The 288358-nt window shown below is 36.0% G+C and overlaps 1 long non-coding RNA gene, 1 other non-coding gene and 1 pseudogene across 2 annotated transcripts; all 3 read right to left on the bottom strand.

Annotated features, from left to right (window-relative positions):
* Positions 1-65876: 65876 nt before the first annotated feature.
* LOC135966423 (uncharacterized) lies at positions 65877-250026 on the bottom strand. The gene is made up of 3 exons (XR_010579745.1): positions 249703-250026; positions 75413-75564; positions 65877-66239 (listed from the first exon to the last, which is right to left on the bottom strand). It is a non-coding gene; the product is annotated as an uncharacterized lncRNA (long non-coding RNA).
* Positions 97030-99602, bottom strand: LOC102134710 (small ribosomal subunit protein mS40 pseudogene; annotated as a pseudogene).
* Positions 250027-263102: 13076 nt separating the features above from the next.
* On the bottom strand, positions 263103-263233 carry LOC123568147 (small nucleolar RNA SNORA72). The gene has a single exon (XR_006691368.2). It is a non-coding gene; the product is annotated as a small nucleolar RNA SNORA72 (small nucleolar RNA).
* Between the last annotated feature and the right edge of the window lie 25125 nt (positions 263234-288358).

Raw genomic sequence — 288358 nt, 5'->3', positions numbered from 1 at the left:
TACCAACCCAAAACCTAAATTTAACACTGAGGTACCATATAATGGTCCAAGTGATTGTCATGTGCTAAAACTTAAATATGGTAAGATCTATCTATGTGCTCAGAGTTTGCAAGAAACTTTTTAGTACCCTACTCCTGCAAAGGGTAGACTGCCAAGGATTGCTGTCATTAGAAATAAAAACAGTAGACAATAGTACCAAGCAAGATGGCAGAATAAAAAGCTCCACTGATTGTCCTCCCTAAAAAGACACCAAGTTAACAACATCTCCACAGAGAAAACACATTAATAACACATAAAAATCAGACAAGTGCTGATAGTACCTGTTTTTAACTTCATATTGCTGAAAGAGGCACCAAAACCAAAAAACTGTCCTGAATCACCGACACCACCCCTCCCCTGCCACCAGCAGACATGGTATGGGTCAGAGAAAGTCTGTGGGCACTTGGAAAAGGAGAACACAGCGATAATAAGGCATTGAAATCAGTCTGTTCTGTTAGAGCAGAAAGGAAAACCAGACCACGCTCAGCTGATGCCTGCCCACAGAAGGATCATTTACAGTAACTCTAGTCAGAAGGGAATAGCCTTTTCAGCAACCCGAACTTGAGTGTCCACAAACCTCATCATTGAGGGCCAAGGTGCTCTTGATATCTAAGTAAACTTGAAAGACAGTTTAGGCCATAAGAACTGCCACTCTTAGGTGAGTCCTAGGGCAGTACTAGGCCCAGAGACAGTAGACTATTGGTGGGGGGGACCCATGATACATTGAGACACCAGCTGGGGCAATCAAGGGAGTGCTGACATCACCTCTTCTCTAACCCCAGGATGCACAGCTTATGACTCCACAAGAGACCCCTTCCTTCCATTTGAGGAGAAGAGAGGGAGAATTGGAAGGACTTTGCCTTTTATCTTGGATACAAGCTTAGCCACAGCAGGATAGTCATGGGGCTACACCTTCCAAGCCCTAGCTCCCAGACATTTCTAGATGCATACTGAGCTACAAGGGGACCCACTGCCTTGAAGGAAAGAATGTATTCCTGGCAGCATTTATCACCTGCTTACTGCAGAGCCCTTGGGCCCTGAATAACCAGCAGCAATAACCAGGTACTACGTTGAAGGCCCTGGTGAGCCTCTGAGACTTGTTGGCTTTAGGTACCAACATCACCACAAGGGGGATGGAGCACCAGGTGAGCTCATGGGGTCCCTAATTTCAGGACTTGACTCTTGGACAGCATTTATAGAACTGCCCTGGACCAGAGAGGTGCCCATTGCCCTGAAGGGTGAGTCCCAGACCAGGCAGCATTCACCATAAGCTGGTTTAAAAGTCCTTAGACCTTAAGGGAACATTGGTGGTAGTCTGACAGTACTCCTCATGGCTAGGGCTGGCATTGGTTGTGTGGTGAGATTGGTCACTCTTTTCCTTCAGAAAAAGAAGAAAGAGTGGGAAGAACTGAGTTTTGTGGTTTAAGTGCTGGTTTGGCCACAATATAATAGAATACCATCTAGACTTCTGAGGTTTTTTACTGTAGTCCCTGACTCCCAGACACACTTCTGAACTCACCCAGGGCTTGGGTGATCTCATTTCCCTGAATGGAAGAACAAAGGCCTAGCTGGCTTTGCCATCTGCTGATTGTAGAGCCCTAGGGCCTTGAGCAAACATAGGCATTAGCCAGAGAGTGGCATTGTGAGAGACTCAGCACAGTCATAGTGGTGGTGGCCACAGGTGTGCTTGTATCACTCCACCCCCAGATTTAGATGGCTCAGAACAGAGATGGAGAGAGAAAGAAAGAGACTCTGCATGCTTGGAAGAAAGTAAGAGAAGAAAACAAGAGTCTCTGCCTGGTAAGACAGATGATCCGCCTGGATCTTGTCCTAGATCATCAAGGCAATACCTCTACCAGTCTACAAGAAGCACAGTATTACTGAGCTTGGGGTGGCCCGTAAAGCAGAAGCAGCTTAGATCACAACACCCAAGTCCTTTCAAATATCTGGAAAGCCTTCCCAAGAAGAACAGCTACAAATAAGTCCAGACAATGAAGACTACAATAAATACCAAATTATTTAATGCCCAGACACCAAAGAACATCTACTAGCATCAACATTATCTGGGAAATGTTACCTCAACCAAATGAATTAAGTAAGGCACCGGGGACCAATCCTGGAGAAATAGAGATATGTGAACTTTCAGACAGAGAATTCAAACTAGCTTTGTTGAGGAAACTTAAAGAAATTCAAGAGAATACAGAGAAGGAATTTAAAATTCTATCAAATAAACTTAACAGAGAGATTAAAATAATTTAAAAGAATTAAGCAGGAATTCTGGAGCAAAATGCAATTGGTATACTGAAGAATTCATTGAAATCCTTTAATAGCGGAATCAGTCAAGCAGAAGAAAGAATTAGTGGGCCTGAAAACAGGCTATTTGAAAATACACGGTCAGAGGAGATATAAGAAAAAAAAAAAAAAAAAAAAGAATGAAGTACACCTATAGAATCTAGAAAATAGCTTCAAAAGGGTAAGTTCAAGAGTTACTGACCTTGAAGAGTGAGTAGAGAAAAAGATAGGGGTAGAAAGTTTATTCAAAAGAATCGTAACAGGCCAAGGTGGGTGGATCACAAGGTCAGGAGTTTGAGACCAGTCTGGCCAATATGGTGAAACACCATCTCTACTAAAAATACAAAAATTAGCCAGGCATGGTAGCAGGTACCTGTAATTCCAGCTACTTGGGAGGCTGAGGCAGGAGAATCGCTTGAATCCAGGAGGCAGAGGTTGCAGTGAACTGAGATTGTGTCACTGCACTCTAGCCTGGGAGACAGAGCAAGACTCCATCTCAAAAAAAAAAAAAAAAAAACCCAAAAAAAAGATAGAATAGTAACAGAGAGGTTCCAAAAACTAAAGAAAGATATCAATACCAAAGTACACAATGGTTATAGAATATTAGAAAACCAAGAAGACTTAAGCCAAAGAAGACTACCCCAAGGCATCTTATAATCAAATTGTCAAATGTCAAAGATAAAGAAAGGTTCCTAAAAGCAGCAAGACAAAAGAAACAAACAACACACAATGGAGCTCCAATATATCTGGCAGCAGACTTTTCAGTGAAGATCATAGAGCCAGGAGAGAGTGCTATGACATATTTAAAGTATCGAAGAGAAAAATGAAAACAAAAACAAAAACACCTTTACTCTAGAATAGTGTATCCAGCAAAACCAAACTTCAAACATGAAGGATAAATAAAAACTTTCCCAGACAAACCAAAGCTAAGGGATTTCATCAATTTCAGACCTGTCCTACAAGAAATGCTAAAGGAAGTACTACAATCAGAAAGAAAAGGACATTAGTGAGCATTAAATAATCACTGGAAGGTACAAAACTTACTAATAATAGTAAGTACACACACAAAAAAAAACTGAATTTTATAACACTGTAACTGTAGTGTATAAACTATTCTTGTCCTAAGTAGAAGAAATAATGAACCAATTGAAAATGATAACTACAACAACTTTTCTTCGTCTCTTTCTTTTTTTTTTTTTTTTGAGACAGGGTCTCAGTCTGTTGCCCAGGCTGGAGTGCAGTGGTGTGATCTTGGCTCACTGCAAACTTCACCTTCCAGGCTCAAGCAATGCTTGTGCCTCAGCCTCTCAATTAACTAGAATTGTAATCACATGCCACCATGCCTTGCTAATGTTTGTATTTTTAGTATAGATGGGGTTTCACCATGTTACCTAGACTGGTCTCAAATTGTTGATCCCAAGTGATCTGCCCATCTCAGCCTGAAAAAGTGGTGGGATTACAGGAAACAGTCACTGCACCTGGTCAGCAACTTTTTAAAACTTAGTCAAAACAATAAGATATAAGCAGAAACAACAAAATTTTAAAAAAGCGGAAGGACTATGTTAATGTGAGGTTTTATTAGTTATATTTTTGCTCGTTTGTTTGTTGGTTTATGCAAGTAGTGTCATAGTGTTATCTGCTTAAAATAATGGATTATAAGATAATATTTGCAAGCTTTATGGTAACCTAAAATCAAAAAAAAAAAAAAAAAATACAATGAATACACAAAAAATAAAAAGTAAGAAACTAAGTCATACCAACAGAGAATATCATCTTCACAAGAGGAAAATAGGAATGAAAGAAAGAAGAGAAGACCACACAATAACCAGAGAACAAATAATAAAATGGTAAGAGTAAGTCATTACTTATTAATAATAATACTGACTGTAAATTGGCTGCATAGTGGCTCATTCCTGTAATCCTAGCACTTTGAGAAGCCAAGGCAGGTGGATAACTTGAGGTTAGCTTGAGACCAGATCGGCCAACATGGTGGAATCCCGTCTCTACTAAAAATACAAAAATTAGTCAGGTGTGATGGTGTGTGTCTGTAATCCCAGCTACTCAGGAGGCTGCAGCAGGAGAATTTCTTGAATCTGAGAGGCAGAGGTTGCAGTAAGCCAAGATCACACCACTCCACTGATCACTGCACTCCAGCCTGGGTGACAGAGTGAGCCTCCAGCTCAAATAATAATAATAATAATAATAATAATAATAGTGACAATAATAATAATGATAATAAATACTGACTGTAAATGGAATCAAGTTTCCAATCAAAACACAGAGACTGGATAAATGGATTTAAAAAAATCAAAATTCAAACTCAAAATGAATAGAAAAAATAATAAAGATCAGAGCAGAAATAAATAAAATTAAAACAGTAAAAAAATCAATGGAACAAAAAGTTGTTTTTTGAAAAACTAAACAAAATGGACAAACCTTTATCCAGACTAACTAAGAAAAAAAGAAGGAAGACCCAAATAAATAAAATAAGAAATGAAAATGGATACATTACAACTGATAATGAAGAAACTTAAATTATTAATAGTGGCTACTATGAGCAAATATATGACAATAAATTGGAAAATCTAGAGGTAATAGACAATTTCCTGGATACATGCAACCTAACAAGGTTGAACCAGGAAGAAATTCAAAACCTAACAGACCAATAACAAGTAACAAGATTGAAGCCATAATAAAAAGTCTCCAAGTAAAGAAAAGCTTGGGACCCAATGAGTTCACTGCTGAATTCTACCAAATATTTAAATACGAACCAATACTAATCCTACTCAAACTATTTCAAAAAATAGAGGGGAAGGAAATACTTCCAAACTCATTCTACAAGGACCACATTACTCTGACATCAGAACCAGACAAAGACATATCAACAAAAGAAAACTACAAGTCAATATCTCTGATGAATATTGATGTACAAATTCTCAACAAAATACTAGTAAACCAAATTCAACAACACATTAGAAAGATTATTCATTATGACAGTATTAATCCTTACTCATGCTGCTATGAAGAAATACCTGAAAGTGGATAATTTGTAAAGAAAAGAGGTTTAATTGACTCACAGTTCCACATGGCTGAGGAGGCCTCAGGAAACTTGCAATTACGGTGGAAGGGGAACCAAACATGTCCTTTTTCACAGGACGGCAGGAGAGAGAAGTGCCAAGCAAAGGGGGAAAAGTTCCTTATAAAACCATCAGATCTTATGAGAACTCACTCTCAGAAGAACAGCATGGGTGTAACTGTTGCCATTATTCAATTACCTTCCACTGGGTCCCTCCCATAGCAAGTAGGGATTATGAGAACTACAATTCAATATGAGATTTGGTTGGGGACACAGCCAAACCATATTAATGACCAAGTGTGATTTATCCCTGGAATGCAAGGATGGTTCAACATACACAAATCAATCAATGTGATACATGATATTCACAGAATGTGGAAAAAACATATAATCATTTCAATTGATGCTGAAAAAGCATTTGATAAAACTCAATATGCCTTCATGATAGAAACCCTCAAAAACTAAGTTAAGAAGGAATATACTGTAACATAATAAAAACCATATATGACATACCCACAGCTAGTATGATAATGAATGAGAAATAACTGAAAGCCCTTCCTATAAGATCTGGAACTCAACAAGGATGCCCACTGTCAGCACTGTTATTCAACAAAGTACTGGAAATCCTAGCCAAACCTAGCAATGAGACACGATAAAAATATAAAAGAGCATCCAAATTGAAAAGGAAGAAACTAAATTATTCTGGTTTGCAGATGATATTATCTTATATTTGAAAAAACCTGAAGACTCCAAAAGAAGACTATTAGAATGAATAAACAAGTTCAGTAAAGTTGCAAGATACATAATCAACATAAAAAATTAGCATTTCTATATGTCTAAAGTAACAATGTGAAAAAGAAACTTAGAAAATTATTCCATTTGCAATAGCTACACATAAAATTAAATACATAGAAATTAACCAAAGATGTGAAAGATCTCTATAATAAAAATAATAAAATACTAATGAAAGAAATTGAAGAGGACACCAAAAAATTAAAAAGTATTCCATGTTCATGGATTGAAATAATTAATATTGTTAAAATGTTCATATTACGCAAAGCAATCTACAGATTCAATGCAATCCCTAGCAAAATATCAATAACATTCTTCACAGAAATAGAAAAAAACAGTCCTAACATTTATATGGAACCACAGAAGACCCAGAATAACCAAAAAGTTTCTTGAACAATACCCCACAAGCACAGACAACCAAAGCAAACATGGACAAATTGTATCACATCAAGTTAAAAAGCTTCTCCACAGCAAAGAATACAATCAACAAAGTGAAGAAACCAACCCAAAGAATAGGAGAAAATATTTGCAAACTATGCCTTTGACAAGGAATTAATAACCAGGATATATAAGGAGCACAAACAATTCTATAGAAAAAAGTCTAATAATCCAATCTAAAGATGGGCAAAAGATTTGAAGAGACATTTCTCAAGAAAAGACACAAAAATGGAAAACAAGCATAAGAAAAGTTGCTAAACATCATTGATCATCAGATAAATGCAAATAAAAAACTACAACAAAGATATCATCTCATCTCAGTTAAAATGGCTTATATCACAAAGACAGAAAGTAACAAATGCTAATGAGGATGTGGAGAAAAGGGAACCCTTGTACACTGTTGGTGGGAATGGAAATTAGTACAACCACTGTGGAGAACAGTTTGGGAGTTCCTCAAAAAACTTAAAATAGAGCTACCATATTATCCAGAACTCCCACTGCTGGGTATATACCCAGAAGAAAGTCAATCAGTATATTGAAGAGATATCTACACTCCTGTTTGTTGCAGCAGTGATTACAATGGCCAAGATTTGGAAGCAATCTAAGTTTCCATCAGCAGATAAATGAATTTTAAAATGTGGTACATATACACAATGCTGTACTAGTAAGCTATGAAAAAAATGAGATCCAGTTATCTGCAACAACATGGATGAAACTGGAGGTCATTATGTTAAGTGAAACAAGTGAGGCCCAAAAAATACAAATATCACATGTTCTCACTTATTTGTGGGATCTAAAAATCAAACAGTTGAACTCATGGACATACAGAGAAAAAGGATGGGAAAGCTAGTGGGGGGCTGGGGTGGGGCAGTATGTGCGGAAGGTTAATCGGTTAAAAAAAATTAAAAAGAATAAATAAGACTTACTATTTGATAGCACAACAGGGTGACTATAGTTAATAATGACTTAACTGTACATTCTAATAACTAAATAGTATAGTTGGATTGTTTGCAACTCAATGGAAAAAATGCTTGAGTGGATGGATTCCCTATTCTCTATGATGTGCTTATTTCACACTGCATGCCTGTATCAAAACATCTCTTGTACTTCATAAATATATATACCTACTATGTACCTACAAAAATTAATCAGTAGATGAAATCAATATGAGAAAGAAAATATTCAGGAAAAAGAAAATGGTGATGTACCTATACGTTATACACATACAAATTTACTTGTATATTTATATTATATGTTTATATATTTATATATACATGTAAATATATGTACATACATATAAAAATATACACACACATATATAAAGCTGTCATTAATCTCTCCAGAAAAATAGAAATATTAATTACACTAAAAAATGCTTAAAATTAAAACATTTGAAAAATAAAATAAGCTCTTACAAATTAAAAGATACGCTAGCAATAATCCTCACTGTAAGACTCGAAAAGAATAATTGAGCTGCTGTGCCAGAAAGTGACTAAAATATATAAGTAAATAAATAAATGGACAACAGGAGTGTGATAGATTAAAATGCCTGCCAAGATTTTGGGCACTCATTGAAAATTCAATCTAATTTTCTTTCTTTCAAATCTAGGCTGGATACAGTGACTGCTTTAACAAATAGAATATGGCAGAAGTGACATGGGAAAGAAAAGATCAACAGAATTGGCTTGTGATTTATTAACTCCCTTCAACAGGGGCATGTCCCTGGGGAGAAATAAATGCAGTGTACCTAGTCTAATGTCTGGGACCCTGGGTATATAAACTAATATTTACTAAGAAGAAGAGATTGTGTTTTTTGAAACCCCTCAGCAGAATGTTCTCTAACTAAAAGATCATTTTGAGTAAAAAGAGAGAGACAAAAGTAATCTGTGATGTTTGGCTTCTTGGGGAATGTCACAAAAAACATACAATTCTATAGAGTATAAGCTGGGCAGAACTGTCAAAAGCAATCAGTTTTAGCACTTTGGGAATCAACCAAAGATATTCAACAAAGAAAAAGTATATTTATAAGAAACACTGAATTTCAGGTAAGACCAACATGTTCTTGCCCCAGCACTGCTCCCTTGCAAAAACTGCATCTGTTGTTGTGCGTTAGAGATGTATTTCTGATGCAGAAGGATAGGATTTGCAGGAATGCCCTTGACATTACTAGATCACTCCACATTGCATTAATCTCTCAATTACCTGTTTCTTTGACACAATCATGAAAGCTTGCTATTGGGTGCTGTGGTCTGAGTTTTGTCCACCTCAAATTCATATGCTGAAGCCCTAACCCACAATGTGACTGTATTTGCAGATAGGGCCTTTGGGAAGTAATTAGGGTTAAATGAGATTGTGAGGGTGGGGACCTCATGGTGGGATTAGTCCACTTACAAGAAGAGACACCAGAGAGCTTGCTTTCTTTCTCAGCCATGTGAGGACGCAATGAGAAGACGGCCATCTGCAAGCCAGGAAGAGGGTTCTCACCAGGAACCAGATTAACTCTTATGTTGATTTTGGCCTTCCCAGACTCCAGAATTTTAAGAATAAATTACTGCTTTCTAAGCAACCCAGTCTATGGTAAATAGATAAAAACAAATTTATAAAGAATAAATAAGACTTATTATTTGATAGCACAACAGGGCCACTATAGTTAATAATGAGTTAACTGTACATTTTAATAACTAAAGAGTATAATTAGATTGTTTGCAACTCAATGGAAAAATGCTTGAGTGGATGGATCCCCCATTTGTCTATGGTATTTTGTTATGACAGTCCAAGCTGACTAAGATACTGTGTAAAATCTTTCACTTACAAGTTTCATTTGACAGCCTGATCTTGTGCATTAATTCAAGATATTCTGCCAGTTTCCAGGCCCAGGCCTTAAGAGACTGACAGCTTCCTTCTTCATTTTTGGAATACTTTTCCTGTGCAGCCGTGTAGGAGATCTAATACCCTTTCCTTTGAATCTGAGGTTTCAGTGACTGTTTTTACCAATGGAATATGGTAGAAATGATGCTGTGCTAATTTCTAGGAACAGACCTTTAGACAGTAACACCTTCATTATTTTTGTCCCTTGAAACCTTCTCTCTTGTACCCTTGAGACACTGTATCAGAAGTTAGACTACCCTGAGATTACCTGGGGTGGGAAGGTACTTTGGTAAACAGTCCCAGTAAGCTCAGCCCTTCATCCTTCCCCACCAAGGTTGTCACGTCATGAGATAGTGTCTTGGTTCACCTACTCCATCTGTTAGATGAGGTCTGAGTCAATGCCACAAGAGTACAGAGAATTGTCCAATCCAATGAAGCCATGCCTGAATTCCCAACACCCCAAATCATCAGATATAATAAAATTGTTCTTATGCCACTAAGCTGTGGGTTACTTTGTTTAACTGCAATACATAACCAAATCAAGGAAAAAACATACATAAAATTAGAGGACAAATTCAGAAAGTGCAGCACTTTAAAAAGGTTTAGAAGGAGAGAATAGGAAAGCATACGTAAGAGTCAGTGAAAAGTTGTGTGAAGATTTCCCAAAACTGAACACAAATTTCTAGGTTCCAAATGCCCACCAAGTACACAGGATCATGGCTAGATCTACACCAAGGCACATCAGTGTAAAATTCAGTACTCTGGGGAATAAAAAGTAAATATCTGAATTTCTGAAAAAGGACAAAAATAAAAGCCAACCCCTCTCCCCGCAAAAAGCAAAACATTAATATAACAAATAATAAGAACTTAGTATGGCTCCCAGCTTCTTAACAATGAAACAATGCCTTCAAATTTCTGAAGGAAATTTGTTTTTAACAAATTTTATGTCAGCTTAAGTTATTAATCAAAAGTGAGGGCAAAGTCAAGTCATTTTAAACATGCAAGTCCTCACATAAAAGACTATTCCAAGTCAACCTTTTGTCAGGAAGCCACTGGAGGTTAGCCTCCAATTTTACAAAATGCAAGTAAAATAAGAATAAGGAATATGAAAAATAGAAGATTCAATGAAGAGATATGCAAGGAAATCTGCAGGAGTTTGACAGAGAGCTCTCAACATGGTAACTGCACCATCCTGGGATGAAGCAACCGGTACACAGCAGCCAGTACAGAGTGGGCCATTATGACTCAAGAAGTAAGAATTTCATTGCCATCATCATGTCTTTTGCTGCTCAATATTAAACCAATGGAATTGCTAGATAATGTGATCCATAAAAGAAGGGTATGAGCAAAAAGAAATATATATAATTTTTTCAAATAGGAAAAAGAAAGGAGAGCAAAATACCATTCCCAGGTTAGTTGTGCAGTAGGCCTGATGAACAACCAGCCTGGATAGAAGACTGAAAATTTCTAAGAGTTTCTCCAAGTGGGAAAATTAACAGAACCTCTAAATACCCAAATTAGATTTACCTTTTAAAAAATTGAACTATGAAAAATTAGCATAAGGTACAAAAAAATACTAAGCAAATTGAAAATATCAGCAATTAATAACTTCAGGAAAAACACAGAACATAAAAGAAATGCAATGAGGGTGGAAGGAATGTAGAGGGAAGAGGATTCGGGAAGGGATTTGGGAAGGGTTTATAAGAGATGACTTTAACCCTAATCTAAAAAATAAGTAGAACGTCAATGGGTAGAGGGATAAGCTCATGGTATGTGCCATGAAGTGAATGCAGCATAGTAGTTTAGCTAAATTGTCTAAAATTTAAATGTGACCAAGGGCCTGACAGAAAATATAAATACAAAAATAATTTTTCTCATCTTCTGTGGATTGCTGCCACACAAGAATCTAAGCCTAAATTTGCCATACATTCTAATGTTTTACAAGAAGTAAAATATCTTGATTTGTATACGAAAGAGCTTGATTGTTAAATCTTCACAATAATGATGCATAACGTTAATATATATATGTGTATATATATGTGTGTATGTGTGTGTATATATGTGTGTGTGTGTGTGTGTAGATATATATGATAAAATAAGCTCAGGCCAAATAAAAAATGAATCTGTCATGAGAATGTGGCAACTACCAGTTTGCAATCTCTGGATAAATCATGCATTTATTTTTTTCTTTTTTTGAGACAGAGTTTCTCTCTTGTTGCTCAGGCTGGAGTGCAATGGGCGTGATCTCTGCTCACTGCAACCTCCATCTCTCACCTTCAAGCGATTCCCCTGCTTCAACCTCCCAAGTAGCCAGGATTACAGGCATGTGCCACCACGCTGGGTTAATTTTGTATTTTTAGTAGAGACAGGGTTTCTCCATGTTGGCCAGGCTGGTCTCTAACTCCTGACCTCAGGTGATCCACCCGCCTTGGCCTCCCAAAGTGCTGGGATTACAGGTGTGACTCACAGCGCCCGGCCAATCATGCATCTTAGAAGTGAGTGTGAGGCAGTGTAAGAGGTAAGCTAAGCCCAGGTTATAAGGGAACTTGAAATTCAAGAAAAGGAGCAATACTCAGAACCTCTTGAATGTTTTTGAGAAGGAGAATGATATAATGACAGCTATGGCTAAAATTATTGTTTTTTCCCTGAAATGTTTTCTAAAAATATATTTTACTCTCAGTAACAAAAGTAGGATATCTAACATATGGATGTTGTCCGAAAAATTCGTGATTATGCAGAATGAATGAGTCTCTAGATGCTTGAAAATGTAACCAAATGCACTAGCCACTCCTGCTTTTAAAATCAAATAACAAGGACAAGGTGTGGTAGAAGGAAAGTTATTTTATTTTCCAAAGTTAGCAGTAGGGAAGCTATTCAGGCTCTTGCCTAAACAAAACTGTGTCAAAATTAATGGCAAAAAGCTAGGGTTAAAGAAAGAGAAGTTTGGTATGGAGGGCATGTGGGGTGCTTGAGGCAATGCAGGTCTATTTGATTTGTTGCAATCTGGTGAATGGGTTGTTGCCACCTTGGGCTCAACCGGCTTGTAAACTAGCACTCCCTGAAGTAAGCTGGTGGGGGAGAATTGTACAGACATCTGAATTGTCTCCAGATTTAGTCTCTTGAACTTCTAAGCAAACGTAATTAGGTAAGCTAGAAATGCAAGGACATGCCTGGTGGAAAGAAGAGTAAAGGTTATTATTTCGTTACTAAAAAGTTAATACAAATCACTGCAGAAGGAATAGGAAACGAAACTTAAAAATAGGGTATTCAGTTCCAAAAACAGGTCATTTAATTGAAGGGGATTTTGAAATTAGTGAAATATAGAAAAAGAAGATATGCGCTATGTTTGTGTTCAAATTCCAGTTCTGCTACTGAAACCGGAGAGTTCGCAGATCCCCGTCGCAGAACCTATGGCACGGGTGTGGTCTGTTAGGTCCTTGCGGTTGCTCATAGCCCTTACGGGAGGGGAAGCACGCAGACAGACAGGTGAAGGAGCCCAAGTGGGTGTGTTGTACAATTTTAGCCTTGCAGTTCATGGACGACTTGAGTGTTAATCAGCTCAAAGGACCCTCTGCCTTTTTGCAAAGGCAGAGGGCCAGTGTGACATTTTTCTGTATCCCACGCTCTTTTCCAGTTTCCTGAAAAAACTGGATAGCACACGGATTCCAAGGATGAATGCAGGAGTTTTACTGAGTGGTGGAGGTGGCTGTCAGCAGCGGGATGGGCAGCCAGAAGCGGGGAATGGAGCGGGAAGGTGATCTTCCCCTGGAGCCTGGTTGTCCAGCTGCCGATCCTCTCTCCAACTGCCCCCAAGCAAACTCCTTTCTGCATTCAGATGTTTCTTTTCTTTTCTCTGCTGCTGCTTCTCTCTTTCTCTGCCGTGCCATTCTACCGTCCATCTGCTTGTCTCCTCATCTCCTCGCCTGCTGGTCTGCCTCTGGAGCCTGGGGTTTGGGGTTTATATGGGTACAGGATAGGGGGTGTTGTGGGTCAAAAGGCAACTTTCTGGGAGCAAAATCAGGAATGCGGATCCTCACTTAGGGCTGCCGATCTTCAGGCTTGAGGGCGGGGCCTTTGCCGCGAAACGGCCCTCTTCCACCGGTGTTTCCGTCTCCTGTCCATAGGTATCACTACTCACCAGCTGTGTGATGTTGTAGAATTTGGTTAGCATGTCTGGGTTTCCACATTCTCAATGCAATGGAAATAATACTTATTTCAGGTATTATAAAGATACCTGACATCATGCATGTAATTTTTAGTTTAGTGACTGTCATTTAATAAGTAATTAATGATCAGCAGGTGTTTTGTCTTTTACTCATTTACTTATTCATCTTGTCTTCTTAATTGGTAACATCATACATCACCCTTATCCAAGATAGTTCAAAGTCTTTCGAATTGGGAGAAATCAATAGTTAAAACTGATCTTTGGAAATAAATGATTGAAGAACAATTTATTTCATAAAAAATATCACTGAGAGTATTTTCTGCTTCAGCATAGGAAGCAGAGCAGTATTTAAGAGGAATTTAACAAGGATATTATTATTATAAATTAATTTAAGTTGACACCCTTCAACCAGAAGTTGTAAAGGAAGCCAGAGGCATATCAGGAGTGAGAAAAATGTAATAAGCCAATGTTTAGAGAAAAAAAAATAAACCTGATAAAAGTTTAAGGTGATAATAATGTGTATTGTAGTCTTTGTTTTTTATTTCTTTTTACACTTGCTTCCTTTAGCTAGTGCATTTTATATTTTAAACATGGCCTGAAAATTTAAGTCATATATGTTCCTGTCTATTTAAACAGTTTATTGTACTTCATATTTAATGGAGAGAAATGTTTGCAATTACTAAATGGATTATTCCTTTTGTAAAATCCATACCTGAAATAATTCTAGCTGCTGTGCCTGTAGTACAATAATAAAAAACACCAATCATTTGGAAGTAACTACCACCAAAAGAAAAGGCAGACAGAGCTTAGTTTCTCTGAGACTTTCCCTGCAACATCAACGCTTTTTAAAGGAACAATAAAAGGTTATTAAGGAGACAGAGTTTTCAAAGGAAACTTGTTTTAAAGTGGTACCTTCTAGAAGGTGGCCTCAGGCCCTAGCTCCTGAGAAATGCATTACTAAGAAATCACTGAAAAATATTACAAAGTGTTTTTACAAAGTGTTTTTTCAAAGTCTTCCTCATTTTTAGAATCACAAAGGCTGAGAGGAATCTTAGTTGAGAGGCAACATAATCACACTCTGTGACACCTAGAAACCCAAAGCTAAAGAGCCTTGGTCTTGCAGTTCCAAAACAGACTCCTTAGGCAATTCATTCATTTGCTAAAACTTTCACTGGGAGAAATTTACTTGAAAATGTAGGAATCCTCTAGAGATTGTCTCCCTCTCCTCTCCACTCCTTAAAAGGGTCTTCCGTAATTGCTATGTGACCTGATCTTGTACCGCCACTATCCTTCAAAGATATGCTTCTGTGATCAACTTTGGCACGAGCCAAAGTTGGAGAGCAAGCCTGGGGATTATAAAATTCATTATATATTTTTTCTAGTGGAGTTGGTCACCACCTAATAAAAACACAAAGCTTGGTCCTACCTACAGATCTCCAAGCATGCCAGTTCTCTTATAGAACCACCTCCTTTCTTACCTTGGTAAGCTATTTTCAGAATTCCAGGTAATGGCTTCAAGAGCACCATTAAGCCTATGTAATAGTTACATTTTTCTGTAATTTTCCTTAAAACTCTTCAGTTGAGGCATTGATTGAAATACACATAAATATACAAACACACCCCACCATTACCACCACCCTAGGGATATACAGTCACCATTTGGAAAAAGCAACCGGGTTTTATCTCAGTGCAATCCTAGTAAGTTTGCTGTTTAGCATAGTAAATGCCAGAACATAATTTTCCACCTGGAATTTTACACCTGGAATATGACTAAATCCCAAGTAAAGCCACTTGTGGAAGTATATTTTAACCAAAAATAGAATAGAAGATTGGTTACCTTGAGTGAAGTTTTCATGCAATTTGTTAGTGGAATGCCTGAAAAGGCAGAGCAAGCTGAGTTGAGAGGACAAGTTTTATGAATACTTGTCTATGAGCTTACTTGCCAATGCCTGTATGTGTGTGTACGTGGCAGGGTTCATTCTGACACTTGCTTTTTTTATTTTTCATTTTTGTACATGTTAGTGAAGTAGAAGGCAAGAAAGTAAGTAGTAATGTGTCTGATATTTATTCCTTCTGGTGGGTTCTTGGTCTCACTGACTTCAAGAATGAATCCTGCAGACCTTTGCAGTGAGTGTTACAGCTCTTAAAGGCGCCCTGTCTGGAATTGTTTGTTCCTCCCCTTGGGTTCATGGTCTGGCTGACTTCAGGAATAAAGCCGCAGACTCTCACAGTGAGTGTTACAGCTCATACAGGTAGTGCAGACCCAAGGAGTAAGCAGCAGCAAGACTTATTATGATGAGCAAAAGAACAAACCTTCCACACTCTGGAAGGGGACCCGGCTTGCCCTTGATGGCTTGGGTGACCAGCTTTTATTCCCTTACTTGGCCCCGCCCATATCCTGCTGATTGGTCCGTTTTACAGAGCACTGATTGGTCCATTTTACAGAGTGTTGATTGGTCCATTTCACAGAGTGTTGATTGGTGCATTTGCAATATTTTAGCTAGATACAGAGTGCTGATTGGTGTGATTTTGCAGATTGTTGATTGGTGCATTTACAATCCTTTAGCTAGACACAAAAGTTCTCCAAGTCCCCATTTGACCCAGAAGCCCAGCTGGCTTCACTTCTCAGTAATTTTTTTTTTTTTTTTTTGAGACCAAGTTTCACTCTTGTTGCCCAGGCTGGAGTGCAATGGCATGATCTTGGCTAACTGCAACCTCTGCCTCCTGGGTTCAAGTGATTCCCCTGTCTCAGCCTCCCGAGTAGCTGGGCTTACAGGCACATGCCACCACACCTGACTAATTTTGTATTTTTAGTAGAGATGAGGTTTCACCATGTTGGTCAGGTTGGTCTTGAACTGCTGACCCCAAGTAATCCACCCTTCTCGGCCTCCCACAGTGCTAGGATTATAGGCATGAGCCACCGCCCCTGACCATAATCCCCTACCTTTAACTATTGTAGGTCAACAAAATTTTACTGAAATCTATCAAACATAATTAAGTGATTGTGAATGACCAGTTATATAATATGCAACATTATTCCACTCTTACCTCCCTCCCCAATCATTGGACTTTAAAGGTATTTTTAGCCTGAATACACAATACTTATAGAAATAGATCTCTCATCTTTCTCTTTCCCACAGTGATTTAGCTATCCTTTTCCAAATGTCCTGGCTCTTGCTGATACCTGTGTAAAAAGAAAAACTTTAGATGAATTAAATTAACAGAGTTTAATTGAGCAAACAACAATTCGTAAACTGGGAATCCCTCCCTCATGCCCCTCAGCAAACCACAAAAAGGTCAGAAAGACTCCAGCACTGCCACATGGTCAGAAAAAATTTATAGGCAGAAAAGGGAAAGTAACAGAAAACAGAACACAGATACAAAAACAGCTGGATTGGTTACACTTCAACATTTGCCTTATTTGAACATGGCTTCAATAATGGGCAGCCTTTAGCCAAAACTTAGTGATTAGTATAAGTGTAAGTTACAGTCTGTTTATGCATCCAGTTAGATTACAGTTCATTAGGTACATAGAAACCTTTGAGCCAAACTTAATATATGTATAGAGTCAGCTTTAGGCTAAACTTCATTTAACACCTGCTTTTTCTGTTTCGTTCAGTTATTTTTTTTTTCTCACTCCCAATCTGAAGGCAGAGAACATGATGTGGATTAAAAAAGTATATTTCCCTTATTTTAGTTTTCTCACCACCATACTGAAGGCAGAAAACATGGTGTGGTTAAAAAGAGTATAAACTTTAGAGGCATTTAGTACTAGAGTCAAATCCTGGCCACTCAATTTCTTAGCATTATGACTTGGGCCAGTAGTAACTTAGAGTTATAGTATCTCAATTATGTTCTGTGTAAAGTGAATATTGTAACCGTCCAATTGGTTCACCTTAACCACTGCCTAGAGAAAGCCAATTTATCAAGACAGGTGAATTGAGATAGAGAAAGAGTAATTCATGCATAGCCAGCTGTGCGGGAGATGTGAGTTTTATTATTAATCAAATCATTCTCCCTAGGCATTCAAGAATTAGAATTTTTAAGGATAATTTGGTGGGTGGGGGAAGGCCAGCGAGTCGAGAGTGCTAACTGGTTGGGTTGAAGATGAAATCATAGGAAGTTGAAGTTGTCTTCTTGTGCTGTGTCAGTTCCTGGGTTGGCAGCCACAAGATCAGATGGGCCCGTTTATAGATCTGGGTGGTGCCAGCTTATCCATCAAGTGCAGGGTCTGCAAAATATCTCAAGCACCGATCTTAGGAGCAGTTTAGGGGGCTTCAGAATCTTGTAGTGCTCAGTTGCATGACTCCTAAACCATAATTTCTAATCTTGCGGTTACAGAAAGTCCTACAAAGGCAGCCTAGTCCCAGGCAGGAAGGGGGTTTGTTTGGGAAAAGGCTGGTACAGTCTTTGTTTTAAACTACAAACTATAAGCTAAGTTCCTCCCAAAGTTAGTTCCGCATACACCCAGAAATGAACAAGGACAACTTGGAGGTTAGAAGCAAGATGGAGTTGATTGGGTTCGATCTCTTTCACTGTCTCAGTTAATTTTGCACTGGCAGTTTCAATATAATACCAAATATACTTGAACTTTCTGAAAAATAAATGTGATGCCTATTCACAGTGCTTAGCATAATGACAGATACACAGCACACACTCTGAAATTATTAGTTACCTTTACTTTTACTTAGGATAGTAGTGAATATACATACTAAGTAAAACCTCAGCAAATCCTTGCTGACTGGTTAATAGGTACAAGTGAATTTTTGTTCATTGTAGGCTAAATACTATTATTTTTATTTGTGTTAAACATATTTTATTATAACTTCTAATATCATCACAATTTTTTCATGTTAAATTATGTGGTCTCAATAGGAGTAAATGTAAATCACCAATAACTTAATATCCAATTAATATTTTGGGAAAAAGACATTGCTGTTAATGCAAAATATCAAATAAAAAACAGGCATAGATAACCAGCATCTTTTCAAACACTTGAAACTTTAAGAGGCTGGGTGCAGTGGTTCATGCCTGTAATCCCAGCACTTCAAGAAGTTGAGGCAGGCACATCACGAGGACAGGAGATAGAGATCATCCTGGCTAACAGAGTGAAACCCCAGCTCTACTAAAAATACAAAAAATTAGTCAGGCGTAGTGGCACATGCCTGTAATCCCAGCTACTTGGGAGGCTGAGGCAGGAGAATCGCTTGAACCCGGGAGGCGGCGGTTGCAGTGAGCAGAGATGGTGCCACTGCACTCTAGCCTGGTCAACAACAGAGTGAGACTCCATCTCAAAACAACAACAACAACAACAACAACAACAACAACAACAACAAAACTTTAAGGAATAATGCATTTAGGGTCACAATAGCTAACAATTTTTTATACATTCTTTATTCAAGTAAATTGTTTCCTTGTCATCATTAAATTTCTCAGCTAACATCAAAAATGCATAAAAACCCAGATGTGAAAATTAGACAATGTATTTGTCTTAATTATACTAAGAAGAGCAACTAAAAGAAAAGAAGATTAAATCATTCACTTAGAATCTGATAACTTAAATCACCTACCATTTATGGGAAGGCAAAAGAAACGAAATGAGTATAATCTTTGTATTTACTGCAACCTAATTTTTAAGTGTAAATTGACAGCTCAAATGCCAAAAGAGCAAAAAGCATATAAACACAGGAAAACAGAGATTAGCATATTTTCATTTCCCTTCCATTTCCCTTCTTGTTCAGTGGACTGTGAGCTCATTATACCTTATTTGCCTAAAATGGCTTCTGTAGCATCTAGGCAAAGGTTGACACCTACAGAGCTAAAGAAAGGTTTTAACCTTGACTGCTGCATATCCTCTATATCATTTGTCTCTGTTTATCATTCAGGCCTGAGTAATGCAATCCAGCAGAGAAACTGTTCTGTACGTCATGTGAGGTAAGAACTTGTGTCAGTGTGGTGTGTTATTCTGTTTGTCACCACGTCTTTGGAACTGACATAGATGGGTGAGAATACTTATGTATGCATATAGGATTGAGATACTTACATGGCCACTTTTTTTCACATATGTCTTAGCCACTTTGTAATTTTTAATATTTGGGATGCATTCTATCTACATCATAATTAATTTTAAAAATCAATGTTTTTAAAATTGTACTATTTCTTATTTTATCCATTATTTAACTGTATCTAAATTATCAAAGACAGGGTACATGGACTGTTGTCTGAGAATCTTTTTTCCATTCAAAGCTTTTTTTTTCCTTTCACTTTTTGCATTCTGAATTACTAAATAATGCTAAATAATGCAAAATAATTAAATAAAAAAAACAGGCATGGAAAACCAGCATCTTTTCAAACACTTAAAACTTTTAAGAATAATGGGTTTAGGGTCATTAATAGCTAAGAATTGTCTATACATTCTTTCTTTAAGCAAATATTCTCCTTTTGCCTGTAATCATTAAATTTCTCAACTAATGTTAAAATGCATAAAATCCCAGATACAAAAATTTAAAAATGTATCTATCTTAATTATACTAAGAAGAGCAACTGAAAGAAGAAAAAGATTAAATAATTCACTTACAGTACACTAAAATTACTGGCATCATTAAGACACAAAAGCTCCAAAACAAACTGGTCAAGACCAAATCCACAGTTGCTGTGGAAATGGCAATTTTGTTTTATTGTCAATAGGGTAAGAATATATTGTGGGTTTGCATGTGTGTTTAAACTGTATATTAAGAATGCTACTTATGTTGATATCCTAAAATTTAAAAGATTTTTCAGCTGTCGATATTCTCTCTCTCACTAATATGTATACAATTTAATATATCAATAAACATACTTAAAGCACATTAGATGGAGATCTGTCGATACCAGTGTGGAAAAAAAAATTCTAAATGTATTTGCCTTGCCATCCTTGACATTGGATTAATGGATCAAGACTCCTGGGTTCGAATTCTAGTTCTACCCTTATTATGTGACATTGTGCAAGCAACTAATGTCTCTTTCTTTCTCACCTATAAATTAGGCATAATAGAAATAAGCACATCATAAAGTTTATGTGAAAATTAAATGAGTTAATATATTTGAGATGGTATAGTAGAAGCTGTCACATAGTAAACGCTCAATACTTATTGGCCATTATTATCATGTATTTATTACTTCCTCCAATAATAGTCATTTCTCTTAGCTCACAGTAACTGCCTCCCCTTTGATTTCTAGAGGCAGAACAATTACTCTACAGACCTACATAATGTGCAATTTTATATGATATGTTTCAATCTAATTTATTATAAAAAATTATAATTAAGTATTCAATATCCAATAGCCAAGAGGTAAGCGCTGTATATATACATATATCAGATATATTTTCATTTAATCCACTAAGTTAGGTGCCATTCATTATATCCTCCCCTCTATGGAGAAAATGAAAGCACACAGAAAAAAATAACATTTCATCTAAATTCTAATTCCTTTTTTTTTTTTTTTTTTTTGAGACGGAAGTCTCGCTCTGTCGCCCAGGCTGGAGTGCAGTGGCCGGATCTCGCTCACTGCAAGCTCCGCCTCCCGGGTTCACGCCATTCTCCTGCCTCAGCCTCCCGAGCAGCTGAGACTACAGGCGCCCGCCACCTCGCCTGGCTAGTTTTTTTGTATTTTTTAGTAGAGACAGGGTTTCACCGGGTTAGCAAGGATGGTCTCGATCTCCTGACCTCGTGATCCGCCCGTCTCGGCCTCCCAAAGTGCTGGGATTACAGGCTTGAGCCACCGCGCCTGGCCTTCATCTAAATTCTTATAGCAAGTATATATGGAAGTTGGGACATAAACTGGATCTATCTAAGGCCAACCTCTGTCCTCTTAACTACTCACACTATACTACCTACCAGCCAAGCAGTATTCCAATAAGAAGATATGGCAAATAATTAATCCACAGAAATTCATCTTTTTTAAATGCTACAGCTACTTGTTCTTTGCATAACTTATTCTGTATATTCTCTTTTACATAACCATGAAGACTGGAGAGTCACACTTGATACGTATTTGTAGAATTAAATTTATTTACATTAAATGCCATAGTACCCTTACTTTTTTTCACAAAGGTTTTGATTTACAACTCTTTAATTACTTTTATGACTTTCTTGACCCTGTCTTATTTCTCTTAATCTTTTTGTAAGGTGTGAAAACCAAAACTAGATATGGCAAAGGTATGACTAATGCAAATTCTAATAGACGTTTCTATTTTGGGGGAAAAAATCACGTTATTACATCTCAACTCTATTTTCCCTTTTATTGTGGAAAAGCTTCGCTTTCCTTTAACATAGAAAAAAATATTTTACATTTGCCATCTTACCTATATTTATCCTAATTTGAAGGCAGACAGTTTCTAAGGTTCAGGATAAAGTTTAATATCTAGGTAAGCTTTTCACAAAATAGGTTGGACACACTTATCCCTTGAGTTATCTCTTAGAAATGAGTTTTCTGCACAAATAAGTTAAACTAACTATAGCTTCATCTTGGAAGTTTTCAATGTAAATTTAAAAATAAGCACTTATTTTTGCTTGATCTAGCATTTCCCATTTAATTGTCATAGAGCCTTTTTTTTTTCTCATAAAACCTATGAGCATCCACTGCTCTTTATTAGAGGACCCAACTAATTATTTACCTCATCTATTCTTTCTTGCTTCCTACACTGCTGACATTGCTAGTTCTGGGGGAAAAAAAAAAGGTCTTAGAACAAGAAAAGGATATTCAATTACTAGACATTAAATAGAGTTTAATTTGTGATCATATTTATGATAGCCAACAGAGAATGGGGATTTAAGATCACAGGAGAAGATGATTTTATAGAAAAGTTATGGGAAGCAGTTTCTAAGTTAGTATTGTTCAATCTTGATTCAGTCACCTAGCACAGGAATTGGTTCTAGGCTTCGTTCAGTTTCATTCTTTTAAGATGTGAGACATAGTGTTAAACCTGACTAAGCATATTTTATTAGTTATGTGGCACTAAATTTGATTCTTGAGGTAAATAAAAAATTAATATTTGGGAAGATATGCTTTTATAACTATATAGTGACCTATCTGCACACAAATAAGTAATGCATGAAAGGAAGTGATGAACAGTGCAAATAGAGTGCTGAGAGTATTTAAGGAGGAAGGTAATGCTTTTGATATTTAATGGAAGAAGAGCTACTTCAATTAGATTATAAAGGATGAGTAGAATTTAGAAACACTAATTATTTAAAGTTTAGGTTCAGTAGTTGAGAGGCATTTCAGCTACTAAGGGGGAAATATAGGCAGGCAAAGAAACATGGTATTAACAGAAACATCCAAGGAATAATGCATTAATCAATTATTCATAGAGCTGATATGAAGGTTAACATAGATAATAAAGAAGACTTCTGCTTTAGGTAATAGTATATAATTTGAGCCAACGATCCAATTCAGATAAAACAAATTGGCAAAAAAAAAAAAAAAAAATTAATTGTATGGATTATTCTGTTGACCTTCTCTTTCTGGTCTGGTGTGCAAGGAGCTAGACAAAAAGCTAAACAAACTGAAAATTTAGAAGAGCTAAACAACTCTTGTTAAATCTATTAGAGCATTTAAGTCATAGGGCAAACTGCTGCCCCAAAATTGGAGGGGCAGGAATATACAAAGAATCATAGCCACCAGACCAGAAGCCCAAAACTAAAAGCCTGCTGCTGGGGCCAGTATCAGAGAAATATACTAAATATACAGTAGTTGATGAATTGCTGCAAGCTCAACATGGATAGCTTGGAAATAAAATACTTTACAAAATTTTATATTCAGGAGCTCCTCCAGGTTCTCAGTGTGAAATCAATGGAAAACTCTCTTGTGCTTCTGGCAGGAGGGCAGGAAAAGTAACCATTCTGAAATATGCCAGAGCATTCTGTTCTCTGTAACAAAAGTCTGCCCTCAAGGAAAACAATTGTACCAAAATGTTCAGTACCTTGGGTTTTACCAGAGCCTAACCAGCGTGGGAGAAGATTAGCACCCAACTCTAGCACTCTTTAGCCTACTGAGACATCTTGGAAAAGGAAAACTATAGAGACAGTAAAAAGATCATGATTTTGAGATGATCGGCGGAAAAGAATGAATAGGTAGAGCATAGGGAATTCTAGGCAATGAAACTTTTGTATGATACTATAATGATGGATAGATGTCATTTTACATTTGTTAAAATCCATAGAATGAAGAATGCAAAAGTAAACCCTAATGTAGACTATAAACTTAAGAATAATGTATTAATATTGATTCATCAGTTGTAATGAACTTACAATACCAATGCAAGAAGTTAATAATATGGGAAACTGTGTGCAGTGTGCAGTGTGTGTGCGCACACGCGTGTGTGTATGTGAAGGTGGGGAGGTAGCATATGTGAACTCTCAGTACATTCCCCTCAGTGTTTCTAGAAACTGAAAACTGCCCTTTAAAAAGTCTGTTAAAAATATATGATTGAAGACATAGAAATCTAATAAGATGGTGAAAAAATATCTCAAAACTCAGGAAATGTTATGGTCCCAAGAAAATAAGAACCATCATTTCCTCCAGGGTATTTCAGGGGAAGAGTTGATGAGATGAGAGACTGAATGTAGGCTTGATTAACTTGGAAGGTAGAGAGACAGAAATGAACCAGATAAAAATCATGAAACATATAAATAAATAAGTAATTTCATACCAAGGTATAATGATTTCTTAGATACAGCTAAAGTAAGAATTAGTAAATTGAACTATACATCAAAAGAAAAGTTCCAGAATAGAGCATAAAGAGAAAACATGTAAATTTTATTACGAGAGAGTATAAAATATAAAGGTACAGTGAGAAGGTCTAACTTATGTATAAATGGATTTAGAAGGCAAAAATGTAAGAATGGGGCTAGAAAAAATATTGTAAGGAATAATATCTGAGAACTTTCCACAATGGATGAAAAAACACTGACACAGATCAATAATCCTATGAAGACTAAGCAGAAAAAAAAGTAAAAGAAAACACCACCTAGGCATGACATAGAAAATTGCTGAAAAGAGAAAAAGGACGAGGCAAGAAAAATCTCTCAAAAAAAATTGCTAAATAATGTCCACATTTGATGAATTATACTAAATTTCATAATCAAGACATTCAGAAAATAAATATGAAGAATATCACACTAGTTGCAGTATAGCCAAACTGGCAGAAAACAAAGATAGAGAAAAGTTTCACAGCAGTAAAAGAAAGATTACCCATCCAATATAATATACTCAGGAATACATTTAACAAAAGTGAAACCTGTACATTGAAAACATCGAGACATTGTTGAAAAAAGTTAAAGGAGATGTAAATATATGGCAAAATATATAATGTTTATGGATTGGAATACTTAATATGTTAAAACATGAATTATTTTAGATTGATCTATAGATTCAATGCAAGTGCTGGAATTCCAGCAGACATTTTTTTTTTTAGAAATAATCAAGACAATTCAAAGTTGATGTGAAAATGCCAAAATTTGGAGTATTCAAAGCAATCTTGAATTAAAAAAATAAACTTACAGGATTTTAAATTTTACTATAATGCTACAGTAAATATCACAGAATGATATTGACATAAACATAGACAAATTAGTAGAAGAGAATAGAGAACTCAGAAATAATCCTTCAATTATATAGTCAACCAATTCTCAAGAAAGTTGCAAAGCAATCCAATGAGAAAAGGAAAATCTATTTAACAAAATATGCTGAAACAACTAGAGATTTTAATAAAAAATAAACTAACTGCAGTTGCACTATACACAAAATTTAAATAAGTTGGAGACCTAAGCTTTAAAGTTAAATATTTATGCTTTTAAAAAAGAGAAAACAGTATCATTGCAACTTGGAAGTGTGCAAAGGTATTTTAGACAGGACACAAAAAAGTAAAACCATAAAAGAAAAAATAAAAGCTAAATTAGTTTTCACATTTTAAAAACTCTGCTTATCAAAAGATACCATTAAGAAAATGAATAAGCATTCATAGTTGGAAGAAAATATTTTACAAACATAAGTTTGAAATATACATATGGAATCTATATGTAGTTAGATATCACTGCATAGAAATATAATTTTTATCTATATGAATATATATTTTTTCATATGTATATGAAAAAGTCTATAATTCAGCAATAAAAAGACAAAGACAAATTTTTTTAATGGGCAAAAGAATAGAATGATCACTTCACAAAAGGAGATATACAAATGGCCAAGAAGGTCATGAAATGATTTCAACATCATTGGTGATTAGAACGATAACATTTACCAGAATTTCTAAAGTAAACAAACAAGTTTGTGATAATAATACTAAATATTGACAAAGATGCAGAGTAATCAGAACACTGTTTAATTGTTCATGGAGTGTAAAACACTTTGAAAATGTTCTGACAGTTTTTTATAAATCTAAAATTTATATGTCCTATAATGTGACAATTTTCCTTATAGGTTTTTACCCATGAGATAGAGAAGCATATGTTCACTAAATATTTTTCTAAGAATGCTCATGGTAGCTTGATATATCACAGTGGCCAAAAACTAGAAACAGCCTAGGTGCTCATGAATAGGAGAACAGAGAAACAAACTACTATATATCCATACAATTAAATACTAACCAGCAATAAAAAGAATGAAGCAAAAGTAGTCACAACAATATGGATGAATCTTTAAAATATTATACTAATGAAAGAAACTTTATCCCAAAATGTATATACTCTATTATTTTATTCATATTAATTTGGCCACATTAATCTGTATATGCATATGTCAAAACTTACTCAACTGGGCTGGGCATGATGGTGCACACTTGTAGTCCCAGCTACTCAGGAGGCTGAGGCAGGATAATTACTTGAGCCTAGGAGTTTCAGACAAGCCCAGGTAATAAAGTAAGACCTCTACCTCAAAAAAAAAAATTTATTCAATGGCAATCAAGATTGTACACCTCACTCTGATATGGTTTGGATCTGTGTCCTCACCTAAATCTCCTGTTCAATTTTAATCCCCAGTGTTGGAAGTGGAGTCTGGTGGGAGGTCATTGGATCATGGGGGAGATTTCTCATGGTTTAACACTATCCCCCTTGGTGTTTTTCATGGTGATAGTGAGTTATCATGAGATTTGGTTGTTTTAAAGGTGTGTAACATCTCCTCCTTCTCTCTCTTGGTCCTGCTTCTGCCATGTAAGACCCTTGCTCCCACTTTGCCTTCCACTATGATTGTAAGTTTCCTGAGGCCTTCCCAGAAGCCAAGCAATGCTAGAATCATGCTTTCCATACAGCCTGTGGAACTGTGGGCCAGTTAAGCCTCTTCTCTTTATAAATTGCCCAGTCTCAGGTATTTCTTTATAGCAATACAAGAATGGACTAACACACACTCTATGTAAATTTATCTCAAAAATCAAAAAACAATAAAACCCATACACATTTATTGAATTTATTCTAATGATATGAATATTGGAGTGTTTAGGAATGTGTATTATCTGTAACTTATTTTTTCTTTGTAATGCTTCAAAGAAATAAATTAGTAGATAACTAGACAGGTAGGTAGATACATCAGACTGTTAACATCACTCTGAAGGGATGCACAGTTATTATGATGGGCCCCAGAGGAGCCCTGAAGAGTGACTTCAATCATATCGATGTTCATAACACATATCTGTATTTAAAAATGAATTAATTAGCAAATTAAATAAATTTAAAAAATTATATCAAGGTAGAACTCCATCTGCTTAGAAGGAAAAGTAAGAGGCTCCAGTCTGACAAATAATGGCGAAATAACTAGCTGCCATTTCCATTGTCTTTAGGCATGTATAGAACATAATCAAGGGTATTACACAGCTTTTGTAATAAGATGGGTTTTCCGTATGCTCACTTATTTAGCAACATCCTTATTAAGGAGAATGGATCTCATTTAAATACAAAATTTATTAAGTAAAAAATATATCTGTGGGTTCAGATGAGGCTAGGTGTTACTCGTTCAGTACCTCAAGTCCAGAAAGAGGAGGTAATCCTAGAAAGAAATGACATGAAACTTGTATCAAATTCAGTTGCTTTGGTTCAGTAAGCCAACAGTTAAAAACAAAAGTAGGTCTATGATTGTACCATCTTGAATGCACCTGATCTCATCTGAAAAAAAAAAAAAAAAAGTTCAACAGGCTGATAAAAGGATCTACGAGTTGTTCAGCTGCAGAAACAATGAGAAGCTGGTTGAGTACATACGGACATAAAGATGGGAACAATAGACACTGGGGACTAATACAAGGGAGAGCATTATGGCAAGTGTAGAAATACTAACTATTGGGTACCTATCTGAGAGATGCTGTAAATTCAAATTTGAGCTCTTCCACTTTCTAGCCATGCAGTTTGGGACAAATTAGCTTAATTTCATTTAGCTTTAATTTCCCGTTTGGACAAAGGGCATTATAATTATTCTTGCTATAATTTAAGGTTTAAGTGAGTTAGTTCATGTAAAAGTGAGAAAAATAGCTCTGGCACAGAGTAAATGTTAAATAAATATTAGGCATTAATGTCATTATTATCTTCACCAACATTAAATCATTGAAAGTAAAATGAAGGAAAAGGAGAAACTAAGTTTGACTAAATAGATGGAAATTTAGCTGGGCGCGGTGGCTCACGCCTGTAATCCCAGCACTTTGGGAGGCCGAGGTGAGTGGATCATGAGGTCAGGATATCGAGACCATCCTGACTAACACGGTGAAACCCCATCTCTACTAAACAAAATACAAAATATTAGCCGGGCGTAGTGTCCGGCACCTGTTGTCCCACCTACTGAGGAGGCTGAGGCAGGAGAATGGCGTGAACCCGGGAGGCGGAGCTTGCAATGAGCCTAGATCGTGCCACTGTTGTAAACCAAAAAAGGATCTAAGACAGGTCTCAAATTCAGAAGTTTATTTTGCCACGCCTAAGGACATGTCCAGGAGAAAAACATACAGAATCACAGATCAATCTGTGGTCTGTGCCTTTCTTCAAATATGAATTTAAGGGATTCAATATTTAAAGAAGAAAAGTGGTCTAGATGGGAAAAGAGGGAGGGTATGGTGCATGTTGCAAGAGAAAAGGAGCAGATAGGGGAATAGTCAACTATGTATTTGTTTCATGCTCAGCAAATTGGTACTTTACGTAAGATTAGCTGAACATAGAGTAGCTACCTATGGAGATATTGAATCCTTTGTTCGTAGCTATCTGCTTAGCAACAAAAGAAAACACGGCTTTTTTGCATGACTCAACTTTAAGCTTACTTTTTCCTTTTGGCATAGTGAATTAGGGTCCCAAGTTTTTATTTTTGTTTTACATGTCTCCTCTTTTTTCTTTTTAAAATCTTTAGGAGAAAGCAGTTTAGAAGAAAACAAGTCTCTGGTCTTAGGTTTTTTTCTGATGTTTTGCTGATAGAACAGTTTATTCCTAGAGGGATAGGTCCCATGTTATTAGGCAAACTCATTTTTAGCACGTTGTGAAGACTCATGTCTCATGAAGAAAACAAGTAGGAGGAGTAAGAGAGAAAGAAAACAAAGCAAAAGATGGAAAATAAAAAGCAAAAAGGTAACACAATCCTGGAAAACTGATAGAAACCATATTATTCTGAAGTCCATAAATCAGTAAGCAGGTATGAAAATGTTTCATATAATAAAAGAGGACACAAACAAATGGAAGAACATACCATGCTCATGGATAGGAAGAATCAATATCGTGAAAATGGCCGTACTGCCCAAGGTAATTTATAGATTCAATGCCATCCCCATCAAGCTACCAATGAGTTTCTTCACAGAATTGGAAAAAACTGCTTTAAAGTTCATATGGAACCAAAAAAGAGCCCGCATCTCCAAGACAATCCTAAGTCAAAAGAACAAAGCTGGAGGCATCACGCTACCTGACTTCAAACTATACTACAAGGCTACAGTAACCAAAACAGCATGGTACTGGTACCAAAACAGAGATATAGACCAATGGAACAGAACAGAGTCCTCAGAAATAATACCACACATCTACAGCCATCTGATCTTTGACAAACCTGAGAGAAACAAGAAATGGGGAAAGGATTCCCTATTTAATAAATGGTGCTGGGAAAATTGGCTAGCCATAAGTACAAAGCTGAAACTGGATCCTTTCCTTACCCCTTATACGAAAATTAATTCAAGATGGATTAGAGACTTAAATGTTAGACCCAATACCATAAAAATCCTAGAGGAAAACCTAGGTAGTACCATTCAGGACATAGGCATGGGCAAAGACTTCATGTCTAAAACACCAAAAGCAACGGCAGCAAGAGCCAAAATTGACAAATGGGATCTCATTAAACTAAAGAGCTTCTGCACAGCAAAAGAAACTACCATCAGAGTGAACAGGCAACCTACAGAATGGGAGAAAATTTTTGCAATCTACTCATCTGACAAAGGGCTAATATGCAGAACCTACAAAGAACTCAAACAAATTTACAAGAAAAAAACAAACAACCCCATCCAAAAGTGGGCAAAGGATATGAACAGACATTTCTCAAAAGAAGACATTCATACAGCCAACAGACACATGAAAAACTGCTCATCATCACTGGCCATCAGAGAAATGCAAATCAAAACCACAATGAGATACCATCTCACACCAGTTAGAATGGCAATCATTCAAAAGTCAGGAAACAACAGGTGCTGGAGAGGATGTGGAGAAATAGGAACACTTTTACACTGTTGGTGGGATTGTAAACTAGTTCAACCATTATGGAAAACAGTATGGAGATTCCTCAAGGATCTAGAACTAGATGTACCATATGACCCAGCCATCCCATTACTGGGTATATACCCTAAGGATTATAAATTATGCTGCTATAAAGACACATGCACACGTATGTTTATTGCGGCACTATTCACAATAGCAAAGACTTGGAATCAACCCAAATGTCCATCAGTGACAGACTGGATTAAGAAAATGTGGCACATATACACCATGGAGTACTATGCAGCCATCAAAAAGGATGAGTTTGTGTCCTTTGTAGGGACATGGATGCAGCTGGAAACCATCATTCTTAGCAAACTATCACAAGAACAGAAAACCAAACACCGCATGTTCTCACTCATAGGTGGGAACTGAACAATGAGATCACTTGGACTCAGGAAGGGGAACATCATACACTGGGGCCTATCATGGGGAGGGGGGAGGGGGGAGGGATTGCATTGGGAGTTATACCTGATGTAAATGACGAGTTGATGGGTGCAGCACACCAACATGGCACAAGTATACATATGTAACAAACCTGCACGTTATGCACATGTACCCTACAACTTAAAGTATAATAATAATAATAAATAAATAAATAAATAAATAAATAAAAGAAAATGTTTCATATATATGAATAAGTTGTTATTTTCCTTGAAAGTTTAAGTCATCTTTTATACGTTTGCAGAAATTTAAGAAAAGCATAGCTTAATTTTTAGTGTTTTCAAATCAGGAAAAATGGCAATAGAAGAAAAAATAATCATTATTTTGGAGACTTGCAGCCGGAACAATTTTAGGATTCAGTCCAAATTGTAGAAAATAATAAAAACTGAAAAACACTGGATAAGGCAAGAATCTAATAACAAGTACAGTATAGTTTATTTTGAAACACAATTTTATCTCTTTAATTCCCCGATTTTATTAAAGAAAAAAAGATAGTAAGACCAATTAATTTGTAAAATAAATTGTTATCTTATTATATATTTGGCTTGATTATTTGCATAAATTGCAGGAGAAATAATTATTTGCCATATAGGATCTTTCTTTTAATTGGCTTTCCTGGAAACTTTTCCATGAGGAATCTAAGATTAAGAGTTTTTTAAAAGCCTCAAGCCCAGCCAAAAATTTATTTGTGTCTGCATATACCTGTAGGAATTGAGTGAATTCCTCTCTTTTTAAGGTCCTGATAAAACTTGGGGTTGCTAGGCCTGCCAGAAATGGCATTCTTTGCATACCACAGGTAAGGACCCTATAAAAGACAAAGTATGAGACCAGTTTTCCCAGGGGCCTTTTATCAGCTCTGTAAGTCAGCCTCATATTCTCAAGGTTATATGAAACTATGTCATTCCAGTCAAAGCATTGGTAAAATAACCAGTGTTTCAATTATGTACTGTTGTAAAAGAAAACAGTTTCTCATTGAATTTATGAAAATAACTATATTGACATAGATCAAGAATATTCACAAGTAGTTTCTAAATATTAGAGAAATTATGTAGAAATAAATTGTGTTTTCAATTCTGCTCACTAGAGAATACTCAATTGTTAAAAGCTATAAATGCTTAAAATAAGAGAAAGTTTTCTCAACTCTGAAATACAAAACAAAAAGAATCAGCAAAAGTTTTATTTTTGGCCGGGCGCAGTGGCTCACACCTGTAATTGCAGCACTTTGGGAGGCTAAGGCAGGTGGATCGCGAGGTCGGGAGATCGAGACCATCCTGGCTACTACGGTGAAACCCTGTCTCTACTAAGAAATACAAAATATTAGCCGGGCGTGGTGATGGGCCTCTGTAATCCCAGCTACTCTGGAGGCTGAGGCAGGGGAATCATTTGAACCTAGGAGGCGGAGGTTGCAGTGAGCCAAGATCGTGCCACTGCACTCCAGCCTGGGCAACAGAGTGAGACTCCATCTCAAAAAAAAAAACAAAAATTATTTTTTAAGTCATAAAAGATTATTTTCATCTTCTGTTAGCTCAATCCATGAATTTAACTTCTGTTCTTCTTAATATTGGTTCAACAATCCTCAAGAACATATCAGCTCTTCATGAGAGTTCTGGAAATTTTTCTCCATATTCCAATGGCACAATCTCTTAATTTATTAGGAGCCTATATTTAGATTATAGAATTCCTCTTAATTATATAGCTGATTATAAGTCACCCTATAAAAGGATCAAAGTGAAACAACAATTGTGATGACAGAAGTCTCAGAACAGTATGATGAAAGATAAACTGATGGGAAATTTGGTTATTTCTGTGGCATCCCAAAATTTTACATTATAACCATAATTACTATTGATAATACATACTAAGATATATCAGAATTATAAGAATCTCATACAATTTTGGAAAACAAACAAATAACAGATTTATTTCAATGTGTTATTATTTAATCCAAATAATATAAATCTAATCCAAAGAAGGTTAAACACCATTTTGTACTTGACAACACTGCCTGTATATTATTACACTAAATAAGCCAAATGTATCTCCTTGGGACTTCAGGGCACCTAATATGAACTAATTAATGAGGTCAAAAGACTAAATTTAATATTTCGTTTTGGAAATTTTGTCAAATATCAAAAGTTTAAATTACTTGATATCACAAAATAGTATCGCAAGTTATTGTAAAATCAGCCAGTGATCCCCAACATTTTTGTCACCAGGAACTGGTTTTGTGGAAGACAATTCTTCCATGAATGCAGGGGGCGGGATGGTTTCAGAATGAAGCTGTTCCACCTCAGATCATCAGGCATTAGATTCTTATAAGAAGAGTGCAATGTAGATCCCTTACATGCACAGTTCACATTAGGGTCCGTGCTCCTGTGAGAATGTAATGCCACCACTGATCTGATAGGAGGTGGAGCTCAGGGGGTAATGCTTGCTTGCCTGCTGCTCACCACCTCTGTGTAGCTTGGTTCCTAAAGGGCCAGGAACCTGTATTAGTGCATGGCTCAGGGGTTGGAGATCCCTAAAATAAGCCACTCATTTAGTTAAAGTGTTAACCCAAAGACTTCAAAAAAAGAAGCAAAAGGCTTTATTCTTTGAGATAGGAGACTTATATTCCCAAATAATAAGCCCTAATAAACACATTATGAGGCCAATTAAATCTGTCTCTCAAATCTTATAAACAGATCTATAAAATTTTAATCATCTTGACCGTAAGATATAATTTCTATAAACCTTTTTATAGTCTTTCATATATTTTTTCAAGTTAAATAATGGGTGAATGCTCCAAGAAAACCTTGTTAATATGACACAAGGGCCCTGCTGCTGGTTTTGCATTAGTGTACTTATGATAATGATTTTTAATTTATAGAGAAACCTTGAACGAATTATGTCTCTGAAAATCAACCCTTCAAATCTCACAGGCCCGTCTCTTTTGTGATAGCCCCTGGGCCTAGAGGGGTTGAATAGTTTTAATTTCTGACTCTGTGTCTCGCAAATATAGTTTATTTTGATTGTCATCCTTTCCTAAGTCTGAAGATGACCATCTAATTGGTGTCAGTGTTTAAGATTTCACAGTACTTGGTATCCTTTCTAGACCCAGGAGTTAAAGTCCTGTAACTTAAGAGCACAAGGACTTCAAAAGCAATATGAAAGTTACATGGATGTAATAACCCTAATCTTTTGTAATCTCAGTTTTCCTAGGCAAATCAAAAAAAATTAGTAACAATGATATGGAAATTATTATAAAACATAAAATCTGTTTGTTAGGTCAGTTATGAAAAAGGAAAAAGAAAGCCTTCTGCAGTGTGATTGCTCTTCCCTATGGGGAGTCCATTTAGAGTTCAAAACTAATGAAAATGGCACTTGAATTAGTTAGACATAGAAAGAGTGTGTCCTGGGTCTTAAGTGAATGTTTCTCACTTCATGGAAGAATTGAAAGCCAAGAGCATAGAATATTATATTGAAATAAAACATTTTCTTTAAACCTTTATGATAAAAACCACATCAGACCACAATCGCGTTAGAACCTGAGAAAAACAGGTTATAGAGGCTGATGAAAAAGTTGAAGGAGAAAGCTGGAAACATTGAGATGCAGTAAAAGGTAAACTGTTGGGTTAAAAAAAAATTGAAATCTCTTGTGATTTTGTTGTTCTAATCAATTCTTTAGCTTATTAGTATATTTTTAATATCAAAGTCCAATCTCTAGAAGCAGTATTATAAATACTTACCTTTTAATTATAGCCAACCTGATCAAATAAAGTTTATTTTTCCACAAATTCACTTTTTACAAACCTTATTATGACTTACACAAACCATTGACAAAAAGCTCGAATGTCCTGTTTTATCCTAAAATCCCTTTTTCTTAAACATTAGTCAATTTATTGTAGAACAAAAAAATTTACCATACAAGATTTTTTCTCATATAATTTTCCTTTTAAACTTTCTTAATAAAAACACCTCTATATATTTATAACTTTCTTTTCATCTCTTATTTACTGGTTCCTTTTACCTTGTTTTACAAATAGCCTTTGAATTAGAGAAAAATTGTTTCCTTATATAGAAAAGTATTTTTTTATTAAAGTTCTATAATTAAACAAAAATTAAAAATGTCTCAGATATTTAATAAATATCTATTATTTAATTTAATTTTAGATTCTAAAGAATATGACAAGTTTATTTATAAGCACTTGTACCATTACATTGACCTAATTAACTAGTTTTTTAATAGTTTACCTCTATTACTTATGAAAACTGTGATAGTCATCATTTAAAGTTATATCCCTATTAGCCATTTTTATAGTCTGTGAATTTCAGGTATTTACCTAAGTATAAAGTTTAAGTTTAAATAAATGTGTTCAGTGTTTTGTTTTGTTTTGTTTTGTTTTTGCCTATAACACAGGATTTAGCTATTTTCACTAAACCAACAATATTAAATGTTTTATTTATAAAAAACTTACAAAGATAATTCTTTTTTGAGCTGCTTTTAAGTTTTTTAAGCCTCACACCAAAATCTTGACACCTTATAATATTTAGCAGGGATAAATATAAAACCATATTGCTAATAAACCTAATGAATAATATATGTTGACAATTCAGAAAACATTTCTAATTTTATTTTACCAATAATTTTAAAGTTAGCTTATTTATTAAATATTTACTTAAGTCATGTGACCTTGAAATGCATTTGGGCTCATTTGCTGAATTTATGAGTACTTTTATTTTTAACCTAATTTGGTATCTTGTGGCCACAATACATAGCAAAACACATGTACATACACATAACGCACCTAAGCACACATACACACTCATACAAATAAAGATCTTATAGTTTTTACTTTGTAACTCTAGCCATGAAAAAACAATACAAACTTATCACTTTATAAAATAATGGTTGCATGTGAATGATGGTTTTTATCTCAACACCAGTAAAAAGGTCCTTTAAACTAGAAAAAAAAAAAAAAATTACATTTTTCTAAGCAAAAACTACATCCTCATGTCTTTTATAAAGTACAAAAACACATCTAACCTTCCTACTATTCTACTAATTTCCAGTGAAAAACCCTAGATTACTTAATTTAACATAACATGATTTTAAATGACTGAAGATAATTTTGAAACTAAATTTACCAAATTAATCCTACCAAAGATTACTAAAGTCATGTGAACAGAATTGCCTCTGAGCTAGCTTCTATTAATTTGACAAACACTTACTTTTAGACAATTAATTAGAGCTCTTTCATATAACTGGTAGTTTCATATTATTTCTACATAACACATATAAATATATGGCACATATAAACAGACCCAGACAGAGGCGGATCTGTCTTACACATTCAAGATTTTTCATTTACTTGTTTAAAAAATGTTGCCTTCCCTACTTTAGACTATTAATTTCTTGATTATCTGTTTCATGTCCTAAATAATTGCTAACTAGATGTGACTCTAAATTTGCATTCCCAAAGACATGACTTAGGTGAAGCGAGGTAGAAAATGAACATCTCAAAGGCACAATCCAATTTTGAATTAGATTGAAACAAAGGAAATTTCCGTTATGTAAACTTTAAGCTATTGCCTTCACTCTAGTTATACTTCCTAGTGGTTTAGGTTGAGAGACAGAGATGCTGATATGGTTTGGCTGTGTCCACAGATCTCATCTTGAATTGTAGCTCCCATAATTACCATGTGCCAAGGGAGGGACCTGGTGGCAGGTAACTGAATCATGTGAGTGGGTCCTTTCTGTGCTATTCTCATGATAGTCTCATGAGATCTGATGGTTTTATAAAGGGGTGTTTCCCTACACAAGCTCTCTTGCCTGATGCCACGTAAGATGTGCCTTGCTTCCCCTTTGCCTTCTGCCATGATTGTGAGGCCTCCCCAGTCATATGGAACTATGAGTCAATTTAACCTCTTTCCTTTATAAATTACCCAGTCCCAGGTATGTCTTTATTAGCAGCTTGAGAACAGACAAATACAGATGCTCTTACAAAATGGAAATTTCCTTTAAAGTTGTAAATTTTCTTTATAAAGAGTTTTGTTAAAGTCGCTGAGTTTGATACTTGGTATTTTCCGTTTAGCTTGATTAGATTACTGGCTTTTGGGTGGAGCCCTTTAAGGAACAGGGAAAACAAAGCATGTACAATTTTCTTATCTAAATATGCAAAGAAATGAGTAGCCCCCCCTGTAGTAATGAATATTTCCTGTAACCTATCCCTAACCATCACTAACATTGTAGCTCCTGTCCAAAATTACACACACCAAGGTCAAATCCTCTCATAGTATAAGATAATCTCTGGTACCCACAAAAGCCAAAGAGGTTAGGTAATGCAATACAAAAAAGCAGAGCTTCAGACCTAAGAAGAATCTGCCCATGACTCTTAAAATTCCACAGAGAAAGCAGAACACCCCAAAAGGGGATGAGTGGCACCTTTATCCTGAGTTCTTAAAGAGGTCGGTGTATTAGAAGCCATTAGAAGCTTTCTCTAATTTTTATTTTTATTTATTTATTTATTTATTTATTTTCTTTTCTTGGTTGATACCAAAAGGGAAACTTATTTCAGAAGTTTATTTTTCCAAGGTTAAGGACATGCCCACAAGGGAAAAACACAGAATCACAGGACAAAAGGGAAAGGAGGAATAGAATGGAGTAAAAGTAAACAAAAAAACATTTCTTTAAGAAAGGAGTGAACAGAGAAACCAAGCATGCGTTTGCTTTTTTTTTTTTTTTTTGCAGCTGTGTGGAATTTTAGCCAATTCAGAAGCCTTGTTCCCCATAATTTGAAATTCTGAGTTGGATTTCACCAAGTTGGCTAGAGTTGGTCAAATCTGATGGGAAAAAGACTGAAGCAACAATAACAACAAAAACAACAACAAAACACAGAACAATTACGGAATGCTCTAATGGTAAAGAGAAATTAAGATCAGCTAGCTGTCGATCTTAACTTTTAGTCATTAATGAGAATTTCCAAGTCAAAACCCCAATTCAGCTACTTACCTATGAATGGGGACCAGGCTCAAGACTGCTCTCAATCTTAGAAGCAGGAAGAAATTCAAACTTCTCTTCCTTTTTGGAAGCGAGCTGAAACTCCAGAAATTCTGTACAGCAAAGTAAACCTTAGCTCTCAACAAAATTTGGGAGATTAGGGATTCTCTGGAGAAGGGAGCTGCCACACCTCAGCAAATCGTCCTATTGGGTAGAGCAATAAAGATAGCCTAACCTGGTACCAAGCACTCATAGGAGATTTGTGAAATGTCAGGGCCATCTCCACTCAGTCCCTTTCATTGGTCACAAATTTGTAAACCAAAAAGTATCTCAGATAGCTCTTACTCAATTTAGAAGTTTATTTTTCCAAGGTTAAGGACATGCCCACAAGGAAAAAACACAGAATCACAGACTAATCTGTGGTCTGTGCCTTTCTCCAAAGATGAATCTGAGAGTTTCAATATTTAAAGGGGAAAAGTGGGCTGGAAGGCAAAGAGGGAGGGCATGGTAATCCACATGTTGTCAAGAGAAAATAAAGCAGGTAAGGGAAGAGTCAATTATGTATTTTTCTCATGCTCAGTAAATTGGCACTTTGCATAAGATAAGTTGAACACAGAGTAGCTACCTGTGGATATATTTAACCTTTTATCTGTAGCTATCTGCTTAGGAAAAAAGGAAAGACAGCTTCTCATACAACTCAACTTTCAGCCTACTTTTTGTGTTTTCCTTTTGGGCATGGTGGAGTATCAGGTTTTTATTTTCCTTTCACAAAGTCTTGTGCTTTATTCTATGACAATTAATGAAGAAAAAAATTCCCTGATGTTTGACAAAGCATAGTAGAGAAGACATTTTCCAGATCGTTCCAATAGGTATACAGACTATGGCCATGAGATTTTTGCAGTAAGGGAGAAAGAGATATGGTTCAACTTTGCATATAGCATGGGCAAGCGAGAATTAATAACCAAGGAGCAGGACGGGAGGTCAATGTATGAAAAACTGCTGAAGAGGAGATATTGGGGGCAAGGAAGATTCTAGTTAAACTAACCTAAGTGGATTCTTGCTGCAGATAGGCCAGAGTGAGCATCCATCACCTGTGAAATGGTAGATGAGGAATCATTCATCAGATGTAGAGGGTGAGCCAATATCGAGGGTGCAGGGTTTTTGTAAAAATTAGATTTTACCAGTAAATACACAGATGTGCTTCGGAGAAGATTCAGAATCCTGACTAAAGTTTGGTCAAGCAAAGAATCCTTGTCACAATGGAGCACTAAAAAATAATTAACAATAATGTAATTATTTTGAGATATTATAATTTTATAGATGAGAAACTTAAATGGAAAGGAATTAACTACCTTTTCTGGAATGACTTTAGGAAGTAAATGAGGAGCAGAAATTCAGCAGCTTCTGCAAGCTTAAAGTGGTAGTAGGATATAAAGTGGATGCGAAGGGAGAAGTCTATAAGCAGGAGGACAAATTAGGAGACACTTTCAATATCCCACGGTAGTGGAAATAGAAAATTGGGGATGGATGAGAATCAACAGGATTTGAAAGAAGTTTTAGTGTGGCAGCAAGAGGGAAATCAGAGGAGTTCTTGCTATTTGGGACTGGAAGCCTGGAATAATGGTGGAGCTACAAACAACAACAGAGATCACAGGAGTAGTAGCAGGTTTGCACTGGCGAGATAAAACATTTAGACAAAATGTAATTATGGGGTCAGTACATTAATCATCATAATAACAATGTGTATTAAATATTGCATTATGAGAAGCTATGCTTGACAAAGTAAGGTAGGTAGGTCTGCCATTAAAATCTCACAGTAGGAAGAAAGGAAGGTAAATGCTGCAGCTTGAAGCCCAGCAGGGTAGATAGCTGAGGCAAAGGATTGACTTGAGCATTTGGTGAGCTCCCTGATGGTGAAGCCCTGGGCAGTTTAGAGGCGCTTTGAAATCAATGAGAAACAACAGGAAAGAGAAGGGTTCAGGCAGGATGGAAACAAACCTGTTACAAATTTTGCATGTGATGTATCCTGTCAGAATTGCCTGAGCCTGGGCCAGGTTTTCAAGAGGCAGGGCTTGGTATAGGGTGGTAGAGACCTGGCTGCCAAGCTGCAAGGAGGGAGCTAAAAGCTTTGTGCAGGAACAAAGCTAGAATCAAGCTAAGCTGCAAGGCAGAGACCAGGTGCAAGGCAGTAAGAAAGCTAAATCACCTAGGCAAGAACAGGCAGATCGGAAACAGATGAAGTGAAAGCTGCAGCATGTGGAGACATTCCACGATGGTCTGGAGTCTCAGACTGTGTCTTTTTATAGGAAGCCTCAGGACTTAGCTATGGCTGATGAAGGAGTTTGTTACAGGAACTGTGCTTGTTCAGACACACCAAAAATGGGCAGAGAATTCCAGGGTGGCCAACAGACAAACAGATGAAGATGAGCAAAATAAAAGGAGTGTGACTCACGTCGTTCTCAAGCTAAACAGGAACCCAAAAGGCACCTTTGTAAATTATTTTCCCAACTTTTTTTTTTCTCTGACTGCTTTATAAATCCCTATTCTTTGTTTTGTTTTGTTTTCAAAGAAATTCTATCTTTTACAAATGACACTCTCCCACAGAGCTCTTTCTCCAAGATTTGAAAGCTGGCATATGGCTGTTTTGAAGAGGGAAGCTTGGGCCGCTTCTACCCATATCATATGCATCTCATAGATAACAGTGAACCCTCGACTCCCTGGCTGCCAATCTTTCATCTTTCATCTGTACCAAATTCACAATGATGAGGGAGAGAGAAAAGCAATTTAATTCTCAATGCTACTTCATATAGCTGCTGGAAAACATCCTTTCTGCTTTATACCAAGTAAGTAGTAATAACATAGGAACACTGAAAATTGTCAGTTGGAGGGTTAAAATGGTGAAAGGAAAGTTCTACAGAATAAATCTGTGTAATAAGGAAAAATATATACATGCTACAGTGGGTTTTCATCATGGATTCTAAAAACACCCACTTATCCTCTGCAAAGAACTTGTTACAGCTCATTTTCTATTTGTGTATGTAACTCCATCCCAAGATGAGCATCTGTCAAGCCAGGAAAGCACAACATTTATAATATTGTTTTCATTCTTGACTGAACACATAAAAAGCACAAAATCTAGTTAGAAGAATAGCGTATGTGTGTGGAGTTTGTCTCAAAGCCTTTGCCACCAACTCTCCCTTTCTTAGTATTTACAGACTATTGATAGGTTTTTCTCAGAAGGATAGGAGAGAGAGAAAATGAATCATTGGTATTTCCTTTCAGGTGGCACCAGGAATGGCATGGGAATGAAAGAAATTACCTAGCTTTATATAATCTTTACATTTTAATTTTTAAATGTCTCATTATCATCACATTAGAAGCTGCATTTTCAGTTTTCCTCAACCTGAGGTTTGGAATTCCAAAGCCTGGTTAGATAAATTTCTCAGCATCCCAGGCAAAGATCTCCTCTGTGGTGGTTTGGATTCCATTTGCTGAGGATGCTGCCAACTGGGCACTTCACCGTCTCTGGCTCTAGCTGTGAACTTTAACTCCGTTACTAATCAGTTTCTTAACGCCAGGATTTGACCCACGTTGATTATGATCTCTGTATTTGGCTTTGAGATACGTATGCATATTCCTTTTCTAAGTCAGATTGTCCATCCTTATAATTCTCAAGAAAGATGTATTCTGAGACAATCTGATCATTTGGTTGAAAAAAGATGGGGAGAGGAGAGCAAAGAGAACTGGTAGCCTTCAGGAGCATTTCTGACTCCAGAACGGTAACTTGGGAGTCTGGTCAGTTATCACTTTCCCTCTGTGAGCATTCTTCTCCTGTACCTGACATTGTGGTGGACTTATCGTAACAGCACTGTGGAGTACTGTTGTCAAAGAACATTAATTTATAGTCTAAAAAAGCTTGACCTTGGATCCCCACTCCATGACTTATTATCTGAGTGATCTTGAACACATTCTGTTATTTTTCTCTGCCTATTTCTTCATTTAAAACATAGAGATAAAATACCATCTTGGACAGATTCTTTTTGAAGATAAAACGTGTTAATGTATGTGAAGCACCTACTTGTGCTGCATTAAATAATCTGTCCTCAACACATTATATTTCTGATAGTAGTTATTGAATGATATTTTGTTATTGCACTAAATAATTATTGCCTAAGATCAGAAATGTTGGAAGGACAGCAAAATTTCAGGTGCAGGAATGATTCTGCTCCTCCTACCCACTCAGCATGTGCTTACAAAGTGTGGTATTTTTCTCACATGGATTTCCTATGGGGCTCCTCCAGGGTTCCATTTTATTTTCTTTTGCTATAACTCAGGGCCCTTAGGAAAAGATACCAGGAGAAAAAAGCATTACGCTCCCGCAGAGAAGCAGCTCAGAATCTCTCTCATCCTATTAGGACACGTAAACCTGTTTCCTGATAGTGATACTCATGCGCTTTCCTGTGATGTGCCCCATACATTCTATATGCCATTCTGATTTTATCGAGGTAATTTTAAAAGAGTTGTATGTAATCCTCAAAGCACTTTTCAGAGCAATGCTTTCTGTAAACAGTCAGTTAAATTACCATTTCTTTTACTTCGTCACTTCATTTTGGGTGGGCTACTTTTTCCTAGAGCAGTGTTTCTCAGTGTTGGCTGCACATTAAAATCACTGGAGGAGATTTTTAAATGCCATGCCCTGACTGCAGCTCCCTACTCCCCACCTCTGAGGCCACCCTGCATATACCACAATCTCTGCAGATGAGGTTCAAGCATTGGTACATTGTAAAGTCACCCCAGGAGATTCTAATATGGAGACAAGGTAGAGAAACATGGATCACTGTCCTTTGGGAATCAGTTGTTTTTTGTTTCATTTTGTTTTGTTTTCCTGCTGGGCTAAAAATGAACCTAACTGACCAGATTAGCCTCACTGGTCAGTTTCATGAATAATCTAAAGGTGGTGATTGATGCTTTATTCGATCCCTAAGGACATATGACAGGTGAAAAATAAGCATTTGAGATTTTGATTTGTTTGTTTGTTTTGTTTTGAGACAGTCACCCTCTGTTGTCCAGGCTGGAGTGCAGTGGTACAATCTCAGCTCACTGCAACCTCTCCCTCCTGAGTTCAAGGGATTTTCACGCCTCAGCCTCCCAAGTAGCTGGAACTACAGGCACGTGTCACCACATCCGGCTAAGTTTTGTATTTTTAGTAGAGATGGGGTTTCGCCATGCTGACCAGACTGGTCTCAAACTCCTGACCTCAAGTGATCCATCTGCCTCGGCCTCCCAACATGCTGGGATTACAAACGTGAGCCACCACGCCGGGCCTAAGTATTTGTTGAGTGCCTATATACCATGCTGGACTCATTTCCATCTTCCAGATCTCTCAAAGCTGAAGTCTTCCCACTCAGATCTTTCATCTCCTAAGACTTAAGATTTGTTTCATTTCCATCTGATGAACCAATTCATGCTAAAATAAGAAGACAGAACTCCATATATTTTAATTGATATTTTCTGAGTATCACACCCATTTTTTCCTTGCCATTATAGAGTCTAATCATGAGAATTTCATAGAGGTGTATGAGTAAAATTAACCAAAGCAAATACAGGTTATGGGATACAAGAAAGCTTGTAGTAATTAGCAACAAACTTCTTCGGTATGGTGGGAAAAGCGTGGAATCTGAAAGTCAAGGTTCAAGTCTAGTCTTTCATTGTTATAGGCACTGTTCTATGCTCTGGATACAGTGACTAAGACTCAAGGTTTCTGGTGTCATGAAAGTTGCCAAACAAAGAGGAAGTAAATAACAATCCTCTCCCTATCCCCACTCCCAACACACACAAACAAAACATTTCTTGGAGCAATGTATGAAGCCATGAAGTAACTAATGAGACCCTGGTAGGGAGACTGGAGAGTGAGGTAGCAGGGGATGGAGAGCTACTGAGAGTTGTCCGGGAAGGACTATCTAAGGAAGCAAGGTTTGGCTGAAATCCAAATGATGATATGAACCCAAACATACAACTATCTGATGGCAGAGATTTCCAAGCAAAGGGAAGACTAGTACAAAGACCTCAGGGCAAGAATAAGCTTGAGGTGCTGAAGATACAGTAAAAAAGGCAACCACATCTGAAGGATATTGATGAAGTATGAGTGATAAAGAATTTCAGCAATATCTTCCTCCAGATGCTAGATTCTCTACCTGATCTCATTTAAATGAGATATGCTAAATGCCACTCCATGAGGCCCAGACACAGAGAGGTTTACTCTGATCATCAACCTAAAGAACATTCAATTATGCACACACACACTCTCTTCCCTTCTAGTTACTCTCTTCAACCAAGATGTAAGTTTCACATGAGCAGGTACATTGTGGATTCTTAGAGGCACAGGATAAGTGAATAATAAATATTTTTTGAGTGAATAAATAGATGAATGAGAAAGGCAGAAATCAGATTACATACAGATTTTAGCTCATGGTAAGGAATTTGGAAGTCCTTAAGTTGTACTGAGCAAGGGAGTGCTGTGGTCTAAAACATAATTTTAAAAGGTCACTTTGGTTTCTGTGTAGGAATATGAACTCCAGGGAGGGATAGAAGCCAAGAGAGAGGTAAGAGTTTCCCACTGTAGTCTAGAAGAACCTAATGATAGTCTGGGCAGTAGCATAGCCGATCTGAGGATAAAATTTAATGGATTATTTAGACATTGAAGTTTGAAATGTCTAGTAGACTTGCAAAAGGGAAGGATGTGTAAATAGATGAAGGTTAGTGGAGACATCAGGGTTTGAAGTATCAATTCAGACTGAATTATCTTATGGATGATATTTTAAAACTATCTCACTAGTGAGATCATCTGGAGAGAAAGTGTGAAATACTAAAGAGGGTCTAAGACCAACGCCTAGAGAGCTTCATCATCTGGAGTTAGGGCAAAGATAGAAGAGCCAGCTAGCCAAACTGAGAAAAAAAAAAAAAAAAAAAAAAGAGAACCATAAAAAAGCCTTTGGGATTGGAGGACAATCAGAAGATCTGATATAAGAACCAAGAATAAAAAAAATAAAGAAGGGCACCATCAGTTGTGTTAAACTTTTCTGGAGGAAGAAATGTGACAAGAATAAAGAACTGACCAATAGTTTTGGCAAGATATTGATCTTGGGGCCATAATAAGAGCCATGCGAGTAAAACAGCCTGAATAAAGTATACAGAAGAGAATGAAGAGGTCAGTTTGCAGTTCAGACGTGCGCTCTTTGCCACTTACTAGCTGAATAAGCTTGGGAAAGTTTTTGAGATTAGATTTCCTCTTTTCTGAACTGGGAGAAGCATATAGCAGGTGCTCTACTGACTCCACAGACTGAGGACATTTTTGTAAGACAGAAGTGTTCAAACAAGAACAACTCCATCTCGAATAGGGGCTTGGTGAAATGAAGCTGAGACCTACTAGGGTGCATTCCCAGGAGGCCAGGCATTCTTAGTCAGCAAGATATTTACAGTTAAGGGAACAAGTTAATAATGTTTACTGAACAGACCTAGGACTTAACAGACTCAGGAAATATCAGATCCAGGAAATGTCCTGATGTCCTGATACCTTAAGAACAACCAGTCTGAGCAGCATCGTGAAACTTTGCTTCTACCAAAAATACAAAAATTAGCTGGGCGTAGTGGTCGACGCCTTTAATCCTAGCTACTGGGGAGGCTGAGGCAGGAGAATCGCTTGAACCTGGGAGGCAGAGCTTGCAGTGAGCTGGGATTGCACCATTGCGCTCCAGCCTGGGCGACAGAGCGAGACTTTGTCTCAAAATAAATAAATAAATAAATAACGAAAAGCATGATTAGTTTAAGAAAATTTCACTTTAAATATAATAATATAGATTCTTGCAGATGGCAGTAGTTACACAAAGATGAGCAATCCTTTGTCTCAAGCCCTTATAGTAGAGCACATCTCCCCATGACTTTTTGCTTTGTTATCTTATATATGAACAATCGTTGTACCTAAGGTGGAAGCGTTCTTCCTCTTGCTTTTGAGAATACCCTGTTCTGTCTGTGGAATAGCTATTCTTTCATTCCTCTACTATTTCTTCTTCTTCTTCTTCTTCTTCTTCTTTTTTTTTTTTTTTTTTTTTTGAGACAAAGTCTTGCTTTGTTGACAGGATGGAGTGCAGGGGCGCAATCTCGCCTCATTGCAACCTCCGTCTCCCAGATTCTAGAGGATTCTCCTGCCTCAGGCTCCAAAGTAGCTGGAATTACAGGTACATGCCACCATGCCCAGCTAATTTTTGTATTTTTGGTAGAGATATGGGTTTCACCGTGTTGGCCAGGATGGTCTTGATCTCCTGACCTCGTGATCTGCCCACCTCGGCCTCCCAAAGTGCTGGGATTACAGGTGTGAGCCACCGCACCCAACCATTCCTCTACTTTATTAATAAACTTGCTTTCGCTTTGTTCTGTGGGCTTGCCCTGAATTCTTTCTTGTGAGAGATCCAAGAACCCTCTCTTGGTGTCTTGATGGGGACCCCTTTCCGACAATAAGATCACATGTGAAAGTTTATCTCCATAAGCTCGAATTGTATGAAAAATATCTACTGTCGCTATTATTATGATTTTGTGGAGGATCACAATGACCTGTTATTCAGAACACATAATAAATTGAGACAAACCAGAGTAAAACAGTTATTACAGTTAACAGTTTATTTTGTGTTACAAAATCTGTTTTGTCACATTTTAATCTAATTAACCGAATGGTGTAGATATTGCTTTATATGTTTCTTCCTTTTTCCTTTCTTTCATTTTCTCCCTTTCTTTCTTCCTTCTTTTCTTTCTTTTTTCTCTCTTTATTTCCTTTCATTCTCTTTCTTTCTCTCTCCTTCCTTCCTTCCTTCTCTTTTCTTTTTTTCTTTTGTAATCATTATTTTCCTAAGTCACAAGATGCACCTGAGATCATACTAATAAGATCCAATGAGTCCAGCTTCTGTGATCTCTAAGACATCAGCTGAGATGGAATGCTTCTGGGTCACAAGAAAGAAAGAAAATATGGTTGCCATCATATCCGTAACTTCTGGAGTGGTGAGCAGTAACATGATTACTAATAACAAACTCCTGATTTATGGAAAATAGCCCCTAATTTGTTTTCCCAAGAAGGTGAAAGGAACTTTCCAGAGCTGTGGTTCTCTATTTTGACTGCACATTGAAATCATCTGAGGAGTTTTAAAAAGACATCGATGCCTGGATTTCAGTCCAGGAGATTCTGATTTAAATGGTCTGGAATGCGACCTGGTCATTGGGATTCTTAAAAACTTCCAGCTGATTCTATTGTGCAGTCAAGGTTGAGAATCTCTGCAATGGGGGCAGAGAATTACATACACAACGCAGCCTAATGAGGACATTCTCCTGTAAAGGTAATCCAATGAATTATCAGGTGTAGCTCAGGCTTTTTCTTGCCTTGACTTTGTTGTCCTGCATTTGTCATTTCTTTTTGCAGAGCACTCAATTCTGTTGCTCCTTAAAGGCAAGAGCAAATGAAAAAGAATGATTACAAGAAGGATCGAGGCATAGCACTGATACAAAAAGAAAAGAAACAAATCTAAATTTAGCTTTTAATAAATGTGACTATTTCTTTAGCTGTGCAAGTAATAATAGCTCATGAGAGTTTGGACAAAACTCTACACTGATGGCTTTAACTTATCAATGTGAAAGTTATTTTCTTAAATACCCCAGTGGTGATTTTTAACACCTCTTTCATTCACTTTACCAGAGGCTGCTTGTGTTTAATCCAAGGTTACAGTGCTTTCAACATTTAATTCAAAAAGGAAGTAAATTTATTTTATGTTATCTAATTATACTTTATTCACTAAACATGTGAAGGTGTGTCCACAACATCAGTTTCCGCAAGTAATGAAACAGTTTTTCAACTTCAGTAGTGTTAAAGGTATTATAACTGTTTTTTTTGTGTGTGTGTTTGATATTTCAGCTAATTTCATGTACCAAAAAAAAAAAGTGAAGCAATATGTTTTCAATTTATATTTCTATGCATCATTAGGTTACTTGCTTAAAATGTGAGTAAAGAGAACACTGAAGAGCATACAAACTCTCAAAATTTTGAACCACTTAAGAATGTGATAGCCTAAATGAGTAAAATGTCTAAATTTTAGACTGATTTAAGGAAATGCAGTCAGACATTTAAAATCATACAGCTGCAGGTGAAAATGAATAGATACGGTAATTCTAAATAATATTTTCAAGTGTGTACTCTGTAGATACAGTCGTTATATAAGCAGCAGTGCGTATAATCCTCACATGAATCCTGTGAGGTAAGTGCACCCATTTAACAAATGAGGAAACTGAGGAACAGGACAGCTACTATGTCCAAGTTCCCACAGATACAGAACCAGAATTCCTACATAGGTAGTCTGGCTATAAAGCTCATAACTTAACCATTTTTCCATTTTGTGCTAAACAGCACAGTTTACCATCACCCACAGACTTACCCACTGAGGTTGACTGTATTCAAAATACATCAAAATACATCCTTTCAATCTTTCTTTTTTTTTTTTTTTTTTTTTTTTGAGACAGAGTCTTGCTCTGTCACCCAGGCTGGAGTGCAGTGGCGCAATCTCAGCTCACTGCAAGCTCCGCCTCCCGGGTTTATACCCTTCTCCTGCCTCAGCCTCCTGAGTAGCTGGGACTACAGGTACCCACCACCATGCCCGGCTAATTTTTTGTATTTTTAGTAGAGATGGTTTTTCACCATGTTAGCCAGGATGATTTCGATCGCCTGACTTCGTGATCCATCCGCCTTGGCATCCCAAAGTGCTGGGATTACAGGCGTGAGCCACCAGGCAGGCCTGGCCAATACGTTCCTATAAAATATAAAAGATTCAGATTCTCTGAGCCACAGATATTTTAATCTCATATATTTGGCTCCAGTTTTGAATAGTAAAATTGATGTGTCATGGTGGAATATTGGCTGCCAGCTCTAGGCTGAGTTCTTAATGATAGCAATATCTTGAAGTTGTCACCACATAAAACCTGGTCCTTTATTTTACAGATATCGGTATACAGTTGTGTTAGTGCACTCAGAGTTGATGAAGCTATCAGAGACAGATTTATTAAATTAAGTTTCAGAATGGCAATGTATTCATTGTATATTAAGGGCTATATTTACCTTTGCAAAGATTACAATATTCATGTTTCAGTTTAGGGAATTTTCACTTCTCTTTGGAAACTAAATCCAGTTTATGAGATTTCTTGTTGAACATGGATTCTGTACCAAGGAAATTGAATGCTACTTTCAAATATAAAGATTTTTTTAAAATATAAAATTTATTTATTGTAGAGAACTGAAATAGCCAAAAATATACCTTACAAAAAAGCTACCATTCAAAAGGTAATTATAAGATATTTTTTCCTATGCCTGATAAAATAGGTAAAATCGTACATTTAAAAAATGTTCTAAGTTAATTTGTTCTTGATGATATAATTAAATATGCTCAGAAGAAATGATTTAAAACAGATTATATAATTTATATACTGTATCTAATTATATAACTATAGTTATGTATTATACTTATATAATTTGTTCTAATTAAAGAAGTAATATGAAAATTAGTACCTGCTTACTATAAAAATAGAAATTACAAAGAAATGTAAAGAATGTAAAAATTACTTAGAGCTCAAACACTACGATTCAGTCATATTGATCATGTACCTGCTGTGTATTAGGCTCTGGGCAATCAAAAGTTCATAAGACACTCCAAGAGATGTCAGAAAAACAAATGGCCAATTAGCATATTGCAATAGCATGATGTGCTATCAAAATATAATGATAGTCTTCGTGGGGTTACAAAGGAGAGGAACTTAACTCTGAGAATGCTTTCTGATCCAGTAATATCCAAGCTGAGACCCAAAAGTAAAATAGAAACAAAAAGAGAAAAACTTTAACTTATTTAATATGCTTACTTGACAGGCACTTTGGGAAATAGTCTGGTAGTTCCTCAAAAGTTAAAATTTAGAGTTATCATATGACTGAGTAATTCCATTCCTCAGTATGTACCCAAGAGAAATAAAAACATATGTCAATGCCAAAACTTACACGTGCGGGTTTATAGCAGTATTATTCATAATAGCCAGAGAGTAGAACACACCCAAATGTTCATTAGCAAATGAATGAATACATTTTTAAATGTGGTATATCCATACAATGGAATATAATTTCCCTATACAAAGGAATTCCTTTTACATGAAATGTCCACAGTTGGCAAGTCTACAGAGACATAAAGTAGATTAGTGTTTGCCTAGGTCTAGGTGGAGGGGAATCATTGGGGAATGAGGACTAAAATGTATGAGCTTTCTTTGTGGGGTAATGAAAATATTCTCAAATTTATTCTGGTGATTATTAGAATACTCTGTTAATAGTCTAAAAAAACAATGAAGTGTACACTTTAAAAGAGTGAATTGTATGGTATTCAAATTATATCTTAATAAAAGTGTCACAGCAAGAAAACCAACTTAGGGTGAGGTACCTTTTTAAATGTACTTCGTCTTATACAGGATTTCCATTTTCACAATCTTTCCAATCCTCAGAGAAATGCTATGAGACCTATTTTACAAACTTGGATGGGTGAGATACTTTTCCAAGGTCCCTCATTTATAACTAACAGTTGGCAAAGCCAGGACTTAAATTTAGGGTTTTTATTTTACACAGAGTTTTCTTTTCTGAATTATTTATGGGATCCAAAGTATACCATCATTTGATAAAAATAATATCGTGAAATGTGGTTTCACACATAATGATTTATATTGCCTCAGATATTTTATAAAAACAGCTGAGAACGTGAGATTATTGTTGTATTAACACTAGGCACATGAAGAATGTTAGAACAGCCTTCTAAGATGTCTGACTTGTGTTGGTATGACCAGATGGGGACTGGGAGGGGAGGCCTCCTTCTGGTCGGGGATTGAGAGTTAGTTTCACCCCTAAGAACAAACTTAGGCTGTTTGTCATGAAGAAGAAGGGGTCAGGTGGCAAAGGAAAATTGCTTTTGAAACCCAGATGGTATATTCAGGTGAGGGTGAGATAAAAAGAAATCACCTATTGAAGATAAAACTTTTGCAATGAAAAGAATCTTTTCTCTGCCACTTACTAGCTGGATGGCTTTAGGTGGGTCAGTTACCACCCTGAGCATCTATGCACTCTTGTAAAATTAGAATTAATTTCTTACCTCATTAGGTTGATATTAGGATTAGTTACCTAATGTGATTAAAATCTTCAGATAGGTGTCTTGTACATAAGAAGGGCTCAAGAAGTGTTTGTTCACTATTGGTGAACTGAGGACTTCTTACACTTGAGGTGAATCATCACTTGGGATTTTCACTCAATTCATTCTTGATTTATCCTAGATATTGGCAGCTTATTTTTGTTTCTATTATGTATTCTTTGACCCTTTCCTTGGAGTCTATAAACACATTCGAATCTTTCCCATTAAGAAACAAACAAACAAAAACAAATGTTTTACCCTGCTTTTCTTTCTTGCTGTGACCTTATTTCTTTTCAAAGCCTGTTCCTCAAATTAATTATCTAGTCTCTCGCTTCTCATTTTTCAATACCAAGAACCCCCAACAGATAGCACCACTCCACTGAATTTACAAGAGCGTTGCTAACAACTACTCGCTTGCCAAATTTAATCTTTTTGCCTGGGTTTACTTCTTAATTGATTTCTGGCAATAAAACTGCTTAGTATTCCATCAATCCTTCCCTTCTTCCTGCTGGATTCTCAAAAACCACTTTGTCCTCATCTCATTCCCCAGAACCAGCAGGCCCTCTCAGTTCTTTTTCCTGTCTTTACTTCTCTTACATGTCCACATTTACTAGACCACTACTTTTGGCTTCATCATATACAGTACTATGTTCAAACAACATTCTCTGGACTTTCTCTGGGGGAGGACAGTCAGCACATCATGTAGCTTCTGGAGCCTTATTCCAAACATACTTAATCAAAATCACCTGGAAAACATCAACTCCTTTTTGAAAACCTAGCTCATGGTTCACCTCTTCTTAAAACTCTCTTTAGACCCCTCTTTTCGCTCTAGTACTGTGCTGTCTATTCTGTGAAAATACTAAAATACAGTGGCCACTAGCCACATGTGGCTATTTAAATTTAATTTTAAGATAATTAAAATGAAATACAATTACAAAATGTTTTTCTCAGTTCAGTTTCACTAATCCCATTTCATGTACTCGATAGCCACATGAGGGCTAGCAGGTACCATATTGGATAGGGAGGTAGAGACAGAACATTTCCATCATTGCAGACATTTCTACTAGACAGTGCTGATTGTTTGAATTGACCAGCTCTTCTTTTGCTTTTGTTTTTTGTTTTTTCTGTTGTCAGTTTATACTTCTATTATAGTACACAGAACATTTTATGCTCTTTTATTTCATTGATTTATGAACACATATATATCCAGACTCTACTCTATCCTGAGTACCATGCTTAGTTTTGAAAAAACTAAGAAAGGAAAGGGCTACTCAAGCATCTCAGGGTATTTTTGTCAAGTTGAACAAGGATTAGAATAAGATAAATTCTTAAATTATACCTTATTGAACAAATGAATAAATATACATCAACATGAATGTATCTTTCTGTTATTAATCCAAAAGTCAGTCCTTAAATTTATAGCTCTAAATTCAAAATGGAATTAGCTCTTAGTGATTTAAAGGTTGTGTGATTAATTTTCTCTATAGGAATTACATTTTTAAACATATTACTGATGAAAATACTTGCCCTTGACATTAGAAAGTAGGTCCACTAAAGATATTATATCTTTTGGTATGATAGGTGTGAGGTCTATTTAAATAATGTAATAGTTTGGCCAAAGCACTAATGCTTTTATATTAGAATTCTCAAATTTTAAATATCAATTAGAAATCAAAATTTGATCAAATCTAATTGGTTTCACTCTTCTAAAACCAAGATTAATCACGCTTCTTAATCATTCTTAATATAAAGTCATCCACTTCCACATTACCTGCTATGGTTTGAATGTCTGTCCTTTCAAAGCTCATGCTGAAATTTAGTTGCCAGTGTAATGTTATTAAGAGACAGGACCTTACAGAGGTAATTAACCATGAGGGCTCTGCCTTCATGAATGGATTATTGCCATTATCAAGAGATTGGGTTCCTTATCAAAACAGGAGTTTGGCCCCCTTTACTTTCTCTTGCACGCCTCTCTGCCATTCTAAACCTTCTTCCCTGGGATGATACAGCAAGAAGGTCCTTAGTAGATGCTGTCACCTTGATCCTGGACTTCCCAGCCTCCAGAATTGGGAGAAATACATATCTGTTCATTATAAATTACCCTGTCTGTAGTATTCTGTAGTAGCAACACAAAACAGACTAAGTCAGTACTTAATTATTTTAAATCTCTGAATATAATATGGTGTCACATTTTCAAAGCTGTTATTTTAATTAGATCCCACAAATAAATCCACAAATTAAATATTTAAAAATTTATATTTTTTAAATTATAATTTTCAGAGTTATATAACATGAAAAATGTATTATGTTAAGAGATAGTGGTTTACATAATCCTGTAAATCAGTAATCCTTAAAGTATGATTCCACACTAGCAGCATCAGCATCATCTAGGAATTTGTTTGAAATGCAAATTATTAGGCCGCACCTTAGACTAACTGAATCAGAAACGCTGTGGTGGGGCCCAGTCATGTATGTTTAGCAAGCGCTTCAGGCTTGCATGCTAAAGTTTGAAAACCACTTCCATAAAAGAGTGCGCAGCAACTAATCAGATTGAGATGTTACAAATAAAAAGGTAAAAACACAATGACAAGTAAATAGGAGTACAGAATAATGCAGCCCATATTTCATATGTGCCAGACTGGTGTTTGAGATGTAAAAGCAATTCCTTCAAATTATAGATTAAATTCAGAGCACAGTTATATCAAAAAGATTGGGCACACACTCAGATTCATGGACCACATCAGTACAGCTTTATACAATAGACATTTCACAGTAGAGAGAAAATTCCAGAATTTATGTCATCAAGGGATATATACCTAAACAAATAATGTGCTTTACTACATTTAGTCTTAATCTAAAACAGGTCTGATTTCAATCCACGAGCTTACTGTTCCTTTTTGAAAACTTCCTTTATAATATATTATTGATATCTTATAACATTTTATCATTAAATGTTAATAAAAAGTGTTTGAAATTATTATCATTAAGCAGTTACATTAATTTCTTATTTATACTAATGGTAACTGATTACTTTTCTGGGTATTTTTTATTTATCCTCTGGATCAACTCTTCAAACTTCTTTATCTTGCTCTCTGCCCATAAAGGTTGACATGTATGGACTATATCAACAAGGCTTTCCTACTGTAGCTATGATTGGGCATGGCCGATGGGAATTGTCCATTGAAAAGATCAGTAAGAAGGCAGAAAGAATGCCAAAATATCATTTCCTGCCAACATCTCATGTGGCCACCCAGGCCAAGTTGCTTCCCTAGACAAAAAGATATAATTCTTTCAAGGTGGTCCTTTCCGCATGACTCATTTCTTTTAGATTCCAATAATTCACTCTCTTCTCTTGCTCCTTTAGGCCCACGTGGGTTATCAGGGCTACCTATCCCACAGTATTGCACTATGTCAGATGTTGTCTCTAAATTCTACATTTGCTTTTGTAAATATTATCTTTATTACAGTCTACTCAAGTTATGGAATGTTACCGTGGTACCTGATTCCTCCCGAAGCCTGGTTGATATAGTTACCCCTGATCACTGTAATTATGATTTTTAAATAACTACTGCAAGGAAATGAAGATATATTGCCTGTCTTTACTGGAAGTGATAAAGGGAAAAACATTGAAAATAATTTGTTGAGATATTTTCTGTTGTGTGTTGCATATTAGGGAGGAAGATGTGAGACCTGCTCATGAAACCAAATTGAAGAAGAGACTGAAAAGAGAGAGTGGCTGATTACAGGAAAAATGCAGGCTAGGATGAGGATTCTTATAAAAGTGCTTATAAAAGTCAACAAAAGTTTTGTTTCATGCTTATAATGTGCCAAACATGGTGCTGTCATGGCATTGAGGGTATACTATAATGAATAATTCAGACATAATCTGTGCATTAAAGGGTGGAGGCAGTGTCTCTAGCAGAAGAAGAAACACACACAAAATCTGAAGGTGGGGGAGAAAAGCAGAAGTAATGAGAGGAATGAGACCCTATTTCAGCAATTAAAATAAATTTGATGTGCTGGATAAATTTGAAAAAGCACAAAGATACGAGAGGTAAGATATAAGGTTAGTTTTTATCAGTATTAACATTATTACTAACAGTAGAATGAGTACAGTAAGAACCAAGAGAAAGACTGATAAACAAGGGAAGAAAGGGATATTAGAATTTGCAATCAACAGTGCTATCTTTTTTTCAGCTTCAAATTTTGAAAGTTAAATTTTAAGAAGTCCACAGTTCCAGCAGATGAAAACAGATAATGATTTAACTTGGAACATTCTTTCTTCTCCTTACTTTTTAAATATTATTTTGCACTCTAGAATTTTCTGGATATATTCTGATATCAGGTTTGATTTCCTGAGTAATAAACCAATTTTTAAGTAATATACAACTTGCTTGTATGTTTCATTTAGAAGAAACTATCAAAATAAGATTTCACAAGAGATAATAAAGTATAAAAGGGAAATGATTTTTTTCAAACTGAAGTAATATTTTAGTTAGAAAATGTGAATGTATGATTGCTAATTCTTCAGACATACATAACTGCAAGTTCAAAATTCACCTTTTGGAAAATATTTGCAAATATAATTAAAATCATGCTTTAAGGAGAAAACATATTAATATATTTGTATAAAATATCTCTATGGCAGTGTAAAAACCCTGCTGGAGTTAATACATGTCTCATTAAACATTCAAGTGAACAGGGCCCAAGAACATATATTTCATTTGGAATTAAGAAAACTTCCAAAAAATAATACAAATCATGATAGTAGTTGGGGTTGACACATGTGGTCTAGGCAGTCTCTAGGAACACTGTCTTTACATTGGATACCAGAGCTCAGAGTTCACTTTGCAGGCAGTCAGGAAAAAAAGGTCACTATGAGGCAAGAAACTCATGAGCATGGGCTGGAATCCCATAAGGGTAGACTAAAACTCTGGTCTGCTTTTGTTGCCTTTGATTTCAGTGCCTGTGTGTCTGCTGGGTATCCAGTGAAAGCTGGGGCCCTTAGTCATGTAGGTAAACACACACACCTAGCCCAGTAGGCAGAGAAACTGAATAAAAACTCTGGGGAAGTCAGAGCAACCACAGGCCCAGTTCCTGCCTCCCTCTGTGAACCAACCAGTGAGACTCTCCTTTGTATCCTGCAACTAAAACTGACATTTAAATGGAATATACTTATTTAGGAAGGGAATTTTGGGAAATGCATTTCAGCGTGGCAAGTTGACACATTTCAAAGCCATGGCATAATCCCACAGTTATGCAAAAAGCACCATGTATTTACTCAAAGGATTTAAAGTTTTTGTTTTCACCTGAAATTGATTTGTGTGTATATGTTATGAGATATAAATCCTACTTTTTCCTTTGTGAACAACCAGTTCTTCCAGCCCCTTTATCACATTTTTTTTTTCAAATGAGCTACTATTGCTGTCATATACCAAGTTACCAATTTTGATTATTTTCTTTTGTCCAATTCTCACACTGTCTAAATTAGTCTAGATTTATAATAAATCTGGTAAGATATACAAAGGAAAATTTATATGGTTGATAGGATTTTGCTTTGTGTCCTCACCCAGATCTCATCTTGAATTGTAATCCCATAATCCTCATGTGTTATGGGAAGGACCTGATGGGAGGTAATTGAATCATGGGGGCCGTTTTCCCCATGCTGTTCTCATGAAGTCTGATGGTTTTATAACGGTCTGGCATTTCCCCTGCTGGCATTCATTCACTCTCCTGCCACCCTGTGAAGAGGTGCCTTCTGCCATGATTGTAAGTTTCCTGAGGGCTCCCTAGCCATGCAGAACTGTGAGTCAGTTCAACCTCTTTTCTCTATAAATTATCCAGTCTTGGGTATTTCTTCTTAACAGTATGAGAATGGACTAATGCAATGATGGTGAAAATAAATGAACCCAGGTGAAAGGTAAGCAAAATTAATGTTGAAAAATAAACACTGAACAAATTACCATAAGATTTAGGAAAAAAAGGCAAGATCAAAATATACATATATACAATGATATCATTTATATGATATTTAAAAACATGTAAAATTAGATATAGTTTAATGATATGTACCTATAGTAAAAATAAAAATTAAAACATTTAAATGATATGGGAAAAGAGTATAGCATTATGGGGGGTCTTCAAATATATTGGCATTTTTTTCCCTAGCCACCTAGTTTAGCAGGTGGTTAAAGCATTTGAAAAAATATTATGTTTTGTACCTTTTGTATATTTGGCCATATTTAAAAATATATCCCTTGTTTCAAAACAAATTCTGTGTTTCAGCATAGTCCCTATTAATGTTCTGTACTAAGGGCTTTGGCATGGAAGAGCCCAAGGAGAGACTAAGCAGCCCAGCAGGGATGCATGCAGACACTGTAGCCCTTTGAGAAATCACAGCAAGTACAATAGCTCTCTGACCATGAGGCGCAGGGTAATTTTTGGAGTACATGTGAAACTTTCCCTGGAAACCCCAGAAATGCTTGTAGTGTACATGTGAGTACTTGCAGAATATTGCACATCTCTGTCCAATTTAGACAGCAAGGAAATTCAGGTTATACCTAATTTATTTCATTTATTTACCCTCTGCTACTTAATAGCAGTCATAGAGGACTATAAAACCAGAACTTAACGTTCTGTTCATTTGTAGATGATGAAAGTGCTGATTGATAATGGATTAATAGATGGGTGAGTAAATGTTTCTTTGGTATTTAAATTTTCTAGGTTATTTTGATTTTCTAATACAATGAATGATACCCAAGATTTCCACTTCTTGTGAAAGAATCTGCCTCAGTGAAGATATGAAAAATAAACGTAATGAGACATTGACATTCAAATGGAATGTACTTATCTAGTGTGCATGCAAAATAGCAGAGATTCAGTGTAGAAAATATAATACAGTGTTTATAAAAAGAATTTAAGGACAGTTTTTTTAAAGTAGAAAGATAAAGGATTTTAAGATTCTCTCATTTGAACATCAAAGGATTTACCCCTCAGGTTGGCAAGACAGAATGCGGGTAATGTCCTCATCGTTTTTATCTTCAAATATCACAGTTGCTTTCAGAACTGTTTTTAAAGGGTTGCCAGTTTTGCTAATGTACAACAGCCTCTCATCCAGAAGCAAAGGTTTGCATCAAGGATAAAATGACTTTTTAACTTTTTATAACAAAGCTTAAACTTTTGTACTACTACAACTTGCTTATTAAAGATAAAAAGCATAAGCATGTTGTACGTAATAGGGCATACCAGGGAGGATTGGATTATTTGGGAGGCTAAAGATAAATAAATAGAAGAATTAATTAAAGATTGTCTTCTATCACATTTAACCAGGCTCACTTACAGAGTATAATAAAATTTCCCATCATTTTTTCAAAATCCCCTAATTCCACGGGAACTGCACACACACACACACACACACACACACACACACACACACGCACAGAGATACACACACACATGAGAGATACACACACACACACGCACACAAACACACACGCACACATTCTACAAGAGAAAAGCTTTGCCTAGATCTAATTCAGTTTCTCCTGGCACTAAAATAGATTGCTGTCATTTTACTAAGAACTATTATGGAGAAGATGGAACTATTTCTAGTTCTTTTTATTTTAATGGTATCTACATTTTCTATAAATTTGGGAACTTTGAGCATATTCTTTACAAGGGCCTGTGTTATCCTGAATTGGCAGCCTAAGTAAAACTCATTTCTTAAATCATGCCTAGGAAGTTGGGATATTAAATGAGCTTGTCATACCTGATCTAAAAATCTAATAAGTGAACTGAAAAAGTTACATTTTTAAATAGTAACTTGACTGGATGAAAATGTCTCTCTTTTGAAGTATTGTCAAATTGTGAATGGTGTAAAACTGGCACTTCATCTAATAGTTTTTGTTTAAAATAAAACAACATATAAATTAAAAGATTTTTTCTGCCTCAATTTATTTTCAAAAAACAGGAAATATACTTGGTTAGCTATAAAATGAAGAGAAATCACTATAGACCCTTTTTATGAGATCGTGAATCATGTGCCATGTTTTTACTTCTCATCCTACCTACCCACAGGATTCATAGAATATTCTAGAAAACTGTAACACTATACTGATTTCACTTATCAAAAATAGTAATAGAAATCCTCAAAATGTTACTATCAGAATTTAACAATAGTCTCTGACATGAATGGACATCTAGTGTACAGACCATCAAAGACTGAAAAACTGTTTCCCTTTTCTGTAGAAGAAAATATAATGAGAAACTAGGAAACACTTTGAAAATTTGAATCTATGTTCCCACATGAGGTAAGCTTAAGAGTGGAATTTTATTATAAATTTATCTTTTATATCTAATTTCTTGCTTCTTTATTGACTTAACAAGCATGTTAACCAAGGGTGATGAGATTAACATTGCAGTTGTAGAAGCAAATGACTAATGGTACATAACATGATATTAAGGAAATAACATGTATTTAGAAGCAGATCTGTGTGTTTATGTGGCAGTCTCTCATCTACTCATGGCCAGCCATACTGAACCTCAGTATTCTGATTTGTAAAATGGAAATTAAAAATAAGCATCTCATAGGTTGGTATGGTTGTGGTACTGGGCATCAGGTTGTGATCAAAAGAAATAGAATAAAGAAAGGCAAGTTGGAAACTGAATGGGGAATGTGCTTTGCTAAAAAGTTTGTATTATATTCCTTAGGCAATGGCAGGTGGCTAAAGCATTTGAAAAGACACTGGCATCTACATTTACTTTGAAATCCATGGCAGGTTGGCAGGTTAGAAAAGTAAATCAACATACTTCCAAAGCACCACATGATGCACTATAAAAACAAGCATATGCATATACATTAGATTACCCAGTATTGTTTTAAATATCTTTGTCACTGTTCTATTTTATTATGGGAATAGTGATTTTCAAACTTATTTTTCCCACAGAACCCTCTCTTTAGATGAAATCCTAGCCAGAAGCATAAACAAATAAAACAGATAAAAGCAGAATGAATCTGTTAAAGATGAGAGTAAATCAGAGGGCTTTTCAGCTGCAAAGTACCAAGTATTCTCTTCATCCTATGAATTTCCATAGTACTCATTGTCTATATCTCTCATCTCATGCCAAATTACACACTCCCTTGAATTTTACTTTAATGTAACTCTGTTGCTTCAACTAAATTGTGAGCTCTCTGTGACAGGGACCATAGCTTTAAAGCTTTACATCTCCCTCAACGCAGCCAACAATCCAACAATGTCTTTCATACAATAGCTGTTTCCTACTATGAACATGTTTCCAAATTAATTGAATATGGTGATGAACATATAGGGTTTCAAATAATTCAATTCACTTTTCTTGAATTTTAGGATGTATTCCCTCAGGGTCCTTAGATACAGACAGTTAAAACACACACACACACACACACACACACACACACACACACACAAAGTAATATGTGTCAGAAATATCAAAGTAATACATGTCAGAAAAACGACATGAGTATAAATTTATAAAATGAATCTCTCCAGAAAATAAAAAATGCATGAAATCATTTTTAATAATGTGTTACATATAATGTGGACACATACATTTTAAAACATATAACAGGTATTCCTTTTTTATTATGGCTCAGAATTCTGTATTTTTTACTTACTGAACTGGCTTACCTTTCACTCTGGGTAAAGCTGGCTTATTGTCAAATCCAACCAATTTATAGTTCTCTTAAGTGACAGGAATCTGGTACAATTGGCTTAGCACAAGTAATCAGAGGTTGAACTAGGAGGATGGTATTGAGTATGAAGAGAAGTAGAAGTTGCAAGAGATAGTTCTTCCTTGTTCTTAGCTCAATATTGAGCTAAACTTGTACTACACAAAAAATAGAGATGCACATATTCAGATGGAAAATTTCCAGGAGTTGTCACAGGCCTTTCTATGCATTCAACTTTGTGAAATACTGTCTTTTTGCCAAAAAACAAAACAAAACAAAACAAACAGAAATGTGTTTTTATTTCAATTGAAATAGATCTGATAAATAATAACTATTAGGAATATTATAAGGGTCAATTCTGAATTTTAAATAACTTCCCAAAGATAAATACCTATAGTCTGAATTTGAAGGTCACACCAAAATTTATATGTTGAAACCCAATACCCAATGTGATAGTATTAAGAAGTAGAGACTTTTGGGAAGTGATTGAGGCATGAATGTTCCATGTTCATAAATAGTATTAGTGCCCATATTAGAGAGGTTGGAGGGAGCTGCCTCCTCCCCTTCCACCATGTAAGAATGTAGCAACAAGTAGCCATCTATAAGGAACAAACCCTCACCAACACCAAATCTGCAAGTGCCTTGATCTTGGCCTTCCCAGCCTCCAGAACTGTGACAAATACATTTCTATTGTTTATAAATTGTCCAGTTAAGGTATTTTGTTATAGCAGCCTAAACAGGCTGAGAAATATACTATACATTAATAAATGTTTTATATATACATGTGTGTATGTATAACTCTAGCTTGCCTGTGCAAAAGTTGGTGAAGCAATAAAATATATGGAATATGCATTTAATTTATCTTACATGTTCTTTGTAAGTGGTATTGTGGAAGGCTTTCCAAACAATTCGACAGTTTAAGTTGGCAAATCTTTTGAAGTATGTTTTGAAAAGGTTCACTGGAGCCGGTCGCGGTGGCTCATGCCTGTAATCCGAGCACTTTGGGAGGCCAAGGGGCACACGAGGTCAGGAGATCAAGACCATCCTTGCTAACATGGTGAAACCCCGACTCTACTGAAAATACTAAAAAAAAATATTAGCCGGGCGTGGTGGCGGGTGCCTTAGTCCCAGCTACTCAGGAGGCTGAGGCAGGAGAATGGCGTGAACCCAGGAGGAGGAGGCAGAGCTTGCAGTGAGCCGAGATCGCACCACTGTACTCCAGCCTGGGCGACTGAGCAAGACTCCGTTTCAGGAAAAAAAAAGAAAAAAAAAAAAAAAAAAAGAAAAGGTTCACTGGAAGACTGATGGAAATTAAGATTATTGTAGCACACTTCATGTGTTGTTTATACAAGTTAGCATCTTATAGGTACTCTATTCCATTTAGAAATGCTAATCGTAGTCTCCAACCATAACAACTTCTCAAATGTTTTCAATATTTATATAAACATTCAATATCCTTTTTAGTGACAGGTAAAATATGTTTTCTTCAATAAGAGATTATAGTGACTTGTGCTGCTCCCTTCAATGGGCTTTAAAATAGATGCATTTTGGCCAAGCGCAGGGGCTCATGCCTGTAATCCCCGCACTTTGGGAGGCTGAGGTGGGAGGATCATGAGGTCAGGAGTTTGAGACCAGCCTGACCAACATGGTGGAACCCCCCCTGTCTACTAAAAATAACAAAAATTAGCCGGGCGTGGTGGCGGGTGCCTGCAGTCCCAGCTACTTAGGAGGTTGAGGCAGAATAATCCACTGAGCCTGGGAAGCAGACATTACAGTAAGTACAGATCATGGCACTGCACTCCAGCCTGCTTGACACAGCGAGACTGTGTCTCTAAATAAATAAATAAATAAATAAATTAATTAATTAATTAAATAAGTGCATTTCTTCAGTGAGCTTTGATCTTTAAAGGTAATGTATGTTATTTCCATTCTTTTGATTTTGCCTAAGTATTTTGATAAATAATTTAAAGTCAGAAAGCACATTTATTGCATTGTAATGAATCCTCCAGAAGTCCCTTTGTGCAGAACCTTTAGGGTAGACCGCCTAAAATATTTGGTCATTATTAAATGGAAAAGACATTAGCACCCTCTTTATTAAAATAGAAATAGGCCGGGCGCCGTGGCTCAAGCCTGTAATCCCAGCACTTTGGGAGGCCGAGGCGGGCGGATCACAAGGTCAGGAGATCGAGACCACAGTGAAACCCCGTCTCTACTAAAAATACAAAAAATTAGCCGGGCGCAGTGGCGGGCGCCTGTAGTCCCAGCTACTCGGGAGGCTGAGGCAGGAGAATGGCGGGAACCCGGGAGGCGGAGCTTGCAGTGAGCCGAGATCGCGCCACTGCACTCCAGCCTGGGCAACAGCGTGAGACTCCGTCTCAAAAAAATAAATAAATAAATAAATAAATAAAATAAAATAAAATAGAAATAAATATAGAGGCTTCTTTTTGGAATTAAACCATTCAAGAATATTACACAAGTTTCTTAAAAACATATAGCAATACCAAGTAAAACAAACCACACATATCTGTGACCACTGTGTGGTCATGTAAAGAACAATGTAATAACAACAATAAATAATGTTACTAACAATATTAATCATCATGAATTGGGCCTATGGTATATGCATTTAGAAACTAGCATAGTACAGTTTTGAGGAACCTGACAGCTTGGAATAAAATCATATCCCCATCACTTCTGAACTCTGTGAGACACAGCACCCTCATCCACAGTGGGTTTAATTATAATCTGTATTTTATAGGTTGGAGAGATGATAGAATGAGAAGTCTGCTCAGTAGGTATTCAATAAGTATTAGCTATTATTATAATTACTAAAATAATCTTTTTACCTTTACATCTACTATGCAAAATATGTATGTACTGTTATTAGCCACATTTTTTTATGTATGAAGGATAAAGCTGGTTATCAGAAAGTCACACCATTGATAATCAGCAAGTTAAATAATTGATACATTCATCCTTTCAACAATATTTATCAAGAGCTTATTTTATATCAGGCCTTGGGGAATATGGCAGTGAATAAAACCTAAAAAGTTCTTATCCTTCTAGAGTTCACATTTTAGTAAGAAAGATAGATGATAAACAGATAAATATGTAATGCCAGGGCCATTAGTGGTAATGAGAGACAGGACTAGCTGGATTTCCTAGGCCAACCAAGAATCCCTAAGCCTGACTGGGAAGGTGACCACATCCACCTCTAAACACTGGGCTTGCCACTTAGCCCACACCTGACCAATCAGAGAGCTCACTAAAATGCTAATTAGGCAAAAACAGGAGGTAAAGCAATAGCCAATCATCTATTGCCTGAGAGCACAGCGGGAGGGACAAGGATTGGGATATAAACCCAGTCATTCAAGCCTGCAACTGGCAACCCCCTTTGTGGGAGCTCTGTCTTCACTCTGTTTCACTCTATTAAATCTTGCAGCTGCACTCTTCCAGTCCATGTTTTGTTAAGGCTTGAGCTGAGCTTTCGCTGGCCATCCACCACTGCTGTTTGCTGCAGTTTGCAGACCTGCCGCTGACTTCCATCCCTCCGGATCCAGCAGGGTGTGCGCTGTTCTCCTGATCCAGCCAGGCGCTAAGTATTGCCACTCCCGATTGGGCTAAAGGCTTGCCATTGTTCCTGCACAGCGTCTAAGTGCCTTGGTTCCTCCTAATGGAGCTGAACACTAGACACTGGGTTCCACAGTTCTCTTCCATGATCCGTGGCTTCTAACAGAGCTGTAACACTCACTGCATGGCCCAAGATTCCATTCCTTGGAATCTGCGAGGCCAAGAACCCCAAGTCAGAGAACACGAGGTTTGCCACCATTTTGGAAGTGGCCTGCCGCCATTTGGAAGCAACCCGCCACCATCTTGGAAGTTCTGGGAGCAAGGAACCTCGGTAACAATAAGTGCTATCGCAAAAAATAGAGTCTGTGGATAAAGAATGATGGGGGAGAATGAAGTAGACAAGAACAGGGAACTGAGTTTAAAAGGGGGCTTGGTGACAACTGAGACGTGATCTGTGTCAAGGGACGACATAAATCATGGAGATGGAGAAAGCATGTCCCAAGCCAAGTGAACACAAGAGCAAAGCCCAGACTGAGGGTGGGCTCAGCGTGTGGAAAACCCAGGCTTCACATTGAAGTCTCTAAGTCTATAGCCTGAAGATGCCTGGATACAGGTTTGGAAAGGTATTCAAGATATATCTACAAAGTGAAAGAGCTCATTGTAGATGGTATAGATTATGCCATTTGTGCTGTAATGAGTTTTTTTACATCAAAATCTATATCTATGTTTCAATGCCATATCTATGTTTCTATGCCACTGCCTGCAAATAAATATTTTTGGACAGACAATTCAAACTATGTTATTGCCCTTGAAATTTCTGCCATCTCTGGCTTGAACTGCGGATTTCCTGCTGTTGCATGTGGCCCAGATGCTCACTGTCACTATTGCTCCTGGGCTGCTCCAGGTGATATCTCAGAACTCACTTGTACTTCTTTTCAAATTGTGACTGATCTCTGTCAGTCGGCTTTTCTCACAAATGTCACTCACCTCAGGCACTTGACAAATGCCTTTTAATGCTCTGGACAATCTGTGCTTAATTTTCTAGTGTTGATAGGAAGATGTCTCCTATCACTTTACGTTATGCTCCTTTCATTGGGGAACCATATCAGAGTTACTAGAGTTCCAAAGCTTAAGTACAAACTGTTCTTTTTGTTTCAAAGGCAGTTCTTTCATGCCAATAATATGAACATGCTCAACTGTTTGGTGGAATCAAGGATGTATTCAAATGACGGCCACCATAATATCCTCTTCCCTAAATTCACTCCAGTTGGTGAGTCCTGTTAGTTATACTTGTCTCTTTCTTCAAGTCCCAAGAGCCCTGAAGTCTTACCTACCATTTAGCTTCGGCTTCTGTCTCCCAAGTTTGCTGTACTTGCTTATATGTCTCTGAATCCCCAAATCTCCCAGCTTTTTTTTTTTTTCTTATCAAGGTCATAAACATAATTGAAATAATAGAATATGTACATATATATTATTACAGTGATTAGTGTATGAATTTGATCTCTTTGTGATCACTACCTTTCATAAATTTATTTCCCTTTAGCATCACCCACTGTATTTTCCTAAAGCCAGGTAAAAAATTCACAAAACCTTACAGCATGGGTTGAAGAACAGGAATACACTTTATTGAGGAACTCTGCAGCCAAGGTTTCATAAGAATAGAAACCACAGGCCTTTTGATTTTCGGTAGCATCACACGGTCCTCACACGAGGGTTTTCTCTAAGATGCGTAACGTATGTCTGCATTCCAAGGAAGAGACTCCATCATGACATTGCTCTCCCTTTTTTATAGAGCAATTGACAAATAATCAGATGACTGAGGTGCTAGACAGACTGGATAGCAGTACCAGTACTTCACAGGAGTTGTCTGGTATGAGATAATTGTGGCTCCTCATTCTGGGGGAAAAAAAGGCAACGGTTCAATGAGAACCTCAATTATGAAGAACCCATAATTTTTTTGCTGGAATAAAATAAAAATGAGTGGGAAGATGGAGGTTCCAAATAGCTCAGTGTTCAGGCAACTTAGTGTGAGTCTCCAGTGTGATTTTCAGACAAATCTGCCTGTCACACCAGCATACTTCAGTTTCTGTGTTAGCCTAGCTGTCTTCTTTGCTATAAATAGTCCAAAAGATTGAATGAAATAATATGAGGCACACAAGTAGGTCAGAATAATTTTATTCTGAAATAGAAGTTTTTATCTTTGGAAATTGTGGATTCCATTAAGAATCTGGTGTAAGCCATAGATATTATCCCTGAAATACAAGTTTTGGCAAATATACCACGTCTACCACATTGCACAATTTCAGGGGAGATATTCACATGATAGTCTACATGTAAACTGCACCATATGTAAAACATACTATAAACTCATAAAACAAATTTGTTTATACATTTATAGAGTGCCATGCTCTGTCATGTTAAGAATCTTTTTTTTTTTTTTTTAAGTAGAGACAAGATCTTGCTTTGTTACCCAGGCTGTTTTCAAACTCCTGGTTTCAAACAATCCACCTGCTTTGGCCTCATATTAAGAATATTTAGCTTAGTTTGTTCTTCTATTAATACAACTCATGTCTTTCTCTCATACTTCTTTAACAATTATCAGAAAGTAAGACCAAAAATCTATATAAATGGTCATGTGAAGTGGGTATAAGGAAATTATCCTTTGTAAAGGTTAATTGCAATTTTTTATTTTAAAAATACACAAAAAGTATTCAAATTTCATCAGCCATTCTTGAAAAGTGATTGGTTTTGGTTATGTTCTTTATTTAATTAAATTTACTGCACCACAGTGAAAGGCAACATTAACTCTTCCTTTCAAATTATGACCTCACAATGACATATGTCAGGAAAAACCATGAGACTTTGAAATGGGAAAAATTGATTAGTAGTTTTCTGTCCAGAATACCTTTATTTAAGCCTTTCATGGTCTTCAATCTGTTTTACTATTCTAAGTTGTGAAAAACTAATAGTAATGCAAATGATTCTTTTGTTAGAAATGAAAATTAATTTTGCCCAGTGCAAATGCAATTGACCATTGCCCTGTGATTGCCCTGTGGATATTGACCTAATTTACATTTGTTTGCAAATTCACTTCAGTATTTCTAATTGTTTATACATGTGTATCCTTTGAATTCTCCTTTGAGCCGGTTTTTACATCTTACTGACTCCCTTACTGATTATTACATAGAACAAATTCTTTGAAATATGTTCATTTTTTCTGTTTCATGATTTTACCTTTAACAATTCTTCAACACATAGTCTAAGTGCTCATGAGCAATAAAAATAAAAATTAAAAAAAATCATATTATTGCATGGATATATGACTTTAAATTTTTGTGCAAAAGAGATCTTCCAATTCCGGAGCTCCTGTTTCATATAATGGAATAGTTATATACAAAAGATAATATTAAAATTTTTAATTACTTATTATTTCTTACAAAAAGGCTCATTCTCTAAAATGATAGTATTTACCAGGGTTACTATTCTAAAGTCTTCCAATTTTAGCCAATCACAATGTTATTTGCTATTATGTGCTCTGTTTGTATACAAGAAAATTTAGTAACACAATTCACAATCTTCAAAATTCTACCAGATAGGAAAATTCTAGGCACACTTGAGTTTGAATCTTGTCAGGTCCAAGTGTTGTTATAGACTGAAAATAATAAAAGCTAAAACTATATTTAAAATATATATTTTTGTTGAATGATGAAATACATATTTAACACAAGGTGGTATTTCTTCTTATTTTCAGTGTGATTAACAAGATGGTATTTATTCTTATCTTCAGTGTGATTACAATTGGATTAGTATTCTTTAGATAATGAGTATTTTGATCATTTAGCTAAAAATCAAATGAAGTATCAGTTCTATTGCCTGATTTCTGTGGAGTAACTGCTTCTTTGGGGAAATTGATTATGACAAAGTACAAATTCATTTCTGTTCTTTAAAAAAAAAAAAAAAAAGCTTCAATTAAATGTTAACACCCCAGGTGTTTTACATCTCTTTAATAAAAACATTATCACTTCAACTATTGAGACAGAGGTATGTCAAAAATCCAGATGCTTCATACATTTCCTTTAGAATTTAATGAAGAAAGTTAAGGAAACTATCTGCATGTGAATTACTTTCTACAATGGAAGGCAATCTGACTCTGATTAATTGCTAAGCAAAACTCATATTCACTTAAATAGCGGTTATATGTAAATATCAGAGGCCAACTGAAGAAGGCCGGAAATGACATTCTACTTACAAGAAATTTAATTTTCAAGAAATAAATGCAGGATACTAAGATAGTGAGACTTGGAGAAAAGTAAGCCAATATAACTTAGAGGTATAATTTTATTTTCCTTTTTTGAAATCATTTCTTACTTCATATGTTCATGAAAGTGATTTAAAGTTTGTTTGTTTGTTTTAATATAAGACATTTTTATTGATCTAAAGAAGTTTTCCAGAATAGGTCTTAGGAATAGCTAAGAACAAGTCTTTTCTCTTAGATTATGAAGGCCAAAACTGAACAGGTGTGCTAAAGAGATAAATGAGAGATTTTGGAATTTAAAATATAATGGGTCCCTGTATTAATAACTTCTTATGAAGGTTATGCGACTGAACACTAACCTACTGTAAATATAACACCAGCATATGATCAAAGGTTAAAATGCTCAAAAAAATTTGGAAAAGTATCAGAATATGCCACCTCAAAACATGCCACTTTGGCTATAGATTATTTTGAACTGAAAGCAATTGAAAAACAGTAGATACAAGAAGAGCTCTCATTCTTCGTGTTTAACAGCAGGGGATAAATTTCCTTTTTGAAGGTGACATAAATTTCCATTTGTGAATGTGTTCCTCTCTTCTGTACCAGAAAGGTCAGAGATGACAAAATGAGTCTGCATAGCAAATCTTACTAATGCCTATTAACACACATTTCTAGTTAACCTTCCTATAATTTGTCAACCATTGTTAAAAAGTTATCTATAAAGCTCCCACATCTAACTACGTTGTTGGGTTTTTCACTTCTTTTCTGTGAAGCCCCTGTGTCATGTAAATAAAAATATCTGCATAAAATAAAATTTGTATGCTTTTTCTCTTGTTAATCGATCTTTTGTCAATTTAATTCACAGGCCCTAGAGACAGAACAAAAGAGGGTAGAGGAAAAGCTTTTCCTTCTCTAAATTTCCATGCAACTCAACATTTATTAAACAATTACTTCCTAATATATTATTTTATAAGCTCTAAAAATACCTAAAAGGGAAGATCTGAAATAGTGTGGTTTACTTTGAGAATGATGTGACTGCCAAGGGTAGTTTGGCATGACTGAAACATAGTACATGGAGTAGCAAGGCTAAATATATCAAGCTCGTTGGTTAAATCATACCAAAATGTGTAGGCTGCAGAGTTTGGCCTTAAGCAGATTTCCATAAATTCCAAGCCTGGAGCTTAATCACTCATTTACTCAGCATGTACGTATTTAATTATTTACTTATTTGTTTATGTAATAAGTATTTGCTGAGCACATAACATATGCCACTCACTGTTTAAGGTGCCAGCAATAAAACAATATGACAAACATGTTCTCTGCCCTTAAGACACAGTAGATCAGGAACTAATAAACATTTTAACAAATTGATGGTATAGTTTATAACAGAGGCTGCTAACAGAATATACAAGAGCTTAACATTTATGTTAATATCCTGAAAAGAGACTAAAGAAAACATCCAATAATTTATAACTTATATATTATTTGTCCTATCTGTATCTAAGACTTGTAAGTGTGTGCTATTAATACATAATGGTACATATTTATTTTACCAGACCTGGAAGAAAATTTTGCCTTCACTAGTACTACTAGTTGAATTGTAGGAATGCCAGCTCCATTACCAACTTAGTTTACTCCTCCACTTAAAAGAATGAAAAAGAAAAGCTGTAGCACACAGCGTCTGTAGGAATGTTGTCTCCTTCATTATCATTTGCCTCTGGGCCCAAGTATCCTTGGGATGATTTCCCAATAGCTAAAAAAGTAGCCAAGATTATGGATGTTGCCCAGAGAGCACATTAACTGGAAGTTTCTCCATGTAAAATAGCTGTTCCAATAAGCCAAAGAATTGAAAGCCTTTCCTGTAAAGTATTTGTGATTCTTATATTTCAAAATTTATGTTGGGTACTTTGGTTTTCTTTTTTTAATATATAAACACAGGTACTTCTTGACAAAATATGCTTGAAATTAAAAAATTCAAACTATCCTAAAATATGCCCTATTAGCCTTAAATCACCACTTACATGCTGAATTAAATCTTTACTACAGATAAATCAGATAATGAACAAACACAGTTGGCTCTCTGATTTTGCTTCTGCAAGTTTGTACAATCAATTAGATTATACTGTATTTTGTACGTATTCTTTTTTATTGTGTGAAGAATGTAAGTACGAAAAACCATAGATACTAATAAGAAAAGGTATTATTGTCAAGATAAAACTGAAATAAAGTAGAACATAAAGCAAAATATCTTAACATATATCACTGAAATTGTAACTTCGACAAGGTTTTATTACAACATAATATTTCTGGTTCTTATGGAATAGGAACCTCTTTATTCTATGTAAGTTTGTTTATTATCTTACTGACATTCAGAATAGACACATATTTTCAAGAAGCCATTACACACAAAGGTAGAAACTATCTTTACTATGAATAACACTGCAATGAACATCTTTATATTTAAATATTGGACTGCATCTCTGATTATTTTGCCATGTCTAGTGTCATACTCTGTGTGTTATGGATAATATTGCTGTGAATATTTTTATACATAACAACTTGACAGTACTTATCAATATTTCGTTAGGCTAGACTACTTCAAGTGAGATCACTGGATGAAATGAAATAAATTACATGAAGTTTTGAGATATTTGTGTTTTACTCAGGTTCTACTGGCAGCAGAAATGAATGAGAATGAATGTTGGCAATGTTGGAAGAACTTTAATATTTTAGAATTACCTTACAATTGATTGATGTATAGAACATTTCCTGGTGTTAGTTTGTATTTTTTTTTTTAATTTTTATCGAGCTTAACTAGTATTCTACACGTTGGTGGCCTATGTGTGTATATTTTTGTAATTTTGTTCTGTTGTGGCATTTATCTTATTTTTATTAATCTGTAAGTGTTATCTGTAAGTTTTAAAAGTTGTGGCTTTGTCAGCCAGGCACGGTGGCTCATGCCTGTAATCCCAACATTTTGGGAGGCCGAAGAGGGTGAATCACGAGGTCAAGAGTTCAAGACCAGCCTGGCCAATATGGTGAAACCCTGTCTCTACTAAAAATACAAAAAATTAGCTGGGCATGGTGGAAGGTGCCTGTAATCCCAGCTACTCGGGAGGCTGAGGCAGGAGAATCGCTTGAACCCAGAAGGGGGAGGTTTCAGTGAGCCGAGATTGTGCTACAGCACTCCAGCCTGGGTGGCAGTGAAAGACTCCATCTCAAAAAAAAAGAAAAAAAATGTAGCTTTGTCATGTTTATTATCAACATTTAGCCCAAATATTTTCCCAATTATTAAAGTAAGAATTTAAATGAAAGCTAATATTTTCTCTTGAATGTCTGTGTACATGACATTCTTCCTCAACAGTTCACTATTTCTTTTGCTTTGGGTCAGTTGGAATAGGGGTAAAAATTATTAAAAATAATACTCAAAATTGAGAGTTCAAATTTTGCTACCCAGATTTGGATTTTTAGTTCTTTAGCACGACAGGCAGTGGTTTTTTAAGCAAGAAAGGAAAGACTGTCAAAAGAGGGTTTTAGATAATTCTTTATCTTACATTTAATACTGGATTAATACTCTACAAAAGGGGCATGTTCTCTAGAAAACAATGTAAAAAAACAATAAAACTGCCTAGCATGTAACTTACAGAGCCTAATACAATATAAGAATGCAAGTTGCCTTGTTTTAAAATTATTAATAATTTCTCCTGGGAGCCGTGGACCACCAGGTTGCTGAAGGAGGGTTGAATAGGCCCAGGTTGGAAATGAAGTAGGTCAAAATGCCTAGCTGACCAGTATTGGGATTGTGCCTCTGAGTAGCCACTGCACTTTAGCCTTGGAAACATAGCCAGACTTCATCTCTTAAAAAAATTACATTAAAAAATTTCAAAAGTGCCTGGGCACAGTGGCTTACTCCACTTTAAGAGACATGCTCTATTATCCTAGAACTTTAGGAGGCTGAGGAGGGAGGTTTATTTGAGCTTAGGAGTTTGAAGCTTCAATGAGCTATGGTTGTGCCACTGCATTCCAGCCTGGGCAACAGAGTGAGACTCTAGCATTAAAACAAACAAACAAACACAAACAAAAACAAACAAAAAAACAAAGGAGAGTTTTAAAACAGTGACAAAACATTGTTAAACCAGGTATGGAACCCTGTACACCAGCACAGGTCACATATCCACAGACCCAGCCCTGAATCTGCCTCTTTGATCCTGTTGGATTGTGGGGAGAACGGTGATAAAATAAGCTTGCCAGCTGCAATGCTATCATTTTCCCTCTTGGCTTAAAGTATGATGCTTGGTGATGTGGTTTGGCTCTGTGTTCCCACCCAAATCTCATCTTGAATTGTACTCCCACAACTCCCACATGTTGTGGGAGGAACCCAGTGGGAAATAATTGAATCATGGGGACGGTTTCCCCCATACTGTTCTCATGGGAGTGAATAAGTCTCACGGGATCTGATGGTTTGATAAGGAGTTCTCACTTTCACTTCTCTCTCATTCTCTCTCTTGCCACTGCCGTGTAAGAAGTGCCTCTCTCATTCTGAGACTTCCCCAGCCACATGGAACTGTAAGGCCATTAAACCTCTTTCTCTTGTAAATTGTCCAGTCTTCAGTATATCTTTATCAGCAGTGTGAAAATGGACTAAGAGAATAAATTGGTTCCAGGAGAATAGGGTGCTGCTGAAAAGATACCTGAAAATGTGGAAGCTACTATGGGACTGGGTTACAGGCAGAGGTTGAAACAGTTTGGAGAGCTCAGAAAAAGACAGGAAAATGTGGGAAAGTTTGGAACTTCCTAGAAACTTGTTGTATGGGTTTGCCCAAAATGCTGATAGTGATATGGACAATACAGTCCTGGCTGAGGTGGTCTCAGATGGAGATGAGGAATTTGTTGGGAACTGGCATAAAGGTGACTCTTGCTATGTTTTAGCAGAGACTGGTGGCATTTTGTCCCTGTCCCAGAGATTTGTAGAACTTTGAACTTGAGAGAGATGATTTAGGATATCTGGCAGACGAAATTTCTAAGCAGCAAAGTATGTAAGAGGTGACTTGTGTCCTGTTAAGGCATTCAGTTTTATAAGGGAAGGAGAACATACAAGTTTGGAAACTTCAGAGCCTGACAATATGACAGAAAAGAAAATCTCATTTTCTGAGGAGAAATTAAAGTCGGCTACAGAAATTTGCATAAGTAACAAGGAGCCAAATGCTAATCCACAAGAAAATGGAGAAAATACCTCCAGGACGTGACAGAGGTTTTCACAGCAACCCCTCCCATCACAGGCACAGAGGCCTAGGAGGGAAAAGTGGTTTTGTGAGCCAGGTGTGTGCAGAGTCCCCTTGCTGTGTGCAGCCTTGGGACTTGATGCCCTGCGTCCCAGCCACTACAGGCATGGCTGAAAGGGGCCAATGTGGAGCTTGGGCCGTGGCTTCAGAGGGTGGAAGCCCCAAGCCTTGGCAGCTTCCATGTGGTGTTGAGCCTGCAAGTGCACAGAAGTCAAGAATTGGGGTTTGAGAACCTCGACCTAGATTTCAGAGGATGCATGGAAATGCCCAGGTGCCCAGGCGGAAGTTTGCTGCAGGGGCTAGGCTCTAATGAACAACCTCTGCTGGGGAAGTGAAGAAGGGAAATGTGGGATCAGAGCTTCCACACAGAGTCCCTACAGGGCTAGTGGAGCTGTGAGAAGAGGGCCACCATCCTCCAGACCACAGAATGGTAGATTCACTGACAGCTTCCACCATTCACCTGGAAAAGCTGCAGACACTCAACCCCAGCCTGTGAAAGCAGCCAGGAGACAGGCTGTACCCTGCAAAGCAACAGGGGTGGAGCTGCCCAAGACAATGGGAACCCAACCCTTGAATCAGTGTGACCTGGATGTGAGACATGGAGTCAAAGGAGATCATTTTGGAGCTTTAAGATTTGACTGCCCTGCTGGATTTCGGACCTGCATGGGGTCTGTGATCCCTTTGTTTTGTCCAATTTCTCCCATTTGTAACAGCTGTATTTACCCAATGCCTGTACCCCCATTGTGTCTAGAAAGTAACTAACTTGCTTTTGATTTTACAGGCTCATAGGCAGAAGGCACTTGCCTTTTCTAGGATGAGACTTTGGACTGTGGACTTTTGAGTTAATACTGAAATGAGTTAAGGCTTTGGGGGACTGTTCAGAAGGTATGATTGTTTTTGAAATGTGAGGACATGAGATTTGGGAGGGGGAAGGGTGGGATTATATGGTTTGGCTTTGTGTCCCCACCCAAATCTGATCTTGAATTGTACTCCCATAATTCCCATATGTTGTGGGAGAAACCCGGTGGGAGATAATTGAATCACGGGGGCAGTTTCCCTCATACTGTTCTCATGGTAGTGAATAAGTCTCATGAGATCTGATGGTTTGATAAGGGGTTTCCAATTCCACTTCTCTCTCATTCTCTCTCTTGCCATCACCATGTAAGAAGTGTCTTTTTCTTTCCATTATGATGGTGAGGCCTCCCTAGCCACATGGAACTGCAAGTCCATTAAACCTCTTTCTTTTGTACATTGCCCAATCTTGGATATGTCTTTACCAGCAGCATGAAAACAGACTAATACACTTGGAAACTTGCTTTGTTTTCAAAGCAAGGGAGCTGCTTCCCCTCATACATTTCAGATTTGGAATTAGAGATAGAGATGTTCCTCACATTGCTTCACAGCAGCCACTTGAGGGGAGGTAAACTCAGCTTATATTTCAATCAGGCAGAGCAGAGCTGCAGTAGAACTCAGTCTTTCCTTTTGATATCAATAGGACTTCTTCATGCCTCTAAAGAAAGAATGAAAGTTACCTGAGTGGAGAGTCTGGAGGGTGGGGCTGAGGTTCAGCCATATCTGTGAAGAGGTACTGCTAAGCAGAGTAGTGAGTGGAGGAGCAGTGAGCTGTTGTGTCCCACAACAGCTCTGCCTGGTCAAGAGTCCTGCAGCTTCTTTTTACTGGTCCCTACATAGTGGTCAGCAGAAAGAAGAATAGAAAATGCTAGTTAAGATTGTTTGTCTGACAAAAATAAATACATAAAATTTTATCTTACAAATAAATGACACATGGGAAAATAAACCAAAATCTTATCAAGAACATTTGGGTGTATATAGCTTATGAATAATACAGCCATTGCCACTTCTGTAGTGGAAAAGCTTGTTGCCATTAATAGTGTCAGTTGAGCTGCCAACTGTCCCAACAGAACACCAAAATAACCTGTTCATCAAGGAAAGCTCAGTTTATAACTTGTTACAGTAAGGGGGAGTGCCACCTTCAAAAAAGACTTAGTAATGTCTTAAAGGAGGAAAGCTGTGAATATTTATAGGGTTTGAGGTGTCAGTGGGTGAAGGCGAGTGTTTAGTACCTGAATTTGGGATTGGGCACAGTGTTTTGTTATAATGGTTTAGGGCAGTGGACAAATCAAGTTGCAGATTTTAGCGAAAGCATTGAGTCACCAGTTTCCAGATAAGTGATCTCTTATCCATTTGAGTCATCTATTGTCCTGAGATGAAGGTTGTCTACCCACACACATACCACTGTTCTAGAAGAAGGCTGGTTAAGTGTACTTCTTTCAGATAAGAAGTATATCTGGATTTTGGGAAGTTCTTAAAGTAAACCATGAGGTTATTTACTGGTTTATACACTTCTCTTTCTGGGAGGAATTTTTCAGAATAAATATTAATGTTAGGTTGATGAAGGCAATCTTGGTTGTTTGTCCTGAGAGTGAAGCAGTGAGGGTACTTTTAGTCCTCACTAGACTCACAAAAGTAACATCAAAAGCAGCTCCTAAAGAAAATAGGGTTTTCCTTCTACTCTCCAGTAAGCAACAGACAAAATTTGAGTAATTGCTAACTGAGGTTAACATGGCCAGCCCTGGTACAAAATGTTAAAGGAAATAGAGTTCTAACACTTCTGTAATTATCTTTATAATTTTACAGTCCCCAACCTCTTGGACTTCCACTGGTGCTTCAGTTTTACCATTTTCCTTACTCCCAAATTCTTGGATACCCTCACCCAAGGTATTACTACAAGAAACTGAATAAAATTCAAAAAACCTTATTTGCTTTTACTAAAATGAGACCTCTTTGCAATTTGGTAGTTGCTGTACTGTTTTAATAACCATTTATCCTATTAAACAGAAAATATAACATGCTACATTCGTATCTTTGGGGAGGATGAATTACTTAGAAACATACAGTATGCTTTCTAAAACTGCTTATTAACTGTGTAAATACTCCCTTCTACATATATATATATATATATATATATATATATATATATATATATATTTTTTTTTTTTTTAAGACAGATTCTCACTCTGTCACTCAGGCTGGAGTGAAATGGTGCAATCTTGGCTCACTGCAACCTCTACCTCCTGGGTTCAAACAATTCTCCTGCCTCAGCTTCCAGAGCAGCTGGGATTACAGGCGCCCTCCACCATGCCCAGCTAATTTTTTTGTATTTTTAGTAGAGACAGGGTTTCACCATGTAACCAGGCTGGTCTCGAACTCCTGACCTCAGGTGATCCACCTGCCTCGGCCTCCCAAAGTGCTGGGATTACAGGCATGAGCCACTGCCCCAGCCCAATAATTTTTAAATTTTGACTTGCTTCTTTTAGTTGCAGTAGCTTTAAATAAAATATTGAATTGGTGTTTTCAGACCAAGGTAGCTTGAATTAAATAATTGTAGCTCATCAATCAACTTTCTGCAGTTATTTAGTGTAATATAAGGAGAAAGCACTGAATTGGAAGTGAGGAAACCTTGGTTTTAGTCTTGATTCTGTCACTAAAAGACTGTGGAACTCCATATATCACTTAATTACCATAACTTTTAAATTTCAGTTTATTTATTCATCAACTGAAGAACTGACCTCTAAGACTAATGCCTGTTTCATCTTCTCTAATAGATGATTCTAAGTTGTACAGCATTTCCCATGTGAGCCGGTTAGATGTGAAAGTTCCACTTTTATTTTATTTTTTTTAAACACATATTTGCCAGTCATTGGTTGGTGCTAAGTCCGAAAGGCCATTTATCACATATTACTGGTTTATTATACTTAACTCTGTACATCTGTTTAAAAGTGCCTGCAATAAGCATTTTACAGCAGTTCAACAGTGTGTTGAACATTCTGCAAAAATAAGAAGGTTTGTTTGCCAAAAGCACATTTGAGGAACTTATTGAGATAAAGAAGATTATTTGGTAACCAGGGAAGAACTGTTAATTAACTCTGTAGATTAGCTGGATCTTAGCTCCATCTCATGAAGATAACTTATCACAGAAAGATGCCATCATCTAAAGTGGTGATAGTTGGGGGTCAAGGGAAAAGAGTTGATTAACTCCAAATATTTCTTACTCTGACTCACAAATCTGGCTCAGTAAGAATGTCATTGCATTTGGTTTAAAAGGCTTTTGCAAATTTGAGGTAATCAATATTTACATGGGAAAAGATAACCTCCCTTTTATATCATTAAAAATGATAATAGTAAATATAGTTTTTAAAATGTTCAAAATACTAAGCAAAATTAAGCTTTAGATCTTCTTTATTCTACCACAGCTGGCTGTTAGCCAGATTTCAGACCAGGAACAGAAAAAAAGTGAGAGTTTTATCTCTGTCTACTGATTTGCACTTCCAGGCCGTGTTTGTTTTTTTCTTATTATATTTCACCTGCCTCTGTGCTATCTTCAGAGCAAAATGATCAAGTAGAATTGAACTTCCCATGCCATCTAAGAAATATGAACTCATTCTGCCACATAGACATAAAGCCTACACATATACTGTGTGCCAGACTAATTTTTTTAAAAAATTACTTCCATGCCTTGGTTATCTAATGCTAGCTCTAGCACTCTCTGCTTCTTGACCTTCTCAAAGCTGCTACTGGGATAAGGGGAAGGTGAGAGTTCCTGTGCAAGGGAAGCCATGCTTGGTTGCTCCTGCAGTGGTACAACAAAGTAGCCCGGTGCTGGACCTTGATTCCTCTCTGCTCCTGGTAACCACGAATACATCCTGGCATTGTTACCAGTGGCAAATATCTGAGTCACACAGCACCAAATATGCTACCGGTGGAAAGTATCCTTCTGAGACCCAGTCCCAAGGCACAAGGCCACTAGCGTCAGCACCGTGCTCAGCAAGATAGCAGAAGCAGGAAGAGAGCCGGCTTGAACACACCTACCCTGGCCGGAAGACCGGTATCCCCGAAGATCGAGAAAGAGGCAGTCCGGGTACTACGTAGCAGTCACGTCAGAGTGGGACACTTCCTGTTTACAGAAGACTATGAAACCTTTGCCCCGTCCTCAGTGGGGGCTGACACTTTAGGCCTCAGCCTGCCTGCACCCGGGCGCTCTTTAAAACAGCATGTTGCTCCACACCGCCTGGTGGTGTTTGTTGGTGTGCTTTCGGGGTTCGAACCCATACAAAAACCTTACACTTGTCACCTGCATTCAGTTAACACTCTTAATGTAACAGCTGTGGACCATCGGAGATTGTCTCTCCCTGGCCCTGTCTGCCGAATTATCTTATCGTTTTTAGAGAGGCAATGTGATAATTGTTGAATCATCACTGATGATGGCCTGACATTCCTGGTGGGTGTGGGAAGAGCCCTCTCCTACCCCATTCATGCCTATCTAACTACCTGAAGCAGCATAGCCCATTCTTGATGCTGATTCTGCCTTTTTTGCATCAATAATATGCTTCAGGTAATTTTAGTAGTCATTTCCTTTTTCAATTGTTTCAACTATTTTGAACTTTCAAAAATTTCTCAAAACTTGTGAGTCAATGACTTTCTTCCGTGTGTGCGTATGTGTGTGTTGTTTCCTTTCTTTTACTGTGATTCTAGATTTTTGCGTTTGTGTTCTCTAAGTACAATTTGAGTACTTAGATAAACATGCTTCTTCAAAAGTGTAAAGATGCATCTTAAAAAGAATGATTCTCTTTCTTTACTTCTCCATCGGCTTTCATTAGTAACTCCATCAACCTGTTTTCTTCTGAGTGAGCATAGTAAACTTTTAATAATTGATTTTTTTTTCTTTTTTTCTTTTTTGAGAGTCTTGCTCTTTTTTGAAAGTCTTGCTCTTTTGCACAGGCTGGAGTACAGTGACACAGTCTTGGGGTTCACTGCAGTCTCTACCTCCTGAGCTCAAGTGTTTCTCCCACTTCAGCCTCCCAGGCAGCTGGGACTACAGGCACATACCACCATGCCCAGATAATTTTTTGTATTTTTTTAATGTGAAGACAGGGTTTCACTGTGTTGTCCAGACTGGTCTCGAACTCCTGTACTCAAGCGATCCTCCCGCATCGGCCTCTCAAAGTGCTGGGACCACAGGTGTGAACCACTGTGCCTGACCAATTGCAATTTATTTATAAACTGTACTTATTGTTTATCACTTACATGTTTATTTGCATAATTCAATTAACATATTTTTCTTTTTGTAAATATTGCATAACTTGGATTAGTATAGAATGTCCCATAATTTTCACAATGTAATTAATAGAAATATACTTTTTTACCTAACAATATTTTTAATCCTATATCATGTTTTTAAAAGCCAATTAAATTCCCTATGTGGCCAGGCATGGTGGCTCATGCCTATAATCCCAGCATTTTGGGGGTCCCAGGTGGGAGGATTGCTTGAGACCAGGAGTTCCAGACCAGCCTGAGCAATAGCAAGATCTTGTCTCTACAATTTTTTTAAAATGTTTTAAGTGAGAGCTAAGTGTACATAATTGATTTCCATTGTCATTCCATATTATGTATGTATTGTTAAAATACAAATCTCTAAATGTCATAAACATGGTCAAAGATTTTACTTAGCTCATAAACTAATATGAGAAACAGTAAGATGTTAAAAATAATTAAAAACAGAATTCAAGACATGGATATTAAAGGAGGACAGACAACTTTACCCCCAAAATATAGTTTCCTGGTATAACGAATACTTTATATTAAAGGGCCTTAGATCAACAGACACTGGAAAATACTCCCCGCCCCCAAGATACATGAAGACAGGGGGGACCCATCAAGGAGAACAATTGTTTTTCTTCCCCTTCCTGTTATCCCATTATCTATTGCAGAAAAGAAGACCAAGAAGGGAAGCATACCTGAACAGACTCTTTCATAAGATCGTTCTAATTCCAAAAACTATTTACAAGTAAATATCAGTTCCCTAATCCATTTGCTTTTCTTAGTAATCATTTATTGCCCCTCAACGGAATTCTTCTCTCACCTCCCATTACCTATTTTGCCAAGATGCAAGCCCTCATTCTTTTCTGTAACCTCCAGATGGTATATTAGATTCTGAATCCTATTTGGGAGTGGGTAATCATTCTGTGGTACTCCTCTGAGTATATGTTAATACATTTGTATGCCTTTTCTCTTCTTAATCTGCCTTTTGTGAGTTGATTTCTTTTTTCAAGGAACCCTCTGAAAAGATTTATGTAATCTGTCAGTCACAGTAAGGCTGAAAATAATTTGGAACTAGATACAAAACTAACACCTGAACAGCAGTAAGCTCTAACATTTGCAATTACTTCCTTTCCTGGATAAAAATAATTTTGCGTTACTATTGAACAAGAATCAGATGTGTTGCTCTCAATCAAGATACATTTTCAAATATCAGTTTTTTAATCTCTATACTAATCAATAGTAAAAGGTAGTCTAATAAAGGGAACCATCCCTAGAAAATTAGAGAAATCCTCAGTCAGGTTTTTTGCCATAGTCTGTGCTCAGCACTACACTGAAAGAACACCTAGTCATTTCTTTACCTATGTCCATGTCTTGGATATTTCTTCTTAAAAGTGTCAGCTGGGCACGGTGGCTCATGCCTGTAATCCTCCACTTTGGGAGGCTAAGGCGGGTGGATCACCTGAGGGCAGGAGTTCAAGACCAACGTGGCTGACATGGCAAAATCCCATCTCTACGAAAAATACAAAAATTAGCCAGGTGTGTTGGTATGTGCCTGTAATCCCAGCTACTCAGGAGGCTGAGGCAGGAGTATCACTTGAACCAGGGAGACGGAGGTTGCAGCACTGAGCCAAGATCACACCACTGCACTCCAGCCTGGGCGACAGAGCAAAACTCCGCCTCAAAAAAAAAAAAAAAAAAAAAAAAAAAAAGTGTCTACAAATGTGTGGGCATAGAGGCAAGACAGTGTTAGAATTATTACACCCAGGAAACAAAGGAAGGGAGAAAGACTTAAGATTCAAGTTTTGACACCCAAAATAGTGTGTTTGAGATCATAGAAAGAAAAGAAAGGTTGAAAGCAAGCAAGGTTCTTTTAAGAGAGTAAAATAACTTTGTTAAAATTATTTTATCTATCCATTTAATATATCAAGAAAAGTTCTGGAAAACCTGATTGTTGAGTTTCATCCAAGGGGAAAAAAAAAAACGGAGAAAAATCCACATCTCGTACAGGCCTGAGGGTTAGCAGATGACTGGAGCCAATGCTGAGAAGTAAGGAAACTGTGAATGTGACCAGATCCCATTTCTTTGGACAGAACTCCTCAAGTGGGGGATGAATTTCTTTCATTTTGGAGAGTGCCAAGACCTCAGGAGCTTCTGCCCAAGTTTTCTTCATGTGTCATGGCAGATGCAGTAAGACAGAACACGCAAACTTCCCTAAGGACAACCATATAGAAAACAAGTGAGAACACAGCATATTTGGGCAAAGGGAGAAGCTAGACCTTTTAATTCACTGCTGCCTTGTAATTTTTGTGGGCAGTGATAGAATATAGAAGTTCTCACATGCATTTGCAAGGCACCGCTATGGCATGGTACAGGCAAGGTTCTCTATAGTTGTACCTAGGCTTGGAGCTGATGGAACTCATGCCTGCATCTCAGCAGGCTCCACAAATAGGGAGAGCCAAGGTATGGCCAGTTTATCAAGGAGGGCTGCCAGTACCCTGGCCATACTGAGAAAGGACAGACTGTTGGCCAGCCACAGATTGCAGCAAAAGCCATCAGCAGATGGCATCTAGGGTGGGAGGCCACAACCACTCACACAGCAGCAACCAATACTTTAGAGGGAAGGCCAGGTCAGCTGGGCTTCAGAGAAACGCGGGGATAGAGGTGGAGCCTGAGGAGGGGAGGGATAAAGAGAGGGAGGACACTGCTGGGATCAGAGATACCACTCTCTCCCAAAGCCTCAAGCCTTTCAAGGCCACTAAACCCCTCCTTCATATATCTAGATCTCACCCAGGAGATAAGCAGGAGACCAAAGAAAAACTCCAAATTTTATCCAAAATTCGCTGAACATCTACCTTAAAGGACTTTAAATATGAATAGATAAATTTTACTGGATTAGAGGGCCTTCTCCCCCTTCTTCTCTTCTAACTCAGAAGGGTTGAAGCAGATGATGAAACCAGATACCTATGGGAATTAGTCAGCATTTCTTTATGTAAGTAGTTGTACTTGAGTAAATATGCAATCCTGTTTACCAGTCTATTCTGTTTTACTCAGTTACTTGAATTACTTTTTCTCTTTAAAAACAACAAAAGGAATGAAGGATGGAAGGAAGGAAGGAAGGAAAGAAGGAAGGAAGGAAGGAAAGAAGGAAGGAAGGAGGAAGTGAAGGAAAGAAAAATAAGAAAGAAGGGAGGAGAGGAAGGAAAGAAAGAAACAGAAAGGCAGAGAGAGAAAGAAGAAAAAGTCTGGAGATGTTTATTTAGTTGGAGCTGTGTATGTGTGGTGGGGCGTTCTATTTGTTTGCAAATGTTTGCATATATGTCCTGCTCTTTCAAACTAAGTAATATACACGTCCTCTTCACAATAGAGTGTAGGGTAAGTTTGGAATCACATTAGAGTTCCCTGTGAAGTTAGAGAAGTAGGAGGGGATGACACTGTGCTTTATGCTTCTTGTCTGGGATTCCTAAAGGAGGCATATACGCAGAAGCACTGAACGACTGTGAGGAAGCAGTAGGCAGAACCCAGACTCACTGGCAGAGCTGGAGACTGCCTTCGGAAAGCCCACAGCTTTTGAGGCCTCAAGTGTAATGCTGAGGTTATTGAGGGAAAGAATTACTTAGCTGGTTGTGGTTTCATTAGGCAAATGTATTATATTAAGAAAACACACACCACACACACACACACACACACACACACACACACACACACAGCAACAAGCAAGCAAAACAAAATTCTAGTGTGGATGAAGAGTAGGGCCAAGAGCAAGAAAGCTATTTCCCTATGGGTGGAGCATGTCCCCAGGGAGCCCACTCTTGCTATGCATAGGTACCACCTCTCCTGGGCAGAGACAGGGTACGCATGTCAAGGATGACAGCACTGGAGTGTTGGGGGCATAGACTACCAGAAACAGCAAACCTAGAAACAGAGGGAAGGAAGGAGCACAAGGGCAATTTAAAACCTGGGAGAAAATGCTCACCAGAGGAGGACAGAACTGTAGACCTGAATAGAATGAGAAATCAATCACTGTATTATCCAGAAGCTAATCACAGAAATGACTAAATTAAATTAATAATAGGCAAGCAGGTAGCTCTAAGTCAGAAAGTTTAAAAAATAAAGAATAATGCTTTTCAAAAAAAAATCCAAATGTCACTGTGGTTGTAATTATTAAATTTATGTACATTACTATGACTTATTAAGGTAGAGGAAATAAAACCTAAATTCCAGTTCAGCTCCTTATGTCATTATATCCAACACTGTACATGTGATAACTTTTGCAAACTTGAAAATGTAGTGAGGGAACCCAAACCTATTGTTTCACTATCTGCTGAATATTTTAATTTGAAGTATGTAGAGTTTTTTGTATTGTAAAGCATAATGGTGTGTGAGAACCACTGAGCACAAAATAAACAAAAAAAGAGAAACAATACAACTGAGAGAGAACCATATTTGTACTAAACAATAAGAAAGTCGAGCATATACCTTAGGACAAAGATAATACTAACGAAGGAGAAAGAGAAAAAAAAAGAGAGAAGAGATGATTTAGCAATCAGAACAAAGCATTATATAGCTAAATGTTAACATTTGATTTCCTGAAGATCAGGAGCTCATGGTTATTTTGAAAATTAATTCCTCAGCACTTTACTTTCTATGATGCCTCCAAATGCTGTTTCTTTACATTGCAAAACTATATAAACAAAAAATTCCCCTTTCAACTGCTGCCAATGGCTGATAAGAATGGGAATTTTCTTTCCATGAGGTAAGCCTTATATTAGGACACTACTTTGTGAAAATTGAGTCATAATTTGTCTTACTTTGGTAAAATACAGATAAGATCAAATTTACCAGTTTAATCTTTTATTTTTATTTTCTTAGACAGGATCTAGCTCTGTTGCCTAGGCTGGAGAGCAGTGATGCTATCAAAGCTCACTGCGACCTCCACCTCCTGGGCTCAAGTGATCCTCCCACCTCAGCCTCCTAAATAGCTGGGACTACAGGGGTGCGCCACCATGTCTGGCTAATTTTGTTTATTTTTTATAGAGACAAAGTCTCATTATGTTGTTCAGGTTGGCCTCAAACTCCTGGGCTCAAGCAATTCTCCTGCCTAGGTCTTTCAAAGTACTGAGACTACAGACATGAGCCACTGTGACTGGCCATTTTAATTACTTTAAAGTGTATATTTCAGTGGCATCAAGTACATTTACAACGTTGTGCAGCCATCATTACTATCTAGTTCCAGAACCTGTTCATCAGTGCAAATAGAAAACCCACATGCATTAAGCAATTACTCCCCCTTCCCCACTCCTTCCAGCCCCTGGCAACTGCTAATCTACTTTCTGTCTTTAAGGATTTGCCTATTCCAGATATTTCATATAAATGGAATCATATAATATATGGTCTTTTATGTCTGGCTTCTTTTCCTTAGTATAATGTTTTCAAAGTGCATGCATGTTGAAGCATGTGTCAGTTCTCCATTCCTTTTTATGGCTGAATAGTATTCCAAGGTATGGATATGAATATTTTGTTATTCATTGATAGACATTTGAATCGTTTCCACCTTTTGGCTATTGTTAATAGAGATGTTATTAATATGTGTGTACAAGTGTTTGAGTACCAGTTTTAAATTCTCTTGGGTACATACCTAGTAGTATTATTGCTGGGTCATATAATAATTTTAGGTTTAACTTAATGAGAAACTACCAAGCTGTTTTCCACACATGCTGAACGTTTTACATTCCTACCACCAGTTCATGAGGTTTCCAGTTTCTCCATATCCTCTTCAACACTTGTTTTCTGTTTTAAGCGTTTTTTATTTGTTTTTGTTTTTGTTGAGTATGACCATCTTGCTGAATATAAAGGGATCCCAACTTATGGTTTTGATTTGCATCTTCCTAACAACTAATGATGTTGAAAATCTTTTCACATGCTTGATAGCCATGTATATATTATTTTTGGAGAAGTACCTATTCAAGTGTTTTGCCTATTTAAAAAATCGAGTTGCTTGTATTTTTGTTGTTGAGCCATAACATTTTGAACATGAGAGTTGGTTAGAAATTATCTTGAAAGGCACTTTAGTCTTGCAAAAGAGGCAACTAAGATGATGGGAAGTAAGTGGCATGACCAAATCCACCCTGTTATTACTGAGCCTGGAATTCAGACGTAGATGTCCTGTCCTCCAGGTGTTCCAGCTGTCCGTATACCACAATATTTTATGTACTACATCATAAAACCAACATAGGTTTTTGAAAATAATTAACTAGAACAGAAAGATGATCTGTAAGACTGAAAGAATGATGATCACCTGGGCAATTTTAAACACATATTTTGACTTAGAAACAAGATTTAGGACTTAATAACGGAGTTAAAGGAAGATGCGTATACAACATCAAGACCTATGAAAAGTGGAAATATGTAGCTTGAGTGTTATTTTGTAATTAAGGCAATTAATAAAGAAAATGCTAATTATAAATGAATTTCAATAATTCCACCCTAAATCTGGCATTTAAAATATCTATCAAACAAAATTAAAGAGGGAGATTTATGTATACTATAAAATAATTAATATAAAATATTACTAAACAATTAGTTTGCTCTTGTTACCTGTAATGTTTTCAAGCCTTTTTATTTACTTTATTATTACTATTATTTTTAAATTTCAAGTAGTTGTAAAGCATGAAAGGGCATAAGAGGAAATGAAAAGCTTAAAAAAATGTTTAAAAAATGGTTGATAGCTCTCCAGAGACCAGACTGCTTTTGGCAAGGTATTAACTGTAGTGCAAGGAGGCTGCCAGGCTTGCCCTGCTTAGGGCTCTAAAACCAACCTTTGCTGTCCTATATCTATCAGAGTATGGAGGGAGCATCAGAAACAATGAGACCAAAGGTCTAAAGCCACTGAGATGGGAGATAAAAGATGGAGCTAATCAGATGCTTAGATGATCCAGGAACCAAAGCATGGATTTAGAATGAAAGCATTCGGCTATATCAGATACAGCAAACAGAACAGAGCATGACCTTCAGCTGGGGAGAGAATGCGCAGGGCCCAAATTTTCTCAGAGGTCAGGGATTATAAACGAAGGATCATTGATAAAAACACAGACAGGAGTAAATTGCCTTAGTGCTTTGTGACCTGAGAGGTATATTTGCTCTGCTATTCTTTCCTGTATAAGGAAGAATAGCCTTTAGCTCAGCTACCAAAAAGCATTGTAACATTTTTTTCCACCGTCTCCTTTCATTCTTGTATAGTTTTAACATAATCGAAATTTATTCCTTCTTTTATATAGGAAAGTCTTAATAATTATCAGCAGTTTTCCTTCACTTTTGACTTTTAAAATAATTTGAACAGTTTAAATAGAATTGGGGGACTATTCCAATATTCGTATGTGACGTCTTACCTTTGGTGGACAGTGGTATAGTGAAGCAGCAAGAGAAGCTAGGACTATTACACATGAACTGAAATGCATTTGGAATCACATTTCTTCTGCTTAGATAGTTAATTTGCCTTGAAGACAAATAAGTAAACTGTGTAGGAGCTCAATTTCCCATTGGGATCTTATAAATTCCTCCTTACAGATAATGCAAACCATTAGTTTAAAACAATGGGCTATACCTCCTAAATGCAAAATATATTTCCACTTGATATCTGGCAATATGAAAGCAAAGCCATGCATTTGTTGTAGAAATTGAAATATAGACACATTTATTTGCTATGGAGAATGGTATAATTCATTCTTAAGGTTTTCCGTGCTACCTTTGCAGGCATTCTTTTACTTTTGGTTTTAAGTAGTTGTCCTATATCCAATTTATAGTGCCAACTCTAATTCACAGATATTATGTACAAATCCCCCTGCCACTTCTCTATTTGCCAGCTAAAATTTAGTGCAGAAGACAGGTATATGGAGTATGAAATTCTAGGGGTAAAGTTTATGTGATGAGTCAGTCTTTGCTCCTCAAAACATAATGTGGCAGATAGAGAGCATGTTGCACACTCAAATCCCATCTGCATGTATTCCTTGCTAATATAAACCAATTTGTTCTGATACTCAGCTTTCAAACAAGATGACGTTTTCTCCAGCTCAGGGATAAATATTGATCTTCCTGAAATTCCAGTACTCCAATAGGAATTTCTGAGATGAGAGAAATGTTCAATTTCTACACTGTCCAATATAGTAGCCATTAGCTTTTTGGAGCTCTTGAGTATTTGAAACGTGGCTAATGAGACTGAGAAACTGAATTTTAAATTCTATTTAATTTTCATTCATATGAATTTAAATGTAAACACATGCATGTGACTGCTAGCTGTCATACTGGGTAGCACAGTGCAACTAAACATGGTGATTCCATGCCAACAATTACATTGGCATCAAGCATTAGACAAAATTTTGGCTGATGGATGGGAAAAGAGTGTTGCTGGAATACAAAATAGTCTCACTCTTGACTATGCTCTACCTTCCATTGTTGCCTGGAACTCTGGCACCAATCTTACTGCACCATGGATAGTAACAACATAGCAGAGCAAGGCTGCTCCAGAGTAAGTTGTTTTACTAAATTTCACAGCTAAGAAATTAGAACTAGCATTTACTACTATTAAAATTAACTTTTCAAACCATAGGTCTTAAAATGTCTGCTATTAGTTGCAAATGTGAGAATTTAGAAAGTTGCTTAACAATGGGTGCGGTTGGTTTTCCTTCAGTGTCTTCTTGCCTTCAGAGATAGTCCTGTTGTTTTCCCTTGTCTTTCATGAAGTGGGAGGGGAGGGGACAACTTTTTAACAGCAGCACAGGCTCTTTGGTTTGGTCTGAAGTTTGTGAAATTCTAGAAAGGTCTGTTGAGGCAGACTATGCATCTTCTTTACTGAAAGCATTTAAACATAGATTTGATCATTACGTGTCTGCAAAATGGTGTTTTCACATGATGTTCTGCACAAAGATAAAGCAATAGACTAAAAAATGGTTCAAAGTTATTACAACTTTTATGATTTTATAATTTAACTTTACTATTATTATAAGCTTAAGATAACCAACATATTTAGATGATATTGGAATTTAAATATTTTAACCCAACTGGTTTACCCCTGAGAAACTTCCCTAACTTTGCTCACCGAAAAATATTCCATAGTACAAATTTGAGATTGACTCAAGTAAGGGTACTTGAGTAAAGGTACTTGGAATGGGAACTGTTACCATATAAGGAAACTATTTCTGGATAACCACTGTGAACCACTAAGAACATGGGTAAACATCTATCCCCTTAATAAAGTTACTGTGACATCTTGTAACTATAATTAAGGGGGCCCCTGCTTCAAGCACCTACACTTACTCCTGCATATATTATATAGGTGATATATATTATATTATATATTATATGATATATATATTATATGATATATATTATATATTATAGGATATCATATATTATATATTATATGATATTTATCCTATATTATATGTTATATGATAAATATATATCACCTATTATATATAATATATAATTTAAACGAGTAATGACAACAGATACATCTATTAAACTTTTGTGCTAGGCACCAAACTTAATTTTCTCATTAATTTCTTATAGCAATCTGGTGAGGTAGGCACTAATATTATCCCTATTTCACAAATAAAGAAACTGAAGGTTAAAAAGCTAACCAGTTCACTTTAAATCAGGAATAATAGTTTAACATTTGGGGTGATTGTTTGGCCTGAGCTTGTTTGTTTCCCTTCTCTTAGAGATAACAGTCCTGTTCTGCTGTCCAAAGGTTGAAAACAGTAGCTTTCTTTTTTCCTTTGGGCTGTGGGGGGAAAAAAATCCCAAATTAGAATAGAAGCTTTCAATATCAGTGGGAAATTTTGCCTCATTTACCATTTATAGCCAAGAGGAGGCTACGCTATTCTCAAGAGAAACTGGCTACGCAATGAAACACGGCCAATAGGACTAAAGATAACTTCACAAAGATCTCTGTGCCCTAGAATGGCATGAAAGCTGTAGAATAACTCCTGTGCCCTAAAACATGTCACACAACTCATTAAAAAGTGGTTGAACGTGGATGAATAAAGGGGCATTTTAACCAATCAATAAACTGACCCCCAACTGACTTCTTATCAAATGAATGTTTTGGTACCATAAAGTCTTCATCACTCAGAATTTACACAAGGCCCTAGGGTAAAAAACACAAGAGATACAAAATTCATAAATTCATAATTGAAATTGATAAATTAATAAATTCATCTCAATGTGGTTAACAAGTAGGTTTACATGTTACAATTCTCCAGTATTTTGTGAAGATTCCTCCTAACTGAAAGGAATGTTTACAGTACCTGGAAGATATGACTTGTGATGAAAATAGTTTGAGATAAGAAGACTTTCAAGGAACCCTAAAATCACCAACCACTTTTGTTTTATTGACACCAGTGTCACTGACCAAATACTCTTTTTTTTCTTTTTTTCTTTTTTGAGACAAGAGTTTCACGCTTGTCGCCCAGGCTGGAGTGCAATGGTACAATCTCAGCTCACTGCAACCTCCACCTCCTGGGTTCAAGTGATTCTCCAGCCTCAGCCTCCCGAGTAGCTGGGATTACAGGTGCCCGCCACCATGCCCGGCTAATTTTTATATTTTTAGTAGAGACAAGGTTTCACCATGTTGGTCAGGCTGATCTCGAACTCAACCTCAGGTGATCCACCCACCTTGGCCTCCCAAAGTGCTGGAATTATAGGCATGAACCACTGTGCCCAGCCACCAAATACTCTTAATGAACAATTTTTCTTACAATCAAACACTTGGCTCAAACTATATATATAATTTTTACTGGGATTTCAACTACTGGACATTTTCTGTTAATCCAAGCTCACAATGAACTCTCTCTCCATAACCTCTCAGGTGTGCAGACAGACAGGTATGACTGTCAAAAAATGCCTACCTCCTATTTATCACAAACCTTTTCAGCCTGCCTTTCACTGAGGAATATATAAGATTGTGTGCAGGACACTTCTTAAGTAGCTTTCATTTTTATCATGGTAGATCCACATTTAGGTGATTAAAACATTTGGCATGGAATTTGTATTTTTCCAACTTGAAATGTATGAAAAATATATATTACTTTTTATGTTAACTAGAGGCTTTATAATTATGTGTCAGGCTTTGTTTAAAAAAAATAGTCATTCAGTCAAATGAGTATGCACCTGCTGTGTGAATTAAGCTTACATTGGAAGGCATATAGAAGTGGCAGAGCAGAAATAAATGAAAAAATAAAACCTTTGACTTTTCTCACTTTATAACAAAAGATTTCCACTGTACTCTGGAGCCAAAGACAGCTGCTTCAAGTGCTCAATAGAAGGAAACATCAGAAGGTTAGGTGTAGTTTTTTAATTGAGCTTCACTAAGAACATGGATACACATCTCTCCCCTTAATAAAGTTATTGTGACATCTTTTAACTATAAATGATGGGGCCCCTGCTTCAAGTACCTACACTTACTTCTGCAAAATGACTCTTTCAGCTGTGTTCACATTTGGCCTCTAACTCCAGTGAGAATGAAACAGAAGGAAAGAGAGCTATAATACCATCTGAGTGATTTAGAACAGACATAAGGAAAGGTACTACTCCCTGAAAGTTTATACACTCATAGATAAGGGATTATGTAACCAGGGTGGTATACATCTGGTCCTGCCCGGAAGCTGAGTAATGTAGTACTTCATGTTTCTGGTCACTAAATGAATGAATTGGAAACAAAAATTATTGTCGTGTACTGGTGGTTTTAGGGAAAGGGGACAAACATATTATTTCAAATTGATACGTAAGTACTACATTTAAGAGTCTTAATTCCCTAAAGCAACTATGAATGAGCTTCAGGAAAACTATGAACACCTTGAAATTAAGTATACACAATTTCATATAGGTACATACATACACTTTTATAGAAGAAGAAGACTTGTATCTTTCATTGGATTCTCTGTGTAGTATATAGTCACACACACAAAATGATTTAATATTACTCGTAGTGTTGATGAAAAGAGTCAAACTCTGTAAAATAATTTAGGAGATTTATTCTGGGCCAAATAAGAGTGACCATGGCCCGTGACACAACCTTCAGGAGGTGCTGAAAGCATGTTCCCAAGGTGGTCGGGGTACAGCTTGGTTTTATACATTTTAGGAAGGCATGAGACATCAATCAAATACATTTTAAAAATACATTGTTTTGTTTCAGAAAGGCAGGACAACTCAAAGCCAGGGCTTCCAGGCTATAGGTAAATTTAAACATTTTCTGGTTGACAATTGGTTGAGTTGATCTGAACACCTGGGATCAAGAGAAAGGAAATTGGCCTGATGTGGTGGCTCACGCCCATAATCCCAGCACTTTGGGAGGCCTAGGGGGGCGCATCACCTGAGGTCAGGAGTTTGAGACCAGCCTGGCCAATATGGTAAAACTGCGCCTCTACTAAAAATACAAAAAATTAGCCGGGCGTGTTGGCGGGCACCTGTAATCCCAGCTACTCAGGAGGCTGAGGTGAGAGAATCCCTTGAACCCAGGAGGCGGAGGTTGCAGTGAGCCGAGATCGTGCCACTGCACTCCAGCCTGGGCAATAGAGTGAGACTCCATCTGAACAAAAGAAAACAATAATAATAATAATAGAAAGGAAATGTTCAGGTTAGGATAAAGGATTGTGGAGACCAAGTTTTATTGTGCAGAAGCTCTCAGATAGCAGACTTCAGAGAGAGAGAAGGTTGTAAAATGTTTCTTATCGGACCTAAAAGGGTGCCTGGCCCTGAGCTGATTATCTTCTGGATCTGGAAAGGAAGGATGAAAAACAAAGGGGAAAGGGTATTCTCTGTAGAATGTGGATATTTCCCACAAGACTTTGCAGAGCAATTTGAAGGTATGGCAAGGGAATATATTTTGGGTTAAATATTTTGATTATTTCCTTGTCTCATAATGTTATGCCAGAGTCAGACTGGAAAGTAAGTCACAATATATAGGGTTAAATAAAACCCATCTGATGGGAATTTATGGTTTGTAGGGCATGACTCCCTGGACCTCTTAGATAGGAATTTGTGTAAGACAAAAAATCAGAGTTGAGTCCTCAGTAGATACCTTTGAAATTAGGGAAAGGATAATTCACATAGATTCAAATGGTGATGTTTTCAATGTGTTGTAAACTATGAATAAAAAAACAATTCTCCTGCAGTTTCTGACCCTTGTGTTCCAATTTACAATTGCTTCCAAGCATATTTCCTATCCTATTGAAGGAATTCTGATTTGGAAAAATGATTTTATAAATATAATACGACCATACTTCTCACTGGCTATGGCCCTGACCTCCCTCTGGCCACTTCTTGTCTCCCTCATGCTCTCTGTCCCAGGCCTATTGATCACCTGCACTTTCCAGTGTGTTTTGTGCTCTTTCTGTCCTCTTACCCATTGTACACATAGCTTCTTCTCTCTGAAACAGTATATCCACCTTTTGCCTTCAACAGATTAACCCTAATTGTCTTTCAGGATTCCTCTCTGGTGACCTTCAACCAGGACCCTGGGCAAATCTGCATCAATACACATGCCAAGTTGCATTAAAATAATGTGTTTATTTTCTTCCGTTTCTGAATTGCAGACTTTCTTGAGATCATACATGTTTAGTACTTTATTTACCTTGATAAGCCTGCAGCCTCATACCACATCTGGCATTTAATAGGCCAACAGAACTAGTGACCCAGCATGGGGTCCTGAGCTAGATGGTCAATCTCTCTGCTTGGGAAGGTTGATTAAAGGTTGATTATTTTGGAAAACAAACGAGTGGTAATGACCAAAAAAGTTGACAGTTCTTCTTTTTCAGGATGTATGTATTTTAGACAAAAAAATGCTACATAGGCTAAAGAAATTAACAACTACTTTTAGAACTAATTTCATGGAGAAAGAAGCAATGTAGAAAATCCCTGGTACTAAGGAAACTTTCCTGAAACCACTGAAGTGACTAAATTCATGTCACATAGTTGATGCCTTAAGAGACCTACTGTTACCCAGTGTGATCACTAAATGATAGAGCTGAATTTCTGCCCCATCCTAACTCTGCTTATCCTTAAATATCAGGATGCCTGCTGTAAGAAATTCTTTTTGTAATCAAAGCAGTTGAGACTGGTTAAAACCAAGATCGCTGACCAAATGACAAATGACCTCAAGTTTCATTATAATCTCATTTCCTTGCTAAATGGGACTCCCACCAGCACCATGACAGTTAGCAATTGCCATGACAATGCCTGGAAGAAGTCATAAAAGGAACAAAAGGAAGGTGGTACTACTAGTTCGGGGAAGTTCACTGCCCTTGTCCAAAAAAGACAGGGATTACTCCCCTCGCTTTTAACGTTCAACCCCTTTATTAGAAAAACAATTGTATATTTTAAACCACTCATCCCTCACTCATCAAGAAGTTGATTTGTAAGCCATGTTCCTGCTCCTCAATTCTATGACCATTGAATAAAACCTTCACCGCTTGACACTCATATTCAGTTTTATGTCATGGCTTCATGACACCAAACAGGGAAAGACTCCATTTTTATGGGTACTGGCTTTGTCAGTAACAAAACTAGTGACTCAGAATGGGGCCCTGGGCTAGATGATCAATCTATCTGCTTGAGAATCACCCTTACCCACCCTAGAGACTCGACAACTGGTACCTGACAGCATCAGTTGGCAATGGACACACATTTCTCCTGACTTTCCATGCAGGGATCAGCTCTGGGGAAGGTAACGTACCATTGTTGTAAGAACATAAGCAAGCAGGCAAAGGTTATATAGCTGTATTGGGAAGGACCCCCTAAGCTAAGCACAGTGGGGATGCTTGCCCAAATTCAGGGTTGTGCACAGGGATGCCCTGCATGAGGCCATGGTCCCATCCTCAGTAGAGGGCCCTGTGGGAGTTCTCTAAAGTGTGAGAGGAACCAGAGCATTTGAGGAGGATGATACAGAGACTGAGAGGTGAAGGAACCACTTTTGAGGGATTAGAAGAAATCCCCATTCTAAGGCTAAAGTGCCTAGGGGAGAACCTCTGAGACAGGGTGCCAGGGACACCTGGGTGGCCTTCAGGAAGACACCAGAGACAGCTGGGTACAATGGCCAATATTGATTTTGTGCACAATAAGGAAAATCTAGAGTTCAAATGGTTAACCTGCAACTTTAGGGTTAAGCAGAGTCTTCTAAAGCTCTCTGTTTTCCTCTCTTTTCTCCTCTGCTTTGAATCTGGTGTTACTAAGTTGCTGGGGCTGAGAGAAGACTCATTATTTATGGTCTAACTGAAATGGAAACATTAGAAAGTCATTTGAAACTGAAAAAAAAAAAAAAAAAAAAAAAAAAAAGTAAAAGAAGGTTTTTAAAATAAAATGCCATAGAAAATACTTTACCCAAATTTTGATTCACAGCCTTCCTTGGATTATGTACTGGGGAAACAAAGTTTAGCTAGGGGAATAGGTTCCAATTTTGTTTAAAAAATTAGATTCATTAAAAATAAATAAATAAAAAATTTTTTAAAATAAAAAAATTATAAAATAAAATTAAAAATTAAAAATAATAAAAAATAAAAAGATAAAAATAAATAAATAAAAAGTACCTTAGACCTTAAAGTATAATAAAAATAAATAGATTCAGCTATATTTTATAAAATGGGTAATTTATATTACTATCTCATGGCTAAAATTTCAAGGTAAAAGCCATTGGATCTTGTGTGTATGTGTGTGTGTATGCATAAATGTGTTTATATGTATACATTTGTACTATCCTATGTGGTATGTCTAGCATGCTACCAAGTGGCTTCTAAGTAAATGAATACTCATAAATTTTAAAAGTCCAAATATTCTTTAAGTTTACATGAATTTAGTAATTTTTGATTAAAAACTTGTTTTTTTAATAAATTGAAATTAAAAAGCCTTGAAAATTGTTAGCATACATTCTTATCTGTGTTTACTGATTAAGATGTCAAGGTTTGGCACAAATGCTGTAAGACTACAACTGCAGCCAAAAATAAACTTGTGTAATTTTTTGACAGATAAGACTAACTTAATATTGCAGGTTCAATAAAAACAGAAAATTCTTGTTTGTTAGTGGCAAAATACCTATGTGTTTAACTTTAAGTTTCATTCTTAGGTAAACACCTGATATTCACAGGCTATAAAAATAGTTAATAAAAAATTAAATTGAAATGATAACTAACTTTCTCTAATATGTGCATTTTCATAAGTAATCTAGATAAACTCTTAAAAATGAAAGAATTAAATACATATAAAAGGGATAAATACTTGTAGGTAAACTTTTTGTGTAATTTAAAATCTTAAAATTATTTTAAATTCAATAGTAAATGCTTGCTAGATGTCTGGGTCATTTCCAATGAAAAGGGATTATAATATGAAAAAACATGTTTCTAAGACTTGTGGAATAGTTTCACCTATAAAATGCTGACATCTAAAAAACCATTCAGGATTTCTTACTTCTCAGGTTTTTACTAAAATGTGAGGCAACTAAGAAAAAGAATTTTAATTAATATACAATTCTGTAAGTTGGGGTATTTTTGTTGACCAGAGATAGAGTTTAACTGCTGAGACCAGCTCGATCGGGGAGACCCTAACCCAGTGGTGCTAGAGGAATTAAAGACACAGACACAGAAATAGCGAGGTGTGAAGTGGGAAATCAGGGGTCTTCCAGCCTTCAGAGCTGACAGCCCCAAACAGAGATTTACCCACATATTTATTAACAGCAAACCAGTCATTAGCATTGTTTCTATAGATATATGATTAACTAAAAGTATCCCTTATGGGAAACGAAGGGATGGGCTGAATTAAAGGAATAGGTTGGGCTAGTTAACTGCAGCAGGAGCATATCCCTAAGGCACAGATTGCTCATGCTATTGTTTGTGGCCTAAGAATGCCTTTAAGCAGTTTTCTGCCCTGGGCAGGTCAGGTGTTCCTTACCCTCATTCCCGTAACCCCAAACCTTCCAGCTTGAGCATTAGGGTCATTATGAACAAGTTACAGTGCTGTAGAGATTTTGTTTATGGCCAGTTTTGGGGCCAATTTATGGCCAGATTTTGAGGGGCCTGCTCCCAACATTTAACTGTAGAAAAGCTGAGGTGGCAGAATTCTGAAATAGCAGCAAAAGGTTTATGTTTATGCCCATATTAAACATATGGGCCATAGATGACCAGCCCATCTATTTACAATATGCAGGATCTGGGGTTTTCCATACGCATCTGTACTGCCATCCCTCAACTTCAGATTTATCCTCATCAGCACACTCATTTCTTTCCTGGATCTGCCTTGGCCATAAACGATACAACTCTTCTGGGTGATATCCCATCATATAAATCTAGGCATTATCTCCTAGTGTCTCTGGGTCTCTTCACAGTATTTTTTTTTTCTTAAACTTTTTTTTTGAAGATGTCTTGCTCTGTCACCCAGGCTGGAGTGCAGTGGCATGATCTTTGCTCACTATAACCTTCATCTCCAGGGTTCAATCTATCCTCCTACTTCAGTCTCCCCAGTAGCTGGGAATACAGGCACAAGACACCATGCTAATTTTTGTATTTTTTTGTAGAGACAGAGTTTTGCCTTGTTACCCAGGCTGGTCTTGAACTTCTGGGCTCAAGCAATCTGCCCACCTCAGGCTGTTGCTGTTATTACAGGTGTGAGCCTCTGGGCCCAGCCTCTTCCCAATCTCTGACTCCAGAGCACACTAGGGGCCTGTCTCTTCAGTGAAGGAGGCTTCCACTGGTGGTGTTGAGAGCATCTTGGGCATTGACTCAGGTGCGGGGGTTACTCTCTTCTTAGAGATAACCCTGATAGAGCTGGCAAAGGGGAGACAGTTCACTCTCTGATGGCTGTTTACAGCTATACCATGGGTACCAGGGTTCACCTGAGACCAGGGTGGGGACTGGCAGAGACGCACTCATAGCTCCATGAGAGGCACTAAAATCAAGGTCCCGGGGTTCAACTTGGGAGATGTGGTAACTGAGGAGACCATGATCTCTGACTTTCTGGATGACATGGGTCAACATCTTATGCTGCTTCATACGGACTCCTGTGTATGGAGCATGGAAAATAATACCCGTGTGGGCACTGACAAACTGTTCCGAGAGCTTAACAATCCTAAAATCAACATGTAACTTGTGATCTTGGCAGATGGGGCAGGGATTCCCAGCAACTTTATTCCTGTTGGTAAAGTTTTGTCCTAAAATAAAATGACTTCTTATTTTAAAAGAGGTAGTACAAACAAATCAGAAGGTCAAAATATGTTGTTCATGGTCTCAGTCCTAATAAAGATTGTAGGAAACAAATTTATAAAATAAATTTTGTATGTAATTTAATTGCCTACAATTAAAAAGAAATTATCTATAACAGTCTTTCTAAGTTTGGTCACCTATCTTAAGATTTTTCCAAGGTATTAATTTACTCTTAAAATTATAAGAGATTTGTTTTTTAATTCTATAATCTTAGACCTATAACTCACTTACCCCCAGTGGCTTCTGCAGGCAACACACCTCATTCTCACCAATCACCCATTGATTCCTTTCAGAGAGTGAACCTGGATGGTACCCAGTGCAGGGCATCTTACCAGCCTTCCTCTATGATTCCCTCTGGCAAGTTACCAATGGGAAAGAGGAATGGTTATTGTACATGTTCTCTTCACAACTTCAGATATTCACAACTAGAAGTCACATTCTAAATGATTAGGGAAAAATCCTGGGGATTTAAAACCTCATTTAGAGTATTTTTGAGACCCATAACCCCAACCAAGCAGATGTCCAGTCCCTTTTGAACATTCTCCTCACTGGATGAAAAATTAAAAAAAAAAAAAAAAAAAAAAAAAAAGAAGAAGAAAGAAAATAAAATCCTCTGTTATTAGAAGTGCTAGGGAGGAAATGGACAGAACCCACAGAGACAAGATAAAAAATCCTGTTAAGAGACCAGGGAATGAGGTTGTGACAGACCTTGACCCCCTTTGGGATCCTGAGACAGGAATGAAAAAGGCAAGATTCAGGCATGATGAAACATTAATGTTAAAGGGAATAAGGCCACAGAAGAAAGACCCACTAACTGGAGTAAGCTAAGAAAATTTAATCAACAACCCCAGAAAGGTCTATATATCTTCCCAGAGAGGTTGAGGGGAAAATATGAAGTTGTATACTGCTCTTACTCCTGATTCAGCAGAGGGAGAGAGGCAGTTCTGAAATCTATTTATCTCCCAGAGGACATCAGACATTAGCTATAAACTCCAAAAGGTAAAATTAGAGCTCAATGCTCCCATCTTAAGACTAATATACCTAGGCAATAAGATGTTCAACAACCAAGAAGGGGAGGAGGAACATAAAGAAGAAAGAGAGGCCAAAAAGCAAGCCCAACTACTGGCTGTTACCTATTTGCATTCAGTTGATGCAGAGTGAAGATTTGCAGTCCTTGTGTTTTTCAGAAATTAAGCATAGTTTACTTACTAAGGGCTTTGAAGGCTCTTGGAAAATCACAGCTCCGGTGAGTTACTGCTGGTCCTCTAACCAATAGAAAAGATTCCAAAGACCTAAGAGAAGAGACTAGGATCAAACCAATGTGTCTTCTACAAGGAAAAGGGTCACTGGAAAAGGGACCCATCTTGAAAGGAAAGGGAAGGGGGAATGTCCCACCTAGGTGTTTCAGAGTAGCAGATGGTCAAAGTAGAAAAAAAAAGTCTACAGGTCCTAGGGGCTCCTCAGTTGGCCCTCTACTTATACTTCAAGGTGTCCTGACTGTCACTGGATGTAGGGGACAAGCCTGTTGGGTCCTTGGTTGACACAGGGGCCACCTACTCTGTTTTGAACACACCCAGGGGTATACTTACTTAACAAAGTGGCAGGATTTCCCAGATAGAAAAAAAAAAACCCAGCAGCTAACATGGACTGTGTCGTCTCAAGAGTTCAAACCTTATACCCAGTCTCAAAAATATTTGGAGAGGCCTGGAGTTACTGACTCTTGAACAAGGAACCCTCTTCCAATATGTGGATAACATCCTTGTTGCCAGCCTTTCTAAAAAATTTGGGATCAAAATACCCATTAACCTTTAACTTCCCAGCAGAAAGGAGTTCTAAGATATTCCCCCAAAAGCACAAATATCTCAGCAACAAGTAATCTATCTGTAGTTACTCCTAGAAGAAGAACAACAAAGTTAGTCCCAAGGGAGATGGGAAGTAATATGCCAACTACAGCAATCAAAGACCTGGAAACAACTTCAAGGGTTCCTGGGCATGGCAGGATTTGGCAGCCTCTGAATTGCTAGCTTTGACCTCATTGCCCATCCTCTATAAAAATAATTAAAAGGACACAGGGCCTTTTAAATGAATGACAAAATGTAACCAAGCATTCCCCAAACTTAAAACACAGCTCACAAGGGCCCCAGCTTTAAGCCTACCCAACTTAACTAAATCTTTCTATCTTTATGTTCATGAAAAGGGAAAAGCCTTAGGAGTACTAACTTAAAGGTTGGGCCCAGTGACCCACGTAGTATCCTACTTTTTCATGCAGTTGGACCCAGTTGCTAAAGGCTGGCCACCCTGCCTTTGGTTGATGGCAGTCATGGCCCTCCTTTGAAAAGAGAAAAGTTTGGACAACCCCTAACCATCTGAACTCTCCACCATACCCAGACCCTCATAAAAGAAACAGGAGTAGAATGGCTATCTCCAGGCAAGGCTCTCCAGTTGCAAAGTTACTGCAGGCTGTAAGAAATTTAGCTCAGCTGGCAATAGTTCATGGCCATGGCCACCAGAAGGGGAAACTAAGGTAATTAAAGAAAATAATAAAGTCAATCTAATGCCAAAACAAACAGCTTTAAGAAAGTTACCCTTCAAATGCCACTTTTGCTTTCCCCCTTGAATCCTGCTCCTTGTTTTAAAACAAAACAAAACAAAACAAAGCAAAACAAAAAACCCTGGTTTACTCTTTAAAAAAATGGAAAAAGCCCTCCAAATTGGAATATGCCTGATGTTCTAAATCATCCAGGAGGGCTAATAAGTCCTCATGAACAACTTATTTTCCCAGAAGAAATTACATTACAGGCCATTAGAGAAGCTCATTCTACCACTCACTTTGGTCATGAGGCTCTTCAAAACCGGCTTTTCAAGAGCATGATGGCCCCAAAGTTCAGGGAGCTAGACAAGGAGATGGTTGAGATTTTCCCCACATGCTGTGTTAAAAATTCTAATAACCACCTCTCAGAGTTGGGTGGGGGAGGCAAAAGGGAGCTGCTCAGTTGGTGAAGTACCAACATAAACGTCCAGGGGAAGATTGGAAAATTTATTTCACAGATATGCCCAGAGCCTTAAAAACCTTTAAATACCTCCTGGTTCTCATTGACACTTTTCTCAGGATGGGCAAAAGACTTTGCCACCCACACTGAGATTGCACATGAGATGGTAAAGTTACTACTGAAGAAAAATTGTCCTCAGATTCAGGCTGCCTGAGTCAATTCAAAGAAGTATTGGACCAGCATTTACATGTTCCATTACTAAGGCTACTTCTGAGGGTCTCAGAATAAAATGGTATCTACATGCCACCTGGAGACTGCAGTCTTCATTTATAGGATATACCCAGCTGAAGGTAGCTGCGTGAACCTAAGGAATAAAGTCCCTTTTACTGAGTTGAATCACTCTCAGATCTAAAATTACTGATATGTTTGAGGACAAAAACCCTCAACCAAATAAGTTACCCTGGGCCTGCATATACTTTCTGTCAGGACTTTGTTTACTTGCCCTCTTATATGTATCCTCATCTTTGCTTTGGGAGTAACCTTGTTGCATCCAGAGCCTACCATGTTTGGAAAACACATGACCTCAAGGAGATTGCTCCCTATGTCACCTAATCCCCAGAGAAGTCAAAATCTTTGTTTCCTGTCCCCCTTTTGCCCAAGGAATAAAAGGGTGATTAGGTTTATTCTAGCTTCCATCAGGATAACAGGCAGTCTCCTAAAAAGCTGGGGAAGGTTTGCCTACCATGAGATTACCCTCTGCAACCTCATGACAGTTATGAAATGCAAGTTGATGAGAATGATGATCCCCTTACGTGAATTCTCCCTAGTCTCATTAGCCAATATTGCGCTTGGTAACTATCTGGCTCTTGATTACTTGTCAAAACAAGGTGAGGTGTCTATAGTATAGTCACCAAGTCTTCCTCTTGTACTTGGGTACAAGATTAATTAAAAAAGACATTAAAATAATCTACAACCAGGCCAAGTGGTTCCACCAATTAACCAAAAGGACACAGACCCTCAAGGAATATAAAAACATCATAAAATAGGCCATCCCTAATCTCACTTAGTTCTTGTTCTTCCTGGGCCCTTTAACTACTATTGTACTTCTCTTGATTTTGGGGTCCTGTCTCCTAAATTGTCTGGTCTTATTTGTGTCTAAACAAATAGAGGCCGTAAAACTACAGATAGCAGTTACTCAGTGATATAAACAGCTAGACTCACACCCAGGAGATAACCAGACCTACCTAAGATTAGCTACAGAATAATTTCACTCCTCGGGGGACATATCAGCATCCAAATTCAGCTTGAAGAAGTTATAGAAGATGGATCCTCACATGTTTGAACCTCTAAAGAAGTGAATATAAGAAAAGGGGGGATTTGTTACCCAGTGTGATTTCTACATGACATACCTGAATTTCTACTCAACACTAACTCTGCTTATCTTTAAAAATCTGGATGTTTGCTGTAAGAAGTTTTCTGTGTATTCAGACTAGCTGAGACTGGTTAGGTCCAAGATAGCTGATACGGTTTGGATCTGTTTCCCTACCGAATCTCATGTCAGATTGTAATCCCCAATGTTGGAGGTGGGGATGGGTGGGAGGTGATTAAATCATGGGGGTGGTTTCTCAGAAATGGTTTAGCACCACCCCCTTGGTGCTGTTCTTGTGACAGTGAATTCTCATGAGATCTGGTTGTTTAAAAACGAGTGGTACCTTCCCCCTCACTCTCTCTTGCTCCTTCTTCAACCATGTAAAGTGCCTGCTCCCATTTTGCCTTCAACCATAAGTAAAAGTTCCTTGAGGCCTCCCCGAAAGCATATGGACCATGCATCCTGTATATCCTGCAGAACTGTGAGCTGAATAAAGTTCTTTTCTTATACATTATCCAGTCTCAGGCATTACTTTACAGACGTGTGAGGCCAGACTAATTCAGGAAATTGGTGCCAAAAAGTGGGGCATTGGTATAAAGATGCCTGAAAAAGTGGAAGCAACTTTGAAATTGGGTAACAAGAAAAGGTTGTGAGAGTCTAGAGGGCTCAGAAGACAACAGGAAGAGGAAGGGAATTTTGGAACTTCCTTGAGACTTGTTGCATAGCTGTGACCAAAATGTTGATAGTGATATAGATGGTTAAGGCAAGGCTGAGAAGGTCTCAGATGGAAATGAGGAATTTATTGGTAACTGGAGCAAAGGTCACTTTTGTTATGCCTTAGCAAAGGGTTTGGGTACGTTGTTCCCCTGCCTTAGGGATCGGTGGAACTTTGAACTTGAGACTTATGATTTAGGATATCTGGTAGAAGAGATTTCTAAGCAGCAAAGCGTTCAAGATGTAGTCTGCCTGCTCCAACAGCTTATGCTCATATGTGCGAGCAAATAAATGACTTAAAACTGAAACTTACATTTAAAAGGGAAATAGAAAGTGTAAATTTGGAAAATTTGTAGTTTGGCCATGTGGTAGAAAAAAAAACAAACAAGCACCACTTTCGGGAGGGTGGGGGGGCGGAATTTAAGCAGGCTGCAGCAATTTGCATACGTGAAAATGAGCCAAGTGTTAATAGCCAAGATAATGGAGAAAAGGCCTTGAAGGCATTTTGGAGACATTTGCAGCAGCCCCTCCCATAACAGACCTGGAGGTCCAGGAGAATAGAATAGATGTCTTGGCCAGACCAAGGGCCCCTTTGCCTTGTGCAGTCTCAAGATACTGCTCCCCACATCCCAGCTGCTCTGGCTTTAGCATCAGCCCAAAGGGCAGCCGATACAACTCAAGCTGCTGCTGCAGAGAATGCAAGCCATAAGCCTTGGGAGCTTCTATGTAGTGTTAAGACTGTGGGTGCACAGATTATAAGAGTTAAGGTTTGGTAGCTTCTGCCTAGATTTCAGAGAATGTATAGAAAAGCCTGGGTGTCCAGGTAGAGTCCTGCTGCAGGGGCAAAGTCCTCATTGAAAACCTCTACTAGGGCAGTGTGCAGGGGAATTGTTGGGGAGGAGACCCTATGCAGAGTCTCCACTGGAGCACTGCATAGCAGAGTTATGAGAAGAGTGCAACAATCCTCCAGACCCCAGAATTCTAAATCTACCAACATCTTCTACCCTACACTTGGAAAAGCCTTAGGAACCCAATAGCAGCCAGTGAGAGCAGTTGCAGAGTCTGAACCTTGCAAAACCAGAGAGACAGAGCTTCCCAAGGCTTCAGGAGCTGACTCCTCATACTAGTTTGACCTGGATGTGGGACATGGATTCAAAGGTGATTACTGTGAAGCTTTAAGATTTGATGACTGTCCTGCTGACTTTCAGACTTGAATGGGGTCCGTAGCACCTTTTATTTTGGCCCATTTCTCCTCTTTGGAATGAGAATATTTACCTAATACTTGTCCTTTCATTGTGTCTTGGAAGCAACTAACTTGTTTTTTATTATACAGGCTCATAAGTGAAAAGGACTTAACTTGTCTCAGATGAGATATGGGACTTTGGACTTTTGAGTTAATGTTGGGGAATGAGTTAAGATTTTGAGGGACTGTTGGGAAGGTGTGATTGTATTTTGCAGTGTGAGAATAATACAACATTTGGAGGGTCAGGGGCAGAATAATATGGTTTGAATCTGTGTCCCTACCAAATCTCATGTAGAATCGTAATCCTCAGTGTTGGAGGCGGGGCCTGGAAGGAGGAGATTGAATCATAGAAGTAGATTCTCATGAATGGTTTAACACCATCCCCTCTTGGTACTGCCCTGGTAATTATATGTGAGTTCTCATGAGATCTGGTTGTTTACAAGTGTGTGGCACCTCCCCTTCACTCTCTCTTGCTCTTACTTTGGCCATGTGAAGTGCCTGCTCCCACTTTGCCTTCTGCCATGAGTAAAAGTTCCCTGAGGCCCCCCAAAAGAAGATACTACCATGCTTCCTGTACAGCCTCTAGAGTTGTGAGCCAATTAAACCTCATTTATTATGAATTACCAAGTCTTAGGTATTTATTTATAGCAAGGCCAGAACAGGCTAATATAATAGCTGACCAAATGTCTTCAAAAAGACCTCAAGCTTTATTATTATCTTATTTCATGTTAAACAACACTCCCACCAGTGCCATGTTGACATCACTATGATAACGATCAAAAGAAGTGATAAAAGGACAAAAAAGAAGGCAGCACTACCTATTCCCAGAAGTTCACTGTGCATTCCTGAAAAAGACATGAATATTCCTCCCTGTACTTTTAATGTTCAACCACTTCATCAGAAAACCCCTTCATGTTAGCCCCATCACCCCATACTAGATGAGAAATTGATTTCTGAGCCATGTTGCCACTTCTCAATTCTATGGCCATCAAATAAAACCTGCCCTGCTTGATGCTCACATTCAGTTTTACGTATTGACTTTGTGACACCAAACAGGAAAAGACCCCATTTTGGGGAGACTGGCTTGGTTGGTAACACTACTTTCTCTTGAATCATAAATTCCTTGTTGTGTTTGAAAGTACCTTGGAAGACGCATAGACCAATGGAGCACAATAGAGAGCACAGAAATAAGGCAGCTCACCTACAACTATCTTATCATTGACAAACATGGCAAAAACTAGCAATGGGGGAAGGATTCACTATTTAATAAATGGTGCTGGGAGAATTGGCTAGCCATATGCAGAAAATGGAAATTGGAGCCCTTCCTTACACCATATACAAAAATTAGCTCAAGATAGATTAAAGACTTAAGTGTAAAACACAAACTATAAAAACCCTACAAGAAAACCTAGGCAACACCATTCAGGATTAGGCACGGGCAAAGATTTCATGATGAAGATGCCAAAAGCGATTACAACAAAAGCAAAAATTGACAAATGGGATCTTATTAAACTTAAAAGCTTCTCTGCAGCAAAGAAACTATCAACAGAGTAAAAACACAACCTACAGAATGGGAGAAAATTTTTGCAATCTATGCATCTGGTAGATGGTATAATATCTAGCATCTCTAAGGAACTTAAACAAATTTACAAGAAAATAAACCACCACCCCATTTAATAGTGGGCATAGGACATGCACTGACACTTTTCAAAAGAAGACATACATATAGCCAACCACCATATGAAAAAAGCCTCAACATCACTTACCATTCGAGAAATGAAAATCAAAACCACTATGAGATACCATCTCATACCAGTCAGCAAGGTTATTATAAAAAGTCAAAAAACAACAGATGCTGGTGAGAATATGAAGAAAAAGGAACATTTTTACACTGTTGGTGGCAGTGTAAATGAGTTCAACCATTGTGGAAGACAGTGTGGCAATTTCTCATACACAGAGGCAGAAATACCATTTGACCCAGCAATCCCATTGCTGAGCATATACTCAAAGGAATATAAACCATTCTGTTATAAAGATACATGCACTCATATGTTCATTACAGCACTATTCACAATAGCAAAGAAATGAAATAAACCTAAATGCCCATCAATGACAGACTGGATAAAGAAAATGGTACATATACACCATGAAATACTATGCAGACATAAAAAGAAATGAGATCATGTCCTTTTCAGGGACATGGATAGAGCTGGAAGCCATTATCCTTAGCAAACTAACGCAGGAACAGAAAACCAAATACTGCATTTCTCACTGGTAAGTTGGAGCTAAATAATGAGAACACGTGGACACATGGTGGGAACAAAAAACACACTGGGGTCTGTCAAAGGTCAAGGGGTGAAAGGAGGGAGAGGATCAGCTAGAATAGTTAGTGGACACTCAGATTAATACTTGGGTGATGGGATGATCTGTGAAGCAAACCACCATGGCACACGTTTGCCTATGTAACAAAGCTGCACATTCTGCACATGTACTCCAATGTTAAAAATAAAAGTTGGAAATAAAAAGGAAAAAAAAAGATCTAATCTATTATAGAATGTGGGAAATTAGATCATGTTGGTTCAATGATCAATTCAGAATATGATCCCATTAGAAGTGACAGGTGTGATGGTCAATTCACTTGACTGGACCACAGGATGCCTAGATATCTGGTGAAATGTTATTTCTGGGTGTGTCTGTGAGGGTGTTTCTGGAAAAGAGTAACATTTAAATTGGTGGACTGAGTAAAGCAGATTGCCCTGTCCAGTATGTGTGTGTATTTTTCGAGGGCCAGAACAGAACATAAGGTTAGGGAAGGTTGCATTTGCTCTCTGCCTGATTGCTTCAGCTGGGACATCAGTCTTCTGTGTTTGGTGTACCAGTTCTCAGGCCTTTAGACTTGGACTGGAACATACACCATTGGTTCTCTATCTCCCAGGCCTTTGGATTCTACTACCACCAAATTTTCTGGGTCTCCAGCTTATAGATGGCAGATTGTGGGACTTCTCATCTTCCATAATTGTGAGCACCAATGCCTTATAATAAATATCTTTATATTTTATATATATATATGTGTGTTTGTGTATATATATATATATAGAGAGAGAGAGAGAGAGAGAGCCTTAGAGTTCACACTTTTCGGTAAACATTGTATAAAGCTCACTGGAAGAGATAGAATTTATATTTTGTCAGAGAGACAACTAACCTAGTAATATTCTACCCTCAATTTAAAAGAACTAAGACATAAATGCTTAGTTTAACTTAACCCCTAATGATTTCTTTAAGACCAGTGATTTTCAGCTGGTTGTGTAGTGGATACTGTGATGCTCCAACTACACTCTCTATCAGAATTAAAGGACTTATTCTACAGCTTCTGACAGTGCTGCCACCTGCTAGCTGTTAGCTATCAAGCATTCCTATGATTTGCTCTCAGCTGAAGAGAGTCTATTCACGCAAACTCTCACTCTGTCTCTGGGGGCAGACTATATGCATTAAATGGTTGATAGGGAAATAAAAGCCATAAAAGCCTTGTCACTCCTTACAACCTTAGGATTTTTTTTTTTTTTTTTTGAGACAGAGTTTTGCTCTTGTTGCCCAGGCTGTAATGCAATGGTGTAATCTTGGCTCACCACAACCTCCACCTCCTGGGTTCAAGCAATTCTCCTGCCTCAGCCTCCCAAGTAGGTGGGATTACAGGAATGTGCCACCATGCCTGGCTAGTTTTGTATTTTTAGTAGAGACGGAGTTTCTCCATGTTGTTCAGGTTCGTCTCGAACTCCTGACCTCAGGTGATCCACAACCATGGGACAATTTAAAAGAGCCATTATAGCTTCAAAGATTCCTTCAGGGTTCATTGACCTTTTCTGAAACTCAATTACAGCCCAACTTCACCTTCTGCCCAAAAATGCTTCCTTCCTTCCTCCCAGCCAGCATAGGTACTAATTCTGAGAACATTTCCTAATAAAATCTGGCTCTTGTATTGAGAATGGACACTAATAAACAAAAATATAAATACACAGGTCAGTTGAGATGACACTGTAGTAATCTTGGAAATAAATTTTGAAGGTAGCAGTGGAAGTGCTAGAAATATTTAGATTTTAAACAACAGAATTTCCTGAAGACTGGGTGTGGGATTGTAAGAGAAAATGATGACTCAAGGATGACTCCAGTGATCTTTGCTTGAGTACTGGAAAAATGGTTTGGGTGCGGGGGCTATGGTTGGAGTAGATTTTGGAAGGGGTTATTAAGAATTCATTTTGAAGTATGTTGAAGTATGTCTGTTAGATATCCAGTGGAGATGTCAAGTAGACAACGGGATTTACAGGAATTCAATCTGATAGAGAGTTATGGGTGACAAATATCATTTTAGAAGTCTTTGACATATACTAATGTTTAAATGTATGAGAATAGATGATACCTCCAAGAAAATGAGTATAAATAAAGAAGAGAAGAACACTAAAGACTGATACTTGAATATACCAATTTAGGGACTGGGGAGGAGAATCAACAAAGAAGACAATGATGGAATGACCATTGAGGTGGAAGGAATACCAAGGGAGAATAGTTGGAAGACACATGGAAAAGTATATAAAGGAGAAAGGGTATGATCAACTACTTAAAATGCTGCTACAGATCAAATAAATTGGCTTTGATCACTTTGATGGTGAAAATGATGGCAGTATTCATAATGGGGTGATGAGATATAAAACATAATCAGAGTATTTATACAAGCATGTTTGAGTAAAGGAAATAAAATATCTCTAAGTATTTTGCTATAAAGAGAAGGAGAATAAGTAGTTGGTAGGGACAGTGAAGTCTGAACAACTTTGTTTTTTTTTTGTTTGCTTGTTTGTTTGTTTTTTGTAGAGACAGGGATCTCATTATGTTGCCCAGGCTGGTCTCAAACTCTTGGCCTCAAGGAATCCCCCAGCCCTAGCCTACCAGATTGCTGTGGTTACAGGTGTAAACCACCATGCCTAGCCTTTTTTTTTTTTTTTTTTTTTTTTTAAGGAGAAAGGATAGTATATTTGTATGCTAATAGGAATGATCAAGTGGATAGTAAAACATTAATGATAAAAGGAGGAATTTCTAGTGAAATGAACATGGGTTAAACAAGAGTAGATAGGCTATACTAGGCAAGTAAAGAGAATGCTATGGCCGGGTGCAGTGGTTCACGCCTTGAACTCCAGCACTTTGGGAGGCCAAGGCAGGCAGATCACGAGGTCAGCAAATTGAGACCATCCTGGCTAACAAGGTGAAACCCCGTCTCTACATAAAATACGAAAAATTAGCCGGGGGTGGTGACAGGGGCCTGTGGTCCCAGCTACTCAGGGGGCTGAGGCATGAACCCGGAGGCGGAGCTCACTGTGAGCCGAGATTGCGCCACTACACTCCAGCCCGGGTGACAGAGCTAGACTCCATCTCAAAAAAAAAAAAAAAAAAAAAAAGAGAGAGAGAGAATGCTATTAGATATGAACATGACAACAACATAGCAATACAAATAAATACATGCAAAGTATTTTTATGGAACAGTACTTGGAAATAATTGTTGAAATTTCTTCCATAAATTTTTTATCTAGAAAAGGGTACAATATAATCAGATTAGTCAGTTGATTACTTTAAAATATAAAGTGAAATGCTTTTAAAGATTGGGTATTGGAAACTTTTTTGGCTACGTATACTTTTAGCATAACTAAATAATAATCTATCTTTTTAATATGCAATAAATCCAAAGCCAAACATTATATGTGCTATTAAAAATGTGTTTATGAATAAATACATGCTTTTTGCTACATATTAATTTAGGGTAAATACTATACATCACATGCTAATGAAGAAAAAGTCAAAAATGTGCCTAGGAAAAATGGATGTTATTAAAGATTCTATTTAATTAATCATCAAAAATATAACTATAAAATGTATTGCTTAAAGTTAGAACTTTATCATATATCACACAAAATGAGTTGTATAACTGTTAACATTACTCCGAAGCATTTGTTAGGCAACATATTACCAAGAATGTATCAAAACAGATCCAGGAAAGTAGTTAGCATCTTCAGTATATCCTGATTTAACTAATCTATTTTATGTAAGACATGTAAACATACGTCAGATTCCAATAGCAAATTCTGTAGCACTGGGCCACACAACTTACAAAAAAGAGCATCTGGAGACAACCTGTGAGAAAATCTCTTTTCCATGGTTATTATCCACATAGGTTCAAACTCAATTTCAGCTATTGTTTGTATTTATTCAGGGTCATATTATAGGGGACTACATGCAAAAACACTGTCCTTCTAACTGCTGCCCATCTGCTTAAAATTTCATTTCAGTTATGATCGTTGCTCCATTTCCTCTTTGAGTTTAATTTTTCTTCTTTCTGGGTTTGCTAAAAACAAACATAATAATCTCAACTATTGTCATTTGAAGCAGAGATGAATTATTGCCATTAAGCGAAGAGATATTTGTTGTTGCAGTATGAATGGCTCATTTGTGAAGCAATGTAATCTGCTCCTCCCAAGATCTACATCTTCTGTCACCATAGAAAAGTCAGGGTTCTACAAAAGAGATCAGACGCTAATGTTTTGACTGGTTAAATTTGAAGTTGGTCTTGACCGTTACAATACCAATCTTTTTTTTATTTTTTATTTTTTTTTATTTTTTTTTTATGTGAATCAACGTGGATTCATTTGTTTGTGTAAATTTCTGTATAAAGAGTGACTAGCCTTTAAGCTGCCATTTTGTCATTTACTCATCGTGAAATATCTGGTACAAATATTTCTTCAATAGCCATCAAGCAAATAAGAGTGTTTCACATTATATAACCTGAGATGTCTGAAGTTTAATAATTTTTGTTTTACCAAGAAATATGTTGAGTTGGAATTACATTTTTCAGTAAAGAAACACAGAGCTATAGCTAGCTATCATTGAGCCATCTACCTATCTATCCATCCCTTTTGATATATATGATACATATCATCTGCTGCTGAGGTACTTCCCCTGATATCTTATATTTAAGAATTGGGAGGCTAATTTCCTTGCTATGAAGGTCCCAATTACTAAGCACATAGGGGTTGAATTCTGCATAAGCATTTTTCCAAAAGAAATTTGTTCTTCATTTGTGTCATAAGTAATCCAAACCTATCTGCCAGTTGAATGGGCTATTTCATTTAGACCTTAAGACATTACTTTTCCTTTTCTTTATTTTTTTTAGTTTTTTTATTTTTATTTTTTTAGTTTTTTGGTCATATTTCTGCTAACTATATGGCTCTTTTCAAACAGTTTTCTTGCCATTGATGCATGGTCAAAGACTGTCAGGCTTTTTGTCTCTGGGCATGGAACCAAGAAAACAAACAAAAAAATGGAAAATATTATTCTATTGGGAAGGTGCTGCATTTATCTCTAGGCTCTGACCAGACAATCTCAACTTCTCTTTTCATTTTACCATTTCTATAGACTTTCCACACAAACTTGAGCCTTTTACTCTTTGGATAATCTAAACACGAGTCATATTAATCATATTTGCTTCTCCAAGAGATAGAAAGCAAGAAAAGGATAATAAAGTTAGGTATTAGTAGTTGATTTGCAGGAATCGAAACAAATCTGGAATTAGTTTTTGTCATCTCTGTCAAAGACAAATATGAGGAGTAGGGTGTTCTTTACATAGAATAGCCTACATTAAAAAAGTCTGTATTTTGCTAACATATCTCCTCAATATGTATTTAGGCTGATAATCAGGGCTATTATTTTTTGGTCTTATAGGCTTATGCTAACCTTTAAAGCATGTGTGCATTTGTGTTTCTCTGTGTGTGTGTGTGTGTGTGTGTGTGTGTATGCATGTGTGTATATATGTATATATATGTAAAAGAATGTATTCTTAGCACTTGAAAACTTCTACCACTGTTACTATATAACTTAAATACTATGTATAATAATTTTTTTAAAAAAACAGCCATATGGAAGAGTCACACACTGTCAGTTGTAAATATCAAATCAAATGTCTTGAAATATCTAAAACTATATGTAGTAACAAATGTTTGAATCAGCAAACTGGATGTAAACTGAATTTTTGCTGCAGCATTTTTATTACCTGTATTAATTAACCTGTATTATTTTTGTATTTGACAATATGAAAATTTCTGTGTGCATGTTAATGATCTGTCCATGTATTTTCCTTTAAGTTCCCTATGTTTCAGTAACAACATAAAATCAAGTTCTTTGGCAGATTACATTTGTTCCAATTAAATATAAAATGTATTCTGGGTTGGAGAAGGCAAGTTGCACCTGAGACAACGATGTAGTCAGATGCTTTTTGACAGTGGTTCATGGAAACTTACATTCCCTCTGGTGAAAACTAGCATGACAAATTAAATCCTAGGATATAAAAAAGCACATTATAGCATGGATTTTGATAATAGATATGGTGATTACAAAAGGTAGCAGATTATTTAAGTAGTAAAATAGAAGCTTTTTATATTATATATTTATGTTAATATTTTAAGTTAAACAATATCTTTATGGAAAAAAATTTCAGTTGAAAAAACAGGAGGGAAGAGCCTTAAACTGTGGTGCAGCTCTAAAGAAAAGCCTTAGGTGGCCCAATAGGATGTTCCTGCGTAAATAATTCAAAGAGTATTGCATAGGGTAGTCACCAGGCCCTAAGTCCCTGTCATGTTCAGTGAGCAACTGAGAGCTGACCAGAGAAAACGTATATATGACTCAAATACCATAATGGATCCCCAAAGTTTAGCAGCTTAAGACAGTTAAATGACTTAACTATACGCAATAGGTCCATTCCTGAAGGGATATTTGAGTGGTGTACCTCAATAGCCTCCATATTAGTAAACACCAGATTTTCTAAAATCCATCTTCAATATATCATTTATAACAAAAAATAACAAATATTATATTATGCTAGATATAAATGTCATAACAAGGAAATGCTGTAAGATCTTTAGGAAAAAAAGAAAAATTCATGGAAATCATAATAGAATAACTAAAAATTTTATAGTTATAGAATAGTCATGGAAGAGTCTATATCAATTATTACTCTACAAATTCAATGAGACTCCAGTTAGTATCCTAGCAAGATTTAGTAAAAAGTTTATAAAATTACAGAGCTTAAGAATATCCAAGACATTTATGAGGAAGAGTAACGAAGTGAGGAGGTTTGTTTTATCATACACAAAGACTAATTTTAAAGGTAGAGTAAATATGGGCATTTTATTAGAAGAAAGTCATTTATTTCTCACACTTCTAGAGGCTGCAAAGTCCAAGAAAAAGGCGTTGGCAAGTTTTTTGTCTGGCAAGTGTGCAGACTCTGCTTCCAAGATGGCCCTTGATGCTCTGTCCTCACATGGAAGACAGCACGTGGACAGAAAAGGAAAGGAAACAAGTTCCCTCTGCCAAGTTATTTTGTAAGGGCACCTAATTCCACTCATGAGGGAGGAACCCTCATGGCCCAATCACCTCTTAAAGGCCCACCCTTTAATTCTATTACATTGGCAACACCTGAGTTTTTGAGAGGCCACAGCATATACCTTAATTCCCAATGAATGAGAATATAAAATGATAATGTTCAAAGGATGTCTTTATCAACTAATTATACTGAAGAAGTGATCTCATCCCACAATTTTTTTTTTTTTTTTTTTTTTTTTTTTTTGAGATGGAGTCTTGATCTGTCTTCCAGGCTGGAGTGCTAGAGTGCAATGGCATGATCTCTGCTCACTGCAATCTCCGCCTCCTGGGTTTAAGAGATTCTCCTACCTCAGCCTCCCAAGTAGCTGAGATTACAGGTGCCCACCACCACACTTGGCTAATTTTGTATTTTTAGTACAGACAGGGCTTCACCATTTTGGCCAGGCTGGTCTCAAACTCCTGACTTCAGGTGATCCACTTGCCTTAGCCCCCCAAATTGCTGGGATTACAGGCATGAGCCAACAGTGCCCAGCCTCATCCCACATTTTAAAAAAAGGAATTAGGGCTATACTTCATAACATAGTAAAAAATAAAATACGGATGGATGAAAATTTAAATGTGAAAAATACAACTTTATTATTATTATTATTATTTTAAGAGACAAGGTCTTGCTGTCACCCAAGCTGAAATGTGGTGTGATTGTGGCTCACTGCAGCCTCGACTTCTTGGACTCAAGGGATCTTCCTGTCTCAGCCTCCCAAGTATCTGGAACTAAAAAATTGGCTATTTTTCATATTTTTATTTTATTTGTTTAGACACAGCATCTCACTGTGTCGCCCAGGCTGGTCTTAAACTCCTGGCAACAAGTGATGCTGCCAACTCAACCTCCCAAAATGCTGAGATTACAGGCATGAGCCACCATGCTCAGCCTCAAAAACATTACTTCAAAAATTTAAAAGAAAATAATGAAAATTTATGGAAGGGGAAAGTTTTTTAAAAATTAAGACATGAAAATGTAAAAAAAATTGATAAATGAGAATATATTCAAATTCAAAAGTTCTCTTGAACTAAATATATGATAAAACTAAAGCAAAGTACAGAATTAGGAAATGGACTTATTACCTAATAAGTTAAAAATAGTGTTTATAATGTGTTTTTTAGAGACCAACCAACATGTCAAAGTAGAAATACTGAATGATGAATAAACATATGAAGAGTTGCCCAAACTCGTTAGTAATGGAAATAAAAACTTAAAAATCCAGGAGCTATCACTTTCAATTCATCATACTGAGGGGGAAAAAATATTTAAATCTGCAAATGCCAACTACATTTCCTTATATATTGATGTAATTTTAAGTGTACTACTTAGGGAAGCACATGTGTCAATACCTGATAAAGTTGAAGATGCACATACCTTACAACTTAGCAATTTCACTACTGTAAAACTAAAGAAAATTTCACATTGGCAAAAGAAGACATACTCAAACATGTTTATTAAAATATTGTCTATAATGGCAAATATCATAACCTAAATACCCTACCACAGTATAACTAATTAAATTGTGCTTAAAGAAGCCAATTTTGGTAGAGTAATTAAAAGTGATTTTTTTTTTTTTTTGAGGCAGACTTTGTTTGAAGTTGATTCTGTCAACTTTGAGCACAGTGTGGCTCTCTGATTTTAGATTCCTCATTTGTAAAATGCGAATAAAATTGTACTGACTTCATGTTTTTGTTGTCAAGGTTCAAAGGTTAATATAGGATTCAGATTATAATTTGATACATACTGAACATATAATAATTGTAAGCTATTATTAATATTAGTCAAAAGACCCTAGACCATACATCAGATAAAATAAATAAATTAGATCTATATTTGTCAATGTGAATAAATTTAAGTGAATAACATTTAAGACATTTGTAAGGAAAGACATAAAGCATGACACCATTTATATAATTTTAGACTTAAAGATAATGTTATGTATTGTTAATGGATATATATATATTAAAAATATAAAAACACGCATAAAAATATAAGAACTTATCTGTATCTGAAATATTATATTTTATTAAAAAATAGATCTGAAGAAAATGATGTATAGAAGTATATGAGCATTTGCTTGACTGTATCTTTTTATCTGCATGACATATTTGGTAATTAAATATATTATAATGTTACTATACCTTTTGACCAAGAAGTCTGCACTTACCAAGCTTTCGAGTTTTATTTTCCTATATTATTCAATGTTTAGCAACAACTTATATTTTTAAAAGTATAGTTTCACTTAACTCTTTGAGTGTTCTTTTTTAGTAATTCAATATAATCCGTATGTGTCATAAATTGATTTTATAGTAGAAGCATGCCATCACACTATTATTAAAATGTTTATACATGTTAATTAATATAAATAGTTTGGTAAGTCCTGGCTATGGGAAGATCATAGTTCCATCCTAAGAAGTAGCATAGGACATTCAAAACAAGAGTTGAAAACTAAGTTATACTGCAGCTTCTGTGAAAACATCAATTCCTTTAAATATTTTCATGGCACCTGCTGTGCATACAGTAGTCCCCCTTATCCACAGGGGATACATTCCAAGACCTACCGTGTTTGCTTGAACCTCTGGATAATATTGAACCCTATATATTCTAAGTTTTTTTCCATCTGATGACAGAGACGGCTACTAAGTGACTAACTAGCAGATAGTGTATCCGGCATGGATACAATGGACAATGGACAAAGGCATGATTCAGGTCCTGGGCAGAATGGACTGGGACAATGCAAGATTTCATCATGCCACTCAGAATGGGTTGCATTTTAAAATTTATGAATTGCTTATTTCTGGAATGATACTTTTAATATTTTTGGACCATAGTTGACCAGGTAACTAAAACTGAGGAAGCAAAACAATAGATAAGAAGAAATTACTGTATGTTCCATTTGTTCTGCAAATTCTAATTTTGGTAGACCTCCTGCTAAACAAAATGATCCCTTCTCATATTCTGTGATGAGGATCTTGGATGATCAAGGCCAAGGGTTGGCAAACATTTGTTGCAAAGGAAAAGGTAGCAAATATTGAGGTCTACCTGTTCTCTGTCATAAGTACACTCAATTGTGCTGTTGCAGTGCAAAGGTAAGCACAGACAACATGAACATAAAAGGATATTTCTATGTTCCAATAAAACTTTACTTGAAAAAAACAAAACAGTTTTTAGCATGAAGGGGTGTTGAATTTTATCGAAGGCCTTTTCTGCATCTATAGAGATAATCATGTGTTTTTTTGTCATTGTTTCTATTTATGCAATGGATTACATCTATTGATTTGTGTATGTTGAACCAGCCTTGCATCCCGGGGATGAAGCCAACTTGATCACCGTGGATAAGCTTTTTGATATGCTGCAGGATTCAGTTTGCCAGTATTTTATTAAGGATTTTCTCATCAATGTTCATCAGGGATACTGGCCTGAAATTTTCTTTTTTGTGTGTGTGTCTCTGCCAGGTTTTGCTATCAGGATGATGCTGGTCTCATAAAATGAGTTAAGGAGGAGTCTCTCTTTTCCTATTGTTCAGAGTAGTTTCAGAAGGAATGGTACCGGCTCCTCTTTGTACCTCTGCTAGAATTCAGCTGTGAATCCTTCTGATCCTGGGCTTTTTTTGGTTGGTAGGCTATTAAATACTGCCTCAATTTCAGAACTTGTTGGTCTATTCAGGGATTCGACTTCTTCCTGGTTTAGTCTTGGGAGGGTGTATGTGTCCAGGAATTTATCCATTTCTTCTAGATTTTCTAGTTTATTTGCATAGACGTGTTTATAGTATTCTCTGATGGTAGTTTGTATTTCTGTGGGATCAGTGGTGATATCCCTTTTATCATTTTTTATTGTGTCTATTTGATTCTTCTCTCTTTTCTTCTTTATTAGTCTGGCTAGTGGTCTATCTATTTTGTTAATGTTTTCAAAAAACCAGCTCCTGGATTCATTGATTTTTTTTTTAAGGGTTTTTCATGTCTCTATCTCCTTCAATTTTAGTTATTCTTGTCTTAGTTATTTCTCGTCTTCTGCTAGCTTTTGATTTTGTTTGTTCTTGCTTCTTTAGTTCTTTTAATTGTGACGTGAGGGTGTCAATTTTAGGCCTTTCCCACTTTCTGATGTGGGCATTTAGTGGTATACATTTCCTTCTAAATACGGCTTTAGCTGTGCCCCAGAGATTCTGTTACATTGTTTCTTTGTTCTCATTGGCTTCAAAGAACTTATTTATTTCTGCCTTAATTTCATTATTTACCCAGTAGTCATTCAGGAGCAGGTTCTTCAGTTTCCATGTAGTTATGCGATTTTGAGTGAGTTTCTTAAACCTGAATTCTAATTTGATTGCACTGTGGTCTGAGAGACTGTTTGTTACGATTTCCATTCTTTTGCATGTGCTGAGGAGTGTTTTGCTTCCAATTATGTGGTCGATTTTAGAATAAGTGCTGTATGGTGCTGAGAAGAATGTATATTCTGTTGATTTGGGGTGGAGACTTCTGTAGATGTCTATTAGGTCTGCTTGGTCCAGAGCTGAGTTCAAGTCCTGAATATCTTTGTTATTTTTCTGTCTCGTTGATCTCTCTAATATTGACAGTGGGGTGTTAAAAGTCTCCCACTATTATTGTGTGTGAGTCTAAGTCTCTTCGTAGGTCTCTAATAACTTGCTTTATGAATCTGGGTGCTCCTATATTGGGTGCATATATATTTAGGATAGTTTTCTCTTCTTGTTGCATTGATCCCTTGATTATGTTGCATTGATTATGTAATGCCCTTCTTTGTCTTTTTTTGATCTTTATTGGTTTAAAGTCTCTTTTTTCAGAGACTAGGATTGCAACCCCTGCTTTTTTTACTTTCCATTTGCTTTCCATTTCCCTTTGTTTTGGGCCTATGTGTGTCTTTGTACGTGAGTGGGTCTTCAGAATATAGCAAAAGGATGGGTCTTGACTCTATCCAATTTCCCGGTCTGTGTTTTTTAATTGGGGCATTTCACCCATTTACGTTTAAGGTTAATATTGTTATGTGTGAATTTGATCCTGTCATCATGATGCTGGTTGTTTATTTTGCACATTAATTGATGCAGTTTCTTCATAGTGTCATTGGTCTTTATATTGTGGTATGTTTTTCCAGTGACTGGTACTGGTTTTTTCTTTCCATATGTATTGCTTCCTTCAGGAGCTCTTGTAAAGTAGACCTGGTGGTGACAAAATCTCTCAGCATTTGGTTGTCTGTAAAGGATTTTATTTTTCCTTCACTTATGAAGCTTAGTTTAGCTGGGTATGAAATTCTGGGTTCAAAATTCTTTTCTTTAAGAATGTTGAATGTTGGCCCCCACTCTCTTCTGGCTTGTAGGGTTTCTGCAGAGAGATCTGCTGTTAATCTGCTGAGCTTCCCTTTGTATGTAACCTGACTTTTCTCTATGGGTACCCTTAACATTGTTTCCTTCATTTCAATCTTGGAGAATCTATCGATTATGTGTCTTGGGGTTGTTCCTCTCGAGGAGTATCTTTGTGGTGTTCTCTGTATTTCCTAAATTTGAATGTTGGCCTGCCTTGCTAGGTTAGGGAAGTTCTCCTGGGAAATATCCTGAAGTGTGTTTTCCAACTTGGTTCCCTTCTCCCTGTCACTTTCAGGTACGCCAATCTATTGTAGGTTTGGTCTTTTCACATAGCCCATATTTATTGGAGGCTTTGTTCATTCATTTTAAATTTTTTTCTCTAATCTTGTCTTCATGCTTTATTTCATTAAGTTGGTCTTTAATTTCTGATATCCTTTCTTCCACTTAATTGATTTGGCTATTGATACTTGTGTATGCTTCAGAAAGTTATTGTTCTGTGTTTTTCAGCTCTATCAGGTCATTTATATTCTTTTCCAAACTGGTTATTCTAGTTAGTGGTTCCTGTAACCTTTTATCAAGATTCTTAGCTTCCTTGTATTCAGCTAGAACGTGCTCCTTTAACTCAGAGGAGTTTGTTATTACCCACTTTCTGAAGACTACTTCTGTCAATTCCTCAATCTTACTCTCTGTTCAGTTTTGTGCCCTTGCTGGAGAGAAGTTGTGATCATTTAGCGGAGAAGAGGCATTCTTGTTTTTGGAAACTTTAGCATTTTTGTGCTGATTTTTCCTCATCTTCATGGATTTATCTGCCTTTGATCTTTGATGTCAATGACATTTGGATGAGGTTTTTGTGTGGGTGCCCTTTGTGTTGATGTTGATACTATTGCTTCCTGTTTGTTGGTTTTCTTTCTAACAGTCAGGCCCCCATATTGATGGAACACACCTCAAAATAATAAGAGCTATTTATGACAAACCCACAGCCAGTATCATACTGAATAAGCAAAAGTTGGAAGCATTTTCTTTGAAAACAGGCATAAGACAAGGATGCCCTCTCTCACCACTCCAATTCAACATAGTATTGTAAGTTCTGGCCAGGGCAATCAGGAAAGAAAAAAAAAATAAAGCATATTCAAATAGGAATAGAGGAAGTAAAATCGTCTCTGTTTGTAGATGACATGATTGTATATTTAGAAAATCCCATCTTCTCAGCCCCAAAACTCCTTAAGCTTATTATTAACTTTAGCAAAGCCTCAAGATAAAAAATCAATGTGCAAAAAATCACAAGCATTCCTATACACCAGTAGACTAACAGAGAGCCAAATCATGAGAGAACTCCCATTCACAATTGCTACAAAGAGAATAACATATCTTGGAATACAACTTACAAGGAATGTGAAGGACCTCTGCAAGGAGAACTACAAACCACTGCTTAAGGAAATAAGAGAGGACACAAACAAATGAAAAAATATTCCATGCTTGTGGATAGGAAGATCAATATTGTGAAAATGGCCATACTGCCCAAAGTAATTTATAGATTCAATGCTATTCCCATCAAGCTACCATTGATTTTCCTCAAAGAATTAGAAAAAACTAGTTTAAAATTCATGTAGAACCAAAAAAGAGTCCATATTGCCAAGACAATCCTAAGCAAAAAGAACAAAGCTGGAGGCATCATGCCACCTGAGTTCAAACTATACTACAAAACTACAGTAACCAAAACAGCATGGTACTGGTACCAAAACAGATATATAGATCAACGGAACAGAACAGAGGCCTCAGGAATGATGGCACACATCTACAACCATCTGATCTTTGACAAATCTGTCAAAAACAAGAAATGGGGAACAGATTCCCTATTTAATAAATGGTGTGGGGAAATCTGGCTAGCCATATGCTGAAAATTGAAAATTGAAACTGGACCTCTTCCTTACACCTTATACAAAAATTAACTTAAGATGGATTAAAGACTTAAACATAAAACCTAAAATCATAAAAATCCTAGAAAAAACCTGAAATACCATTCAGGATATAGACATGGGCAAAGACTTCATGACTAAAACACCAAAAGCAATGGCACCAAAAGCCAAAACTGACAAATGAGATCTAATTAAACTAAAGAGCTTCTGCACAGCAAAAGAAAGAAACTGTCATCAGAGTGAACAGGCAACCTACAGAATGGGAGAAAATTTTTGCAGTCTATCTATTAGATATTCAGACAAGTATTCAGAATCTACATGGAAATTACATTAAAAGAAATAAACAAAACACACTATCAAAAAGTGGGTGAGGGATATGAACAGATGCTTCTCCAAAGAAGACATTTATACAGCCAGTAAACATGAAAAGAAAGTTTATCTTCACTGGTCATTACATAAATGGAAATCATAACCACAGTGAGATACCATCTCGTGCCAGTTAGAATGGTGATCATTAAAAAGTCAGGAAATGACAGATGCTGCAGAGGATGTAGAGAAATAGGAATGCTTTTACACTGTTGGTGGGAGTGTAAATTAGCTAACCATTGTGGAAGACCACGTGGCGATTCTCAAGGATCTAGAACCAGAAATACCATTTTACCCAGCAATCCCATTACTGGGTATACACCAAAAGGATTATAAATCATTCTACTATGAAGACACAGGCACAAGTGTGTTGATTGCAGCACTATTTATAATAGCAAAGACTTTGAACCAACCCAAATGCCAGTCAATCATGGAATGGATAAAGAAAATACGGCACATATATACCATGGAATATTATGCAGCCATAAAGAAGGATGAGTTCATGTCCTTTGCACGGCCATGTATGGACCTGGAAATGATCATTCTCAGAAAACTTACATAGGAACAGAAAACCAAACACTGTATGTTCTCACTCATAAGTGGGAGTTGAACAATGAGAACACATGGATACAGGGAGGGGAACATCACATGCCAGGGCCTGTCATGGGGTTGGAGCAAGGGGAGGGAGAGCATTAGGACAAACACATAATGCATGCGGGGCTTAATACCTAGATGATGGGTTGATGGTTGCAGCAAGCCACCATGGCATATATATATATATACACACACCTATGTAACAAACCTGCACATTCTGCACATGTATCCCAGAACTTAAAGTATAATAAAACTAAATACATAAAAATAATAATTATAATTAAGAAACAACAAACAAACAAACAAAAAGTCGATAGGCTGTAATTTCCAGCTGTAATTCCAGATTTCTGCATACATATAGTTAGTTTCTGTCTTTATCAGACCCCACCTGAGAGTTTAAAGAAATGATTCTTTGTGGAGGTAAGACATGACTGAAAGACCAACCCTGTAATTGAAGACTAACCCTATAATTGAAGAGTTGGGGATTATGTTGACAGATGGCAGATTAGACGCTTTTAACATGCCTCAGCTACTTGGAAACAGCAAGATAGTACATAAAAGGTCAATGCTGTGAGTTTTAATTGAAGAAGGAAAATGAAAATCCACCAGAATTATGAAGGATAACCTAGATACTGAGGAAGAGAATGAGGTCAAATAGGCCACATGATGGTGTCTGGCTGATGAAAGTGAATGAAGCACCAGTGTGTGAGAGAGGCAGAGAGCCTCCCTCTGGGACTCACCTCTCCACTGGAGATCTGAGCTACCCCGGACAAAGGAGAACACTTTGTTTCTCCCAAGCACTGGAGTTAACTAGGGAAGAGGTATGGAGATACCGAGAGGAAAAGAAACTGGTAAAAGCTGCAGACATTCTAGACCTGAGATGTAGAGCAGGGTGCAATTTTTAATCTGGGCACATGCAAGATCTGTCATTCTTGGTGACCTGACAGCATGGCCATGTAGGTATTTCAGTCTCGGGCCAGAGACTGGAGCACTTCCTCTGGAATGGAGTAGATATTTCCATAGCTAGAATTGTGGAAGGCCCTCCCTCCTAGAATTGTGCTCTCCCCCATCACAGTCCTGGGGCTACAGGAGAGCTGCTACAGCTGCAGTTCCTCCTGAGTAATGAGATGTGCAGCCAGAGTCAGCTTGATGAGCTGAAACTCATCAATGTGTTTCATTGCTGGGTGCCCTAGCCCAGTCTCCTGAGAAGTGGTGCAGGAGAGTGCGCTCTGACAGTACAGAACTCCAGACATTCACAGCACGTACTTGCCTGGAACAGCAGCCTGAGCCACCTCACCCTTCCACAGATTGTGGTGCAGTGGGGCACTCTACACACACAGGGATCTCCAGACATCTGCAGCACCTGCTCACTTGGTTCAGCAGTCTGGGCTGCTCCACTCTTCCTGAGAAGACTGTAGTGCAGTGATGATCTGTGCTCCATATCTAGGCAGATTTCCAAGCATCCAAAGCACCTGTTCACCCAGATTGGCAGCCTGAGCTGCCCTACACTTCCTATGCAGAGATCTGAGTGAAGGGAGCCCTCTCTGCTCCACACCCCAGCAGACCTCCAGGCATTTGGAGCACTCGCTCTCCTGAGTAAGCAGCCTGAGCTGCCATGCCCTTTCTGTGAAGAGACTGTGGTGTACCCAGGTCATTTCTGCTCCATTCCCAGACAGATCTCCAGAAGCCTGAAGTACCTGTTTGCCTAGATTGGCAGCCTGAGCTGCCCTACCCTCCCTGAATAGAGATTGGGCACAATGGGAACCTCACTACTGCATGCTCAGGTGTATCTCCAACTATTGGAGAACCCACTAAATTGGACCAGAAGCCTGAGCCTCTCCACCCTTCCTGTGCAGAGATTGTGTTGAAGCAAGGCCTTCTCTGCTTTACACATGGAAGATGTCCAGGCACTCAGAGCACTCACTCACCCAGATTAGAAGCCTGAGCCCCCCCACTCTTCCTGTGCAGAGCCTGTGGTAAAATGGGGCCTTCTCCACTCTATTCCTAGGACTATCTCCAGGCATTATAGGCACCCACCCACCTTAATCAGTAGCCTAAGTAGCCCATCTTTCCTGTGCGGAGACAGTGGTGAAGCAGGGCCCTCTCTACCCCATACCCAGACATATCTCCAGGCATTCAGAGCACCCAATTCACATAGATTAGCAGCCTGAGCTGCCCAACACTTCCTGAGCAGAGATTGTGATGCAGTGGGGCTCTCTACATGCCACATCCAGGTAGATATCCAAGCATCTGGAACACTCACTTTTCTGAATTAGGAGTTCAGGCTGCCCCCTTCATTGTTCAGAGAACTTGGGGGCACTTAGGCACACCTCCAGGCATACGGTGACTGCCCACTAGATTCTCTTAGTCCTGGTGCTTTTGAGTGCTATCAGGGGGCATGTAGGCAGCCTGCCCAGTCTGGTCTCACCTATTTTGCCCCATTCTCCCAAGCCTGAGCAAGGAGATCAAACCACTGTGGACTCCATGGACCAGCCCTTTGTTTGAGGCAGCAGAGAGCTTCTCCTAGTAAACAATGTACTCAGCCACATTGGTTGCATATTGACAGTACAGAACTCCAGACATTCACAGCAAACACTTGCCTGGGAGAGCAGCCTGTTAGTCATAAGTACACCTTCTGGCTTGTAGGTCAAACCACAGGGCTCAATATAAAACCTCCCAACCAAAGTGCATAGGGCTACAGAAGCAAAACGATAAGACCTTACCCAACATTCTCTACCTCACACCAACTAGAGAGCAGGGAAAGGGAAAATAAAATTTTAAAAAATAATAATATTATAGGGCAGGAATAAAAAAATTCTACCTGCACAAAAATAATTACAAATATTAGAAGTGCCAACAACTCCAGATGAGAAGGAACCAGCAAAAGAATTCTGGCACCATAAAAAATCTGAATGTAGTGACACCATTAAAGGATCACACTAGCTGTCCAGCTATGGTTCTTAACCAAAAGGCAAGCTCAGAAATGACAGATAAAGAATTCAAAGCATGGATTGCAAAGAAGCTCAACAAGATCCAAGACAAGGTTGAAAATAAAAAAGAAATTTCTGAAGCAATGCGGGAAATGAAGGAAGAGATAAACATAAAAAGAAATCAATTGGAGCTTCTGAAATTAAAAAATTTACTTCAGGAATTTAAAAATACATTTGAAAGCTTTATCTATAGACTGAACCAAGCAGAATTAAAAAACGTCAGAGCTTGAAGAACAGTCTTTCTAACCCAGTGAGAAAAAAAATAAAAAAATTAAGAAAAATAAACAAAGTCTTTGAGAAATATGGGAAGTCTTTGAGAAATCTATGAATTACTGGCACTATTGAGACAAAAGAAGAAAAATATGAAGAAGAATGAAAATGGTCTATCTTTCACCATCTACAAAAGTTAACTGAATATGGTTTAACGGATTAAATGTAAGACCTCAAACTATAAGAATCCTAGAAGAAAACCTAGGAAACTCCATTCTGGAAATTGGCCTTGGGAAAGATTTTACGATTTAGTCTTCAAAAGCAATCGCAACAACAACAACAATAACAAATTGTCAAGTGGGACCTAATTAAGCTAACTAGCTTCTGGACAGCAAAAGAAACCATCAACAGGGTCAATAGTCAACCTAGAGAATGAAAGAAAATATTTGCAAACTATGTATCTGACGAAGGTCTAATATTCTAAGATCTAATATTCAAAGGTCTAATATTCTGCTCAGTATCTGGGTGATGGAATCAGTTATACCCCAGACCTTAGCATCCTGCAATATACCCATGTAAGAAACTTGCACATATACCTCCTGAATCTAAAACAAATGTTAAAATTATTTTTTGAAAAAAGGAAAGGAAAGGAAATGTACATTTCCAGAAGTTGCTATAATAAAAAGTAAAGAGTCAGGACTTTGGGCCATGAGATATCAGCCCAACCTCCAGGAACATGAGCTGCAGATTTCATTCATCCATGTGTTGAAAAACTCAATCAACAATCCTTGCAAAATTAAGACTTAATCAAAAGTCTGGACACCAAAGCTAGAGTAAGTGGCCTGAGTTCACAATAATCTATATGCTATTGCTACATTATGATATCAGAAGGGTAACATGTCTCTTTAGAACTCAGTAGGTTTTTATTTAGAAGCTTCTCCTAGTCCCACATTCCACCCTATATGTTTCTTCTTTTGGATGTTTTTAATTTGTATCCTTGCACTATAACAAAACTAATGGTTAGTATAGTGATATCGTGAGTTATGTTAGTCATTCTAGCAAGTTATCAAATGTGAGGGTTCTAGTCTAAATGTGGGTGGTCCTAGGAATCTCAAAACTTTCAACTGATGTCTAAAGTCATGGACATACTTGGCAGTCTAGAGAACTGTGCTCTTAATTTTGAGTTTGTCCTAACTTTGAGTAGTAGATGATATGAAAATAAGAGTACTATAATAAAAATGCACAAAATATACGTAAACTTTTATACAATAATTATAATGTTAAAACATTTTTCTAAGGTTTTAACTATATACCCATTGTCACAAAATGATTTATGATAACCAGTAAAAGAGAATATAATAGAATACCTCAACTCTTTCTCTCATGAATATCTATTTAGTACACAGTATTTATTAGGAGATGAGCACTACATTAGATGTCAAGGTTAAATATTTAAAAAGATAAACATATTCCTTGTAATCTAACACTAACATAACTAAAATATAGTAATTTATTTATTTAGATGAATAGGCAATTTTAAAATTTTCTGATATCTTCTTTAATAGTGGATGCCTCTGCTATTGAATCACATAGAAGTGGCACCCAGACAAGATATGGGTGTCTAGAGTAGGTTTTACAAATAAAGTGAAAAAGTTAGATAGAATTGATTATCAATAATAGACTACCCGATTAGCAGTGGTTTACATATAAAAATATTTAGTTTTTATGCAAAACAAAGATATTAAATAAATATACTCAATTAACTTACAAAACAGGGCATGTGGTAGGCAGTGCCAAATTTGAAACCAAAGCCTGGTGATGTCATCAGAAGCTAGTGATGCCATCAAATATGTCATTCTGTTTCCCCATCCTACTTCACCATGCTACTCCACCAGTTAAGCATGCTGACTTTTCAATTTTTGGTAAGGATGGTTGCTGCAGGTCCATGGTGTCACATCCAAGGGAAAAAAGAATGGAGTAAGACCATGGATTTGTTCCTCAAGAAGTTGTGCCTTCTTTGTTTTTTGTTTGTTTGTTTTGTTTTGTTTTTGAGACGCGGTCTCACTTTGTCTCCCAGGCTTGGAGTGCAGTGGTGTTATCCTAGCCCTCTGAAGCCTCGAACTTCTGGGCTCAAGCAGTCTTCTTGCTTCAGCCTCCCAACTAGCTAGGACTACAGGAATGTGCTAACATACCTGGCTAAACTTTTATTTTTTATTTTAGAGACAGGGTCTTATTATGTTTCTCAGAATGATCTCAAACTCTTGGCCTCAAGTGATTCTCCTGCCTCAACCTTCCAAAGTGCTAAGATTACAGACATGAGCCCCTATGCCTGGCCAGTTTTCTCTTTTTATCATGAGAATACACTATTGCCTTTGCCAGAATGAATGATGTCATAGGCCTCATTAGTGAGAGGATGATAAAGTGAAATTTTGACACAAGGGAATAAGATTCCCATGATTAAGTAAATTTCATAATAATTCATACTCTGGCACTAGTGGAGGGCCCATACTCATTGTAAAATTAACTTCTTACTAGTAAAGTTCAACATTTATGTAAATAAGATCAAGCAGCATTTGGCTATTGGTTAAGTGACATTATCTGCCATAGGAAGTAACCTACAAGCTAAGACATGGTGGATGAGCAGGATTCTCTGGAAAAAAATAATGGGAATAAGTAGGAGAACATGAGGAAAAACTTTCCATAGAGAATAACACATGTACATTTCAGAGAGAGAAATCTTGGTAATTTCACTGAAATACCAGCACTTTGAGATCACAGTGTAAAAAGGTGATTACTGATAAATGAGGTTGCAAAAACTAAGAAAAAATTTAATCATGAACCACTGCAATAAATTTACTTAAAATGGTATATTTTTCGGTCATCAAAAATATAATGAATAAGGTTACATGAAACATGCACGTATTTATGGCTACTATTAAGGAAAATTAATATGTGTACTTTTGTGGGACTATATATAGTAAGTGGGATAAATGTTTAATATAATATACAAAACAGATATAGTTGGGAGAGGATGGAAGGATTATGAATGCTAAACCACTGAATTATTTTTAATATCTTTAATTTTGTTGCACTGATATTTAAATACTAAAATTATTTAAAGTAAAATATGAATTAGTTTCCTAGGACCACCTTTATTTTTGCCTCTACTATTAAGTTGCCAAGTAAAACTGCCAAGTAAAATTTTATTTTCCTCAAAGTCGAACTATCACACATAGTTGAATAAATTGAACACTGGACAAGATCACTTAAGAGGCAAGTGGAAGCTCTGCTTACTCCACTATTTGTTCTGGTTCAAAACAGCACCTGCTTGAACAGTTTCCATTTTTAATTCCCATAAAGTTATTGCATAGGTTAGCCATAGCACTGCCTACTTTTGGGAGAATAACTTATTATTTGAATTGTGATTTGAAGACACTCATTTTCTATATTCTCTTCTGTCTCAACTAGCATGACCAGTCAAAGTTTACTGTAAAACTCATGAACTCATAAAACAAGTGAGTTTGAAGTTATATAAAGACAGAACAGTAGCAAAGTTCATGGAATAATGAATATGAATATTCTTATTGGGAAACGAAAAACCTTTTAAAGAAAATATATGTCAGGCAACTGTGGTTCCTTAAGTGACCTCTGGCGATTCCTATAGATGCTCTTTGCAGAGAGTTCTTTTTCTGTTTATTATTAAATTATTTTTTAAACTGATTGGATTCTTTATAGTGCCATTTGACCTACAAAAAAGTACTGAAATAAAAGTTTCTTTTCCCTTTGCCCAAATAAAAAGAGCAAGATTTGTGAAGGTTTTTTTTTTTTTTTTAAGAAGAAATGAACTACTTATTACGAAGAATTATGTGAAGAAAAGGGCCAAAATATTATTTGGTTTCTGGTCTTCTTATTCAATACATTTTCTGAGCAGTCAGAATCCTTCTTTGGTTTGAGCTGGTGAGTGACCAGCTGAGTACAGTCACAACAAAGAAAAAATTCTGTATTCGGGGTTTATGTAGCAAAATAAGAACAAAAAGCTTTTGTAAAGTGGGATGAAAAACGTCTTAGAAGATATGAACATCATTGCTCCTAAAGTAAATGACCTTTTTCCTCTAGGTGGTCCTCGCCTTATATAAGCTCAGTTTTATTTCCTAGAGGAAAATTTTAACCAAAATGTCCTAATAAGATGAACTTCTTAGCTGACCTGAACTAGACATTTCCAGAAATTGTGGTATTTTTCTGAAAGTAACATGTTAATCTCAAAAGTTAGCCACCAGTTTAATCACCACCATCAATTCTGTCACCAGGTAGAACTAATATCAGTAATTCCCATATCTATTAAATGCTTACTATTGGGCTATAACATATTCTAAGCACTTTATATGTATTTTACTCACTTAATATTCATATTACACCATATGAAGTAATATTTTCATTCACAATTTGCATGTGAGAAAAATTCAGACATTGAGAAATTAAATAACTTGTCCACAGTCAACTGAACTTCAACTGAGGAAGTTACTTTGAAACCTGGGAGTCTGGCCCCAGGGTCCTGACCTGTAACTTCTCTTTTATGATGACTCTGGTTGATCACACTGAATATCATATTCAGATCAAAGAATCACAGAAATCAGTGTGAATCTGACAACTAGTCCTTCTATTACTTCCGCATCAACCCCACTAACCATTCAGCACCTCTGTGAATAAAAAATTCACTCTTGCAAACCTGACCAATTTTTACAGTTAGAAGAAAATAAACCATTACCTGTATTCAGACTGTCCAGTTGGCTTAGGCAGCTATAAGAAGAGTACTGGACTTGTTGCCAGTGTGTATCCTAATGAAGTGAAAAATATCAGCAATGTCTATTTGTTCAACCAGCTTCATTTATGCAATATATCTCATCCAGATGAAAGATTTTGTTTCATTATTTGCTGAAAACCATGTATTCCCAAATACCACAAAGCTTCCATATGTTTCAACTAGCATTTGTGCAGCTTGCAATGACATCTTCATTAAAAGATTAGTTAAAACTCTAATTTTCCAATGGAAAGTATAAATGATAAGGCTTCAAAGTGAAAAACCTGCCTGAAATATGAGGTCACCAATGAATTAGCGGAAATAGGTTACTAGCTGTAGAGCAGCATATGACATTAATGCTTACAATTTTTTTATCATAGTAAAGGGTCATGGTGCTAAGCAGATGACAGCTATATTATTCAAACAAGATGAGAAATGTGCTTAAAACTCTCCTGTAAAAACTAAGTACAGTTACCCTAATATAAGAGACATTAGAATGAGTGGGCAAAGTAAAATCCCAGGTAAACTCCCCTTCCTCCACACTGAGATGGCCTTATGCATTAATTCAACAATTTCCTGATTCTTAACTCCTATTTTGAATCCTTCATTCCCTATGGATTATAATAGTAGCCTTCTAGTTAAACTTTTCTTGCTTATAATCTCTTAGGTCTTGAATCCAGCCTTCACACATCTGTCTAAGTTTCTGAATCATGATTTATCTGATCATTTCAGTGCTAAAACATGATCGAAGATGGATTGCCTATTAGGATCCCACATTCCTATTATATAAAGCAAGAATATTTGCTTTTAGCTCCAGTCTTCCCCAGTCTTCACTATCTGAAATTTCTGTAGTTATTTTTCTTAACTTCAATATTAATACAACAATATGCAAGTGGTAAGATCAAGATAAGTGTACAAACTCTCTCGAAGAATGCCAGCCAAGACTTTGTGATCACAATGAGTTAAAAGTGACTAGTCAGGGATTTTTATGAATATGAATCATGGGCAGGATTATCAGAAATTATAAAATTGTTGAAAAAAGTGGACAGGCACAAGAAATTCAAATACAGAAACACACCTGGAGCATTCATAGTAAAAAAATACGTTGAAAATTAGAAAGTCTTTACGAATTAACCAACACTACATGAAATAGAGATAATATGCTACTGTCTTTAGGTGATGCCAAAGAGTTCTGCAAAGCTGTAATTTAAAAATCAGGTCACAAAACATCTAAATAATAGGTGTGACAATACTTTCAAAATCTGTATCTACATGAAATTGCACTGACTTATGATGAAGTAAGTGAGGATAAATTTCCTGTGGGTGCTTTATGCATTAATCCACAGAAAAATTTTTATTGCTGCATTAGATTTTCATCAATTGAATTTTAAAGTTAAACCCAAACATGTTTCAAAGTGTCAATGGAAATCTATATTTCTCAATTGGCCACTATTTTAAATATTTTCATGTGAGGTTAAATAAAAAATTGACTGACCTTCATAGAATATACATTGATTTATGCAAATATCTGGAAAATTGAAGAGTTCCTGTTCCTATTCACCCTCATGAATGTAACATACTATCAAACTTTTTAATCTTTGCTAATCTGAAGGATGAAAAATGGTAAGTCATGGTCATTTTAATTTTTAATTTTCCTACTAGGAATGAGGCTCAGAGTATGGGTCATATGTTTAAGATCCATTTATATTTGTGTTCTGTGAGCTATCTTTTCATATCTTTTGCCCATTTTTTTAGAGGAGGGTTTTTCATGAAGTAAAAGTATCAGTCTATTGTCCATGGAAGCAGTCCCCAAACTTTATGGCACCAGAGATTGGTTTCATGAAAGATAATTTTTCCATGGACCAGGGTTGTAGGGGATGGCTTTGGAATGAAACTGTACCACCTCAGATCATCAGGCATCAGATTCTCATAAGGAACACACAATCTGGATCCCTCACATGTGCAGTTTGCCACAAGGTTCATACTCCTATTAGAATCTAATGCCGCTGCTGATCTGACAGGGGATGGAGCTCAGGTGGTAATGCTCACTCGCCCACCACTCACCTCCTGTTGTGCGGCCTGATTCCTAGCAGGTCGTGAACCAGTACTAGTCCGTGGTCTGGGAGTTGGGAACCCCTGATCTATGGTATGAATTGCAAACATGTTTGTCTATCAATTTTTTTAGGGGAGAATCTCAGTCTGTCACCCAGGCTAGAGTGCAATGCTGTGAATTTAGCTCACTGCAGCCTCAAACTCCTGGGCTCAAGTGATCCTCCTGTCTCAGCCTCCCGAGTAGCCAGGATTACAGGTATGTGCCATCATGCCCAGCCTTTTAGTGTTTATTCATGCTTTTGTTATTTTTAAAATTATACATAGTCAAGTTTATCATTTGTTTTGTTTGAGATTATAATTAATAATATATTTTGTCATCATTAGACTACTTTTCCCTTATGTTTTCTTCTAGTACTTTTATTGTTTTATTATTTTACATTTAAATCTTTATATTTCTTGAAATTTTGTGGTCTAAGGCAGGGGTTGTAAAACTAGAGCCAGTGGGCCAAATATGTTTTCCAGCAAGCCAAACTTGGCCATGACAAATAGTTTATGTATTGTTTATGACTACCTTCACACTACAATGACAGAGTTGAAAAGAGTGACAGAGACCTACGAACCCCAAACTATTTGCTATTCGGTCCTTTACAAAAAGAAGTTTGCTGACTCCTAAGATATATAATACAAATACTGTATTATTTTGTAAAGAAGTTAGACATTATTTATTTATGTCACCCTTTACCCACTGATTTGAAATCTACCTCTATAATGTACTAAATCTTTAAAGACTCTTAGAAATGGAAGGCAAACAGGCTACAGATAAGCCCCCAAATTTCAGAAAGTTAGGTTAAATAGATTCCTCGAGTTTTCAAACATGAATGAGTTCCAGGTATTTCCTTCCAGGGAGGCTCTCTGGCCTGCGTTCTGAGAAGACACCATGAAATTCATGTTTTATTGATTCCTTTTTTTATGTTAGGTAGGTTCTAAATGTTTGTTTTAGAGTCATATTTTTCTTCTTCCTTTAATGTATAGTTGGGGAGCATTGGACATATATGCAGCAAAGACACATAGCTAGAAGTTTGCCTCTCATGTAAGAGCTGTCTGATTTCATACATATCATCATTGGAATTATTCTTAACTTGGGAGGATCATGTTTTATTCTTGAGTTTTAAAAAGGAAGAGGAGCCACTATCCTCTGAGCAAGCACTTAGAATTATTTTTTGGTAATCTGATGGGATTGATGAAGAACTCTTAACGAGCTTTGCTCTGGCTCCTTTTGAGGTCCATGCCATCTATTGGTGACTGTGACCTGAATTCCTGGATTTGGAGGTAGAGTCGGTCTGTGATGGAATATCAGAAGGGCAAAGATGTTTCTCACAAGATGCTTCAGAAAAACAGGAAAAAGGCACATACATATAAACATAAAATCTTTCAAAATGTAATTAATATGGAAATTTGTGGCCAAAAACCAAGTCACCAGTCCTGGATCCTAGAAGAATAGAATATATCCAGGGCATCTACGATTAATAAATGGTCTTGAAACCACAGTAACTTAGACACATCCTAAATTCAAAGTCTACTCATGACATTCCTATCATCATAAGCATTAACTGAATTCAAAGTTCCAAGTGCAAATTTGCATGTGAACAGCGAAAAATATCACTTGCCGATGTTTGACCCAGTTTCTCTTCCACATGAATCAGAGATGTCCTTTTATTTTTAATTCCCTAAAATATTTAAATAAAATACATTTTTGTGCTCCTGAAAATTGTATGACAAATTCACAAATAATTAACTTATCTGCACTACAGTCCTCACTACCCCGGGAAATAAGTGATTAAATAATACCCAGATATCCACTAAATGCCCAACATGAAGAGAAAATGGAAGATTGGTAAGTTAACTGACTGTTCTAAGGAACAGAAAGAAGACTCACTATATCAAGTGAAGTTTAGTTCTTTAAAGAAACAGTTAAATCTCTGTTATTTTCAGATAGCCTAGGAAGTTTTAAGTGGCCGCTCGTTGTGAGAAACTCATTTCGAGTACGTTTGAAAGACAGAACATCTAAACGTGCGGTGGCCTTTCCACCTCTCAGGAACTTTGATTGGACCCTGACTGCGAAGGAGAATGCAGAGAACTGAGTCACCAACACAGCTTCTATAGCACCCTGGGGTCCTTTGGAAAAGATTCGTCCAACCTCAGTCTAGGATGGGTTAGAACAGTGACTCCTCAAGGCAGGGGTCTGAGATAAACGACCTCCGGAGTCCTCACTCAGCCTCTCGGGTCTTTGATTTTGAACTGACGAAGTGCAAGCCGATTTTAACTAGGTCATCCAAAGAGCTCATATCATAGCATGTAGTTGGCATTCACTGAATAATATGGCGCAGAGAAAGAGAGAAAGTGGGAGATCGGGAGAGTAAGCGAGTGAGAGAGAAAAAGCTAATAATAGACTTTAAAAACAAGTCTTCCGAAATATTTTCATTTTTCCAAGATTCTACATAATTTTTTATCCTCTAGGAAGCTGTTTCTGTGAATAATAATATTGATGATTATGAGCTTGAAAATTAAGTTACATGTAATTGCTTGGCACCCATGTTAACAAAGCTACTATGGAAAAAATGCTTCTGTATGTCTCTATTTAGTTAGTGAGGGCAGGCAGCATTTGGATTCTTTTTACTTTTTGGGCCAAATACTTTACACTACAACCTGTAATTATATTATGGAATTTTAATCACTTGGGCTTAATTAACTCTGGGACCTTAGTGACTGACAAGTTCTCAATCATTTAACCCCTTGATCATCTTTGCTAACTGTTTTTGTTTGTTTGTTTCATCTTCTCCTAACCCTCTTGATCTACCACCATTGTTAATGTAGAAGAAAGTCAGGTGCTACCATAGGTTACTGATACCTTTGTAACCTCTGTGATTTATAAAATTATGCTTCTTTAATAATTTATATACTTTCATGAAATCTTAAAGTAATAGGAGACCTCCTTAGGGATCATCTAATTCAAGTTTTCATTGGTTAAAATGGAGAAATTGAGATTGTTTTGTGCCAATTTTCTCATCTCATGTACCAATGCTATTGTTTTTCATTTACTTATAAAATATACCTTTCATCTTTATTTTTGGTAAATTATTTTATCAACATAATTTCTTATCAAAGCAGAAGATTGGGACATTATCACTTTCATAAGTGTTTTTCTTCATGAAAGATAAAGATGCTCATCTTAAACCACCATTGACAATTATTTGAAGTGATTCTTTAGATCATTTTATTTTATCAATCCTCAGTTTCACTTAGGTGACTCTTCCAGGCAATCCAGTAATTTGAATACTATGACTGACACATGGCTTATTCTTCATATGGACTCCTGCACCATTTTCCTCAACTTACAAGCATATGGTGCATTGGATGGGTTGGGACAGTATCCCCTCTACGTGGCTGATACAAAAAATATGCTATGTTGGACCAAATTTAAACAAACAAATAAACATGCAAAAAATTGATTTAACTCCAAAGTAGAGAATTTAAAAAAAATCTTGTAAAATGGCTTTGAGAGAAGAAAACATAGTAATTGTTGTTGGCTTTTTTTTTTTTTTTTTTTTTTTTTTTTTGAGACAGAATCTCACTCAATCACCCAGGCTGGAGTGCAGTGGTGTTGTCTCAGTTCATTGCAACCTCCGCTTCCCGGGTTCAAGCAATTCTTCTGTCTCAGCCTCCCAAGTAGTTGGGACTATAGTTGCCTGCTGCCACACCTGGCTAATTTTTGTATTTTTAGTAGAGATGGGGTTTCACCTTGTTGGTCAGGTTGGTTTCAAACTCCTGACCTCCTGCCACGGCCTCCCAAAGTGCTGGGATTACAGGCGGGAGCCACCACGCCTGGCCAGTAGTTTTATTCTTTGGTTTTTGTATTCTAGATGTACACAAACTATTCCAAAAAGTTGGAAATTATGCAGTTGGATAGTTTGAATAAGACAATATAAGTAAAACAACTATATTTATGACAGCATAATCATAATTAAATTATGGCTTAATATAACATTTTCTTAAAAAAAAAAAGTCCAACAAATAGGTCCTATCCATTGTGAAAACTATGGTTAAGTTTTGTGGGTTTCACTGTTTTTCTTCTTACACCACACACTTAGAAGTTGCAAAATAATTTCTGAATCTATGTCTGAAATATGTTATCAACTCAGTCTCATCATCAAGTCAAATATTCTGAGTTAGAGGGGATTTTGGTAGATCATCTGTCTGCTACTTATATCCCAACATCATTTCTCAGAATTCTAAGTCTTTTGGTTAGTCATGTTGAAAAATAACAAAATTGAATAAGGATTGTTCCTTAAAGATGGGCTTACAAATCCACTCCAAACATTAGAATAAAGAGCTTAAAGCCTACAGCATTTGGGATTAGTAAATTTCATTTAAATGACTTTGAATATTTTTAACCAAGGTATTTTGTTCTAACCAAATTTATTGCTGTTGGCAAATTTTAAGTGGAGATTATATAACTCATGTGGAGACTATCTTGAACAATAAAAGAGGCAATTTTTCTTCTGAATGAAATAACAGAAAATGTGTATGCATCCAACAGATATTTTGTTTTTTAGATTTTGTTCTTCATAGGTGCCAAAACATGCTGTTTCATGTTTTGTATCTCTGTAATAACCAGCAGATACATGTTCATAGAGAAGACCATTTCTCTCAAAATAAGAAGTATAAAGGTCCCTAAAGAAACATTTCATGAGGATAGTAAAATTGCCAATGGAAACCAAAATTACTTTGTTACTATATGAATTTTAAAATGCAATAGAAAGATCAAGCATTTGAATATTTAAAGTGAATTATTACCATATGTCTAGGCAGTACATTTGGCAAATGCTGAAAAATTGAACACTGAGGATGTGTAATAAACCACTGTTACAACAAAGCTGTTGGAATTAATGTTTTAATTCCTGCTAAGGAGTATAAAGTATAAAGTCATTGCTTATCATGCTGGCCAGGCAGACTTGTTGAGTGTTTCTGTTTCTGAACTCTTTCCTTGGTATTTTGAAAGCTATTCCATTATGACAACATAGAGTTTCTCCTTCTACTAATGATTACATGTGTAAGCAGTGAGAAGAACTTCTAGGGTGGATGATTAATACTCATCAATTCACATCATCAAACAATTTGAGCAGGAAGAAACCAAAGAAAAATAGTTTAAGCAATGAAATAGAAGAAACTTTCACAAATCAATAGAAACAAGTTTTTAGAATGCTTATATTGTTAATGAAAACCACATTAAAATCCTGAAAGGGAAGGCATAGCCACCTGTATTTTGTGAATGCTTTTATTTCTCCTCCTCGTGAATGATAATACCTGCAGAAAGAATCATGTCTTATTCCACAAAAGACATTTGTTCAACTCATGTGTACTCATACTTACTATATGACAGGCCCTCCGCTAGGCATTCAGATTAAATGGTGAGTAAACACAGTTCTCAAGGATCTTACACTTTAACTCAATTTACATATGATGAAGCTGAACTCATTAGAAAATAGTGCAATACAAACATCAGTAAAACTACCAATCAGTGGTCTTGCCTGATGAATAAAATATCAGGAGCTACCAACATGGATAGTGTTAAAACTAAATAAGCTCTTCGAAGACATTGGTCTGGCCTCATTTGTCTTTGAATCCTTCCTGCCTAGCAGAAGTACTAGAGGATATTTGTTGAACTGCAGTAAATTGAAACCATACTGGTGAAAAATAAGTGCCATTTTTTTCCATAATAAGTATGAAACTTTTAAAGAAAATATGTGTACGTATTTTACTAGTCAGCCTTCACAGGGTATCCTAGAACCCAATTTTTTAAACATAAAGTCAATGTCAGAGGTAGGAATATTGAACCAGATTTAAGTGCAGCTGGCGGGGCACCTGAAACAAGTTCAGAGCGAATCACAGCTCAATCTAAGGCCATTAAAAATAAATGGATGTCTTTTGCATTGTTGGTCTCACTCATTCCGTCAATCGGGAAAACTAGTTTTCATGTTTTTTTGTTGCTCAGGTCCCTGACATGGTGGCATATCTTGTTTTTCAGAACCAGCAGCAATGTAAAAAAGCATTTCACATAGATTGTAAATGTTGTTAGAATTTACTCTTCTTGAATAAACTCTGAATACATTTAATTAATACTTGTTAATTAAATCATGGAAGAGTACTGTATTGGAGACACAAATTCTCAATAGGAGAAACAATGGAAATCAATTTACATCAGAATGAAGCCCTCTGGGCTCCAAAATCAAAACACCTTGGTTCATTTTGCTGTTAGTCTAGGAAAACAATACTTGAAGATGTATGTTTAGTTGAGATTACTGGCAAGAAAGAACCTTTTGTCATTTCCTCTCACTTTTCCATTTTTAGAGGAGCAGAAAAGTAAATCACTAATTATAATTGCAACTTTCTTTTTAGCAACTCCTCAAATGCCTTCTTATATGTCATCATTACCTCAAAAGATAACAACCTTTGCAAATCCATGAGGCATTTTCCTTTATCTGACAAAATATTTATCATGGGTTCTGATACTCAAATGCTATACAAATTAGTATAATGGTGACAGTAGTTACAAATAAGGTTTTAATAGTCATTTAAAAAAATTTTTATGCCAGGCAAGGATACCTTTCTAAATGCGGTAACTAAAAGTGAAAAAATTAGAAATGAAAATAAAATTTCCTCTCTTATTGCCTTATGAAAAATGAGACGTTGAATTTTCATTGCTAACAATTAATTAAGCAGTTCATTTTATTCTTCCCCAACTCTCTTGAATACTTGTTGAGAACAGGTAAGATGGATAACATAAAACATAACACCTGACATCACATAAGTGGGCACTAAACAGTTATCATTTCTGTTTATTTCTCTTCAATTTCTTCTACCTAATGAGAATGCTTAGTTATTCATCCATTTAGTTAATATCTATTGACATCACTTATGTATCAAATTCAACAGTGAAGAAAGGGGAATTTTTCAGAGTATTTTCTAGGCAAATTAATATCCACACTGTGAAAAAAGGACCACAGGACAATGAAACTTAACAGACTCTGATACACTTTTGTATTTGCAATATTTTTCAACACTGACACAACATACCAAACCTATTATTGGGGTGTATATTAATAGAAGCCATTTGTTTCACATTTTTTAAAGAAAATGTTTCATTACTTGTTTCAGCTTTTTACTTTATTCTTGACCATTTGGGAAGCGTGGTCATTTGGAAACAATATATTGCAAAGTATATTGTTGTTACTGTATAGCTCTGTAGATTAATTATTCCAGGTACAGATACCCTTTATGAGAAAAAAAAAAAAAAAAAAAAAAAAAAACTTAGTAGAATGTTATAAAAGGGAGGAAACCAAAAAAAATAGTTGTCAAGATGTGGATAGAGGCTTCAAATATTTGAAGTGAGAATCCCTTGTGATCAAGCCGGTTGTTATCACGGACAAACAAAACAACTGGCTGCACTGCTTATTCTTCTTTATTTTAATTAGGTATTAGTTCTAAAAAAGTTTATGGTTGTTAGTAATTTACTCCATCTTTATAGGTTTTCCATAGATAAATTCATTTTGCACTCTTGTCAAATTAAATGTGTACCAAAATATCTAAATGAGTATGATACATGTCAATTAGAATTTTGTTGCCTTCCAAATGAGAGCAGTTTTCTTTTTAAAAAATGATGAAAAAATATTTTTTTAAAGCACAGCTTTTAGATGACTTTTTAAATGTTTTGTTTTTGAAAATGTCAGATTTTAAGCCAACATGTTCTCAGGAATGAAGTGCTAGGAATCCCTGTTAAAGTGTAATATTTTTACTGGGCTCTTCACAGATCTGCCACTGTTCCCATAGTAACTCATTCATCGATGAGCAAGGAGGCAGGAAGACTGGCCAGTGTACTGACGAATTTGACTTAATGGTATTTGATATCTATGCATTTATGTCTAGGAGGACATAGGTGGAGAGTAAGTTTTTATCAGGGACTATAAATGTATTAATCAGTCATCCAGAACAGGGAAAATAAATGATTGAGTGAAGCATGCTTTTGCCCTGTGTCTGAATTTCCACTACATTATTTTTCTGGTGTCAGAAAAAGTTTTAGTTTTGATATAAATGAGGAGAAAAATTTATAGAGTATCTGTTGCAGAAATCTTCAGGATGTTGGTAAAGCCTAGGGAAACTTCAATGTACAGGTACAATTTTACAAGTACTGATCTTAGGCCTGAAATGATAGTTAATGATTTTATAGCTCTTTATCAACATCTGACTCTTTGAATAAGACTGGAATCCTCAGAAAAGTACATCTATTAAATAGTCAGATACTCATTAATTTGTTGCAAAACCAGATGAGTAATTGTCATCCATAGTTTAAAAAGTTGTATAACAAAAAATAAATGATTAAAATAAAATCTGTCACTTCCGAAGTTTGCCTTGCAGACACTTTAAAGACACTTTGATTTCTGTAAATGTCTAGAGGTCTTTGCATTCATCTCCTGTGATTTTGTTGTTGTTGTTACTCATAGCACAAGTTCATATCATTCTATATGAAGATAGAGAGATACACTACATTAGTAAGTTCAAGTCTTTGGATTTCATGAAGTAAATTATAAATTAATCTAGAGAACTGGACGCTAGCATAAAGTTGTTGTGTAGGGGGATTATTTATTTATATATATTTATATTTGCACACTCCTTAACTTTGACACAATGAAGAACTCACCACATTTTATATTTTGGAAATTGATGAAAATTTTACAAAGAAATGCAAACTAAAATATGAGCACCACACCTTCTAGCCTTCTATTAAGAAAAGTGTATTTCTAAATATTTTATAAAGTGGAGTCTAAACAATTTTATATCATGCATGCTAGTCTTGGAAAAAGTCAATGGTCATATTTTAGGGTAAATTTTATACTTTTTAAGTAAGAAATCAGTTAACATCACATGAATTGTCCCTTTATTTAATTATTGTTATTTTTACACCACTATACAAGTTGGTAATATGTAAAGATAATAACTTAGCTACAATGTTTTGCTTCCATTATTCTTCACTATATGACAACCTCTTTAGTTGTCAGTATCATGGAGGAGTCTTAAATTCATGATCCGGTTAATGAGCACACAAAAGTTTCAGAGTGTCTTCTTCAGTCAGGCTCACGGGCAATGAAAATATGAGCGGTCTAGTTCAAAAGTTAAACATACAGACTCTAGGGTGTGCTAATTGGATTTTTAAACTCACCCACTTTGTATTATTATCATTTAAATGGGAATAATATTACTCAAAGGTAGTATCTAATAAGAATTAAATGACCTGCAGTATGAGAAATTCTTAGAATAGTTATTGTCATATCATAAATATTTAGTAACTGATAATTGGGCAAAGTGCTTTGACTTCTTCACACTTGTCTTTTGTACATAAAATAAAGACACTATTATTATCTCTTCACAAGTTTGTTATGATCATGAAGTGAAGCAATGCATATATAGCATGTTTAGCACATTGCTTGGCATATATTACTTAAGAAATATTAGCTTTATTATTATTACAATCAGTCTATACATTCTCCACCACTCTGACACACTTTCTGAAATTATGAGCTGCTCTTTTGAGGCTCTTGCTTTTTTGTTTTTCTTTTATGGGAAAAAGTTGTGTAATTCAATCCAAGTTCAACTTTATAAAAATGATAGGGGAGGGATTCTGTGTGTGATAGATTTGCCCTGATCTCCAGATCCCTCTGGAGAAAGCCCTGTACGTGGGCAATAGCATTTTCTCACAACAAACATATGTCCCTGATTCCCCTGCCTCCTTTTCATGCACAATCTTCTGCCAATTGTTGCTACTATTTGGCTCATGTTCAAGATAAACAAACATTCTTATCGATTCAGAAGCCTGTTTCTGATATTTGCAAAGACAGTGAGAAGAGTCTGGATCTCGATGTGTCAGTTTATTACTTTTAAAACAAAATTGCTTGGTGCCATGCACCTCCTTCTCTATTTACTTTTGAATTTTCAACTTCTTACTTTCTAAGCTATTAATTATTTGCCTCCTATATATGTAGTCACTGACTGACCAGGATACTGATTTATTCCCCATAATACTTAGAGTTCTGCTGCTCTATTTTTTCATTCTTTATGTTATCTTCCAGAGAATATCAATTATTTTACTTTAAAAAAAAAAACACTTTATTTATTTATTTATTTATTTATTTATTTATTTATTTATTTATTTATTTCTGAGACAGAGTTTTGCTCTTGTTGCCCAGGCTGGAGTACAATGGCACGATCTTGGCTCACTGCAACCTCCGCCTCCTGGGTTCAAGCAATTTTCCTGCTTCAGCCTGCCAAGTAGCTGGGATTACAGGAGCTCATCACCATGCGCAATTAATTTTTTGTGTTTTTGGTAGAGACGGAGTTTCATCATGTTGGCGAGACTGATCTGGAACTCCTGACCTCAGGTGATCCACCCGCCTTGGCCTCCCAAAGTGCTGGGATTACAGGCATGAGCCACTGCGCCCAGCCATTTTACTTTTTTTGAACTAACGACGTTCTACATATAGTTCCTCCTATGGCAAGAAATTTTGTTCTCTATGTCCTTTTACTCCCAAGGGATTTTCTACTCTAAGGGCTATTTTAACTTTTTAGCAATTTACACCATAATCTTGCTTTGATCCCTTGATTTTGCAACCTAGGCAAATATCATGTCCTACATATACTCTCAATGAATTCTTTAACTTAATTTCTTATTAGTCTCTTTGGTTTTGTTCCTAAACCCAAGAGGAATGTCTTAGTTCATCTTAGACCCACCTTCTCACCTTCATGCCAACTTAAAACAGAACCTAGTTTATTTTTGGCTTCCAGAAGAAGCCCAATGAAGCTTTAGTATGGTTTACTAAAGATAAGGCATGCACTGAGCAAAAGCATCCTATTGCAATGAAAATGCCTGGTCAGTAATCCCACACACTCACACTACATGTTATAGTCCTGAGCTACTACTCTCTGCCACTTGTCAAAAGCTCCACTCACCAAATGAATCTCATCAACTGTATATGGTCTCTTTGAAAATTTAATCTATTCTATTCTTTCCCTCATCAGACTCTAATCTAGGAAAGTCAATAATCTTCTATCTAGATAAAGGGAAAACTGTATCTTTTTCCAGTTAAAGCTATTGTTAACAAGCAAGCAAGCTAACCAACAAACTGTAAATTGCATATATATTCAAATAATTATGGGTCCTTTGCCATTCAGATATAAGCATAGATCCCATGTCCCTCTATATTTACACATTCACAGAAGCACAAGCAACAAATGAAACTTATTAATCATGATTAATACATTTGCAGGCCTTTCTTTAAAAATGTCACAGAGAGCCAACATAAACCAGGCGGTATTTGTTAAATCCTCTTTACCATCTGTTTCTTACCAGCTTTCACTTCTCACAGTTCTTACTAGAAGCCTGTCCTTCCTTGCCCCACTCTACCTGCTAACCAAATACTTTATCCAAATACCCAGCTGGCTGTTCTTTGATCTCTACAATTTTTCTAATAACAGAAGCAATTTAAAAAGATTTCTTTTCTGATTTGGTGAACATATATTTATCATCACAATCTGTCTCAGTGTGGCTGGGCCAGCTTACTCCAAGCACTGTGAATTTCCCAAACCGCCGTTCCTAAGAATGAGGGTAAACTTTCCCTAGACACTGTATGGAAGAAAATATTTTTGTATCCTAGTCTTAATCATGCCTACTTTCCTGCCCAGGAACGATGAAAAGAGCCCTCACTCAAATGAAATAATCTTATTTTCAACAAAAGAGTGTGCCATTGACCCAGGATGGGGAACAACAGTGTATTTTTGAAGTCTGGGTTATTCACTTTTAAATGGCAGTAGGGCAGAGGCACCTGTACTACAGCCTAGACCACAACACAACCAGGCTAATTTAGATACTTTTCACATCCTTTTTTCAGCACAAAATAGAAAGACCAGGCCTGCATCTCTCTAGAACCATGATTTCAGATACTGAATGCCTTGCAACAAATGTTTCAATAAGAAAAAGATAAATATCTGGTGAAAAAATAATGTTCAGGCAGAAACAAGAATACATCTAGAATTAGGAAAAAATATTTAATTCACATGCACATGATTCAACTAAAATTAATCCACCTTACATTCCTTTAGAGAATACTATATCTTAATCAAAGCATTTATTTTGGATTTTTAAATTGCCCTTAGGCCTTAGCCAAGTGAACAGTCTGTACCTACCTTTATCTTCATTTGTAATGGTCTCATTAATGTGATACGCCAAAAACAACGACCAAAGTCAAGACTTGTCACAGCAATTGGTCAGGATCACCTGTGCCTAGGATGTCCAGATGGTTCTGAATTTCATCACACATCAGTGCCTTACTGACTCCTCCTCCAAAACAATCCCATAACAAGAAAGTTGTAATTTCCTTCCATTCTGTAGATTTTAGAGTTATATTTATTAACAATATTTATGTACATATTTACCTATATAGTTCGGTTACATATACTTATACATTTCAATAGTTGTATTTACGTGGTTATTATGTGTGTGTATATATGTAAAGAAACGTATAGACATGTTTATGTCTATATGTGTTCATGTACCTACACATTTATGTATTTATTACTACATAGTTATATTAAATTGTCATCTTTTTTAGGATGGATTATAAAGCTCTTGAGATGTCATTAAAATCTTAATGTGCTGAATTCCTTTCTCTTCTATTAAGATTTCCACAGAGAAAAAATAGATCTATTTCATCTCCACTATTAATAGTTTTCATTTCAATGATCACTCCCTGATGCTATCCCAAATTCTGTGGCTGTATCCTAGAATTCTTTATTATCTGCATTGATGTCATTAAAAGATGGCATTTCTGCCTCCTATTCTCTTCACCCAGTCATCAGCCACAAAGCCAAATATTTTCCCCACCCCCTTAATCTCAGATCCCTGGTGAAGGCACACATCCAAACCACCTGCTTCTTTAACTAGAATTCTGGGTGTCAGTCCAGAGTTTTCTTTGGCCTACGGCTGTCTTTTGTTTTTCCCCACTTGCAGGATTCTTGGCTTATGACTAGTCAGCCACCTAGAGTGACACCACAGATCCAGGCTGAGCTCTAGTCATTTTCAAGTGCTGCAATAGAACACTCAGTGTGTGTCCCCCTTAAAGGAGGTCTTCAAATACATACCCACAGGCTCAGAACACAAGAGGGAGGCATGCCACCAGATTCTGATATATCTCAAACCTCCAATTTTCCTTAATTTTCTCTTTTTCTTGAACAAGAATTCAATTTGTACAGTCATATAAAAAGAAATAAAAAGAGGATGTGATTGCCAAGAAGTGATCTTAATTGAGCCAAATATACTGCAGATACTCCTCACATTATGATGATGTTACAGGACCAATAAACCCATCCTAAGGTGAAAATATTTTAAGTTGAAAACGTATTTAATACACATAGCCTGCCACATATCATAGCTTACTCCAACTTACCTTCAACATGCTCAGAATACATACCTTAGTCTACTGTTGAGAAAAATCATCCAACACTAACCTATTATATAATAAAGTATTGAATATCTTATTTAAACTATTGAATACTATACTGAAAATGTAGGTTTACATCATTCATGTACACAGTCAAAAGCACACTGGTCCTGAGGAGTGTTTGAAGAATTGAACTAAAATTAATAGCTGGATGATGGGGATGCTATAACAACAGGGTCGTCAATTTCTCTCTCTTCTGATGAGACTTGAGAGTAGTAGGCAGAGTGTTCTTCAGGAAGATATTAAGTTTTGACTGTACAGTTTTTCCTTTTCATAATTACCTATAAAGTACTGGCCACACCATACACTGCAGAATATTGGTTGTTTACCATCATCATCACGTGGCAGACTGGAAGTTGTCACTCATTGTTACTGTCCAGCATCTCCCCAGAATCACCAGAGAGTATTATGCTGCATATTGTGAGCCCAGAAGAAAGATCAAAATTCAAAGTACAGTTGTTACTGAATGCGTATCATTTTTGCACCATTGTAAAGCTGGAAAATTATAAGCTGAACCATTGTAAGTTGGGGACCCTGTTTACTTAGATACAACTTTTGCTTAACATGATATTGATTGTTTGCATTTACTGGTGTTTTCAAAACCTCGGGTTACTTTTGTAAATAAGTCTCTAGTTTAGTTGTTCATCCACTGACACTTGGTGTACTTTAGGAGTTATTGCTGGAAAATAAAAATTTATGAGTAGATGGAGGAAAAGATGGTTGATAGGAGACAGGAATAATGTGCAGCTCCTGTTTGCATGGACAGAGTAGTGTCTGGAGACACACATTGAGAACTTTCGCTCCAAGAACCACTGCAGGAACATACCAGGAAAACTGTAAGAATTTGCAGACCCTTTGAAAGCAGTGGCTTGCTGCTGCAAATACTGTAAGACAGTTGAAAAACTTCACTACAGCAAGCCTCACCCAAGGAGATTCTGAGCTCAGACCCATGTAACCCTGCTCCCACCTGATGGTTTTTCTCTACCCATCCCGGTAGCCAAAGACAAAAGATATAAACTCTTGGGAGCTCTATGGCCCCACCCATGACCTGAGAAACCTGAACACTTGTCCTGAACAATGTAGGGCAAGCCTATATCCCCCTTCTACTTCTTCAACTGGTGCTCTCTTGAAAGCACCACCTCCTGACTGGAGGTCAAACAACTCAAGCCATTACAACAACTCATAACAGAGCAACCTTGCTCCAAAGAAGACAACAACAGCTAATTTCACCACCTGCAACACCCTGGCCAAACAGAGGTCCTGAGTCTATCCATGTGACAACTTCACTGCTAGCATAACCCACATTTGAGAAAACCATTGCACTAAACAAAACTACAACCAATGACTCTAACAGAGTCCACTTTACTCCTCTGCCACTTACAACCAGAGCAGGTGCTGGTATCCACAACTGGGAGAACTGAGGACAGATCATATCACAGGATTCTTTGCAGACATTCCTCAGCACCAGCCTGGAGTCCAGTAGCCCCACTGGGTGGCTAGACTCAGAAGGGCAATAGCAATCACTGCAGTGTGGCTCTGAAGAAGCCCCATCCCTAGATGAAGGGGGAGAGCACCACATCAAGGGATCACCCCATGGGACAAAATAATCTGAACAGCAGATCTTGACTTCCAGATCTTTCCAGTGAAACAGTCTACAAAATAAGAAGGAATCAGAAAAACAATTCTGGTAATATGACAAAACAAGTTTCTATAAAACCTTCAATACATCATACTAGCTCTCCAGCATTGGATCCAAATCAAGAAGAAATCTAAGAATTGCCAGATCAAGAACTCAGAAGGATGACTGTTAAGCTACTCAAAAAAGCCATAAAAACAGGGTGAAAAACAACTTAAAGAATAAAAAAAAAAAAAAAAAAAAAAAAAAAAACATGATATGGAAGGAAAATTATCCAGAGAAATAGATATTATAAAGAAAAGATAATCATAACTTCTGGAAATGAAAGACTCACTTAGAGAAAAGTAAAATACACTGGAAAGTTTCAACAATAGAGTCAAACAAGTAGAAAAAAGAAGTTCAGAGCTTGAAGACAAGGCTTTTGAATTGACCCAATCCAGCAAAGACAAATAATTTTTTAAAATGAAGAAAGCCTCCAAGAAGCTTGGGATTACGTTAAAGGATCAAACATAAGAATAGTTGGTGTTCCTGAAGAAAAAGAGAAATCTAAAGGTCTGGAAAATTTATTTGAGGGAATAATTGAGAAAAATTTCTCTAGTGTTGCTAGAGATGTAGACTTCCAAGTACAAGAAGCATGGAGAACAGTTGGAAAATTCATCACAAAAGATCACCACCTAGGCACATAGTCATCAGATTATCTAAAGTCAAGACAAAGGAAATCTGAATTGCTATAAGGGAAAAGCATCAGGTAAACCTTCAAGGAAATCCTATCAGATTAACAGCAGTTTTCTCAGTGGAAACCTTGCAAACCAGAAGCAATTGGGATCTTCAGCCTCCTTAACCAAAACAATTACCAGCCAAGAATTTTGTATCCAGTGAAACTAAGTTTTATAAATGAAGAGGAGATAGTTAAGCTTTATAAATGAAGAAGAGATTAAAAGAAAAGATTTGTTTGTCTTTTTCAGACAAATGCTGACAGAATCCACCACTACCAAGTCAGCACTGCAAGAAATGCCAAAAGGAGTTCTAAATCTTGGAAAAACAACCTTGAAATACACCAAAGTAGAACCTTCTTAAAGCATATATCTCAAAGGATCTATGAAATCATAACACAATAAAAACAAAAACAAAAACAAAAACACCTCAAGGTATTCAGGCAACAACTAGCATAATGAGTAGAACAGTACTTCATGCCTCAATACTAACATTGAATGTAAATGGCCTAAATGCTCCACTTAAAAGATACGGAATTGCAGAATAGATAAAAATCCACCAATCAAGTACCTGCTGTCTTCAAGAAATTCATCTAAAATATAAAGACTCATGTAAACATAAGGTAAAGGGGTGGAAAAAGATATTCCATGCAAATGAAAACCAAAAGTGAGCAGGATTAACTAGTCTCATATCAGACAAAAGAGACTTTAAGCAACAACAGTTAAAAAAGACAAAGAAATACATTATATAATGGTAAAAGGAAAGTCCAACAGGAAAATATTAACAATCCTCAATAGATATGCACCTAATACTGGAGTTTCCAAATCTATAAAACAATTACTACTACACCTAATAAATAACATAGATGGCAGCACATTAATAGTGGGGAACTTCAATACTCCACTGACAGCACTAGACAGGTCATCAATAGAAAGTCAACAAAGAAACAGTGGACTTAAACTATACCCTAGAACAAATGGACTTAAAGGATATTGACAGAACATTCTACCCAATGACTGCAGAATATATATTCTTTTCATCAGCATATGGAACATTCTCCAAGATAGACCATATGATAGGCCACAGAACAACTCAATAAAATTTTAAAAATTGAAATTATGTCAGACCACAGTGGAATAAAACTGGAAATCAACTCCAGAAGAAATCCTCAGAACAGTGCAAATACATGGAAATTAAATAACCTGCTCCTGAATGATCCTTGGGCAAACAATGAAGTTAAGATGGAAATTTAAGATTTATCTGAACTGAACAACAACAGTTACATGACCTACCAAGAACTCTGGGATATAGCAAAATAAGTGCTGTGAGGAAAGTTCATAGCATTAAACAACTACATCAAAAAGTCTGAAAATCTAACCTCACACCTCAAGGAACTAGAGAAACAAGAACAAATCAAACCCATGCTGTTCTCATGATAGTGATTGAATTCTCAAGACATATAATTGTTTTACAGTGTTTGATGGTTCTACCCTTTCTCTCTCTCCTGCCTCCACATAAGATGTGCCTTGCTTTTCCTTCACCTTCTGCCATAATTGTAAGTTTTCTGAGGCCTTCCCAGCCATACAGAACTGTGAGATAATTAAACCTCCTTTTCATAAATCACATAGTCTCAAGTAGTTCTTATAGAAGTGCGAAAATGGACTAATACAAAAGATTAGTACTGAGATAATTGGGGCATTGCTATAAGATACCTGAAAATGTAGAAGCAACTTTGGAACCAGGTAATGGGCAGAGATCGGAACAGTTTGGAAGGCTCAGAAGAGGACAGGAAGATGTGGGAAAGTGTGAAATTTTCTAGAGACCTGTTGAATGGTTTTGACCAAAATGCTGATGGTGATATGGACAGTGAAATCCAGGCTGAGGTGGTCTCAGATGAAGATGAGGATCTTATTGGGAACTGGAACAAAAGTCACATTTACTATGATTTAGTAAAGAGACTGGAAGCATTTTACCCTTGCCCTAGAGACCTGTAGATCTTTAAACTTGAGAGAGATAATTTAGGGTATCTGGTGGAAGAAATTTATAAACAGTAAAGGATTCAACAGGTGACCTGGCACTTTCTGAAAGTGTACAGCCATATGCATTCAAAAAGACATGATCTGAAATTGAAACTTATGTTTAAAAGGGAAGCAAAACATAAAAGTTCGGAAAATTTGCAGCTTGACCATGTGGTACAAGGAAAACCCCATCTTCTAGGGAGAAATGCAAGCTGGTTACAGAAATTTGCATAAGTAATGAGGAACCAAATATTAATAGCCAAGACAATGGGGAAAATGTCTTCAGAGCATTTCAGAGATGTTCATGGCAACTCCTCCATCACAGGATGGAGGCCTAGAGGAAAAAAATGTTTTTTTAAATATAAATTACCCAGTCTTAATGTAGTTTTTTATAGCAGTATGATAATGGACAAATACAGCATTGGCTTTGGCAAAGAGTTCATGACCAAGAACCCAAAGGCAAATACAAAAGATACAAAGATAAATAAATGGGACTTAATTAAACTAAAAAGCTTCTGTACAGCAAAAGAAATACTCAGCAGAGTAAACAGACAATCCACATAATAGGAAAAAATGTTTACATAGTATGCATCCAACAGAAGACTAATATCCAGAATCTACAAGGAATTCAGAGAAACAGCAAAAAAATAAAAATAAAAAAATAATTCCATCAAAAAGTAGGCTAAAGACATGAATAGACATTATCAAAGAATATATACAAATGGCCAATAGGCATTTTAAAAAATGCTCAACATCACTAATGATCAGGGAAATGCAAATCAAAACCATAATGCAATACCATCTTACTCCTGCAAGAATGGCCATAATCAACAAATCAAAAAATAATAAATGTTTGTGTGGATGCGGTGAACAAAGAACACATCTACACTGCTGATAGAAATGTAAACTAGTATAAACACTATGGAAAACAGTATGGAGATTCCTTAAATAATTAAAAATAGAATTACTATTTTATCCAACAATCCCAGTACTGGGTAGCTACCCAGAAGAAAAGAAGTCATTATATGAAAAAGACATTTGTACATAGTAGCACAATTTGCAATTGCAAAAATATGGAACCAGCCTAAATGCTCAGCAACCGATGAGTGGATAAAGAAAATGCGGTGTGTGTATATATATACATACCATGGAATACTACTCAGCCATAAAAAGGAATGAAATAATGGTATTTTCAGCAACCTGGATGGAGTTGGAGAGCATTATTCTAAGTGAAGTAGCTCAGGAATGAAAAACGAAACATTGTATGTTATCACTTATAAGTGGGAGCTAAGCTATGCAGCAGCAAAGGTGTAAGAATGATACAATGGATTCTGGGGACTTGGGTGAAAGGGTGGGAGTGGTGTGAGGGATAAAAGACTACACCGCAGCGTACACCACTTAGGTGACGGGTGCACCAAAATCTCAGAAATCAAACCTAAATTACTTATTTATGTAACCAAACACCATCTGTTCCCCTAAAACTATTCAAGTAATAGTAATTACAAAAAAAGGAATTATGCATAGGTGGAATTAATTTCTGTCTTCCCAAGAGCATCCTCTTAACTGTCTGCAAAAATTATCCAACTATGAACACATTCCCGGTCCCTTTTGCATAAAAAAAGAAGCTCACACCAGCAAAATGTAAAAGTTCCCACGATTTACCTTCTCTCTCATACATTCCCATTTTCCCATAACTGAGTCACACTTCTAGACCTGGGCAAATTTTTTTATAAAGGGCTCCAGTGGATTGAACGGTGGTCCACCCAAAGTTATAATTATCTGAAACTTCTAAATGTCAACTAATTTGGAGGAAAAGTTCTTTGCAGATGTAATTAAGTTAAGCGTCTCAAGATGAGATCGTCCTGGTAAGCCCTAAATCTAATGACAAGTGCTTGAGAAGGAGAATACACAGAGGAGAGCTGATGTGAAGAACAAGGCAGAGGTTGGAGTGATACAGTAATAAGCCAAAGAATGCCTGGAGCCACCAGAAACTGGAAGAGGCAAAGCAAGGAATTCCTCCTAGAATCTCTGGAGTGAATCTACAGCTCTGCTGACTTTGGACTTGTAGCCTCCGGGGTAGTGAAAGAATCAATTTCTCTTGTTTTATCAAACTGTTTTTAGCCAATCATTACAGTGTCTTAGGAAACTCATATAAGGGCTAAATAGTAAATATTTTAGGCTTTGTAAGCCATATAGTCTCTGTGGCAGCTACTCAAATCTGTGTTGCAATGGGTAAAACAACACCGTAGACAATATGCAAACAAATGAGCCTGACTGTGATCCAATAAAACTTTATTTATGGAAATTTGAATTTTCCTGTGTCACCAAATATTATTCTTCTTTCGATATTTTTAAAAACACTTAAAGATGTAAGTACCATTCTTGGCTCATGGGTCAAGCAAAAACAGGCAATGGGACAGATTGGTCCTTCAGGCAGTAGTTAGTGGGCTGCTGTTATGAAGATGGGGCAGTGCTGGACACGCCAATTAGACCTACCCTGGAAACCCGTTTGAATGTCCAATTCCTTTTTTCTTTGGAGATTCCCTGTAGCTCCAAATTCAAATTCTGATGCATTTCAGAATCCACATGTGTAGTCCTGTTAAGAGTTCTGAGAGCCAGATGTGGTGGTTCATGCCTATAATCCCAGCACTTTGGGAGGCTGTGGTGGGAGGATAGCTTGAGCCCAGGATCTCAAGGCTGTAATGAGCCATGATTGTGCCACTGAACTCCAGCTTGGGCGACAAAGTGAAACCCTATCTCTACAAAAATTTAAAAGTAAAAATAAATGAATAAAGAGTTCTGACAGTACCAGTTAGTAGATGGATCTCCACCAATATTTGATGGTTTTTGACCCAGCTCCTAGTCTCCATCAGCTTATTTTCCCTTGTTAACGTCTTAGAAAAATTGCCCTAAACCTTGTCTACATATTAAAATAAAGTATGAGTGTGTGTGTGTGTGTGTGTGTGTGTGTGTGTGTGTGTGTGTGAATGCCCAGGTCTCTGAGAGATTATGATTTTACTAATCTAAGGTGACTTCCAGGCACTAAATTTTTAAGCGCTTTCTAGGTAAGACTGGCTTAGACTTACTTGAGACTGAGAAGCATTTTTTTTTCCAGAGATCCTAAACCTGTGAGTCATGGCCTTAACCGCCAGCCACATATGTGCAGCTGCAAAGAAATTTGCTCTCATTCCTCTCAGAATTCTAATATGGCTCACTAATTTACCAACACAATATTCCAACACACTGTCTTTCCAGTGTTCCAGAGGAGAAATGTTACAGCTGTCAGAAGCTTGACAGACTGTTGAAAACATGTAAAATCAACTATGTAAATTGGGAGTTACAAATGCTATGGGGACTTTTCCTCTGACAGTGTAGAAATTACAAACATTTTATCCGGGCTGAAAATTCAAATAAAGAAATACTCTATACCCTAAATAAATGGTGTAGCAATCTATAACATCTTATTCAAGAAATGTTTCTCTCCCCTAACAATTTACTCATGCTTTGCTCATGTATCCTCCCACGTCCCTCCCATTCATCTCCTTCGTATTTCACACAAGGAAACCTAATAAGAATCAGATGGGAGATTCAACTCTACTCCCCAAAGAAACAGCTGCAGCTTTTAAAGTTGTTTTTTTGTTTGTTTGTTTGTTTGTTTATCATTTCTTTCTTCCCATTTATTCTCTTTATTTTCTTTCCGGATATCTTTACCTTTCTCCTGGCATGTGTTGCAAATTCTGTTAACCTCTTGGGCATGCTCTTGACAAGTATGGTGATGAAGAATGACTTTGAATAAAGTATTCCGTGTATGATATTATCTTACACTAGGGTCTGGGGCTATCAAGTCTACCATTTCTCATATACCTATACCAAGGAAATTAATAAGATTAAATATAATATAAAGAACTTAGATAAGCCACTTCTAATTTATGCAAAGATTCATAGAAGGTCTGTATATATATGCAATTAATCATAATCATTTTATTTTCAGAAAGCTTTCTTATGAATCCATATTCTTTGTGTTAAACATATTTTCTGTGCCCTTAATCAACCTATTTAAATTTATTTAAGAAGCTTTTGATCAAAGGGCATTTCAAAATCACCTGGAAAACATTTGCTTCTAGAAGTCATTTAAGGGGATATATCTAATAGTTTCTAATATTGAAACTGTCAATAACAAATAGTGACAATAAAAATGCATCAGTAAAGACAGTGACCTTAAGGCATCTGTCCCCCTCCCTGTGACTGATTTATAACCACTGGCTTCACTAATGATATAACATCACACATAAGTAGTGCAGAATTCTGGACATATAATCAATACAGTTTATCAATCACATTTGTTCATTGATTTATTCATAACATATGCCACTTTTATAATAACAATTTATACTTTCAAATAAGCTTTGAAAATAATTTCACAACTTACTATTTTTTTTTTCACCAGAACTCTAACGTTAGGAATAGGCAACAACATTAAAATAACTTCATGTGCTAAGAAGTAGCTAAGTTCCAGTATCTAGAAAAGTGTTATTTATTTTATCTTGTGCTAAAAAACATTAACTATACTACTTAGACATTTTTTTCTTGGAACTCAGAACTCAGGTCAATGGAGGTTGAATTATCACAAGTAGCAAAAAAGAATTGACAGAAGATAGGTTTTGAAGTCAGAAAGACATAGATTCCAAATCTGGCCTCACACTTTTTCATATTTTTTGTAGCTTATGTAGACTAATTTATTTCACTGAAAAATACAGTGAAGTTCCATCTTGGGGAGTTTTAGAAATTTATGAAAAAGCAAATTACTTTCCATTTATTGCTTTGGGTATACAGGAGGCCACCAAAAGGCTGGCAGTTACTATTCTCCTGATTTCTACATGGTGCATGCCTGGGTTTGATAATAGTGAAGTAAGCGAGCTTCCTTTTTATATATTATTCACATTGTTTGCCAACGAAAGCAGAAGAACTAACAGTCTGTCACAATATGCATTTCTATTCCTCTCTCTCTCTCGAGAATAGAAAGTATGTGTGTGTGCACATGTGTGTGTATGTATGTAAGAAAACAAAAATGTCAGAAGGGAAAATGAGCATTTAACCAAAAAAAAAAAAAAAAAAAAAAAGTGACACAAATTACCATTCTCAGAAATGAAAATGGAGCCATCACTACTGATCCTGTGGGCAAAAGGAAAACAATATTATGAAAGACTCTAGGCCCACAAATCTGACAACTTAGATGAAATGAACCAATTTCATGAAGAACACAATCTATCAAAACTCACATGAAGAGAAATAGATAATCCTAATAGGACTATATCTATTAGAGTAATTGAATAGATAATAATCCTCCAAACCAGAAACACCATGTCCATATGGGTTCACTATGAATTCTACAAAGCATTTAAGCAAAGTAGTATATTAACTCTCCACAATCTCTTGCAAAAATATAGACAGAAGGAACACTTTCTAATTCATTCTATGAGGCCAGCACTGCCTTAATATCAAAAGAAAAGAAAGACATACCATAAAGGTCAATATCTCTCATAAATGTTAATGCACTAATTGAGACAGGAGAGTTCCCTGACCCCTTTGTGGGACTTGTGACAGGGGGATGGCTTGTTTGCCCAGCTGGCTACCCTGAGCTCAAACCCCTTATGTGAGGGGTGTGTTACAATTAATGCTCTTTCAGCGGTTGTTGTCCAAAGATGGCTAAGTGTTAAGCTCAGTGGAGAATCAGGGTAACAGCCTTTTACATCCTGCCCTCTTTGTACTTGGGTCTTCGCTGGTGTCTAGGAATAATCGGATCATACACACTTGAAGAATGGTAAATGCAGGGATTTTATTAAGTGATAGAGGTGAATCTAAGCAGGATGGATGGGGTGCTGGAAAGGGGATGGAGTGGGAAGATGATGTTTCCCTGGAGTTGGGCCATCCAGTGGCTGATCTCCTCTCTGACATTCCACGCCAAACTCCTCTCAACTTTCAGATGCTCCTTCTCTTCTCTCCTTCTCTGCTGCTCTGCCACTCTGCCACTCTTCTGCTCTGGAGCCTGAGGTTTGGAGTTTTTATGGGTACAGGATGAGGGCATGGTGGGCCAGAGTGGTCTTAGACAAGGCAACATTTGGGCAAAAAAACAGGAATGTCTGTTCCCATTTAGGACCATGGGTTTCTAGGCTTGAAGGTGGGGCTTTTGCTGGGGAACCACCCTCTTCTACCCAGTATCTCCCTACCTCCTGTCCACATTATAATCCTCAACAAAGTATTAGAATCTTGAATCCAAATCCAACAATAAATGAAAAAAATTTTATACCATAATTGAATGGGATTTACTTCTGGTATAAACACTGGTTCAATGTTTAAAAATCAATTAATGTTAAGCTATCATATCAACAGGTTAAAAAAGAAAATTATACAATCATATCATTAGATGTAGAAAAAAATTCACAGAATTCATCATCAATTTATAGTAAAAACTCTCATTATACTAGGCATAGAAGGGAATGTCTTCAATTTGATAAAGGACACATGCAAAAAAAATACAGCTAGCATCATCTTTAGGGATGAGAAACTAGTTTTTTTTTCTATATTCTCACCACTCCTGTTTAACATCATATTGGAAATTGTAGCTAGTACAATGAGCTAAGTAAATGAAGAAAAAATGTATACAGATTTTGAAGAAAGAAATAAAACTGTCTTTGTTCATAAATGACAAGATCATAGAAAATCTGAGAGAATTGACATACCAAAAAACTCTTGGAATTGGCAAGCAATTATAAAAAGGTTGCAGGATACCAGGTCAATATACAAAAGTCTATTTATTTTCTATATACCAGTAATATATGAAATCTGAAGTTACAACCAAATTTTTATTTACATTAGCATCCCCAACAAAATGAAAAGCACTGATATAAACTAACAAATTTGTACAAGATCCATATGAGGAACATTATAAAATGCTGAGGAAAGCTATAAAAAAAAAGCTAAATAAATGGAGACATATTCTGTATTCACAGAAAACTCAATTTTGTCTCTGTTCTTCCAAACTTGATTTGTATACACATGCAATCTCACTCAAACTTCCAAGTTATTGTACAGATACTGAAAAACTGATTCTAAAATTCATGCAACAAAGCAAAACACCAGAAGAGCCAAAATGATATTGAAGAAAAAAGTCAGAGTACTAACACTATGGGTCTTTGAGGGTTACTAAAAAACTACAGTAATTAAGATGATAGTCTGGCACTGACAAAAACAGAAAAATAGAAATAATGAAACAAAATAGAGAATCCAGAAATGAACCCATACAAACAGAGTAGATTGATCTTTGTCACATAAGTGAAGGCAATTCAATGGCAAAAATATGATCATTTCAACAAATAGTGCTGCGACACAGGGATATTTACTTGCAAAAAAATTGCATCTGGTAACAGACCTTATATTCTTCAATAAAATTTAACTCAGATCATAAACCTAAATGTAAATTAAAAATCTTTAAAATTTTAGACAATAGCATAGAAGAAAATCTATGTAACTTTGAGTTTGGTGATGTGTGTGTGTGTATATATGTGTGTGTGTGTGTATATATATATATACACACATATACATATATACACACACACACACACACATAATCAAAATAGCTAAAATTCAAAATACTGATGAAATCAAATTCGGGCAATGATGGAGAGTAACAAGAACTCTCATTCATTGTTTTTGGGAATAAAAACTGGAATGGCTACTTTGTGTGGCTGTTTCAGAGTTTCTTATAACACTATACATAATCTTACCACATCATCCAGCAATTGTGCTGCTAAATATTTACAAAAATTTGTTGAAAACATTTGTTTACACAAAACCCTGCACATGAATGTCTTATGAGCTTTGTTTATAGTTGCCAAAAACTGGAAGCAACCAAAATGTTTTTCAAAAGGTGAATTAATAAACAAACCGTGATATAACCATACAATGGAATACTATTCAGTGCTAAAAGAAAATGAATGATTTAGCCAAAAAAGACATGAAGAAAACTTAAATGCATATTCCTTAGTGAAAAAAGCTTTTGAAAATGCAACACACCATGTGATTTCAACTAACATCCTGGAAAAGGCAAAACTATAGAGATTTAAAAGATCAGCAGAAAAGATACCAGAATAGAAGGTCCTACTGATTGTCTCTGCAGCAAGAACACCAATTTAACAACTATCTGCACATACACAAAAAGGACTTTTGTAGGAACCAGTAATGAAGTGAGTACTCACAATATCTGGTTTTAACTTATTATCCCTGAAAGAGGCACTGAGGAGGTGACAAAAAAACCTCTTGAATGGTTGACACCACCCCTCCCCCCTCCCCCAGCAGCAGCAGCAGTGTGATGCTGAGAGAGTTTCTGTACACTGTTGGGAGGAGAGCACAGTAATTGTGAGGCATTGAACTCAGAGTTGCCGGGTTATAGCACAAAGAAAAGCTGGACCAAATTCAGCTGACACCCACCCATGGAGGGAGCATTTAAACCAGTCCTAGTCAGAGGGGAATTGCCAATCCCAGCACTCATAATTTGAGTTCCCACAAGTCTTATCACCATGGACTGAAGTTCTCTAGGACTCTAAATAAACTTGAAAGGCCGTCTAGGCCACAAGGATGTAACTCCTGGGAGAGTCCTGGTGCTGAACTGGGCCCCAAGTCACTGGACTAGAGGGCAGATGACTTACTGAGACATCCACTGCAGTGGGTAAGGCAGTGCTAGAATCACCCCTACCTAAAACCCAGATTGCACAGCTTGTGGATCCAAAAGAGACCGTCTTTTCTCTGCTTCAGGAGAGGAGAGAGAAAGTGGGGAGGTATTTGTCTTGCATCATTGATACTAACCAGACAAAGCAGGATAGGACATGGGTCAGAGTCAAGAAGCCCCCTTTCTAGGTCCTAGCTACCAGACATTTTTGGACTCTGGACCAGAAGAGATTTCTAGACACTCGGGTCAGAAGGAAAACTACTACCTTGAAGGGAAGGATTCAGTCCTGGCAGCATTCATCACTTGCTAACTGAAGAGCACTTGGGCCCTGAGTAACCAGCAACAATACCCAGGTATTATGCTGAGGGCCTTGAGTGACACCCTGAGACTTGCTGGCTTCAGGTGAGACTCAGCACATTATCAGCTTTGGTGGCTTTGGGGAGAGACCCCTCTGCTTGAGAAAAGTGAATGGCGAAGTAAAGAGAACTTTATCTTGCATCTTAGGTACCGGCTCAGCCACAGGGGCGTAGAGCACCAAGTGGACTACTGGGGTCCCAAATCCCAGGACTTGACTCTTGGATTGCATCTCTGGAGCTTCCCTAGGCCAAAGGGTGCTCACGTTCCCTGAAGGGTGAGTCCTAGGTCAGGCAGCATTCAACAAGCTGATGGAAGTGTCCTTGGGTCTTAAGAGAACATCGGTGGTAGTCTGGAAGTACTCATGGAACCGTGGTGGCAGTGGCCATGGGGTGAGTCTCCTCCACCTTTGGAAAGGGAGGGGAAGAGTGGGAAGTATTATGTCTGGGGATTTTAGTGCCAGCTGAGCCACAGTAAATAGAACACCAGGTAGACTTCTAAGATTTTTGACTCTAGTACCTGGCTCCTAGACAACACCATTACACTTGCCTACAGCATGGGGGTACTTGCCACCCTGAAGGGAAGGACACAGGCCTGGCTGGCTTTGCCGCTGTCTGACTGCAGAGCACCACAGGCCTTGAGCGAACATAGGCAATAGCCAGGGAGTGGTTACAGCAGGCCTTGGGTGAGATCCAGTGCTGTCTTCAGGTTTGATTCAGCACATTCATAGTGTTGTCACCACAGGGGTGCTCATGTCACTAAACTCCCAGCTTCAGGTGGCTTAGAACAGAGAGAGAGAGAGAGAGAGAGAGAGAGAGAGACTCTGTTTTGGAGAAAGTAAGGGAAGAGAACCAGAGTCTCTGTCTGGTAATCCAGAGAATTCTCCTGAATCTTGTCAAAGACCATCAAGGTCCTGTCTCTGCAAGTCTTCAAAAACCACAGCAGTACTGGGCTTGGGATGCCTGCTAAAGCAGATACAGTGTAGATCACAACATCCAAGTCCTTTCAAATATCTGGAAAGTCTTTTCAAGGAGGACACGTACAAACAAGCCCAGACTTAGAAGACTACAATAAGTACTTAACTCTTCAATGCCCAGACATTTAAGAACATCTACAAGTATCAAGACAATCAGGAAAACATAACATCACCAAATGAACAAAATACGGTCCAGGGACTATTCCTGGATAAACAGTTATGTGACCTTTCAGATAGAAAATTCAAAATAGCTGTATTAAGGAAACTCAAAGAAATTCAAGAGAACACAAAGAAGGAATTCAGAATTCTACCCGATAAACTTAACAAAGAGATTGAAATTATTTAAAAAAATCAAGCAGAAATTCTGGAGCTGAAAAATGCAATTGGTATACTGAAGAATGCATCAGAGTCTTTTAATAACAGAATTAAGACAGCAGAAGAATTAGTGAGCTTGAAGACAGGCTATTTGAAATACACAGAGGAGAAAAAAAGCATTTAAAAAATGACGCATGTCTACAAGATCTAAAATTAGCAACAAAGGGCAAATATAGGGGTGACTGGCCTTGAAGAGGAAATAGAGGAAGAGATAGGGGTTGAAAGTTTATTCAAAGGGATAAAAACAGAGAAATTACTAAACCTAGAGAAAAATACCGATATCCAGATACAAGACTTATAGAACAGCAAATAGGTTTAACCCAAGGAAGACTACCTCAAGATATTTAAAAATCAAACTTCCAAAGGTCAGGGATGAAGAAGGGCATCGAAAAGCAGCAAGGGAAAAGAAACAAATAACATGCAATGCAGCTCCAATACATACGTCTGGCAGGAAATATTTCAATGGAAACATTACAGGCCAAGAGAGAATGGCATAACATATTTAAAGTGCTGAAGGCGAAAAAAATAACATTTACCCTAGGATAGTGTATCCTATGAAACTATTCTTTAAGCATGAAGGAGAAATACAAACTTTCTCAGACAAACAAAAGCTAAGGGATTACATTAACACTAGACCTGTCTTGCAAGAAATTCTGAAGGGTGTACTTCAGTCAGGTCAGAAACAACAGGACATTAATGAGCAATAAGTAATCACCTGAAGATACAAAATTCACCGGTAATAGAAAGTACACAGAAAAACACAAAATCTTATAACAATGTAACTGGGGTATACAAACTACTGTTATCTTAAGTAGAATGATTAAATAAAATTAATAAATAAAACTTCTCAAGACAGTATAATAAGATATAAATAAAAACAATGAAATATTTAAAGTGGAAGGATAAAGTTAAGGCATAGTTTTCATTAGTTTTCTTTTGTTTCTGCAAACAGTGTTAATTTGTCATCAGCTTAAAATAATGAGTTATAAGATAGTATTTGCAAGCATCATGATGATCTCAAACCAAGAAAAATACAATGGATACAGAAAAAATGAAAAGCAAGAAACTAAATTATATCACCAGAGAAAATAACCTTTTCTAAAGTAAGACAGGAAGGAAAAAAGGAAGACCACAAAACAACCAAAATCAAATAACAAAATGGGAGGAGTAGGTCCTTACTTATCAATAGTAACATTGAAGGTAAATGTACTAAACTCGCCTATCAAAAGATATAGAGTAGTTGAAATGATTTTTTTTTTTTTTTTAAAGACCATTGATCTATTACATACAAGAAACACATTCACCTATAAAGATACACACAGACAGAAAATAAAAGGATGAAAAAAGATATTGCATGTCTGTGGAAAGCAAAAAAAAGAAGAGTAGTAGCTATTTCTTATAAAAGAGAAAATAGATTTCAAGATGAAAATTCTAAGAAGAAACAAAGAATGTCACTATATAATAATACATTGGTCAATCCAGCAGGAGGATATAAAAGTTGTAAATATATATGCACCCAAAACTGGAACACCCAGATATATACAGCAAATATTCTTCGAGCTAAAGAGAGAAACAGGCCCCTATACAATAGTAACTAGAGACTTTAACACACCACTTTAAGCCTTGGGCATATCTTCTAGAAAGAAAATCAACAAAGAAACATTAGACTTAATCTGTACTATAGACCAAATGGAGCTAAAAGATATTTACAGAATATTATATCCAATGACTACAGAATCACCTTTTCCTCAGGACTTGCATCATTCTCAATGATAGACTATTTGTTACGTCACAAAACAAGTCTGAAAACTTCAAAGAAATGAAAGAATATCCAACCTCTTCTCTGACTGTGATGGAATAAAACTAGAAATCAATTACAAGAGGAATTTTGAAAACTATACAAATAAATAAAAATTAAACAATATGCTCCTGAATGATCACTGAGTCAATGAAGAAATTAAGAAGGATATGAAAAAATGTCTTGAAACAAGTGATAATGGAAATATGACATACCAAATTCTATGGAATCAGCAAAAACAGTAGTAAAAGGGAAGTTTTTAGCTATACGTTCCTATGTCAAAAAAGAGAAAAAATTTCAAATAATCTAACAATGCATCTTAAAAAACTAGAAGTGCAAGAGCAAACCAATCCCAAAATAGTAAGAAGAAAAAAAAAAAATCAGAACACAAATAAATGAAACAAATGAAGGAAACAACACAAAAGATCAATAAAACAAAGTTGTTTTTTTGAAAAGTTAAGAGAAATTGACAAACCTTTAGGAGAACTATGAAAAAAAGAGAGAAAATCCAAATAAATAAATTCAGAGATAAAAAAACAACACATTAAAATTGATACCACAGAGATTCAAAGGATCATTAGTGGCGCCTATGAGCAACTATGTGCCAATAAATGGAAAAATCTAGAAGAAGTTTATAAATTCCTAGACACATACAACCTCTGAAGATTGAATCACAAAGAAATCTAAAACCTGAATAGAACAATAACAAGTAATAAATTAAAGCCATAATGAAAAGTCTCCCAGTAAAGAAAAGCCCAGGATACGATGATGTCAATGCTGAATTGTACCAAATCTCTAAAGAAGAACTAATATCAATTCTACTGAAACTATTCCAAAACACAGAGTAGGAGGGAATACTTCCAATCTCATTCTATAAAGCCAGGATCACCCTGCTGCCAAAACCAGACAAAGAAACATCAAAAAAAGAAAACTACAGGCCAATATCTCTGATTAATATTGATGCTAAAATACCCCCCAAAAACTAGCAAATCAAATTTTACAAAATATTAAAAAGATCATTCATCACATTCATCATGACCAAGCAGGATTTATCTCTAGGATGCAAGGATGGTTTAACATATGCAAATCAATTAATGTGACATATCATATCAAAAGAATGAAGGACAAAAACCATATGATGATTTCAATTGATGCTGAAAAAGCATTTAATAAAATTCAGTATCCCTTCATGATGCAAACCTTCAAAACACTGAGGATGGAAGGAATGTACCTCAACATAGTAAAAGTCATATAAGATAGACCCACAGCTAGTATCATACAGAATGGGGAAACCTAAAAGCCTTCCTCTATGATCTGGAACACGACAAGGATACTCACTTTCACCACCATTATTCAACATAATATTGGAAGTTCTAGTTAGAGCAATTAGGCAAAGGAAAGATACAAATGGCATCCAAATTCAAAAAGAAAAAGAAAAAGTCAAATTATCCTTGTTTGCAGATGATATGACTTTATATTTGAAAAAATCTAAAAATTCCATCAAAGAATGATTAGAACTGATAAATTCAGTAAAGTTGCAGCATAGAAAATCAACATACAAAAATTAGTAGCATTTCCACATGCCAACAGTGAAGAATCTGAAAAAAAAGTAATCCCACATACAATACCCACACATAGAATTAAATACTTAGAAATTAACAAGAGAAATGAAAGAGCTCTATAACAAAAACTATGGAACACTAATGAGAAAAATTGAAGGGAACACCAAAAAATTGAAAGATATTCCATATTAATGGAGTGGAAGAATCAATATTGTTAAAATGTCCATACTCCCCAAAGCAATCAACAGATTCAATGTAATTCCCTATTAAAATGTTAATAAAATTCTTCACAGAAATAGAAAAGCAATCCTAAAATTTAAATGAAACCACAAAAGACCCAGAATAGCGAAAGCTATCCTAAGTCAAAAAAAAAAAAAAAAAAAAAGTCTGAAGGAATCACGTTACCTGACTTCAAATTATACTACAGAGCTGTAGTGACAAAAACAGTATGGTACTGGCATCAAAACAGACACACAGACCAATAGAATAAAATGGAAAACCTAGAAACAACTCCACACACCTACAGCAAACTCCCTTCTGACAAAGGTGTCAAGAACATACACTTGGGAAAAGACAATTTCTTTAATAATTGAGCTGGGTAAACTCGGTATCCTATGCAAAGAATGAAGCTAGACTCTTTATCTCGCACCATGTGAAAACTCAAATCAAAATGAATAAACACTTAAATCTAAGACCTCACTAAGAAACTACTACTGAAAAACATGGGGGTGTAAATCTGCAGGACATTCGTGTGGACAAAAGTTTCTCAAGCAATACCTCACAAGCACAGGCATCTGAAGGAAACATGGACAAATGGAATCACATCAAGTTAAAAACCTTCTGCACAGTCAAGGAAACAATCACCAAAGTGTAGAGACAATCCACAGACTGGAAGGAAATATTTGCAAACTACCCATCTGATTGGGATTAATAACCAAAACACATAAGTATTTCAAATAATTCTATAGGAAAAAAATCTAATAATTTGATTTTTTAAATGGGAAAAATATTTGAATAGACGTGTCAAAAGAAGACATAAAAATGGCAAACAGGTATATGTAAAGGTGCTCAACTTCACTGATAATCAGAGAAATGCAAATCAAAACTACAATGAGATATCGTCTCATCCCAGTTAAAATAGTTTATATCTAAAAGACAGGCAATAACAAATGCTGGTGAGGTGTGGAGAAAAGGGAACCCTTGCACACTCTTGGTGGGAATGTAAATTAGTACAAACACTATAGAGAACAGTGTGTATGTTCCTCCAAAAACTAAAAACAGAGCTACCATATGATCTGGCAATTCTACTGCTGGGTATATAACCAAAAGAAAGGAAATCAGTTTATTGGTGTGCTATCTGCACTCTTATATTTGTTGTAGCATTGTTCCCAATTGCCAAAATTTGGAAACAGAATAAGTGTCCATCAATAGATGAATGGATAAAATAATGTGGCATCTATACACAATGGAGTATTATTGAGCCATAAAAATATGAGATCCTGTCATTTGAAATAACATGGATGGAACCAGAGATCATAGAAGGACGAGCATGGCGTGTTCTCATGTATTTGTGGGATCTAAAAATGAAAACAATTGAATTCATGGAGCTATAGAGTAGAAGGATACCAGAGGCTAGGAAATGTAGTGGCGGAGTGGGGGTGAGTTGGGTATAATTAATGGGTACACAAAACAGAAAGATTAAATAAGACCTAGTATTTGATACCACAACAAGGTGACAATAGTCAATAATAACTTAACTGTATACTTCAAAATAATAGAGTAGAATTGGATTGGTTGTACCACAAAGGATAAATGATTGAGGGGATGAATATCTCATTCTTAGTGATATGATTATTGTGTTGCATGCCTGTATCAAAATATCTCATGTACTCAAGAAATAATACACCTACTATGCACCCACCAAAATTAAAAATTAAAAACACTTTAAAAATTAGAGAAGTTACTTAGAAATAAACAAAGATCAGTGGTTGCTGGGGGTTCAGGAGAGATAAGAAGGCATATAAATAAGTGAGTTGCAGGATATTTATAGAGTGGTGCAACTATTCTGTATGATTCTGTACAGGTGGTTTCTTGACATTACACATTTTTCAAAACCCATATAACTGTACAACACAAAGTGTGAGCCCTAAGGTAACTCATGGGCTTTAGTTAATATCAATGTATCAATACTTATTCATTAGTTGTAACAAATGTGCCTCACTAATACAAAATAATAGTAGGAGAAACTTTAAGTCAGAAAGAGAGGGACTGTAAGAGAACTCTGTATGCTACTTGCTCAATTTTCTGTAAAACTACTCCAAAAATAAACCTATTAATTTAAATATAAACAAAAAAGCACTGGGCTTCACCCATGGGCCCAAATTGTTAACATATTCTAGTCTCATTTGAACATGACTTCCTTATCATGACATTCGGTTGCCAAAGTTAACAAGTAGGTTGATGCTACACTCATCAGAAGAGCATCACTTGGTGGGAGACCGATAATTTGAAGTCAGCAGAGCATGCAAGGACTCTGAAAAAGAAATATAAGATTTCCACTTTTGTGAGGTTCTGTCTATGAATAATTTTCATTTTTAAAAGATTAAAAATCTAATAAGGAAATAATTTCAAGCTCACTGTAGCTTGAAGTTAATGCAAAATCACTGTTGGCAGGACGGGTTCAAAAATAAACTTGTTTTATACAAACAAAATGAATCACAACTTTGTGCACATCTGTGCTAGGAGTCATAGAGATGCTAGACGAGGATAATGCAGTGTGAGCTATTTTCCTGTCTTCATAAGAACATCCCTATCACCCTGATATAAAGTTTAAATGAGCAATGTCATAAAATAGCAGCAACACACACACACACACACACACACACACACACACACACACACACACTCCTAGAGAGACTACTTGTTTGTAAAGTGGCCCATCCTAGGAAGCATCTCTCCAGAAAATAGCAACAATTTGGTACCAGCCTAGGGTATTGCCTTTATTGTTCCTTATGTCATGAGATCAAGTGTCTGGTTGGAGATCTTGCCACAATGCTTTATGTGACATTAGTGTCTGACTTTTATTTATCAATGATAGCAAATGAGATTCTGTTCATTTCATTCAGAAAGAGTTAGGCTATATTATTTAGCAGAAAGTTGCATATCTTGAGAGAAGAGCCTTCTTCGATATAGCTTTAGCATTTGGTAATCATATCACACAAATATTGCTGTTATCTGTGCAAAAGGGGCAAGAGCTAGAATGAAGGTGATTAACTATTTGACCTTTCCCCTAACTCCTAATTTATAAATTGTGATTGTCGTTATGTCCTAGCTTTTAGAGAGATAGCATTAGTTAAAAGCACCATATAAACTTAGTTTTAAAGTAATAGTCCACTATAGAGTTGACATCTGACCTCTTTAGTCCTTAATCTTCTGTGGTCAGAAAGAGCAGTTAAAATTTCCCCAAGGGAATATAATACCAATTTTGAGAATTTGAGAACAGGTAAAGTATACAAGAATAGATACCAGATACCTGGGATGTTTGTGTTATGTTCGTTAAAAAGGAAAAAGTACTTTTAAAAGTATTTTCTTCTATTTTTTAAAAGTAATAGAAAAAAAGTAAATATCAAAATATAACATTTTTATGTGTTTCTACCAGGCACCCTCACATAATTTGCCTCATTTAGAGCCTCACAGCATTCCCGTGGATAATATTATCACCATTTCACCATTTTGTTGAGGAACTGAAGCCCAAAGAGGCTAAATAACACAAGAAAAGTTAAAATACACACACACACACACACACACACACACACACACACACAGAGAGAGAGAGAGAGAGAGAGAGAGAGAGAGAGCGCAAGAGAGCACTAGGTCCTAAGTATGAAATCAAGTCTTATGTATTTTGAATAGATCACTCTACCTCTGATTGCTAATGAATTCATGGTCTTCTTTGTTTTATATCTCTTCAAGATCTATTCTTCGCTCTCTGTTAGAAATTTCCTTTGGATTTTTTTTTTTCTATTTTTTCATTCTTACAGTTTGTATTCACCAGGGAATGAATTAAACCAGTTAGCCTTTGATCCCTTCATGCCTGAAAGGGAGGTGGTTTGCAAGGACATGACCCCAGGGGACAAAAAAGAAGGCAGGTGACCAAGTCTAATCACCTTGTCAACTGGACCTTCAGGTAAATTGATTAATGACATTTGCTAGGATGAAGGGACTGATGTTGGAAATGCCTTTAGCAGAATCTCTCTTTTTACCTTTAGTAAATAGGACACAGCAACCGTGAGGCGTGGCTCCCCAGAGAATGTAGTATAAACTGCAGCGCTCTCTTTAAATGCTCTGCACTGTCTGAGAAACTCCATGAATACTTAGACTTCATCTTTTCTCATCCAGAAGCATGTTTCTGACATAGAAGGAAGGACCTGCCTTTAAAATTCAACATTTCTTCTGGTTTTGCATGAGCCTTTTGGTAGACAATATCCTGTAATATTTTTGGTAAAACAAACAGATTTCTGATTTGTGTCTGATTTGCCAGTTTGAACCAGTGTGCTAGCTAACTCACTAAATTTACTGCTGATGTATACCTATAGCTGATAAAGTGTGACTGGGAAGGATTATTAGGAACTCTAGAGTAGCAGCACAGATTCTATAATTAAGGATGATTGGTGCGTCTGTGCCCCTGTTTCTGTGTTTCTCCTGAGACTAGGCTAGATCTCTGAAAATGTTTTCATGCAGTTCTGGAAGGCAGCAACCACTGGATTGCAGGCCAGTAGCCCCAGAGAGTGGTGGCATATTGTTATCAACAGATGGTGAAAGAAAATGAACAGTGTGGAGTTAAGCTCCAAGGGAATTCCAGTCAGGAAGGCTAGAGCTATTCAATTATATGGTGCTGGGAATTGGATTCTGCCAAATATGATGTGAATACACTGCTCACTGCATTGCTCACCTTCAACAACTCATTTCCAAAGGACTGGTCCACATCTACTGCAGAAAGCTTACAGATTTTTAAGATGTAGAGCACAGCAGTGGCTTGAAGAATCAGAAATAGCTAGTATGTTATGTAATGGGACTTAGACCACCTTAAATGTCTTTTTTTTTTTTTTTAATAGAAGATTTGCTCATTGTTTGACATTTTCTTAGGTTAGTATGAAAATTAGGTTGACATTTTTGACCTTTTTATACTGGGCTCCCAATAAGCATAGCAATAGATTATTTAATCCACTATTTATGTCTTTTGAATCCTCTGAGAGACAAATGCCTACATGGAATTAGGTGTGCAAGATATTAGGTGTGCAAGATTTATTAAGGGAGACAATTCTGAAGAATGGAGTAAACAGGGAGAGACTTAACACTGCAATGACTTCAGACTCCTGTTAAGGGAGAGAGGAAAGAAAGTATCAGGTAAGAAGGGCCTCAGACTGCAGCACAATTCTGAGAAAGCTTCAGTCATGGTGGTGGAAATCAGTAAACGATATTTGCCTATTAGAAGAATCCCTCACTAGGCATCAATGGGCCAGCATCATAATCCTGGTGGATTTCCCCAATCTTTCGCTGGGAAAAACCTAGGAGAATTGTGGTCCTTGATTATTTCTATTGTTTGCTTTTCCTCTTGACAATGGATCATAATTCCCTGCCCTGACATGTTTCCTAATTTTTCTTTCTATGTCAGATATGTGAGCAAGAGAACTGAGGATCCTACAGTAATGTTACATTTCAACAGAAGTGATATACTTTGTCAGACAAGCATCATGGACTGAGAGTTTGTTCCTGTGTAAAATTCCTACATTAAAGTCTAATATGCAATATGATGGTATTTGGAGGTGGGGCCTTGCAAGGTAATTAGGTCATGAGGGTGCAGCCTTCATAAACGATATTAGTGCCCTTATAAGAGAGGCCAGAGAGCTAATTTGCTGTCTTTCCACCACATGGGGATACAAGAAGTCTGCAGTCTGCAGCCTGGAAGAGGGCCCTCACCAGAACCATATTGACACCCTACTCTGGGACTTTCAGCCTCCAGAACTGTAAGAAATAAATGTCAATTGTTTATAAGCTACCCACTCAATGGTATTCTGTTACAGCAGTCTGAGATGACTAACACAACAAATAAGATGAGATACTAGTAACCTCAACCAATCAGGAATTAGGCTTGTTTTGGCTGAGTTGCAGTTTTAGAAAGATTCTGTTCACTTCAATTTGTCCTTTCCCTTGGGCATTACCCTAGTCTTTGTTTTTGTTGAATTTTATTATTTTTGTCTCCTCAGCAATAAACATTTCCAGAAGAATCATTTCTGTCCTGTGAAGGTCTTGAGTTTAGCTCCTTAGCCTCTGCCCACGAAGCTTCAGAATCTAGCATATGTCTTAAGAGAGAAGGGAACTTAGTGTATTTGACACGGGTTGCTCTTCTAGTGGGACTTTGATTCCTAAGAACCACAAGACCACAGATTTTACTCTGCCCTTTTTAGATGTTGCAGACCTAGCCCTCCAGCTTTCTATTCTATGGCAGATGCCAACACATTTCTCCTGGGGAAAGGCAGATGTGCATTTGAGGCTCCCCTAAATAATGATCTGTCATGTTAGGGTTCACAACCATAACCAACTCCACTTTCTCTCTTATCCCCAGCTGGGCCCTTCTGCTTAGGTTATGCCTCATGTTCAGGTCATGCTCAGAATTGACAAATTCTCCCACTGCAGAAAGGTATTGGCCTTTGTCATCTCTCCTAACAAGCTGAACTTTAATTTATCTAGTTCTTGTTATTTGTACATTTTTCTGATGTGTAAATACAATTTTGGATGTAAACATTATTACAGGTATTGTTGAGAATCATGGCCCCGATATTTAGAACAGTTTATCAATTTATTCTGTTATGCTTTCTAGATTCTGAGACAGAATTAGAAAGGCCTATCTTCTCCTCTCTAGGTTCATAAATAATTTTTTCCATGACTTATAGTATTTAAAAATATTTACTATTTTGTCAATTAAATCTTTGACCTGTTTAGAAGATATCCTTACAATTTGAGGCATAAATCTAAATTAGTTTTCAAAGGGCTAATTCAGTTGTCTTAAGACTACTGGATAATTATAACTTTTTCCTACCTGATTTGAGATGCCAATTTTATATTATAGTAAGACCTATACATATTTTGATTGATCTTTGGAATTTCTAGTATTTTACATCAGTTTGTTTGTTTACTAATGAAACTGTATACTGTGTTTTAATTTTCAGATTTTAAAACATATACCAATATCTGAGAGGTGTAGTCCTACTATCAGCCTATTTTTTTCATATGAACCATGGAGTGAAAAGAACAAAGATAGCATTTTCTGAGGATCTCATTAACATAATATCACTTACAGAAAAATGAGTCCTTTATGATGCAGAATCTTCCTGCCCAAGTATATTCTATTTATTTTCATTTGTTCAAATCTTTTGTGTCTTTCAGTAGAACTTTAAAATATTCTGCGAATATAACTTACTTTTCTTTTTACTGTATTCTTAGGAGTTTGATTTTTATTGTTGTTATTATGGTAAACGGTGATGTTTATATTTATCTTCTAAAAGGTTGCTGCTGATATATAGAAAAGTTGTTGATGTCTCTGCCAATTTAATACTTCAGTAACTAGCCTGTGAAATTTTTAGGGTTTTCTCTTGGATGTCACAGGTATGAAATTATAGAATCTATGAACACTGAAAAGTTTTAACTTTTCCTTTTAACGTGTTTAAAAATCTCAAATATCATTCTCTTGCCCAAATGTAATTGCATAGCACCTCTAGTGAAAAGTAATTTTTAACACAAAATAGTGTAACGAATCTATTTTTCCTGTTTCTGACTTAACAAGAAATGCTCTATGGTTTCCTCATTAATCATGCTGGTTTGGCAAGAGAGGTAAATACATTTTATAGTTTTAAAAGAATTCATCTATTCCTATTTCTTGAAAACTTCATTTTTACTTTTTTTTTTTTTTTTTTTTTTTTGAGATGGAGCCTCACTCTGTTGCCCAGGATGGAGTGCAGTGGCACAATCTCGGCTCACTGCAACCTCCACCTCCCGGGTTCAAGTAATTCTCCTGCCTCAGCTTCTGTACTCTGGGACTACAGGCACTCACCACCACACCCAGCTGATTTTTGTATTTTTGGTAGAGATGGGGTTTTGCCGTGTTGGCCAGGCTGGTCTCAAACTCCTGATCTCAGGTAATCTGCCAGCCTTGGCCTCCCAAAGTGCTGTGATTACAGGTATGAGCCCTCACACCCCGTCTATTTTTGCTTTTTTATCATTGAGTATTTTAAATGTACAAGAAGGTACACAAAACATAAATTTACATAATAACAGATAGATTACCATAAAACAAAAGAACTATGTAACTGTTAGCAAAATCAAAGAAAGAATAATTGGCAGTTTTCCTAAGCACTGCTCATACACCCTATCAAGCAATATCTCCTCTTTATCCCTAAAGTTGAATGTTATTCTCACTTCCATGTGGTTTAGTATTGCTTGCAAGTACTTTTTAGGTTTTACTTTTTTACTCAACATTTAAGTTTGTAGGTTTAATTCACGTGTCTGAATTCATTTTTATTGCTATATTACATCGATTGTATAAGTTTACTACTACAATGTGTGTACATTATGCACTGTTGATGGATATTTGGAATGTTTCCAGTTTGAGGATATTATAAACTATGCCACCATGAATATTTTTACATACGTTGGCTTAGTAGACATGTGCATGTTAAGTATACATCTGGGGCCAGGTGCGGTGGCTCAAGCCTGTAATTCCAGCACTTTGGGGGCCGAGACGGGTGGATCACGAAGTCAGGAGATGGAGACCATCCTGGCTAACCCGGTGAAACCCCGTCTCTACTAAAAAATACAAAAAACTAGCCGGGCGAGGTGGCGGGCGCCTGTAGTCCCAGCTACTCGGGAGGCTGAGGCAGGAGAATGGCCTGAACCCGGGAGGCGGAGCTTGCGATGAGCTGAGATCCAGCCACTGCACTCCAGCCTGGGCGACAGAGCTAGACTCTATCTCAAAAAAAAAAAAAAAAAAAAGTATACATCTGGGAGTAGAATTGTCAGATCATAAGGAATGTGTATATTCGATTTTAGTTGTTACATTCAAATATAATTTCCTAAAGTGGTTATAAAATTTATACTCCCACCAGCAATATATGATAATTCAAACCATTTCACCTCTACGGCAAAACTCAGCCTTGTTTATTTAACCATGAATGTTAATGCTAGAAATTGCAGGAAAAATAACAAGAATTATTCAATGATGATAGAAAGAACAAATTGTCAAAAATATGTATTTATCCATGTATTCAATACTCAATAGTATAGCCTCAATCATATCAAGTAAAAAAAGTCAGAATTAATATAATTAATAAATCAGTTACTATATGGTAATATTTTCACATACTTTTCATAAACTAATAGATCATGAAGCATAAAAGATGAATAGAAATATGGAAAATTTGGATAACATAATTATCAAGCTTGGCCCAATAAACATATTTAAAACTCTGATACTGAAATACTGACATACATATGTTTTCTCAAGCTCATATGGAATACTAATGAGTGAATTTGAAGTATCATATACACGTTTCCAATCTAAACACTAATGCAAATAATGAAGTAAAACAATTAAGTGTAAACTTTTTTTATGATCAAGTTATAAAATGTACTGCAGAAGAGTAAAACGTTAACAGCAAATATTTCCCAGTCCCTAACTCTGATTCTTCATTGTCACTCTTTGGTAGTAACATATTGTATTAGTTCATGCTTGTACTGCTATAAGGAAATATCTGAGACTGGGTAATTTATAAAGAAAATAGGTTTAATTTGCTTCTAGTTCCTCAAGGTGTACAAGCAACATAATGTTGGCATCTGCTGGCTCCTGGGTAGACCTCAGGAGACTTTCAATCATGGCAGAAGGCAAAGGAGAAGCAGGCTCATTGTAGATGACCAGAGGAAGAGGATGATGGTGGGGGGAGGTGCTACACACTTTTAAACAACCAGGTCTCATGATAACTCACTCTATTGCAACCAACAGAACAGAGCTAAACCATTTATGAGAAACCACCTCCATGATCCAATCACCTCTCACCAGGCCCCACCTCCAACACTGGGGATTAAAATTGAACATGACATTTTGGTGAGGACACAGATCCAAACCATATCATTCTGTCCCTGATCCCTCTTAAATCTCATGTCCTTCTCACATTGCAAAATAAAATCATGCCTTCCCAATAACCCCCAAAGTTTTAACTCTTTCAGCATTAACTCAAAAGTTAAAAGTCAAAAGTCTCATCGAGACAAAGCTAGTTTCTTCCCCTTATGAGCCTGTAAAATTGAACACAAGTTAGTTACTTTCAAGATATAATGGGAGTATATGCATTGAGTAAGTACCCCAATTCTAAAAGGGAGAAATCTAAAGAAAGGGGTTACAGGGCCCATGCAGGTCTGAAGCCCAGCAGACAGTTATTAAATCTTAAAGCTCTAAAATAATCTTTGTCTCCATGTCTCACATCCAGGGAATACTCACAAAAAGGATAAAATTCCAAGGACTTGGGTAGCTTTGTCCCTGTGACTTTGAAGGGTTCAGCCTCCGCAGCTGCTCTTACAGGCTGATGTTGGGTGCCTGTTGCTTTTTTAGGGTGCAAGTTGCTGGTGGATTTACCATTCTGGGTCTGGAGGATGGAAGCTCTCTTCTTACAGCTCTAATAGGCAGTACCCCAGTGGTGACTTTGTGTGAGGGCTCCAGACCCACATTCCTCTCTGCATTGCCCTAGTAGAGGTTCTCCATGAGTGTTCCACCACTGCAGCAGACTTCTGCCTGGACATACAGGCTTTTTCAGGCATCCTCTGCAATCTAGGCAGAGGCTCCCAAGCTTCAGTTCTTGCACTGTGCATGCTTGCAGGCTTAACACTGCATGGAAACCACTAAGGTTTATTTTTTGCACCTTCTGAAGCAGCAACTCAAGTCCTGCCTGTGCCTCCTTGGGCCACAGCTGAAGCTGGAGTTCCTGAGGCTGCACAGCATGGTGGGGCCCTGGGCCTTTCCCATGAAACCATTTTGTCCTCCTAGGCCTCTGGGTCTGTGATGGGTGGGGGCTGCCATGAAGGTTTCTGAAATGTCTTCAGGGCTTTTTCTTCATTGTCTTGAATATTAATATTTGCATTCTTTTTAGTTATGCAAATTTCTGCAGCCTGCTTGAATTCCTCCCCTGAAAATAGGCTTTTCTTTTCTACCATATGCACGGGCTGCAAATTTTCCAAACTTTTATGCTCCCTTTTATGTTTTTATTTTTTTAATTTTAATTTTATTTATTCTTTTATTATTATACTTTATGTTCTAGGGTACATGTGCACAACGTGCAGGTTTGTTACATATGTATACATGTGCCCTGTTGGTGTCCTGCACCCATTAACTCATCATTTACATTAGGTATATCTCCTAATGCTATCCCTCCCCACTCCCCCCACCCCACAACAGGCCCCAGTGTGTGATATTCCCCTTCCTGTGTCCAAGTGTTCTCATTGTTCAATTCCCACCTATGAGTGAGAACATGCAGTGTTTGGTTTTCTGTTCTTGCGATAGTTTGCTGAGAATTATGGTTTCCAGCTTCATCCATGTCCCTATAAAGGACATGAGCTCATCCTTTTTTATGGCTGCATAGTATTCCATGGTGTATATGTGCCACATTTTCTTAATCCAGTTTGTCATTGATGGACATTTGGGTTCGTTCCAAGTCTTTGCTGTTGTGAATAGTGCTGCAATAAATATACATGTGCATGTGTCTTTATAGCAGCATCATTTATAATCCTTTGGGTATATATCCAGTAATGAATGGGATGGCTGGGTCAAATGGTATTTCTAGTTCTAGATCCTTGAGGAATCGCCACACTGTCTTCCACAATGGTTGAACTAGTTTACAGTCCACCAAGCCCCACCTCCAATATTGGGGATTACAATTGAGCATGAGGTTTTGGTGAGGACACAGATCCAAACATATCCCTAATATTAATGTGTTCTAGCATATTATTTCAGCAATTTCTGCATAGAAATACATAATTGTGTATGTATCAAAAAAGTATATATTCTGTTTTTATTGTCTTTCCTATTTTTTATGTAAATTTATTGTATTTTTACAATGGTTAATCAACTAATTTTTCACCTAATACTGGTATATCTTTACATATATATACACACACACATATATGTATATAAAATTGCTGTGTGTGCATGTTTGTGTGTATCTTGACATGTCAATATATACTAGATCATAGGTGAAAAAAGTTGCAGAATATGTTTATAATATGTTTATTATACACATATATGTATATATACACATTTATACATGATGTATGTAAATACATATACACACATATATGCATTATTCTTTTTATATCTGCATAGATTTTTATTACGTAGATATGCTGTGGCTTAGCTAGACGCTATTGTGGACTATTTTTACATTGTTTTTCTAGTACAAATTAGCTCTAGCAAACAACCATTAACACTTTCTGCATCTTTAGAATACATTTCATGGACTTTCTACAGTCTCATAATTCAAACACTTACTATGGAATAAAGGGTGGGGAGCATTTAAATCAAGCTATTTAGAGAGTAGTAACCCCAGTTTGTCACTTAAAATTTATCTCTCAAAGTTAAACAAAAATTCAGGCAGAAAATCAAGGGGATTCTCTTCACAAGCTAATTTTGGAGTAGCTTATGTAATCTACTTATCTATGAATATATGTAAAGTACTACCTGTGTGAGTCAAGAAAGAGGACAAAACCACAGTGTGCCTCATTTTACTTGGCAACTTTCTTATTAATTGTGCTATTTATTTAAAGAACCAACATACAAACTTAATTCAAATTTTGGGTGTTAGATTGCACAAAGACGTAATTTATAGTAGTACCTCCTTATCTGTGGGGGACACATTCCAAGACCCCCAGTGGATGCCTAAAACTACAGATACTTCAAAAACCTTATATATATTGTTTCTTTGGTCTTACAACTCAGACGAGGTACTAAGTGACTAACAGGCTGGTAGTGTACACAGTGTGGACACACCAGACAAAGGGACAACTCAAATCCCAGATGGGTCAGAGCAGAGATGGCGTGACATTTCATCCTACTATTCAGCATGTTGCACAATTAAAATTTATGAATGGTTTATTTCTGGAAATATTTATTTAATATTTTCACACCCTAGTTGATCATGGGCAACTGAAACTACAGAAAGTGAAACCGTGACCAATGGGATACTACTGTATTATAGATGCAAATTGAATGCTAGAGTCTCAGGTTGCTGGAATACTCATAATCTTTTAAAAGTCTAATTTGGATAAGAATAACCATTATAAGAAAACACAAGGTGCTGCGGGCATTTTTTACTAACAATCTTACCTCCTAAGTATTTTTTCAATTTATTGCCCTATGTCTTGTCCAAAATTTCCTATTTCAACTTCTTAAGATTCTCTTTTACAAAAATTGGAGTAATAGTCTAGCACTATGTTTCTTAACTTTTTCTCATTATCCTTTCCCAAGAGGAAAACTAATATATTTTAATTTAAAATCACTATTTGTTCATTAGAACATTTAATTAAATATATTCTCCCTACCAAAATTAGATTTATTTTCCCTAATGAGAGAAATTAAATGCCAGGCAATAAAATTGTTTGGGGTAGGATTGAGCTTTGGCGGTTCACAAATCATTTTAATAGCTAAGATTCCTCTTCCCCTAGCCAATTTTTACCCCTTTGAGGGTTCTATTGCCCTCATTGAAAATGCATACTCTATCCCTTTTGTGGTCTACCTTTTTCCAATTCTTGCCTCTTCCATCCAATTCCCTACGTTGCTGCTAGGATTATCTTTCTAATATGCACATCTGATGACATTAATTACCAGCCTAAAATTTTCATTGAGGTTTTGACACAACTTGATAAAACACAAACTTCTTACAAGATCTTTAAAATTGAATCTGGCATCACTTTCCACCTGAGTGGAATGTCAGTCTGGAACTATAGCCCTACTGAACTAATAGTGCTTCCCTGAATCCACCATGCCTGTATTGGCCTCCAGAGTTTTGTGTGTACTTTTCCCTATGCTTGGAATGACTTCTCGAAAACCCCTACATATTGTTTAAGTGTCACCTCAGCATCAAATCTTCTCTGATATTTCCTCACAAATGTGTTCACTTCCTTTGTTTTGCTCTAAGACCCCCATTATTATAGTGTTATTTCTCTACTATTTTACTGCATTATATTTCAGTATTATAATATGAACTCGCTAATAATTACTTATCCCCTCCCCTTTACTTTATGAGTCCTCACAACATGCAGATTTTCTGTTGTTAACCTTTGTACCTGTATTGTCTAGGACAATGCCTTGCTAAAAAATTCACAAGACATATAAGAAATTGGAAAGAATAACTGAAAACATTTATAGTTCTGTTGGCAATATCTTGTTTCCCAATATTGTGCTCTTTCCTCAACCGGTATTGCTTAACTAGTACTAATAAAATAAATCAGATTTCTAAAATAATGCTTCTAGAACTCCATTCTGCAATCATATTAGAAACCCTAAACACTTCAGCAATATCCTCTTCTATTTTTTGAAACAATCTTCAGTTATTTGCTTCTTTCAAATACTAATTGTTTCCCATATCCTATAAATTGGAATTGTTTTTTCTCACTTTATTATGAGTTACTCACTATTCTGTTCCAGAAGGGAATACGTTATCTTGTAAAACCATGCTATGAGCATTTCCTCACTTTGTTCTGTTGGCACACTTTCTGCTTCACTTAACCCATTCTCTATCGTCAAAACCTCCTGATGTATAAATCTTACATATTCCATTCAGTAATAATCTTAGATTTCTCCTCTTACTGAGATCCTTCTTTTTTACAAAGTTTCTTTATAAATTAAACCACTCAGTTTCTCAATGCGTATAAACAATTCTATGAGTAATGTGTATATTTTATTAATTTAAATAACTAAAATATTATTTTGATTGTTTCACGGAATGCCATTGTAACTTGGCAAAATTTATCAACAGCTCAACATGCAACCTTAAAACAACATTTCAGATCAAGAAACAAATGGGATAGGTTGATAGAGATTTATATACTTTGGTGTTCAGTACAGTGTTTACTATAATAGTAAAGGTTTTAGATGTAGCTCAAATATCCAAAATAGGGGCTATTAAGTATCATGGTATGTATGTACACATGCTTGTGCATATCATCTAGTCATTAATAACCAGACTTGGAAAACAGACAGTCCCTTATTTATGATGATCCAACTTACAATTTTTTGACTTTACAATGGGTTTGTTGGGGTATTAATGCATTTTTGACTTACAATTTGTTTATCAGGTCATAATTACATTGTAAGTAGAGGAGAATATAAATTATATATCAGACAAATATAGGATGGCCTGAATTTTCACATAATTGATATGTTCCTAGGAATAAGAACAGAAATAAACAAACCAAAACATTTGTTTTTTTTTTCTTGAAATATTTACTCATAGGTTTTTATTTTTTCCTGTTTTTCTTTATTTTCCAAATATTTTGCAATAAGCATGTACTACTATTATCATCAGAATTAAATCTAGTCACAACATAAAAATGATATGAGAAAAAATATATAATTAGTAAAAAACACACAAACCACTCATAATCTTTTGGACGCTCACAGATTCACCACACTTGCTTATTATTCATATTACATACAGTATATTTACATAGACCTGTATTCAACAGGGCTATTTTTTATAAGCACAGTTGGTTAGTAACCATGTTGTAAAATTTAATGAACATTTACTAAAAACCTGAAAAGTTTAGTTATTTGTCTTAACTCCCTGTGTCCATGTGTGAGCAAAGACTTGGATGAAATATAAAAATTGCAGTGAAGCATAAGCTCACATATGGATAAAGACTTTGCTGTGTTTGTTTGCTTTCTGGAATTATCCAGAAATTGCTTCATCTGTCACTTTCATTGTAACTTCTTGGGGAGTGTAATGCCAATGATAAAAGCATTTCTATAGTGAATTAATTTTACATTAGAAATCCAGATTTTAGTTGGCTTTCATCAGAGACCAAACATTTCTTAATTTTCTTATTATTTTCTTTCTTACTCTTCCAATGTTGCTCAGTTATTTTATGACAGCTTTTGCCAAATTGGTTTTATTTTAGAGGAGTCCAACCTTTTAGAGACAATCAATCAATTTGAGAATTGTCTACATTTAAAAAACAAACAAACAAACAAAAAACATAAACAGCAAAAGAAAGCCCAGTTTGGTGTCTAAAACATCTTTTTCAAAGTTGAAGCCCTAGACTTCGATTGAAATTTAATAAATCTGTTCCTGTGATTTAAGAATTCTTTTACTTTAAAAAAGGATAAGTGCCTATACAGGGCTTGCAGGCAAGACATATCTTGAGTAACTAAAACTATCATCCATAGGTGTACTGTTACTCAGTTCTAGCTGAGAGTTAATAGAAATTAATGAATTATTGAACGCTAGTATTTACTAAAAGAAAACAAATTCCATGATGCACAATTATAAAAACCATTAATGTATTTTTGCATACTTACTATGAAGGAGGATAAAATATTTCTTGTCATTAAACATGCATTCATTTATATTTGTGTGCTCCTGTTAATTTAAAATAGGTTAACGTCTGCCAGCATTCTGTATTCCAGCTATAAATTTCATTGTTAGGATTTTATTGTTGTTTGCTGTAAAATTCGGTAAGATACAGAACTACTAAGCTGGGATTTGTTCTCCTTGAATCAGTAGAATCCAGATGGCATATAGAGGAATTTGATGTTCAGTTCTTAAGGAGAAAGAGATACTTCCTCTTTACCAGTGATTTGGTACTCACTGAATTTTCTTGCAATTAGATTGGAGCCAAATTATTACTCCTGGCCAATGAACTGTTTGAGCACAATTAATGACTTTCTTGACAGTTGTACATTTCCCTTTCTTCCCTGCTGCCATAACCTTGGAAGCTACAGGCTTCAGATGGCAAAGTTAAAAGACAGAGGAAGACTGGCTAACCTATATCAGATGTTAGGAATTTGTTTGACATCACAGCATGCCAAAACAATACACCCATGTTTACAATTAATCATGATCCCAGCTCTTACGTTAACTGATATATATTAAGGTAAAGACGCAGCCATTAAATTTAATGGCAATTTAATGGCAAGTATCTGCCAAAATACACTTCACTAGAAAAATCACATTTTAAGGCAAGATAGATTCATTTCAAAATCTGATGCAAGCACAAAGCCCATCAAATATTATACACCATTTTCTCCATTTTTGATATTCTAAGTCATTAAGAGTCCTGAATATTGGAAATATAAGAAAGAAATCAAATACATGGCTTTGGGTACAAATGTAAATACTAGATAAAACCATTAGTGTGTCACTAATCTGAAGGGTAACTAAAATAGAATATAAGTAAAGAGGATAGCTATAACCCATCCTTGCAAGGATGACTGTTTCCTTTTCACACATGAAGCCCTTAAGGATCAGAGTTAAGGAATCAGGCAAAGATCACATAGTCATAAGTACATAGTATGTACTAAACGTTAAGTTAATTATACTCATTGCCAATAAGAATCCAGTTGAATCAGAGCACATCAAGTTCCCTTGAACTATCAAGTAAAACCTCTGGCGAAGTGATGATATAAAACTCAGAGAGAGAACAGATGTGCTGCAGGAGAACATGCTGTTTTTACAGGCACTAAAGTTTCTCTTAAAATAAATGCAATCATTTAAAGTCGTTGAGTCATGGCTGGAGAAGCACCACATAGAGGTGATAGAGCAATTAAGAGTCCTGTGGGAAAGGAAAGAACTGAAAGAGATTCTCTATGGAGCAGACCTTAAATATACAAATTAAATTGAGTATAAATGGTAGATGAAACATGTCTAAAATTGGTTCCATATTAACATAGGATTTTACATAGTACACTAAGCCTGCTTTTTGATCAAGCCTGATCTAAAGAGAATAAGGACAATAACAGTCACATTTCAACCCTGGTTCAATCCCATCACTCTTTCTCAATTTAGTGCAAGTGATTGGTTGATTTCTCACTCTGGCTAATTTCATCACTGTGGGCAAGCAAATTTTTTAGTGAAAAAAAATAGTGTCCTTTGGATTTGAATTCTAGCTCTTTTTGTTATTTGGGCATCTTTGGTTAAGCCCCTTAATTATTTAAAGGCTGTTTTCTTATTTTTCAAACAGAAATAACTCCTACTAACAGGGTTTATGTGAGAATTAAGGATAGTCAGGTGTTTAGACTCACAGCCACACATTAGGAGCCCAATATCGTTTTCCTTTCTTATCTTATAAAAGAAGGAAAATTACATGGCCAAGTTAAAAGGAGCCTGGAGTTAAACCTTGAAGTAACTTTAAAAATTTAATATATTGGTTCTAAAAAATTATGTATTAGGTTGGTAGAATTCCTAGTGAGGAATGCTTTGGGGAGTGCAGTCCTTTTAAGACACATCATATTTTACTGAAAATTTAAAACTAACTTAACATTAACCACGCTGTTTTTAAAAACAATTGCAATATTTACTTTTTAAAAGGACATTTAATCTTTTCAGGATAAATTCAATGCACTGTTCTGCTCATATCTTCACTTGGATGTGTAACACATATCTTAAATTTGAAATGTCCAAATCAAACTTATTTTTTTCTGCTCCAATATGAATCTGTTTTCCTCTCAATCTTTGGAAATGTCAATTCCATCCTACTATTCCAAGAGCAAAACTTACTTTTCTCATTATTTTAAAATCCAAAACCAAACCAAAGCTTATCCTTTCAATTATATTCAAAATACACCAAGTCTTTCGCTCCTATTAAAGTACAAGTCATTGCTAAATTTCATGTGGTTTATAGCAATTGTCCCTTACGTGTTTTTGTTTTTGTTTTCTACTTAGCCTCCCTGTATAGTTTATTCTCAAAAGAGAACTTTGAGTGGTGTTTTAAAAACATGAATTAGAGTACCTCAGACTGCTGCTCAAAAGCTTTGTAGCATCCCATCTCATTTAGAATGAAAGCTGGTGTCATTATAACGGCTTAGGAGACCCTTAATGATCTGGTCCTCATTAACTCTAGATTTTTACCAACCATTTCTTTCCTGACTCATTCCAGATAGTCTCAATTATTTGATGGACCTCCAAAAGAATATGCTCTTTATCTGTTCATCTGTTAAGTATAGAATGCTCTTCCTTACGTTTTCACTCTCACTTCCTCTACTTAAATACTGTCCCCTCAGTGAAATCTTCCTGATTGCCTTTTGTAAAATATCAATAAAGCAACCTCATCCCAGGTTTTCCTGTCTTCCAGACCCTGTTTTGTGTTTCTCCATAACACTCAGCAGCATGCGGACCACTTAATACTTATTTTTACTGTCTGATTCCCTTACTGACATATTCATTCCCATCTATTTTGTTTATTACTATTTCCTCAGTGTCTAGAATCGTGATGGGTCTATATATTCTCAAAAAAATATTGATTGAAAGAAAGGAGGAAGAAAGGAAAAGAGAAAAGATTTTATTTCCTTTTCTATGCCTTTAGATTTCTAGAGACAAATAGGCTTTGGAGATCATGATCCACATCTAGCTCTAGCATACTTCCTCCAAGATATCTGTTGGATATCTTATAGAGAAAGAAAGTATTTCGGTTCACTTTTCAAATAAAGCCTCAATACTTTTATTTCCCTTTAACATTTAGAGAAACTTGAGCCTTGAGAGAATAATGTAGCCTTAGTAGTTTGCCAAGTTGTTTTGCTGATTCTGCAAGGCACAGCCCATGATATGAAGAGGGCATTGCAGGTTATAAGTCTGGATTACCTCATTGGGCAATAAATTACTGCCAAGTACATTGTGAATTTTGTGTCCTTAGAAACATAAAGACCAGTAGTTACTTTCCATCCTTTGGTAATTTTTTAGAGCCTTAGGGACTCATTTATCTTGTTAATAGTAATCCATGTTAATAACAAATTAGTGGATACACAGATATAAATGTGATGTGAGAACAATAATATTGGAAAAATCAGTGTTGGTTGGTAAATAGCCCAGTATTCCTCCATGTGCTAAAAGAATTACTATTCATTGGTTGTCTACTACATAAAAGGCAATTTAAAAATCTTACCTTAGTTCTACAATACGCCTGTGAGATAACTATTGTTATTCCTAGTGAATAGATAAACAGACTGAATAAAGTTAAGGGTTTTATTCATGATTGTAGATAACGTACACATCCAGGCTGGGAATTAATCCAGCATCCACCTGATTTCACAGCCTGTGAATTCTTTTGAACATGTTATGTTACATTAGAAGTCTTGACTGTAGCATCCCTTTAAATCCAGTGGAATAATTGGCCTGCCTCTGCAGAGGACACTCTGAAAGTATATTTAGAAAATATATTGTTGTATTTCTACAAATGAAAAATTGTTACACTAGTATAAAGCAAAATAACCCAACTTTAGGTTGTCGCTAGATAGTAAATTAAGTTCAAAGGAAATTAATCTGCTATCAAAGTGGTATCCCAGCCATCACTTTCATCACTTGCAAAATGTCAGATTATGTAAATAAGTCAGGAATTACCTCTTATTATTTTATAGAATGAGGTTCTGTAGAGTTCATGCTGAATCAGAAAATGAACTCTATGTAACACTCATTAATTTTAAGAATTATTGCCGTCATTAGTTTCTGTCAATTCACAATTGCTTTAAGTGAGTCTAAGATATTTGAGTTTTTCAGGTTGTGCTACATCTACATTTATTTTAAAAATGTTATACTTTGTCATTTTACTTGGCAGTTATTTGACTTTCCCCATGTACAGCATTTGGGAGTACTCAGCAGGGGGTGGAGTTGTGGGTGGTGAGGGGGGTAGTAAGCCATTTTTTTTTTTTCCCCAGAAAAGCCAGTTATTTCCTGATCATTTCAGTGTGATATATTTTTCCTTGTGGGTACTTAATACACCTTTTTAATTAACATGGTTAGTAGCTCTTAATTTTAAATTAGTTCATCATGATATAGTTTATCTAAGACGTATCTTTTGTGTAGAGGCTGTATCTTGGATAATATAGCTTATGTCTTGGGTATTGTAAAAACTATATGAAGCATTTTATGCATATATTTATCCTTACTACATGCTATCTGTCAGGTAAATATGTGTATCCTTATTTTACAAAGAAAATGCATGAAGCTCTAATAGATTGTCACTTGCTCAAAGAAATTGGCAGAGCTGGCATCCAAATCCAAATCTGACTGCTCTTTAGGTTGCGTTCATTGTCCTTTACTCAATCTCTCTGTGACTTTGATATTTATCCATAAAAATAAAATAACACTTGTTTCATTTAATACACAAGACTGTAGTGAGGCTAAAGTTTAATAAAAAGTACCTCTTTTTTCTTAACAAATGAAGGATGCTCTCAGTAACGAGGAAACTACCATCATATTACAAACGAAATCGCCAGATTTACTAGGCTGCTCAAATAAACCTCCATGATCTAGAGAGAAAAGGGTCCACTTCTGTGCAACAACTTGCATCTCCCTGAAAGCTGTACAATTGTACTGAACCGTAGCGTTAACCGAGTATTCCAGTGGGAGACCACATTTGGCAAATGAAACCGCTAGTTAAAAGCCTGGCTTTGTGAGCACAAACTCTCATTACATAATAACGCCCGGAGAGCAGGTCTCTGTTTCCATAACTTACTAAATCTTGCCTTTTCTCAAATTACCATTTTTATGGATTTTTACATACATGGCAGAAAGCTTCAGGTGATGGTATTCAGTCTGATCCATGTGGTCCGGAATGGTAATTGCATGTAGTTAATGCATATCCATTACCAGCATATTGCTACTTCATTTCCCCAGTAAAGCTGGAGAGCCAAACTCAGGCAGTGTCACATATTGGAAACTACAGAAAGAATTTCTTAGAATAGTAGAGTTTTTGAGAGAAAATGACTTGACTGAGGCAGATTCAGACTTCTAACCTGTGCTAATATATAATTTGGAGCCAAACATGAGAAAGTTCTATACATTATTCACTGTGCTTTTCTAGTGCCGAGACTAGGTAAAGGCATGGGAAGAAAAGTAAAAGTGCAGAAGATAAGAAGTGTCTACAAGAGAGAACCAAGCAACGCTACATTTTGAATCAATGTCCATGAAGTAGGATTTATGTCGATATACCTCATTCATTTAAAGGGCACAATTTAATGACTTCTGAAAGATGTCTACTCGTGGAGTGATCAGGATACATAATCTTTTACATTATTCTCAAAGTTTCCTCATACCCCTTTACAGTTCATCCCTCCTTCTGCTCCAAGACACAGGAAACCACCAATTTTCCTTTTGTCACTATAGATTACTTCTAGTTGTTATAATTTTATATAGATATAGTCATACAGTACATCCTAGCCTGTGTCTGGCCTCTTTCACTTAGCATATTAATTTTGAAATTTATTCACATTTTGTGGTATCAGCAGTAGTTCATACCTTTTTATTGTTGAGTAGAATTTAATCATATACAATTACATTTATTATTTTTTCATTCAGCTCTTAATAGATATTCATCATTTGATGAGTTGTTTCCAGTTCTTAGCTATCATGAACAAAGCTGCAAGGAACATTTGTATACATGTCTTTGTGTGAATATATGTTTTAATTTATGGGGCAAGATGTCTAGGTATAGAATGGTTAGGAGATGTTAAACTTTTAGATAAAACTGCCAAACCATGTTTAAGTTTCTGTATAATTTTTCATTCCTACCAGCAGTGAATGAGAATTTCAGCTGTTCAACATCTTCCTCAATCCTTAGTCATGACAGTACTTGTAATTTTAGCCATTCTAATGACTGTGTGGTGGTGTCACACTGTGGTTTTATTTTTTAAATGTTTTTATTAAAATGGCTATGTTTATCAACATGGCCATTCGACATCTCAGCAACCACTTACAAAACAGAATGGAGCAGAGAGGAAAACAGCTCCCTTACCAAAGTTTTTGTGCTTCCTTAGGAATTCTTCATTGTCGCCAGCTCACTGATGTCTTCAAGAGGGTGTTTTTAATTACTTTATTCTTATTTTATCTTTTTTTTTTTGTAGAGATGGGGTATCCATATGTGGCCCAGGCTATTCTCAAACTCTGAGGCTCAAGCGATCCTCTCACCTTGTCCTCCCAAAATGCTGGGATTACAGGTGTGAGCCACTGTACCCAGCTCAGTTGTTTTTTTAAATTTTTAGTTGCCAGCTTTTCTAGATGTTCTCAGTAGAAGATCTAGCCCAAATTACTTGGTCTACCATTATTGTAAATGAAAGCCTTTATTTTTATTTATTGTACTGATGGGGGTTCCCCTATATTGCCCAGGCTGGTCTTGAACTCCTGGTCTCAGACGATCCTCCTGCCTTGGCCTCCCAAACTGCTAGGATTAGAGGTATGAGCCACTGAAAAACTATAAATAAACACACATATAAAAATGCAAAAATGATAATTGTACAGTTCTATAAATTTTCACAAGTGAACACATAGTGTAACCACTAGCTGGGTCAAAAAATAAAAGGGAGGGTGCTAGGTTACAATCAATATAATTTGTTGATGTGGTAAGTGATATAAAGAGAAACAGAGTGAGGGTTTGTAGAGAGTGTTATCTTAATTCAGGTACTTGGGGAAAGTCTCTCAAAGGAAAAGATGTTGGAACAGAGGATACATGCATGGAGGAATGGAGTAAGTCATTCATAAGTCTGCAATAGGAGAGCCCCAGACAGGGGAAATGGCAAGTGCAAAGACCTAGAGGCTGGAATGTGTTCTGCATGTTCTGTGAAAAGCAAAGATACTCTGTCCTTCTGCCTGAAGGACTTCCATTAACATTGTCATTGTGTGGTTCTGCTGATGTGAATTTATTTTAGTTTCTGTATATTTGAAAATATCTTTATTTTTTCTTAATATATGAAAGATATTTTAGACTTACGTGTTAACAATCTTCTTCTGTTGTATTTTAAGGATGTTGCTCCATTGTGTTTTCATTTGCATTGTTTCCTGTGAGCAATCTGATGTCTTATGTGCCTATGACCCCAATGGTATTTCCGAGATTTTTTTCTGGATTTTTCATAGTTTTGGGCTATACATTTAAGTCTCTAATTCACTTTGAGTTAAATTTTGTATAGTGTGTTAAGAGGAGATCCAATTTGAATTTTCTGCATGTGGCTAGCCAGCTCTCCCAGCACCATTTATTAAATAGGGAATTATTTCCCCATTGCTTGTTTTTGTCAGGTTTGTCAAAAATCAGTTGGTTGTAGGTGGGTGGTCTTATTTGTGAGTTGTCTGTTCTCTTTCATTGGTCTATGTGTCTCTTTTTGTACCAGCACCATGCTGTTTTGGCCACTGTAGCCTTGTAGCATGGTTTGAAGTTGGGTAGTGTGATGCCTCCAGCTTTCTTCTTTTTTGTCAGGATTGTCTTTGCTATTTGGACTCCTTTTTGGTTCCATATGAATTTGATACCTGTTACTCTATCTTGGTAAGAAGTGAAAGCCCCTCTCATAGAGGTATTCATATGCAATTCCCTGATTACTAGTGATGTTGACCATCTCTTTACGTAGTTTGGGGCCAGTTGTGTATTTTCTACGGCAAAGTATCTCTTAAAATATTTTATCTATTTTTGATAGGTGTCTTTCTCTTATTGTTATTGAGTTATAAGAATTACCCTTCTAAAGATAAATAGGTTTTAATTTTATAAGTCAAATATATCAGGTTTTTTTTTTGTTTTTTTTTTTTTTTTTCCTAATGATGCTTTTTTGTGTGTGTTCTAAGAAATATTGGTCTACTCCCAAGGTTGCAAGAATGTTATCCTACATTTATTCTAGCTTTGTTTTTTTTAGCATTTGTATTTATGTATATGGTTAACTTCAATTTATTTTGGTGTATGTGTAATGTCAGAAAATGATTAATGCTCATTTTTGTTATCTCACAAATATCAGATGTACCAGCACAATTTGTTGAAAAGACTTATCTTTCCCCTTTGAATTGCCTTTGCATCTTTATCAAAAATCAATTGACCATAAATGTATGGATCTATTCCTGAATTCTGTGTTCAGTTCCATTTATTTATGTTTATCTGCCCATTATTACTGCAGTATCTTTATTAATGTAGCTTTAAATTAAGTCTGTTGTTAAAATCAATGAAATTTAATTGAGCAAGAATTATTTCAGCAATTGCTATGTGCCTGACCAGAGTGATATGTTGTGTGAAATAAGATCATAAGATCATTTCACCCTTTTTTCCATGCCCCTCTCAACCCACTGCATATCAGCATATAAAACACAAATATACATATGTTATATTAGATAAAATTTATAGAGTGAAATTTATTTGCTAATATATTCTAAGTTTATTAATTAAACATTTAATGTGCAGTTTTTTTAAACATTTGATTTGCAAAGTTTAAGTTTGAGGCCAAAATAGAATTTTTAAAATTCTAAATATTTTTAAGAACTTGGGAGCATTTAGGTCATACCTTTATGGATAAAAAGGACTTAGTTTGTGATACAAGACATTAAGCTATTAACCCTGTCCTCAGTAGCAAAAAGACACACTCAGAAAAAAGAATGTGATTCAGTCATTTGCAACAATGAGGATGGAACTGGAGGACATCTTATTAAATGAAATAAGCCAGGAACAGAAAGACAAACTTTACATGATCTCTGTGGGATCTAAAAATCAAAACAATTGAACTCGTGGAGATGGAGAGTACAAGGATGGTTACCAGAGGCTGGGAAGGATAGTATGAGGGTGAGTGGATAAATGGGTTCAAAAATATAGTTAGAATGAATGAATAAGGCCTTGTTTTAGACAACAGAATGACTATAATCAATAATAATTTAATAGTACAATTTTCACCCATTTTTCCATTTAGGAAAAAAAAGTGTAGCTCCCTGCCAGCACTCATTTCTCAGGGCAAACAGGAAATGGCTTAAAATGACTAAAAGAATACAATCAGATTGTTTGTAAAACAAACGATAAATGCTTGAGGGAATGGATGCCCCATTTTTCATCACGTAATTATTACACATCACATACCTGTATCAAACCATGTCACATATCCCATAAATACATATACCTACTGTGTACCCACAAAAATTAAGAATTATAAAGTATAATAAATTAAGACATAATATAAGATGCCAGCAAATTTGATAGTGAGTACAATACGGCTAGAAGCAGAGAATTTCAGAGTGGTAAGGTCATTGTAGGATAGAGTGGTTTCAAATAAAGAAAAAAATGAAGTCTTGACAGAAAAGTATAATTGGAAAGGTGAAAAAGACAGTTGAAAAGAGAAGGGTTTTGTATAAATCGTTTTAGGGTAAAATTGGGGATATGGTGGTTAGGTAGTTTGGGCATAATAATGTCAAAACACTGGTCTTATCTAAATGAATAAAATGAATGGCCTGCTTATCCTATTTTAATATATTTATAGTATATTATATAATATAGAAATAATGCTACAGGGCTGGGCACGGTGGCTCATGCCTGTAATCCCAGCACTTTGGGAGGCTGAGACGGGCAGATCATTTGAAGTCAGGACTTCAAGACCAGCCTGGCTAACATGGTGAAACCCCTTATCTACTAAAAATCCAAAAAAGTTAGCCAGGCATGGTGGCGCAAGCCTTAATCCCAGCTACTTGGAAGGCTGAGGCAGGAGAAATGCTTGAACCGGCAGAGGTTGCAGTGAGCTGAGATCACTCCACTGCACTCCAGCCTGGATAACAGAGGAAAGAAAGAAAAAGGAAGGAAGGAAGGGAGGAAGGGAGGAAGGGAGGAAGGGAGGAAGGGAGGAAGGCAGGGAGGGAGGAAGGCAGGGAGGGAGGAAGGCAGGGAGGGAGGGAGGGAGGGAGGGAGGGAGGGAGGACGGACTTGGTAGTTGTGGTTCACAGTAAATTTACAAGCCTGAGAGGGTGAGCTATTACAGGGGGACTAGGGACAAAGATGCAAAAAAACAATGTAAAATCTCAGGGAGTCATCTTGTCGAACTTCACATCCAATGCAAAAAAAAAAAAAAAAAAAAAAAAAAAAATCTCCCTTACAACGGCTTGGAAAATTGATGCTCCTTATTGCTTGCTCAACTACAAAGAGGTAGATACCCTACAAGATAGAATATTCACTTCCTTGTAATGTCCTCTTATCTACATAGTGCGATTACGTAGTGCCCTGTTCTTGTAACTGCTACTTATTTGTTCTGTAATTTACTACTTTTTACTACTTAGACTCTATGGGATATTTCCTTTCCCTTATAGACCCTCTGGTTTTCAAAAACAACGATCCTAACTGTATATGTCTTCTATTGGCCAGACAACTAGTCATATAACTGGTTTCCCAAACCAAGTTATTATCTCAACACTCTGCATTTTATATGTCTCTCTGAACATGTAATACAGACCTGCACTTATAACTCCGGGTATAGTCAGACCACTGCAGAGCATGGTTAAATAACTGCCTCCATTAATCAGGTGACTAAATGACTTTTAATGTAACAGGAGTCAGCAATAATTTTTTTTTTTTTGTAATACACCAAAAATATATAAATATATTTAATACACAGACATAATACATAATATGCAGAAAATGTTATATGTAATACATATTAAATACAAATATGCAGATGACCTGTTATATATTTATAATATACATAAAAATATAAAATGTATTATGTATTAATAACTGTATTCATGTGTATATATTCACACACACATGTTCCCTCCATCCCTTATCCTCAATTCCATTCTAATTCTCAGAGCCCTCCAATGGTAAGAGATCTTTCAGACATTTTCTAAATTCTTAATCTATAAATTTAAATTTGTATTATAGTTTATCTTCAACTTGTTTTTTTCTTTTCTTTTTTTCACTTAACAATATGTCATGCACTGAGGCCTTTCAGAGGCTGGAGGGTGGAAGGAAGGAGAGAATCAGGAAAAACAACTAAGGGGTACTAGTCTTAATACCTGGGTGATAGAATAATCTGTACAACAAACCCCCATGACACAAGTTTACCTACGTACTTGTACCCCTGCACTTGTATCCCTGAACTTAAAAGTTAAAATAAAACTTAAAAATTTTTAAAAAAAATGTGTTGTAGAGGTCTTTGCATATGTTTATGATAATCACGTTCTGCAGTTGATCTTTATTTTGAGATAGCATAATACAGTGGAAAGGCCATAAAGTCTTGAATTACACAAACCTATTTCCTCGTTCAACTATGTGCTGGTTATGAGACAAGTATCTCAACTCTCTGAGTTCCAATTTGCTTCCTAGTAAAATAGGGCTAATACCCTCTACCTTATAGGGCTGTTATAAAGATAAATTTAGATAATATATGCACTATGACAAATATATAGTGGCTGCTGAATAAATGCTAGTGAATTTCTCTTCTGCTTTGGATATGCTTACACACAGCTACAACAAGAGCTCAAGCAGATATTGATGAATAGATTGAATAAAACAAGGCTAAGAAAAGAGCATTGGGACATGGTGCTAGACAGTTTCCACCTGCCTGACACTGATTCATAAATTACCACCCTGGGTATGCACACAGATGTAGGCTCACATCCATCCCGTGCACTATCAGCTAGCCCACATTGCTCTGGCTTGTCCACAAGGACAGTTGAAAACTTGTCAAATGTTTTTCTAAATTCCAGATGTATTGTGTTCGGGGCATTTCTTTCATCTAGCTGTCTGGGAGCTATATCAAAAAAGGAAATAAATTTCGTTTGTCATCTTTCATTTACAGAGATCATGCTGAGACCAAATGTTATGTGCTTCCTTTTCTGAGTGTTCACAGACCATCTGTTTTCTAATCTGGACTAGGCATTTTGGGGAATCTACATTAGGTGCTATAATTTGGAGCATCTTAAATTTTACCTTTATGGAAGCTGAAGAATTTATTCTTCTGCAGCTTTCTGGTTTCTTCTGTTTTCTTTCTAGAATTCAAATATTCTTTACCACTTCTTCAGTGAGTGGGATACTAAAGATTAAAGATTATTATTCTTTAAAAAATCTTTTTCTTGTTTCCAGTGGATAGAATTATTATTCTTACAAAAGAAAATAGAAGAAAATTGAAGCTCTGTTTCTCTACTTGATGTCTATTGGCTATTAACATTACAACTCAAGCTCTGGTTCGATTCCATCTTTTTCATTTTATTCTGGGCTTTAAAAGCCTTAGATTGCTCTTAGTATGCTTTATTTCAGTCTATTCTGGGATTTAATCCTCTTTGTTTAGTTTTACAGTTCTAGGACACTATTTTGTATTTTTTTCTTGCTGTTTGATATATTTTCCTTTTGAAGTCACTGCTCACTGGAAAGTTTTTCTGTGGCCAAAATAATTTATTAGCTATAGTGCCACCTTTTTAACTATGATCACTTGTGATTTCATCACTTGCATTTTATTTTTCCCCTAGAATGCCATACATCTTCCTTGATCCTTATTCTCTTATAAAGTCTCTGCTCAAAGGAAAATACCTTCATTTCTCTTAGAATCTTGATACGTATTTTTCTAAACTCACAGATACTGTTCGTGAATATAAGTAGCATTCCCTACCTTGATGTGTTAGTCCATTTTCATTGCTATAAAGGAATACTTGAGAATGGGTAATTTATTTTAAAAAAGAGGTTTATTTTGGCTCATGGTTCTGCAGGCCGTACAGGAAGCATGGCGTGGTAAGGGCCTCAGGAAGCTTACAATCATGGCAGAAGGCAAAGGGGGAGAAGGAAGTCACATAGCACTGGAGGGAGCCAGAGAAACAAGAAGTATCAGGCTCTTTTTAACAAAAAGATCTCTCATTAACTCACAGAGTGAGAACTCTCTCATTACTGTGAGGATAGCATCAGACCATTCATAAGGGATCCAGTCCCATGATTCTAGCATATCCCACCAGGCTCCACCTCCAACATCAAGAATCATATATTGACATGAGATTTGAGGAGAACAAACATCCAAACTATATCATTTTGTCCCTGCCTCCCAAATCTCTTGTCCTTCTCAAATTGCAAAACACAATCATGCTTTCCCAATAGTCCCCCAAAGTCTTAAATCACTCCAGCATCACTCAAAAGTCTAAAGTCCAAAGTCTCACCTGAGACTCAAAGTAAGTTTCTTTAATGTATGAACCTAAAAAATAAATCAAGTTATTTACTCTCAAGATACATTGGTGATACAGTCATTGGATAGATATTCCCATTCCAAAAGGAAGAAACTGGTCAAAATAAAGGGGCAACAGAAGTCACACAAGTTCAAAATCCAGTCAGGCAGGCATTAAATCTTAAAGTTCCAAAATAATCCTTAATCCCATGTCTTGCATCCTGGGCACACTGGAGTGAAGGGTGGGCTTCCAATGCCTTGAGCAGCTACAGCCCTGTGGCTTTGCAGGGTGCATTCTACATGGCTGCTCTCGCAAGTTGGAGTTTTATGCCTGAGGATTTTCCAGGCTTTTCCAGGCTCAGGGTACAAGCTGCTGTTGGTGGTATCATTTTTCAGTCTGGAAGGTGGTAGCCTCATTCCCACAGCTCCACTAGGCAGTGCCCAAATGAGGACTCTGTATGAGGGCTCCAACCCCATATTTTCCATTGTCACTGTTCTAGTAGAGTCTCTCTGTGGGCACTCTGACTCTGTGGCAGGCTTCTACATGGGCATCCAGGCTTTCCAATACATTCTCTGAAATCTAAGTAGAAGCTGCCAAGCCTCCTTCACTTTTGCATTCTGTGCACCTGCACAATTGAGACCATGTTGAAGCCACGAAGACTTATGGTACCAAGGCTTACGGCACCAAGCTTATGGCTTGCACACTCTACAGTGGTGGCTAGAGCTGTACTTGGGGCCCTTTGAGCCATGGCTAGACTTAGAGCAGTGGGAATGCAAAGAGAAGCCTCCCAGGGTGAGACAGGGCAGTGGTACCCTGGGCCTGGGCCATGTAACCATTATCTTCTCCTGGGAATCTGGGCCTGTGATGGGAGGAGCTGTCCCAGAAACTTTTGAAATGCCTTCGATGCATTTTTGTCATTGTCTTGGATATTAGTATCTGGCTGTCTTTTAGTCAGGTGAATCTGTCTAGCACATAGTTGCTCTGCAGCTCACTACTATTCTTCACCTAAAAATGCCTTTTCCTTCTTTACTACATGGCTAGGCTGCAAATTATCCAAATTTTTATTTTCTGCTTTCATTTGAAATATTAATATAATTTCCAAATTTAAGTCATTGCTTTGCTTTGTATCTGATCATAGATTGTTACAATGAGCCATGCCACATCTTAAACACTTTGCTGCTTAGAAACTTCAGCCTTCCACAAAGCCCTAGGACATAAAAACAATGCAGCCATGTTCTTTGCTAGGGTGTAACAAGAATGACCTTTGTTCCAGTTCACAGTAACTTTCTCATTTCCATCTGAGACCTCCTCAGCCTGGCCTTCACTGTCCATATTTCTATCAGCACTTTGGTCTCAGCCACTTAACAAGTTTCTAAGAAGCTCCAAACTTCCCTTCATCTTCCTGTCTTCAGAGACCACCAAACTCTTCTGCCTGTTGCCCAGTTCCACAGCTGCTTCCACATTTTCAGATATCTTTATAGCAACACTCCACTCCTCAGTATCAATTTTCTGTATTAGTTCATTTGCATTGCTATAAAGGTATATCTGAGACTGAGTAACTTATTAAAAAAAAGAGATTTACTTTGGTTCATGATCCTACAGGCTGTACAGGAGGTGTAGTGCTAGCATCTACTTCTGGTGAGGGCCTCAGAAAGCATACAATCATAGTGGAAGGTAAAGGGGGAGTTAAGCATGTCACATGATGAAAATAGGAGCAAATAAATAAATAAATAAATAAATAAATAAATAAATAGAGAGGAAATTCTAGGCTCTTTTAAACAACCAGTTCTCATGTGAACTCATAGAGCTAGAACTTACTCATTACCACAAAGATGGCACCAAACCACTCATGAGGGATCTTCCTCCATGACCCTACTGTTTTCCACCAGACCTCACCTCCAACATTAGAAATCACATTTCAACAAGAGATTTGGAGAGGACAAACATCCAAACTATACTACATGGATATTAGGAATTCTCAAATGACCTCATCGTCTTAAATTTTCTAGACCCAGGTTCTCCTGACTTCAGCTTTATCAGTTTTTCCTTTTGGTCAAAGCATTTACATATAAATTGATTTACTCATCAACATATTATAAGATAAGGCTAATAATAATAATAATACTTAAAATTCACAAATTATTCCCTTTGTGTCATAGGTGTTTTAAACATTTAATATGTATTTCCACATTATTTTCCCACTCCCCACAAAACTCTAGGAAATAGGTATACTAGTTATTTATGTTATAGTCAGCTGTGGCTTTGCAACTTTAAATAATATGCCTTAAGATACAATCAAGTTAATGGTGTTGCTAGTACTCAAGATGAGGTAGGCTGACTTTAGATTCTACACATTATGTCTCTGTTAAAGAAAGTCTGTCATTTTTTAGATGCTTTACTTAGAATATAATACAATTATGATTATTTGAAGACCATCATCACTACTTTTTTGTCTCTTCTCCAGCTTGTAAGTTTGAAAAATATTATCCATATTATTTTCCCACCATACTCTTTTGTGTGTATGTGTTTTATAACACATCATTTTCAAATTTTTCATGTGCTTGAATGCTGTACATGATATTAATATTCATTTATTAATTTAATTCTAGTGGTCTGATATAAACTGTCTTATGTATGAATAATCATATAACTGATTTCTAAACCTAGTTCTAGATATCTCTTATCTGATTTTTTTCCCATTGAGTTTTTTGATGTATAATATAGCAGTAAAAACTATTCTTAAACTTTGACCTCTGTTTGTAAAAATTGTTCTCATATTTAAAAAAAATTCCCTTAGATATATACATGGCACTATGAGTAAATTCCAAACTGTTCTGGTAAATTAAATTAAATCATGTAGTGACTCACTTTTTTTTCTAGTATTGCTTATGCTTTAATGCCTATATTTTCTGATATTAATAAACCTAAAGCAAATATATTTTGGTAACTTTTTAATTTATATTTTCAATCTTTTTATTATTTCTGCTAAAGAGTATATAAATTTTTCTTAACCATAGGTTGACACTTACTTTACAGTTGATTTTTTAATCCATTTATATTTATTGTGATTATTTACACAGTTGGATATCTCCCCTTACTGTTTTTTGCTAAGATGTAATTTACATACAATAAAATTTATTCATTTTATATGTACAATTCAATGAGTTTCAGTCAATTTCTAAACCCATGGAAATTCATGGAAACCCATCAACTTCATTAAGATATAAATTATTAAAAGCTCTTTCTTCTTTCTAATGAATTCTCACTATTTCCAGATTTAATCACTGTTCTATTTGTATTGCCAAATATTATTTTTGCCTGTTTAGAATCACACTATATTTGCCTCTTAGTGTCTACTATATGTGTTTAAATGCATGCTTTTAATATTTGATCATGTTATTGTATGCTTTCCCTTTTGTTACTAATTAGCATTCAATTGAAATAATTTTTTTACGAATGCAATAATTTTTGATATATAATATTTTACATATTTACACATGTGATATTTTATTAAATACACAGAATGTGTAATGATCAAGTCACAGTATTTGGGGTATCCCTTACATTGAGTATTTATTATTTCTCTGTTTTAGGAACATTTGATCTTTTCTCTTCTAGATACTTTGAAAGATACATTCTTGCTAATATAGCAACCTATTCTGCTATCAAATATTAAAACTTATACCTTCCATCTAACTGTGCGTTTGTTTGCATTGATCAACCTGTCTTTATCCTGCCCTGCCACCCATACATCCTCCACAGCCACTGGTATCCATCTACCATTCTACTCTCTACTTCTATGAGATCAGTATTTCTTAACTCCCACATATAAGTGATAACATGTGACATTAATCTCTCTAAGCATGGCTTATTTTACTTAGCATAATCACTTCCAGTTCCATCCATGTTGCTGCAAATGATATGATTTATTTTTGTATCCGAATAGCATTCCATTTTGTGTATCTACCATATTTATTTATCCATTCATCCATTGATGGGCACATAGGTTTATTCATATTTTTATTATTGTGAATAATGCTGCAATAAATAAGCAAGTGCAGGTATTCCTATGATATACTCACGTCTTTTTTTTTTTTTTTTTTTTTTTTTTTTTGGTAAATACTCAGTAGTAGGATATATTCCCAGTAATAGGATTGCCTGATTGTGTGACAGTTCTATTTTTAATCTTGTGAGAAATCACTATACTGTTTTCCATAGTGCTTATGCTAATTTACATTCCCACCAACAGTGTATAACAGTTTTCTTTTCTTTCTTTCCTCTTCACCATATGTTATTTTTTTTCTTTTTAATAAAATCCATTCAAACTGAGGTAAGATTATATCTTCTTGTGATTTTGATTTGCATTTTCCTGATGATTAATGATACTGAGCATTTTTTTCATATAACTGTTGGCCATGCGTATGCCTTCTTTTAAGAAATATCTGTTTATGTCTTTTGCCCACTTTTATGGGAATATTTGTTTTTATTGCTATTGAGTTGTTTGAGATCATTGTTTATTCTAAATATTAGTTCCTTGTTGGATGAATAGTTTGCAAATATTTTCCACCATTCTATGGGTTGTCTCTTCACTCCACTGATTGGTTTTTTTTTTTGCAGTGCAGAAGCTTTTTAGTTTAATATAGTCCCATTTCTTTATTTTCATTTGTGATTTTTACATCTTAATCATAAAATTTCCCATGAACAACATGCTGAAATGTTTTCCGTATGCTTTCTTATGGTAGTTGTATAGTTTTTGGTCTTTTGTTTAAATTCTTAATCCATCATGACATGATTTTCACATATGGTTCAAGAGAGAGGTCCAGTTTCATTCTCATGCATATGGATATCCAATTTTCTCAGCACCTTTTATTGAAGAGTGTGTCCTTGCCCCACTGTATGTTCTTGTTCTTGGGACCTTTGTTGAAAAACAGTTGGCTGTAAATATGTGAATTTATTCCTGGATTCTCTATTCTGTTCCATTGGTATATGTGGTTTTTCTGTTGTTTTTGTTGTTTATTTGTTTGTGGTTTTTGTTTTCTTTCTTACAAACACCATGCTGTTTTGATTACTACAATTACTACTTTGTAACATATTTTGAATTCAGGTAGTGTAATGCCTCCTGGTTTTTCTTTATACCCAGGATTGCTTTGACTATTGGGGCTCTTTTTTCATTTAATACAAATTTTAGGATTTGTTTCTAATTATGTGAAAGAATGAGGTTGGCATTTTGACAGAAATTATACTGAACCTATAGATTACTTTAGGAAGTATGACCATTTTAATAATATTAATTTTTCTAATCCATGAGCATACGATATCTTTTCAGTTATAATCCCTTAAATTTCTTTTATCAGTCTTTTGTAGCTTTTCTTGTAAATGTGTTCTAGCTCCGTAGTTAAATTAATTATTAAGTTTTTTTTTTTCTGTAGCTAATGTAAATGGCATTTCCTTCTTGATTTCATTCTCAGCTAAATCATTATCAGTGTGTAAAAATGCTATGGATTTTTGTGCATTGATTCACTATCCTACAATTTTCCTAAATTCATTTATAAGATCTATGAGATTTTTGGGGGGAGCCTTTATGTTTTTTTAAATATAATGTCATCTAATCTGGAAAGAGAGATAATTCAACTTCTTATTTTCCAATTTAGGTGCTTTTTATTTATTTCTCTTATCTGATGCCTCCGACTAGGACTTCCAACAGTTGATTGAACAGGAGTGGGGAAAGTGGACATCCTTGTTTTATTCCAGTTCTTAGAGAAAAGAATTTTGGCTTTTCCCCATGCAGCATAATGTTAGTTGCGGGTTTGTTATTTTGCATAGAAATGTCTAGTTGGTTGAGGCACTTTATATGCCTTTATTTTTCTCCTGAAAGCCAAACATGTACAGAACAGTACATAACAAAGTAAATTATTTTTATGCCTGAGAATGAGCATGTCCTTCTTTCTTCTAGGCCTTAAATGCAGGCCATTAAGTTAGAAATTGTCCTGTGTTTGAGATTTATTTGTTTACTTTTTGCTTTTTATTTTTTGTGGGTATACAGTAATCATCATATCAAGATAAATGGTGTACTCAAGCATTTATCTTTGTATTGCAAACAATCCAATTATACTCTTCTAGTTATTTTTAAGTATACAATCAAATTATTGACTGTAGTCACCCTGTTGTGCTTTCAAATACTAGATATTATTTATTGTTTCTAACTAGTATTTTGTACCCATTAACCATCCCCACTTCCCCCAAAACTCCCACTACCATACTCAGCCTCTGATATTATCATTCGACTCTCTATTTCCATGAGTTCCACTGTTTTAATTTTTAGCTCCCACAAATAGGTAAAAGCATGTGAAATTTGTCTTTCTGTTGTGGGCTTATTTTATTTAACATAATGACCTCCAGTTCCATCCATGTTGCTGCAAGTGACAATATCGATATGTATATGTAACACATTTTCTTTAGCCATTCATCTACTGAGGAACACTTAGGTGTCTTCCAGATTTTGGCTACAGTGAATAGTACTGCAAAAGACATGCGAGTGCAGATATCTCTTTGATATACTGATATCCTTTATTTCGGGTATATACCTAGCAGTGGGAGAGCTGAATAATATGGTAGCTTTATTTTATGTTTTCTGAGGAACCTCCAAATTTTTCTTCATAGTGATTGTACTAATATACATTCCCAGCAACAGTGTATGACGGTTCGCTTTTCTTCAAATCCTAGCTAGCATTTGTTATTGCCTGTCTTTTGGATATAAGCCATTTTAACTGGGACAAGATGTTATCTCATTGATGATCAATGATGTTGAGTATGTTTTCATTTATCTATTTGCCATTTGTATGTCTTCTTTTGAGAATTGCCAATTCAGATTTCTTGCTCATTTTTTGGACCAGATTATTAGATATTTTTCCTATACTGTTGTTTGATCTCCTTACACATTCTAGTTATTAATCTTTTGCCAGATGAATAGTTTGCAAAGATTTTCTCCCATTCTGTGAATTCTCTCTTCATTTTATTGATTGTTTTATTTGATCTGTAGAAGGTTTTTAACTTCATTTGATCCCATTTGTCCGTTTTTGCTTTGGTTGCTTTGCTTGTGGGGTATTACTCAAGAATTTTTTGCCAAGACCAATGTCCTACAAAGTTTCCTCAATCTTTTCTTTTAGTAGTTTCATAGTTTGATGTCTTATATAAGTCTTTAATCCATTTTTATTTGATTTTTTTAATATATTGAGAGACAAGGGTCTAGTTTCATTCTTCTTTATATGGTTACCCAAATTTCTCAGCAGCATTTATTGAAGAGATCGTTCTTTCCCCAGTGTATGTTTTTCGCACTTTTGTCAAAAATAAGTTCATTGTAGATGTATAGATTTGTATTTTGATTCTCTATTCTGTTCCATTGACACATGTTTCTGTTTTGATGCCAATATCATGCTGTTTTTGGTAATTGTAGCTCTGTAGTATTATTAACATCTGATAATGTGGTTTCCCCAGTTTTATTCTTTTTGCATAGAATAGCTTTGGCTATTCTGGGTATTTTTTGGTTCCGTATAAATTTTAGAATTGTTTTCTCTATTTCTTTTAAGAATGTCATTGGTGTTGTGGTAAGATTGCATCGCATTTTTAGATTGCTTGGGTAGTATGGACATTTTAGCAATATTAATCTTTCCAATTTAGGAACATGAAGTATAGTTCCATTTTCTGATGTTCTCTTCAATTTATTTCATCAGTGTTTAAAGTTTTCATTGTAGAGATCTCTCACTTCTTCAGTTAAGATAATTTCTTGGTATTTTATTTGTGGCCATTGTAAATGGGATCACTTTTTTCTCTTTCAGACTGTTCACTGCTGGCAAATAGAAATGCTACCGATTTTTGTATGTTGATTTTGTATTCTGCAACTGTGTTTCAGATTTTTAATGATACAAGTAATGGCTAGTTTACCAGATAGTGTGTGTGTGTGTGTGTGTTTTTTTTTTCTAATATCTTCTTTACCCTCAGCTCTAGCAGCTGCCCATCAGAGAGCATTTCTTTCCATGTTCTTTCTCCTCTTTATTTTTTTTTTCTTTAGCAGTATTTGATAGTTATTTGTTAGTTAACACTTGTTAGTCTGCAAATGGGTGGCTGATTAGGTAGACACTCTGTTCATAGGGACATGAGGACTGCTAAGTCTGCCTGCATTTCTCCAAGTCATTTTTCTGAGCCATCACATATTCCTTCATTGCTCACACAAAATCTTCCCCCAATTTTCGCTCTTCTTAGCTGTGATGGGTTTTCATGAGTGACTTGGAATGATTTTATTTGTTGTCTGTCCCCATAGATGAAAGCTTTTGCTCCATAAGAGGGGTGGGGAGGAAGAATGTGAAGGCAGTTTGTGCCCCTCCTGCAATGGCTGCTCTTCTCCTCTCCCAGGTATATTCCACAAGTGATATTTTATTGCAGTCTTATCCAATCTTTTCAGTGAGTACACAGTGGCATTTTTAGAGAAAGACCACGAAAAGCGGTCAGCCTCCCAAGGTTCTGTGATTCTCAAAGACTCACACTCCTTCCACTGCAAGATCGTAAACGTTTACCAATTCTTTAACCTCTCTAGATGAACTCTTGTTACCAGCATCTCTTTGTGTCTACCCCCAGATAACTCAGTGTGCATGTCTTATTTTCCTAGATTGTGTCATCTGCCTCTCTTTAGATTTCAGACCAGTTTGTTCCCTGGTAATCTCACCTCAGATTAAAGGAAATTCATGACTTTGCATTTGTTCAGTTTTTTTGTTTTGTTTTGTTTTATGACTGGAAGTAATGTTTTTTCTAGCTTTCTAAATCTCTGAGAGGAAATCAGATGTCTTCCCAAATCCTATGGTTTTTTTTTTTTTTTTTATTGCAACAAGCTGTTTTAAAGAGTCCTTAAATCATCTTCTTCATAAAATCATTATTTTTACCTAAGACTATTTTATGTTTCTCAAATGGATATAGGTAAAGTTGGGGACAGATGAATAATATATATTTAAAGAGTGCATATTTTGTTGAGTTCATATGTAAAAATGGGAAAGAGGACAGAGATAGTGATTATCTTTATTAACTAACAATTAATTTAATTTTCATTCACATACCTGTGTTAAATAATGCAATGAAAAAGCATTTCAATAAAAGACAAGGTACCTGGTCCCTTTTCCTGATTTTGCAGATGCTTACATTTGTTAGTGTATCCATGTTTCTTTAGTTTTTGAGTTTCTGCTTTATCTCCTGTCAAAAGCTTTCTGATTTTTATTAGGTACAATTTTTTTTTTTTTTTTTTTTTGTAATTGGAAGCCTGGCTTTAGTAATTACATGATTGTCAGTCATGTATTTTAAAACATTTTGGTGATAACTTTGTAATAAACATTTGTTTATCTTTCCAATCATTTAATACATTCATTTAATAAATAAATATATATTAGTTATTTATTAAGCTTCTTTTTTTGGTAGGTATCATTATAGGCACAGGGTGACTAATGCAGGGGTGACTAAGACAGACAAGGTACTGGTCTGGTAGAGTTTCTGTTTTAATTATATGGAATAAAGAAATCAAACATAAGATTTTTCTCAATACGGATTTAATGCAACTAATAAAATTAGCTAATAACATCTAGAATTATTATTTCAGTTGCTATTATTTAGTCAAAGAGAAACTCTCAGATAGGTTGATATTTAAGATCTAAAACATTTCAGAGGATCTAACTATGAATATCTAAGGAAAAAAGAACAGTAAATACAGATAGATGATAGGTAGATAGATATGTGTAGGGGGTGTTTATGTATAAGTTACATAAATGTGTGTATGTAGATAGATAGATAATGTTATATACCATAACTAATCAGCAAACAGCTTGAGATAGGTGAATGCTTTCTCTATTTTCACTCTAAGTCATTTAAATCTATCCCAGATGATCATTCATTCTGATTCTGGAATATATTAAAAGGTAGTATGATATACAGGATGCACTTAAAAATCATTTTAATGTAATTCTCATAAAATAAAGCAAATTTGATTCAGCTTCTTTGTGCAATTAGGAAACACCTAAGATGTTCCAACCAATCAAGGCACTTGATCACTCTTTATTGCAAATGGGGAAAGAGATGTAACGTCATGGTCCATTGCTAATGGGTTCTCCCACTGTTCTGGTTAATAGCATGTTTCTTCTACATCTAATTTAAGGTTTCTGAATTAAATAGATTAAAAGGTTACTAAGAACTCAATGATGTATTAGAGTGTGTGTGCGTGCGTGTGTGTGTGTGTGTGTAACCAATTATGTCCCTTTTAAACTTAGTTTTATCATAGTATGATTTTGTATTTAAAAACTTTTTGGCTTGGCTGGGGGAGGTCAATTCTTCAATCACATTGCACTTGGAGCAACAAGATCATTTTATTAAATATCAAAAATCCATGAGTGCTTTTGATTTTCTTAGTTGGCTGTTGAGAGCAGTGTAGTGTACGTAAGACAAACCTACAAACAGACAAATAAGCATTATTTGTGAAGACTGAAGGTTTGAATTCTAGTCTCATATATATTTTTAATGAACTACATGACTCTGGTCAAGTTATTTAATATTTCCTATTTAATTTCTAATTTATTTTAATATTAAAAGTACCAAAATTCATTACCTCCATTAGTCAGTACCACTAGGAACCTGATATAATTTAAAAGGCTATAAAGCTGTATGGCCTTTTATCAGTCAAAAGCTAAGGACATTTTTTTTGCCACGTGAAATGCTATCTAGCTTGGGAGATAGGTGATGCTCTTATCTATACCTGACTCAAAGTGAGAGGCCTTCACAAATGTTTTTATGAAATTTCAACTTTCAATAAAATCCCATTACTTTTCCATCCTACCACAATAATTAGAATGTCCCACATAAGTGGATGGTAAAAGATTAGTAGGCAATTTGCTTCTACAAACTTTATACTTTTCCTGGGAGGTTTGATATTCCACAGAGGCATGTTCCTTGGCACCCCAGGCCATAAACATCCATTTTTTATCTTTCTCAATCTGTGGTCAATTAGCTCTAAGTGAAAGTAACAGAGGAAAGCCATTATGCAGATGTATCCATTAAGAGTCATCTTTCCTTAAAGGTCATGGAGAAGGAGGTGCAAATTGCTTTATCTGACAGTTTTGCTTATAATTAATGTCAGGACTCTGATTTTTACTATTATAGCTCACCATCTCAAGGTCAGAGATTCTGTGCTAGTACAATCCTGTCCTTACCACAATATTTATAGACAACTATTCTATGCAAGTCCCTAAGCTTATAGAACTCATCCTTTCCATATTCAAATCATTGAGTTATTTTTGGATCCAGAGATGTCATTCGTTCAAATAATTCTGAAAGGCCGCCGGGTATGCAGTAGTCTGAGAAAGTCAGATTTTTTTTTTTTTTTTTTTTTTTTTTTTTTTGTAAGCTTCAGTCAGTTGTTTCAGTACCTGAAATTTTAGGCATTTTTGACTTAAAGTATTTCAAGGGGTTTTTTAACTTGGGAATTTAGGAAAATAACAAAAGGGATTATTTGAGAAGACAAAACAATTTTAAGAAAAGTGACATATAGGCTTACCTAATGGATAACTTGTTATAAAAATATTAATTATGGCATAAATCTGACAAGCTTGATTTGTTTTGTTAATGGTTCTACTTTGTAAAACATTTTCTATTCCTCAGCCATGGGTACTTAAAGTTACGTACTTAGTTATCTAGATCATGGATAGCTACTTAAACTGTTACTCACTTTACCCTTTGAGTTTATTGTATGCCCAGAGATTCTCAGCTTCTTTTGAAGGCTGTTGCTTGTCTAATACCTTGTAGTGCTAGTATTTTACCAACTTTTTCTACGTTTTTAGCATTTTGTTTGAGAGACGTCATTCATTTCCATGCTTTGACTGCCATATTTGTGGCAGTCTTATATATATAGCATATATATAAGACCTCATATATACTAATAAATCTCAAGTATATATCTGCAGATCAGACTTCTCTTTTGAGCTCCAAATATTTAGTGCCTTCTCCATATCCTTACATGGCTATTCCTTGGACATCTATAACAAGACTAGATACAAAACTATACTCATGATATTTTCTCAAACTTCCTCTTTTCCTGTATTCTATCTTGGTCAGTTTCTCATTCTTCCTCTAGCTATCCCCAGCTATTACGAGTAACATCCACTCATTGACCTAGACCTAAAATATATTTATTTAGGCACATCTCTAATTTAACCTTTATATTTTTGGGGGGATTCTTATCTATGCTAGTTCAGAATATTGCAGTAATCACCTAATTGGTCGTCTTCTTATTAATGCACAAGATACTGCAATGCTGCTAAGTTGATCATTCTACATTGGAAAACTTATTATGTTACTTGTCTACTATACATTTTTCAGTATTTTCTCATTTCCTCTGGGAAAATTCCAAATTTACTTCAGTAATACCTCCACTCATTAATTTATTTTTAATAAAGTTACCATTTACAAAGTATAGGTAACTTCCTAGACCCTGGGCCATAGCTGTGAAGGAAGCATGAGTTTGACCCCTACTCATGTCTCTACACTTTCTGTTCCTGCAGTCCTCTTCCCTGACCATCACACAGTAAACTTCAGCCATACTGGAATCTCTGCTATCTCAGAAAAGCTACATGATCTGCGAAACTCCTGTGGACAACTGCTTCCTTCTGTTTCATTTTTCTCATTCTCACGCCCATATACCTGTTCAACTTCTAATTATCTTTTAAAATTCTACTTAGCTAATGTCTTCTCCAGAAAGTGAAAGAAGGCTAATAAGTTGCAAAAGAAATAGGAGAAGAACCTTGGCTCTTCCAGGGTAGTAGAATGCAGAACGCTGTTCTCCAGACTAGTCGTATTATACGTATTATATCCCATCCTCTTGTGACACCTTGTCTTGGGACAAAACACTATTTCAAAAACATTGGCAGAAGCCCGGGCAACATAGTGAGACCCAGAATAAAGTTTATTTGTCATGAACACATGCAATTATGGCGTGAAATCAGAATCATGGCATGTCTTATTTCCCAGAAAGTTGGTCCTCTTAATACCAATAAAAGCTTAAGTGTGTATCAAAGCTGAGTACACAGTGTGCACAGAGTACACTGCAGAACAACTTCAAGCCCCTCACACGTTTTGGTCAACAATTGAGTACATGCACATTAACAAACATGTAACAAAGGCTTATAGAAAAATGGTTTAGTTCTGAGTATGCACTCTTGGTATTAAATTATATAACACTATTATTATTATGTGTCTGCACATTTCTACCATAACATCATTTTGTGCCTTCAGCTGATAAATCCTAACTAGGCTTCTGCACTTCTGGATGACCTTGAAAGCCCTCTTTGCTCCATCTTCAATCCACAAATCTGTAATTTAATTGATCTTATTTGTTTACAAATAAATGTGTCTTTTACTCTTAAACACTTGGCTCCCTTCAAGCAGGGACAATATCTTATTAGTTTATATAATCATGACACTTGGCACAGAGTCTAGGAAATGTATATAGTTTGATAGTATGTGTTGAATAAATTATTTATCTCATTGGTGAATATTTGTTGAGCACTTTCTATATGCTGGCCTCTGTATTACATGATGGGGATATACTGGTGAACAAAAAGATTCTGCCCTCATAGAATCTCCTACTATAATGTTCACAGTATATACAGCAAGGTTGGAAAATTGCACAGCAGAAGCTTTGTTATGGCTATTATTTCACTGCCTTGTGACCTGTCCTATGGATATCCATAGAAACATTCGCTTTTATTACTACAATCTGGGCTTTTTTTCTTTGTTCTTTACATTCTGCTCCATTTGTGATCTGCTTTTAGGTGTTTTCTTAATAATGAAATCTCTTAGACCTTAAGTAAGTAAGGCCACTGATTACTGCTTTGTACATTGTGCACTTTTTCACATTCACAAATACTACATGACATGATTGGCATCCCCTGAAGTCGTGCAAGTCAACATGCCAGCTCACAAACTTAGCTGACTACAGAATCACTTCATGAGCTTAAAATACAGATTTTGAGGCTCCATCTCTCAAGAATATGGTTTTGTAAATCTGGAATAAAGCCAGATATGTGATTTGTTTTAAAGCCATCCCCTTTCCCCGCATTCCCCCTGTTCCTGGTTCCCTTAACCCTCCTTTTTTACCTTGTGATTCTGATGATCTACCATATCTGAAAAACACTTCTCTGAGTCATGGATGATTGGTTCTATGGAGACTCCCTTGAAAAATCACTGCAATTCCGGTTATAGTGTGCAATTCACATGTTGAGACTTCCTGCCTAAGCTACCTCTAATATGAATTTAAATTAGCTTTAAACTCCATACATTTACCCAGAATAAGAATACAGAATTGTCTTTAAATAATTTTGCGTCCCAATTTCCATATTTAGTCACCAGACAATTGGATCTGGCCACCATCATGAATTTCATAGCTTTCTGTTCATCTCATTTTTCATTATTCCTGTCCTAGTTAATTCTGAATCATGTATCTCTAGAACTATTCCAATTATTTCTTAACAATTACCTCTGCTGTAGTCACTTGGCCCTCTAATCCATTTTTTCCCTTTTTTTTTCCACTCCCCGAGATGGAGTCTTGCTCTGTCACCCAGGCTGGAGTGCAGCGGCACGATCTAGGCTCACTGCAACCTCCGCCCTTTGGGTTTAAGCAATTTTCCTGCCTCAGCCTCCAGAGTAGCTGGGATTACAAGCATGCATGGCCACACCCAGCTAATTTTTGTATTTTTAGTAGAGACAGGGTTTCTCCATGTTAGCCAGGCTGCTCTTGAATTCCTGACCTTGTGATCTGCCCAGCTCGGCCTCCCAAAGTGCTGGAATAACAGGTATGAGCCACCGTGCCTGGCCTCATTTTTTCCCTTCTTCATGAGTGACTTATCTGGAAAACAAACCTGATCACATTCTCAAACTTAAAAATGTTAATTGGCTCCCCATTAAGTCTAAACTCCCTGACATGAAGTTTAAAGTTATCCTCCATTTAGTTAAATATACTTTTCTATCATGTTTCCTAATATTATGTTTACAATTTACTTTGTCCACTGAAAGCTACTAGCCATTCCCTAAACACATTACACATTCTCCTCATTCTTTATGTTATTTCCTCTGCCTGAATGTCACCTTCTGTCTTTTTTTTGTTTTGTTTTTCCTATCCATCAATGGATAATTAAAATGTTACCTTTACTTCTCTGCTCAAATGTGCTTTCTTTCTCAAGGTTTTTGTTAGTTTTGTCTTGTGTGTATATTTTGGGGGTATAATTTTATGACATGGTGAATATATCAACAAGATGACAGAATAGGAGGTCACCCACTTTTATTCCCTAACAACAACAAGAATTTTGTATTCATCCACAGACAAAAGTCTCATTGTGGAAGCCCTGGGATTCAGGCAGGAGGTTTCAAAACCCTAATGGAGCCCAAGGCCTAGGAGGAATATTTGCAGAATGCAAACCCATACCCAGGTGGTAGGAGTACCAGTGGTGATCCCAATTTCAAACCCAGAAACTGCTCTGTTCCTCAATGGCTTGGCTACAACCCCTTTTGGCCATAAGCCTGCAACCAAAACCATCTACCAAGGAGAATCACCCACACCAGCGCCTTGACAGAAAGGCTCATTTGCCCATTGATATTGGTCTCAGCAGTGAAAGTAAAAGCCTGTAATTTGGCTCTACCCCACTTCAGTTGTTGTTCCAACATAGTACTATTCACACTGTGACCCAGAGGGAGACTCACTCATGTGAGCTACAGGGACCAGCTTGCCAGCCTCTGTCCCATAGCATATTCTGAAGAGGTCCTGTGTTTGTTACAGATTCTCTCTGCTTCAGCCTGGGAGCGTTCAAACCAAACATGAAACTACTGGGAGACTTGCTTATCTGTGCCACCATGAAAGCTTGCCAGCCTTCATCCCCTAGAACATTATGAGAGAATTTATTATTATGAGAGTATAAGACAACAAGCAGGCACTAGTTTTGTCATATTAAGGAATTTAGTCAGCACTCCTTACAGATTCAAAGCCCATCACCAGACCACATTCATGGAGGTTGGCGGATCTCAACACTACATTTCTACTGAGCATAACAGTCAGTCCACCTATCCTGATCTACTTAACTTTGAGGCCTCTCGTACAACTCTTTCCAACTGCTGAACTCAAATAAGAGTGCTTTCTGGCCAGAGAATATATCTTGTGTCTCAGCTGCATCAAAAGTGATTGCAATGCCCATCCAGAAGTACAGCCTGATTGGAGAGCTTAGCCAGTGGTCTCCCTGTATGGCAGAACCTAACTAGCTATCTCACATAAATTCAGACAAAGACAGCAGCCCAGATATCTAAAGAACCTAAAAGCAAGCTTTGTCTCCCTAGGGTCAATACCAGTCAGCCCAATCAGAATCATAAGATATGATAAATAGTAAAGGTCTATCCCTCTCAAAGAACCTCTGTAAAAATTGAACATGGTCTCTGTCTCCACAAATGTGCAAACATCAACACAAAGACATAACAAATACAAAGATTCAAAAAATTATGTCACCTACAAAAGAAACAAATAAATCTCCAATAATGACCATTAAAGAAAGGAAAACTATAAAATTCAGAAAAAAGGAATTCAGAATAATCCTCTGTAAATAGTTCAATGAACTCCAAGAATATATGTATGAAATATTAAATGAAACCTGAAGAACAATACATAAAAAAGTCAAGTAGTTTTACAAAAGATAGAAATCTTAATAATGAAAAATATCATGATTTAACTGAAGCATGCAAATAAAGAGTCTGAACACCTAGCATCATCAAGCTGAGGAAAGAATCAGTGAACTTGCAAAAAAAAAAAAATGAATGAAAAAGAATATAGAAAGCCTATGTGCCTATGCTACAGGATATGTGGCACATCATGAAGAGATCTAAGCTCTCTATATAATAAGAATTTAAAAAGTAGAAGAAAGAGAAAATGGGCCAGAAAACATATTTAAAGTAATAATGGATTAAAGAAATAAAGAATAATGAAAAACTTTCCTAATCTGAAGAAAGAAGCCATCATCCAGATACAGGGAGCTCATTAATCTTCAGTAAAATTTAATCCAAAGGCCGGACACGGTGGCTCAAGCCTGTAATCCCAGCACTTTGGGAGGCCGAGGCAGGAGGATCACTTGAGGTCAGGAGTTCGAGACCAGCCTGGCCAAACCTCGTCTCTACTAAAAATACAAAAATTAGCCGGGTGAGGTGGCAGGCACCTGTAATCTCAGCTACTTAGGAGGAAAGAGGCTAAGCCAGGAGAATCGCTTGAACCCAGGAGGCGGAGGTTGCGGTGAGCCAAGATCATGCCATTGCACTCCAGTCTCGGGGACCAGAGTGAGACTCCGTGTCAAAAAAATTAATCCAAAAAGGAGATTATCACAACACATAATAATCAAATTATTAAAAATCAAAGACAAAGAAAAATCCCAAGATCAGCAAGATATAAAAGTACATCACAAATAGAGGAGATCCAGTATGACTACCAGTGGACTTATCAGCAGAAACCCTGCTCTGCAGGAGAGAGTGAATGGTATATATTCAAAGTAATGAAGGCAAAAACCTGACAACCAAAAATATTTGACTCAAAAAAGCTTTGCTTCAGGAATAAAGGAGAAATAAAATTTAAAAAATAAACTTTCACAGATAAACCAAAGTCGAGGAAGTTCATCACCACTAGGCCTGTCTTAAGATAAATTGCTTAATAGAGTTCTCTAAGATAAAATAAAAGGCTGCCAATTAATAAAATTAAATGTATATAAGCACAAAACTTAATGATGTAAGTAATAATGAGCAATATTCAGAACACTAGGACTGTAATGGTGATGCAAAAAGCAACTTTGTCCCTACTATAAAGGATAAAAGACAAAATTGTTAAAAATAAGAGCTAAAATAAACTGTGTAGGGATACATACAATATTACAAAATGATGTACATTTAAACATCAAAAACATAAAATGTGGGTGAGGACAAAAAGTGCAGAATTTCTGTATGCAGTCAATGTTAAGTTGTTATCAGTTTGAAATAGATGCCTATAAGTGTAACGTGTTCATGTAAACCTCATGGCAACCAAAAAAAAAAAAAAAAAAAAAAAAAACCTTAGGAGATGCGCAAAACAAAAATAAAAAAGATTTAAAACATAATGCTACAGAAAACCAGCAAACCACAAAGACAGTAAAATAGCAAAAAAGAAGTAATGAAACTGTATATATGTATATATATATATATGGACATACACACAGTGAACGAAATGGTAGTAGCAAGTACTTTCCTATTAATAATTGCCTTAAATGCAAATTGTTTAAATTCTCTTATAAAAAGACATACAGTGTGAATGTATTTAAAACAAGACCTAACTAACTACACGCTGCCTACAAGAGACGAAACTCAGTTTTAAGAACACAAGTAGACTGAAATTGAAGGCATTGAAAAAAAAAATATTCCGTTCAAATAAAAACCAAAAAATAGCAGGCGTAGTAATATTATATCAGAGGAAATAGCCTTTAAATAAAAAACCGTAAAAGGGATAAAGAAGAACATTATATAAAAATAAAGGAGTGGCCAGGTTCAGTGACTCATGCTTGTAATCCCAGCACTTTGAGAGGCTGAGGCGGGCAAAGCACAAGTTCAGGAGATCAAGACCATCCGGGCTAATACGGTGAAACTCCATCTCTACTAAAAATACCAAAAAAAATTTAGCCAGGTGTGGTTGTGGGCACCTGTAGTCCCAGCTACTCGGGAGGCTAAGGCAAGAGAATGGCCTGAACCCGAGAGGTGGAGCTAGCAGTGATCTAAGATCACGATACTGCACTCCAGCTTGGGCGACAGAGCGAGACTCTGTCTCAAAACAATAATAAGTAAATAAAAATAAATAAATAAAGGAGTTAATTCATCAAGAGGATAAAACAATATGCAGCCAAGGGCAAAACACCTAAATAAATAAAATAAATATTGAAGGATCTGAAAAGAGAGATAGATTGTGATTAAATAATAGTAGGGGACTTCAATATTCTACTTTCAATAATGGACAGATCATCCACACATTATATTAATAAGGGAACATTGGATTTGAACAACATTTTAGACCAAAAGGACCTAACAGACATATACAATGTATTTCATTGAACAGCAATAGAATGTGCATTTTTTTTTCTCAAGAATACACAGAACATTTTCCAGGATACATTATATGGTAAACTACAAGACAACAATTAGCAAATTTAAAAAAGATTGGAATAATATCAATTACCTTTTCTGGACACAATGGTATGAAACAATAAAGCAGTAACAGGAGACAATTTGGGGATATTTATGAATACTTGAAAATTAAATAGCATATTCCTGAGCAACCAATGAGTCAATGAAGACACTAAAAGAAAAATTAAAACATATTGAGACAAACAAAAAAGAAATATATTATAACAAAACTTGTGGAATGCCTGTATCAGAAAAAGAAAGAAACATTACAAATACACAGCATAATGTTATCCCTCAAAGAATTAGAAAAAGAAGAACAAGCTAATCTCAATTGTAGAAGAAGGAAAGAAATAATAAAGGGCAGAGTAGAGATAAATAAAATAGAGTCTAGAAAAATAATACAAAAGATCAATGAAACTAAGAGTCGATTCATTAAAAAGATAAAATTGACAAAACTACAGCTAACAAAAGTAGCAAATAAATAAATCAGAAACAAAAGAGAAAAGATTACAACTGACACCACGGAAATGAAAAGGATTATAAGAAACTGATATGAACAATTCTAGGCAAAAAAAACGAAAACAAAACTCAAGTGTAATGAATAAATTCCTTGACACATGCAACCTACAAAAACTGAATCCTGAAGGAACAGAAAATCTTACCATAGAAATAATCAGAGGGGAGATTGAATCAGTAATAAAATATTTTTAAACAAAGAAAAGACCAGAACCTGATGACTTTACTGCTGCTAAATTCTACCAAACTTTTAAAATGAGTTAATATCAATTCTTCACAAACTAGTCCAGAAAATGGAAGAAGAAGGAATACTTCCCTCTCCCCCCCTTACTCTGATATCAATGCGAGACCAGGACATCACAAGAAAAGAAAATTGCAGGCCAATATTTTTGATAAGCATAGATGCCTCAAAGAAAACAAAAAAAAAAAAAAAAAAAGCAAGTCAAATTTAACAACAAATTAAAAGGATCACTCATCAAAATCAAGTGATATTTTATCCCTGGGATACAAAAAGTATTCAACATACTCAAATCAACAAGTGTGAAAAACCACATTTACAGAATGATGAACAAAAATCATATGATCATCTCAATAGTTGCAGAAAACTATTTGACAAAATTCAACAGTATTTCATCATAATGAAAAACCCTTGCAATAAATTTAGGTATAGAAGAAATGTACCTGAACACAATAAAGGTATATATGACAAACCCACAGCTTACATCATGCGTAACACGAAAATTTTAATATGTCTTCTCCAAGATCTGAAAGAAGACAAGGATGTCCCATCTTGCCATATCTATTTCAGATAGCACTGCACATTCTAGTCAGAACTTAAAATCCTTGGTTCTAATTGGAATCAGAAATAACATTCTAATATTTTTTTTTTTTTTTTTTTGAGATGGAGCCTTGGTTGTTGCCCAGGCTGGAGTTTAGTGGCATTATCTCGGCTCACTACAACCCCTGCCTCTTGGGTTCAAGCAATTCTCATGCCTCAGCCTCCTAAGTAGCTGGGACTACAGGGACTCGCCACCACGCCCAGCTAATTTTTGTATTTTTAGTAAAGACAGGGTTTCACCATGTTGGCCAGGCTGATCTCGAACCCCTGAACTCAAATGATCCACCCACCTCAGACTCTCAAAGTGCTGGGATTACAGGCATGAGCCATTGTGCCCAGCCAATGCAATCTTATATACAGAAAGCCCTAAACATTTCACCAAAACTATTAGAAATTAAAATTTTATTAAAAATTTTAAACTTATTAAAAATTTCAGTAAAGTTTCAGGATACAAAATCAACATGCCAAAATTAGTAGTGCTTCTCTACACTAACAACAAACTTATCAAAAATAAATAAACATAATCCCATTTAAAATGGCTATAAAAAATGAAATAAAATACTTAATAATAAATTTAACAAAGAATGTGAAAAACCTGTATGCTGAAAACTATAAAACATTAGCAAAAAAAAAAAAAAAAAAAAAATTGAAGAAGAAACAAATAAATGGAAAGATTTTTTTTTATTTATAGATTGGAAAAATTAATATTGTAAAAATGTTCATGTTACACAAAGCTATCTACACATTTATTGAGATCTTTATCAAGATTCCAATGTCATTTTTCAAATGTACAGAAAATGACTATCTTAAAATGTATGTGAACCATAGCAAAAAGCAAATAGCCAAGGCAATATAAGAAAAGAGAACAAAGCTGGATGTATCTCATTCCATGATTTCAAGCTATACTTTAAAGCAATAATATTTAAAATAGCACGGTACTAGCATAACAATAGACACATCAACCAATGGAGCAGAAGAGAGAGCCCAGAAAAGAACCCATGCCTCTGTAGTCAATGGATTTTCAACAAAATTGCCAATAACATACAATGGAAAAAGTACAATCGCCTCAATAAATGGTGCTAGGAAAACTGGATATCCATATGTAAAAGAATAAAATTGTACTTTCATCTTACATCATATACAAAAGTCTACTCAAAATAGATGAAAAAAAATTAAACAATCTGAAACTATAAAACTACTAGAGGAAAATAAAAGAAAAAATTACATGACATTGGTCTGGGCGATAATTTTTAAAATTGGACCCCAAAAGTACAAGGTAACAAAAGGATAGGTAGACAAATGAAATCACATCAAAATTAAAACCTTCTGCACATCAAAGAAAACAAGTAACAAAGCAAAGAGACAACCTACAGATTGAGACAAAATATTTGCAAGTCATACATCTGATAAAAATATGCTAGAAACTCCAACAACTCTATAGAAAGAAAACACATAATCCAATTAAGAAATGGTCAAGGTAATCGAATGGATATTTCTAATAAGAAAACAACTAAATGGCTAACAGATACATGAAAAAATGATCTACATCACCAATCATCAGGGTGATGCAAACTAAAACTGCAATGAGATATTACGTCGTGCCTGTTAGAATGGTAATTATAAAAAATGATAGCAAATAACAAGTCCTGTTGAGGCTGTGGAGAAAAGGAAATTCTTACATACTATTGGTGGGAATGTAACTTCATACAACCATTATAGAAAATACTATACTATGGTGGTACCTCAGAAAACTAGCAATAGAATACCATATAATCTAGAAACCCCATTTCTAAGTATTTACCTGAGATTGAGAATCAATATGTCAAATAGATGTCTGCAGTTCTGTTTCTTTGCAGCACTATTCACAGGTTGATTCAAGCTATGAAATCAACCTAAGTGTCCATCAAAGGATGAACAGATAAAGAAAATGTGGCAAATATACATTATGTAATATTGTACAGCTTTAAAAAAGAACAGATTTGGTCATTTGAAACAACATAAATGGAATTGGGAACTTAATGCTAAGTGAAATAAGACAAACACAGAAAGACAAATACGACGGTTTCACTTATACAAGAAATCTAAAGAAATTAAATTCATAAAAGCAGAGAGTTAGGATGGTGGTGACTAGAAGCTACGAAATGGGGAAAATGGAACAATAATAGTCAAAGAGTACAAGGAAAAATAAGTTTGATTTTCTTTAGGTTAATTACACAGCATAGTGAATATGCTAATAAGGAGTTCTGTACATTTTAATATTAAAAAGTAAACTTTTAATGTTCTTATCAGAAAATATATTAGACATTTGAGATCACGGAAATGTTAATTATCTTAATTTAATGTTTCCACATTGTGTTGAAAAATTATAATACCATTTTGCATTCCATAAATACATGCAATGACAATTATCAATATAAAATACAAATTTGAATAAATAATTTGTACAAAGATATAATTTTTGTACTTATCTATTTTTAACAGTTTTTACAAACACAAACACATATACAGATACATAATGTGGTGGATAGGGTTATGCCAACTTGATTAACCTGGAAACTATGTGGTTCCAGTTTAGCATTTGACAAAATGATCATTGGTGGTCCTCTGGTGGAAGTATCATGAAAAATTGGAGAGTAGAAGTGAAGTAGCCATCATCTCTGTCCGAATTTTTTTTAAGGTTTATGATTGATGGGTGGGCACAGGTTACTTGGTCATTTCCAGCTTGGCCCCAGTTCCTCCTGCTTTCTGTTTAGCTCCTATTCCTACTTGCTACTTACAATTCACTCCTGCTAAGAGTGATTGTAACTCTAACACCACTTGTTTGTGAGCTCACTGAGGCTGGCAGTCCCACATCAATAGCTCATCGCACTTCACTTCTTAGTTTGCTACTCTGCTTGCTGACCTCTTCTCTAAACATATAGTGTTTCATTATGTACTTTAAATTTCAAAACTCCTCCTTTCCTGTTCCAGCACATGCATAGTGAATCTCTTTTTTTCATAAATGGCCTTGAATAATACATATAAGGAAAGACAAAAGGAGAAAGAGAGAAAGGGGAGGAAGAAAAGAATAAGAAGGAGGAGTAGGAAGAGAAAGAAGAGGAAGAGAAGGAGGAGGTCAAGGAAGGAGGAGGAAGAAGAAAGAGGAAGAGGAGATCAAAATATTAAAGGTACATTTCTCAAGAAAAGTTGATAGAAACATCAGTTCAAGGTGGTTTTGTGACCTAAGTTTCGGTAATATTGTGATACATAAGACTTCTCTTTCCTGTTATGCTGCCTCAGAGTCTTACTGTTTATTTTTTATTTCATCCATCAGAGGACCACAAATGGACTCCACCAAATTGAAAGCTTAGTGTGCATTATAGCTATTTTCAGTTCCTCCAGTAACAGCATGAATAGGCAGAAAAGATTACTTTGAGTTGAAGTGATTGATTGTGATCATCAAAGAAACAAGGTTGTTTCTGTACAATGAGAGCTGAGAGGAGAAGTATGATATGAGTTGAAGGTGATCATCAGAGTCCCCTCTTGTGCCCCTCTAATATTATGTGGTCAAGGCCTTTTAGTGTGTGCAACTAGGTTTTATTTACTCACTAGGAAAAGGACCTCAACCAAATGAAGTGTTAGCTGAAGGGAGGGAAAGAGGTATGTCAGCCTGAATAACAGGCAGAGAGAGGCCCTTTAAAAGGAATTATATATATTCAGGAATACAGCATTGCAATGAAAATCGATGTGCCATAGTAAACAATATGTGTATTCTGGAAGATAAAGAAAAGCAGGTTCAAAAAAATGAGGAAGATTATATAATTGTTTAGAGATAATTATCTTTGGCTATAAGAATCAATAACAAGGGTGGTGTCAGTCTGGGGTCCGACAAGATATTGTTGGGCCAATGTCCTTGCAGAGTATTTTTTTGTATAAGTTTGCAAAGGGCTTTATGCAAGGCTGTGGGTTTTTTTATTCTTTTGTGAACATTTTTGTTATCAGGTACTTTTGCATGAGAAGTCGCCCTTCATGGCTTTCCTTGGTTCTATTATTCAGGGTTGTTTCTTTTTAAAAAATGACTCCATTTTGATTCTTGCACATTTTTCCTTTTTATTACAATCTTTCTCTGAAAGCATTGCTGACCAATCCTCCTGTAGTTAGGTTTTGATTATCTCTAGGTGCTATTATGGACCTTTCCTTTGGTTTTGTCTCAAGTTGGAGAGTGATTGGAGACTAGGCCAAAATGTCAACAGAATTTTAACAATGTTTGAGCAATAAGGGAGAGTTGGAGGGAGTGGCTTTCAAGCCAAGTTTAAATGGAGACCATTATTAAGTTTAATTTTGTCTCTTCCATAGGCATTGGCTATCATCTCAAAGTGCTGGGCCAGCACTATTCTGTTAAGAGTTGTATTTTTGCAGAAATTCAACAAGTAACAGGTAAAAAGTTTAAAATTTAAAGTAATATAAAAGTAATATAAGAGCTTATAATATAATACTTTAGTATTGTATAATCGTTTTGAGTCATGAATCTAGCCTTAAAGGCAACCAATTGAATAAATTAAATGCAAATTAGGTGACACCTGTTGTAACCATGTGACTTGTTTTCTTATTTTATATAAATATATATATATATATGAGTCACATATATATATATATATATATATATATATATATATATATATATATATATATGAGTCACAATTTTCCCAAATGAATTTGTCCGGGTAGAGCATGTAGTATTAGCAATAACAAAGTAGTTTTCTTATCTAGCCAATAGATACTATAAAGTAATTTTATCATCTACTATTCCATGGCTGGGTTGAATTAAAGCAGAGAATGAACACCAGTCATATTTTGGTTGTTGCCAAAGTCACCCACTAAATAGATTAAAGAATCTCTTAGGTCAGGTTCTGTCAAGTTACCAACAGAAGCTACTGATTGTAAAATTTCAATTACACTCTTATTCTGTCAAGTAAAATGGTAGGCATTGAGAGGGGTAAGAATCTCATTATGATATGGAGTCTTGTTCTGACATCTTGAGAAAAGCTATCTATAGCATGAAGTCATCAGCTTCTTGTCTTAGTTTGCAGTTTAAATGTCTCTGGTGATGTTATTGGCAACTTCATAAACTTTCTGTGTGGTCCATTTGTCAGGCATGAGACTTGTCTCTTGAAATTTATTTAGTTTAAGTTGATAGTGCTTCAAGAAGAGTAGTTCCTGGTTTTAATAGTTTTATATAAAATAATTAGATTAGAGGAACCATGAAGAATTTAAGAGCCAGTCCAGTCTACAGGAGTATAAGAAGAACACAAAACCATGCATAGAGCTTCAGTTTAATAATGATTGTATTATAGTTTTTCTTTAGAAAAATAACTTTTTAATTCATAATCATCCTCAATTCTACTAAAGATAATAAAGATGATTTTTGTGAAAATAAGTTTATTTTTATCAATTTTGGTCTGATTATTTATATATATGATTGACTATATAGGAATCTCAAACTTAAAAACCTTTTGAGATTAGGAAGCCAAACCAAGGCAGACTGTAGATTTCACCTATAGTCTTAAGGTTCTTGGGCCTCTCAGGATGTAATAATATTTACTCACTCACTGTAAGGCTGGGAATCTTGGAAGCCAGGTATTATACCCAATTCTCAATATGGCATTCCAGCCGAAGCCTTGGTGATATAAGCAATGTTTTCAATTGTATCCAGCTATAAAGAGAGTACATTCTTACTGAACTTATACAAATAAGCATATTGCCACAAGAAACAAGAACAGTCATAATTAGTTTTTATATTTTGGAGGGGCTAGATAGAAATAAAAAGTACATATTTCCACTTTTATTCACAAAAGTATATTTTATTAAATTGCTCTAAAATGTAGATAGCTTGTGGTAGAAAATATTCTTAAATATAGGAAAAAAGTAAATGAAAAGCAAAAACACTATTTTAGATAAAAGGCATAAACGCACTACTTTCAGCAGTCATTCAATCTCATGTAATTAATTTTTGTTCTGCTTGATCTTGATTAGCAGTTTCATGAAACCACCAGTTTCTTCATTAGAGTTCTGGAAATTTTTATTTCGTTCATTGATCTTAAAGTTTTAGAAACCTGTGTTTAAGAATACTAGTTATTTTCCATGAATCTAGTTGCAAATGCTTTTAGAGAAGTATCAAAATTGTGGATAAAAGAGACTTAGAATAGCTGTGGCTAAAAATGTGATTAAGTTTAGTTATACTGATCAATTGACAAGGAAATTTGGTTATTTCTGTGTCACATAACATTTTAAGATAACAAATGAGATTATGACTAAAACCATATTAGATTTCTATAAATTTATATAGTTTTTGAGACTCATATTTAAAACACACAAAAGAAGATTCAGCATCATTTATCATTTGACAATATTATCCATACAACTTACCAAATAAGCCTAATCATTTGATATTACTACCACATGAGTGATAATGCCCCTTAATGCTCTGCAAAGGACCAACTATTACGTCACTTAGTTAATTCTAGGTGAAAAATACTTAATTTAGAATTTTGATACTGGGGAAGCCCATCAAAAATACCAAAAAGTTTAAAACTTTGATCAAAACATCATGACATATCATTGTAAGATAATAGTCCTTCATTTAGCCGGAATGATAATCCAAGTTCTACTTCAAAAGTGATACAGAAAATTACATGAAGGTAAAAACAAAACAAAAAACAATGCTTTGAAAGTTCAGTTTTCTAAGTAATCAAAAAATCCTAATAAAGACACCAAGACAACATGGAATACAGAATATTATCTGATGAGTTGTTTGTTTGTTTTGAATGAAGAGGATCATTGCGGACAGGAGGCAGGACTAGAGTGTAGCTCCCACTTGGACAGACACAGCAGCATGTGAAGTCTTGCATCATGAACTTTTGCTCCAGACCTACTGCTGGAATAAATCAGGAAAGGCAAGAGAACCCACAGACCCACTGAAGGAAGCAGATTGCTCCTTCAGGACCCGACACCCCAAATACTGTGCTGGTATCCATGACTGAGAGACCTACAGGCAGCTCACATCACAGGACTCTGTGCAGAAACACCCCAGTACCAGCCTGGAGCCTGGTAGACCTGTTAGGTGGCTAGGTCCAGAAGAGAGATAACAATAACTACAGCTTAGCTCTCAGGAAGCCACATCCCTAAACAAACAGGGAGTGTACTACCTCAAGGAAATACTCCATGGGACAAAGGAATCTGAACAATAGCCTTGAGCCCTAGACCTTCTCTCTGCCAAAGCCTACCCAAATGAGAAGAAACCAGAAAACCTCTGGTAATATGACAAAACAAGGTTCAATAACACCTTCAAAAAAAATCACACTTGCTCACCAGCAATGGATCCATCCAAAAAGAAATCCTTGATTTACCTCTAAAAAAATTCAGAAGGGCAATCTTTAAGCTAATCAAGGAGGCACCAGAGAAAGACAAAGTCCAATTTAAGGAAGTAAAAAAAAAAAAAAAAAAAATGATACCAGAAATGAGGGAAGAAACCTTCAATGAAATAAAGAACATAAATAAAAAACAAAACTTCAGGAATCAATAGACACACTTATAGAAATGCAAAATGCTCCGGAAAGTCTCAGCAATATAATCAAACAAGCAGAAGAAAGAACTTCAGACCATGAAGCCATGAAGACAAAGTGTTTACATTAACCCAATTCAACAAAGACAAAGAAAAAAAAAATAAGCAAATATGTACAAAGCCTCCAAGAAGTCTGGGATTACATTAAATGACCAAACCTAAGAATAATCGGCATTCCCGAGAAAGAAGAGACATCTAAAAGTTTGAAAAACATATTTGGGACAATAATTGAGGAAAACTTCCTGAGCCTTGTTAGAGACCTAGACATCCAAATACAAGAAGCTCAAAGAACACCCAGGAAATTAATCACAAAAAGATCATCACCTAGGCACATTTTCATCAGGTTATCTAAAGTTAAGACAAAGGAAAGAATCTTAAGAGTTGTGAGGCAAAAGCACCAGGTAGCCTATAAAGGAAAACCTATCAGATTAACAGCAGATATGTCAGCAGAAATCCCACAAGCAAGAAGAGATTGGAGCCCTATTTTAGCCTCCTTAAACACAACAATTATTAGCCAAAAATTTTGTAGCCAGTGAAAGTAAGCTTTATAAATCAAGGAAAGATACAGTCTTTTTCAGACAAACAAATGCTGAGAGAATTCACTACTATGAAGCAAGCACTAAAAGAACTGCTGAAAGAAGCTCTAAATCTTGAAACAAATACTGGAAACATATCAAAACAGAATTACTTTAAGGTATAAATCTCACAAGACCTATGAAACAAAAGTACCATTAAAAAATAAAAGGTATACAGGCAACAAATAGTACGATGAATGGAATAGTACCTCACATCTCAATAGTAACACTGAATGTAAATGACTTAAATACTCCACCTGAAAGATACAGAATTGCAGAATGGATAAGAATTCACCAACCAACTATCTGCTGCTTTCAAGAGACTCACCTAACACATAAGGACTCACCTAAACTTAAAGTAAAGGAGTGGAAAAGAACATTCTATGCAAATAGACACCAAAAGTGAGCAGGAGTAGCTATTCTTACATCAGACAAAACAAACTATAAAGTAACAGCAGATAAAAAAGACAAAGAGGGACATTATATAATGATAAAAGGCAATGCCCAACAGAAAAATATCACAATCATAAATATACATATAATGAACACTGGAGTGCCCAAATGTATAAAACAATTACTAATAGACTTAAGAAATGAAATAGATGGCAAGATAATAATAGTGGAGGACTTAAATACCCCACTGACAGCACTAGATAGGTCATCAAGAATGAAAGCCAATAAAGAAACAATGGATTTAAACTACGACCTTGAACAAATGGACTTAACAGATATTTACAGAACACTCTTCCCAAAAAGCACAGAATATACATTCTATTATCAGAGCATGGAACTTTCTCTTAGACCATATGATAGGCCACCAAACAAGCCTCAATAAATTTAAGAAAATTGAAATTATATCAAGCACTCTCTCAGACCACAGTGGAATAAAACTGGAAATCAACTCCAAAAGGAACCTTCAAAACCATGTAAATATATGGAAATTAACCTGCTCCTGAATGATCATTGGGTCAACAATGAAATCAAGAAGGAAATAAAAAAAATTCTTTGAACTGATCCGACAACAGGGACACAAGCTAGTAAAACCTCTGGGATACAGCAAAGGTGGTGCTAAGAAGAAAGTTCATAGCCCTAAATACCTATGTTAAAAATCTGAAAGAGCACAAACAAACAATCTAAGCTTATACCTCAAAGAACTAGAAAAACAAGAAAAACCAAATCCAAAGCCAGCAGAAGAAAGAAAATAACCAAGATCAAAGCAGAATTAAATGAAATTGAAACAAACAAACAAACAAAATACAAAAGATAAATGAAGCAAAAAGTTGGTTCTTTGGAAAGATAAGGTTGATAGATGATTAGCAAGATTAATGAAGAAAAAAAGAGAGAAAATCCAAATAGGCTCAATTAGAAATGAAATTAGAGATGGTACAACTGACACCACAGAAATACAAAATATTGAAGGCTAGTATGAACACCTTTATGTGCATAAACTAGAAAACCTTAAGGAGATAAATAAATTCCTAGAAAGATACAACCCTCCTAGCTTAAATCAGGAAGAATCAGATACACTGGCAGAGCAACAGCAAGCAGCGAGATTGAAATAGTAATAAAAAAATTACCAACAAAAAATAGTCCAGTATCAGATGGAGTCACAGCTGAATTCCACCAGACATTCAAAGAATTGGTACCAATACTGTTGACACTACTCCAAAAGACAGAGAAAGAGGGAATCCTCCCTAACTCATTCTATGAAGCCAGTATCACCCTAATACCAAAACCAGGAAATGATGTAACAAAAAAAATAAAACTACAGACCAATATCCCTGATGAACATAGATTCTAAAATCCTTAACAAAATACTAGCTAACAAAATCCAATAACATTAACAACATATCAAAAAGATTATCTGCCATGATCAAGTGAGTTTTATATCAGGGATGCAGGGATGGTTTAACATACACAAGTCAATAAATGTGATACACTGCATAAACAGAATTAAAAACAAAAATCACATAATAATCTCAATAGACACAGAAAAAGCATTTGACAAAATCCAGCATCCATTTACGATTAAAACTCTCAGCAAAATCAACATACAAGTGACATACCTCAATATAATAAAAGCCATATATGACAAAACCACAGTCAACGTAATACTGAATAGGGAAAAGTTGAGAGCATTCCTGCTGAGAACAGGAACAAGACAAGGATGCCCACTCTCACCACTTGTCTTCAACATAATTCTGGAAGTCCTAGCCAGAGCAATCATACAAGAGAAAGAAATAAAGGGCATCCAAATCAGTAAAGAGGAAGTCAAAGTGCCACTGTTTGCCAATAATGTGATTGTATACCTAGAAAACCCTAAAGACTCCTCCAAAAATCTCATAGAACTGATAAAAGAATTCAGCAAAGTTTCAGGAAACAAAATTAAGGTACACAAATCAGTAGCTCTTCTGTACATCAACAGTGATCAAGCTAATAATCAAATCAAGAACTCAACCCCTTTTATAATAGTTGAAAACAAAAATAAAATACTTAAGAATATACATAATTAAGGAGGTGAAAGATCTCTGAAAGGAAAACTACAAAACACTGCTGAAAGAAATAGACAACACAAATAGAAACACATCCCGTGCTCATGGATGGGTAGAATCACTATTGTGAAAACGGCCATACTGCCAAAAGCAATCTACAAATTCAATGCAATTCCCATTAAAATACCACCATCATTCTTCATGGAACCACAAAAACAATCCTAAAATTCACATGGAACCAAAAAAGAGCCCTCATAGCCATAGCAAGACTATCCAAAAAGAACAAATCTAGAGGCATCACATTAGTGAATTCAAAAAATACTATAAGGCCATAGTCACCCAAACAGTATGGTACTGGTATAGAAATAGGCACATAGGCCAATGGACCAGAATAGAGAACCCAGAAATAAACCCAAATACTTATAGCTAACTTATTTTCAACAAAGCAAACAAAAACATAATGTAGGGAAAGGACACCCTATTAAACAAATAGTGCTGGGATAATTGGCAAGCCACATGTAGAAGAATGAAACTGGATCCTCATCTCTCACCTTATATAAAAATCAACTGAAGACAGATCAAGGACATAAATCTAAGACCTGAAACTTTAAAAATTTTAGATGATAATATTGAAAAAGTATTTCTAGACATTGGCTTAGGCAAGGATTTCATGACCAAGAACCCAAAGCAAATGCAATAAAAACAAAGATAAATAGGTGGAGCTTAATTAAGCTAAAGAGCTTTTGCATGGCAAAAGTAACAGTCAGCAGAGTAAGCAGACACCCACAGAGTGGGAGATTATCTTCACCATCTATACATCTGATAAAGGACTAATAACCAGAATCTACAAAAAGTTTAAACAAATTAGCAAGAACAACAACAACAACAACAACAAAAAAACAATCTATGAAAAAGTGGGCAAAGGACATGAATAAGCAATTCTCAAAAGAAGATATACAAATGGCCAACGAGAATATGAAAAAATGTTTAACATCACTAATGATCAGGGAAATGCAAATTACAACCACAATGTGATACAATCTTACTCCTGCAAGAATGGCCATAATAAAAAAATTTTAAAAAAAATAGATGTTGGCATGGATGCAGTGAACAGGGAACACTTTTACACAGCTGGTAGGAATGTAAACCAGTACAACTACTATAGAAAACAATGTGGAGATTCCTTCAAGAACTAAAGTAGAACTACCATTTGATCCAGAAATCCCACTACTGGGTATCTACCCAGAGGAAATGAAGTCATTGTATGAAAAAGTTACTTGCACATGCATGTTTATAGAAGCACAATTCACAATTGCAAAAAATGTGGAACCAACCCAAATGCCTATCAATCACCAAGTGGATTAAAAAACGGTAATATATATATATAAACTGTAATATATATATATATATATATATATATATATATATTTGTGTGTATGTGTGTGTGTGTGTGTGTGTATAATGGAATACTACTCAGCCATAAAAAAGAACAAATTAATGGCATTCACACCAACCTGAATGAGATTGGAGACTATTATTCTAAGTGAAGTAACTCAGGAATAGAAAAGCAAACATTGTATGTTCTCAATCATAAGTGGGAATTATGCTGAGAATGCAAATGCATAAGAATGACAGTGGACTTCAGGGACTCAGGGAAAGAGTGGGAAGGGAGTGAGGAATAAAAGACTACAAATTGGGTATGGTGTATAGTACTTGGGTGACAGGGGCACCAAAATCTCACAAATCACCACTAAAGAACTTACTCATGTAACCAAACACCACCCGTTCCCCAATAACCTATGGAAATAAAAAGTTTTTAAAAAATGAAAGAAAAAGATGGTCAGGCGCAGTGGATCACGCCTGTAATCCTAGCACCTTGGGAGGCCAAGGCAGGTGGATTGCCTGAGCTTAGGAGTTTGAGACCAGCCTGGGCAACATGGTGAAACCCCATCTGTACTAAAATACAAAATGCAGGTGGTGTGTGCCTGTAATGCCAGCTACTTGGGAGGCTGAGGCAGGAGAATTGCTAGAACCCAGGAGGCAGAGGTTGCAGTGAGTCGAGATTATGCCACTGCACTGTAGCCTGGGCAACAGAGTGAGATTCCAAAAAAAAAAAAAAAAAGAAAGAAAAAAGAAAGAATGGAAGGAAGGAAGGAAGGAAGGGAGGGAGGGAGGGAGGGAGCAACGGAAGACTAGAATGGGGAGAAAGGGAAGGGAGCAAAATTTGAAAAACTAACTATTGGATACCATGCTTACTACCTGAGTGACAGGATCAATTATATCCCAAATCTCAGCTTCACTAAATATACCCATGTAAGGAACCTGAATTTAAAATAAAAGTTGAAAAAAATGTGTATTATCTGAAAAAACACAAAATCTTTGTGTCCTACACCAGTTACAAGAAAGGTAAAGAAAAATCTATTGAAGGTGATTTCTTCTCCCTATGGGAAGCGTATTTAGATAACCTGGAATTCAAACCTGATGAAAAGATACTTAAATTTTATCAGATACAGGAAGAGTATGAGTCCAAGATTACGAATGTACACCATATTATAGAACATAAACAAGAAAGCTAGTACATTAAGCAGGAGAATATGTGGCTGTTAGCAAAAAGTATTAGAAACTGCCAAATTACATGGAACAGTTCAGACACATCAAGAAAGCCAAGATCTCTTGCAAATTTTATTAAGAGCAGACAAGTACTCCATGAAAATCTTGTACTAACACAGGAGACCAAACTTCTGGTTTTGTATCTGCGTGTGTTTTGTGTGTTGTGGTGCATGTGTGTATCAGTATGTATATGTTTGTATATTTTATAAATATGTTTATTTATCAAAACTAAATCTTCAGAAAGACTTTTAATAATTTTCTTCTAATTATAGCTAACAATCACACAAAAAATCTTTTTCATAAATTTATCTTTCATAAACCTACTTAGAGTTAGACGTTCCACAATATGCTTAGACCTTTAATTTGTACTATATTTTCTCTTTCTTAAATAACCAGTCTTTTCACTTTAGGAGAAAACTTTACAGCATAAGATTCTTCCTCAGATAAAATTATTCTTTTTTTCTTTATTAAGTTCCTTACCAAACATACGTCTTCATCATTATATCTATAACTTTCTCTACATCTGTCTCTCCTACTTTCTATTTTCTTTCTATTTTGTTTACATTTCTTTCCTAAATCCATATTTGAAAACAACTTTTAAATGACCTCTGAGTTTAAACAAATTTTCTTCTCAAAAAGAGCATGTATGTCATATAATTTTTCTCATAAAAAACACATTTTTTGCATACTTTGTGCACAAAGTTATATATATTAATTAGAATTTCAACTCTTAGTAAACTTATTTCTGGTTAAATCTAGGAAACAAGACATTCTGAACTATCTGTCACATATCAGTATTTTACAGATGTAAAACATTTTATAATTTGTAAAACTATTTCTCCATAATATAATTTTATGTATATTAATAGACATAAATACATGCAGTCTTTCTGTAAAATTTAAGAAGCCAGTAACAAATATTTATACTCAACAATTTATGTTTCAGTATTTTATGTTACTTATCTATTACTTAATTTAACATAACTTTAAGATTTTAAAATACATAAAAAGTTTATATATAAATATTTATTCCATTTACATTTATTTATTTTGATCAATTATTCCTGGATTACTTATAAATACTGATACTGTAAACAGAACTAGTCCTTATTTTAAGATATACCCTTGTTAACCATTTTTATAGACTGTAAATATCGCATGTTCATCTAAGTAAAAAACTTAAATTTGTAGTTATTTTACTGATAAGTCAAAAGATGCAATTGTTTTAATTAAACCAACAATATTAAATTAACCTTACTTATCAAAGAGTTACAAAAACAAAGAACATTCACTCTGTGTTTTCTAGGTTTATAATTTTATAAATTTTGTGTCAAATCCTGACACCTTAAGACATCTTGCAGAGACAAATACAAAACGGTCTGACGGGTAACCCCAGATAAAAATGTATGCTGACAATTCTGAAAATGATTCTCTTTTTATTTTATCTACAAATTTAATACTAGCTTATTTGTTAAAAATTTACTTAAGTCTCATGAACTAAAAAGCATTTGGATTAATTACATTTTAACAATATTTATATGATTGCTCATTTATCTAAGAAAATTGGAATGGAATTTCTTAAGAAATATCTAGCTGACTAGGGAAGATTTTACTATATAGACATGAAATACATCCGGATGCATTTATATATGTATAAAAACACCCAATATAGATTCACATACAAGCAAAGTTCTTATAGCTTTCATTTTAGAATTTTAATTATGAGACAGTAAAAGATAGTAATACAAACTACAAACCCACAAATCTATAAAACATATTTAGACACAAATTATATTTCTAATAAAATGGGAACTATTGACATATCTATACCTATTTGCTGTGGTAGGTAATCTCATAAAGGCTACAGGCCAAAATTTTGGGTAAAGCAGTTTGGCTTAAAAAAAAATTCTTATTTACGTTTTTGGTCCCTGTTACAGCTTCAAGTTGTATTTAGAGTTAAATTTTCGGATGTCTACCTTTAAGCTATGACTGGCAGAAGTGTAAAAGAAAAACAAAATCTTCAGGTTACCTTGAATTTTAGTAACACATTTTTCTTTTGTTTGCTGGTCTGACTAGTTAATGCAGGGAAGAAAGCATTTTTTAAGAAAATGTAAATTGCACTTTTTATGGCTCTTAGCAGGGCCACGTGTGGCAGACAAAGCAGTTTTATTCCAGACAAAGATCATTTATTACTGATCTGAGCTCAAGACTTTGACCTATTTGATCTGAGAGCCTAATTTTTATAAATATTTATCTAGCTCTTTCTTCTCAGACTATCAATTCTTCAATTAACTATTCCCTCACCCTAAGTTATTGTTAGCCAGGCAAACCCAAATTTACATTAAAAAGGATGACTCCTTGGTCTAGGTTAGTGGTTGCCATGGAGCTGCTGTAATTTGTAAAGCCATTAATTTGAAATCCCTTGAAGTTTTGTTTTCTATCTTGGCTGGAATGGCATAAGGAGTGAGTTTATCTTAATACCATCAGAAAATCAGTGGATTCAAAGTAGGCAGAAAAAAAAAGAGAGATAAAGAACTTAGAAGATTCTATATGTCGACTTTACAGTTGGTTGCAGTTTGCAATTCAGATCTATGGAAAACAGGCTTGGGGAGTTTAAATGAGCCCCATGATAGTCATTGACTTAAAACTATGGACAAGAAAAAGTCATGTAGCTGGCTGGAGTCCCAGGATGCTTGGCATGCCTTAATATTTCAGGATCTTACTCAATTTCATATTAATTTCTCAAAAGCAAAGAAAAACCTACAAATCCTGTCAGAGACTGTCAGGAGTTTGGACTGGTGTTCTAGATGGTGGTGACTGCCCTAGGCACTTGACATTGGCTATCTTATGACCACTGTTTAGAATAGTTATTTTGCTCTCGGAAGAGCGAGCAAGGGGAGAATAAAACGTGAAAGAACCAAATCACTTATAGATGCATGTAACCAAACCAAAATAAGAGTGTTCACAGAAATTTTAAGTCAGGCATTCAGACAAAACAACATTTTAAATTACGGAAATAGAACCAAAGTGAATTCACCAGATCAGATGTGTCTCACAGACAAAACATCTATTTTGTGGAAACCAGAGTATTCAAATAAGAAGGACATTTGTCTTTATACCAGAAAAGGCCTGCCAAAAGCAAACGAAACTTTTGTAGTCTCAAGGGGGATGCAAGGTCCTGTATTCAAGGTGGGTTTATCACCGAATCAGATCCCAAATAATGTAAAAATGAATTTTCCAATAGTGAGTAGTCAGATAATCCCAGAAGAAATTCATTAGGGCAAAAAAGGCAACTCATGGAAATGTAGAGTATGAAGGACTCGGCTGGTACAACACTGGATTCCAGAGGCAGCCAGTTCATCCAAAGTGACCTCAGTTTGGTCCCACTTCTGAAGCACTATGTATGTAACATTGAGAGGTTCTCTAAAAGAAAATATTCATTCAGGAATAGGCATTGCAACTGGAATATGCCAAAGTAAACTATGTGCATATTCTGGAAGGTATTATAAATGAAGGCAAGGTTTTGAAAGGGAAAACAAAGAGAATTTCAAAATAATTTTGAGATAATTATCCTTGACTAAAGGATTAATAAGAAGGGTTGCTTCAATTTGAGGTCGGACAGGCAGGTAGGGATAGATGTCCTTGCAGAAGTACTATTTTGTGTAAGATTGTGGTGGTCTCTGTGCAAGGCTGTGCTTTTTGGGGAGTCTGATAGTCACTGATATCAGGCATTTGTCAGTGAGAACCCTCTCTTCATGGCTTTCCCTAGTCCTATTTATCAAAGTTTTTAACACAAGTGACTTCATTTAATCATTGATATCCCACAATTTAGCCAATCAGTAATTTTCAAAAGTTTGAAATTGCATTGTAAAAACAACAACAACAAAATGACAACATTGTAACAAGGTTCCCAGGTGCTTTTTAGGCACATAAAAGTTTGAGGAGTGCTGGTCTACCAACTTCAACACGACCAAGCTCCTATCCTCTCTCCACCCTCATGTTCTACCATCTTCACTTAACTCTCGCCTCTGGGCTCCTCACTGTTCCTCAAACGTGGCAAGCATTGTGTCATTCAGGATGTCTGCTTCAACTCCTCTGTTGCCTGGAATGTTCAGCCCTTAGGACATCTTCCTGGTTCATCCCCTCCCCACTTCCAGATGCCTGCCCACCATCATCTTAGGAAGCCCTGACCACCCCCACTCTCCCCTGCCAACTCATGTTCTCTAGATTCCTGGACCATGCTTTGATTTGATCATGATATTTATCACTACTTTATAAAGTTCATTACATTATATGTTTATATGAAATATTGCTCTCTCCTACAAATAAAATCTCCATAACTGCAAATACTTAGTCATTTACTTATTTCACTGCTCTATCCCCAAAGTCCAGCATATAGAAGATATTCAACAAATACTTGATGCTCAAGTGAATATATGAAACTTCTAATGAACAGTGGCTTAGCCAAGTATCCAAACTTGTTTTAAAGACCTTAAAATTATAATTTAGGCACGTTTGATGCCTACAAGAAAATTAGCTGTAGTTTACAAATGCAAAAGGACATATAGTCTAGAATGTCTGGGCACTGAATGTATGAATAATCTGATCAGATTTTTGAGGTTTTTTGTCTTTGAAAACGGGATAAATGTGTTTTCAATTTTATATAAAGAAAGGTCAGCTTCATTATAATATAGTGGAGATTTTTTTTTTCCCTTAAAATCTGAGCATGGGAATAAGGCTACATATGTGTGCTAAGAAAGCAGAAGGCACTCCAGCCTGTGTGACAGAGCAAGACTCTGTCTCAAAAAAATAAAATAAAATAAAATAAAGCAATGGATTGCAGAAGATTCTGTCAGTGCCCTTTAATCTCAACTTCCATTGTAATTTGAGGGAGTTCTTCATCATATGCATCTGTGGAAGCCAATGAAGGTGTAGATCTTCCCTTGCCATAAACCTTGGGAGCTTGAAGATGGGCATCTGAATAATTTTACCAAGCAGACTCTTCTCCCATTGATTTTTGAAACTTTCCTGAGTTATAAATACGCTTAAGGAGTTTAAACTTGATTTACACTAGCCTGGGAATAATGGGCACACCCTGAGTTCATTTGTGGTGAGGTCCCCACAATTGTGGTGATGGCACTGGCAGCAGGGTCCTATCCAAATCCTTCTGACTGCTAGACACTAGCTGTGGTTTCTGTTTCCCTCTTGCTTGTTTCATGCCTACATTTCAAGGCCCCAATATTCAGTCTTCCCAAACATTTTGTGAGACATACTCTAGTTTTTCAACAAGTTCCTTTTCTGTTTACATTAGCTAAAGTCAAGTGCTATTCCTTGCAACAAAGAAATATTCACTACTTCTTATGTATTTTCAATTCTTCTCCTGTGTGTGTACATTTACTTATTTCTGAGACACTTTCTTTGAAAGTTCTGCAAGTGGTTGCCTATGAGTAGTAAAATCTTTCGAAGTTTGTATGTTTGAAAGTATCATTATGGCCAGGCATGGTGGCTCATGCCTGTAATCCCAGCACTTTGGAAGGCCGAGGCAGGCAGATCACCTGAGGTCTGGAGTTCGACAGCCTGATCAACATGGAGAAACCCTGTCTCTACTAAAAATACAAAATATTAGTCAGGCATGGTGGCGCATGACTGTAATCCCAGCTACTCGAGAGACTGAGGTAAGAGAATTGCTTGAACCTGGAAGGCAGAGGTTGTGGTGAGCCAAGATCACACCACTGCACTCCAGCCTGGGCAACAAGAGCAAAACTCCATTTCAAAAAAAAAAAAAAAAGAAAGTAAGCTTCATTCTTAGCAAAAATATGCATTAACTTATTCAACAGAATTCATTGTGTACCTACTACACAACTGGCACTAAGTAATGTTTCTATTATGCTAAAAGAAAATATTGCTAAGATTTATAACTAATATAAAAATAAAAGATTGACATTTCTGAGAAAGTCATACACAATTTGGTTTAACATTTCAGCTCTTTGTGGGCTTTTAGAGTAGCAGCCGTATAGTTTGGGGATATGTTTTTAAAATAAAAATAAGATTTTAACTTTTAAATCTTATGTGTTAAAAGACATATGTATTTAAGTCCTATATACTTAGGCCTATATGTATATAAGTACATATGTTCAGATACACACACACTGCACACAATATGTATACTCACATATATATGTATATGTGTGTATTTATATAAAAGTCTGTGAAGTGTGTGAATGTGTAGAATTGGACCAATTTTATAGCCTCTAGATTCAAGAAACATTAGTTTTTTTTCAGAAAAATGAAGAGCTAAGAGATTACCTAGGATAGGACACAGCACATAAGTACCATGCAAGAGATTATAGACAACAAAATAGCTGATAGATACACAGATGTCTGTGTGTAGATAAAGGCTCATCTGAGTTTCTCAAGAACAAGGTAAGTCTTGGAGAGGGTGGGTACTTGAAGTTTGGATGAGATTTTGATAAACAGAATATTGGAGAGGTAATGGTAAAATAGGAAAGTACAAACAAAAGTACCTCAGATAAATACTCATTATGAAGACACCATGAAATTCAATAGGATTCTTCTTTCTTTCTTCTTTTCCCATATTTCATGATTCTAAAATGATTAGAAGGTAGTGGGAGTTTCAATAATTATTTTCAAGGAATAATCATAGTGAGTGACTTTTATTGCAGCACAACTTATACGAAATTCTTTATACTTTCAAAAAACTATTATATCTCAACAAAAAGCAATTTAGTATAATTTCTTGCATTTTACAGATAAGAAAACTAAGGATTGAAATATAAATAACTTGCCAGGAGTGGCACAGCAGTAGGTACAAAAGCTGAACTGTGTCCTTCTGAGTTCCTGACTCCTGGGTCATTATCACCATCCAGGCTTCCAGGCTGCCTCCTTTTAGCCTCCTTTTGGATCTATACAATTTTAAGTCAATACTCTCTCTTTTTTTTTTTTTTTACTTAAAAAAAAAAAAAAAGGGTAGAATCCTTATCTTAGCCACTAAATAAGTTTTATAATGATGCCAGGTCCCATATGCTTCCATCATTGTTTAAAGTAGAAATATTGCGAAATATCAAGATGCTCCAATCTAAGTATGATTATTTCCCTAAACTAAAAGTTTATACATTTATTTATTTATTTATTTATTTATTTATTTATTTATTCTTGAGACAGAGTCTTGCTCTCTTGCCCAGGCTAGAGCACAGTGATGCAATCTTGGCTCACTGCAGCCTCCACCTCGTGGGTTCAAGCAATTTCCCTGCCTCGGCCTCCTGGTAGCTGGAATTGCAAGTGTATGCCACCACGCATGGCTAGTTTTTCTATTTTTAGTAGAGATGGGGTTTCACCATGTTGGCCAGGCTGGTCTCAAACCCCTGACCTCAGTTGATCTGCCTGTCTCGGCCTCCCAAAGTGCTGGGATTATAGGCATGAGCCACCATGCCCAGCCCTAAAAGTTTATACTTTTAATAGAAAAAAAAAAAAAAAATAGAAACAAAAGCACTCCATAGGAAAGATTTTTTCTTTATAAAATCTCAGTGTGCAAATATAATTTTATTTATATTTCTCTTAATGTAATCATTAAAGAATATTCTCATATCCATCAGGCACGTGTGACTGTGGATGAAAATGTCATTCATTATTCTCTCTCTCACCACATAAGAATTGTTTTAAAACCTTTCATTATTTTTTAGTCTATTGAAAGTTAAGAACTTCTGTCTCTCCTCATTGGCAGCAGATAATACTGGGCTAAAACTTTTTAGGTAGAAAGCTGCTTTTATTTATCGCACCCACAAGTGCTAGACTCTGACTTCTCCTGGTCCTGTGGCAGAAACAGTTGGGAGGTGTGTGAGTGATTTCAGTCCTGGGTGGATGATAATTCCTCCGGCAGAGAGGACAGGCTCTGTGTCTCGTGAAGGAAGGGACTAGAGGACATACAAACTAAGTTGAAGCCTTTTAAATACTGTTGGAGCTGAAAAAAAAGCTGTTTCAAAAGAGATGGCAGTCAAAAACTCTTGAAGACAGGAGCCCACCTGACCTAAAAGAAAAAACAAGAAGACATGTCCCATAAAAAAATGGAAGATCACAATCTCAAAAATAGATGTGATAATATCTTTAAGTCTCTCAATGTAAACATCATAAATGTCCAACAAATTAGCAAAGCGTGTTGTGTTCCAAAACAAGGCTGCCTTACGCTTAACATCGATACTTTAAAGCTTCAACAGAAAGCACTGGACTGACTTTGAAGTCTAGAACTTGGGAAATGTTTAGTCATTTGACATCACCACCTGCTTTTCTGAATGCTCAAAGCAGTTTCTTTCTAAAAGTAAGTGTGTCATATACTTGGAGACAGAATTCCTGAAAAGTGGAGCTAGAAAAAGTGACCAACGGAGGTGTCTGCTTTTGAGTCTTATTTCAAGTGCTCATTTCTATTTTTTGACTCTTGTCCTTTGCTTTTTACTAACTCTAGTAAGAACAGGAGCATAAAAGCTAAAATTGAAATTGCACTAGTAAAGTCACTGGGACCTTAAAGCTTGACAGGGATATTGGTGTTTGGTGATATTAGCTTTTGGTGATATTAGCTTTAGGTTTATCTGTCTGCATTTCCTTTCACACATTTGTGAAAATGCCCAATCTTTTTTTTTAGATTTTTCCCTTGAAAATTTATCTCCTGATCTTCCTAACCTCTTACTCTATTCCCAAGCATAAGCACAGCATACACCGCCACCCTACTGGCTCTCCCCTTGGCCATGAAATATGACACTTTCAAAATTTTTTTAAATCCTAAGTATTGGTAGAAGGTTTACATTAGCATTGGAAGCGGCATTAATTTTGGCTCCTCTCAAACCAGGGTTTGATTATTTTCTGCCTTTAATTTTTTTTTTTTTCTTCTAGCAAGGGCAGAACCTCTTTCAAATCCTACCTGCTGTGCAAGCACAACAAAAGATTGAAGGGATGGGAATGCAGGGAGGCAGCCCAAATTCATTCTTTGACCTCTGAGCTGAAGTGGCTGTCATGCACAAATTCGATTTTTGCTAGAAAGATCTATTCTTCCATCCTTCAAAGGACAAAATTAATGAAACTAAATGAGTTGAGGAATTATTTCTTAAGCAATTTTTCACAAATGATGTATAGCAAATCTGAGAGTTTTCAATATTTGTTTGACAATTTGAGGAAGACAAACCAGAGCAACTTTTTGCTTTAAAACATAGAAAACATGTTACAGAACCCAGTGATAGGGACCACATGGTACAGTGGAAAGCATCTTGAACTCAGAGTTTGAAGATGTAAACTGAATTTAAAATGCTGCTTGCACTTCTTATCGATCACCGTGTGTCATCATTTTCCCTGTCTGTTACCTCTCTTTACCCCAACTCAGTATAATCACTCATAAACGGTGTTGAGTCATTCTGTCCAATCTTTCTCCTTCCACACAGAAATATTCCTGAAAAAGAAAGTTATTTGCTCATCCAGAAAAGATTGATCACAAGTGAGTGAGACACTTGCTATATTCTAATGAATTTTCAGTTCATTTAAGCAGGTATAACATGCACGTAAGAAATGTGTAAATGTAGTCATGTAATGTTTGCTCAAATTCTATTATGAGGACATTTGCAAGGTGGCATTTTAGGAAAGAGAGAGATAAGTTGGGATAAACGAAAGGAGGTGAGGAAGACTTCATGAGGGAACAGGACTTTGTGCCTGGAGTTCTTGGTGGAAGTTTCTGAGAGTGAGCAAAGAAACCATTATTATATAATTGAGATTACACTGGTGTTGAAGCAAAAACTGCTAGCTTTTTTCAAAAAGTCATTTAAAACTCATAAACATTCAGATTCCTGCACAATTAAATGAGGTCACAATAATGATCTAATTATCCTATTTTCACAAGTTAATTGAGAGTATTTTAATAGATCGTATATATAAAAGAGACCAGTATAGTATCTGGCATATATCAAGTGCCAATTTGATAGTTGGTATGGTTCAAGAGGAGGCAAGGCGTAGAAGCAAAGACAAGGCCATGATAGCAAATATGCCATGTCCAGAGAAGAGTACAGAAGCCAGACTGGCTAAAGACGAATCAGTCACTCTGGATTTTGAACTGCAGGAAGAAAAGAACCCTTTCCCTTTGTGGCTAAGAAGGCTACTCTGACCTGTCTAAGCTAATTCTCACATCTTAATGGAATTGCCAGTGGAATTCGGGTTTCTAGATTTTCTACCTAAGTTTAAATCTTTAGTCCCCTATTTGCTGAGTTCACTTAAATTGGTCTTAGTGTCAATACAGCCTAAAAGTTGATAAAGGCAGAGGGGAAAAATACAAATGATAGTTGACTATGGGTTATTGAATGAATAGATGAGTGAGTTCAATTTTTAAAACCCTGATGTACTAATGATATGTATTTTTGTAGTATAAATTTATTTATATTCTGAGATCATATATTAATTAGCTTTCTAAGTCATGCTGTGGTAACAAATGGTTCCAAAATCTCTGGGTTTAGAGCAGTATTTATTTCTCACTCACATGTATCTGCTGCAGCTTGATTTCAGTTTACTTCACTTAGATTCTAATTTCAGGACCCAGATTGACAGATTGAAGAAGCAGTCTTGCGGCAGAGAGGGTGAGTGGTATCACCACATTCTGGCCACGTTTAGAATTCTGCAAACTGGGGGCATCTGGCACTTCTGCTTACTTTATATTAGCTAAAGAAAGTTGTGTGGGACAGAGATATATACTTCTACCACAGGGAGCATTTTAAGTTGTGTATCATTGGAAAGTGAAGTACAATTCTTCTACAAACGAAGAAGGACATGAACAATTGGGAACAAAAACATAACCATAAATATCTGAATTAACATTTTCTAAAAATTAACATACAACTATTTTGCCCCCATTTCTTAATGGAAAATGTAGCCTAAAGCTAGCATGTCATTTTTACTTCACTAAAACAACCTCTACTTCACAGATGTGTAAAATTGCACTGTTTTACCTGCTTGAGCTTCTATGGGACACTTCAGAGGCTACTGCCCATTCCTAATACATCTCAATCAGACGGAGTGGCAGATTGTGGTCTTTCTCTGAGATCTTACTCTTGGATATGCCTATTATTGCTCAGAGAGTTTAATGGGTTTCCCCAAATCAAGATTTATTGATAAGATTCTAGGTGCTCGTAATATATGTTAAAAGGCATGCATCGTAGTGACCTTGCTTTTAAAGAATTGCCTCAAGTAAAATGCAGACTGTGTAGTGGATAAATCAGTCACTGTCCAGGGTCTTTGGAAAGTATGACTATCAATACAGCTGGAGCAATGAATGAACTGGGTTTGCTTTACATCCACAGGGCCTCTCCAACCGTCTCCGTCTGTAGATAATACTATAAAGCCAGTGTCTGAGACATCTTTGTTTTTATTGTGGCAATATATCTAAGCCTTCTCTTTATCTTAACTAATCCAGTACCCCTGAAATATGATGCTGCGTCTCTGAAAGAAAGAAAAAAAAAACCTGATAAGATAACCACCTAGAGTGACATTTATATAATTGTCCAGTCAGAACTCATTTCCAGCTGCCTACATGGAGCTTGCTTCACTGTTGTAGCTAGGAAACAGGGAAGGCAAATAGCTGCTTGTGTTTGGTGCCAACCTTCTGAACTAGTCATGCTTAAAGGAAAGCATTCCTGTACTTGCAGTTACACAGATTTGCCTCCTAAAGTCTCATTTTTTTTGAATAATAATTAGAGGGACCTGCCATTTGAAGTCAAACTCCCGATGTAGATTCAACAAGAAAGTGTCTTTATAATTAATAAAATTCCACGTTTTCCTCCAATTTGTATAGATGCCCCCAAACCCTCTATTTTAACTGAACTTTTAATCTCAAAATTCAGTTGGGTTTACACCAGGGTGGCAGCTGATGTGTCTGCAGCCAGCAGGGATTTTCTGCATTTAGTAGGACTGGCCTAGAAGCTGTTGCTATAAATTCCCATCTGGAGATTTCAGGCAGTCTTTCTAGCCTCTCTCTCCAATTAATGGTTTCTTTGTTTATTGACTCCAGGCACCTCAAGACTTTACAGGTATCAAGAGTCTGCCTTAATGCTCTACTTTTAAGCTAAGGTAACCAGTAAGGAGGAAAATTTACATGACATCATTCTACCCAGTTCTTTCTGATTTTATACGTTATAAAGCTTGGCCTTATTTATAAGCTGTGTTGTTCTTGTCTCCTTAATATCCTTTGTTTCCATGGCTCTTACAGGAATCTAGGTCTACTTACCTTTCAGCATTTCTATTCCTCGAAGCTTTGGAGAAGAGCTTGCACATCTGTTATAGACTTTGAGATATAAACCCTAGCCCCAAGTTATATGGAAATTGGCCTGGGGCCTGGTGGAGTCAACTCAGAGCAAGGTTGACAGTACTTCCACTTCAAAATTTGGAGTCTTGAAGAAAAGCCAGTCTCATTTGCTGCCACATAAATAATCTTTACTTTGTCAAACTAAAGGTCATTTAAATGGTGAATTACTCAGAGCACAGTTTCAAACTCTTGTGAGTTACACAGACTAACTTAGCCTTAAAGATCTGCAGTTTGGGATAATACAAAAGTTTTAAGGGTCAGTACAAATTTAATTATTCCTTGATACTCATTCCTCAAATCCTGTTTTTTGTCTGACAAAGATCAAATTCCTGAGACATACTATGCAAGAAATTCATAATCAACACTTAGGAATAAGCACTGTTTGGGTATAAACTTCCATTAAATTTTATATATATCTGTGAACATATATCATAAAATTGAGATCATAATGTAGAAATAATTATTTAATTTTTGAGAACATGATTTTAATGACTATACAGTATTTGATAACATAAACACATCTTAATTTATCTAGTCCTCAACTGATATTCATTTAGATTATTTTCACAAGTTATCAGAAATAAGACTGAAACGAAATCTTTATGAATAAATATGGGCTCGTGTGTCTGATTATTTCCTTCTATTTAACATACATTCCTAGAAGTAACTCTTTGAACTCTTTATGTAGCACCTCTGGAATTTAAAACTATATCTAAATAAAAACTTAAAAAAAAGTTTCAAATTATATGTATATATGCACACAATTGCTTAGGTTTTTTTTGTTTTTTGTTTTTTGTTTTTTGTTTTACATTTTTCTAATCTTTCTTTGAATGAATACACTTCATGTTCTACAAGAGTGCTTCTAGAAGAATCAAATGAGTAATACTACAGTTTCGCTGACAGGAAACATTCAGAAATATTTGAAGAATTGTGAATGAATAAATGCATTAATAAATGACTTATCTTCATGCTAACATGGCTGGAAATTCATACTATCTTGTGTTTCTTTTTTTTCTGTCTACCACTCCCTATAACCACTGCCTACCTCTTCTTTTACACATGAATAAGACATAAGGCCAATAACTGGAGGGCTGTTTTCTGTCTGCTCTCAACCAAATCTCCTACATGGTACTACTAATGGAATGTTAGCAATACAAAATTACTGCTCCCGAGGTACTACACAGCAGCTATTTTTGACCCCTCTGTTGGAACAAAATCTGATGTCATTATGTTAGACATTCTCTGTCTATTCTATGTAGCATTTCTATCTGAGAATGCCTCATGTTCATTTTATATTGAAAGGAATTTTAAATAGAACCTCTGACCTATTCTATATAAAAATATGTTTTATCACAACCTTTATGATACTTTCAAAAGCTCTTTGGAAATCTAACATGTGAGTAGCCTGTAAAATACTTACCATTCCTTTTGACAGTGTCAGATGAGAAACATAAGCTGTAGCTTTGGAAGCCAATGGAAAGCCTCATGACTTCAGAATCTGTCTTATTGGCCCTTGTATGAAGCCCTTGAACTCTGACAGGTATTTTATTTTTCCTCCTTATTCCTCTCTGAATCAAAGCTCTCAAGCCTATAGTCATTGTTAGCTGTCTTTGCTTTTTTCTTTTGCTTTTCATTTACATGTTCATTGGAGGGTGGTACAGGAAAAGTGATTCCTTCTCCTGGAAAATGATAGGCCATAGACATGTTTCCCTTCCTCTTCTTGTCTTTTTAGGTGAGATCAGGATTTTAGATGCTCTGCTAAGACAGATATAAGTCATTGACTTTTATTTAATTCTTCCTGTGGAAGAAAATATTCTTGCAGGATCAATTAACTGCCTTTATTTCTGATGAGTACCAGGCAGCAGGGAAAATCCATATAAGAATCTAATAATTAAATAAATTAGAAGCAGACCTGCCAAGAAATAGAGAAAGGACGTTCACAGAGATATGCTCTGACATATTTGAGGTGATTTTCTCCTTAAATTATAATTTTGTAGGCAACTATTTTATTTCTCCTAAAATGAAGAAAGAGACAAAATTTCACCCTTCTCCCAGTAGGTTAATGACCCCCAAAATGATACCATGTAAAAATCCTGACTGAGACACTTAACTTTTTTTCTTATTGATATACCTCCTGATATGGTTAGGCTTTGTCTCCCCACACTAATTTCATCTTGAATTGTAATCTCCCAGGTGTTGAGAGGAGAACCTGGTGGGATGTGATTGAATCCTGTGGGTGGTTTCCTCCATGCTGTTCTCATAATAGTGCGTTCTCACGAGATTGGATGGTTTTATAAGTGTTTGGCAAGTTCCTCCTTCATTCACTCCTCTCTCTCCTCTGCTGCCAGGTGAGATGTCCTTGCTTCACCTTCTGCCATACTTGTAAGTTTCTTGAGCCCTCACCAGCCATGAATAACTGTGAGTCAATTAAACCTCTTTCCTTTATAAATTACCCAGTCTTGGGTATTTCTTTATAGCAGTGTGAAAACGGAATAATATGCCTCCTTTCCATTTTTATGAACAGATTGCAACTAAGAAGGAGATGTTCTGGATTCTACTCTCAATTAATTTGCAATTCACTGGATACAACCGTGGAAAAATTACTTAAATTCTTTCAGTCTTCATCTTTAATGCTGAAGCTATTGATAACCTTTATTAAATATTTAACTTTTGATTTTAATGAAGCTTGATTTGATATGATAGTATCTTTAGTAGATATCTATTTTTGCACCTGCCCAGATTTTATCCATTCATCTGATAATCACATCAACTTTTCCTCTGAAGTACCACCCCTCACTTTACTTTTACCATGTTCAGTTAGAGGTAGTTTACTACACCCCTTTCTTCAGAGGTAGACCTTTCACTGAGTAGCATATTTTTGGATTCACACTGATTATTCAATGAGACGTTTGAGACGCAATCAGAGTAAATGAGAAACAATAAGATGTTGGCTGGGATTTATGGGAAAAAAAATTCCTTATCTTTTCCTTGGGATTTGAAGCTGAAATAATAGCGATTTTTTGACTGTGGTAGGGTGAGGATAGAGTTTCTAGGAACTACTGCATGAAACCACAAAATGAACACAGTTAAATGGAAGAAAGACTCAAGAGAGACAAAACAAATCCTGATAATCAGTTGAGTTCCTATAATGCAGCCATGCCTAAAGATAGAATATTTGCTAATATCAGAATTTGGTGTATTTGTGTGTGTGTGTATGTGTGCACATGTGTGCATGCTAATGCCAGGGTATCAGTTGAAATTGTTTTTAGTACAAGTGAAAAAAACAAGTTACTACAAATGACTTAAATAATAGAGATAATTTATGGATTTATATAGACAAAAAGTACAAATATTAAAAGAGCATTAGATTTGTTTCACTTATGCAGCCTATACTGTCATTAATATCCACATTCTTTTGATTTCTCTAATCTGATTTCCGCAACAAAAAGTTTCATATAAAAACTTGCTCCCTTATAGCACTAAGACAGCCAGTTGCAATCTGATTTACATATTTCCTTGTCCAAGGCAAGGACAGATCTTCCTTTTTCGTAAACCTGTTAGAAAAGTATTTTCCTTACAAAATGCTACATATTTACTAAATTCAGTGAAATGCTCATTTTTGCATAGTTCCTGTGGCCAGAGGATTGCCATAGTTGAAGAGCTGAGAACCAGATTTCCTGAAGCAATAACTGTGGCCTTGTGGCTTTAACAAGTCTGACCTCACCTACTCAGATGCTGCAGTGAGTCAATCTCATCCACATTCCATGAGGATAACATAATAGGAAAGTGGTAAACGTGATGTTGGGAGACAGCCACGATGTCTGCCACAGTCAGGTCAGTATAAAATTTTTGTCACTTACACGTGACACTATTTTTCTAGTAGAGTATCTCATTTAATTTGCACTTCAGTTTACACAACACCTATTTGAAAGCTGTAGATCAAACCTGGGGGAGAAACCGGAAAGCGCAGTTGCTGTATGTTCTTATTCCATCCTTCCTCTGACCTAAAAATCTAGATGAGACAAGAGGGGAGGACTGTTTACAGAAAAATGGTTTCTGGAAAGTGGATTGGAAACCAAATAAAACAAGAAAAGTCTGTCAAATCCAAAACCTGGGGTCAATCATTAGACCTGCTCTCTACCCTGTATCTAATCCAGCCAAAGCCTCCAATAGATCTTGGAAATTTCATCTGGGCTTCAGGTAGCCTCAAATCCTAGTAAGATTTAAAAGTAAACCCTTTAATAGAGTTGCTATCCTTCGGCTTCAGATCCAAATTGTCTCTATGACACTGCTATCCGGGTGTGGAGCGTCGATCCACCAGGGGCCATATTCCACCAGCTGTAATGCTAACTTCCATGGTCAGAGCAGACCGGAACCAAGATGACAGCCTAGCTAATGATAATGTGAACTAGGAGACAAAGACACTCGGGGTCTTCTGCTGTTAAACACTGAGCTATAAAGTTACAACAGAGATGCAGAGGAGCTGAAATCATGGTAGAACAGACATCACAAACTGTATGAAAGAAACTTATCTACAGAGAGCAGAATGGAGAATGAGCACACAGAAAAATAAGAAAGGATCTTGTGATTCTGGAGGCAGAAAGATGGAGAAGGGCCTGTTCATTGACTTTCTTCCTGTGAAATACAGTTGTACTAAGGACTCTAAATTCTGACAGTACTGCCACCCTTACCCTATACATGTTTGCTAAAGCTCTTAAATGAAATTGAATGTTTTTCTTCTTTTAATAGTGAACAATATTAATTTAGTTAAGCCTCGAGAAGACATATACAAAAAATAAATATATAGGAGATTGATGTCTCTTGATACCTATTATTAGACATCCCTAAAGAAAAAAAGTAATACAGAATCATAAGGGCCCTAGCTGAGAGAAAGTCTTAAAGGCATAGAAATGATGGTCTGAAATAAACAAAAAACTACTATTTACTTTGCCTATAACATTTCATATGACCTTATTTAATCCTCATAACAACCACATGACATGTATATTATGATCCTCATTTTTTCAGATAAGAAACTAAGACTCAAAAGGCTTCATAACTTGCACAGAGGAAAGTGGCAAAGTAAAAATTTCTTCTACAACCTCAGAGGAAAAAGACTCTTTATACCATTTTTTCTTTCTCCTTCCTCCTTTCATAATAAAGATTAGTAATCTTCATATATCAAAGTATCTCTTTCAAGCCAGATACAATTTATGATTTTATTATTTGTACAGGAAGTATGTAGCCAGAGGAAATTGCAAAGGCAAAGGCACATAGGTGTGTGAAGGCCCAGTGTTTGAGAGAACTACATACAATTCCAGTTCTAGAATAGAAGGTTCAACCTTCTATTGAAGGAGTGGTTGGTTGCTGATGATGCTGCAGAAGTGTAAAGGGGATCAATTAATAGAGTCCCTTCTGAGGGATTCTAGTTTTTTTAGGTTTGCCTATTATAATACAAACTCTCTTAAGAATTTAAAGAAGGGGAGTAGAGAAAATGCCATCAAAGGCATGAGGATGTTGTTGCTGAGCTACAAAAACTACATAAAACATAAAGATGCACACACACACAGAATGACAGATGAAGTCTTGCACTGGAACTTTAAGACAAGAAGAAAAGGGATGTGGAATGATGTGACAGTATCTCTACATGCTGAATTTTATTTTTAAACATATGGTATAGTTCTGCATAGGCATAATAATGCTAAAATCTTCACAACTAAATTCAGAGCTCTTTTGTTAAATATTTTGTATAATACCAAAACATTTCTTAACAAGTTCACAAAATGAAATTGCTGATGGAATAGGCATTGGCCTGATGTGCACATAAAAACAAATGTTGCTCCTAAGACCGAGGTAACCTGGACATTCAATTCCCACTCAGTCTGCAAGCTGGTTCTTTGGGTGCCACCTCCCTAGACACTTGCTGGTGTGTAGATGGATGGTGTTAATTTCAGATTGGGAAATCTCATAATGCTGTCCTGAACCTTGCAAACAAGGTCGGACCTTTGTAGAAGCTGTTGCCCTTCACAGAAACATATGCTTGTTTATTTTGTCTGCGTATTTTGTCTACAAATTACCTCAGAATAATTTTATGTGTGTCAGGGAACATAATAAATGTTTCCATGTTTAAATTTTCTACGGTTTTCAACAGAAAAAGCAGAGAACTTCCTTGGTTTAATTAGAAAGCACTTGTCATCAGGCTAGAAAGCATCAGTTGTCTGATGTATAGCTGAAAAGGATGTATGTTTATGATAATTGGTAAAGGTGGCATTTAAACTCGTTAAGACCTTATCTAATAAAAATTGGGAGATGGATGATAGTCTTTCAACATCTCCTAGCGCCTTTTCACTCGTGATTACCCTGTGATGCTTCTCTCCTCCTCGTGTTTTTGTTCTTTTATGTAACTGAAGGATGACTGACCTTGGCATTATCATCATCTAATCAAATTCAACCATTATTTCCTCAGCAGTAGTTATGCACAAAACTGTGTAGGTACTGCAGAATAGGGTCACTGCCCTTAGAGAGCATTTAATTTAGATGAGGAGACAAGGCATTTACAAAAGAAATAGTTTAGTAACAACAAAAATGTGAAAAGCTACTATTACAGAGCTGTTTGGTAGTTTGGTTCCTGCCCAGAGTTTACATGACATCCAAGAAGAAACGGTAACATGGAGCAATCAAAATTTGTAACTAATATTATATCTCCTCATCCCATTGTCACTAACATAGAATCTGACAGACTGAAGATTCAGAAATGACTCCAAGGTATTGGGCTTGGGTGACAGTCAATGATTACATTCTTCACAAAGACAGAAGGAAAACAAAGGGAGCTATTTTTAAAGAGAAAATGCATCTAAAAAACTGCTCTGATTATGTTATTATCCTATTCAAAAATGTCCATGATTTCCTGCAGGCTGCTTGTAGAGTTTGGTAGAGCAAAATGATTACCTTAAGCAGTCTTTATGCTAGGGAGTGGTGACACAAGATGTAATAAACTGTACTCTCTGCCACTGAACTCACTGTAAATAGAGAGTCATGAAAGTGGGTGAACACCTTGAGAAAAAGAGGGCTGTGGATCAATCTAAGAAGAATTATCAGAAAGCACACACACCAGTCTTCTGGAATACCATTAGTGGGGAAAAGTCACAGAAATGAAAGCAGTAACAGTAGATATGCACGACTTTGGTTCTTTGCAGTCTGTGGCAGCACACAAAGACATATTAGACTTCTAGAGAGGGACCTGGCCCTTGGCCTGGGTGTTTCTAAGCTCCTTGACTGGGGAGGTCCCCATCTTTCATGGCATGATTAGGAACTGAGATTCAACACTAGTATGATATTGCAGAACCTAGACTCAAACCTAGCTAAACACTCATTGGTTGAGAAAGCACCAGAGTCTCCCTCCCCGGGAGCAATCAGGAAACTAGGTCCAAGCCTTGAGACTACAGCTATAAGGCTAGCGGAGTGCTGTTCTATCACTCCAGTATTTATGGTTGTGGGAGTCTTATCCCCACGACCAACATGATCAAGGTGTGGGACACAAGTCCTCTAGTTACAGCTATTCAGCCCGGCAGAACCTTGCCCTGAACTCACATTACAGCATTGCCAAGATTGATTGCCTTACGCATTCAGTGTATCAGTTTCTATGAAGCTTTGCTGCAGCCAGTTTAGAAAGAATCAGTCTTTTTTTTTTTTTTTTTTTTTGAGAGGGAGTCTTGCTCTGTCACCCAGGCTGGAGTGCAGTGGCCGGATCTCAGCTCACTGAAAGCTCCGCCTCCCGGGTTCCCGCCATTCTCCGGCCTCAGCCTCCCGAGTAGCTGGGACTACAGGCGCCCGCCACCTCGCCCGGCTAGTTTTTTGTATTTCTTAATAGAGACGGGGTTTCACCGTGTTAGCCAGGATGGTCTCGATTTCCTGACCTCGTGATCCGCCCGTCTCGGCCTCCCAAAGTGCTGGGATTACAGGCTTGAGCCACCGCGCCCGGCCTGAATCAGTCTTGTAATAGCCCTAATCTTCAAATGTTAAGAAGCAAAATTGGATTTGGGCAATTCTAAATTTAGGGGTCAGGAGAAGGCAGAACCACCTAAAGAGGCAGAAAGAGTATCCAAAGAAGTATAAGGTGAATGAGAACGAGAGTATTCAGGGTCACAAAGGCAAAAAGAGAAATGAATTTCAAGTAAAGAAGGACATTTAACTTGCTCAATGCTAGTGAGGCTATAGGGAGAATGAAGCACAAAAAAAAGATGCAAGATTTAAAAAGAAAGGGGTATATTAATGAGCATGTTTCAGTAGTGTTATACAGTTAAAAACTGAATTAAAACTAGATTAAAAGTTGTTAAGAAATGAAGAGTGATAAGAAGAAAAGATGGAAACGGGCAGGGAGAAGAAGGCAATAGTTTGAGATAGGAAGAGGAAGCAACAACAATCTTTTATCTACCACAGAGATAACCTGACCTCTTGTGAGAGGGGCTATGGAGGATGGAGAAGGTTAAGCTGGTTAGAAAGAAATTGTGTTCTCTGACAAATGGTTTCCAGTTCTTATGAGTTAACATATATCAAAATTAAAGGACATCAATGAGGTCTTAAATAAGGTGATTGCTTTCATTTGATTAAGACTAATTTTATGATTCTTTACTCCAGCTTATGAGAATAGTTCTAGCAGTGGTTTTTCAGTCACCAAGCCTAGCTAAGAGAATTGTATTCTGGCTAGGACACTTTTTCATGATCCTTCACATGTCATCCTCAATCTGCTCCTTTATTACATATCAAACATCTCTACCTATACAAAATAGCATAAGCACATGTTTTTCCCCTCCCCTAGCAATTCCCATCAAAACAAATGTGGCCAAAATCAGGGGTGGATAAACCGCATGGGTATTTTCCTCTTTTCCTGAAAAATTATATTTTTAACTTCTATTTGTTACAAAGGCAAGAACTAGGAACAAGTGGATTGAAACATTTACTTTTTCTCGCTGGAGACTCAGCACCCTATAAATGTAATGTAACATTTTTAGTATTTTTTTAAATGTAATATTCAGTCAATAAATGAAGAAACTGAGGCATAGGAAACTTAAAAACATTTTTAGGATCACAAGAAAGGTGAATAAACATACCATCTATAAACAGCTATGTATCTCTGATTATTTTCATTTAGTTTTCTACACTTTTCTGTTGATACTGTACAGATGAAAGTAGAGTAGCTTATTTTGAAGATACAAAGCCATCTTGTATTAGTCAGTTTGTACGCTGCTATAAAGAACTGCCTGAGACTGAGTAATTTATAAAGAAAAGAGGCTTAATTTACTCACCGTTCTGCATGGCTGGGGAGGCCTCAGGAAGCAATCATGGCAGAAGGGGAAGCAAACACAGATTTCTTCACATGGTGGCAGGAAGGAGAAGTTCCAAGCAAGAGGAGGAAAAGCCCCTTATAAAACCATCAGATCTCATGAGAACTGTCAGGAGAATAGCATGGAGGTAACTGCTCCCATGATTCAGTTACCTCCCATTGGGTCCCTCCCATGACTCGTGGGGATTATGGGAACTACAATTCAAGATGAGATTTGGGTGGGGACATGGTCAAACCATATCACATCTTATCCCAAAGTTGAGCTTCAGCTTTCCACGTTGTTGGATTTTTTCCGTTCTGGGTATTTTTACTATTTTGAGACTTGATGGCTTTCTTTAAGATATGTCTAAGCAATATCATAACATATGATATTGTCAGCCAAGGTCATTTGAGTGACAATGTCAGTCAAAATTATAGCCTGGTATATTGTAGAGTCATTTAACCAGTTGAATAACTGTTTTTTGTTCCCTTTTCAACCCATCAACCAGAAACATATCCCAACAATATATACTTTTACAAATCATACCATACATAAGATATTTACAAAATTACATCATATTAAGCAAAAGAGTTAAAGCTTTTTCTTGATTCCCAATGCAGATGCTTTGTTACATCATCAAAAGGTTCTCAGTATGTATCAAAGCCATAGATCTTCTTTAGTTTGTATTTGAGATTCAGGGGATGTTAGCTAGAGCCAGTAATAATTACATTCAGAGAACAGGCATATGGTCTAATTCACACTATCATTTTTTCACACAATTGAAAGATGCCAGTTTTTAAAAATACATGATTATTCCGCCTATAGTGGTCTGCCTTGCCAATTTGTAGGTCACAGACTCCTGTACGCTAAAGCTAGAACTCATAAATGCTTTATGGAATATCCTTTCAGTAGTAGAGATGGAGATTGCAGGGGCCAGATGGGACAGTATTCATGGCAAAGCATGAGACTAGAAAGATCATGTACTCTTTTTTTTTGTCTTGTTGCTCTAAAGATCTTTTTCCTACAACCATTAAAAGCACTAAAAATAAAGAAGTGTTGTTCCAAAGAGTCCACTTGCAGTAATTTTAAAAAAGAAAAATGTTTATATTACAAGGAGAATCGTGATATGAAAAATTCAGACATCTGTTCTCTTCAGCTGACTACTGTATCCCACTGATTCTACCTCAAAAATACTTATTCAGTTGTCCTGCAAATACAGGCCCTCAACACTTCCTACTTGGATTACTGCAGTGGTTTATTCCTTGTGCACCCCAGGCTTGCCTCTGCACATATATGACAGGATATATCACTGAATTTATCCACCTGTATATAACATATAATATATTTTACTTCCGTGTCATTTTTTTTTCTTCTGCCTGCACATAAATTCCTTGAAGGCAGATACGGTTTTGTTCACTGGTGTTTCTCCATCTTCCAGAACGATGCCTTCTAATTACTATATCCTAGAGGACAAATAACAAAATGTGTCACATATTCATACCCAATTCCTCTCAGTAAATATTTTCTGAATAAATAAATTTGTAGAGAGTATATATCTTAGAATTATATAGAATATATATATTAGATTGCAGGGAAGTACCTTAAGAGTTGAGTAATGAACATTCTTGTTTTTTTATTATTATTATTATTATACTTTAAGTTCTAGGGTACATGTGCATAAGGTGCAGGTTTGTTACATATGTATACTTGTGCCATGTTGGTGTGCTGCACCCATCAACTCGCCAGCACCCATCAACTCGTCATTTACATCAGGTAAACTCCCAGTGCAAACCCTCCCCCCTCCCCCCTCCCCATGATAGGCCCCAGTGTATGATGTTCCCCTTCCCGAGTCCAAGTGATCTCATTGTTCAGTTCCCACCTATGAGTGAGAACATGCAGTGTTTGGTTTTCTGTTCTTGCGACAGTTTGCTGAGAATGATGGTTTCCAGCTGCATCCATGTCCCTACAAAGGACACAAACTCATCCTTTTTGATGGCTGCATAGTATTCCATGGTGTATATGTGCCACATATTCTTAATCCAGTCTGTCACTGATGGACAGTTGGGTTGATTCCCAGACTTTGATATTGTGAATAGTGCCGCAATAAACATACGTGTGCATGTGTCTTTATAGCAGCATGATTTATAATCCTTTAAGTATATACCCAGTAATGGGATGGCTGGGTCATATGGTACTTCTAGTTCTAGATCCTTGAGGAATCGCCATACTGTTTTCCATAATGGTTGAACTAGTTTACAATCCCACCAACAGTGTAAAAGTGTTCCTGTTTCTCCGCATCCTCTCCAGCACCTGTTGTTTCCTGACTTTTTAATGATCACCATTCTAACTGGTGTGAGATGGTATCTCATTGTGGTTTTGATTTGCATTTCTCTGATGGCCAGTGATGATGAGCATTTTTTCATGTGTCTGTTGGCTGTATGAATGTCTTCTTTTGAGAAATGTCTGTTCATATCTTTTGCCCACTTTTTGATGGGGTTGTTTTTTTCTTGTAAATTTCTTTGAGTCCTTTGTAGGTTCTGGATATTAGCCCTTTGTCAGATGAGTAGATTGCAAAAATTTTCTCCCATTCTGTAGGTTGCCTGTTCACTCTGACGGTAGTTTCTTTTGCTGTGCAGAAGCTCTTTAGATTAATTAGATCCCATTTGTCAATTTTGGCTTTTGTTGCCATTGCTTTTAGTGTTTTAGACATGAAGTCCTTGCCCATGCCTATGTCCTGAATGGTATTACCTACGTTTTCCTCTAGGGTTTTTATGGTATTAGGTCTAACATTTAAGTCTCTAATCCATCTTGAATTAATTATCGTATAAGGAGAAAGGAAAGGATCCAGTTTCAGGTTTCTACTTATGGCTAGCCAATTTTCCCAGCACCATTTATTAAATAGGGAATCCTTTCCCCATTTCTTGTTTCTCTCAGATTTGTCAAAGATCAGATGGCTGTAGATGTGTGGTATTATTTCTGAGGACGCTGTTCTGTTCCATTGGTCTATATCTCTGTTTTGGTACCAGTACCATGCTGTTTTGGTTGCTGTAGCCTTGTAGTATAGTTTGAAGTCAGGTAGTATGATGCCTCCAGCTTTGTTCTTTTGACTTAGGATTGTCTTGGAGATGCGGGCTCTTTTTTGGTTCCATATCAACTTTAAAGCAGTTTTTCCCAATTCTGTGAAGAAACTCATTGGTAGATTGATAGGGATAGCATTGAATCTATAAATTACCTTGGGCAGTATGGCCATTTTCACGATATTGATTCTTCCTATCCATGAGCATGGTATGTTCTTCCATTTGTTTGTGTCCTCTTTTATTTCACTGAGCAGTAGTTTGTAGTTCTCCTTGAAGAGGTCCTTTACATCCCTTGTAAATTGGATTCCTAGGTATTTGATTCTCTTTGAAGCAATTGTGAATGGAAGTTCATTCATGATTTGGCTGTTTGTCTATTACTGGTGTATAAGAATGCTTGTGATTTTTGTACATTAATTTTGTATCCTGAGACTTTGCTGAAGTTTCTTATCAGCTTAAGGAGATTTTGGGCTGAGACAATGGGGTTTTCTAAATATACAATCATGTCATCTGCAAAGAGGGACAATTTGGCTTCTTCTTTTCCTAACTGAATACCCTTGATTTCTTTCTCTTGCCTGATTGCCTTAGCCAGAACTTCCAACACTATGTTGAATAGGAGTGGTGAGAGAGGGCATCCCTGTCTTGTGCCATTTTTCAAAGGGAATGTTTCCAGTTTTTGCCCATTCAGTATGATATTGGCTGTGGGTTTGTCATAAATAGCTCTTATTATTTTGAGGTATGTTCCATCAATACCGAATTTATTGAGCGTTTTTAGCATGAAGGGCTGTTGAATTTTGTCAAAGGCCTTTTCTGCACTATTGAGATAATCATGTGCTTTTTGTCTTTGGTTCTGTTTATATGCTGGATTACGTTTATTGACTTGCGTATGTTGAACCAGCCTTGCATCCCAGGGATGAAGCCCACTTGATCATGGTGGATAAGCTTTTTGATGTGCTGCTGGATCCAGTTTGCCAGTATTTTATTAAGGATTTTTGCATCAATGTTCATCAGGGATATTGGTCTAAAATTCTCTTTTTTTTTTGTCTCTGCCAGGCTTTGGTATCAGGATGATGTTGGCCTCATAAAATGAGTTAGGGAGGATTCCCTCTTTTTCTATTGATTGGAATAGTTTCAGAAGGAATGGTACCAGCTCCTCCTTGTAACTCTGGTAGAATTCAGCAGTGAATCCATCTGGTCCTGGACTTTTTTTGGTTGGTAGGCTATTAATTATTGCCTCAATTTCAGAGCCTGTTATTGGTCTATTGAGGGATTCAGCTTCTTCCTGGTTTAGTCTTGGGAGAGTGTAAGTGTCCAGGAAATTATCCATTTCTTCTAGATTTTCTAGTTTATTTGCATAGAGGTGTTTATAGTATTCTCTGATGGTAGTTTGTATTTCTGTGGGGTCGGTGGTGATATCCCCTTTATCATTTTGTATTGCGTCTATTTGATTCTTCTCTCTTTTCTTTTTTATTAGTCTTGCTAGCGGTCTATCAATTTTGTTGATCTTTTCAAAAAACCAACTCCTGGATTCACTGATTTTTTGGAGGGTTTTTTGTGTCTCTATCTCCTTCAGTTCTGCTCTGATCTTAGTTACTTCTTGCCTTCTGCTAGCTTTTGAATGTGTTTGCTCTTGCTTCTCTAGTTCTTTTAATTGTGATGTTAGAGTGTGAATTTTAGATCTTTCCAGCTTTCTCTTGTGGGCATTTAGTGCTATAAATTTCCCTCTACATACTGCTTCAAATGTGTCCCAGAGATTCTGGTATGTTGTATCTTTGTTCTCATTGGTTTCAAAGAACATCTTTATTTCTGCCTTCATTTCATTATGTACCCAGCAGTCATTCAGGAGCAGGTTATTCAGTTTCCATGCAGTTGAGCGGTTTTGATTGAGTTTCTTAGTCCTGAGTTCTAGTTTGATTGCACTGTGGTCTGAGAGACAGTTTGTTATAATTTCTGTTCTTGTACATTTGCTGAGGAGTGCTTTACTTCCAATTATGTGGTCAATTTTGGAATACGTGTGATGTGGTACTGAGTAGAATGTATATTCTTATGATTTGGGGTGGAGAGTTCTGTAGATGTCTATTAAGTCTGCTTGCTGCAGAGACGAGTTCAATTCCTGGATATCCTTGTTAACTTTCTGTCTCGTTGATCTGTCTAATGTTGACAGTGGTGTTGAAGTCTCCCATTATTATTGTATGGGAGTCTAAGTCTCTTTGTAAGTGTTTAAGGACTTGCTTTATGAATCTGGGTGTTCCTGTATTGGGTGCATATATATTTAGGATAGTTACCTCTTCCTGTTGAATTGATCCCTTTACCATTGTGTAATGGCCTTCTTTGTCTCTTTTGATCTTTGATGGTTTAAAGTGTGTTTTAACAGAGACTAGTATTGCAAACCCTGCTTTTTTTTTTTTTTTTTTGTTCTCCATTTGCTTGGTAGATCTTCCTCCATTCCTTTATTTTGAGTCTATGTGTGTCTCTGCATGTGAGATGGGTCTCCTGAATACAGCAAACTGATGGGTCTTGACTCTTTATCCAGTTTGCCAGTCTGTGTCTTTTAATTGGAGCATTTAGTCCATTTACATTTAACGTTAAGATTGTTATGTGTGAACTTGATCCTGCCATTATGATATTAACTGGTTATTTTGCTCATTAGTTGATGCAGTTTCTTCCTAGCCTCGATGGTCTTTACATTTTGGCATGTTTTTGCAATGGCTGGTACCGGTTGTTCCTTTCCATGTTTAGTGCTTCCTTCAGGGTCTCTTGTAAGGCAGGCTTGGTGGTGACAAAATCTCTAAGCATTTGCTTATGTGTAAAGGATTTTATTTCTCCTTCACTTATGAAACTTAGTTTGGCTGGATATGAAATTCTGGGTTTAAAATTCTTTTCTTTAAGAATGTTGAATATTGGCCCCCACTCTCTTCTGGCTTGTAGAGTTTCTGCCGAGAGATCCACTGTTAGTCTGATGGGGTAACCCGACCTTTCTCTCTGGCTGCCCTTAAGATTTTTTCCTTCATTTCAACTTTGGTGAATCTGGCAATTATGTGTCTTGGAGTTGCTCTTCTCGAGGAGTATCTTTGTGGCGTTCTCTGTATTTCCTGGATTTGAATGTTGGCCTGCCCTACTAGGTTGGGGAAGTTCTCCTGGATGATATCCTGGAGAGTGTTTTCCAACTGGGTTCCATTTTCCCCCTCACTTTCAGGCACCCCAATCAGATGTAGATTTGGTCTTTTTACATAATCCCATACTTCTTGCAGGCTTTGTTCATTTCTTTTTCTTCTTTTTTCTTTAGGTTTCTCTTCTCACTTCATTTCATTCATTTGATCCTCAATCGCTGATACTCTTTCTTCCAGTTGATCAAGTCGGTTACTGAAGCTTGTGCATTGTCACGTATTTCTCGTGTCATGGTTTTCATCTCTGTCAATTCATTTATGGCCTTCTCTGCATTAATTATTCTAGTTATCAATTCTTCCGCTCTTTTTTCAAGATTTTTAGTTTCTTTGCGCTGGGTACGTAATTCCTCCTTTAGCTCTGAGAAGTTTGATGGACTGGAGCCTTCACTCATCTCGTCAAAGTCATTCTCTGTCCAGCTTTGATCCATTGCTGGCGATGAGCTGCATTCCTTTGCAGGGGGAGATGCGCTCTTATTTTTTGAATTTCCAGCTTTTCTGCCCTGCTTTTTCCCCATCTTTGTGGTTTTATCTGCCTCTGGTCTTTGATGATGGTGACGTACTGATGGGGTTTTGGTGTGGGTGTCCTTCCTGTTTGTTAGTTTTCCTTCTAACAGTCAGGACCCTCAGCTGTAGGTCTGTTGGAGATTGCTTGAGGTCCACTCCAGACCCTGTCTGCCTGGGTATCAGCAGCAGAGGCTGCAGAAGATAGAATATTGCTGAACAGCAAGTGTACCTGTCTGATTCTTGCTTTGGAAGCTTCCTCTCAGGGGTGTACTCCACCGTGTGAGGTGTGGGGTGTCGGTCTGCCCCTAGTGGGGGATGTCTCCCAGTTAGGCTACTCAGGTGTCAGGGACCCACTTGAGCAGGCAGTCTGTCCGTTCTCAGATCTCAGCCTCCATGTTGGGAGATCCACTGCTCTCTTCAAAGCTGTCAGACAGAGTCGTTTCCATCTGCAGAGGTTTCAGCTGCTTTTGTTGTTGTTGTTGTTGTTGTTGTTGTTTAGCTGTGCCCTGTCTCCATAGGTGGAGTCTACAGAGACAGGCAGGTTTCCTTGAGCTGCTGTGAGCTCCACCCAGTTCGAGCTTCTCAGCCGCTTTGTTTATCTACTTAAGCCTCAGCAATGGCGGGTGCCCCTCCCCCAGCCTCGCTGCTCCCTTGCTGGGAGATCACAGACTGCTGTGCTAGCAATGAGGGAGACTCTGTGGGCGTGGGACCCTCCCGGCCAGGTGTAGGATATAATCTCCTGGTGTGCCCATTTGCTAAGTCCTTGGTAGAGCGCAGTATTGGGGTGAGAGTTACCCGATTTTCCAGGTGTTGTGTGTCTCTGTTCCCCTGGCTAGGAAAAGGGATTCCCTTCCCCCTTGCGCTTCCCAGGTGAGGCGATGCCTCGCCCTGCTTCAGCTCTTGCTGGTCAGGCTGCAGCAGCTGACCAGCACCGACTGTCCCGCACTCCCTAGTGAGATGAACCCAGTACCTCAGTTGCAAATGCAGAAATCACCTGTCTTCTGTGTGGCTCGCGCTGGGAGTTGGAGACTGGAGCTGTTCCTATTCGGCCATCTTGCTCCGCCCCCAGTAATGAACATTCTTTATCACTTTTCTGCCATTCCCTTCCTTCACTCTGCTCATTGCAGTAGAGACAGATGGCTTGAGATGAAGCAGTTACTGAGGACCATGAGACAAACTCATTTGTAAGAATGGTGAAGCAACTAAATCTACAAAGTCAAGATACCATGTCTCATTATGAGATAAAATTAAACTTCTATCTTACTAAAATCAATATTATTTTTGGGCTTCTCTTAGAATTGATCTTTATGGATAGAAATATGATGTAATACATAAATTATTTGGGATGACATGTTGTATCCAAATTCCTGGCATTTTTTAACCCTCTGTCTACTGTCATTTAATTTTATAGCTGTGGTTGCAAACAAGAGTCTCAGAGAGATTTAAATGGCACAAGGACATAGTTTTTCAGCCAGTAAGTGTTCAAACAGTTATTTTTCCAACATTAAAAGTCATGAGTTACACATAAAATCTGGCATTTGGGAGTGCAAATGCATCACAATAACAGTCAGAGCTGAGTTTACATGAGGCAGATGTCATCATACCTAATCTGTTTCATACACTTATATTACTTCCTGGGTATATTATGGAAAACACAACATATAAGTTCTCCTTTGTTCTCTCTTCTATTCATCCAATGCTTTTGAACTACAGTACTCCCATTCTAAATAATGGAAATATGGTGGCTACAGGGACTACCAAAGTCCTTACATTTTAGAAACAGAAGACAGACAAGGTTAATCAAGTAAACAGAAATCCAAATAGATATTTTCTGATAGTTCTAAGTATAATGGAGATAATGAAAAAACATGTGGAGAGAGAGACAGTGACTGATGTTAGGGAATGGGATCCTGTGGATTAGATTATCATGAGAACCTCTCTGAGGAGAGGCCATTTGAACTGAGACCTGAGTGACAACCAGGAGTCAGCTATTCAAGACCTAGGGGAAGATGATTTTACGTGGACAGAATGGCACCTAAAAATAACCTACAATAAAAATGAGAAAAAAAAATCTTTCTCAGACAGAAAGATAATTTCTGGTACATCATACTTTACAAGGTGTTGTGAGTCATAGCTACCTAGGAATTCTCCCAATTTTCCTGGGACTATAAAAACAACAAAAAGACATCCTCTTCTTGGTCATACATGGTGGCTGAGGCCTGTAATCCCAGCACTGTGGGAGACTGAGCTGCCGGATCAATTAAGGCTGGCCAACATGGTAAAACCCCATCTCTACTCAAAATACAAAAAATAGCTGGAAATGGTGGGGCACACCTGTAATTCCAGCTACTCAGGAGGCTGAGGCATGAAAATCACTCGAACCCGGGAGGCAGAGATTGCAGTGAGCAGAGCTTGCACCACTGCACTCCAGCCTGGGTGACAGAGCGAGACTCTGTCTCAAAAAAAAAAAAAAAGAAAAGAAAAAAAGAAATCCTCTTTTCTCTGTTTAAAACTTTCAATTTCAAAAAAAGAAAAATTAAAAGGCTGACTGTTGCTCAGTAATCCCACAGACTGATTAAATATGTTAAGCTTAACTAATGGAGGGTAATGGTGTCCACAAAATGTTAATTGTATAAATACAATAGGCTGCTAGGTGTACATATGCTTCTGTTCAGAGCCTTTTACTTTTCCATTTTGTTTTATTCAAAATATGCTGAAAGTTATTAGTTCATGAATCTGAAGAAGCAGACTGATGCTCATCTCTTAATCAAGCAAATGTTTAAAACATAAATTCCATTTAAATGTCAGTGTAAAAACGGAAAGCCTTAGTTGACTAATTTAGTGATATACCAACAGCTTTGTGAGGAAAACTGAGCAGTCTATGATTATCATATAATCACAAACACACACACACTGAGAAACACACATAAGTACATTTTCTTTTAAAACTCAAGTTCACTTAGATTGGTGGAAAAGCTCCTTTCTTAAACAGAAATTTAAAAGTATTAAGTATTAGCATTTTTTCATCAACTCAATAAATGTATCTTGACTTTTTGCAACTGAACGAAATGTTGAGTTAAAAAAAATAAACCTTGGCACGTACCTTAGGTGGGGAGTGCATATGTATACAAACAGCCATTCTTAATTAAGGAAACACCATATCACAAACAATCAGAGCTGAGCTCTTTGAAACGTTCCCTCCTATGCCAGCATAATATTCAACCACTATCAAATTTTCTGCATTCTGCATAATGTGCCAGTAATTAACCTTATAAACTTATTTTCTGAGTAACTCTCATAGTTGATAAATGTAGGTAAGGGCAAAACTCAGCAAGGTTATTGAATAACAATCGGTGCATCCAGAATGAAAAATAACCCTCCTTCTGAAATAAGATATGAATAGACTTCATCCTAGTAATTAATGTTGCTGCATTTTGCATGAAGATGGGTTATTTTTCATTTAAAGCCCATGTGTTAATTTTCCTTCACAGATAAGCCAAAAACCTTGACTCTGTCATCAGACCTTTGGCATCTCCTTCTGTTTCAGTCCTGGGACTGTGCCAATACACAGCTATTCTGTATTTGAACTTCCATACTGGGGTTGGGGCATAGATAGTCACCAGAATTCACTTTGTTTTCAATCAGATTCAGATGAAAAGAAGTCACATAAAAACCAAATACTACTCCTACTAACCAAGCATATGCCAAACATTCATCTGAAAGACAAGGAACCCTAAAAATCAGCATTCGAAAGCTAAAGATAAAAGCTATTATAGGAGAATGATAATTGGGACCACGCAGTGCCAAGTGATGACATTTTGCAACAATCTCCCAAAGTTACAGTGATTTGGAATCTTCAAATAACTCTGAAAAATTAATTAAGAGACTTGTGTTCCAGTCCAGCTCTGCACCTGGCTGGTGGTAAGGCCTTCAAATTATCATTATGTTTCTAAGAATCTTAATTTCTTTATCTGCACAAAGTGGAGATTGGTCTTGAATACTCCTTAGGCCTCATCCAAAAATAAAATTTGTATGACTTTGGAATGATTCAATTTTTTTTATTAGGAAAATATAAATTACATATTTCCTAAAGCGAGAAGCAATCGCTTTTGTGAGTAGCAGCTTTTATCATAGTTTTCTGGTTTTAACAATCTTTCAGTAGCTTGCCACTGTCCATATAACAAAGGTATTATCATGGGTCTCATGACCCTACAGAATCATATCTCTATATTTTATACTCATCCCCCACCTGTTGCTATAAATCTTCATTTTAAATTACAGAATAACAAACTATGTGCAGTATTTTGAATATGCAATTCTATTTCACTCTATTGCCAATACTCTTTTTCAACACCCCCATTAATCCAGTTAATTTCTGTCTATAATCAAAAGCCCCATTAAAGCAAGACTGCTTCCCTAAAGATTATGTTGTGCCAAACAGTTAATCCCTTCCTCGTCTGTACTATCCTTTTGCCACATACCTCTTTTCCGTCATTTACATTTATGAGCTATCATAGTCAATTCAACATAAAACAAAGCTTATATTATGTTCTTCCTTGCATTACCTAGCACTATGCCTTATAGGTAGGAAATGCTCAGTATGTATGGATAAAATTAAAATCCTTGATCTTTGTGATTTTGAATGATCCTTTGTTATATGTGCTAATTTAGTTCCATTTACCTTAATAAGCTAGTTTGAGAATATCCTTAGGACTTGTACTGATCAGTTTAGTAAAACATTTTAAAACAGTCAATTACTGTTTGATTGTACAGTGTCAATCATTAGAGTAAAAATTGTAACACTGGTAGGGATATTTCTGCACTATAATAGGAAGACATCAAATATTTCTTCTGTAGTTTTAAAGTGTAAATAAATATCAAAAATTCTTAACACATGGCCAGTATTTACAAAGATAATCAAATATTTTAATGAAACAGTTGAAAAAATTGTAAGCTATGTATGTCTACATAACATATATGTGTTTTAAATATTAATACTCAATTGCTAAACATAGAGGTGCCATTTGTTGGTAAATATGCTGTAATATACTAAATGAAATGAGCCAGCCCCCAAAAGAAAATATTGCATGATTTAACTTATATATAGAATCTTTACAAGTTGCATACATAGAAACAGAATTGAATAGTGTCTATCAGGAAAGGGGAGAAAGCAGAAACAGGAAGTCAGTCAAAGAGTACAAACTTGCAGCCATGTAGGATGAATACATCTAGAGATCTGATGTGCAGCATGAGGAATATATTGCATTATATGTTGAAATTTCCTACAACTGTAGATTTCAGGTGCTCTCATCACAGAATAAAAGGTAATGAAAGGTGACGGATATGTTAATTTGCTTGACTATAGTAATCATTTTAAAATATATGTATATCAATACATCTTGTAAACCTTAAATGTATATAATAAAAATAAATTTAAAATGAGAAATCTTTAGATTTGTAATAGTGGTTATTGCAAGTCATTTAAAATTTAACATAAAAATTCAATGTGTAATAAATAATGACCTAGAACATGCTGTAGAAAAAACAAAGTGCCAAGTTCAAAAACACTGATACATAATTTTTGAAAGTACAGAAATTAAAAGTATGCCTTGGACATGGTTGATGTTCAACATGTATTTTTGAAATTAAAAAAAGACTGTAAGAAATGATTGCTATTGTGATGTGACTTTTTGATTTTGTTTACTTTTATCCATTTAATTTCTACTTTTACTCTATTTTCCCATTTAAGAAATATGCCCAAAATCAAATCTTACTCTCTCACAGCCATAGATGTAATTTCAGAGAAAGTGAAAGAAGTGATGATATTAAAAGAGTAACAAATATTTAGTTTTTAATTTTATATTACAGATAAACCAAAAATACCTGATTACACTCTCTTTTGTGACCAAACATTTTTTTCATTGTTGTGCTTAATAAATGTTGGTTCAGTGTCAGAATGCGTGGATGGAGGAAGGGATGGATGGCTGCATGATTCAACAAATAATAGTGGAAATGAATAACTGCTTATATAACTAAGGCACAGGGGTCTTCTAGGGAGTGGCTGACAAGTTGGTGATGTATAATATAGCATCCAGAGTATGTTCGTTCACAGTATTTCAGGATTAATTCTTATTTTTTCAGTCTTTTTCACATTGTCTCATACTAACCAAGCTCATAAAACTGATGCAAAATTGAATGCAAATTTAATAACTTACAAAAAGAAATACAGCTGCTAGGTAGACAATATTTATAGTTTTACTGGCCAAATTATTTACTTTGTAAGAAATTACTTGGAAAATCAAAATATAAAGACAAGATTGCTAATGAAATATAAATTAGTACAAGGGGTGTTAACGTAAATGATTACAATGTTAAACCGTGTCATGTCCAGTGAATACTTCAAAATTAATATTACCAAATTCGACTTCTGTTGAAAATGTATTGTCTAGGATAACCAATATTATTCTAAGCAATTAATTTCCTAGTTTCTTAATTAGTATCAAATGTCTTTTAATCATTAATTTTAACATGTTGCCGAGACAGACATTCCTTATTTATTTTATTTTTATCTAAGAAATTGCATGTCATCACAAGAAACATTTAAAAAATATGATAACTTTTTGTTTTCTTTTGTCTGGTTTATCACCAGCATTTATAAGACCAGACCTAGGGAATGGCTACATGTGGGTACATATGCATATTCTTAATGTAGCAAATGTTTAGGTTATCCTGACTATCACACAATCAGAACATTGAGAATATTCACAGAAAATATGATAACTCTTTGAATGTTAGAAAAACAACCAAACATTCATTGATACAAGATAGGATACTAATGTCAGAAGAAATGCTTAATTCAATTGATGGAAAAGAATATCAATAAAAATAATTATTTGGTATCACCTAAATTAAGATACATCAATTTCACTAATGCTTTGTGAAGAAGAGTTTATAACCAGGATAAGTTCTAGACAACTTTTGTTGTTTGGACTCATGGTAAAAACAATAACATTATATTGAAGTGAATAATTGTAAATGATATCTTTAAAACTGTTACTTAGAATTGTTCTGGCAGTATGACAGCCTTGATGCTCTGAAAAACTATGCAGTATTAAACACCTAGGAATGCTGAATAAATTTTGACAACTATATCTTTAAATGCATAGGAGAGCTCACAAGAGGCTAAAGGAAAATCCAAAGAGGACCAAAACAAAAAGAAAGCTGACACTAAAGTGATAAGCAAGAACTGAAGCCACATCTGTTCTATAGATATATGGTGAAACCAGAAATCCAAAACTGTGAGTATTAATCATCACCTGGAGAAAGGAGAAAAAGGTCGTGGTGGAGCAACAGAATCCTCACATACATCCAACATCTTTAAGCTACTACATCTCCAGTACAAACATAGGCTAGAAATACATACATACATACACACACACACGTGTCAGTAAAACAAACAAATAAGACAGCAAAGTTAAATACCTTTTGGGTTTTTTTTTTTTTCTTTTTTTTTTTTTTTTTTTTTTTTTTTTTCTGCTTTGGTTAAGACTTTGGGGAAAAATATATGCAATCATTGGCTTGAATTAAAAAGAGTTAAGATTTTAATTAAGAATACTTACACAGTTTAGGCCGGGCGCGGTGGTTCACGCCTGTAATCCCAGCACTTTTGGAGGCCGAGGCGGGCGGATCACGAGGTCAGGAGATCGAGACCATCCTGGCTAACACGGTGAACCCCGTCTCTACCAAAAATATAAAAAATCTACTGGGCGTGGTGGCGGGCGCCTGTAGTCCCAGCTACTCAGGAGGCTGAGGCAGGAGAATGGCGTGAACCCGGGAGGCGGAGTTTGCCGTGAGCCGAGATCTCGCGTTTCAAAAAAAAAAAAAAAAAGTACTTACATAGTTTAGAAAGCCATAGGCAAAAAATAATCACTCAAATTAGTAAAGATAGATGAAAAAAGATATATAGAGATATAATAGATGAAAAAAGAGAGAGGAAAGAAAGAAGAGAAAAAACGCAAAAAAAAAAAAAAAGAAAAGAAGAGAGACAGAAAGAAAAAAAAAGCAAGCCAGCCTTAAAAGCGACTAGACAAAATGACACAGAAAATACAGAAGACAATGAAAATAATGACAGCAGATTTCTTTGGGGAGAAAAGACTATCCAGAAAACAGTAGAACAATAGCTTTAAAGTATAAAAAGGGCAGACAAAAGAAACAAAACATTAAAAAATAAAAGAAACCTGTGGATCCAAAATTCTATACCTAATAAAATCATCCTTGAAAACCAAGATGAAATAGACTTTCAAAATATATGTAAAATCTTGAATAATTCATCATCATCAGGTGTCTAAAACAAGCAAATGTTAAGAATGTCCTTCAGAGAGAAGGAAAATGACACCGGATGGAAATCTGGATCCACAAAAGGATTAAAGAGCACTGGAAACGGTAGGTATGTGGATAAATACAAAAAAGTTTATTATTATTATTATTATTTTAGTGATTTTGAAAGATAACAGACAGTGTAAATTTTTTTTTACAATATATTGTGGTATTTATAACATGTGAAATAAATTGTATGACAATAACAAAAAGGCTGAGAGAGGAAAAATAGAAATATTTAGTTGTTAGGTTCTTATACTATATTGACATAGTATAATATCAACTGAAAATAGATTGTGTTGAATTAAATATGTATACTATAAACACTAAAGCAATCACTAACATACAAAAATATCACTAAGAGAAATTAAGGAATACTAAAATTATTGGTGAGTTATGCCAGGTTCGTGGATCAAAAACTGTAATATTGTTAAGATGTCAATAGTCAAAATATACTGGAAAAAAGAAGAAACAAATTAGAGAACTTATCCTATCTTATTTCAAGACCTGCTATTATGAAACTGTGGTAATAAATATAGTGCTACATTAAGAGATACAAAAATAGGTCAATAGAATAAAATTATATGACAAGAAACAGACTCATACATAGTCAATTAATTGTTTAGCTTTCAAGAAAAATGCTAAATAAATTCAGTAAAGAAAGGATAAACTTTTAAACAAATATTAAAACAATTAGATATTCACATACAGCAATAATAAAACAAATGTTTCATAAATTTCATAACTTGCACAATACAAAAATTAACTCAAAACAAAGATCTAAATTTTAAAACTAATTAAAACTTCTGAAAAGTATCATATGAGAACATTTTTGTAACTATGGATTAGGCAAGCATCTTTTTGCAGTATATTATTTCATTTATATAAAGTTCAACAACAACATAAACTAATTAAAGTTTATAGAAATCAGAATAGAGATTATCTCTAGGCAAGCAAAGATGAGGGTAGCAGTGGTGGCATGTATTGAAAAGGAGTGCAAAAGTATGTTTAATGTGATGAGATGTTCTATGTCTTTTTTAAAAAGTTTTTTATTGTTGTGTAGAGTAGTTTTAGGTTCACAGCAAAACTGAGAGGAATGAACAGAGATTTCTTATATACTTCCTGCCGGTACACATTCATAGCCTCTCCCATTATGACCATCCCCCACCAAAGTGATACATTAGTTACACTTGATAAACCTACATTGACACATCATTATCACACAAGGTCCATAGTTTATATGAAGGTTCACTCTTGCTGTTGTATGTTCCATGAGTTTGGACAAATGTTTAACGATACAAATCCATAATTATGGTATTATTGTGGTAGTTTCACAGTCCTAATAATCCTCTGTACTCTGCCTATTCATCCCTCCCTCCTCTGTATGTCTTGGCAACCACTGATTATTTTACTGTCTCTATACATTTGCCTTTTCAACAATGTCATATAGTTGGAATACTACAGTATGTAGCCTTTTTAGGTCACCTTATTTCACCTAGTAGAAGGCATTTAAGTAATTGCCGTATCTTTTCATGGTGTGATAACCCATTTCCTTTATTGTAGAATAATGTTCCATTTTCCGGATGTATCACAGATTATTTATCCATTGAACTAAACAGGGACATTGTGATTCCTTCCAAGTTTTGGCAGTTATGATTAATGATGATGTAAACACCTGTGCACATAAGATTTTTATTCCTTTGGGTAAATTCCAACTCCTTTGGAAGCATGACTGCTGAATCATATTATAAAAGTATTCTTAGTTATATTTAAAAAGGAAACAAACATCAAACTGCCTTTCAAAGCGACTGTACCATTTCCCATGTCTACCAATAATGAATTAGAGTTCCTGTCACTTCACATCCTCTTCAGCATTTGGTGTTGTCAGTGTTTTGAATTTGGCCATTCTAATACATATGTAGTGGTATCTCATTGTTTTACTTTGCATTTTGTTTATGATATTTGATGTGGAGCATGTTTTCATATGCTTATTTTCCATCTACATATCTTGTTTGTTAAGGTCTGTTAAGTCTTTGGCCTATTTTTAAGGTTTTTTTTTGTTGTTATTTTCTTATTGTTGAAGTTTAAGTGCTCTTTGTATATTTTGGATAATAGTCCTTGATCAACTATGTCTTTTTCAAATACTTTCCCCCAGTATGGGGCTTGTCTGTTCATTCACTTGAGAGTGTTTCATGCATGGGAGATAAAACTAACTATTAGTTAAGTCCAACTTATCAATTATTTCTTTTTTTCTTAATTTTTTTCTTCTACTTTTAAGATCCAGAGGAACACATGCAGGTTTGTTACAAGGGTAAATTTTATGTTGCTGGGGGTTGGTGTACAATGATCTCATTACACAGCTAGTGAGCATAGTACCCTATAGGTAGCCTTCCAACCCACAGCCCCCTCCCATTCTCGCTTCTCAAGCACTCCCCAGTGTATATTGCTTCCATCTTTGTGTCCATGTGTACTCAATGTTTAGCTCCCACTTGTGAGTGAGAACGTGGTATTTGGTTTTCCATACCTGCATTAGTTTGCTTAGGATAATAGCTTCCAGCTGCATTCATATTTCTGCAAAGAAAATAATTTTGCATTTTTTATGGCTGCTGTGTGTGTGTGTGTGTGTGTGTGTGTATGTATATTTCACATTTTCTTTATTCAGTCCATCATTGATGGATACTTTAGTTGAATCTGTTTTTGCTATTGTGAATAATGCTGCAATGAACATATTAGTGCATGTGTCTTTTTGGTAGAACAACTTATTTTTTGGGGGGTATATATGCAGCAGTAACATTGCAGGATAAAATGGTAATTTTTTAAGTTCTTCGAGAAACCTTTAAACTGCTTTCCACAGTGGCTATGCTAATTTAAATTTCCACCAGCAGTGTACGCGTTCCTTTTCCTCTGTAACCTTGCCACCATCTGTTGTTGGTCTTTTATTTAAGTCTTTAATCCATATTGAGTTATTTTTTTTATTTGGTGAATGGAAGGGGTCCAGTTTCATTCTTCTGTAGAAGGCTAGCCAGTTATCCCAGCACCGGGTTTTGAAAAAGGAGTCCTTTCCCTATTGTTTGTTATTGTTGACTTTGTCAAAGATCAGATGGTTGTAGATGTACACATTTATTTCTGGGTTCTCTATCATGTTTCATTGATCTCTGTGTCTGTTTTTGTACCAGATTTATACTGTTTTGGTTGCTGTATCCCAGTAGTATATTTTGAAGTCAGGTAGTGTGATGCCTCTGGCTTTGTTCTTTTTGCTCAGGATTGCTTTGGTTATTCTGGTTCATTTTTGGTTCTATATGAATTTTCCCAATTCCGTGAAAAAAAATATTGCTAATTTGATTGGAATAGCATTGAATCTGTAAATTGCTTTGGACAGTATGACCATTTTAACAATATTGATTCTTTTATCCCTGAGCATGAATGTTCTTCCATTTGTTTTTGTCATCTCTTATTTCTTCCAGCAGTGTTTTGTAATTCTTATTGTAGAGGTTTTACTGCCTTGGTGAGCTGTATTTAAAGGTATTTTATTCTTTTTTTGGCTATTGTAAATGGGATTGCATTCTTGATTTGGCTATCAGCTTGGATGTTTCTGATATATAGAAATGCTACTGATTTTTGTACATTGACTTTGTTTCGTGAAACCTTACTGAAGTTGTTTTGCAGTTCTAGCAGTCTTTTGATAGAGTCTATGGGGTTTTCTAGGTATAGAGTGTGCAAAGAGAGACAGTTTGACTTTCTTCAGGGTTTGTGCCTTTAATTTCATAACTGAAATCTCATTGCCAAACCCAAGGTCATCAAGAGCTTCTCTTCTGTTGTTTTGTAGGAGTTTTATAGTGTTGCGTTTTACATTTAGGTTTATGATCCATTTTCAGTTAACTTTTGTGAAGAGCCTAAGTTCTGTGTCTAAATTCATTTTTTTCAAGTGAATGTCCAGTTATTCTCATACCACTTATTAAAGAGACAATTTTTTATCCATTGTATTTTCCTTACTCCTTTTTAAAAGATCAGTTGATTATATTTATGTGGGTCTATTTCTGAGCTTTTCCATTCTATTTGTAGATTTTTTTCCTGCCAATATCACACTGTTTCTTTTATTATAGTTTTATAGTAAATCTTAAACTTGAGTAGTGTCAGTTCTTCAAATTTGTTGTTCTTCTTGAATATTGTTTTGGCTATTCTGGATCTTGCGCCTCTTTATATGAACTCTAGAATTAATTTACTAATAGCTAAAAAAAAATAATAACTGTCTGGCAGTTTGAGACTGCATTGAATCTGAAGATCCAACCGGAAAGAAATGGCATCTTGACCACACTGGAATCTTTGCCTTGTTCTCAGTCTCAATAAGAAAAACAGCTATTTTCTCACACTTTAGAATGATGTTAACTATAGTTTTTTAAATAAATATTTTAGATCAAGTTGGTGAAGTTTCCTGGTATTCTATTTTGCAGGGAGTTTCTTTTAAATCATAAATGGGTATTGGATTTTGTGAAATGCTTTTTCTGTATCTATTGATTATAATCATGTAGCTTTTCTTCTTCAGCCTCATTATGTGATGAATTATATTAATTGATTTTTAAAAGTTGAATTAGCTGTGCATTCCTGAGAAAATTCCCTCTTGGTTTTGGTGTACAATTGTTTTCATACAATGTTGGACTTTGTTTGCTACTATTTTGTTAAGGATTTTTGCAACTATGCTTGTGAAAGTAATTAAAATCTTTTTAATTATTACAATGCATTTGTCTGGTTTTAATATTAGATGATGCTGGACTTATAGAATGAGTTAAGAGGTATTCTCTTTGCTTCTATCTTCTTAAAGAGATCCTTTTTTTAAATTGATACAATTTCTTCCTTGAATGTATGGTAGAATTCACCAGTGAATTCTTATCCGGACCTTGTGCTTTCTGTTTTGGAAGAGTTTTAGTAAGTTCAGGCTGCTATAACAAAATTATATAACCTGGGTAGCCTATAAACAAAAGGAACTTATTTTCAATAGGTGTGGAGAATGGAAAGTCTAAGATAAAGTTGCCAAGTTTTGGTGTCTAACGAGGGACATAGATAGCTGTTCATAGATAGCTTCTCCCTGTGTTCAATACACTATGTGTATCGAAAGGGGAAAGACAGCTTTCTGGTGTTTCTTTTATAAGGGTTCTGGTTCCATTAATGAAAGCACTATTCTCATAATCTAATCATTGTTCAGAAACCCCACCTTTGAATACCATCACACTGATGATTAGATGTTCAACATATAAAATCTGGAGGGACACAAACATTCAGATCATACCATTCCACCCCATCTCCACAAAATTTATGTCCTTCTTGCTTGTAAAATACATTTATTCCATCCCAATAGCCTCAGAAATCTTAACATATTCCCACATCAACTCAAGTCTGAAGTCCAAAGTTATGTGAAAATATTATCTAGATATGGGTGACACTCTCTAGTTGTGAGCTTATAAAATAAACAGGTTATGTTCTTCCAAAGTACTGTGTTGGTACAGGCTTAGGATATACATTCTGATTCCAAAAGGGATCATTAGGAAAGATGACAGAGGTAACAAGTCCCAAGCAAGTCTGAAACCAAACAGGGCAAACGGAATTAAATATTGAGGATCAAAAATAATCTTTCACTCAATGTCCTGCTTTCTGGAAATACAGGATAGGGGTTGGGCACCAGAATCCAGGCAACCTTGTCCTACAAAACCGAGATGGAGATAGCCACATCCCAACAGTTCATGCACTCTGTGCTCTGGAGAAGATGAGATGGCACACAGTGGACACTGCCAACGTTGAGTATTTGTGCCCTCTGGAGAGGTAGCCAACTCAGTTCACACTGCACCTGAACCCACTGGAGCCACACCTAGGGCAGCCAAGGAGCATTGTGCTAAAATTCATGGAGCACAGCCTTGAAATCACTTGGACCTCCAGTTCCTTGTACTCTGGGCCTATGATGGGAGGTGGTAACTCCAGTAATTTACAAAATGCCCTCAGGATTATTCCTCTATTGTCTAGATGAGTAGTCCCTGGCTTCTCTTGAGATAGCAAATCCAGACAAATTTTATGAAAATCTTTTGTCTCTACCTTTATTCTCTCCTAAACATATTTTATCATTCCTTGCAACATGAGTAGGCTGAAAATTTTCCAAATGTTTAAGTCCTGCTTCCTTTTTGATTAAAAGTTTGGTCTTTAATCATTTATCTTTTCTTACATTTTATTGTAAGAATTGAAAAGGGCCCAGGACACAATTTAAGCACTTTGCTTAGAAATTTCTTCAGCCAAATACCCAATTCATTGCTCATAACTTTTGCCTTCCACAAAACACAATTCAGCCAAGGTTTTTGTCAGTTATAACAAGGATTGCCTTTTCTCCAGTCTCCAATAACATATTCTTCATTTCTGTCTGTAGGGATTTTTTTCCAATATTTACTGTGAGAACCTGGGTAAACTCCTGGAGGGGAAACTCATGAAAGTGTGGGGTCCCCACTATGACTAGGTCTCTCTGGAGTTTTTAACTCTCATACTTGTCCACACTTAGCCTCCAGCAATGTCAAATACAGTTTAGGTTTTATTACCTTGACAGTGGTTCCCATGGAAGTTTTTACTCTGATACGTTGTGATTCCCTATATCCCCCTGTCAGTTTCTCCAATTTTAGGGACAGTGGTTTGCCCTGTGATCTGACTTCTCTTATGGATCTAAGATTTTTATTTTTTTTATTTTTCAGTTTGTTCAGCTTTTTGCTTACTATTAGGATGGAATGGTGACTTTTAAGCTCTTTATTTACAGAACCCAAGATTTTTTAGATATGACACCAAAACCATGACCCATAAAAGAAAAAAAACATGTAAATTAGACTTTATCAAAAGTAATACTTTTTAATCTTCAAAAGTTTCTGCTAAGATAATTAAATAGAAAGACATAGGATGGAAAAAATAAGCATTTGTAAATAATATTTTTGATGAAGTACTTATATCAGGAGTATGTAAAAATGTCTTCAAACCCAATAGGGAAGCAAACAACCCACAAAAGGTCCGCAATGCATTGGTGCACCTTACTAAAGATACATATATAAGTATGTGAAAAGATGTTTAGCTAAATCAGTCATTGTGGAAATATCAAAACATATCTTTCAGAATGTCTCATAGAGTGTTTGCTAGTGAGAGTGTAAAATGGCACAAGCTTTTGGAAAACTATTGTATTTTCTTTTTTTAACTTTTAATTTTAGGTTTGAGGGTACATGTGGAGGTTTGTTACATAGATAAACACATGCCATGGCGTTTTGTTGTACATATTGTTATATCACCCATGTATCAGTACCCATTAGTTATCTTTTTTGCTCCTCTCCTTCCTTCTACCCCCCGCCCCCACCCCAAGTAGACGCTAGTGTCTACTGCTTTGTTCTTTGTGTTCATAAGCTCTTATCACTTGGTTTCCACTTTATATGAGAACATGTGATATTTGGTTTTCTGTTCCTCCATTAGTTTGCTAAGGATGATAGCCTCCGGCTCCATCCATGTTCCCATAAAAGACACAATCTTGTTCTTTTATAGCTGTATAATACTCATGTTTTGTATGTACCACATTTTCTTTATCCAGTCTGGCATTGATGGTCATTTAGGTTGATTCCATGTCCTTCCATTAATGGGCATTTTGGTCAATTCCATACTGTGAACAGTGCTACAGTGAACATTCACATGCATGTTTCTTTCTGGTAGAATGCTTTATGTTCCTCTGGGTATATACCCAGTAATGGGTTTGTTGGGTCGAATGGTAGTTCTGCTTTTAGCACTTTGAGGAATCACCATACTGTCTTCCATAATGGTTGAAATAATTTATACTCCCAGCAACAGTGTATATATAAGGGTTCCCTTTTCTCTGCAACCTTGCCAGCATCTGTAGTTTTTGGACTTTTTAAATTATAGCCATTCTGACTGGTGTGAGATAGGTATCTCATTGTGCGTTTGATTAGCATTTCTCTAATGATTAGTGATATTGAGCTTTCCTTCCTATGATTGTTGGCCACATGTATTTCTTCTTTTGAGAAGTGTCTGTTCATGTCCTTTGCCCACTTTTTTAGGAGTTGTTTTTGTCTTGTAAATTTGTTTAAGTTCCTGATAGATGCTGGACATTAGACCTTTGTCAGATGCATGGTTTGCAAATATTTTCTCCAATTCTGTAGGTTGTTTGCGTACTCTGTTGATGGTTTCTTTTGCTGTGCAAAAGTTCTTTAGTTTAATTAGATCCCATTTGTCAATGTTTGCTTTTGTTGCAATTGTTTTTGGTGTCTTTGTCATGAAATCTTTGCCTATTCATATGTCCAGGATGGTATTGCCTAGGTTGTTTTCCAGGGTTTTTATAGTTTTGGGTTTTAAATTTAAGTCTTTAATTCATATTGTGTTGATTTTTGTATATGGCATAATGAAGGTGTCCAGCTTCACTGTTCTGCATATGGGTAGCCAATTTTTCCAACACCATTGATTGAATCTTTTACTCATTGTTTGTTTTTGTCAGCTTTGTCAAATATCAGACAGTTGTAGATGTGTAGTCTTATTTCTGGGCTGTCTATTCTGTTCCATTGGTCTATGTGTCTGTTTTGTAATAGCACCATGCTGTTTTGGTCACTGTATCCATGTAGTATAGTTTAAAGTCAGTTATTGTGATACCTCCAGCTTTGTTCTTTTTGCTTAGGACTGCTTTGCTATTCAGGCTTGTTTTTGGATCCATATAAATTTTAAAATAACTTTTTCTAGTTCTGTGAAGAATGCTGTTGGTAGTTTCATAGGAATAGAATCTGTAATTGCTTTGGGAAGTATAGCCACTCTAATGATATTGATTCTTCCTATCCATAAGGATGGAAATTTTTTCCATTTGTTTGTGTCTTCTTTTATTTCTTTGAGCTGTGTTTTGTAGTTCTCGTTGTAGAGCTCTTTCACCTCCCTAATTAGCTGTATTACTAGGGCTGTGTGTGTGTGTGTGTGAATTATGAATGGGATTGCCTTTCTGATTTGGCTTTCAGTTTGCTTATTTTTGGTGTATAGGAATGCTAGTAATTTTTGTACATTGATTTTGTATCCTAAAACTTTAGTGAAGTTATTAGCTAAAAGAGCGTTTTGGCAGAGACTGTGGGGTTTTCTAGGTATAGAATCATGTCATCTACAAACAGAGATAATTTGACTTCCTCCCATCCTATTTGAATGTTCTTTATTTCTTTCTCTTGCCTGTTATGGCTAGCACTTCCAATACTATGTTGAATAGTGTACCTATTCAACAATACCTAGAATCCAATACCTAGCTTATTGAGCTATCTCAGCTCACTGAGATAGTGGCGCAATCTCAGCTCACTGCAAGCTCCACCTCCCGGGTTCACACCATTGTCCTGCCTCAGCCTCCTGAGTAGCTGGGACCACAGGCACCCGACACCATGCTCAGCTAATTTTTTTTTTTTTATATAATTTTATTAGAGTTGGAGTTTCACTGTGTTAGCCAGAATGGTCTCAATCTCCTGACCTTGTGATCTGCCTGCCTCGGCCTCACTCTGTCAGCCACAGTGCCTGGTGGGATATTGAATTTTATCAAAAGCCTTTTTATTATTATTGTCATAAGTGGCTCTTATTATTTTGAGGTATGTTCCTTTAATACCTAGCTTACCGAGCTAGGTATTACAAAGCAATATTGAAGTTTATCAAAAGCCTTTTCTGCATCCATTGAGATAATCATGTGGTTTTTGTCTTTAGTTATTATGTGATAAGTCATTGATTTTCATATGTTGAACCAACCTTGCATCACAGGGTATGAAACCTATTTGATCATGGTGAATTCACTTTTTATGTTCTGCTAAATACGGTTTGCAAGTATTTTGTTGAGGATTTTTGCATTAATGTTCCTCAAGGATATTGGCCGGAAGTAGTAGTAGTTGTTGTTGTTGTTGTATCTCTGCCAGGTTTTGGTATTCAGATGATGCTGACCTCATAGAATGAACTGAGGAGAAATCACTCCTCCTCAATTTTTTGAAATACTTTTCATGGAATGGTACCAGCTCTTTTGTGTACATCTGTTAGAATTTGACTGTGAATCCATGAGGTCCTGGGCTTTTATTGGTAGGCTATTTATTACTGATTTAATTTCAGAGCTCACTATTGCTCTGTCAGGGAATCAATTTCTTCCTGGCTCAGTCTTGGGAGGGTGTATGTGTCCAGGAATTTATCCATCTCTTCTAGGTTTTCTAGTTTGTGTGTGTAGAAGTGTTCATAGTAGTTTCTGATATTTGTTTTTATTTCTTTGGGGTCAGTAATAACATTCCCTTTGTCATTTCTAATTGTGTTCATTTGGATCTTATCTATTTCCTTCTTAATTAGTCTATCTGGTGGCCTATTTCATTAATTTTTTTCAAAAAACCAACACCTGGATTTGGTGATCTTTTGAATGCTTTTTTTGGGTCTCACTTTCCTTCAGTTCAACTCTGACTTCTGTTATTTCTCATCTTCTGCTAGCTTTGGGGTTGATTTGTTCTTGCTTCTCTAATTCTATCAGTTGTGAAGTTAAGTTGTTGATTCGAGATCTTTCTAACTTTTTGGTGTCGGCATTTAGTGCTATGCATTTTCCTCCTAACGCTGCCTTAGCTGTGTTCCAGAGTTTCTGGTATGTTGTATCTTTGTTCTTATTACTTTCAGATAATTTATTGATTTCTGCTTTAATTTCATTATTTACCCAAAAGTAATTCAGAGTATGTTATTTAATTTCCGTGTAAATGTATGGTTTTGAGCAATTTTCATTGTGTTGACTTCTATTTTTATTGTGCCTTGGTCCAAGAGTGTATTTGGTATGGTTTCAGTTCTTTTACATTTGTTGAAGATGATTTTATGCCCAATTATGTGGTTGATTTTAGGGTGTGCACCATGTGGCAATAAGAATAATTTACATTCTGTTGTTTTTAGGTGGAGACTTCTGTAAGAGTCTATCAAATCCATTTGGTCCAATGCTTAGTTTAGATACTGAATATCTTTTAATTTTCTGCCTCAATAATCTGTCTAATACTGTCAGTAAAGTGTTGAAGTTTCCCACTAATATTCTGTGGGAGTCAATGTTTCTTTGTAGGTCTCTAAGAACTTGCTTTATGAATCTGGGTGCTTCTGTTTTGGGTACATGTATATTTAGGATAGTTAGTTCTTGTTGAATTAAACCCTTTGCCATTATGCAATGCTCTTCGTTTTTTTTTTGTTTTGTTTTGTTTTTGTTTTTTTTTTTTAATCATTGTTCTCTTTAAATCCATTTTGTGTGAAATTAGGATTGAAACCCCTGCTTTTTTCTGTTTTCCATTTGTTTGGTAGATTTTTCTTCATCCTTTTATTGTGAGCCTATGAATGTGATTGTGTGAATGATGGGTCTCTTGAAGATAGCGTACCATTGGTTCTTGCTTTTTTATCCAGCTTGCCACTCTGTGCCTTTTAAGTGGGGCAATGAACCCATTTACATTCAAAGTTAGTATCGATATGTGTGGATTTGATCCTGTCATTTTGCTGTTAGCTGATTATTATGTTGGCTTGTTTGTGTCGTTGCTTTACGGTGACACTGGTCTCTGTGTCTAAGTGTGTTTTTGTATTATCTGGTAGCAGTCTTTCCTTTCTATATTTAGTATTCCTTTCAAGTCCTCTTGTAAGGCAGTTTTGGTGGTAATGAAGTCTATCAACTTTTGCTTACAATAGTAAAGTTTTGGCTTTGTGACTTGATTTAGCCAACAGAAGATGGTTGAATCAACACTGTGCTAGTTCAAATCTAGGCTTTAAAAAAGCATTACAGCATTTCTGCTCACACTCTTGGACCTCTACTTCCATGAGGCAAATAAGCCCAAGCTAATATGCTAGAGGATGAGAGACTAAAGCTTATTTCATCCATAGCTATAACAAAGCGCCTAGCCTAAAGATCCTCCAATTGGTTGCAGACACTTGAACACACCTAGCTAACATCATCCAAGCCCAGCTCATAAGAGAAGGACCAGCCACTTGAACACAGACCTAAGTGCTGATGTATAGAACCATAAGCTGGATAAATTATTATTCCAAGTTCAGAGTAGGTTGACAAATAGTAAAATCTAACTGATACATATGTGAAGAAGTCATACAGAATATAACACAGATAGACTTGCAGAGAGAAAGATTATAAGATTGGCTGTGAGACTTCAAAGACAGCATGCAAAGATCTAATGCTCACTTTGAAATTCTTAAAGAAAACAATAGAATAAGGAAGAGATATTTGAAAAGTTAATAATGTTTGTGGTGGGTTAAGTAGTGGCCCATCCCCTACCCCAAAGATAATTTCATCAAGAATCTCAAAATGTTACATCATCTGGAATAAAGATTTAATTCACAGATACCATTAAAATAAGGATCTGAAAATGAAATCATACTGGATTAGGATGGGCCATAAAAGCAATCATGGCTGTGTTTATAAGAGACATAAAATGAGAAGACACAGAGAGGAAGGTTACATGAAGATAGAGGCAGAGATTATAGTGATATATTGATAAGCCAAGGAGTGTTAAGAATTGCTGTGTTCCACCACATCCGAGGAGAGAGACACTGAATGACTCTTCCCTCCGAGCCTGCAGGAGGAACCGACCCTGCTGACACCTTGATTTTGGACTTCTGGCCTCCAGAACTATGAGATAATACATTTCTGTTGTTTTAATTACCCACTTTGTGGTAGTTTGTCATGGCATTCCTAGAAAACTAATCCTATGGTTAAGGAGTTTTAAAAACTAATGAGGAATATGAATTCTCAGTTTCAAAATTCTAACACATATTAAAAGAGTGAAAAGGAAAAGACAGCTATACTTACACAAACTGGTTAACTCACTATCAAAGATAAGGTTATATGATAAAAAGTCTCCTAGCCACCCAATTCTCTTCCTCCCTGACACAACTACTCTTATCTTTTGTTTGCATGTATGTATCCCCTGCCCTAGATTTTGTATTTGGTACAAAATTTAATATTTTTAAAGATATATTTCAGTATTAATCGTTCAAATTAAAAGTATGTACATTTTCTCCACATTGAGAATAGTCTTAGTTCTTAGGGGGTATTCATCTGTTTTTGTCCCTTAGGGTAAAGTGGGTGTATCTAGGCATTCTATATTGTAGTTAATTTTGGTAAACTTTCTTTTACCAACCTAAATATCCATAATTGGCCATTTTGGTTTAGGGGTGACAAAGTAACAATCCTCAGACAGCATTTATTAGAGGTGAGTTTGGTTTGGCTAGCATTTTGATATTTATTTATGTTTTTATTTTACATTAAAGTAAAAAATTAATTTAAAATTCATTAGGCTGGGCTTGGGTTTTCTAGTGTTTCACAGACTTCTATTGTCTAATTTAGACACTGAGGTTACCTGCTTGGTCTCTTCTAAGCATTTACATTTTCTGTAACTTATTATAACAAAAACTTATTAATTCATTAACAGAATAATACCACACTGTTATAAGTGATATTGGGATAAAGTTTTATAACAAAAAATTATGCTCTTGATAAATGGTTTAGTGGGAATAAAAAAGATATGCTACATGATGCTATGAGAATATTTAACTTGTAATACATAAGGAAAAAAAACATCCGGGAGAAACTTTACCAAAATGTTGGCAACAGTTATTTCTAGGACAAGATTGTAAATATTGCACTTTTTTTGCTTACGTAAATGTTCAAATTTTTATATAATAAAAATATATTACTAACATCATAAGCTATTCTAAAAGTTAGAGGGAAAGAAGAAAACTATTGTTTTTTTTTCTCTATTGGACTTTGAACTGTATTTATCATTATTTAATTACATTCCATTTTCTGTTAGAAACAACACATTGATAATTAAAACGACCAATTTTTTAAAAACCTATAAACTAAAATACAATACTACTTGTATTGTAGAACAGCGATCCCCAGCCTTTTTGGCACCGGGAACCGGTTTTGTGGAAGACAATTTTTCCACAGACCAGCATGATAAGGGAATGATTTCAGAATGACTAAAGGGCATTACATTTATTGTGCGCTTTACTTCTATTATAATTACGTTGTAATATACACTGAAATACTTATACAACTCACTATAATGTAGAATCAGTGGGAGCCCTGAGTTTGTTTTCCTGCAACTAGATGGTCCCATGTGGGAATGACGGGAGGCAGTGACAAGTTCTCATGAGGAGTCCGCAACCTAGATCCCTCACATATGCAGCTCACAATAGGGTTTGCATTCCTATGAGAATCTGATGCTGCCACTGATCTGACAGGTGGTGAAACTCAGGCAGCAATGCAAGTGATGGGGAGCAGCTGTAAATACAGACGAAGCTTCACTCGCTCACCAGCCGCTCACCTCCTGCTGTGTGGCCTGGTTAGGGACCCCTGTTGTAGAAGACCAATACATTCACCAATACGAAACTTTCAACACCTCTTCTTGTTCTTTCAGCTTAAGGGATTTATTACAAATGCAAATAGTCAAAAAAGATTAGAATTCTACGATGTTTTGAATCCCAACTTAATCATACACTTCCATTATGATTTTGGTAAATTTTTTAATCCCTTCATCTTAGTTTTCTCATCTGCAAAATCTACAGTTGTTTCAAAAATGTTAAAAAGATAGTGTTGAGAAAGTGTCAGGCATGTTGCAGATTCTCAGTAAAGTATGTATAACTTTCCTCTAGACTTTAATTTTTCCTTTTCAATTGATGTCAAATGAAGAAAATCTGAGTGTTATAAGACACCAAAAATATGTTTCTTTTGTTTCTCTGGCTTTTTAAAAAGGGGTTATACTTCTTTGTGATAGATTAAGTCAGTTTTTAAATAATTACAATGACATGGATATATATTGCAACTGTTACTTTTTTTCTATATATTTTTACATTTCCAGTGGTTGGAGACCACATTTCTATTTTTCTGCACTCTTATTTACTTTCTACACATTAACATATGGGTAATTTTTGCACATGCAATATACATTATATTGATGTAGCATGCAGGTAGCTCTCTAGGGTAACACTCTCTAGCTTTCCCTTCTCCTCTGTTCTTCGTATACATAGTCACACAAAGATATTCATGTACAATAAAGCAAAAAGTTTGTAACAATGTAAAGCACTGATTTACCTTTTCCCTAGCTCTATATGACTGCTCTTTTCTTCCCTTCTTCAGTTTTAGAATCTCATACTCATTGCAAGGCATTAATATTTTGAGTCACACTCTTAGAAGTAATCCAAATCTCACATTCATTTACATGTACAATCTGGTTATTAGAATTCATATATATCCAGTTTTTAATGCTTAAATTGAATCACTTTTCACAAAAAAACTGCCCCAATACATACTTTTAAAAAATTTTGCCTATCCTTTTATACTAATTTGATTCATACCAGTTTTGATCTTCTGTGATTTGTGCATAGCTTGGGCATTTCATTGCTCAAAGGGATAAACTATTAGTTCCTTTTACATGCTTCACAAACTTATCACTTGATAAAGGAAAAGGTACCTTAAACAAAACCCTGGAAGTAATTGATATCCTACAAAGCCTTCTATTTTATATCTACCCTACTAGGTAAGTACCAGAACCAAGAATAAAGAAACCATCAATATACTCTCCTAAATAAATAAAACTACATAATTGTTTTAATGGTTCCTCACAAAGAGTAATTGAGATTTAGTATCACATTATGGTTTGAACTTTTATTGACTTTCTCCCGGCGTAAACCGGCAGAGATATTTCTTTATAATGTTCAAATGTGCTTCTTTTTTTTCTTTTCTTTTAAATTTTACTCTGGGCACTGATTTTCTTATTACAGGCAATATATTATAACATTTATGTTATTCAAACTATTTTAGTTTTAATAAATAAATCTATAATCTGTCACTCTTTCTATATAAAACCTAAAATAATTTTATTCCTCTGATCTGAAAATCCTAGCAGCCTTATATCTTATTTATATGGTATTGACAGAGGCCAATCCCTTCCTGAAGCCCTGGGCTCCTGTAAATTATAGTAAGCACAGAGTTGGGTAATGAGATATGCTGATAAAAGGGATGTTTAATGGAAAACTGAGAACATTTCACTCTGAAAATCAGGGTGAACATTTATATTAAAAGAAGCAATAAACACTTTCTTGAATCTATAAATGTGCTTAACTATATTTTCTCTTGAATTTTTACTCTCGCTTCTTTATTGTACTGCAATGTCTTTTCTTACTCAAATGCTGAAATGTAAGATCCTGGTCAGGACAAAACTTTCAGCACTTTCTCTTTTCTTTTTGGCTTAAGTGGCTTATTATAAGTGCAAGTGGTCAATAAATATCAGAACTCAGTAATATCACTGTGAATCCCTACTTAACTATAAACTTGCATGGCTATTTTTATTATCTCTTCACCTTAGCTTCCTCATCTTCAAAATAAAGTTTAGAGTCACTTCAAAAAGGGCTAAAAAGATAGTGTTGGAAAAATTTCAATTGTATTGTAGATGCTTAATAAGGTATTGTGACTTTCCTCTAGATTAATTTCAAGTTGATTAAGTTTTTTGAGAACATTGTAAAGATTGATTTCTACATAAACAATAATATCAGCTCAGGTGTCCATTTATTTCAGACATTTGCGTGTCTAATCCCCTCTGAAACTCACCACTTATTGCTTGACTTACTTGTACTAATCCTTTTCTTCACTAGACTCTATGTTTGCTCTTTAAACTATGAAGATGCCAGGTTGGCAACTGTGCCTTCCTTGTTCACTATTGCTACTCTGAGATTTATCAATAATGTCTGACACATAGTTAATGCTCTAAATAATCTTTATTGAGTGAATTCACTAGTGAATTTCTTCTCTCTCTCTCTCTCTTTCTCTCCCCCCCCACCCCACCCCCCCCCCCCCCCCCCGCTATCTGTGTCTCTATCTCTTCTCCCTCTCCTCTACAACTTTTCCCATTCAAGTTAGGCATCCATCATAAGTACTTTAGTAACACCCTCTAACACTTCTGTGGCACATGCCATATGATTACTAGATTATAATCTTAAAGCAGCAATTGGCCTTTTGTGGTGTTTGCAGGTTGAGCCCATTTGCAGTGTTAAACACATGAATGACTTTCATAACTTAGCTATTGAGTGAGTAGAAAAGTAAACAAAAGAATCATCCATTCGTTACTAAAATTTTAGTATTCAAAGAAGTTTAGGCACTAAAGAAAAAATGGAACAAGTTTGACAATGACTAGTGATGGGGTGAGTGATTGTGCCATCCATTCATCCATCCATCTATTCATCCATTCATCAATTTATCAACTAGCAAGCAGGTCTTGAGAATTTGTTTATGACATCAGCAGCAGGCTTTGAGAGATAGAAATAAAGTATATAAAATATATGAGAAGTGGTTCCTAACCTTAAATTGTTCACCATATAAACAAATGCAAATAAAACTACATCACTTATCTGGAATTTTGAGGATTCTGGACCACTATTAAGTGGGTAATAAAATGTCATATCAGATTTTTCTTCAGTACATGGGCTTGCAGTAATGAAATACTCCTGATCGTAGTTATTTGAAATTATAACACAACTGTCTAACGTATAAGCTAAGCTCATTGGTTTTAGCACCAGTGAGAATTCATGCACTTATTGCACATAAAAAGATAACGTATTTAGAAATAAAAAATATAAGCAAGTAAATGAGCTTTCAGGTAAATAATGTACTAAATTTACTATATTAATAAATAACTGCCACTCATTTGTTTCAGCAATGCTATCCATCCAAAATGTGCCAGGTCAGTTATGACTCCAATCCCAAATGTCATTCTTCTGTCAAAATATGGCAGTCACTGGTGTTAGATGTTTCTTCCAAGAACAAATTATTTCCGGCAATAAAAACCCATCTGTTTATCCAATTTGTGGATGTGCTCTGCCTATATTATCATTTGCTCAACTAGCCTTGAAATGAAATATCTCATATGACAAAAATTATAGGCCCTGCCATGACATCATTTCTCTACACAGCTATTGGAGGAGAGCAATTTCTCTAGCTTGGGGAATGAAATACTCTGGAGCTAACAAACAATTCACTCTCCAATAATAGGTGCCAACTCTGCTGAACTACTGTGTCAGGTACCGCTGGGGATGGCAAAGGTTAATTACACCACCTGAACCCTCATGAAGATTACAATTTTCTGGGAGCCAGAGTAGTCTATTGTAGCACATTTATTATTTTAATTGATTTTTTAAAGACATTCTCTTTGAAATAAAAAAATTAAATTAAAGGTCACTAGAATTTAAAAAAAACAGTGCTAAATATAGTGAAGATTTATGTATATTACACATAACAATAAAAAGCTGGAAATGCAGTCATGCTTCATATAACCTTTTAGTCAACAACAAATATTATATTTGTTAATGATAATAAATGACTGTTACTAGTTTATGTTTTTACTATACTTTTATATGTATACTATATATGTTTGTGTATATACTATACTTTTTAGTGTTATTTTAGAGCCTACTCATTTTGCTTATTTGAAAACAAAGTTAACTGTAAAACAACCTCAGGTCTGTCCTTGAAGAGGTGTTCCAGAAGAAGGCATTGTTAGCATAGGAGATAACAGCTCCACGGTGCTACTGTCCCTGAAGACCTAGCGGGACAAGATGTGGAGGTGGAAGACAATCATATTGACGATCCTGACCCTGTGTAGGCCTAGGCTAATGTGTGTATTTGTATCTTAGTTTTTTTACAATAACATTTAAGAAGTTAAAAAAAAGTCAATAAATAATGTTTAAAATAGAAACAAGCTTACAGAATAAAGATATTTTAAAAGAAAATACTTTTATACATCTAAACAATGTGTTAGTGTTTTAAGCTAAGCGTTACTGCAAAGAGTCAAAAACTTTTTTTAAAATTAAAAAGTTTACAAAGCAAAAATGTTAGCATATACCAAGGTTAATTTATTATTGAAAAATATTGTTTTAAAATAAATTCAATATAGCCTAAGTGTACAGTGTTTATAAAGTGTGCAGTACTGAACAATATTGTCCTAGGCCTTCACATTCTCTCACCACTTACTCACAGGCTCACCCAGAGCAAATTCCAGTTGTGGGAGTCTCCTTCAGGGTTAGAGTCCTATACAAGTATGTCACTGTTTATCTTTTATACTTTATTTTTACTGTACCTTTTCTATGTTTAGATACACAAATCCTTACCATTGTGTTACAGTTGCCTACAGTGTTCAGTACAGTAACATGCTGTACAGATTTGTCACCTAGAAGCAACAGCCAATACCATATAAACCAGGTATGTAGCAGGCTGTACTATCTAGGTTTGTAAATGTTCTCACAATGCTTAACAATGCATTTATCAGAATGTATCTCCTTTGCTTAGCAATGCACGACTGTATACTAATTAATCAATCATAGTGATAAGTCTCACACAATGCAGCCTTTGAAGTCATGTCTATGAAGATGGTAATATAGAATATTTTACTTTTTACTTGCATATATCCCTCCAAAAAAAAAAGAAAATCTCAAATGAAACAAACTGCAAAGGAGATTGAGAAAAAAAAAATCACGTCATCTGAAGTGATAGAACTGTAAATACAGGAATTAATTTTTATTTCTTTTCTTCTGTGTTCTCTAAATTTTAAAAAACATTTCGTATCATGAAAAATCAAAATACATCCCACATAAATTTAGCTTGCCCTTCCAATCTACCTACATTAACTTGTACATAATCTGGGGTCCAAAGCCTCTAGATTGGCAGAAATGTTTTTTGTTTTGTTTTGTTTTGTTTTTAAATAGGTTTATAGATGGAAATTTTTGTGCAGGACCCCTTAAACAAAGACAGTATTTAGAGTACTTTGTATTTCACCAAATGCTTTCAGAAATACTATGTCATTATTTTTTCACCAAATAACCCTGGACAAAGACATTATTCTTGTTTTAGATCAGGATATTCTAACTCAGGTTAAATGGCTTGCCCCAAATGGAGGATTTAGTAAACATCAAACTGAGCTTCAAATCCCACCCCCATTTCATAACTCTGGGTCTAAGGTGTTTATTCTGCACTTATTGTCTCTCACTACAATAATAGCCTCTGACTTCACTTGTATGTTAGGACAAGTTATTTCAACAAAAGGAACATTTTAAACATTGGTTTCCAATAATTTTTTTTTCCCACGGTTATACATAAACAATTTGTTTTGCCTTTAAAAGTAAAAGCCCATTTGACATTTTATTTAAAATAATGCATCCAATGTTCAACATAAACGAAAATGTATCTGGGTGGTTATTTCTAGGTCTCAAATGCCTCTTGTCATCCCTTTCAGGTCATAATTCATAATGCTTTTCTCTGTCACCCCAGGAAGAAAAACAGGATGATATGCAATGTAGCCTAAGTGCACAGAGTTTATAAAGTGTACAACAAGTGAGAAAATGTTTCCATGAGTGATATTAATATCCAGGCTTCCAGTTGTCTCACCTTTGCTTTAAGTTTTCAATCCTGTCTGAAAAGCCAAGTTTGTTTTGGAGAGAGATAAACGAGATGCTACTTAGGATATATCTGTGTGGGATGTGTGTTTTTAATAGGCGGGTGGTGGTGGTTGCCATATCCTGGCTTATACGATGGGAGAAAGTAATACGGACATGGGATTCATGGTTCTGAGTCACACACATCACTGTAGTCCTGGCACTATTGATCTCCCTGTTCAGGTAAGACATACATCTTTATTTATATCTATAGGTAGAGCTATATCATCTGTCTAACCAGCCTCATCTCACGTTCAAATATTGCCTAATAACCTATTACTTCATTGATCTTCATTACAATTTCATTTGAGGAATGCTAACTTAGCCTAATAATAAAAATATAAGTAGTATCATTTATCAAATTAACTGAATAAAGAAGAAAATCATAGGATTATCTTAATAGGTAAATAACAATTACTTGTTAAATGTAAAAACTCAGTCATGATAACTACTCATTGAATTAAATTAAAAAGAAAACTCTTTGCTCTGATTAACAGTACCTGTGAAAATTATGCAACTTTATACTGAAGGTGAAATATTTAAAGCTTTTCCTAAACTGGAGAAAAAAACAAGGACATGTGTTACCAACATTTGTATTCCCTTGAATTTTAGAAACTAGAATTGTGCAATAAAGATAAAAATAGGATGTAAAACAATAAATGAAACAGATAATATAAAACTAATTATTTATAGATGACATAATGATTCAGGAAGAAAATCTAAGTGAATTCGTATGAGAATATTACAAGGTCACTAAATATTGTAAATATGTAGAATCAACTGTATTGCTAGATATTAGTAACAAACAGAAAAGTTCATTTTAAATGATAATATTTACTATATTATAATAAATATAACCCATTAATCATTTTCATGAAAGATATGAGGCATATACACTAAAACAATCTAGCAACAAAAACAGCAACAAAAAGCCTAAAATACCACTGAGATAAGGAAAACTACATAATTGGAGGCAAATGCGATGTTCACAGGTTAGAAGATTCAATACCATAAAGATGGCAACTCTCCATCAGATTTATCTATAAAGGCAATGCAGTCTTAACCAAAATCTCTACATTATTTTCTTGAAAATTTACAAGCTTGTTTTGAAATTTACATTGCAATACAAAGAGCTAAGAATAGCCAAGACAATCTTGAAGAACAAATCCAGGGCACTTATGCTTCCAGAAATCAAAACGTGTCATGAAACTACAGTAATTTAGATGATATTATGTTGGTATGTAGAAAGTCCAGTAGACAGAAGAAATGGGGAAAAAAGAAACCTGATTCAATGCAGATTCACACAAATGTAATAATTTGCTTTATAACAAAGTCACTTGCTTTATAACACTGCAGTGCATAAGACAAAGAAGGCCTTTCAATAAATGATGCTAGGGTATTAGAGTTTCCATATGGGGAAAAAAAAATTGAATCTTTACCTCTACCTCGCACCACAGACAAAAGCCAGTTCCAGATGGATTACAGATCTAAATATAAATGTTAAAATAATTAGCTATTTGGACAAAGACAATATAATATCACCATAGTTGTGAAGAAAGCAAAGTTTTAAAAAATGAAACACAAAAAGAACTACCTATATTGGAAAATATTGGTGAAATGAAATTTATTTAAAATGAAAACTTAGATTAAAATAAAATGAAATCAAAAGTTTCAGAGAATGAAAATACAGGCCACAGAGTTACGATGGATATTTTCAAAACATATATGCCACAATGAACTCACATCCAGGATATTCAAAGAACTTTTACAAATCCATAGGAAAAGTAAAGACTCAAAGGAAAAATCGGCCAAAACTTTTGCAGATGCTTTTCAAAACAGATATTCAAATAACTATTAAATATATGAAAAGATGCTCACCCTTAGACACCAGAGAAATGTGAATTAAAATTAGAAAAGCTATCAGAATTGCTTGTAATTACAATGAAAGACAATATTAAGTGTTGCTGAGGCTATGAAATAACTGTAATGCCCATACAATGATGGAAGTTATATAAATTGGTACAACACCTCTTGAAACTGTTTAGTAATAGCTACTAAAGCTGATGACAGACACAAGTTATACCCTGGCCTTCCCAATCTAATTATACCCCACAGAAATACACACATATGTTTACAAAGACACATAAAGCAATGTTCATAAATAGCATGATTATAGTAACCACCCAATGTTAGAAGAACTGACTGATAAATTGCAGTATATTTTTACAGTGCAATGCTATATATCAGTGAGAGAAAAACAAACTATAATTAGAAGTAACAATAAATACATATCACAAACATGGTTTTGAGAAAAACAAGGAACATACACTGTGATTGCAGTTATGTAAGTTTCAAAAGTAAGCAAAATTAACTTATGGTTTTGAAATTCAGAATAATGATTCTCTTTGAAGGGAATACTTGTGAGAAGGGTCATGAGAGTGTCTTCTAGAGTGTTGATAGTGTTCCGTATCTCGATCTAGGTAATGGTTAAAAGTTTGTCTTTACTTTGTGAGAATTAATCAAGATGTACATTGAGTGTGTTTCTTTATTATGTGATATTTTAATGAACTGTAAATTTAGAAAAGGGAGAAGGTACACTTCTCTTTTTTCCCTTTCTCTTTTCTTCTACTTGGAATATGAATGTGATGGTTGGAGCACAAGCAGCTGTTTTAAGTCAGCAATCTTGAGACAACATTCTCAGGATGGCGGAGCAATAAGAATGGAGGATCCTGGGTCCCAGATAACATGAAGCTGCTATGCCAGCCCTAAACTGGCAACTTCTGGGCTTTTCTTACATGATACACATATTTTTATCTTGTTACATATAAAGTAAGGAAGCAGTATTTTTTTTCCTACGCACTAAACACTAAGACAAAATTAGAGTTCATACTGCCAGAGTTTAGACAGTCCATTTCTTTTCTTCTTGACTAAAAGGAATAATAACAAGGGCCTTAAAAGTTAACCATTCTTCAGGCCCACTTTTGAATTTCTCCACAATTTTCATTAGAC

The sequence above is a fragment of the Macaca fascicularis genome, chromosome 12 (assembly GCF_037993035.2).
Source record: "Macaca fascicularis isolate 582-1 chromosome 12, T2T-MFA8v1.1".
Lineage (NCBI taxonomy): Eukaryota > Metazoa > Chordata > Mammalia > Primates > Cercopithecidae > Macaca > Macaca fascicularis.
This window is presented reverse-complemented; position numbering and strand designations above follow the sequence as displayed.